The sequence below is a fragment of the Drosophila subpulchrella genome, unplaced genomic scaffold, assembly GCF_014743375.2.
Source record: "Drosophila subpulchrella strain 33 F10 #4 breed RU33 unplaced genomic scaffold, RU_Dsub_v1.1 Primary Assembly Seq354, whole genome shotgun sequence".
Classification (NCBI taxonomy): domain Eukaryota; kingdom Metazoa; phylum Arthropoda; class Insecta; order Diptera; family Drosophilidae; genus Drosophila; species Drosophila subpulchrella.
This window is the reverse complement of record NW_023665577.1, coordinates 5,600,646-5,877,263: the sequence shown is the minus strand read 5'-3', so window position 1 is coordinate 5,877,263 and position 276,618 is coordinate 5,600,646. Positions and strand designations below refer to the sequence as shown.

Here is a 276,618-nt window from a genome sequence, read left to right as displayed (position 1 = left end):
CAGTTTTGGCCCCAAGGAGGAAGAGAAACTCGTATTCATTCATGGACGAGGTGAATAAAAAGTGTTCGTATTCATTCAGAGAGCACTCTTTGTTCGATCTGCCCACAGGCGAGGGCCTAGAGCATGATAATGATGGCTTAATAATTGAAATTTATCAAAATAAATTAGGCAAATCGTCTTTAAATCGAAATGCCACATTAATTACAGGGTTTTAAAGGGGCATTTGGCATTTGAATTGGTCGGGAAAAATGGGACAGAAGATGTCACACACTGAAAAAATACTTATTTACATTTGTATAGTTTAAAAATAGGAGTGAAATTATTTTAAAGTCGAATGATTTTTAATGAAACCAAAGTATGGTTGGATATATTTACAGCACAACGATTCATCGATACACTGCAGTTCCTGGCTCTAAGTAATATTTCTTAAATAATAGATGTTTATTTTCTAGATTTATGACAAAATTACATTATATTATTATATTATATCTCAAAAAATATTGCATTTATAAATACATTTTTTTCTGTGCTGTGAAGCTCATCTATGCCAAGACCTGCTTAAATAAACCATTTCAATGACAGAAAACTGAGTCCCATAAATTCGGACAGCAATTTACAACGATCAATTCATAAATTTATTAATGAATTAAGTTATAAGGTAATTTCGCGGCATCCTCTGCAGGTCGACTCCTCCGTTCCCAGCCAACGAAATGCAATCTGCTCAAAACAAAATGATGATCGCTGATGATCGTTGGCAATATATCAACGGCAGACACGGCCTCCGCCGCCCGGCGACCTAATCGAATATTGTGGGCCCAACGATCCCGAGTCCGCGGATTCTCGGAACTGGCTGAAAAGGGAAGGCCAACGGCGCAGGAGGAGAGAAATTTAAATGAAGCTGTGGCAGGAATGCAGAAATACTGAAATAACGACGGGGCAATCGCGGGGGGATCGGATCGGCTTAGTTCTATGCCTCGGACATGATTAGCAAACACGACTGGTGCCTGCTTTGGGTACTTCCATAATCGTTATCAATGCCGCACCATCATCATCAGCAGCAACAGCCACAGCAACACCATCGAACGGACAACGGCAACCACTTTTGCATTTCGCATTTCTTGTTTATAAATTGGAATTTAAAATTAATTAAGTTGTCGTTTTGCGCTTTTATCCAATTTATAACTAATATGACACCGATTATACGAAATATGTTCACTAATTAACGGACAAACACCGCAACTCTCCAGACACCCCCTCCATTTTCGTTGCCATTTCCATCTCCACCTCTCTAAATAAGCAAAGTCCAGGCAGACAGTCAGGCAACATCCAATGTCGCCGTTGGTTTTCCCCTACTTGGTTTTAATACCCTTAAGAAAAGTATACTATCATTAATGCCACATGGTTTTGTAATAATAACAGTAATGAGGGGCTTGTTAATAACGTATACTTCTAAGAAAATAAAAAAAAATAGGTTTGTTTAAGCTAGAATATAAAATAATATCTTCGTTAACCATGTGATACAAGTACTCAGTCCATTTCGAAATAAGTTTTTTCAGTTGGATACAGGGTTTTCAAGTATTAACGAATATTTTTAACGAATATGTAACATACTTAAATTAAGCTAAAAACTAGGAACATATTACTACATTTTATTACATAGATCCGGTACTACAAATGCATCACAATAACGATCCTTACGCATTGTGGATATGCATTTTGATTTTTTGAGCAATTATTTTATTTTATATATTAATTTAAAGTAATATATCTGAAAGAGTATCTGATACTTCGGTTCCGATAGTTTGATTTCCTTCCTTGTTAGTATCCCCGCTGATTTTTGTTGCTCTCACCGCTGCTGGCGTGTTGTTGTTTGCTTTTTAGTCCGCTGCTGATGATGCTGCTTTTGCTTTTGCTTTTCGCTTGTTGCTTCTTGCTTTCTGGATGGCAGTTGGATCGTGTCCGCGTGCTCGTAATCTGCTCGCTGAAGACGCGTTGTAAATTGTCTGACAAAGCTTATTTTATTAATTTAAGCCATAAACGCTGGCCTCTCTGGATGCCTGCTTGCAGCTCCTTTTTAGCTTTGCATACCCCGGCCCCCGATATTCCCCGATCTCCGATCTTGGATCCCCAAACACCCCGACCATCCGACTCCCCGACTCAGCTCCTCAAAACCGCTTCAGGTTCAGAATCAGTTCCATACCCGGCACCAATTTATTGCCATCGTAAAAAGCCGTTTTGCGTTTTAATAAGCCATGTTCGGCTCTTTCGTTTCGGTTGTTAACAGAAGGCGTCGACCATTTCTCTGTCTTTGGTTATTTTTCAGTCTTCTGCATTCTTGGGGCATAACTGAGAAATTGGTCTGGTGTTTTGGTATCCGGCGAATTGAAAGTGTCAAGAAATTGGCCAATTGAATGGCACTGGCTTATGGAATACCAAAGTAAAAATCAGTTGGGGAATTATTAAGGTGGTGGAAAATGGTTAAGGAATGTGTAAGCAATTAAAATTTTTTTCATTACTGATTTTGGAAGTATTTTGTGACATTTTAAATGGTAAATGAACTGCAAATTTGTATTACCGACTTTCTAACCATACTAGAAATAATAATGATCCAAAAACCGTATATCATCTTTAGACATCTTCTTACCTTTCAACCACTTGAAAATTCCATTGAATTTGCACCTGTCCCAAACTATTTTAGGTTCACAATGGATTTCCCACCTCGATTGTCTAAATGGCAGAAATAAAGAAAAAACTCTCCTGGCCTGCAGACCAAATGACCAAGCTGACCCCAACCTGACCCCCACAATCCCACTTAATCACCAGTGTGGGTTGCTCAGGATTGGGGGAAAGGAGGAACCCACTCCCACCGCCAGTATGCAGCACATAATAAAAATAAATATGTCAAAATTAAGTAAGCAGCAACAATTTCCAAACAGATAAGAAACGCACACAAGAAGTAATAAAAGTGCGAGGGGCGGTGGAGGAGAACACGGAGAACCCTTTGCTGGCCATAAAACAAGGCGTTGAAATCAGTAAAAATTGGCAAGAACCAACTGAGATTCTGCTGAGCAAACAACCTGGCCAGCCCATCAAGATGCCAGCCAAAGTCGAACTGCAGGTCCTGGTGCCCATCCTCATCCTCATTTTCATCTTGGGCCACATCCACATCCACTTCCACATTCACGTCCACATCCACATCCACATCCACATCCACGTCCACATCCACATCCACATCCACGTCCATGGGCGATGGGCATGAAAATCGTTTACAAATAAATCAGAAAGCGATAAATAAGGATTTTGTCTCGTAATAACTCAGCGGGAGCCATTTAACATGCAATCATAACGAATCGATGCTGAACGCTTTAGCAGACGGACAGAATCCAGACAGACCCGAATCCAAGCCCGAACTCGGACCCATCTCCAAAAGCATGCGAATTGCTGACACTCGGAGAAAAATAGTTTTAATTGTATCTCCTAAAACCAAAGTTTTAAATTTAATTTTTTTATTATAAAAGTACTTATTTTTATAATCTTCCAATTAAAATTTCGAAATTATAGTACAGACAATTAAAACAATACATATATAATTTAATTGTGTTAGGATATATGGAATACTATATAATCCAATGAATAATAGGAGTGTATAAGTTTCTAACCTTATAATAATTCAATAACAATAGCAACTTATTATATATTTTTTTACTTTATGTAAAGAAAAGACATCTTTGTTCTCAGTTATTTTAGTACAATTTAAATATTTTAATTTTTAACTTTAGGAATAAGTTTAATGCCATATAAAATTGGATAATGAATTTAAAATATTTTTTTTTAATTTTAAGGAAACCTTATTGACTTTAATTACAATGTCTATTACAATTTGAAGTTAAAAGTATTCAGAATGGCTAAATACATTTTTTTGCAGTGCTGTGAGAGTCGAATGGAATCAGAATCTGGACCGAAGCATGGCAACACGCTTTCACACCAGGCAGTCGCCAAGTGGCCAAGTGGCTGGTACTTTTGGCCAGAATGGCAAGTGGCAAGTGTGTATCGAATTGTTGTTGACTTGCTGCAGTTGTCGCTGTTGGTTGTTGTTCTTGGTTGTTGGTTGTTGTTCTCGCACGCCCGGGGCATGAAAATAAAGTTGCAACATGGTCTGCTCGGTTCTCACCTCCTCGCAAAAGGAGTTAGCACAATGACAGGGGCGTTGCTGAGTGACGTTTTTTATGCCTGCCCCTATTGCCGTGTAAAAAATGAACGAAAGGACCAGAACAACGCACTACATGCACTTGACTGCACTTCATAATTCGCACCGACGCCAACAACAATGCTGCTTAATTATGTTGTAAAACAATCTGGCGAGCCGTCACTTCGGAGGAGCAGGTCCTTTATGGTCCTTCACTCCCACTCCCTGGCCAATAACTCAGCCAGCCATCAAGGGGAAGTAATTAAAATTACAAAAGCCCTGCGTTGACGTTGAGGCCTTTTGCCATAAAATGGCTGCCAGACACGCAGGGCGTATACGTGATTCCCATGACTAATTGCCAGAACTGTGTCACAGGAAACGAGCTGGCTCGATGGCCCCACGGCTCGATGGCTCCATGGCTCTATGGTTCCATGGCTAGAGGGCTACAGCTCCACTCGGGGATCCCGGCTTATGGGGTCAGGCACGCAGGTCTTATCGCGATGCAGTTGCAGTTAGCTGCGGCTAACAAGAAATTAAATTCCATTAAGCCCGCTCAAAGAGGCGCACACTGGTCGAGGATCAGGTTTACATATAAACCTATATCCTGTGTTTTATTAATAGAAGATCAATTTAATATTGTTTAATTATTCTTGGAATAAAATAACACAAAGTACTAAAACTGCAGTATTTCAAACTTATAGAAACCGTATTAAACGTCTATAAAATATACAATGTCATAAATATAATAATATAATATTTAGAAAAGCGTTTATGCCATTTAATCTTACTAATATATCTAAAAATATATTTAATTAAAAGAGTAAGTAAATACACCTATCAACATCTAAAACTGTATTTTCCATAATATTCTCTATAAGTATTTCATAAAAAGTAACATCAGAGGGTTAGGACTCTTTAATCTTACTAATATTTCTAAAAATATATTTAAATAAAACAGTAATTAAATACCCATATGAACTTCTAAATCTGTATTTTGCATATTATTCACTATTTGTTAAATAAAAAGTAACATACAATTTTTAATATCATTTTAAGTTCATAGTTCAAAAATATATTGTGATATGTGGCTTGCATATTTTTTAAAATTTAGAAATATTTGAAAATTTTCAAGATAGTTTTTAGTTGTTAGTCCACATTCAATGGTGTGGTATTTAAGTTTAAATATTTTTAAAATGTTAAAAATATTTAAATTTAAGACTTTGCTTGTGTTAAGAAACCCCAAGATGATGAACCCACCCGTAAGTAAACACCTCCCTTGACCTTTGCCCCACTGTGCTGAGCTCTCCGTACGCCCGACTAATGAAGAGGTGGTAATTTATGTGAACATCTTCACCTGTTCCTAGACACGTTTTAATATGCCAGCCGAGAGAGTCATGAATGAGGCGAAAGAGCCAAGCCGGGATCTGAATGAAGATGTGGGCCTGGACTCGGGCTGGAGCTCGGGGATCGGCCGTTGGCCACTGGCAACCTGCTAGTCGCTGTCTAGTTAGCCGGGCCAACTATGTTGGAGCTGGAGTGCAGGATTAATTAATTGCCGCTGCCTCGTCAGCGGAGCGGCCGACATGACGTATACGTGACATTTGAGATATGTTCAGCCGCTTAATGTGCGACATTTTGTTTGTTTTGCAGCCGTGCTGTTGCTCTTCTGCTAACAACTTTCGACAATCATCAGTAGCTGCTTTGCATATTTGTGCATATTTGAGCCCGGCAGTCGGCCGCATAATGATGCGGCAGTTGCAGCGTTGTCAAATGACTTGCGTAAATTTATCGTAAATGCCATCAGCTGAGGTTGAGGCTGAGCTGGGCTCCTCCGCGGATATTCGTCAGTCTGTCAGTCAGTCAGCCATTCAGTCACTCAGTCGGTCAGTTCGTCAGCTCCTCAGCCCGGTCGAGCTGGCCAATTGTGCGCGGTTGCCAAGGTTTTCTAATCCTCGTTAATCCCTTAAACTGCCTTGCTGCACTGATAAAAAACTTTTTTTTGTTTTTATAAAATTCCCAGATAGTGTCGGTTAGAAAACAATTTAGTTGTACAAAATTCTAACAGGCATACGCGTCGTATGAGTTTTTTTCAAGGAAACTTGAAGACAAATTAAACATTACAAAGTCATAAGCCAAAGTTTAAGTTTTAGTTTTGGAATACCAAAATTAAAATGAACACTATTAGTGCATATAATTTTATTTTCATTTAAAATTTTAGCGTCTTTTAAATATTGTTCACATATAACTATAGTAATTAATATTACAAATAAATTCGGGTAAGTATTTTTTTTACTTCTAGAACTCTGAAGTTTAGTTTTTAACAAATTAGAATAGTATATAGACTAGATCTTATAATAAATAGATTTTTGAAATAATGTTGATATTTTTTTAGTTTTGAAATATATGGAAATAAGGTATGCCTTATATATATTTTTCGGAAAAAAATATTTTTTTAAAGAAATATAGAATTTTTGAAGTGTTCTAGCAAAGTTCTTGTAGCTGCACATAAATTTGGCTCTGATTGTGGTCTTTGTTACAGCAGCGTCTTTCTGCCGCTCCGCTCAGATGATATGCTAATGAAATTCAGGCCGAGAACCATCCGATGTTCCTTGGCCTGAACGATCGAGCCAGTCTCAACTATGGACTTGGCGTGTTAACGGTCTATGTCGTTTGACACATTTAATTGGAAGTCAATTGGCCGGGCCCGGAGTGATTGCTGAGGTGGCAATTGGCGCTGCCACAAAGGTGGTGCTAATATCTGGGAAATGTAAAACCAGTTAATCACTGAATCGATCAAGGAAGTCAATGTGGCTATCACATCAACGCATTTGAATTGCAAATGGAAAAGTGGAGCAAAGGAAGCTGCCAGCTCTGAATTAGTTCGCTTAGGATTAACGTTGAAGAATTCGAAAGGTTTTCTTAGTGTAGTTAAACTATTTTGTTTCAATAATACAAGGATTTACCATTTTTTATTAATTTGATGAAAATGATAAATCATCATAACAATTATAAACACTTTTTTAGAATTTGTTTTTTAATGATAAAAAAAACCTGTTAGCTGATACATTTTTCAATGCAATAGCCAATAAAATAAATTGCATATTTCGACCGAAGCATTCCGAATACTGCCGATGAAAAAATGCCAAAACCGAAGTGCTCGCATAACACCCAAAGGACCTAAAAGGCGGCGACAACGGCGCTCCACTCGCCGAAAGAGTCGGAGACAAAGACACACATTTGCGACATTCGGTGGAGAGTCGGGAGCCCGGGCCTCTGTCTCATTGTCATGCCCGGCTTATTGATTGGAATACAATGGATCCTTAAAGTGTGCTTACAAGCGCCGTAACTCAAACAAATTGCAGCGCCCAAACGCCTGACTCAAATGGACGGCGGCAACAGCAACAACACGGCAGCAACATCGGCAGCAGCAACAGCAACATCAGCAGCAACAGCAACATCGAAGACGACAACGACACTGATCAACAGGCGCGGCGACGTGGATGTGGATGCGTCGAATTTTCGAGCAGGGACAGTGGCGTAGGCGGGGAGGGGCCAACTGAATGCGTTTTACATGATGCCTACACGACAGGACAGGAGCGGCCAGTCGGCCAGTCCTAACAAGATAAGCCCCAGCCCACAGCACAGTGGGACAAAATTACAGAAATGTACACAGAGAGAATTATTCAAGTAATTTGTACTCAAATTGAGTATTTTTGTACTCAAAAATTCAGCATGAACAAAAATTCTCACATTGAGTGCAAAATAGTCACTTTCAGTACAAATTTCTCAAAAAATTTGTACTTAAATTGAGTACATATGTGCTCTTTTTTGAACAATTTTCCTCAATATGAGTACAAACTGCACTCATCTTAAGAAATAATTTAGCTTGAATTTTGGAAACGAGTATCCCCTTTTCTAGTACTGAGAAATTTCCAGCGCTCAAAGTGAGAAACAGTTCTTGAGTACATCCTCAAATTGAGAATACAAATAATCAATTTCAGAACGTCATAATTTTCTCTGTGTATGATCCAACCAAAATATATTTTAATTAAAAGTGTTCCACTACATAAATAATAATAATCTAATGCATATTAGCTAGCATTTGCAGAATCAGAAAATTAAAATGATAATTAATTTTTAACTGGTACTCGTAGGTAGTAAGTTAACTGATAAAATAGGGTATAGAATTTTGACAACTAGTTTTACAATGAAGTCGGGAGAGCTGCCTTTAAATAGTTTAGAACAACCTTTACTCAAATTTTTAAAATCAAAATGGAAAGGAACTACAAAAAGAATCCTATGCGAATTAAATGCTACCAACAAAAGCAATATTTAAAAATTATTGAATATTTTTTCAAGTTTTAAAATAATTATTGCCTGTATATCTGGGTTTTTCTGCTTTGCTATTTAAGTCTGAAAAAATATTTCATTCATCCAATAATATTTTTAAATATCTTTATTTTCGATGCTACTGCTCTTTCCCATAAATTCGACCTAATCCCGGAGTTCTCGAACCACTGTGCCCCCGAGTGATTGTTTGGTTCTGTGCCCGCCTCCCGGCCTCCTTAAATTATTCCAAGCTCGCCTCGGTAAGGCACTGGACACAGAAAAGCAGACACGGACCAGAGGCGCTACTGACGCGCTTATGTTAAATTTACCAAACAACCGATTTGTATGCAATTTTGCGATCGAGATGACTCCGAGGGCGGTGGCGGTGGGGCGCGATCCGGCTGAAATCCAAGTCCCAGCGAGACATCATGACGTCGCGGATTTGCAGGGTCGGTGGCCAGGTCCCAGTTCCTCCCCCTGATCCTCCTTATCCCCCTGGAACCCAGTCCCCATCCCAATCCCAGTTGCATTGCCATTGTCTGAGTCTGCGCCGCCGTCGCGAAGTCTAGTTTATTGGCGCGACTTTTTATTTGCATTCGAAATGTTTGCCTCTTTTCTGCTGTTTTTTATTTCAGGCTTTGTTTTTGTTCGCGGCTGCTGGCTGCACGTGATGAATGCGACGTGAACTGCCCCGCTGGTTAGGCCTGTTTACAGTGGGAAAAAAGGTTCCAAGTAAGCAATTACTTGAAGTAAACAAAATTTTGTCGGCACAGCTATACTTACTTTATTATTATCTACCTATTTTAAATACCCTCATAGTTAATTCTTAAATTATTTTTTGTCGTTGAGTGCTTTCTAAGACACCATTTAAAATAGAAATCAAATAAACTTGGGCTATAAAAAGTTTCAGATCTGTTTTAGCCACAAGCTAAAATTTGAGATTACAAAAAAATCAACATTCAGATAAGGGTCAACATTCTGAAGAGGGATATTCTTTGTTAAATATTAAATTTAAAAAAATTATGTTTGTGGGAAAAAGTTTCCCCATTTTAAAACAATAAATCACCATAAATAAATTAAATATTTATTTTCAAATCCCTAAACTTTCTTTCAGTGAGCCTTGCATGCCCGGTCGGCCACACAATCGCCATAAGTTTTGGCCGCTCTGCAATTATTTGCGGAATTCCTTTTGGAATATATATTGACTCGGACTGGAGTGCCCGGCCAGACTGACCAACTCGGCCGGGAGACTCTCCTCCGAGCATGTCTTCTCCCAAAGCCGGACTCTTCACTTCGACTAGCTGTGACAGCCCATACAAGGAAGCCCAGCCAGCAATCGTAAATGTTGCCAAGTTCTGTTGCATGTTGCCTGTTGCCTGTTGCTCGTGTTGCTGTTGTCGCTTTTCTGACTGCGACTGTGACTTTGAGTGCTCTGTGGATCGGAATCTAAATTTGAATACGACTCCGGCGTTTTTGGTTTCTGGCCAGGCCTTTACTTTGTTCTTCTGCTAATTTGTCAGGGAGTCTCATGGCTGCATTCCCTTGCTGTTAAATATTCAAAACTAAATTAGTTATCTCACAGAATTAGCAATCCCTAATAATCAACCTTTCAATTCAATTTACTTTCAACTTTCAAAGAGCTATGCATTACTTCATTATTTTTATGAGCCTCCCACCTTTATTATAATGCGGCTCATTAAAAATAATTATCCAGTTGGCATTTAAGCTAACAAGCTGTTCAGCCAACAATCTCGAGAAAAACAATCGCAGATCAAGCCACTCATAATTCCGGCAACAAGTCGATTCAATCATACACACAAGATGGCCAATTCGAGACAAAACCCCGCATTAGCACCCATTGCCAGAGCCAATCTTTGAGTACGGAAAGCTAACAAAGCCCCGCACCCACATATCGGTGGGTAGTTGGGTTCTACCCACCGACTTATAAGGCCAATTGCACAACAGCCCCGAGTGTCAAATTAGGCAAACAGCAGACTGGGCCCAATGCAAACTCGGAAACCCGCAACTCGAATCGAATCAAATCAAATCAAATGCTCGTTGCAAATTGCATTGCGCTCACTCGCTGTCGGGCTGCTAATTTTCTGCGAATCGCGCTCCGGCTGGATAAATCCCCCCCAGAAAAGGATCGAAGATATATGGTGGTTCTGGCGCTGGATTTGCATGTGGGTGGTCAGCAAATTGCCGGAACGTGAGCACAATTTTTAAATTAACGGCCCAAAAGTGGTTAGAACGGCAGCAGCAACGGTTCAGAATCGTTTGCAACGGGGAGCGGAGGCAGTGGTGCCTCCGGGGCACATTCCTGGCACAAAACTGTTGCAATTAATTGCATAAAAGTTCTAAATTGTCAGCCAGCCCCTGCCCCAACCAGCCCCCACCCACTGCACAGTACTTCCAATGGCGTCTTGGACAAATTTTGCAACTGCAACCACAAAGCGCCGCATTATCGAAGACGCATCGCACAGTGGTTGGTGTTCTTATAAGATATATTTACGGATACCACCTTTAAATTGTAACCTGAGGTTAAAACATAGGTTATCTTAATACCTTAAGTAAAATCTGTGGCTGTGGAGGCAAGGTTTTTTAACACTATTTTGAAATATGTTTTTAACTAACTGTTAGGGGTGCTGTAAAACTAGATTTTAAAATGGGAAAACATATGGTATTTTGTTTTTTAGGTCCAATTTTAGCTTAACCTAAAGGCGAGAAACGGGGTCATTTCAAAAATCGAATCATGAGTCATTTTTAATTATTAACAATTATTATTGTTTAAGCTTGTATTAATTAAATTCCATTAACTTTTTCCATTTATTATGACTGGTTTGTTTAAGGGTGTATTATAAACATTTTTTATTTAATACTACTATTTTTGGGCCTTATCCCGTACATTTGGTATTTAATCTTCAGTATTTTGTATGCTAAAGCTTAAGAAGTAGTATAAAATAATCGAAAACTAACCAGATCCATTAGGTTCCCTCCACCACTGTGCAGATCGGCGGTTCCGTCGTCATGGTCGTGCCTTTCAGTTCGAAACGTGATCGATAGACGGACTACCACTGGCAGTCCGTCGAGAACTGCAAATTGGCCTCTCGCCGTTTGCCGTTTGCCGTTGCTGTTGCCAAATGTTTGGCCTTAGTCAAATTATGTTCTTTGGCCCGTTTGATAATGAAACTGCAAATCGAAGTTGGGTTCCCTCGCTTCGGGACTGGCTCTCTGAGGCCCCTCAAATTGTTTGCTCACACCGTCCCGGAGCAACGCTAATGATTACGTGTTATCGTGTTGTAATTTTACACAGGGCCCTAATGATGAGTCTCGGTTCGGATCGGATCGTATAGGATGGGATACGAAAGGATAGGGCGACTTGCCCTGCCCCCACATTCACTTCCACATCCACATCCATCTCCATCTGAGAACGATCGGATCGAATCGATCTGGCTCCGGGTTAGACACTAACTGGGCTCATCATGGAGCGTTAACAAGCTCATTTTTCTAAACTTGACGTGCTGAGTCCACCAACCATCCAACTAGAGATCCACTTAGGCAAAAGATCTTTGCAGATTATCGGACGCAGCGACTTGGCCAATTACTTGGCCACTTTCGGACGTTCCCAACCGGTGGGATCATAAATTGTTTATAATGGCATGGAGTGCGTTATGTCCTGGCACTTGGCCAAAATCGATATATGATGGGTTTAATATGTAAAGTATGTAAACAAAGAAGAATTCCATTTAATCAGATTGGAGATTGATTGTTTAGTAGGATTAAAAATGGATGGAAATACCTGAACTTTTCTTTATTTAGAGGCAGGATCTAGCTATTAACATCTGAGCATTTATTTGGTAGTATTTTAGTAATCATATTTTAAGACTAAACGTTTACCAACTGGAATTATTAATAAGTAATAGATTGCTTTGTTCCATAAAATAAAAAACATAATTAAAAATACTCAAGTATTTAGTGTTTCATTTTTATATGCTTACAAATTTGACATTTTCTTGAAAACATACTTTTCGACCTTTTACCCAAAAAGTATGCAACGTAAAGTAGAGCAATTCCTATCAGATTTTATGGTGTGTTCCGATTGGAATCTATATAACCATAATTATGGACAAAACGATCCCACAAACAAACACCCACGACAAATTTAGATGGGCTGACATAACCGGCATTGATTGCATATGGGCCACAATGGTGAACAGAAATTCAAAGACAAAACGCTTTCCAGCTAAATCAGATGGGGAAACGATGGTATAGGAATCCACGAAGATCTTGGAGAGCATATTAAATTGAATTTTTATGTTCTCACAGCCCGGGAAAATCATGTGCCAGGCCATAAAAGTCAAGGATCGTCTCGGTTCAGATCGGTGCAGTTGGGATCCGTTGAGTGTGTGGGTTAATAAATAGCCCCAGAAGCGGTGGGCAACGGGGCAGGAGCGGGTTAAGAGCGGCCCTGGATCTGGATGGTGCGGTAAATTATGGTTATTTAAATAAACAGCACACGATTTGATTTGGCGGCCCAAAAGTGTTGCCAGCGCGCCTCCGAAATTGGAAGAGCGACGCGTCGACGTCTGGAAATTATGTTGTAGTTGGGCCCGATCACCGATCACCATGCGGCAGGATAGTTGCTCCTCCGATGATGATGATGATGATGATAATGGTGATGATGCTCCGCCGCTCCGGACGGAAAGGGGGTTGTGCCATCAACTCTTGATTGAGTAACGCCCCAGAACTGGCGTCTAATTACGAGTTCCAGGAGTTGGCGGACTGGCAGCCCCGATCTGGCAGCATCATTAGCTGATGTGCGGTATTGACCCGGCCTAATCGGCGATAAGACTCGTGATAAGCAAACACGCATAAGGCTAAATGTGCCTGGATGTTGCACAGAGCGTGATTCCTTTGCAGAAAATATAATAATACTACTAAAAATACTAAGCTAAAACAGCTTTTTTGAAATTTTCCATATTAGGTTTTCAGAGGTCCTTATTTTATAATGGTAATTTATTTATATTTACTGAAAATTTTAAAAATTATGTTAGATTACATCGTTTTCTTTTCAACATAACATAGGTCTATGAATTAGTCTTAGGTACTAACAGATAATACTTATATTTAAATTTAACATCCTAAGGATAATACTCATAATATAAATACTCTACTTGGTAGGACTTCAGTGATCTATACCATCAAGTTATGCACACATATCTTAAATTAAGATTACAATTTAGAGATATTTTAATTAATCAGATTAGAACGTCAAACTCAAAATGTATTTACTATTGCAATATTTAATATAATTTTTTCCTGTGTGCCTGTTGGTGTGACCTTTTCCCGATTTGTGAACTGTTCGGTTCTGAAATAAAGTGAACTGACCATCGCGTCCAGCGATTCTCGTTGGCGTTGCGGTGTTTTGTTTATTTTGAGGCTATAATTTAAGCGGGTAATTGCACGCTGGCGGCCAGAATTTGTAACTAAACTGCAAATTAGCAGCCAATTCCCAGGCCGATTAATAACCATAATTATTGGCTCAAGCGCTGACGAGCGAACGTCTCGAGTCTCGAGGATGAGGATGCGGATCTCGATGAGGAGGCTGCTGCCCTACCCGCAAGTTGCACTTGGCCAAGGCCTGGGCTTTCAGCCGATTCAGCTGGCCCTCAATTGCCAAGTCGTGATACACCCAGGCGCATATGGGGTGCACTCATAAAAATTAAGAAATCTTTCCATAAAAAAAATGTATACAGCGTAGAATGTTTTTTTTAGTGTACCTTCTCTTAAATTTATTATTGAAGAAATGTTTTTTTTTGACTTATAAAACAAAATGGAACTCATAAACAACTAGATATTTGTGAGCCTGATTACGTAAGCTTGAGTATATTTAAGTAAAATATTCAGTTTATTTTTGTCAGAGAAAATCGAAAATGTTCGCCCATATGCTTACATGTTCTTTTATTTTTAACAGTAGGAAAAATGAAAATATTTACAAAGGTTTGCAATATAAATAAATTTATAGTAAAGTTTAAACTTAAAAATATAAAATATAATGCGTTGTGTGTGAATGCGTTTAATAAAAATATTGAATAAAGAAAATATTACCTTCACAAGACTTTTGTTTTAATATTTTATGACTTTTTGTAGGTTTAATTTGTAAAAATGCAAGGTACAACTTTTGTAATTGCTTAACGTTTTCGCCCACTTTTATTTTAACACACATTTTAGAGGACTTTGAATGCCAGTTTTGTTAAGTGCTGAATCCCAAGCTCTGTCTCCGTTTCAGTGTTGCTCCTTGACTTCCCCGCGCCACCCGGCAGCAATTTAAATAGTGAGCGCCTGGCTTAATTACATAAAACAGGCAACACGAGAGGATCGGAGATCGGGATATATACCAACTCATATACATGTATATATATTCCCTAGCCGGCGGCGCAGTCGTCAAGTCTGGAGCTGGGCTCTGGACCACGACCACGACCTGGACCTGGGCCACTTTTGATGGACATGTGTCTAATGAAGCGGCCTAATTAATGTGCATAGCTGACGCGAGAGTCTCTTCCCCATCCAGTATGCAAATGGATTGGCCTGAAAAAAGGGTAACTGAACGGACGCAGAGTGTTGAAAGCCTTGAGTGGTCAAATTCGGATGGGCCAACAAATTACCGGCATTATACTAAAGCAGGCCGGACAAATTAATAAATGTCGATACCCAATTAAACTGTCCGAATATAATGCACGCTATAAATTTGGGAGAGAGGCCAGAACGAATAGAGACATCCACTATCCAATTATCGATGCGAATGATTAACTGCGCGAGGTCAACGGCAAAGAAACGAAGAAAAATGCTGGATTGAAAATAATTGCACAGCCATCGAACAGAAAAACCGAAAAGCGAGGAGGAACCAGTGGGATTCTGTAATATGTGCATAGGTCTCTGCAAACAGAGCTGAACTAAAGAATATCATAAATCAAAAAGTAGTTTAAATTGTAACGGGCAATACTCGTCGCTCGAAAACTGCACTCCTATCGATTGCTTTACGATGTTTTTGATATTTTCAAAGGTTGGTATCTATAATAATATTACAGTTTTGTATATATTTTTTAAGTAAGAAACCTTACACACTTTAAGCTCCAAAAAATAAAAATAAAAATATTTTTACATTACCGTAGAGTAAAACGATCAAGGCCACACGCATTTTTTCATTTGTAAGAAACAGTTAAGAACTTAAAAGGCATTTTATCAACAAGCTTTTATATTATTGTCACTTATCGATAGGCTCACTCTTATTTAAATTTCGCGCGCACATTTCGTTTTGCCTAGTGGAAATGCAGTATTCAAAAATACCATTTTTTCGTCAATTTTGCAGAGAATACCAATATACCAAGCTGATAACATTTATCGCGCACGAAAATATTGTTCAAATAGCCGACTTATCGGAACCTTGCAATGGCTTTATCAATATAATTGCCTTTGATAATTATACGTTAATCGTATGCAAATGCTATCTTTTAATAACCAAAAATTGAGATTTGTTGCGACTGGGAATACGCTTAACCTTTCAACGGTTTTCCGGCAATCGCTTGACAATTCCTTTGCGACCAGAACCCCTACCACTAATTATCGCATGCCTCATCCTTATTCGACGCATCCAGGAGTATATTTAAACTCCTATTGATCCTCTTTTGTGCTTATGTAGAGTAAGTGTAAAATATCGTAAAGTACATGTCGGATTGGGTTTGTATTTACATTTTGTGCGATAATGTACATGCTCACAGTTATAAATAGCAAACCAGACAATTTAAAAACAATTTTGATTAAAAAAAAATATAATATATATAAATTATAAGCCTTCTAAATATCGATTGGTTGCGTTTTATAAAAATTTAAAACCGATCTCGATAATTGCAGTCAAGTAATCGATGTTTAGCAACGTTCTGTTAAAACAGCTGATCGTGCATGCCTGAGAACAAATTTGGAAAATTTGGAAATTCAGCTGGAATGGCAAATTTGGAAATGAAAATTAGTCACCACATGGTCAATACCGGCGACTTAGTAGGAGCGATTGGACTTCCTGCAAGCGAAGTCTTCGATCTTCATCCTTGATGTTTGCCCGCTGATAAAGATAGAGGAGCTAGACCAAGTGGTCCGGGAAGACATTGGCATCCTGGATGATGAATTGCTGTTCGTACAGCATGCGATCTTTGGTGAGGGCAACGTAACCCAACCTAGTCATGGGGAGCTATTAGAGGTCGTTCTTTGTTCCTTATGTTTGCCTGATGTTTTACTAACGTAAATGTCTGCATGTACAGAAAGTCGTGAAGGATGTCTTAGTTTGCAGGCGTAGCTGGATCGTCATCGAGAATGTAGACCGACTGATCCCCAATGGTATCATGAAAACGAAAGAGGAAAGAAGGTTTTTCCAACGCTGATGGATGTTCTGAAAAAGCAACCGCCCAGGAGCCACGAGCCGATCAGCCTCTAAACTTCCATTAGCTATGGGTCCAATCTCTCCAAGATGGGTCCAATTATGGCCGAAACGGAAGCTTCAAATGTGTTTGAGCCAGATGAGCTGCTGCAAAACAAGATGGCCTTGGAGACCCAAAACATCTCCATGGGCAAGACGTTCTATAAAGCGTTTTTTCTTGTTTTAAACTACTTTTGTGAAAAATATTGGATGGCTAACAGCTGGTCTCAACTGGATGACGTAGCAGCCAGTTTCTGTTGGCCCTCGCAGCGAATACACACATACAATGCCAGGGCTGCAATAAACAGCTGATTGCTGAGTCAATTCTGGGATTGTATTATTAAAAAACTGAGCTGTAAAACCTTTGTATTATACCTAGAAAATGTCCACTGAAATGGCGCATCGGATGAGGGCGATGAAATGCCCGACGGACGAACTGTCCCTAACGAACAGGGCCATTGTGAATGGTTCCGATTTCACGGAGGAGGTCAAGTGAGTGGTCTTTGGATTTCGGTTTTCACCGCGACTACGTGGGCGGATTTTCACGCTTTTCAACACCGCCTTCCCCCAACACTCCCCAGATATGTGGACATCTCGCCGGGACCGGGGCTGCACTACATCTTTGCGCTGGAGAAGATCACCGGGGCGGAACTGCCGCCCGGCCACGTCGGATTCTCGCTCGTCCAGCGGAAGTGGGCCACGCTCTCCATCAACCAGGAAATAGACGTCCGGGCCTACCGATTCGACGCCAGTGCAGACCTCATAACACTCGTGTCCTTCGAGACGGACTTCCTGCAGAAGAAGACCACCACGCAGGAGCCCTACGACTCGGACGAGATGGCCAAGGAGTTCCTCATGCAGTTCGCCGGATTGCCCCTGACCGTCGGACAAACCCTGGTCTTCCAGGTAGGGTAATCTGATATCAATAGTATGGGGGAACTGTAGAGTTACTCCCCTTAAAAAAATGTATGTTTTAAAATCTCTCAGAAAATAGGACGGTGTAGGTTAGAAAGTAAATGATCTAAAGTATCGCTTTAGATCTGCTATCATAATTTCAGGATAGGATTCTATTTTCTTTAAGAGGGAGAGTCCTTTGAGGAAAGTACTCTACCGCTTAGAAATGCCAGAATCACAGTTCTTAAAAAAGTTTAGGATCGGATACCATAATCTAGTAATTGCTATGATAGCTGCACCTGTTTTTTATTCATAAAATTTTGTTAACTATTTACTTAATCACTTTTATGACGAAATAACATTTTGAAACTCATCTGTTATTATACTTGTCAGTTTTGTACATAGCTATGCATGTATCTTACTGACTTATAGAATGACTGGGGATGCTGAGTCATATATCTTTTTAGTAAGTAATGGCCTAATTGACACCGTGATGCAATCTTCTGAGTTAGACCCCTAACAAATTCGAATGAGTATATATTATACGAACCGAGATTTAGAACGTATGCGCTGTACACATCGAGAAAGCATTTGGCTCAATGCCATATAGGTATTTTATGGAATGTGATTGGTAGACTTTTCAAGAACCAAATATTTTATGTTAGCCATATTATTTTCAATTTTTTACCAATAAAATTTTGGTTTCTGTTGGGGTTCCGCTTGTTATAAATGATTCTAACTTTGTAATTTTTACATGTCCCCTACTATCCCTTTTATATCCCTATCCTAAGGTGTTTTCTAATAAATGTGTTTACTGCCTTACAGTTCAAAGACAAGAAGTTCCTGGGCCTCGCAGTGAAAACCCTGGAGGCGGTGGATCCCCGAACGGTGGGGGATACTCTCCCAAAGACCCGGAACGTCAGGTTCGGTCGCATCCTTGGCAACACAGTGGTGCACTTCGAGAAGGCCGAGAACTCCGTCCTAAATCTGCAGGGCCGCTCCAAGGGTAAGATTGTGCGGCAGTCGATCATAAATCCGGACTGGGACTTTGGCAAGATGGGCATTGGTGGCTTGGACAAGGAGTTCAATGCGATCTTTCGACGCGCCTTCGCCTCTCGCGTTTTCCCGCCGGAATTGGTGGAGCAGCTCGGAATCAAACACGTGAAGGGTATCCTTTTGTACGGACCACCCGGCACGGGTAAAACCCTGATGGCCCGGCAAATAGGAACCATGCTGAATGCCCGCGAACCCAAGATTGTGAACGGGCCGCAGATCCTTGACAAGTACGTGGGCGAGTCGGAGGCCAATATCCGGCGCCTGTTTGCCGATGCCGAGGAGGAGGAGAAGCGTTTGGGGCCGAACAGTGGCCTTCACATCATCATCTTCGACGAGATCGATGCCATCTGCAAGGCTCGTGGCTCGGTGGCGGGCAATAGTGGTGTCCACGACACGGTCGTCAATCAACTGCTGGCCAAGATCGACGGCGTGGAGCAGCTGAACAATATCCTGGTGATAGGAATGACCAACAGGCGGGACATGATCGACGAGGCGCTGCTGCGACCGGGTCGCTTGGAAGTTCAAATGGAGATCAGCTTGCCCAACGAGCAGGGACGCGTTCAGATCCTCAACATCCATACCAAACGGATGCGGGACTTCAACAAGATAGCCAGCGATGTGGACAACATCGAGATTGCAGCCAGGACAAAGAATTTCAGTGGCGCTGAACTGGAGGGACTGGTCAGGGCGGCCCAATCCACGGCTATGAACCGATTAATAAAGGCGGATTCAAAGGTAGGGTTCTTATACATATGTAGGTTTACAAATGCATGGTAATTGAGGTTACAAGAAGTTCGGATACGGAGTATGTCACGTCGCGTACGAATCATAAGGTTACAATTATTAGATATATTTATTAATTTCAGTTGTATCTTCGTTTACCGTTTCGGTTCTCGCGTTTGTATAAGTTCGGTTGCGGTAAGCTAAGGAATCAATCCAAAAGACGTATACTGTTCGGTCGGATACCAAGTGAAAAGTTATAATGGTTAAATGAATTGATTATCAATACATATCTTATATAATTTCCTTTTGTTTAAAATTTTAGGTTCATGTGGATCCCGAGGCTATGGAGAAGTTGAGAGTAACCCGTGCCGATTTCCTACACGCTTTGGACAACGACATCAAGCCCGCTTTTGGAGCCGCCCAGGAAATGTTAGAGAATCTACTGGCGCGCGGCATTATAAACTGGGGTCCACCGGTCAATGACATCCTGGAGGATGGAATGCTGTCCGTGCAACAGGCGAAGGCCACTGAAGGCTCTGGACTAGTGTCTGTTCTCATCGAAGGGGCCCCCAACTCTGGCAAATCAGCACTGGCCGCCAATCTGGCCAAAATGAGCGATTTCCCGTTTGTCAAGGTCTGTTCCCCGGAGGATATGGTGGGATTCACGGAGTCTGCCAAGTGCCTGCACATCCGCAAGATCTTCGACGACGCCTATCGCTCCACGTTGAGCTGCATTGTGGTCGACAATGTGGAGAGATTGCTGGATTACGGCCCGATCGGACCCAGGTACTCCAATCTCACGCTGCAGGCCCTACTGGTGCTGCTAAAGAAGCAGCCGCCCAAGGGTCGAAAACTGCTTATCCTGTGCACTTCCAGCCGAAAAGATGTCCTCGAAGAGATGGAAATGCTTCCGGCTTTTACGTCCGTGTTGCATGTGTCCAATCTCTCGAACCCCGAGCATGTGCTCGCCGTGCTGGAGGACTCGGATTTTTTCAGTGCCGAGGAGCTGCAGAATATTGCCAGAAAAATGGCCGGCAAACGGGTGTGCATCGGTATCAAGAAGCTGCTGGCCCTAATCGACATGATCCGTCAATCGGAACCCCACCAACGGGTTATCAAGTTCCTCAGCAAAATGGAGGAGGAGGGCGGACTGGAGTTGGTGGCCAGATCGCACTAGCTACCGCCCATCTCCGAGCTGCGGTTGTCCATTGTGGAGCTCCACGACGCCTTCTAATTCACTTACATTCCATTTTCAAACATTTAGGGTGGTTCGATTTGATTGACAGGAAAATTAAGGGTAGATACCTATACTTGCAATGGTATAACTGCCTTAGTTTTACCAGAATGTTTGGAAAAATCAGTAAAAATCAAAGGCTCGACTTTGCTGTTCTTTTTATTTTAAGGATCTAAATCAGTTCTCTTACGCAATGGTAGTTTAATGTTTAATAGTGACGAAACCGATAAAAAAATAGTAAGATATAACATTTTCAAGGATTTTTCCTTGCTTCAAATTTGTTTCTTATTTGATTTAATCATAATGGATAAAATTCTATACTTCCAAGGAACTTTTAAATTAGTTGATTTCAAACTTATTTGACTGAATCGGCGATTCACTGAAGTGAAGTATGAAGTCAATTAATTGTATGGGTTTTTCTAGATGTGTCTAATTTTATTTCTATTAAATATGCATAAATCCTCAATTAAAATACTTTTTATTAAAAAACAAGACTTAAAACAGAAGACAACACTGACGTATAAGCGTTCATAATTATTTTAATCGAGGTATAATACACTTATGTTTCACTAAAAATTAACAAAGCGCACAACCTACCCGTAACTGAAGACCAATTTGTAAGATATAATCAGATAATTGATAAGTTTTCAACTTTTACGGAACCAACGAACTTTTAAAACTCGCATTAGCGACCATGTACGCACAGATTTACAATAACAATTTTTTACAAACAGTTTGAATTTTTACAGTTTTTAAGATAAATGCATTTACCATGCTAATAGAAACCGATACAAAACAGGAACTGAAAACAGATAACTAAATACCAAGCCGACGAGTGGCACACAAGATAGAAAAATATGAAACTAAAAATCGGTCTATGAAGAAACTTAATAGATTAAAGAAACTTTCATGAAAAAGACGTATTTTCACACTGATCCAAAATGTGTAGGTACATTACAAATCGTTGAATTTACAGTTCGTCGTCTAAATAGGGATGTAAATGAATTTGATACAAACAAATTTTAAATCCCAAACATCTAAGTAAATGAAGTCTGTCAACATTTTCTTTACATCCCTAAGCAAGATCACATTAGGTTTCAAAACTAGCTGAATGAGGTTTATGTCTCGACTATGAAATGTGGAATCTGATCAAAGCTTTTTTTAAACAACGATGCAAACTGAAATTATGAAATGTGTGGGTTATTTGTAAATGTAATTTTATGGAAAAATATTGTGTATTTAAAAAAAAAATAAGCACAATGATGTATGTAAAAGTTACAAATAAATGGAGTTTACATAAAATGTATATTTTTTAACAATCTTGTCTAATTGGGAATATGACCAAAACTTCAATTTATGTTAATGTTCGTTTCAGGACTAAAGTAGGTTATTATAATTTTATGGAGATATTTTTTACAATTCTAAATTACTATATTGTTTTCAAATTAAATTTTTTTTTTTTTGATATTTGTGCTATTTTAAGGCAACATTTTCTTTTAAATAACATGTATTTATTTTATGATTTTGGAATGGGGTTAGATATAATGATCTTCCTCATCTTATTGTATTGTGATTGATAAATATTAAACTTGTGGAGACTGAATTCTTTGAAAATTCCCATTAATTTGAATATTGCTTATGCTAGACGATCGCTGCCAGACAGAGACAGCTGTCCGCTCGGGAGGCGTCAGGTGGTTATCACTGCCCGGCGCTATATGGATATATTAGCCGATCCATCGATCAGCTGTTCCCAACGAGACCTGACGCCGGAACACAATCGGAGCAGCGCCGAGGTGCTGACCACAACCAGTCGCTCTAATATGCAATTTGAATAAATGATTTATAATGAAAACACTTTAGCCGCGCGTCGCCTGCGTATACGTAATGTGGAGTGGAGCACTGCTCGGTAATTGATATATGGCGCTAATTGCGCTCGACGCCCATTTGTGGTCCAGTCCGGCTTTATCAGCGTCGTCTGAGGAATCCTGGGTAGCCATACCCATACCCACAGACCATAGCCAGTAGCCACGGTAACTACCAAAGCCATGGCCATGTCGCGACGGTGTCAGCTGCGAGCCAGCGCCGCTTATTAACTAATTAAAGCTGCATATTTCTTGAGATCTGAAAATTGATTTGCATTGCCAATTGCCCCTGGAATCGCTAAGCCGCAATCACGGTCGGTGAGGGAAATTCTGGACAAGATGTTTGAAAAACATTTTCACAACATGTCAAATTTGCATTCTCAGTTTCTGGACTATTAAATAATAAACAACATCTAGCTCAACTTAAATACTATTAATAGCTCAATGGGAATTTCTATAATGGTTTTCTTTAAAAGGTAATTACTCATTTAACATAAGTATTTGAATTTGACTTAAAATATGTTCTTGTAAATAATATTAAGAATATTTTTGACACTGCAGGGTTTTAATTAGAGAAGAGCAATGAGTTTAAATTAAAACAAATAACCGAAAATCGAAACCTCACCTGGATTATGACCGAGTTAAGACCCCGTCCGCAATTAGCCCCAACTGCTCGTGATTCGGAGGAAAAGCCGACTCATTGTCGCCCACCCACCCGGCAATCGATGGGTAATTATATTTATTAGGGCCCGGCCACCGCGTCATCGGCGGTCTCTCACGTATGCAAACATTTTCATGACGAAAGTCCAGTCGGACAAAGTTCAGTGACCGGGCCAAAAATCAAAGCTGTGCTGCCTGCGAGGAGCCAAAATTAAAACCGAAACGGATTTTCATTCACCGTATGTAAAAATAAATGCGAAACTTTTACAATTCGTATTTTTGTTATTATTAATTGAAGGCAGCAGCGGCGCCCGTCGCACTCTTCACTTCTTCAAAGTTGGGTCTCCGGCTCACAGTGCTTCATGATAAATTATTTCGATATGACTGAACTGGATTTCTATAGTATAAATATTTTAAAAAGAGCCATATAAAATTTAGGGATATAAGAGCCATACAAGTTTTACAAATATTATCTTGTTGTTAATGCTTAAAAAAGTCATATTTAATTTTGTTATACATGTATTCTATTTTTAAATATAGACAAGAACTTTAACAAAGGCACACGTTTCTATAATTCTTAAACTATCAAAAATGAATTACTATTCAGACACTTATATTAAAGTAAGTAATTTTAAAATTTTGTCTATATTTTTAAAGGTAGCCAAAAGTTTTTTTTAAACAGAAAAAGGTAACATTTAATTAAACCTTTTACAATTGCATTTTTGTTATTATTTTTAAAAATGAAATAAAGTTTTTTTATTTCTATGGGTATAGAAAAATTCCAACGCCTGTATGTAATAAAAAAAAAAACTCTTAACCTTTTCTTAAACTTTAAAATTTTGTTGAAGTTATTTAATAGCCTTGGCTTTAATAAAAATACCATCTCCTGTATGTGATGGAAAATGAAATCCAATTAAATGGAATTTGGAACACTGTGCAATCGCGCCCCTCGTAAACTTTGAAACCGGCCCGGCTTCGTTGTTTTTGTTGCTGGCTAAAAGCGCAAACGCCGGCAGCGAAGGTTCGATTTCACTTTCGCACGCTGTCCCCTCCCCCTTCCGCCCACCTCCCCCTCCACCCCCTCCTCCCAAGGAGCGGGCGCATCTGGGGTGTCATGTTTTGAGCTCTTTACGAGCGGTCGCCGCTCTCACCTGCTTTCTTTCAAACGGAGCTGGTGCTTTCGCTCTCGGATCTGAGATCTCCCATCCGTGGGAGAAATTAATGTAAACGATTTACCGCCATTTTCCAGCAGTTTCGACCAGTCGATTCTTTCGGATTGTCCAGGGTATCCGCAATTATTTCGGCGCCTTTTGGAAATCCAATTGAAAATTGGCAGGACGCTAGTACATACGTGCACTGAAAAAACTGGGGCTGTAACAATAATTAATAACAAAGTAAATTTTAGATTTTTTGTGATTTGTATATAAAAGTTATAAATGTAGAAGTGAATTTTTCCCATTTCCTGTTAAATTTGAGACTTATCCATTAAACTATTTTTAGATTTGTATTTATTTAAAAAATGTTCAGAATACAAAACGGTCAAGATACTTTTTCTTCTCAAGGATTTTTTGGCTTGAAAATAGAAAAACTACAGTTATTTGCGAACTTAGCTAAACATTTTTTAAAGTTTGATAGTAGGACTTATAGTTTCATGAAAAAGACTTAAATGTGGAGTAAAATTGTTTACCTAAGGTGCTTAACAAAATAATTATACGCCTATGTTTTTTTTATTTTCTTCAACTTTATGCCACATTTCTCCCAGTGTACGTTAGTGTAATAAATGTACCAAACCAACATGCATATAGCCATACGTGTTTGCACATACTTAGGTATATCTGTGGAAGCAGTCCGGGAAAATGTAAAGCGAGTACAAAAGCAAACATCATGCAAAATCTTCCTGCATTACACAAACGCGGAAGATTTTCCCCGTACTCGCACATTTCATGGATTTTCCAGAGCTCAACCTGCATTTTCATGGCATTTCCATTGATGTTTTTCAGCTCGTTTTAGTGCCTGTGTGTGTGTTAGCATGCGAAACTAGCAGTTAAATTAGCAGTTTTTGCCGCTGCCTAAGCTACAATTTTACACTGCGACTCTTTTGGGCCTTTTCTTGGCTTTGGTTTCGGCTTCGCTTTTCGGTTTCTTTGCCTTTTATTTTTTATTTTCCCCTTTGCAATTTATAATTGAGTTGCAATTTGGCAGGCAACTATTTGTGGAATGCAAGGGGGCGCGGGGGATGGGTTTTTCGCGGAACTTGCATGCGTATTAGTCATCAACTGACTGAGGGAAAAAAACATGAGAAATAATCGCATTGGCAGAAATATTTGGCAACAAAATGGAGAATTAACCCTAGAGCCTTACTGAATTCGTAAAGGGATTCGAGATAAATGTAACCAACAAAAATACTGTTAAACTTAAATAAAATGGATTATATATTTTGTTTTTTAAACAATAATATTAATGGCATTTTTAAGGACAGAAAAATGTAATAACAAAGTATAGACGAATAAGATTTTTTGAACTTCTTACAGAAGATGACACACTTTTCTTAATCGAACCCATAATGCAATAGTCGGACTAATATCTAAAACACCCCCTCCGGCATTCAAGGGTTAAACAGAAGTATGTATTAATATACCATTTATAGCCTAAACAGAAGATACAACCCCCGATATTACACTCAATCGTTAAAAAAAAACGTGGCACGATCAAAAGGAGGCACAAATCAAAACGTAGAATCAGAATCCAGAGCAAAAAGCTCAAAACTCAAAATCTGAAATCTGTGAAAATGTTGCCGCACGCGATCGAGACATTCGCATTCGCATTTCATTTTATTTCATTTCGATTCATTGATACCGGGCCAAGAAAAAACAAGAACAAAAACAGAACGGCCCAGTTCCAAATTAAATAATACGAGCTCTTGGCTGCCTTGCTCCTTATTATTATTATATTGTATTCCACTCTTTTTTTGCGTGCTGCGTTTTTTGTGTTTGTGCCATTTTCTTAGGAATTCCTGGTAGCCTCATCCGCATCCCGTGTCGCACGATCAATCAGAACTTCAGACTCCCAATCCCCTGATTTCGATCTGAATTCGGATCGCTATAGGGCTGCGTTTCGATCACTTTCCTTTTTCAAGACAGCTGAATCCTTTTTTAAGGGGCGGCACGTGCCTAGAACTCCCGATTTCTTCACTTCCTCAGGTTCCAATTTATTTTAGACCCTTTCAACCCTTCGGTTTCTTGAATTGGAACGTCCACAAGTCATTTGGCGCACTTAAACGCCACACGGATATACATTCATTGAAACTGATTGAACTATTAGATCATTTTTAGAAGACCTTCTGTATTAAAATCTTAACAATCATAACAAATTGCAGGATAAATCCAATTATATCCCTTGGATCTATGTTGATCTTGGATTCTGAAGATCTGCGCTTCACTTTTCCTTTTCAAGGAATCAGCTGCCCCTTTTTAGGGGGCGACACGTGCTTTCTTCACTTTCGTCGGCTACTCGGGTTACCCGAACTCACCTTTCACCCCTTCTGCCGCTTCACCTTTGGCCCTTGGAGTGCCACGCCCCAAGTCATTAGGGCGCACACTTACGACAGGCGGATATTGATTTCCTTGGGCCATTGACGGCACTATTCAGCGCTTTCCAGCCGATGATGACATCTGTGTGTGCCCATTGTGTTTCACTTTTCATCAAACTTATATTAATAAGTTGCGCGAGGGGCCATAATTAAAGCGAATTCGATATTTCCGGCCGGAGGAACATTTGGTTCACTGAACCCAATAAAAATCCTTGAACTCTCGTCGCCAGACGAAATAAAAATATTTGTATACATATGTATTGCCAATAATCTATTTCAAACAAAGACCATCAAAGACCAAATATGAAAGAAAAAACTAAGTTAGAGCAGCGTCTGCTGCCCTTTTGGCGGCACCCTCACAAAATTATTGACCAGAGTTCCATCCATCAAGAGCAAAAAAAAAGCAAAAGCCCACACAGAAAGAAATCAAAGCGAAGTTTGGACTCATTCCGGAGTTATAACTTATTTGGTATCATGTCACCTAGACTCTTAATATAATTATTTGAACAAACTCGTCTAAGATAAATCTTTTATTGGAGTTTAATGTTTATAACAATATTTTGTTATATAAAATTACAATTTAGATCTTAAAAAAAATACCTGTGATACCTATACCCCTTTTACTTTCATATGGTGAGTGATATAATATGTTTTTTTTAGATTTCTAGGGGGCTTACGATAAAAAACCGTTTTTTCTCCGTGCTGAAAAAGAACAAGCAGTCCGACTTTGAGCTGGACTTGTCCGTCTCATCGAATGCGGGATGCTACCCAAATATTTCTGCTAGAAGGAGAGGACTTCTGTGCTGTGCGGCTTGTCGGCGGGGTTTTTGCTTCTGGTGGTCGGTCGACCCTCCGCTCGCACACATATTTCATTCTAATCAACATGCTGCAAAACATATAATTCGAATTTTTGATATTTCGCCCGACCATTTTGCCGAGAAAATTGCATTTAAACGCCTATTATGCGCTTTTTATTTGCAACCCATACTTTTCTGCCCGAATGCTCCGGCTGAGTCAGTCATGCACAAATACCAAATCATTGTATAAGCATATAGCATATAGTTACTTTGGCCCATGTGAACGGGGTTCCATTCGGAGACTGGACTGGTAAACTCTGTCAGCTAGTTTGCTTCCTGCTTTTTGGGAGCTAAGTTAATTAACCGATATCGTAGAATCGTAAAATCGTTAGCAAATAAAATAAATTGCACTCAATTACACCGGTGACATCCAAGGCGCAATCGCGACGCTGGTGATTGACCTCTTTCAATGCGACACTCTTGGCTCGGTGCGGCTGGAAAACAACAACACGGCTCTTCGGTCAGATAATGAACTTCATATACACTGGCATATATAGTATACCCGTTCAGCCCCGATTCTCCATTCTGCGACTCCGATTCCGATTCCGACTCCGACGACAATCGGCAATGCGCCATGCACTTAATCAAAAAGTACGACAAAATCAAGAGTAAACAAAAGTGCAGCGCAGAACTCGACTTGAGAACCGGCAGCGATTCGAACTTCACCCGGGTGCAATGAACACATGATCCGGCAAGAAAACAAAAATTTAAATCTCATTTACTCATTTTATGTGTCACAATGCACTGGAAAAATAGTGACCTCCCGTTGTAGAATCGGTTTTGTGGCGTGAAAATAAAATATTCATAGACATGTTATTTCCAACTAGTTTTAAAAGGTATGATGAACTTCCTGAAGAATTTTAATATATATTAAGCATTCTGAAAAAAGAAAATTGTTTTAATTTAACAAAAAAATTTTACAATATAAATCCAAGTTATGATCCGGGAAAATAGTGACCTCTAGTTGTAAAATCAGTTTTGTGGCGCGAAAAGAAAAGACTCAGAAGCAATTTATTATCCAACTAGTTTAAAAAGGTATGATGAACTGACTGAAGATTTTATGTTTATATAATCTTAAATACTTACATTTTATTGGATTTAACTTTAGATTTTAAAGTGATATCCTATAACTTATAAGCCGAAGTTATGATCTAAAACAATTTATAAAGCAACCAAAGCTTCGACTGTCACACTTTTAAAACCGATATTCCCCTGGTTTTCCCATTCTGTATCATTCTTATTTGTCCTTTCGGCCTGAACACATCCAAATTTGTTGTGTAGTCTCAAATTATTTCTTTTTGTTCGGTTCAATGTGAGTAAAAAGTGTTAAAATTTCAAACCAAAAAAATTTTTAAATTTTAAATATGGTGATTGTTTTTCTTTAGAACTTTTACGGATTAATCATGTGCTGCGGACCCTGTGGACCTTGCTGTGGACCCTGCTGTGGGCCGTGCGGACCGTGCTGTGGACCCTGCGGCGGAGGATGTGGACCCTGCTATGGACCCAATGTCTGCGGGCCATGCTATGCCTGTGGACCCTGTGGCGGCTGCTACTGTGGATATCCCTGCTGTTAGGCCAGATCGTTGGGGATCCCCTGGAAGGGTTGAATACTACCCATCCTGATCCATCCTGAAAACGCTCGAAATTACACCTACCATCCATCTAATATTCGTGAACCACATGGAAGTAATTTGGGACTAAATAAAAACGAAGTAATTGCTTCCAATTCGATTGCCTTTTATTTAGATTCTGTGGTTTAAAAAAACAAATTTTCCATTCCTTAGTAAATTTAAATTACTTTTAAATGCTAGATTCAGTAGCATAAAGTATAGCAAAAGAAATATAAAAATTGACAACTTGCCAAAAATCAAAGTCCACTTGCCGTGAAGCAATTTTTGGATTCGGAAGTAAATTAAAACAATAAACACTTTAGAATATGTTGCCATTGTATTAATCTGTGCTTGTCTAACGAGACTAAATTGCGATTCTTACAAAGTTAATTTATGTTATTTTTAAATGCCATATTCAGGAGCATATACAAATATAGGAAAATAAATATAAAAATGCAAGTTGCCTTTGGAAGATTATTTTATATTTACATATACATATATATATACTTACCCTGGACTATTTTCGGATTCGGAAGTAATTTAAGTAGTCACTTCAGAATCTGTCTTCTACGTATTATTCTGTTGTATAAAATAATCAACCCTCAATTCTTACAAAGTTAATTAATATTATTTGTAAATGCTATCTTCAGGATCATAAATAAATACATCAAAATTAATACACAAACGGCAGTTTGCCTTAGAAAGATTGTTATGTATTTCAATACCGACTTATACTGAAACTATTTTCGGATTGCTCTGAATGAGATATTATTAATGATGCCCCAGCAGGGATGATCAGTTGTCAGTTCTGGTGCAATTTGCATACCCAAATCAGTCGAGTTGAGCTGAATTTAGAACCCAAATACAGATGTCTAAAGCGACCCGAATAAGAATCGATCGCAGTCTTCTAATGCGATGTGGTTGACCTTGACGTTTCGCCGAGAGTTTATTGTCCTTTCAATAGAACACGCTAAATAAAGCTCATTTTAGTAGTACGTACATATTTATCTCGCACACAGGCGTGCATATTTTTATACAATATTTTTTTTCGATTTTTTTTGTATATTTACTGCACTAATTCTGCGACGAACTAGTTTCGCGACGGCGGATTCCGATTCCTGAATTCCGAGCAATATTAAACAGCGGCGAGGCGAAAAGAGTCAACAAAGTGCATATAAAAATGTATTTAAATTTACCCGGCTGCCGGCTCCAGTTGTCGATCCGATCCGATACGATCCCATCCCCCATGCCCCCTTTTTGGCCATATTTTCCCCCACAAAACACAACTCCAGCCAATCCGAACCCATCATCAGCTGACTGGATCTACGCGCGCGCCTTTTTAATTGCATCGTTTTTATTTGTGCGGCTTTATGCAAATTAAACAAGTTCCCTGCCAAAATATTACTGGTCGCGTTGATTTGCCGCTGCTGTATTTGCTTTTAATTATTTATTTGCATTTATGTGTGTTGTTTGGGCTTTTGTAGTCAGTTGGTGTAAGTAGTTTGACTGGGGTAACGAAAAAAGATACAACTAAGTATAAGCCCAAACTTAAACCAAACATGTTTCATGTTTTTTGGGCGTTTGCCGCTCGGGGGTATTTGGCTATGTGTGCTCGCTGGCGTTTTTATTGATTAGCTAGATTGCTGATAATTAGTTTGACTTTGAACTTGATTCAGAGCTTGTTTGAAGCCGAGCAAATGTGTCAATAGTCGGCCGTTTTGGGGTTCATTTCATGTATTGGTATCACGTGTCGGGCCTAGAACGCCAGTTTGGGAACTCTACTCAGTCAATCAAATAAGATTTAGGTTCGTTAGCTTCTGTCAAGTCACTGCGGGGTGAAACATTCGCATTAAATTACCTTTAAAGCCATTTGTGTCATCCCTTGTAGTTTTCCTAAAAAGATAAAGGCTTATTGGAATTTACAAAGTAAATTCAATTAAAAGTAAGTATATTAAATTGTTACGTTTTTCACTTTCAAGTGCAGCTTCAATTGGAAATATACAAGGGTGGTCAAAAGTATTTTCACAAAAAAAAAGTTAAATATATTCATAATTTGAACTTACATCTTGTTTACTTTGGCATCAATGGAAAGGTAATTTAAATGCCGTTTGAATGTTACAATACATTTCTTAACACATTCAGAACTTATTGAAAAGGACGAATTTGTGTGAAAATGTCCTTTTTGAACTTTTTTCTTCGACTTGAAAACTTAAATTTTTTGATGCAAAAAGTTTCTTCAAACAAAAATAATAGTAACTGCAAAAAGAATTTTTCAAAAATCGTTTTGCTTATATTTTTTATGATTTTTTGAAAATGCTTAAAAACATGCATTTTAGCCATAATTTTCTCTTTTTCATACAAATTTTTTCCGACAGTGTCACCTATAAAAAATCATAAAAAATATAAGCAAAATGATTTTTGAAAAATTCTTTTTGCAGTTACTATTATTTTTGTTTGAAGAAACTTTTTGCATCAAAAAATTTAAGTTTCCAAGTCGAGGAAAAAAGTTCAAAAAGGACATTTTCACACAAATTCGTCCTTTTCAATAAGTACTGAATGTGTTAAGAAATGTATTGTATCATTCAAACGGCATTTAAATTACCTTTCCATTGATGCCAAAGTTAACAAGATGTAAGTTAAAATTATGAATATATTTAACTTTTTTTTTGTGAAAATACTTTTGACCACCCTTGTATATTTATTGGAAAGATTAGGTTGATTACTTTTAGTGAATTAAGTATATATAATTTGTAGCTTAAAATTATTACACAGTGTTTAATGCTAAGAACCTATTTTTGTACCAAGTTTCTACATTACGTTTTTCACTTTCAAGTACATTTATAAGTTGAAAAATATATTTATCGGAAAGATTATGATGATTCTTCTAACAAATTTTTAAATTCTTATGCAATTTTAAATGTAAAGAACCTTTTTCTGTGACATGTTCTTGTATTACGTTTTTCACTTTCAAGTTCAGTTTTAATGTAAAATGTATATTTTTCGGATAGGTTATGATGTTTCTTTTAAGTGAATTATGTAAATATAGAAGGTAGCTTAAAATTATTATGCTATGTTTAATGCTAAGAACCTTTTTCTGTGCCAAGTTCTTATATTAACAAACTATGGTCACCATTTGAATTCATCTCATGCAATCACCCCAATCTCCTGCTCTCGTTATCCAATCACCAGCCCCTTTTTTCAGTGGGTAACTGGCACTGAGCTTCCCCATTCATGCCCTAATTGCAGCCCAGTCCGGCCTAGTGGATCGGCCCAGAGCATTTCATGATCATGACTAAGGTCAGATTCATAAAAACCGCATAAGCTAGACCCAATTTAGTTGACAAACACACACGAAAAAACGCTGCGCGAAGAAATTAAAAGCGAAATGGAATTGTTTGTGCAAAAGCCGCCGATTCGAAGGTGAGGGGGCGCCAAGTGCCGAGGGTGCCGCATTTGCATAGACATTTGCACGTCGAGGTTTGCGGTTTTGGGTGTCCAGAGGCGTATCGGGTGGATGATGGAGGCCCCCTACACGGCGAGAAAAAGGAACATGTTTTCTAATTTATCCTTATAACACCTTAAGTTCGAAAAATATAAGTTTAAATGTGAAGATTCGTAGAGAACAACTTTAAAACTTATTAAAAAATTTATTAACATCGTATTTTTTTGGCGTCATATAGTATATAGTAGCATAATAGTAGTATATAGTAGCATATATGTATATAGTTTTTATACTTTAACTAGAATTCAGTTAGTTTTTTCAACATTTTTCCATTTTTCATGAAGAGTTCGTTGGTTTTAAAAAATCACAGAGATCCTTTGATATTTGGTTAAGATCCATGTATTTACTTTGGAAAACTATAATCTAAAATTTTATTTACCTTGGAAAACTACAGTCCAAAATTGCATTTAAGAACTCCCTTGTTATTTAGTTAGGATTCATATTTTTTATTGGAAAAAACTATAACTTAACTTCGCATTTAACCCCAGATAATAGATTTTTTCTCCCTGCATTAGATGGCGATTGAGGCGCTTCCATTTTCAAGGGTTCGCCTTGTCTGGCAGCTCGGATTAGCCGCTTCCACATTGAACTTGAGCTATGAGCTCCACCCATGGGCTATCTCCCGGGGCGGAGGTGCGCAATCCAAGACAATCCAATCAGGTTCTGGGCGATTGTTGTTGCCGGATCTGGTGCAGTTGCGCATAAATCATGCGCGTCCGATGATATCACGTGTTATAATTAGACCGATGCATTTTCACTTTCCACGGGGCAGTCGCAGTCGCAGTCACAGTCGCAGTCCCAAACCGAACCGAACCAATCTCAAATGTCCGCATCCGCATCTAAGGCAGCTCAGGGTGACAGCTGAAAATCGTGATATTTGATGTTTGTATCTGTATCTGAATCGGTATCGGTATCTGTTTCTGCGATTTGATTCGATTTGACCGGGAACGGAACCCCATTGAGCCATCAATGGAGCTAGAGCGTAATGCCCGTAAAGTGTCGTTCATTATGACCTCCCGTTGTTGTTGGTTCTTGGCTCTCAGATCTTAACTACAATGTAATCGCTGGCGGTGGCGGCTCTTTAAAATATGCAGCGGGTTGATACTGGGCATGGGCAATCCATGGAATCCACTTGGCACTCCAGAGCGGCCAGATCGGCCAGAACAGCAGGTTGACCATGAGAACATGTTATTAAATTACTGTAATAATGTATTAAGTATGTAAGAATGCTACAAATGTTAATATGTAATAATAATTGTAATGGCCGGGCGGCTATATACGCCAATATGTCAGAGAGACCGATCTACTCGACTTTGGCCAATAGTCGACAGTCGCAGTCGCAGTCGGCAGTCTATTATTTCTACGCACTCTGTATCCAGCGCCCATTTGACATTTCCATTTCCAATTCCATGAAAGCGCTAATAATGCACTTATGTACACGTATTGCCCGGGGGTCGATTTCGATATACCGCTGATATATATACAATTTATGGTGCCTTCATTTGCGTCAGTTGGAACGCGACTGGGTTGGGTTTTCGATTTTGATTTCGAACCGCCCATAAGCCGCTTGTGGAGTGTATAAATACGTATTTGGAGGGGCGAGACCAGAACTTTTGGAAAGTGTGCCGAATCTTTACGTAAATGATTCAATTGTCTTATCATTTGTGTTAAGTTATTTAAAGGTCTGTGTTATATTTTCCATTTTTATTATTTACTTTTATTTGTATTTACTATTTAATATCATATTATATAGACGATATTTATTTTAAAGCAAGACTTCTATAAGCCCCTATTTTTATATCATTATTCAGCTTACTGTCTAAAACTATTGTAGCTTCAATATTATCTTCAAAAGCCCCTCTTTTATATAAGCTTTCCAAATTCTTGAGAGGAATTAGTTTGAAGTTCTAAGAACCATGACGTTTCTCCCCAATTTACCTATTTACGTACCCCAGTCTCAAAATAAAGTTCTTTTAAATAGACACTGTTATTATCTACGAACGTTAATGCTGTTGCGTACATAAATCCCTTAATTATATGACAACGCTCGGATGGCTTTCGTCAAGACAACTTAATATAAAAATATGTTAATTAATTTTTTCCCCTTTAGTATTCCTTTATTTTTTCTCCCAACGTTCCCGACTGCGCATTTGATTTCTTCTTGTTCTGGCTGATGATTCGGGTGTTATGCAATCCATTCGATAATTTCAACATCTCTACAATAATTAAAATCCGTATTAAAAAAAGTTAAGGATATGCATATCCAGTTTTAATCGCACGATTTTCTGGATTTGGGAATTTCATGGGCTTTTATTTATGTGATTTGGTTTTCGCTTTTTGTTTGTCGGCTGCTGCCAACAAGTTAGACTTGTAAATAAATCTAATTATTGAGCTGGCGTTCGGTTCAATTAATAAATATCACCTATTTATAAACTGCCTGGAATGATGTTGAACAATTGTGTGTGTCTTGGAGTGCATAAAGTATTTTAATTTATGGCATCAAATGTCACAAGTGTATTTCGCATTATGATATCTGCATTAGCATGTTCTTTTTCGCTTTGTATATTTGTGTATTTGCACAATTGTAAGTGGTAAACAATCTGCGTCTGGGCCTGGTCACCAGCCGATCATTAAACATTTATAAACAAATTATGTCAATTTGTATGTAAACACGAAATCGAAGCAAATCATCGAATGCAGACGTGCTGGGAGTCGCCTTTCGGCTAGCCAGCTCGCACATTGCAAATATTGGATTGCAGTTCACAGCTGGCACTTGGCAGTCGATTCGACTTACAGATGGCAGACGGAAAAAAAGTATATGGTCAAAGTACTACTATTATTATTGTAAGCCAAATAAAAATAATAAAAGGTACTTTTAAAATATTATAAAGAAGTTTGAGGAAAGTATAGTATTAAAAGGATACTAACGATACAATAAGTTGTAGTGGAACATTACATGTTTAATTATTTAGAGATTAAGTTTTCAAGAAGTACTATATATGAAAATGGAAGAACGGGCTCTTAAGCAGGTTACATATAATCAGGTTATATAAATCCATCTAAAGAACATATAAAACTAACCAGGCTTTTTAGCTACATATTTCAGAGACATTTTAACTGGATATGCCAAGAACTTACAATCTCGAATCGGATTATTTTTAGCCTTAACTATTTATTTGTATAATTTTGAAGATGAACCTCCACAAAAAGATTCTTTCTTTACTATATTATACGATATCGTCTTTGATCGCACAACTACATTTATCAGACACATTTTTACTGGGTATTCGAAGATCGGTATTATTTTTAATCTTAACTATTTATTTATACAACTTTGATGATGATGGCTTACAATATATTATACTATAGTATACCAGATACTATAGTGTATATATACTAATATATATATATATATATATAGTACTTATACATGGGAAATGGAAATGGGCTTACCGAATTCGAATAAAATTGGTATGATTTCAAGTTAATTTCCTTGTAATATCCCCAATCGACTGGAACTGCACTTTTAACCCATTTTTTTTCGCTGTGCAACTGTCCGCTCTCAGCTTAAACTTTCGCGTCGTGTCGCGTCACCGTCAACATTTAGTTTGGCTTTGCATTTTGTTACTTGAGCTAAATTACAGCGCATGAAATACGGAAGTTGTTATTGCTGTTGTTGTTGCTATTACGGCATTGATTGCAACCTGCACTTAGCGACAGAGCGAGACAGATGCAGCGGGGGAGGGGAGAGCGAGCGGGACGGGGCGAGGGGGTTTCGGCCGCGGCCAAAGGGCGTGTGTTTTGGCCCAAAGTTGTATGCTGCTAATTTTGATTTATTGCGAATCGGCTTTTATGGCGTTTTTATCTCCGTAATGCTTCCTGTTCTCCATCAGATCTGGGCTATGATCTGGTGTGTGCGTGTGTAACTATGACTAGGCGTATTTTCCCAGCCGATTCGATTCGATTCAATTCGATCCGATACGATCCCATACGATATGATACGATCATTGAGCTGACTGATCTCAAGCTCGAGCATAGCGCGTGTTATTTGATATTGAACTTGGCTTTGAGTCGAGTGTGGCACGAGTTCTGTCGCGTAAACTGGCTCATGTGCCCGGTGTTCCTCGTCTTATTCTAATTTATTAATTATTTATTTATGTTGTCAGCAATCGGCGTTACTCGCCGTAGGTGGCAATTGGACTGCTGGGGTGTATTTCGGTTCGGGGGCTGGAGGGATCCACAGACTGTGGCGCATTTTGTGCATTAAACGCCTTAGAGCCATTTGTATGGTTATTGATCTGGTTTATGCAAAAGCCAAACTTTTAATGCGACACATGCCATAAATGGGGTGAATGCCATTCTATATTTTCGTGCAGTTCGCGATCGTGAACTTTTGTAATGCAAAATAAGTGACTTCTGTAGAGGAAGTAATAAATCATACATTTTATAAATATTATATATATTATGTAAGCAAATTTTGACAAAATAAAACAATAAGTATGGATTGCACAATAAGATTCTAATATTTCTATTAAAAATCTTTACAAAAATATTAATTTGAGCTAAATGCTAATCCCTAACCATTTCTGAACTTTCTTAAATACTACTTTAAATAATTATGGATTTACCAATAAGTTTAAAATGTTTCTTATAAAGATCGTTACATAAATATTAATATGAACTGTGTGGTAGTCCCTATACATTTTTAAATTAATCAATTAATTTATCCAAATAAAAATATAATACCCTTTTATATTAAGTGATTAGCATAAACCGGTAAACATATGCATGTAATAATTTAAACAAATTACTTTAACCTGCTAATTGGTGATAAATATTTATTTGTATTTTATTATAATTGGCTCGCCTTTGATCGCTAACTAGATCACACAGCTCCAAAATATTCCCATGTAATCGGCTTCAACTCCCCCCGTTAACGTCATATTCCGGTTTTGGGTGTATTTCTGTCCAAAAAGCACCCAGAGAGATATAACAATAAACAAAGTAAAATACTTGTTTCGCTTAAAATACGATAAAGTAATTAATTGGTGCTAATCTGTGCAACAAAGAAATATAATAACAATAAGACTAATGTGCCAGCGATCGTCTGGCATGGTCCCAAGACTATTGGGATACTGACATTGTTCGTTTGTTCCAAAAAATAAAACACAATCGACACAGAAATGTATTTCGAAGCGAGTTAATTAAGTGCATTCTGTTTGCCAGCAAGCAGACGAGTTTTGCTCTGTTTAATGTGTGATAGGAATACTTTCAATCGTAATGCTCGCCGTTGTATTGTTCGAGATTTAATTTAAATTTCAATTTATACAGAGGACTTGCTTTTAATGTGCTTCGCTTCTCACCTGCTGAGCCCAAGGTCGCACCCCTTTTTTACGGGGAATTAAATGTCGCGACTAAAGTGCGGATTGCAAATAATGGGTTAATATGGGCTGGGTTTTTTTCGGGCATTCCTGGATGGACAATGACTGGGCTGAAAGTGTGTGGAACAAGAAAAGGGCCAACTCCCTGGCCACTTATGATTAATCACAATTGTGTGTTGCTATCAATTTTAATTTCTTTATAAAAGTTTACATTACCATCGAATGCCGGCAAACAAAGGCCGAAATCCAAGACCCAAAAGAAGCACATGACACCTCAAACAAAAAAATGAAAAAAAGAAAAAATGGTCAGGAAGAAGCAGACGAAAACCTTTCGAAGAAGAAGCTATGTGCTATGATACCATAATCCACGAATAAAACTAAAGAAACACAGATACACACCTTTACAGGCACACACACCGAAAAAGCTCACAAATAGTTCAATGAACTTATTTTTGTTGTATGTTGCTATGCTGGCTCTCTCTCTACCCGTCTCTTTCCCTCTCTCAGTGCGCTTGTGTGTGTGTATTTATTTATGTTTTATTTTTATTTGTTGCGTCTATTTGAATTTATTTTTTATGTGGCCACAGGAAAGGGAAATATTTTTGGTCAAAGCCAACCGAAAAATGCATTGAAAGCTCACTCGAAAAATACACTTGTATCTTTAAGCTTGGAAGTATCTTACAGATTAGTATCTCAAGACCTATTTTTAAAGATCGAAAACACATTTACATTTACAACGAAACTTCTTTCGTCTTCTTTGATCTGCATTTTATTTCCTCCACTGCCTCATAAAATATTGTCACGTAGCCCATCGTATCTCGTTCTTCTGGATTGTATCTTAAATTTTGAATGAATTCTGATAGCCCCGTGCAGGTTGTAGCTCTACCAAAAGAAAAAAACCAAAAATACATTTTCACATGCCTCTAATCAAGTGTGAATAATCCCATTTTGGGGCCAGTCAGTAAGCAAAAAGTATTTAAGCTTAATTGTTATGCTGATAGAGGAGGCGCTAGATGGATTGGTTTCAGCTTCGGGCCCAAAAAAATTAAAGGGAAAAACAAAAGCATACAAGAGTCTCACCTGACAGGTGTACAAACACACAGGTAGCCAGCTTTTGGTAAAAGTGTGTGTGTTTTGGCCAGCTCACGTTTCGTTTGCCGTCTGGGGAGCTCCAAACTCGAGAGCTCTTTCTGTCTGTTTTGGCCAAATACTTCGATAGTTTTACATATAAAACAATTATGAATAATCCAACACCTTCGGCACGTCGAATTTTTATTGCTCTTAAGGCTTGTAACAGTGTTAATTAGGGAAAATGTATTAAAAACATATTAATAATATTTTAGCTAAACATTCTTTCATAGAAGTTATAATATAGTTTTCATCAAATGTTTCATTTAATCCATTATTTACCAGGTTGCTTTTAGGTTTTCCTATATCCATTATAAGCTTTAAGTTCTGTTTCGGATTTATAAACTCATATATAGTTTTTAATAGTGCTTACACGATAATGAGCCATTATTAAATATTTAATTAATGTCCGTAGCTATTGCGAAAAATATTTGCATTACCAATTTGTAAAGATTAAATAAATTAGCATAAAATTCAGAAATATAAATTAATTGGTTGCTTAAAAATAAATCCCTGTGCACTCAAATTCTCCACGTGTTCTCCATTGTTGAGCTTTGCAGTATCTGAAACTATTAAAGATATATTTTTTGTTTGACCAGCTGAAATTCGGTATACCCCATTCAAGGGCTTCGCGTTGCCAAAAACAATGTGTAATAGGTTTTTAATTGAATTGTCGCAAAAACGGCGTACTTGGCTGCTTTCGAAGCTATTTCTGTTTGATTTTACGGGCCGTAGGCGCGTGCGTTCGGGTTTGGGTGCTATTAATTAATTGTCATGTGCTTATTACACAATCTAGCTGCTAGTGGGCGGTTCGCAGAGTAGCGTGAGTAGAGATGCTGAGACTGACTCGAGTTACGCAACTTATTTGCCAAGTCGCCGGGTTTGCACAGGTGCTGCTGCCTCCCCCTGCTGACGTCACTGATAGTGGCTGCAAACTAAGCAACTAAGTACACAAAACAATATTATAGATATGTATTTTCGCGAAACGGCTGGGGCTGCGCAATCGGTTAACTTGGACTTGGCCAACAAGCCTAAAGTCAGTGCCAAGCAATGAAAATTGCAACGTGTTTTGGCATTAGACGTGAAAGTGGCCAAGTGAGTGGGTGAGTTCGCCAGGGGGAGTGGGACATGGAATGGGCTTGGGATTGGAAATGGGAATGGGCTTTGAAAAGGAGAGGGTAAAACGGCCCACACCAAACGTCAGTTTGCCTGGCTTTTATGGCACGTAATTTGCAATTGGCAAAACCAAGTCCAAGACATTCAACGCGACTGCCTCTTTTGCCGCTGACAAACTTTTCACTTTTCATTCTGCGCTTTTCCACCTCTTACCATTTTTTTAATTTTTTTATATTTTCCTTTTTTTTACCATCCAACGTACGTGCCTCTTGGTGCATATTTTGGCCTGTTGGCCTATTAAGTCCTGGGTTCTTGTTGGCCCTGGGCCAAAGTCTGCCTTGAGTACTGGGAAAAGCCGAAACCCCCATTCGCACCAATGCCTCATGTTGCTTTTAAAGACATGCGACCCATTTCGCCTGCATATTGCGCATACGCCCTGTGGTGAATCAAATACAATCCACTCCATGACTAATGCCAGATTAAGCCGAACTGTAAGATTTGACACGTGAATCGTCTTAAAACTATGCGAAAACAAGTTCAAAAATATTTTAAATATTTTACTTCTCTCTTTTTATGTGTTGGCTTTGCCAAAAAATAAAAGCAAGGAAAGAAAAAGATATTTGCAAATTAGGAGAAACTCTCATATTGTTTTTAAGGTACCCAGAGAGATGAAACTGAAACTGAATATATAACAAAAGGCACTTGTCTGGGTGAAATTTTCACTAGATATTCAAATGAAACGACAACAACAAATGTGGCTGCTGGCTGAACAAACAAACAACAACCAACACACAAAAAACGGAAACCGTTAAGGCCAAAAAAGACAACAACATCAAACGTTAGTTTTGGAGTCGCTTTCAAATGGTGCACTGGAAAAAATGGTACACAACTAATTTGGAATAAAACTTCAGGGGATATAGAAAACATTTCTAAGAATACATCAATTTAAGTTTCTAAAACAATAAACACTTATTAAAAGAACACTTTTTAAGAAACTCTAAGATAAAATCTCTAAGAACCAATCTTTTTCAATTCCTAACACGATAAACACTTACTAAAAATAATATTTTTTTGATAATTACTTCAAAAGTTAGCATAATAAACAAATAGTTACAATTGTTATCATCGGTATATTAGCTAAGTATTATAATATTCAATTTGCCAGAAAAGGACATTCAAACAAACAAAAAATTTGTATGGGTAAAATTGACCAGTACGGATATTTAAGTAACTGTAAAATAAGATACGCATCCATTCAAAATGGAGATGTTTTTTTATTGTTGCTTTTTTCTACTTTAATAGTAAAACTACCATAAAATGGCAATTTGTGAGTATTTTCTTTTTGTGAGAGTAACTATGTCTATGATAAAATTAACAATTCGAGGATGTAGGATCTATTATTTTGGTTAATTTTATATATTTTTATTATTTTATAATACCAATTTAAGACCCCTGTTAACAAATATCAAGTGCAAACAGGCCACAGATTTATTTTCAGTGTACCAATCGTTGTCGTAGATGTTGCTGCTGTTGATGAGGCGTGCTCCGTTGTTTACCCCACTTGAAAGCGACTGAAGATCAATGGATTGTATGACCAAGACCAAGACCAAAGTTGTGGTGTTGGTCTACCACTTTCGTTGTTACTGTTGTTGATATTTTGTGTGTTTTTTTCCGAGACGCCGCTAGAGCTTTGAGCGATTTTTCATTGGAATAGAAAGTGAATTGAATTTGTTTTCGCTGGCGGACTGCGCGTTTCTTTGCTCTTGACGTTGTCGTCTTCATTGGGGTGCCGTTGTTTACACTGAAAACAACTCACGATCGAACGGAAAGCAGATGCTCTGCCCGCTGCGACGGAGACAATCTTCTGGAAATTGGACCAAGTCATTGACCTCTTCGCCTCGAGTTGCCCCAAAAGCAGTGAGAGTGCTGTTTGTTGTTTATCTTTCGGTTTCAGTTGTTGTTCAGCCCAGGAAAAAAAGCCATTGAAAGAGCAGCTTTTATGGAGCTGTTCGGGGATTTTATTCGAATGCAATTGTTGGTGGTGATCTGGGGGACTGCGAAGTTTCCAGATTGTGACAGGAAAATCTGGAAAAATCTATTGGGGAAAATGGATCGCCACAATTTCCTGCCTGAGTTGCGAATATGAATTTTTTGCAATTTCTAAATTTTTTCTCTGAATGTTAGAAATATTTCTTTCCTTATAAGGACCTATTGCCCGGTTCCAACAGAATTTTATTTATAGATTTTTCCAAAACATTATCACAATTTTTACATTGTTTCTAAGCCACATTTTATAATATTTTTTAGGAGTTATATAAAATTTTTAACATTTTCTCCGAAAAGTGTATATTTTTAAGTTTTATTCGGATTTATATTACAAGATCAAGGGGAGTAGCATATAAAGTTACTGAATTTTCGTATGATTTTAAATAGTGCTTTTACGGTTTACCTATAGAAACGAGACTCAAATACTTTTTAAGCTTTAAACCCTTTTTTTACATAAGATCTTAATTTTATTAAAATATATGTTATTTAACTTAAGTTACTTGGGTGAGTCTCCGAGAAATTGGTTATTTTCCAAAGTGTGTATCTACTTTAGTACTCCTATTAAAATAAACAAAATTCGAATTCTGCGATAGTAAAAAATCCTAATGAAGACCTAGATGGTTGACCAAACCAAATCGAGTCATCCAGAGAGCTGTCTTTGTCCCAGATTGATTTGACATCCACTGTCGCTTTCTATTTGTGGTGTCTTCTAGCGTTTTCCAACGCGGAACCGCCGAGCCACGGGCTGCAGTCTGCCGACTCTGACTCGATTTCTTTTACCAAAATACCAAAATGTGTAAATTGAACGCGGAGCAGCGGCATCGAGCCAATGGGTTCATTCACCTTTCGCCTAATTATCAAAATACATAAGCGGGGTGTACCAGAAAGCGATATACTCGACCAAACCGATACGATGACAAAGATGGCAACAACGGCGACTCGACTTCAACTTCAATGAAATCAATTTTACGATAATAATATTTTCAGAAAAATTAAAAAAAAGCCCAGAGAGAGGGGCCTGTGATTCCGATTCGGAGTCCGAAGCCCTGCCGATTCATATATAAACATTGATTCAGACCCGGCCAGCAGCTCATGTACCGTTGGAAATTTCTTGCCTTTTCTTTTTTTTTCATTTCTCACAGCGTTGTGTATAAATTTTGTTTTGTGTGTGTATTTTGTTGCTTTTTTTCGTTGTTATTGTCTTGCACAAATGTAGGTCAAGTTATACGTCCGTGTGTGTGTGAGTATCTGTGTGTGGGTCTCGTGGGACGGAGCTGCGTACTGGGGTGGATCCGGGGGCGGTACTGAAGGGGGCTGTCATCCCGTCGCACTCCGAGTGACTGACTAAAAGTCGGGCGAAGAGTCACAGGCACTGACAGTATTTTCTAGTAGCTCCATGCCCGGCCAACTTTCACTTAGAAAGTTCTGCTTGCGGTTATGCCGAATCGGTTTTTGGCCTTTTGCTTTTGTGTGGATACTCTTTTGGATCACTTATTCCCAGAATTCACACTTCAAACGGAGGAAAGTATGAACAAAAGAGAGATCAAACACCAGCTTTGCTCTACCATCTTCTTGGGGAAATTTTATCATATGCATTATATCATTTACATGATTTCGGGGGACGGAAAGTTCTGAGTAATCTCCCCCTACTAGAGTTGCAGTTTTTCTGGAATGTTCCTAAAAAATACATTGAATAACTTATAAGCTAAAAACAAAAGCCTTACTTAAAATATTTCATTACTGGGAACTGAAGTTGCCATTTTCTTAGTCATAGATCTGAACTGGTTCCCAGTTACAATAAGTTCGAATAGCTTTCATCAGTCAGTCTGTTACTATTACTTAGTCACATATAATTTTAAACATAAATGAACTTTGAGAATATACCCCCTTATAACACTTTAAAATCTAGATACATGGTTTAATAAATTAATTGTAATGACAGTATTAGCTAACTTTGTGGATCCGTTCCTTAGATCCTATTTCTTAACTTTCCTATTATATTTTGAAGTATCTTTTTAAAGAACCTCTATTCTTTTAAAGGGTATTTGGGGATTCGCCCAACTTTCTGAGCTGTCTCAGCTTGTCTGTTTTTTCGGCGTTATGAGTTGGCTTTAAGTCTGTGGCTGAAAGCGATATTCATTCATATCACCGACGACAAGTTATCTGGGTCAAAGCGTGTATGGGTTCCTGGGAAGATCTGGTATCTCTCGGATCATATCGAATGGGATCCCACGGGCTGATATGATCGCTCAATTGGGTTTTCAATGCGAATCGCTGATCGCTGAATGTCTGGGAAAGCTTTCCGTTAGGCGACGTCATCAGCGCCGGCGGCGCAGCAACCTTGGCGATCGGCGATCAGCTGTTCGCTCCGAGTGGATTTCCCTGAACTTCATACTGAAAAGCTAATGTGCGCGCGTGTCTATTAATAGACTCTCTTTTCTCGCAGTTTTCCGCTCTCTCTCTCGGCGCGTGTGAAGCTCTCTGGGGACTTCCTGCTGGAAAAACCTGCTGGCAGAGAGCGTGAAAAGCTCCGGCTCTCTTAAGTGGAAATCTCGCTCTCTCGCCGAGAATCCCCAGTTCTCGACTGTTGTTGCTGTTGCTTCTGGTGTGCTATTATTGACCTAATCACTTGTGGAGCACAAACGAACATTGAACTTTTACTTCCGCATCAGCATTGCCCGCTCGAGATTTTCTCTTTTGATTGTCTGGATATTATTTTTGCATTGGGAAATGCGTTTATTTTGTTCCCCCCTCGGGGTGGGGTTTTCCATTTTATTGATCATTTCCAGGCCGCTTGTCCGTCGGCGACCGCCCAGTGACATTAATTAATGCCCACAGATTCATCAAATATGCGCTGGCCGTTTGGAATATCATATTTTATGCTCCCCCGGCAGCAATTTGTCCGCGGCAGAGCCCCCAGTGTTTTGTGCCAGTGTGTGTGTGGGTATCTGTGTATCTGGAAAATCTTGTAATTTAATGCGACAATTTTGTGCTGGGCGCTGGTCCATCGATGAGATACATAAGACCCAGTGAAAAGCCCCAGTAAGGAGTGAAAAATGCCATCGAAATTTTCAGTTTTAAATATGATTTTCTTTTAATATTATATCTTTATGGGTGTGAGAGGTGTGTGTATGGGGTGTCTGGATGTTGGTCGCAGGTGTAAACATATAAATAGCTTAATACGCTTAAGATCTAAACAAAATTTCTCGCTCCGAATGATTTTCCTGGCTCTCAGCGAGCGCAAAAAACATTACAAATCGTTGGCAATAAATAAAATTAATAATTTAAACAAACGAAGATTTGCTCGGGAAATATGACACTAAACGTAATACTCTTTGCGTAATCTTTTCCAATTTGAAGAAACAATTACCAGTGTATATGAATATATATATAACATATATGGTGTATGTGTGATACAATATAGGATATAGGATATGTATGTGTGCGCTTCGGTGTTTTGTGAACAGCAATGAACAATATTTAATTTAAATAGTATGGTAATAATAAATAATTAATGTAATAGGTATTGGTAGGCTACGAAAAAACTACATAAATACAAAAGTTCGCATCGCAGGGGTCTGCCGGGGAATCCCCAGCTTTCTCCTGCGCCGGCAGCTGGAAGTCTCCTCGCGGCCTCGAACGCGCAACCAGCGCGCTCCCCCAATCATGCCCAGAATTTTTGGATAAGGCACGGGCGTTATGGGGCTCTCCAGTCGGGGAATTGGATCGATCAGTACTGCCCGGTGGGATCCAGACAGTCCTGTCGCCTCTTTTGGCGGCTGTCTTGCGAGTCGCGGGGTCGCCGATAGGTTCCAGTGGGGTCCAGCATGTTGTATAGATCTGTTTTTGGGGGTTTTTCTTGAAGATATGATAGTATCTCTTGCAATATTTAGCCCTGTTTGCTTGGCTAAAGGGGTTTCCTTTGATGGATCCTTAGTAGGTGCCAGTGGGGTCCAAGTCGAGCGACATTTTGATACTTTTCTTGATAACTTTTGGATGGGAACTCAAGATATACGTATGCTCCTTCTTCTTCAGTACTGACCAGTGGGATCCAGATAGGCGGCCATGGCGAAGATCTTTGATTTATTGCGAGTCTTTAAAGTTGCTTAACAATATCTCTGGATAGCTGCTTTAGTACTGGCCAGTGGGGTCCAAGTAGGCTGCCATTTCGTATGCCGTGTATTGACCAAAAATACTTGAATGACAAAACCGAGCTGGCTTTTTGTTGTTCCTGCTGCTGCTGTCGATTCTCCTTTGTTTAATTTGAATCAACGCGATATTGAACTTTATACTGGTTCTCGTCGCTGTTGTTGTAAGTTCTTTTATTATCACCACCAGTTGTTGGGTTTCTTGGCTGATTATACAGTCACGTTTGGGTGTGTTTTTTCTGTGTTCAAAAGTCACTGACACTTAAGTAATTTTATTGTTTATTAATATGCTGATGAATTGTTTTTATTTTTTGGAAAACGACACGGAAAATCTTGGTGGGTTTTCGTGAAAATCTGCGGACTTTGCGAGTTTAGTTCTCTGGCTGTCTGATATTTCAGATGTTTTGAGCTGGTGAGCTGGTGATCTGCACTCGTCGAATGTTGTCGATCTTTTGATTTGATTTTCGTCAAGTCGTAAGCTTAAATGCTCGGCCGGCTCGACGGCGCTGCCGGCGTCGCAGTCGAGAGCTCTGAGAGCGGGAGCGAGTGCAAAAGAGAGCGATAGACGGCAGGTGCGCCGCTCTTAATGGGCACATCTCTCTTAGCCGAGTGGGAGAGAGCGAGTGGAGAGATGGTCGTGTTTTCATTCATTTCCAGGTAGAGCGCGCTCTCTCGCTCTCGCTCTCGCTCTGCTCACACCCACCTGGATTTCATTCACGAAACAGCTGTTTCTGATCGAGTGCCCTCGTTATGCTCGCACGTCCAGGTGAGTGTGCGTGTGTGAGGTGCCCGTGTGTGAGGCTCCTGGGTGCGTGTGTGTGTGTCGGGGGAACCCAGGTAGGAACTATCCTGGAATTCCATTGGTCCTTCGCTTCCCGATCTGTGATCCTAAGACAGCAGACTCCACCTTCTTTTGAGGCCTAATTGAGGTATATCTCCCGGCCAAATTCGCTTAGTCTCGGCCAAATACACCCAAAAACGAAGAGTTCTAACTAATGAACTCTCTTTCCTAAATTCAGATAAATCTTTAAATATAAAAATATAAAAGTAAATATTATTTGTTTTAAGAACAAGAATAAGAATCACAAATATCCAAATAACATTCGTAGAAGTTCCCATAGGCAAATCTTTTCTAAATCTCTATAAGTCAAACTAGGCTTTTAACTTTTATATAAATGGCATTTCTTAATATTTGTGTTAAACACCTATGAATTTATTCCAAAAATTGAAAAAAAAAAGATTAAGGAATGTGTTGTGATATTTCAGATATATTTTTTAAGAGGAACTTACAGAAGATGGAAAATCAAATTTTATAACCTTACAATCTACCTATTTTAATATTTTTAATTTCAGATGACTATATACTTGAACAACATCGCATATTTGACACAGTGTAGTTCTTTTAAAAGGTATATATAAAGACAAGTTGATAAATAAACCTTTGCCTAATCTTCATTAAATATAATGTGCCATTGAACATTCCCTTTACCCACATTTCCGAAAAACGAGCAAATATAGATGTTAACCGAAGATTACTGCTGTCGCCGCTTGGTCAAACAAAGACGCTAAGGATCCTTGCCAAAATGCTAATATCCTTATGTGGCATAAGTCCCAAATTAATGGTCTTTGAGCCGGCGGCGCGACGGCACTGCCCACTTTACGTGACATTTGTGGTAGCCTAAGCCGGGCTGAAAGCGGCTCAAAAGGCTTAAGCCGCAACTGCCGACTCATAAAAAGGATAAACGCTCGGCATGAGTCAGCAGGCCGACCCACCGACGGGTGCTTCCGCGAAATGCGACACCGGAGGCAGGTCCACTCACAAAGGACCGCCGAGATGCGACAAAAAATGAGATACTGCACCGAGGTGTCGCAGAACGTCTCGATTTTTCCCATATTTTTAACCCAAAAATTGCTCCGTGTCCAAGTCAGCTGGCGGGGCCAACAGAAGGCCGATTACAAGGTGTGTCATCTGCCGCACAATAGGAAATATAAATCCTTTCGTTTTATTACAACGACGTAAAAAACTCGAAAACAAGCGAGGCAGCCGGGAGTGCCAGTGGGACTTCCGGCAGGGTACAAAATATTCGACTGAAGGACGGCTGCTCGGCACGAGCGGGGGATGCAACCCTTTGGCACGGGCCGGAATCGGGACTCCCTTCGAGATTGAGATGGTGAAAGATGATCGCCACAGTCCTTGGCACGGGCTTGTTAAAGGAAGGGGACTTAGGGCCTACAATGAGTTGAATCGAGACCTTGAAAATTGAAAAAATCTCTAATCGTCCCCCACTCGAAACCAATCCAAACTCTTCATATTATCAATATTTTCCGATTTCTAGATGGATAGAGAAAAATATTTTTAAGTGGCAACTATTTGTCATGACTTTAAAGATAATTCATTGTAATGGTCAATTATTGATTATATGATATGTGTTTTGATAATCTAATAACACGTTTCAACTGGTTCTATTTTATTACGTTTTAAGACATGCCTTTAATAGTTAGTATCGAATAATAATAAAAACAATCACAGATAAGTCTTTCTAAGTACTAAAAATTTCAAAAAGAAAATCCATTTAATTTTGTTGTTTTATTTCTGAAGAGATATCTGAGGATAGTGACATACAGCTGTAGTTTTTTTTGTGCAGGAAAAACTCTTGGGGTCCATTAACCTTATGTCGCCTGGGTCATTCGGTCTGGAGTTTTCCGTTAGTCTATTTGACTTACCTGGCGTGGGATCCCCAAAGCGAAATTTACCTTTTTGAGTGCTGCCCCGGATGCGCATCATCCTCGCTGCATTTTGGCGCTTCCGCTTCTGGGTTTTCACTTTCCAAACAGTTTTTGCTTTTTTATTAACGAATTCGTTATGCATCGTTTGGGTTTTCGTTTTCCTTTCCGTTTTGCACCTTTTGTTTTCCCGAACGCGCCACGTGCCACATCCAACATTTGTTGGCACAACTGTCAGTCGGTGAGTTTTCCCCCTCGTTCACTTTCCCTGCCGCCTTTGCTTTGTAATTCGATCAATTTAATATTTTTTAGGCGGCCCAGGACGGCTGCTGATGCGGCTTTGAGACAACATACGTTTACCCAGGCTTATGCAATGTTTGCCGAGGGCCCAGACTTTAAGAAAAACCTCCAAACGGTCTTGGAGATAGGTTAAAATTTGGGTCAATGTTCGTTGTTTATTTCGGTTTGTGCACACTTAACAGTATTTTCCGCTGAATTTTCTTGCTCTTGGACTTGGCCATGCAATGTTGCAGTTTTTTTCGGTTTGTTTGCTATTCATAAATTGCCATTGCAATGGCAAAAACTTGTTATAGTTGCTTACTTTTTGTGTTGTTTGTTGCTGCCGCGTTGACAGTTTGAACATTCGTGCTTTTGGGCTTAAACTGGCTCTGTTGCTGAATGATAAATGGCCACTTCTTTGGCCTGGCCAATTCACCAAACTGGCTGAAATTGGTTGACACTTTTAATGAGCCGTGGGATAAATCGACCAAAGGTAAGTAACTCGAAGTTCTTAGTCCAGTTGAACCAAATTGGAATTGGCAATATTTTCCTGAGAAGCCTAGATCTACAGAACACCCATTTAGATATTTGACTTCTTTAGAACAGTAAGACTACCTTCGTTGTAATCCGTTTTGCAGGGACAAGTTGGCTTATTTCATCAGATAAAAAAGATCTTATATATCTTGAACATTCTTAAGGGTTTTTATACTTATGTTTTTAACACCTATTTAAGCGACTGAATTGGAATTATATATCATATCTAGTATCTTTTATTTAGATCTATTTTATTTTTTCGATCAAAGATTTGAAGTAACATGCCCTTGTAGCTATCCCATTTCGAAGTCTTGTTTTTCAAGACTCCTGACCAGGGCAACGACTGCCCAAGATTGTTGTGATCCACGTGCCCGGCGGCACCAGTATAAATTACTTGGTGAACTTTTACTCCAGATTTGGTCAACGAATTTGATCAAGCAAACGTGACTGTGATGGAACTTTTCCTCGATTTCCAAACACCCAACGCACTGCCACCGAATCGGAATCCCAGTCCCCGCAATTCGCTTGTTGAACACTCGGCATCGGGGAATTGAATATGCTAAATCGACCTATCGATCGGTTCATAACAGACGCACTGACGCAGTGACTCCGAATGCAAATCCCACGGATACCTTGCTTGTTTGTCTTTCGGCCAACGGCAATTGCCGAAACTGAATGAAAGAACGGGCCAGGATATTAGGTAAGTCGCCGGCTGTTCTGTTGGGGTCGTTCTCCGTTAATGGCACCAATATGAGCGGAAAATCCACGGGCGGTGCATAAGAATCTGCATATGGATGCGGCATATACCATGGCATACTCCATGCCATACGGCACATACGGACTGTCGATCATTACACAGCGGTCAAACGGTCATTGGCCTGCTTGCGCATCAGACGCGTATCTTGCAGATACTCCTCCTGAGTATCGGAGTATCTCGGTATCTGAGTATCGCAGCATCTCGATGTGGATGTGGTGGCCACCACTGAATGCTGCTCGCTGGCACGTAAGCAGTCTTGGCATCTTTCACCATGTGTTGGCGCAGCTTACGCAAAATTATTTATGAAAACAGAGCCCGGCAGCAAGAAAAACAAGCGGATAGAAAGTCTATCTTTGGCCATCGAAGTTCGAAATACCCTAGTGATCGAAACTTTTTATCAACAGTTTTGATTTTCCATTTCAAAAAATCATTTTGAAGAGCTATCCTAAGTAAAAAATCAGAAGAGGGGACAAACAATCCATTGGATACAATAATATCATTTCTTTCATAAAGTAAACTTAATGGGATTTGTGATTTTGATGAAACGTAATGTATCATGATACACTTTTGATTTGTATTTTCATATTAGTTAGAATTTGTATATGATTTTCCTATCGATGACCATATCATTTCTTAACCTATTTTGGCTACCTTCTTCCAGGGTAGGAAAACAACAATTGACTCCGATTCTGAGCTATCAATCAACGACAGCGCCTTCGATATGGAAATGGTCGGGCGGAGTTCTATGGAAATTCCCAATCGATTTGCATATGTGACAATCCGCGACTGTGATTGTAATTGCAATTATCGTGCAGTTTGTGGGGTGTTCGGGTACCCAAGTATCCAAGTAGCTGGAAAATGGAGATGAAGATGGAGAGTGCGTGCGCGTATCTTATGCATGCCAACTATGAATCTTGTCCGCGCTCTTATTACAGCTCTGTTATTGATTTCATAATTTATCAGTTGCGCCTGTCAATGGCCATTAGATCAATGCATCGAATTGCATGCATAACAAAGGCGCCGCCTTCTGAATGGGAATATCTTTTTGGATTACGAAAGTCCGAGGACGGTGGCCTTCTCGAGGGGGTGGATACAAACTGCAAGGGGAGTGGGGTACGAAATGACAAATCAATCTGTTGGCAATCAAAAATGACTTCCCCATGGCTTCGTCGCGATTTTCACCCAATAAGGAAGCAAAGCAGCCAGCAGCACATGCAACATCAACTTGAGCAGCAACAGCAACCAGAAACTGCAGTCAAGCAAAACATAAAATGAGCAAAAGCCTCATGCACTCAGAAAAAATCAGGCACCTGCATAAGCGAACAGGTCGCAGAAATCAGGAGCATCGCGGATTTAATTTTGAATGGTGATTGGGGCATGCCTATTGCGCTCTTTTCTGGCACAAGCTGATGAATAGATCTTTATTTTAAGCCTGAATTGATCAGGCTTGAAATAAATAAATAATAAATTTTACCGAGTTGCTGAATTTGACTTATCAAGCATTTACGTGATCTTATAAAATGATGTTACGGCAAGCATTAAATACATTTTCTTGGCGTTGCACGTTTCGGTATTATAAGTGGATAGGTGCTTGTATAATCTAGTTAATTATACCCGTTACTCGTAGAGTAAAAGGGTATACTAGATTCGTCGGAAAGTATGTAACAGGCAGAAGGAAGCATTTCCGACCCCATAAAGTATATATATTCTTGGTCAGGATCACTAGCCGAGTCGATCTAGCCATGTCCGTCTGTCCGTCTGTCCGTCTGTCCGTCTGTCCGTCTGTCCGTCTGTCCGTCTGTCCGTCTGTCTGTCCGGATGAACGCTGAGATCTTGGAAACTATGAGAGCTAGGCTATTGAGATTTGGCGAGCAGATTCCTGAGCTTCTTACGCAGCGCAAGTTTGTTTCAGTAGAGTGCCACGCCCACTCTAACGCCCACAAACCGCCCAAAACTGTGGCTTCTACAGTTTTGATGCTAGAGTAAAAATTTAAACTGAAATGAATTGTTTTCACCAATACCTATCGATTGACCCAAAAAAAAGTTTGCCACGCCCACTCTAACGCCCACAAACCGCCCACAAACTTCAAAAAATCGTAAATATGAACGCGGATATCTCGGAAACTATCAAAGATAGAGTATTGGGATTTCAGATTTAGATTCCGTAGCCTTGTGCGCAGCGCAAGTTTGTTACGCAAATATGCCACGCCCACTCTAACGCCCACAAACCGCCCAAGCCTGTGGCGCCCACAATTTGTATGCTAGATTAAAAATTTTAACTGAAATGTATTGGTCTCGTCAATGCCTATCGATTGATCCAACAAAAAATTTGCCACGCCTACCCTAACGCCCACAATGCTTAAATCTGTCTTCCGCCGGTAGGTGGCGCATTTAAATCTCGCTTTGCTGCTTGCATATCTCCATTTCCCTTTGGTTCCTTTAGCTGAGTAACGGGTATCTGATAGTCGAGGTACTCGACTATAGCGTTCTTCCTTGTTTTTCGATAAAAACATTTCTTCTTTATTTCAAAAACCTTTTTGTTTAAAAGTACCTAGTTCAGATATTGTGTAGTGCTTATGATTACCAATATTCCTAGTCCGTAATAACCTATAATGCAGTTCTTGATGTAATCTGAAGTTATCATTTCGATTTTTCAGCTGGAAAGATCATTTTACATGGAGTTTTCAATTTAATGATATTAAACTATCATATAAAATTTGATGTAAGGAAAAGAAAATAATATAGTATCATGACGTTACGACTTTAGAATTTTATAATGATTATTTATTTTAAAAATGTTGATATCTCTCGATCTATACAATTTTGATTTAATGTGGAGATGCTTTTCTTTCCTTATTTATTTCGTTATTTCGCTCAGTGCATCAGCCGCGGGCCCTATAAATCTGGTGTGCCTCGGGAGACCGGAGACTTGGTCTCCAGCCAACCAGCCAAGTTTCGCCCGAGCAAGAGACCAGACCAGTTGCAACCGACCAGTTGGCCTAGGTGGCTTTTCTGGGGAGAAGGAATGGGAAACGGGGAATGGGGGTCCGGTGATCCGGGGCGGAGGAGGTGGAGGCGGCGGAGGCTGTTGCTTGGAAGTAAAAATAACCTCAGCTAAGTTCACTGGGGCGAGGTTGAATGAACTCGCAGAGAAATGTGATTTGCCTCCCCGGCGGCAACTCTCGCCATCTGCAAGTTGGCAACTTGTTTGCGGCCGGCAGTCGGCAGTCAGAAGTCAGCAGTCCGGATATATCAATAAGTGGCCTTTTGCCTATGGCTTGAGCCGCGATTGCAGTCTCAATTTCTCTCAATTAAACCTTGTATTTTGCGGGCCATTCGCGACAGCGATTCGGCTGCAGACGACAGATACAATTAACTTATCGCGAAAAAGTTTCCGGAAACTGACTGACTGCCCACACAATCGGTACTGGGGAATCTGAATTTGAATCTGGGGGAGCAGAGCCCCCGAAAAGGGGGCTTCCGCAGGGGAAAATTGCGAGTGGCGAGTACCGGGAAAGCGAATGCAATAATACACTCGTATCACAGACGCTCGCGGCTTGCGTTTAATATGTTTGTTGACATCCAATTAGAGCGATTTCCTTCCTCATTAACAATCGCAGCAAGTGCGCATGGTCCGAGGGGAGGGTTCGAATATATAGTGCTCTTTAAAGACTGAAGTCTACCAAAGGGAATGGAAATGGAAATGAGAATAATTAAAACTAATATTTATGAATTTATAAAAATTTATATTTTCAGTTTCCTGAAATAGATGTGTAACTTATACATTTTTCATTACACATTGTATTATTTTCATTACACATTATATTAATAAACATTTCAGAAAATTAGTAAAATAATAAAATGGTTTTTATGAGTAATGTTAAAACTTAGATAAGATCAAGAGTATTATTGATTTAATTCCTATTAAAATATTGTATGTAATCTTTGAAATTCTATGTTTAAATCTTGTAAAATTTGAAAAATTATATAATTTTCCTAAAAAAACCTTTTAAACAAAGGTTACTTTAATGTAGTAAGCCCCTTATACCCATCGTACCCTACTCCAAACTTATGGAAACGGAGAGTGCTGTGAGCTGGAACGCAGACGTTGATGTTTTGAAATTTAACTCAAGCGTCAAAAAATTATAGCAAACATGAACGAGATATAGGAGGCACACACACCAGTTCCGGCCGAGTCACACAGATACGGGTACTAGGGTACTAATGTGAGTACGAGTACGGGTATGAGTACGACAAACAATTAGATCTGCTGTGGACAGTGTGGCGATGGCAATGGCGATGCATTTTCCTAGACATCACGGGCACATCATGCCACCACCTCACGGCCGAGTATCTGGCAGATACTTAGATACATAGACATGTACACCATCGCCCAGATACTCGTACTAACTCACGCACACTGAGCCGCAATTAGAGCTGCTGGCAACTCTGCACGCCTAAAGTACAATAAACCCAGATATAGCCGCACTCAACACAATGATAGTTGTCGTGTCGTGGGGTTTTTGAACTTGCTCCTCTCCACGATACCTATGCCACCTATATACCACCTCGCTTCCCAGTTACAGTCCCCATCTCCCCGTACTACCTACTATTCGCTCACTTCTAGTTGGTATCTGCCTGGGTTTTATGACGTTGGCGCCGCTTTATGGCAAACATTTAGCGGAACGTTTAGCAGCCAAATGGCTTTATTATTGATGCCGGCGAGCGAATGAAACGAAAGTGAAAGCCTGCGCATTTGGCTCTAACGATTTGGGCCACTGACGCGAGTTCCGACGATCCGCGGGGATCCGTTTAATTGGAGTGCATTTCCAGGCCATTTCGGGGTTTTAAAAATAAGTGTTTTGGTATTAAACCAATCGTTGGAAAGGTCGGCTTTGCGGATTTACTTTATTTATAAAGTACATGTTATACAAAACACTTAGAAAAAATTATATCGGTTGATAGGAAACTATTCATGTTATGCATTTTTTAGATCCTATGAAAATTTTAAATGTAGTTAAATAAGTTGTTTAGGATATTGTAATGAACAAACTTTGCTTCGCATAAATATTTTGTACATGTAGAAACAGGAACTGTTAGTAGGTTTCCTTGGAACCTTACCAAACTCTTTGTTTTAGAAGATTGTTTTATATCTTTGAGTTATTACAGGTGAAATATTTAGCTTTGGTACCCACTGCCAAAGTTCCAAAATAAGGCTACCTTTCAGTAAATCATGAGCACTTGGCTGGCAACCTGGTCACCTTCCCAGGACCCACCAGAACTTGACTGCCCCACTCCTTTTGGCCACTTCAGGAGCCCAGCAGAACAATCAGTGTCTATGGAAGCGCTGCTCCTGCAAACACGCAAGTGGGTTACATAGGAGGACATTTGGGTTTGGGTTGGGTTTAGGTTTAGGTCGGCGCTGGCCCGGTTGGGTAATCCAGAGGCCCATGTACGGAGCACATAATGCCATTTACCCACAGGGCGGGGGGTGAATATAGATAGAGAGTTCAGCTGTCTCCATTACATGGCATGAATAACAAATCTAAACATATGTACTACACATAAATATGTGTACCCCAGCCGAACAAACACAAGGAAAAAGCGAGAAAAAATCCAAAGTGGGGCCTGTACAGGGCGCACACATTCAGACAGACACGGGGCAAAACAATGTGGGACAGCAGGGGCGGATGTGTCGACATGGGGTGGCTCTACCCCTCCTTGGACTCTCGCTGCCGGCGACGATGACGATGATGATGATAGCTGCCACCCCTTGAACCCCCTGAAACCCCTGAACCCGCTGAACCTCTGAGCCCCTGAACCCCTGGGCCTCCCCGAACCCCCCGAAGAGCCCACACCCCTGGCCAACTCCGCAGCGGCACTTGTGCTCATATCCTGCGAACCTATTCACATTTCATATACTTACATCAGTGCACTGGTGTTGGTGGCGACCCCTTGCCACGCGGCATGTGTGTGGGTGCCAGGGGCGTAGGCGGGGGTCTGGCAAGGAATTGCATTTAAATACATTAAATTGTGTAAATAATATGCTACACATGTTGCCAGTTGCCAGTTCATTAAATACATGCCACAGATACAGATACATGCTAGGCACATGTATCTGCCAGATACAGGACACTCACACAGCTGAAGGACACTCGCAGGATACAGTGCAGACACAGATACAGTTACTGGATTGGCTGTAAGCCACATGCCACACGCCCTGTGTTCTTGTGTGTGCTTTGCTGACCAGCAATTTATTTATGGCATTTTATCAATTTTATTTTCACTCCCCTGTGGGTTCAGGAATTTTGTTATTCTTTTTCGACCCCTCTACCATTCGATTTTGCCCCGTTTCGACCCATTTGCCAGCCACCAACTGGGCACTGCTGCTCGCCTGCTGGCGTATCCTTTAAATGCAACTTGTGCGCCACTCGTCCGCCGGGCGTTTTGGCCCCGGCAAGCACTTCAAGCCCGCTTTGATCCTCTTAAACTAATTAAGCCTCGAGAGCGTCGACTTGAGCATGCTCAGCGGTACGACATCAAAGCGTCTCCCGAGTGAGTCCGTAATCTTCAAAGCTCCAGAAATTCATTTTGAACAGGCTGCCAGCGGACGGGAGCAGGCCGCCGGAATGCTGCTCCCCCGGCCCAACAGGAGGTGTCCTCCGCCGGTGTTTATGTGTGTTTGACTCGCTTTTTCGGTTTTTTTGTCGCTTTGTTGAATATTATTTACCGTAAACGGTTAAGCGCACTCAATGGCCCGCTCATGACACCTTCACTGAGAAAAAAAAAAAAAAGTTTAGCATATTAATAATACCTATTAGTATACGTACACTTAAATTCTGTTTAAATGATGACCTTATTTGAATAGTTGGTTTTAAAAGGTCAGTTTCCTAAGTTTTATGACTGTTTTTATAATTTATATATTTTCCTTATATATCTATATTATATAAGTATAATTTTGAGTCCAAATATTACCTAAATAAAACAATTAAAATTTTTTTTTCATTTTAAAAGCGATAAAAGAAAAAAAATATCTTTGAACATTTTTACATAAAGTCATAAATATATTGTATATATTTCATTATCACTCTTAAGCATTACACATAGATCAATGTTAAGGTACTTATAAGGCACTTAGGCAATTTAGTAATGCTCAACTATATTCTTTTTTATAAGGAATCCATCAATCGATTTTGTTTAAATATTTAAAAACAAAACAACTTCCACTACATAAACAAAATTATATTGAAGTGCTAAGCAATCTTTTTTACTTATTATTATATCTTAGAGGGAATCATAAAATTCGATTAACTTTTTCTGCGGGTGGAGCTCATATGTACAGCTCCATATCTTCCCTTAGACGGAGGTTTGAGATTTTTGAACCTGCTGGTGGGTGGTGGGTGTTGAGTGGTTGTGTGTGGGTGGGTTTCGGGTGGCTTGTGACCGGTGTTGTGTGTCATGCGCATAGCTGGCGTGCCAGGCACATCTAACTGTGCTAATGCATACCAACGCCTGCTGCGGGTCCTCGGCGCCGGATAGCTTCTAATATTGAAATTCTCGCTTAGAAATTTCTAACGCGGACGCAACCCTAGGCGCTGCCAGCTCAAAGGTATTAGAATTTGTTACCTTTGCCAGGGGCGAGCTCTTTTTTTCCCCGGTATTTGCGCACTGTGACACCTGCGGGTGGGGACTGAAATGTGCGGCTGGGTTTCCTGGTTGCCTGTTGGGGCCAGGTAAATTATGCAATCTTTGGCAGCCGCAACGGCGACAGGTGCGCGACAGGAGCCAATCGACTCCTGCCGCAGGAGTTGGCGCTCATAATAATGGATTTTTTCGTATATTCCAACAAGGCGAACAGCAATCGGGCTGGAATTCCGACTAAGTCCCTTATGTCGTTAGATAAAACTACATACACTTGCACATGGGATGTGGGCGTTTCAGGGCGGGGGTGGCGATTACTGTTATAACTAAAACTACGAAACTATAGTGTTTCAAAACTAACAGTATTACCATACCAGGTTATCAGGCCACCAGAATTGGCCAGCAGGACGAGCAACTATCTCAGTTGGCCTTTCTTTTTCACTACCGGAAAATAGTTGCGAAATCCAATCCCTTGGCTCTCTCCGGCTGGCTCTCACATGTGTGTGTGGAAAGCGAAAGTGTCCTGCGCTCTTGGCATTTGAAAACTACACATGTGAGGCGTCTAAGCCAAGTTAAGAAGCTGCCCAAACCGCCGGCGAAAAAAAGCTAAGCAGCTCCACTCCCCCCCAACAAATAACAAGCAATTTTTTTCGACGCACATGCACATGGAGCGTGTAAACTACCCCAAAAGCGGAAAAAGTTAAGGGTCGCAAATCGGCTGTCACAGTAAGTGAAAGTAACCCTCGCTGCCGTCGAGAGTCGGGCGCTGAGAATGATGTAATAGGTGGACGGATTCCATGGATTTTCCCCGCTTTCATTTGCCACCCGGGCGAAAGTCGAAAGAATTTTTGGAGCCGGCGGAGGAATACCGTCATTAGGCCAGCAGATGCCACCAAAAAGTGGCAGCAGCGCATTCCAATCCGATGACGTGGCCCCGAAAAATGTGACTCAAAGTGTTGCCGAAATAATTCGAAATATTTTGTAAGCACAAACACATATTTATTGTAACCTTTCCTTCTTTTTTTGGAGCCCATGGCCATGACGGCCCCTTGGCAACATTGGCCAGGGCGACAGTTAGAACGCCTGGGTGCCAGGGCATCAGAACGCTATAAAGGCCACTGGAATGTGGTGTGCCAGGCAAAACGGAAGTGAGCTTAGGTATCCACTTCCGGTTTCGAAGCCCTGATCGCCTGGTAAATGAAAATGCATCAGTTCCGCATGTGTGGCATGTTTGCCCCGTTTGCGGCATCGAATCCCCCGATATCCGTCTGTATATCGCACACTCCAACCCAAAACATTCGACGGGCGTGGCCGAACGGGCTATTGATCCGTTGCATGTGCCGCACACGGCAACCAGGAATTGTCAACCAGGCGAAATCCCGCAGGATACATTGCCAGCCCAGGAATCGCGGAGTGCGGGGCAAAGTTGCGCATACGCCGCGTGAGCCAAGTTTTAAATGCCAGCAAAAGTTTCAAAATGGCGCCGCATCTTAAAGTGCCAACTTGTGGCTCTATAGGACCAGGTGCCCAGCTGTTCGCAACAAGCTGCTCATAAAAATACCCCATCAGTATGTGTATATTATATAAATATACCTCGGAGTATGAACTTACTTGCCAATAAACTTGAGCTCATAAAGAGGGGCACCACTTAACCCTCTAAAGTAGGCAATGGGAAATGAGTCCTATCTCGGCCACCTTTCCCTCATGTGTGAATGTGTGTGAGTGCTGCACCGCTTTGAGTGGCTTTAAAAAAATGTTTTCGAGCTGAAACGAGCAGGCTTGCAGGCCCAAAGACATGTGTTTTCAGATAAAAAATCAGTGTGTGGTGCCTCCGTTGAGGGGAAAAAGAAAAAAGGAAAAATCGAATAGTCGCATGCTAAAAAAAAAGACGGCCAGCGCTGTCGTTGACTTTTATGGGCATTTAGCACGTCATTAAAACGTCAAGTCATCAATCTTCTGGCCCATTCGAACAGGCTCGCAGCCCGGCCAAGAACTCCGATTCGATCCGGAAGGCCGGAAGCGAAATTTTCGGCAACAAAAAGGCGGGCGCGTGGGCGGCCATTAGAAAATTTCCATTTTCGTCACACGTTGTCAGGCCAACAGGAGGAGCCAGAGAGCCCAGACGGCCCAAACGCTTTCGAGCCAAAAGTCACCGCATTCCAATCCCCATCTAGGAATTCTCACCGCCTGTTGGCCAGATATTTCCCATAGAAATGTTAGAAAAAGAAAATGCCACCGAGAGCGTGTTTAGAGGCGGCATTAGAAGACCTCTCGCTCTGGGGCAATAAATCTGGCATTTTAATGCGAAAACAGTCAACTTGTCGGCGTCCATTTTGACCAGGAGAGCAGGTCTCTCAAAAGGTGTTTCTAATTCCTGGCAGGACATGCGCACTACCCAGAATTTTGCTGGGGTTCTTGGCTCGAGCACAAGTTATGAATGCCTGCAGTAATGCCGGAAAATCTCTCTTGCTTCTGCATTTTTTTTTATTTAGCCCACTCCCACCAACGCCCCCGACTTACTGGCCAACTTTGGTTGCCTATTACCCTTACGATAATGATAAGAAATTTTTATGTCCCTGCCACGTGAGGGAGCGTCTGCATATATTATCAATGCACACACGCGGCGCGACAAACTTGGCGCCTAAATTAACGTTTGCGTGGGCGTCGCATTCCGATGGAGAAAAAGAAATATTGTAGATTCTGGTAGCGGGAGAACAGTATTTGCTAGGAGGTGTATGCATTCCACAGCAGGACTCCCCATCGAAGGACTCGCAATCTGCGCAGCCGCCAAGAGAGTGGAGAGAAAGTGCTGGGCATGCCTGGGGGAGCACGATTCTCGCTGCGCATTAAAGAACAGTGGATTGGAGATTAAGAATTATGTTTTGTAGATTATTTTTAGATATTTTAATATTCAAAGTAACTAAAACATTATGGAAAAACATTTTACCATGAGGTTTTGGAATTCAAATATATATTTATATATCATAAATAATCTCAAAGCTTATCCATTTCGTGTTATAAAGAAAGCATCCCTTTGTTAAATTCATAAAATACTTCAAAAAGAAAATTGAATTTAATGTCTTAAAATTCTTTTCTTGAAAATGGTTTTCCTTGGATTCTTCAATTTTGATTGATCGAATATTATAAATATTTAATATAAATAACAATATATTATTCCATATTTTCGATAATGCTCCACTGTGAAGACCACCCCTGAGAATTTTTTTTTATCACAGTGTTGGTGAGTACTTTGTAATGAAAAATCAGATTGCTACATAGTGTAAACGAGCGCCACGGGGGTTGTTTGGTGCCTGGGACCCCTACCCCGATTGCTGAGATTGTTGGGGGCTCTGTAAGCTGAGGTACAATGTTGCTGGGCTGCCGATGGCTGGAAGCCTAGTACCTTTTACAGGAATTCGTACTACAAATCTACCAAAAATTTACATGTCACCCCTTACGGCAACTTAGTCGCTGTGCTTAGCGGCCAACCCTTACAGACATCGCATGTAATGTGTGTGCGAGGTGGGGTTGGGATCGCAAGACGCCTTCCACGCTCCCAAATCGCTGCGGCCCTGATACAAGTTTGCATATTTCTAAATTCTAAGCGCATCTGCTCGAGGGCCTCGGAATCGGAATCCGAATCCGACTGTCTCTCCCTCTCTGGGCCCTCAACGAAATCGAGAGTGGAAGGCGCTGCAGACGCACCCTCAAGGGAACTCGCTTAGCATACAAAAAAGAGGAACAAAACAACCTCAAAGGCTGCTGTTTTTTCTGTGTGTGCACTGAAGAAAAATCTAATAAAAAGGGGGAAAAATTAGTGTCTAAAAAACTAATTTTAGAGTATTTTTTTCTAGAGTGAAAGCTATTGGATTTCAGTTCTTTTGTCATAATAAAAGTAATCACCTTTCATGTAATTTATTCTGAATAAATATTTTTTGATCTTGTTCACTACCATAAAAAGAAGAAATAACTAAAATGTTATAAAATAATTTTTATAATATATAAAAGAGATTATTTTAATGAATGATTTTTTAATAAAAATTCATAGTTATAAGAAGCTTAAAAAAATTAACAATAAAATAAAATGCAGTCGGAAATCAATTCTCTGTTTTTATATTAAATAATTTCCTGTTGGACCTATGATTTTTTCTAAGTGTATAGGAAAACAAAGACAGGAGCAAATGATTTCCTTGATAGGCAGCCTCATAAAAATCCTGAGCCTACGCTATAGACAATGTGCACCCCGACCGCAGATTCGAAAGGATCTTTTCACTTTTTTTGGGCTCTCTTGTTCTCGACTTGAGGTTTTTTTTCGCGGCTGCCACACTTCCTGGCTGCTGCAATTTGAGGGTGCCTCCTACCATCTTTCACTTTCAATAAAAAAAAAACAATGAAATTGTAGAAAAAACCCGAGACTCTCAGTTTTTTCTTAGGGTTTTTTGTATGCAAAAGATAGCGAGGGGCGCCATGTGGTGCGTGCCAGTTGCCATGGAGCATTTGGTTTTTTATGCCAAACGGATATGCGATATTCTGGGCGTAGGCCGGGGCAATCTCTCCATTCGATTCCCTTTCAAGCCGAGTCAATGGCTTTTGTGGTCGCCTAGCACGCGTCCTCCACTTGGCAGCTGTTGTTGGACACCGCCGGAACGAGATTGGATTCAATTCCGGCCCAGATCCTTTGCATATTGCTCCGTGCTTTGCAGCTGCCGGGCTGAATCCATCATCACGCCCCCACGGCTGCTCCCTGGTCGCCTCAATCAGTTGTCCACTCGAAGGTGTTCCTACCTGGCGATCACCTTTTCCAGCTCTCCTAATTGTTGTCAGCGCATTCGTCACACTTTTGCTTTATCCGGGAGTGGACCGTATCAGTCAACTGGACAATGGTCCTTGGTCCTTGGTCGTCTGTTCCTGGCCAAGGTCCAATGTGTCAATGGCTGCGTTAATAATGCGATTTGCATTTCTCCCTTTTCACTTTCCACCGGCCTTGGGCCGTTTATCCTGCTGTTTGATTGAGTCGTCGTGCCCATTATCTAGCTTAATCCGCACCTTTCATAAAGGCCATCCTGACCATCTTGCTGTCTATTGTTCCGCTGGCCAGGTCAGCATTGGCTGCGCCGGCTTAGTTTAATTTTGCGAACGCCGCTTGATTGACAGCCACATGCCACTGGACATGAATGACCCTATAGGTTCTGTGGACAAGGCCAAATCCCGCATTTAAAGAGCAGTTAAATGTATTTCAATTATCTTGGAAGCATGTGTATTTAGTTTATTTGAAAATATTTGTTAAGTTTTTAACGATTGATATTTTGTGTTTAAGAAACAATTATTATTATAATACATTTTGTGAGTCTGCAGGTTAAGACTTTGACCAGAAGTATTTATATTTATTTAGTCTCACGATTAGATGGGCCCCACGGCAACAGCAGATGAGAACCGACCGCTGGGGAAATGGGATAGAATATAGCAGGCCGGACCAGTTTGCACTTGGGGCCTCGACCGTCACAGCGCCGAAATAGCTCAGTTGGGAGAGCGTTAGACTGAAGATCTAAAGGTCCCCGGTTCAATCCCGGGTTTCGGCAACACTAATTTTTTTTGGGTTTTTTATTTTTATATTTTAATGCATTGGCTTTCTTTTCACATCTTGTAAAAGATAAGCAATATTCCTATACCGCTTAAAGAAATTCACTTAAAACTAAAAAGACATAATAACACTTGTAGTTTTGTTCTAGAAGTTATTATAAATATTTTAAGATGATAAGATGATCATATTGGTTAAATTTGTGCTAAAACTGATAGAGTCTGAGCGAACTGGAGTCGAAATAAAAGTGCTAGCTAAAACAAACCAACGAAAGCTGTTAACTTAACATGTTTGATGAAAATTAGCCTTTCCCGACAGTCAAGTTGCATTTTAAAGCCCATTATTTGTTTTAAGCAAATACTACTACTCAAGCTGTGAATATCTGATTTGCTTCGAATACAAATATCTTTCGCCATTCAAGAAAACAAATAAAAAAAATTAAGTGTTGCCGAAACCCGGGATTGAACCGGGGACCTTTAGATCTTCAGTCTAACGCTCTCCCAACTGAGCTATTTCGGCTGTGATGGTGGGGGCGCCAAGTTCCGTGTAGTTCCGCTGGCTGTGTTCTGTCCCTTTTCCCCGGACTCGTGTTGCTGTTGCCACTGCCTTGTGTTGCTGCTGCTGCTGCTGTTGCTGTCGTGTTGTTTGGCTGTTGCTGTGGGGCTTATCTAATCGCGGGCATATTAAAAATAGAACCTTTTTGCCCGGGGCCGCCGTGCAGACAGAACTCCCGGAAAATGAGGCTCGGGGGCAAAGATTGAATCCAGCGCCTGCGCCGAAGCCATCAAAGTCAAATGCATTTCAAATGCAAAAAGCCGGCTCTTGGATTTAGCTGAAAGTCTCCCGTGGCTACACTAAAAGAAAAAATAGTTGGGGATGAACAAAATATTTTTTTAATACTTGATGGTGTATTTCCGTTAGCTGTATATCTTTATGGCAACTAATAAGCCTTTTGATTAATCCAAGCTAAGAGGACACATAAGAAATAACCTAAGAAATAACCTTACATTTTTTCATCAGCTGATTATTTAATAAAAAAGAATGATGTGTATAAAATATTTAGTTTTTTAAGTGATATAATAGACACGAAATTAAAACTACATAACTTTGACTTTTCGAAGTCGTAATAACATATATCTTATTATAATAATAAGTCATTCATATAAGATTTTATTGTTCCTTTTTATATATTTTGTTTAATTAAATATATCTAACTTATATATTTTGTTAGTATTACTTGTATAATATTTTATTGTTCGATATTATATTTTATTTTATTAAATATATCTATCTTAGGTATTTTCCCAGTGCTGCTGCCAAATCATGTTGGTTCCGCCACGATGGCACATGGCATCTAATGAACTATTGTGGGCGGGGTAGGCGTGGCATCTGGATGGGGCGTGGAGGGGGGTGTTGGGCTGGTGTCGCACACACACTCACACCAGCACACACACACACAACTTGGCTCGCTGGGCAACAAATCAGCCAGCGGAGAAAACCAGAAATGAAGCTGGGCCCCAAGCCCCAAGTTGTCGTTGTAAAAATGTTTGCCTGCACGCTTTCCAATGGTTGCTTGGATCTCTTGTGGTTGTTGGCATTTAGTTGTTGTAGCTAGTCGCTGCTGTTGTTCTTGTTGTTGTTGCTGTAGCTGGTCGTGCTTTGCGGTCGTTGCCCCGCTCTGACGTCACCGGTTCAATGGCAAAATGTGACCCAGATTGTCTGAGCTGCACAACTAAGCTACATGGCTATATGGCTGTGTGCGCGTTTTTGTTTGCCGTCTGTGTTGGCCACATTTCACCCGGCTCTTTAGAACGAAGAGCAGCGGGCCCAAAGAGCGAGGGTCGCTCTCTTAGCCAATTTGTAAGATAGAGCCTCACCGAGACGATGGGAGTGGATCCCCTGCCCTTGGCTGTAACCTCTCATGGCTTTTATTTTTTGGCCACGGCAACAGCAGCCTCAGCTTTCTATGCCCCAGGTGGGGTTAACCCTTCCCGATCCCGATCCCGAAACCGATCCCTGGCTCTTTCTTCGAAATGGGGACACACGATTCTCAGCACCAGCGGCTTCTCCTGCTGCCAAGTTTCCAGTGAGTCGGCTCGATTGCCTTTGTTGCCGTGTCTCCGTAATTATCGCTGGCCTGGCCAAGTCCCAAACCTCAAGTCGAACTCAAATTCAAGTCGCAAGGCACTCGAAGAAAGGTGGTATCTAAGTTCGAAAGTAATTTAAAGTATTGAAGTCGATCAAAAATCATGAGTCCTAATTCCCTGATAATTTGTTGATAAGCTATCGATGATGAATTACAATTTAACCGATCTCGCCTCGATAGCAAAGGGAATAATGATTTATCGTTAAAATTCTTTCTCTTAGTTATCGTTTTTTCCGTTTCATTTTCAGTCATTTTTTTCCAGTGCAGGCCAAGTCGGCCCCAGTCAAGAGTCCCAGGCCAAAGCAGTGTTGCGTGTAATTTGTTATTTTATTTTATTGTTATTATTACCGCATGCGACGTGCACTTTATTTTCATTACCAGTTGGGATTCTTTTCATGCATATGTAACTTCGTGTATGGGAGAGCATCTAATGTCATGCATCGGAATTGGAAAATGCTTTCATAGTTGCAGCATTTGTTGCTTTTGCTTTTGCTTTGCTGCCGCTTTTGTTGCACGTGTGAATGTTGCAGTTGTGCCCAACTGGGCGGAGTCCCTGGGTTTTACTTTTTTTGTGGAGCTGGCCCAGCACCTACTACCAGGCTAATTGGAAATGCATAAATGGTAATTGATGGCTATAAATAAAATGATGATATACCCAATTTGTTGTGAGTGCGCGCTCTCCGATGATAGGGATTCTGAACCATGTTAGATAATCGATGATGTAGAAATGGGAATAGGTGAGTCCCCCCGTGAGTGATTATTAACATGGTGAAGTTCGTTTTTGTACATTGTAATTTAATTTTCTAGGAAGCTAACCTATTTCACAAGGCTTTTTTCTTTTTAGCCTTGAGGAAATATTACTATTTTGTAGTGCTCACAAATTTAAAATTAAATGTATGTTTGCTTTAAAAATGTATTTCCGTATGTCATTTCAATGTATTTATTTATTTTCTTAAATTTAAATCATTAAGATTATTTCATGTGAATGTTTCGTTAGCAATGATTGAGTTTTTTACTATGGGTAATATGATTTTCCAGGAACCTAACCTATTTCCTGGGGCTATATCTTTTTTCCGCTTGTGAATCACTGTGACATTTATGTATTTTTAATTTGAACCTCGACCCATCGACTGAGTTTTCTTCGCTTCCCCTTTTCCAATGTGCTACAAATCAGCGGCAATCGGTACAAATTTGTGCAATTCATTAAAACGCTTTTGATTTGATATTGGCTGTGCTGAGCAATTAATTGCGCTTTTAACGATTCTCGCTCCCTGTCTCGCCCACCCAGAGCTCCCTCTCCCTCCCTCTCTTTCGCACATTCGTAAGCCGACTTCAATAGCTCTCTATATAAATCCGGGATTTTCATGGGGAAAAAGAGATATGGAATAGAGAGACAGAGCGAGAGAGAGAGAGAGAGGGAAGAGAGCGATGCCGGTTGGGGGCCAGTTTGGGTTTGCAGGCCTCGCACGAAATTAACAATATTTATATAAACAAGTTATAAACAATGTTTGCCTAAACAGTGACAAACACACCAACACAAACAGCCGCAAACCAGTTGATCTCTCAATATCGCCCCTCTCCCTCCTAGCGATGTGCCCCGTCTCTTTCTCACATTACATGAACGACGGATGCATGAGTAGCATACACTTCCGCATTTCTGAGGCCAGTTGCATTGCATTCTCTTCTCTCCTGTTGCCATCTCTTTCGCCCGGCCTATAGCCCTCTCTTTCTTTCCTCTTTATCACTCTCTTACAAGCCGATAATCACACTGTGACTCTCTTGCAGGCCAGTAATTACTCTTTGGGTGTCAGCTGATTTTGTTTTGCTTGAACTTTTGCCGGTTTTTAGCCGCGATCTATGCACCCATCTCTTTCCAACCGCATATTGCGATCTCTTTCGCCCCAGCTCAGTTGTTTGGCTTGTTTGTTTTGGAGCGGCAAGCCAAGCTCCTTCATACATTAGCATGTCAGACTGGACTGATGGCGACCCTGCCCAATGTCAATCATTTCTCGGCCCTGTCGAGAGAAGCAGGCCAAAAAGGCGGAACTCGTTTGCCCAAAAACCCCACCCATCGCCCCCGAAATCCATTACAACGAGCTTAAATGCTTGTGTGTTGCCCTGTAATCTTTTGTGGCACGGTCACACTGACAATGAAAGTCAAAAAGAACCCACACTCTCAACCAAAAGCCGCCAAAAATAGGTATACTGAGAACAAAAGTCCAAGGTTTTAAACTGAACATGTAATTTTATCTGGAAATTTCTTTATATATCTCTATCTGAAAGTCTGCCAAGATATATTATAAATCATTAACTGGAATTCTATAAAACTATTATGAAACTTATCTAAAGTACGGCAAGGTATACCTTGTATATATGTATACATATATCTTAAACATTTTTTTTTAAACCAATATTGAAGGTATCCTAAAGTATTTAAATATATTTATTTTTATTCAGAATAAAAACGCTTTAGGCACTTTCTGAGGGATTTCGGGCTTTTTATAACGAAATTAATATACGTTTTGGGATTAAGGAACGTTGTAATCTTCTAGTGTGACTTTCATAGATAGTTTCTAACCCAGTTTTGGTATTATATTTTCCCGTGTAAAAGTTTGGGAGCCCAAAACGCACTCACACGCCGAACGTGAGCCTGCACAAGTATTGGTGGGGGGCCTAGCGAGCTGGGCTTTACTTGGTTACACCGCGGACGGGACGGGATGGCCTGGTCATTTCAGTCTTTTTGGGCCCGACTTACACACTTTGTACTTTGTATTTTGTATGCTGCATATGTGTGCCACTCGCTCTCACACACGGGCGGATATTTGGTTTTGGTTTTTCGGGAGGTGAATGGCCGCAACTGTCGTTGCCACTTTGGTAACACCGTGGCGCATTAAACGTAGCAGCGGTGGCGGCGGCGGACCAAAAACCAAAAGCCAAAGCCGCAACCTCGTCATCATCATCATCATCATGGAAACCATGGCGGATCCCATGGCTTTTTGGCAGACAAAAGGAAATTGGGGTGGTGAGGTGCAGGAGGATGACCACACGGCAAAAAATATGATAATTATTACAAGGATATGAAGTATGAAAATATATGGGATATGATATAGGGGATAGATCCCCCCAACTCGGATTAAAAAGAAAAAACAAAAAAATATTAATAGGGCATTACAATTAATATATGTATTTTATTCCATGTTTTTTATTTCTACTCTACAAATTTTGGTTTATATTCCATTCACAACCAAAACCACGGTACGAGATTTAGGAATATCGTAAAGCTTTTTGGGATGTAATAAGCTCAGTCTTTATATTTTTAAGAATATTACATTATAACTTTTTCTCGGTGTACGTAAAAATTGGAGGGCAGGTCAGGCAAAGTAATGTTTAATTTGCTTTGCATTTTGTTGGCCAAACTCCAGCAGTCTCGATGGCTCAGGCTGAGTTCCAAAACCTGGGAGCCCCAAAAAGACGGACTGAGTGACGTCTCCGCTGCTTCTGGCTCTTATTTCTGCTCTTGGCCCGAACGTAACTCACGCATTTTTATGGCCACACAAAAGTCTGGACCGATGTTTTAGCGTTTTCACTGGGTCTTCATTATACCCTTGCAAAGGGTATCACCGTACTTTCGATACCGCCCTGCTCCTTTTATTGGAATATATACATATATGTTGTTGGAATATATTTTTAAAAATATATAGTATTCGCGTGAAGGTATATGTGTCACGTATATCTTATTGATATTGAATTTATTACTAAACTATATGTCCATATTTGAGAATGTATTTATTTTGCTTTGTAAAATGAAAATGTACGAACCAATAAAAATAACATCATTTTGAGACAAACAGAATTATTTTTTCATTTTGAGAAGTGCCCCAAAATCTTGTTTTTCGTATTACTTTTGAACGGAGCATCCGAATTTAACAGTTGAGGTGTCATTCGACGCGTATTTTAAGTGAGAATACAACTAGGTTAATGCGGGGGGTGTTTATCCTCACCGGCCCAAACATATCAAGTTTTACAAATTTTCACTTCTACACTTTCACCAATCTTTCTCCCAAACTAATTGATTTTCTTAAAGTCTTGATATGCATTCGTTTTAGTTTTTGCAATACCTTTCGATTGATGTATCACTCGTAACCATTACTACTGTAGATTACTGTAGATTTTCATTTCTTCGTGTATATATAGTAGTCGCCTTCGCCCACCCTCCTGGTGCGCTTCGTCACTACGATATTAAAAAACAAAGAAATTAAGTTTGGCATTGAATATTTATTTTAAAAAAATTACAATTTCATTTTGTATATCATTCTTATTGAAATAAAATGTTAGTTAATCAATTAAAATGCAATAGACAAAATAGTTTTCATGTTTGGCTCTTTTATACTAAATCGGAGGGAGTGAATGGCGTGATTTGATTATCTTTATTTTAGTTTGATTTAATATGCCTTCCGCTCTCCAATTTTACATATGAGTGTGTATTGAGGGAAACTTTTACAATTTTAAGTTATTTTCTTAAATTTATTCTTGATTATTATGGGTGAGTTGAGTCTTCATAAGTAATCAACTACTGTGTACGAATTTGTATTTGTTGCATTGTTCCAGCAACTCTTTAACATTATCATCTACAAGGCTTATGTTTTTTTTAAGATTGTCCTCAACTTTAAAAATGACGCTTTCCGTCTTGTTCTTCAAATCAGTAACCCTATTAATTTCTTCTCTTACTCCGTTCACCACATCATCTATTAGCATCGCAGCTTTTCCAAATATTGGATACAATTTCTCAAAATAGTTGTTTAATTCGACCAATTCTTTTTCGGAAAAATAATCGTTAACTATCGATAGAATAGAACCCACCATCGCAAAACTATAAGAATCGAATTGCATTTGGGCGTGTAAACGACCTCTTTTCTCCAGTTCATCCTTATCAAAATATATAATTATGTTCTTGCACTTTGCACTAGCGTAGGCGAATTTTTGTTGCACCATTATGAGCTTTTCTATTGATTTCTGTGCTCGTTCTTTCCCTTGTAGACTTACGAAAAATAATCTGCCAATATAGCTACTCTGCTTTTGTAAGCGTTCGAAGACAGTTAATTTTGATATAACATCACTGACCCAATCGTAGATTTCGTGTGAAGATTGAAAATAACTATCGGCCGCTTCGTTTATCAAGTTGCGTATCTTTTCCATTCTGGAGATGGTTTCGTCAGTGTGATATTCCACCTTGAGTCCCAAATTAGTGTTTTTCAATTCCTTCCATTTAATGGAATTGTCCAGATCTCGATTATAAACTTGCAATATATTGGCACTTATTTCCAATTGTTCGTTAACATCGTATTTGACATTACAATCCCCGCGGGAAATCTCCAAGTACAACAAGAATATACAAAAGAACTTGGTCTTCATTTGTGTAAAATGAATTGAATCGTGCAAAAAACAATTACTTATACATGCACTTTCTTGAAAAGGAGTATGCAAACTGAAACACAATTAAAACACAGGCTAGCTTTATACTAAATGTTTATATATATTTCTGCGAAATTATTAATTTATATTTTTTCGGCGAAATTGCCCTATCTATCCTATTCATTTTTTAAGGTCATTATCATCATCTCGCAACATAGAACGATTTGATCATGCGGCATGTATTTCTTGGAAAACAGAATTTAAGTTCAACAAAACAAAAAAACCCTAACGATAAGGTCAATTAAAATCGTTCAATTATTAGGAAAAAAACCAAATTAAATAAATATATGAAATAAGCTTTACTAAAAAATAGTTCGAGTCCGCAAATACCATAATGGAATCTTGTGCGTGATAACTGGGTGAACATGCGGTACGCATTTCTTGGAAAACAGAATTTAACTGAATACCGATAGCTCAGTAGATATATAAAATCTTTTACTTGTGATGATGTAAATTAACTATATTGAAAAAAAACCATTTTTGGTATAATTTAAGATACTAATTTAGCATTATTCCACTTAAGCGGATTTGGCAAAAAATGAAACAAAATCGGTCAAGGAAATAGTTACTAAAATCACAAATGTGACAAGACTTTTGTTTCGGCATAAAAGGGTTGTTTTTGGTTTCAAAATTTAAAAAAAATTTGTTATAAGACATACATAAGTCATTGAAACAAATTTAATTTGATCTTTAAATATACATGTGTTAGAATAAGAAAAAGCCACTTGAAGTTCAAGATGCTAGGTGGGCCAACACTTTAGTGTATGCCTGTGTAAGTGTAACGTATATCTTATCGAACTCAATTTATAAATTATATCCAAGCTATGTGTCTACACAGAGAAAAAAAATACCAAAACTGGATATCAATCGGGTATTTTTTCATATCAATTTTGATCCCTTATGTTGCCATATCATATTCATATTTTCGAACATATGACATTGATATTTTCGAACATGTCAATTTGGTATTTTTCATACCAGATTGATATGAGCACATATCAAAGTTGTGACCAAATTGTGGTATTTTGTAATATCCAACTGATGTGCTTTCATATCAAACTGATATGCTTTTATTTCAAACTGATATACTTTTATATCAGATTGATATGTTTGTAATATCAATATTAATCACTTTTGTTTATACTTTTTTGAATCTTATAAACAAATAAATATTGAAAACCCATAAGATCGCTGTAAATATTTATTTTTTATATATTTCGGATCAATTATAAAAATTATTCCAGGACTTAGCATTAAATGACCGATCATTCTGTACTCGGATGCATCCTGTAGCTTTGCATCAGCGCCAGGAAGTCCTTCTTCTGTCCTCGATAGAAGCTTTCCAGCGAAGTGGTGAACGCCAACTTGCCCAGTTCAGCATCTTGGCCAGCCATTTGACTTTGTGTAGTGCAGTATGTGCTGTCATCCACCGAAGCGCACGTTAAAGTGTCCAAGAAATAAATATTTTAGAATTAGACAAACATCAAGTACAATTTAAAATGAGATACTTAACTTACCATTTGCAAAAATAAAGGAACAACATATGTAAATGTTTCACCATATCAAATTAATACGAATATATATTAATATGATGCAAAATCATATCAATTAGAAATGTTGATATGAATTCGTATCATGCTGATATGAATTCGTATTATTTTGATATGTAAAAGGTGATATGTGAAAATTGAGGAGACAATAACAATCGGGTATTGTTCCTTTTTTTCTCTGTGTATAAGTGAAAAATTAGTTTTAATAAGGTATTTGAAACCACAAATGGTTCAATTCGAATGTTTTTTAATTTCTTTATTTGTATTATTCTTATCAATTTATTTATGGATTATATTATATACCGTTATATACGCAAGACATTTGTAAACATTGTATGCTCTACATGTATAAACGCATATATTTTATGCGGAAAAATTTGCAATATGCCATATATGTGCGACTCAATTATGTAAATTATATTTTTCGCATAAGGTAATAAAAAATTCTCGGACCGATCTGCATCATGCATCCAATTTTGGCTAAAAATAAAACTGTCACAAGTCTGTATTTCTATCGATTTTTTCCATTAAGTAAGCAGGACAGTCCAGTCGCTAACAGCAACTGCACCGATCACTTCACCGCTACAACAGCAATTTACACAGAAATCAAGTAAGGCATTGAATATTTATTTAAACAAATTTATAATTTCATTTTGTATATTATTCTTATTGAAATAAAAGACAAAATAGGTTTCATGTTTGGCTCTTTTATACTAAATCGGAGCGAGTGAATGGTGGGATTTGATTTCTTTATTTTATTATGCCATCCGCTCTCCAATTTTACATATGAGTGTGAGTTAAGTGAAAGTTTTACAATTTGAAGTTATTTCCTTAAATTTATTCTTGATTATTATGCATGACTTGAGTCTTCATGAGTCATGAGTAATCAAGTACTGTGTTTTAATTTGTATTGGTTGCATTGTTTTAGCAACTCTTTAACATCATCATCTACAAGGCTTATATTTTTTTTAAGATTGTCCTCAACTACAATTATGACGCTTTCCGCCTCGTTCTTCAAATCAGTCACTCTATTAATTTCGTCCCTTACTCCTTTCACCACATCATCTATTAGCACCGCAGCTTTGTCAATTCTTGGATACAATATCTCAAAATAGTTCTTTACTTCGTCCAATTCTCGTTTGACCATGTCAACGAACACTGCTTCTGTAACCCCTGAACCTACAGCCTGTGCTGATAATGCAATTGCTGCTCCAAAAACCACAGTGCCTATCCCTGGGAAAATTAACATTCCAAAGACCGCCCCTACACTTCCCAAAAACGCAGCACCACCAAAAGTACCTAAATGCCCGGATATACGGACTTCGTCTATTTTGCTTTGAAATCGATCACTTTTCTTTAGTTTATCTATATCGAAATATGGAATTATGTTTTTGCACTCTAAACTAGCGTAGGCGAATTTTTGTCGCAAATTCATGAGTTTTTCTATTGATTTCTGTGCTTGAACTTTCCCTTGTTGACTTATGTCGACGATTAATCTACCAATAATTGTATTCTGTCTTTTCAAGCGATCAAATGTGGTTAATTTTGATATAACACTACTGACCCAATCGTACATTTCGTGTGAAGATTCAAAATAACTATCGGCCGCTTCGTTTATCAAATTGCGTATTTTTCCCATTCTAGAGATGGTTTCGTCAGTGTGATATTCCACCTTGAGTCCCAAATTAGCGTTTTTCAATTCTTTCCATTTAATGGAATTGTCCAGATCTCGATTATACACTTGCAATATATTGGCACTTATTTCCAATTGTTCGTTAACGTTGTATTCAACATTACAATCCCCGCGGGAAACCCCCAAGTACAACAAGAATATACAAAAGAACTCGATCTTCATTTGTGTAAAATATATTGATAGCGCAAAAAAAGCAATGACTTAAACGTGCACTGTCTTGAAAAGGAGACTACAAACTGAATTGAAATCAAACCATAGGCTAGCTTTATACTAAAAGACTATTACTTTTTCATCGAGATCGCTGTTGCGATCGCAATCCTTATCTATCCAGACTCTATAGATGCATTTTGTAAGGTCATTTCATTATAATCATCTCGCAATATACAAAAAGTGTAACATGCGGTTATTACTGACTATTTCCAGATATTTCTAATAATAATAATTTAAAAAAAACGTCTACTGTTATACTTAGTACCAAATAAAATAATTGTATAATTAATTATAACTTAATTCAAAGTGCATCGATCCCGCAAATACCATAATGGAATCATGTGCGTAATAACTGGGTGATCATGCGGATCTTTACTCGATATTTTTAAGTATTACTCGATACCACTAAGTTGTACCGTTGCTACTTAGCTGCAACGTGCGTGAAAATGAGCACCGCGCCGCCACACTGACTTGCAGACAGAATCTCGATAAGAACAGTTTAATTAAACACTCGTAGTTTGTAAATCTAAAGTCGATTGTGAATATCGCATATCATTATACAATTTAAAGTCAGCCGTCTCTTTTCTATAAAAGAGAACCCTGCATTTATTCTCAGACTAAGAATAAATGCCGAAAAATCAGGATCGATCTTGTATCGATAATGCATCAAATTTTGGCTTAAAAAAATCATAAGTCTACGTTCACCGGGCCTTAGGCAGCGAGGATAAGGTTTTTTGAATTTTTTCAATATGATTAGCCAATCTCCATATCTGAGTTTCGATCGATTTTTTCCCTAAAATACACGACAGTACAGTTGCTAACAACCACAGCGGCGCTCACTTTGGCCAGCAAAGCACACATTTACACAGAAATTAAGTTTTGCAGTGAATATTTATTTAAAAAAATATAATTTCTTTTGTTTATTATCCTTATTAAAATAGTGTTGTGTGTTGGTTGAACAATCAAACAACAAAAGACAAAATAGTTTTCATGTTTGGTACTTTTATTCTAAATCGGAGCGAGTAAATGGCGTGATTTTGTTATCTTTATTTTATTAAGCTTTCCGCTCTCCAATTTTACATATAAGTGTGTATTGAGGGAAACTTTTACAATTTGAAGTTATTTCCTTAAATTTATTCTTAATTATTATGGGTAACTTGAGTCTTCATAAGTAATCAACTACTGTGTACGAATTTGTATTTGTTGCATTGTTCCAGCAACTCTTTAACATTATCATCTACAACGCTTATATTTTTTTTAAGATTGTCCTCAGCTTTAATAATGACGATTTCCGTCTTGTACTTCAAATCAGTAACCCTATTAATTTCTTTTCTTACTCCGTTCACCACATCATCTATTAGCACCGCAGCTTGTTCAAATCTTGGATACAATAATTTAAAATAGTTGTTTACTTCGACCAATTCTTTGTCGACAATATAAACGGAAAGTATCGATAGGATAGGACCTCCGAAAAACACACCACCAATATTACCTGATTGCATTTTGGCATTTATAAGACCCTTTTTCTCCAGTTTATCCTTATCAAAATATGGAATTATGTTCTTGCACTCTGCACTAGCGTTTGAGAATTTTTGTCGCACCCTTATGAGCTGTCCTATTGAATTCTCTGCTTGTTCTTTCTCTTGTTGACTTACGACAGCTAATCTGCCAATATACCTATTCTGCTTTTTTAAGTGTTCGACGACAGTTAATCTTGATATAACATTTCTGGCCCAATCGTAAATTTCGTGTGAAGATTCAAAATAACTATCGGCCGCTCCGTTTATCAAGTTGCGTATCTTTTCCATTCTGGAGATGGTTTCGTCAGTGTGATATTCCACCTCGAGTCCCAAATTAGCGTTTTTCAATTCCTTCCATTTAATGGAATTGTCCAGATCTCGATTATACCCTTGCAATATATTGGCAATCATTTCCAATTGTTCGCTAACATCGTATTCGATATTACAATCCCCGCGGGAAATCTCCAAATACAACAAGAATATACAAAAGAACTTGGTCTTCATTTGTGTAAAATAAATTGAGTCGTGAAAAAAACAATTACTTATACATGCACTTTCTTGAAAAGGAGTATGCAAACTGAAACACAATCAAAACACAGGCTAGCTTTATACTAAATGTTTATATATATTTCTGCGAAATTATTAATTTATATTTTTCGCCGAAATTGCCCTATCTATCCTATTCATGATAACTGGGTGATCATGCGGCATGTATTTCTTGGAAAACAGAATTTAAGTTCAACAAAACAAAAAAACCCTATCGATAAGCTCAATTAAAATCGTTAAATTATTAGGAAAAAAACCAAATGAAATAAATATATGAAATAAGATTTACTAAAAAATAGTTTGAATCCGTAAATACCATAATGGAATCTTGTGCGTGACAACTGGGTGAACATGCGGTACGCATTTCTTGGAAAACTGAATTTAAATGAATACTGATAGCTCAGTAGAAATATAAAATCTTTTACTGGTGATGATGTAAATGAACTTATTGAAAAAAGATAGTTTTTCATTTTATCACGTTAATACTTGCAGTGTGAGGAAAAAATGTTGAACAGTTGGAAATATTGATTAACAGTATAAAAAACCAGTCCAGGCCTCATTACTTGCACCAAAAAGTTCAAAATTGTGTTAGAAAATAAATAGAAAATTTGAAATTATGTATTTTGTATCATTAAAATGAGTTGAATAAAAAAGAAGGCACGATAGTTACAGAAATACACTACACTCATATAAATTTTATTGTAAAATCGCCCTAAAAACAAGGAAAATCGCCCTAAAACGGGGGTCAATGGCGACTGGGTAACAAAACAAGGGCAAAATTTTCTAAAAATAGGCATGTATTGGTCTTACATTTAGGGCGATTTTTCTTAGATCTAGGGTTAATTTTCTTAAGTCTAGGGCGATTTTTCTTTTTTCAAAGGTAAATACCCTTAACATATGAAAAAATATTTTAAGTATCAAAGGCGGTATTTCTTGAAATTATGGTGAAGCGCCCTAAAAACAAGAGCAAGTGCCCTAAATATTGAAACTAATTTTTATAAAAAAATCGTGTTTGGACATATTTGCTGGTTCTCGGCAAACATTATCTGCGGTACTTTTTCCAGGATTTTTTTTTTAGGATTATTTGACTTAGTGTCCTTTTTTCACTATAATTTGAGAGGGTGAGAGAAAAGGGCAAGGTTATTATTTGGCCGCTCCACGCATGTTGGTAAACTGCTAATTAGAGTCATATGAACTGAAGAGTAGTCATTAAACAGGAATCACGGAAATAACATTAATATAAAAAACAACTTACTTCTTGAGACAAATTCTCGTGGTCGCAGCGAGAATCGAACTCACGACCGCTGGGTTCGCAGTCGAGAGCACTACCGCTGCACCAAAGACGCATCGCGCTAGGCGACGCGCAAAAAGGGTGCATATCTCAATTTTTCTAAGAACAAATTCTCAATTTAATTCTAAGAAATATTCTCACTAACGACAACAAATTATGTTTTATTTTACCCAATTAGACTAAATACATTAAAAAACTATTATTTTAATGTAATATAAATTTTTTTATTTGTTATTTTGACGTGTTCTAAAATTTTTTTTTGCCTCTGCACACAAAATTTTTTAAGAATTCAATTTTTAAAACTTGCACAAAAAAGAAAAATAAATGTTGACTCTTCGTGGGCTCGAACTCACGCCATTTAGACGAGTTTGAAAGTTCAGCGCATTAGACCGCTAGGCTACCGAATTTCAAATTTCAAGGGCAATTTTCTAGTTTTAAGGGCGATTTTGGTTGATTTTTTGTTCTACGAAATAAGGCGATTTGCCCTAAATATGAGAAAATTTTAAAAGCATGTGCTCGGAAAAATTCACCTTAAATAATAGAAATTTTAGAAAAATTAACCCTAAAACATATTTTCTATGGCGATTTGTCCTATATTTAGGGCGATTTCAGGTTTAGGGCGATTTTTCTAGTATTTAGAAAAATAATTTTATGAGTGTATCAATACAAAAATATCAATAACCGATGAGTTAAAAATAAAGGCTATTGAGTGAATATCCTTGCCAAAGTCCTTCCTATCCTAAACTTGGTGCTGTTCTAAGTAAATCTATGTGTTGTTATTATCCTTTTTTATGATCCTTTCCGCTCCCTTTCCACTCAAGGCTTTGTATCGACCTAAGCGCCTTGCATTTTTCTATGGTTAGAGTCCTTTAGAACGCCATTAACCCCAAAAATGGCCTAGAATGTATGTAAATTTCGCCTAAGCCTGGAGCTAAGTCTATGTATGGCCTAAAATTTAGGTCTCCACGACCTAACATTTTAGGTCACTAATAGGTCCCTAAAATGTGGGCCATTTTTAGACTATATTTTAGGTAATTGGCTGCCTAAAAATAGTTTAAATAATACATAAATAATTTGTTTTAACTTACAAAAGCATTTTGCCGCGAAAAAATAATTTGTATTAATATAACGAATAAACATTTAACACTTTTTATTTATTATTTAAATACCCCAACATCAATACATAAAAGGCATATTTAGTTTAAAAGGTTTTTAGCTGTCAAATATTTTTAGGTAAAATGCAATAATTTGTAAGCTGTTCGTGAAATAAAAAGTGTGGCAAAAAGTTCAACATTTATATTTATTACTTTTAGTCAATTCTTTAAATTTTTAGATCATGCGTGACCATTACTGTTTCCCATTTTTTTTTTATTTATCCAGACTCTGAAGATGCATTTTTATACCCTTGTAGAGTGTACAATAATTTCAGTCAGAAGTTTGCAACGCAGTAAAAGAGACGATTCCGAACCCACAAAGCATATATATTCTTGATCACCATTACTAGACGAAATCTAGCCATGTCCGACTATCCGTCTATCCGTATGTCTGTCGGGTCTCTCAGTTTTAAAGCTATCGAGATGAAACCTTCCCAAAGTCTTTTTTCTGTTGCACGTACTATACTCGTATATCGTATAGCTCCCATTGGAACGATTAAAAAAATATATTTAACAAACATATTATAACTTTGGTGTTCCTTGACATATTAACTTCTACTCTTGGGAATATCATTCTTTTTCTATTTCAAAATTTAAAAAAATAAATTATATTTTGTAGCCATAGGAACGATCGGATAAATAATATCAAAAAAATACAAATACCGTTATATATCGTTTTCGGTAAACGTAGACGGTACTAAATTAAAATATAACATTATGTTAATATTTCTGTAATTAGTTTTATGTTTATTAAAAATCGAAGATCTTTTTATATACAATGCTACCACGGGAACGACCTGCAAGGGTATAGAAACGTCGGATTGTCGATGTTAGTTTCCTTTCTTCTTTGTGTTTAATTTTGTTGGTTCGCTTTCTTCCAACACTCCGATTCCCACTGATCCTCCGCCGAAGAGTTCGTATCAATGTGGGCACATGTGGTGATGAGGAAGTTCTATTCGAGTCTAAGCAGCTTTTGCTTTTTAGGTGGAACAAAATTGGAACAAACCTTTGGAGGGGGCGTGGCGAATGCGTGATAAATGGTATTTCAGGGGCAATTAGGCAAAAGCCATTCTAGATTATTTAAAGCAGTGCTAGATCAGTCTTTGAAAAGGATAAAACTTATCCATACAATATTTAATAATATAAGAAATATTTTTATCAATTTTTTATACATTGTTTGAAATGTTTAAAAAACAGTAATCAAATAATCCATAATAGCAAAAATTAATACTTTGATTTACTATATAAACATAAATATACTATTTTTTTATAGTTTTCCCATGTGAAATAGATCAGTTATCAATAGCCTATTAATTTGACCTTAATTTTGGTGATTAATTAAGTTGTTTCACGGTGCATTGTTTGTATTCCATCTCTCTAACGCTGCTCTATTTTTCTCTCTTTCCCCAGCTGGTCAGCGTGTAAAACTAATTTTGTTTTAATTTCTCCTTTCAACACATGTTCGTGTGTAATTTTTAGCCCGCCACGAGGTATTTGACCCTTTGGCTCACAGCTGATTTATGGGAATTTATACGTATTCGTATACCTATCCCTGTCTATGGTCTGCTGCTGCTTTCGGATCTGATTCTGCTTCTGATTCTGATTCTACCTCTGATTCTTTTTCTATTTCAGCCCGGAGTTGAATGGACGTTTTGCGTGAAAGTTTGTGTGCCGTGTGTGATACCGTGTTGTATTTGTTTGTTGCCTTGTTTCTGGGATAGCCAAGTAGCCAAGTGGCAGAAGCCGGGCTCTAAAGTCGGAGCGCAGCTATAGGAAGAAAGCTAATTCATGACATGCTGACCATATTAATTTATCTTCTTTCTGCAAAAGCTCGTGCATGATTTGGCCATTACCACCAATGGAGCTGCCCCTTTCTTCCCTTTTTCAGCTGTCTATCGGCTACAGTCAGACTTCTTTAGCTCAAACTTTATGATAAAATTAGAAAATTTGCACTTTATTGAAGTTAACAATTGAGAAAATTCAATTTAGATATACAAAAAAAAGATGACTTTAAAATTTTAATTTCCCAGTGATGCTTTAAAAAGAAAAGTTAAAAAAATGTTTGGAAATCTTTAAAAGGCTTATCTATCTTATGTTCCTAACTCAAAAACCATCTTGCTTAAACCATACCAACTTTGAATTTAGTGGGACCCTTGGATAATAAGATTTACGAAAATAAAAGTTTAGGAACTTATTTCCATAGACTTGAATTTTATTAGGGCCCCCAAAAAATTAGGCTGGTAAAGTATGAGTTAGGGAATTTCGACTGTATCTATATCTACGAAAGACTTTGCCATATGGTGGCCATGTCTCTGTGGCCCTCCGTCGAATTCTGTGGTACAATGAACTCCGGTGCGTGAAATGTTTGAAGCTCTTCGTTCTTTTTCGGTAACGAGATCATTGACACTTTAACGCGGAATGCATTAAGTTTGTTACCATGGCGAACGATCGCGGGCCGTGATTTCTTTCTTTTATTGGCATGATCGTGCACTCCTAATGATAAAGAAGTTCGTAGAAAGATAGCTAGCCCAGGTCGGTTGAAGAAAGTTGATGGATGGTTGGCCATAAAAGTGTTAGAATGATGGATTCGTTGGCAACTACATGAACATGGGAATATTAGAAAGGTCGCTTGCAATCGATATACTATCTAAGAACTCCAAATATCAAAAAAAAAATGTTTGTAACGTGTTTTAAGAGTATTTCATACGCAGAGGTTGCAGAACAATAGTCAAAGTTACAAAAATATTTCTCGTTCTCCATTTAAACGATGACTTTTGAATTCATATCTTTATAATAAGAACGACAAATCGACAACCCAAATTCGAATACAGCATGTGCTTAACATTTCAATGCTTCGCAGAAGCTTATAAGATTTAAATAATATTCCCATTCCGATGGGGTTTCGAGAATTCAGCATGAATATTCGGAGATAATGCAAATGACTGGAGAGGGGTGAACCAAGTCGAGCTCCATGGGGTTCAGTAACACCTTATCAGGGGAACTTGGCGAGCGGAGGAGCGACAGATAAGGCCATATCATGACAAAAGGGAATTGTTTGGCATTGAGGTCCAGTGCAGAGCATTCCCGACTCTCGAACACGCCATAATTACTCCATTATAATGGAGCGGCAACAACTGAACCGAACTGAGCTGATTGAGAGGCCGCAGAAGGCTGCAGGCAGCAGATAATGATTATGGTTTCAATTACCCGGAGATGGAGCTAACGAACGCCCCACAACAAAAGAGTAAACAAACATATGTATATGTTTTTCCTTTATTTTTTTTCTCTCCAATTTTTTTTCTTCCTCCTTCTTTTTGGACTTTTTAGTGGTGTAAAATATGCGGAAATGCATTTCTATGGACTGACTTACACACAAGTCAAACACCACAAGTCATGCCAGCCCAGCCGGCGAAAACTTGCATGTGAACGGAGCTGGCCGTCTCAGTCTGGCTGGATTTTGCCTCCCGTTCGCACAGTTGGCCCGAAGATGACGATATTAATGTGGCTGCGGATGGTAATGATGATCATGATAATCATGTGAAAACCAAGCCAAACCAAAGCCATAGCCAGAGCTTGAGCCTGAGCCTGAGCCTCCCATGGACCTGTTTGGGGCATAATAAGAACACCAAGCAATGCAGCTGCCTGGAGCTGGAGAGCTGCAGCTTCATCCCAACCAAAGCCCCTTCCCCAGCTCCAGCTTCACCTCATCTTGGCCAATGCAACCGAAATGGCAACAAATACGGCCAGGCCGGGCCAGCAGGATGCAACTGAGCGGGGGATTCCATGGGGGGGCTGGGGATGTTGACGATCAACCTATAGCCCAAGTAAATTACGACTGCAAGTCAACCAGTCAAGTCAGTCAAGACGAGAGACGAGAGTCATCTCTGGATCGGATCGCTGGGCAATGGTATGGGTTGTATGGGCTGTACGGGCTGTACGGCCTGCTTGTGTGTGAGAAAAGTTAAGAAAGAAAGCAAGTTGCTGGCCAGGCTTTTTCTTTTGTTGTATTTACAAGCGGCCAAAGGTTCGTTGACCGTACAAATAGTGACCCACTAACATCCGCGAGTACGTTCACCCTAGTGACGTATTGTTGCCTTCATGGAGCCGAAGATCCAACCGGGCCGAAGCGAACCTGGCTCAAACCTTTTGGGCCCGGCCGCTCTGCCGAGTAAGCCAGTTTGAAGCGAACCTCGAAAAATCGGTTGGGGCCTAAGAGTATCGTGGGGCTTAAGAGCACCTCGCCACTCTCTTTTGGCCAAAATGCGGAAATGTTGCAGCATGCTGTCGCAGCTGTATGGGTGTTCACTGCTCAGATTCCCGGGCCATATCTTTTGTGGTCTGCTAATCCAATCGCCTCTCATCGGCGGACATCTTCATCAGGCTAGATTAAAAGCAAATTGGTTGGCAAACTTCGCTCTCGCTTGGCCAAAAGTGATTTCGGCCCTGACCATAAAAATATTTACCTCGGCAATCAATTATGATCTGGCTGCAACGGTGTGAGCCTGGTTCAAATGCATCTGTGTGAAGCACACCGAAGAAAAATTAGGGAAAGTATTGTTGCGTATTTTCATAGTATAATTAAAATTATTTGTGGCTTCAACACTAATTTTTTTAATATTGGCTTCATATTTTCTATCTAAAAAAATTTCAATTTAGCTGGAAGTCTTTACAAATAAAAGACATCTTCTGGTTTCAACATTAGTGAAATTGCACACATAATTAAGCGATATTATACCCCGTAATTGGCTAATTATTGAATTTAATTAAGACTTACAATCGTTGCATTATTATGAACATAATTTAAGTTGCATTTCCATCTGTAAGCATAATACTCCCATTATATACATATATGTATGTTATTTACATTTTTGAAATAAAACTATATTGATAGTCTAGATAGTAACATTTCAAGCGCTTAAAAATAAGGTAACCATTATTTTTAATTTAAATGTATATAACTAAGAACTATTTTTAGAATTATAGTATATAGTCAAAGTCATAATCCCATAATTAAAAAAATATTAAAATGTAACCCCACTTTAAAATTGTCCATACCTTATCATCCTTCTTCATCTCCATATAGATAGGGTATCTGCATCCGATGTCTCGTGGTGTTTAAACCCGCTTATCGGCCCGACCACACCTTTCGTTGTACTGGGTCTTGTGACCTTTGGCAGCCTTGACAATTGCCGCCTTCGACTCTGCCCCTGCATTTGCCTGTGCCTCAAGTTCAAGCCCGCTGGCAAACCTGAAATTGCCACATGCGGTGAAAGTAAAAATTCATAATTTTACCCCCGTCCCCGGCGCAGTTGTAAGCATTTTACCCAAAGAGGCCATAAAAATGGCAAGCCAACTGCGCTCCGCTCGGAGGAGGTAATAGCAACACTGCAACACCATTGAAAACGGCGTTGGTGGCAACACCAAACACCAAATGCAACACCAAATGCCACACCAACACCAAATGCAATGGCATGCCGTTTTCCAAGCCCCTTTTTACCACTTCATTAGCCGGCGAGCGAGTCGAATTCGGTTGTCGGTTGTTTTTGGTTTTTGGTTTTTAGTTTTCGACTTTGGTTTTCGGGCCTTTCTCTTACTTTCATTCGCTCGGCGAGGAGTTTTCCGAATAATTTTGCCACCAAGGTGTGGGCCGGTCATACATTTTCCTCACCAAGGCTGAGGCCGCGTTGATCATGAACATGACACAATATTATGGATTATGAGGCGCCTTTTCTGCACACAGAGAAATTTTTACAATTCAACCCTTTGTGAAAAAATGCCGGATACTTATATTAATATTTTTGTCATTTAAATAAGATTCTAAAGAAAATTGTTTCTGGGAAAGATATTCTGAAGAAATAATATAATATAAATATAACTTTCTTAATTGTAATGACGGATATGCTCAAGGAATCTGTACTATTCTTTGATTTTTCAATGAAGTTTTGTAAGAATACAATCTATTTTATGTTTTAATTTGTATATTTTAACTAAAAATGATTTGTAGTACAAAGTACATCATGCAGAAGGGATTTTGAAAAAGGTTTATTTTCTTGATTGTAGTTATGCAGTTTAAATATTAAGAAAGTTCCTAAAATACCGTTTTCAGAATTCTTACTTTCAAAATTATCACATAATACGGTTGTTGATATAAGTTTATGTTAAAGCACTAATTTTTATTGCTTTCGAAGGAATACGGATGGTTAATTTTGTTATTTTTACCAATGGCAATAATTTTATATATTTTTCCAGGTGTATTTATTTTACTGCGGGTTGCCGATTGCTTGCGTTTTCCTGTGCGGCTGCTGGCCAGGGAAAATCTGTTGGTGTGGCAAAAACATTTCAATTCCTATTCGAAATTCGACTGGAGTTCATAATTTAGCGTTTATTTATGAGTTGTCAAGGCGTTCGCTACGTGACTTGTCGGCCTTGTTGGATTTTCAAGTTCAGGGCGCCGGCGCCTCTGGGTATCCCGTTTAGATCAACTTGATATTTATGGGTTTATGCAGAAATTTGTCTGTTCCCAGGCAGGATCTGTTTGGCCAGGGCCCACCCAGGCTAAGGGATTCGATTCGTGGCCCATGAATGAGCAACTGCAGGCGGGGGAGGACATTCAATATGGATCCTGGCAGCCTTGAACTTCAGCAGCTCGAAAACTGGATGATCTCAGAAGCAGCTGCTGCTGCTGGTGCTGCATCATCTTCCAACTGGCTGGGCACATGGGAAAGCTTTTGGCCAGGATCAAATGACTATGGGCAGCTGGAGCTGCTGCCTCAGCTTCCGATTCACACGCTCCCTGCTTACTCAAGTGAGGCCAACAGGCTGCCAAGGGGCTACCAAATTGGCTAACAATTTTCAAGCGGCTGCCGCTGCAATCATTGGATTAATTTTAATATGTCCATGGACTGGGCTGCTTTCGACCTAGCCAGCAGCATCTATGATTATAGGCTCACGGCATCGACTGGCCGACAAACACATGTACATAAATGTAGCAACATTGCTGCCACTGGAATTGCGACCTCTTTGGTGTTGCTGCTGCAGTTGCTGCTGCTGCTGCTGTAGCTGGTTACGAAACCCCAAGAAAAACTTCCGCATTCATTTAAGATCATTTCTGTCGTTTGCTGCTCCAAGTGGTTGTTGCTGCTGCTGCTGCTGCCGGTGCAAGAGTTGCAAGTTGCAACAAGCAGCTAGCAGCAACAGCAACAGCAACACAGCCCCCCTCATTTGGTGTTGCTTGTCTGTTGTTTGCTATTATTAATGCCGTCGCCGCCACCACCGACGTCTCAACTCCCAAGTCCCAAGTCCCCAGTGGTATGTTTTCTTCATTTGCCGTTTTCGCGACTTTATGGATCGGGGAGCAACTGCAACAGCAACAGCAACACACACTTGGAGCCAGTTCGTCTGCTTCCAAAAGACAAGCGCCCAATTGACAAGGTGTTTTGGTGATTGTCCATACCGGATTGCTGTTCCTCATTGCTGTTTGGGTTGTTTTGATGTGTCTTACTGGGGGGCAGCCGACCAGTCAGCTGATTTGCTATGATCCGATTCATTATTCAATTCAAATATCTTGTTTACTTATAAAATGTATTCAAAAATTGTTTCCCACTTTTGGATTACTTAATGAAACCAAAATATTGTCTGATTTCTAACTATTTGAAAAATGGTGTTTTACCATTTTTAAAGGATCTCAAAGCCAATTAAATGTGGGATTTTGCCTAAAAAGGCACTAAAAGCTACATTCATTTTTTTTTTTTGTGGCAATAGATTGAAAAGATCCTGACAATATTATATTATTTTTACCAGTTGTGCTTAAAATTGTGCTCAAAATCCTTTTTTGTAATATATTTCTGATTTAAAAATAAAAATTAAAATAAAAATTAAAGTTTCCAGTGCAAGAACTTGTTAAATCCTTTCGCCATGAATATAAAACCTTACACTCTTCCTTAATCTCAGACCTTTACAAATTGATGCTCTGGCCCAATCGATTAATCATCTACCATATGAACCAGATTCAGCAGTAGTCTCTACAAGACAGCATCCAGGAAACCGTTAACCAGTCCTGCCATAATCAGGTCAACTCTTGGTGCGGTCCGTTAAATGGTCAAGAAGCCAGAAAGCTTCCTTCAATCCCGAAGATCTTCTTTTTTCCGCTGTTTTGTGGATCGTGCCGCATTGGCAATAAATTCACACTAACGGGGCGAAAATGGGAGAGAAGTCAGCGCAAAAGACTTTTACGTTCATCAATAATAAGTACCGTTAGCCCGGTCAGAGCCAAAGTCTCCCGACTTGGCCAGATGACCAAAAGTGGCCAGTGTGACTGTCAATAAATTACCCAGAAGCCGAAGCAGAAGCGCACCCAGAGGAGAAGGAGGAGGAACCAAGTCGGCCCGGGAGAACGGCCAAGAACGGGAAGACTCGGCTCCGCAGTGCAGGCAGAAGAAGGCCAACTAGAGGCAACGGTATATTATGCAATCACAGCATGAATGAGACACTCTTGACCGAGTTTCCGAAGCCAGGCAATAACGGTACCACGACACATGCGACAGCTGACAGCAGAGCCAAGTTGCAGGCCCAAGCTCCCCGGAACGAGGCCCAAAGCGAAGAGCATGGCCAAGAAGCGAGTAACGGGTTCTAGGTTCTGTGGGCCAATCTAAAAAGAAGAAGGCTGGAAAGCTGAAAAGAAAAGGCTGTTGAAGGGGACTGAGAAGGGGAAGAGGATGAGCCTGAGCCGTACCATAGATGGCCAACAAGAACTCGAAATGCAGAGCACCCGCCAATTATGCAAACAATGCAGCTGGGAAATGCAGTAATAATAAAAAAGAAATAAAGGCCCAAGAACCTTAAGGCCTGCATCCCCACACGGAGTTTCTTATATGCCCAACAAATGGGGCCTATTCACATTCACTACTATGGGATTGTAATACTACTTGAATATCAGTTGGGCGCTTTTTATTTTCTACTTTATCATTTCCATATCATTTCTTTTCCTTTTCTAAAATGTGTTTTCCTCTCTGTATTATATTATTTTGACTGCCGAAGTTCAAGGATTATTATTTTTGGAATGTTAAATGAACTGGCAGTAACTGTAATATAAGAGTTCTCTGGTATTTGAAATGGTAATAATATTATACTTATTTAAATACAATCTGAAATCATTTTATGGTGCCTTTATTAAGAACAGTGATGTAGTTAGTGGACAGAAAGATAATATTGTTGGATGGGTATAATCATATTAGTGTATAAGTACGGTATGTAGTGTTCGGCAGTATTTCCTTCACGATAAATATGTAAGATTGAAAGGATTTACTTCTGAAGATGGGTCTTGACAAGGGAAACCAGAGGGGCTGCTGTGGGCATAGCTGGGTGCTCACCGGCACTGCCGGCAATATCGATATGGGTATACTTGATCGGCAGCTTCGAGTCCAGTCCATGTTTGTCCAGTCCAGAAGCCATGATCATAAAGGCGGCTGGCACCTGGTGTCCACGAGGAGTCCTCACCGATGGGGCATTATTGGCTTGCACCAGATCCTCGCCAATCACCTTGCCCGCGTTGAAGGCAAAGTCGCTGGGACGGAGAATGGAAATCTCGAAGGGTTCGCCGAAGGTCTGGCCAGCAGCCTGCAGCCTCCTGGCGTGATCCTCGCGGTGGGCCACGCTGTTGTCGATGGCAATCGACTGCCCCTCTCCGGCCGAGATGAAGGCGTGTCCAGTCAAAGTGGCAATGGTGAACAGATGGGGATCGGGGAGATTCTGCTCCACGACCATCTCCTTCATGCGGCAGAGGGCATCGGTCATGCACATACGACCCTCGGCATCGGTGTTTCCAATCCTGACATGGAGGCCTGCTCGCGAGGTGATGATCTCATCGGCCACATAGCACTCCTCGCCCACGGAATTGCGGACCATGCACAGGGCCACCACGACATGGACATCTTCGGGCTGGAGTTGGCTGACCACCTGCATGAATCCAGCTGCAGCAGCTGCTCCACACTTGTCGCGCGACATGCCGGCCATCACACCTCCGGCCTTGATGTCAGCGCCACCGGTGTCATAGGTCACTCCCTTGCCGACCAGCATCAGAGTCTTTCTCGCTGGCTTCGGGGGCTTGTACTCCAGGAAAATGATACGACCGCGGTGACGCTCGACGGCATCTGCAGCCCGGTTCACAGCCGCAAACAGCGGATACTCCTTCTGCAGGACCTTCGAGTCACTGATAACGTTCACATTCAGTTTGTCGAACAGCGGCTTGATGTACTTCTCCACCTGGATGGGGGTCATGCGCTCTGGATCCCCAACTCCGATGTCACGGGCCACAAAGCGACCAGCCTCCAAAATGAGAGCTTCCTGGAAGATCGATTCCGCCCTTGGATCGTCTATCTGGACACTGAGCGTAGTCACACGGGTGTCCTTGCAAGTTCCTGCCTCACGCAGTTGAATGGGCTGAAAGAAAAAAGTGTGTTAAAATGGGATTTTTAAAATGATCTAAGCTAATTTATAAATTAAAATAAATTAAGCCATACTTACCACATAAAGCTGCTCCAGGGCTCCAAGAACGGTGCAGAGCTCGACCTCGGGGAAACGCTGCACTTTAGGCACAAACAGCAAAGGTGTTCGGAAGCCAGCCTGCCGAAAAAATATGTATTAAGTATTTTTGCTTAACTATCATAGTTCCAGCGTTTTAAATTTTTCTACTTTGAAAAATAAATTATACTCAATTAAAGTACATATTCTTCAAACATTTAAGGATCAAATCATTTAAGGATTTGAAATATTTTTTTAGTTTGGTTTTAAAAGTCTACGTGGAAACTTAAGCAAAGTCCACCATTTGTGGCTTTAACAATATCAAAACACGGCGACTATCAAAACATTTTCGTAAGAAAAAAATTTTTTCTTTTTTAAAATATCCTATTGTGATTTTAGCATTATCAAAAAACTGCAGAATAGTCTATATAATTTGAAGACCCAAAAATAGTTATATAACGATAGTGGTTTATACATTTTCCCCAAAAAAAACGATATTTTTTTTTAATTTCTTGAATATTGAAACAGAAAAGAGATATACCAACCTTGAGCACCTTCTCCATGGACTTCTTGGCCGCCGCCTGGTAGCTCCTCACATCGTCGTAGTCGGTGAGTTCGGAGACGGGGGCATAGACCACCGGTTGGTCCACATTGGGAGCCTTGAAGCAGGACACACTGCTGTCGAAGGACTTGTCATAGCTGCGGTGCTCATCGAAGACGGCCTTCAGCTCGTTGGGAACCGCCTCGCGGTCGATGATGCACAGGCAGTCGCTGCCCGCCAAGCTCATCAGCTTGTTCAGCCGAAGGGTGCATGGTAGAATTCTGGAGGGGAACACATGAAGTGCGCAACGGAATCGTTATTGATATTCATTAAGAAATATTTCTGGGTGTCTACAATATATGCAATGGCGTTTGATTGAAGTGAATTTTATCACGTCACACGGGCTTTATTAACTGATGCAATAATTCGCATTACATAACAAGCTCCTTTTGTATTTTAATTCAGTTTTAACAATAAAAATCCCCACTGAATAGAGAATTACTATGCCCATGACTTGGTTTACTTAGCCTTCCTTTTACCCTCATTCCTGGCGCTGAGATTATCTTAACTTTAAGTACTATAAAGAATGGCGATAAGGTTTTAAAATGACCATAATCATAATCATAATTTCTTATTGTAGAAAAGGTGTACCACTCGAAGTGTTAGCAACAATAATGTTCTTTTATATTTTTAAAAATAGTCTTGGTCTACCTTCGACACTCTCCTTAATCTAACATAAATTGATTTATGGTTTAAGATTAAAAAATAAATAAATTAGGATTATAAAAATACTACATTTGTTACAAGTGTTAGCAACAATAATATTCTTTTGTTTTTGAATTTAATCTTGGACTACCTACCATTTATTAGTCTGTTTTTCCGAAACACTCCTTTATCTTTATCATAAATTGATTTATGGTTTAAGGTTTAAAAATAAATGAGTTAGGTTTACAAAAATGAACATTTCATATCGTGAACATTAAACTGTATTAAATATTTATAAATGTTATTTAGCAATAATCTTTCTCCCTATTTCACTTTGTTCTCAATTTCGTCAAACATTGTTATCATCCTTGGAAAAGATAAAGTGCGGAATTTTCAAGATATCCCCTCCACAGTTTTTAAGCAAAATATGAAAATTGAGATACGGAAAGATAGTAAAAAGAGAAACAAGTTTTAATTTCGGTTTGGACATTATGGGAACGATACAATGGAATGTGTCCTATGTTAACAAGTCTTAATTTCGGTTTGGACATTATGGGAACGACACAATGGAATGTGTCCTATGTTAACAAGTCTTAATTTCGGTTTGGACATTATGGGAACGATACAATGGAATGTGTCCTATATGATTAACCTTCACTGTAAAAGATGGCGAATCCCGAAGAGCTTTCCCAATCGGCCGCTAAGCGTGGCTAGATAACTAAGGCCTTATAATCTCAAACACGCCCACTAATAACAGGTAGTAATACTCACTTCTCGATACCCATGTTGAGTACTTTTTATAGGCAGCTCACGCGACTTGGTCGATCGGCAAGTGGGGCGTCACTGAACCTCAGATGGGCACAAAGCGCTGCAGCTGGAAACTGGAAACTTGGGTGCGGGATCTGGAACGGAAAGCTGGCGATAAGGAGCGGTTCTGATAACTCTCTATGGTGATTTGCAACGTTCTGGCTGGGTGGTCAAGCTTTTTATACGTTTGACAACCGCACAGCGCTTTGGTTTTAATTGTTGTACAATAACCACTTGGACAAAAACAAAATGCACGAGCTATGAATAATCGGCAGTATGATCGCAATGTAATACTAGAACTCGGATATAACTCGACGACAACAAAGTCAAAGTCTACTCACGTCGCTTGGTTGGGAATTGTGGGTTTCCTTTTGCCAGTCACGTCCCAGGTGGATGCAGTTTCTGGGCCAAACCAATCGCAAAAACAAAGGAGAGTCCAGGTTTTCAGAGGTAGACCAGCCGGCATGTGCAGAGCTTTCAAATGCCGGCCAGTTGACAGCTGTTAGTCGTTTGCCCGCGTTGCCAACCGATGTGAGCGGGCTGAAGAGCTTTCGGTTCGAATATTTGATACCCTTGAGTTGGTAACTTTAACATGGTAAAGGATCAAAAATGGGGTTATCGGCCTGTGGTCATTATTTTTGATGTGAGTAAAGTATCACACTAATGTATTGAACACCGCAACTGGAATAATATACTATTTATAGTTTAGGAATGTCTGGATATGTTTTAGTTTGCCAACACTGTTTCATATGTTTTTCCATCTCATAATTTAATATGCAGTCAGAGAAATCCTGACAAATTTGATATCTTTTAAGTTTTCTCTCTCATTTGATTTTGTTATACTCAAAAGGTCAACCTGCATAGTTAGATTATGAACTTGATAAGTTAATAAGAATTTGTTACCAAAACGTAGTCTTTTCTTAACACTTCCCCTCCTAGAAAGCCAACTTTTAAAAAGGGAAACATTTATTCACCATTAATGAAACGCTGTATATCGTCAATAAGTTGTGGCAACTGCTTGGCCTCCAGGACCAGGAGTTTCCTGTAGGGTGTCATCACTGCATCGCCTTCCAGCCAATCGCCGGACATGCCCGAGTCCGTCTCGGAGGCCACGGAGTACTCGAAGGAGAACTTGGCTCGATCCGACAGCAGCTCATCCTCAGCATTGGTGTAATTGTCCTCGGCTGGCTTTCCCTTCTTGGCCTCCTTCCTGTAGAATTTAACCAGGAGCAGCAGAGTGCCAAAGTCGAACTTCATTTTCTTGGCCTTGGCGGCGTCGATCTCCTGCTGCAGACTCTGCAGTAGTGGCACGGAGATCTGGGCGGGGATGTTGATGAACCGCTCGTTGACCAGGAATCCCACATGGCGCTGCTCGTTGTCCAGGATCTCCTTCAGCTGCTGCTGCACTTGCTCCGAGGCGTGCGACTTGGCGCGATCGAGTAGATAGGTTCTCAACTGGGCGATGCTGGGCTGATCCTTCTTGGCGGTCAGATTCAGCACGGAGGTGATTCCAAAGACAGTGCCATCCTCGACCATGTTTTCGTCGTCAGTTTCGCTCTCGGCGCCCTCATCGTCGCACTGGCAGATCACACTGCCCACGTAGTTTTGAGCTAGAAATACAAAAGTTTGTAAGTGGATACTTTAGGAAAAGGTGTATTCGTGAGGCCAAAGCAATCATTTAGGAGAAATGTGTCTATAAACTTATTCATATTAAGATGCATACATATGTAAGCAAATCCGATATAGAAGACCTAGGTCTTTATGAAACAATCTATAATAGTTCTAGTCTTTTGGAACACTCACATATGATAAGGTCCGCCATTTGGTTGCAATTGATGTGGGCTCTTAGGAACAGTCGCTGCAGCAGCTGGGAGATTCCCTGGGCATCGGGATCCACCGGAGAACGACCTTCGAAGTCGATTTGCACCTCCTAATTATGAATTATCTTTAAAACATCGTTGTTTCTGGTTTTTTTAAGGGCTTCGCTTACCTCGTTTCCCCTGTAAGCATCTGGATGAGGTTCGTCGTCGTCATCATCCTCACTGGAACTTGAGTCCTCATCGTTAGGATCCACCTCCATCGTGTTCAGTTTCTTTTGCTTATTCGCAGACATTTTAATGATTTAGTAAACGGAACTAATATTGTTCAGCTTCCAAATAACAATAAAATGCGGCTTGAACAGCTGTTTTCGTCCACACGTGTTGCTTCGCGTTGCCAACCACTTTTGTCAGCTCTGTTAAGCGTTACAGAGCTCTGTTAATCTGTAAACACTATTAACATATGCTGTTATTTTAAAAGCATCAAACTACACCGAAAAAAAAGTCTAAGTAACATTTCATAAAAATTACATACAAAATCAGTTTAAGTACATATGAAAAATGTGTTTTTGCTTAGTTCATTAAAAATTGTAAAGCTTAAACAAAAATAACTAATCCCCACAAAATTTATAAAGAACAAAGAAAATATTATTTTTCTTTTAATGTCAAATGTGTTCAAAAAATGAATTCTGATCATAACCATTGTTACGTATACTTAAACATTGTGTGATATCATGTGCTTCTTTGTTTTCCTCACACCTTTGAAGATATTAAAAATGAATCTTTATGTACAAATACATAGGCCTTAATGGACAGTTTGAAAATCGAAAACTGGAAACAGAATCACGTGGCCAGCTCATTTTTTACTATCTGAGGATCGTCGCTGGTTTCAATATCGGGTAGAACCTCCTTTTTGATCTTAAGACGTTCCTCGTACTGCTCCTGTGTTAAAAGACTCGCCTTGATGGCATCGCAGTTCTCGATTTTGGGCAGGAGAATAGCAAAGTAGCCGGCTCCCTCGGGCAGTTGCTCCAGCAGCTTGGGCTCCTCCACCAGGGCGGTGTTGACCTCCACCAGTTTTCCTCGAATGCAGCTGGGCACCTTGTAGGTCTCTCCACTTTCCGTGGTGAGCAATGCTAGGGTGGACTCCGCCTGGAGGATCATTCCGCCCTTCTTTCCCTTGCCCTTAACCACATTCTGGCTACGATCTACGTTCCCGATGTCGAAGTTTACCGACGAGATGCCCTGACTTAGAGCAGGATGATCGGGAGCCAGACAAATCAGGCAAATGCGATTGGAGTGGTAGAGCACCTGGTAGGGAACCTCTCCCTTAAAGTAGTAAAATCTGGTAAAGAAACGATCCACAACTGTGGGGTAGACCTCTTGGAAACCATCTGTTATGGGCGTTACAAGCTTTCCGCAGATCTCCTGTTCCTCGTGCTCGAAGTAGAAGGGTTCCAGCGGATCCTCTGATAGGACTGACATGTTGCTAGGTTGTAGATCCTGCTAATTACTCTCACCCTGGAGCAGCTTTTCCTTGTATTTTGCCTGACGTTCGCGAGCTCTAGCGCGATTTGCTGCCGATCGGGCAATACGTTCGCCTTTTAGACACTTTACCACCTATTTAAAAAAATAAATATGAATCTTATTTAAAGACCTTATTTTAGACCTACCTTATCGTCAATGGAATTGCACACGCCCACGAATTTGGCGAAGGCGTTCTGAAAGTAGGGTCCCCAGTTTAGTTACCATTCCCATTCCGGTAATGTAATCCCTGATAGTAACTCACATTTTCGTGGCAGGCCTGGAGTTCCTCGATTAACTTGTTGCAAGTGGGCGTGTGCAGGTGGGCGGACAGATCCGTATGCATTTTCAGCTAATTCCCCGGGTCTATTTCCTTTTCCTTTCCAGTTTACTAATTCTATCTATTCGCGTGTGTTGTCAAATGTTGTTAGGTAATTTTAACATATGTTATAACATTACTAGAAATGCTCTGCTCTGGTCACATTCTGCCAGTAGCAGAAAACTGTACTAACAGAAATACCAAATGTTAAAACGAAAACCGTTATGGTTTGAATATGAAAACTTCATTTTCGTTTTCCGACAAATAAACTATTTTTAAATATGCAATATTTTTCATACATAGTCTAGAGTTTCAGTTTACAAAGCATAATTGCCAAAGCAAGGTAAATTTGGTATATTTTCTTTATATTCCATGCTTAAGATCTATTTATTATACCCGTTACTCGTAGAGTAAAAGGGTATACTAGATTCATCGGAAAGTATGTAACAGGCAGAAGGAAGAGTTTTCAACCCCATAAAGTATATATATTCTTGATCAGGATCACTAGCCGAGTCGATCTAGCCATGTCCGTATGTCAGTCTGTCCGTCTGTCCGTTTGAACGCTGAGATCTCGGAAACTATGAGATACAATACTGGGATTAGGCATGCAGATTCCTGAGATTCCTGCGCAGCGCATGTTTGTTTCAGCAGAGTGCCACGCCCTCTCTAACGCCCACAAACCGCCCAAAACTGTGGCTCCTACAGTTTTGATGCTAGAATACAAATTTTAACTGAAATGTATTGTTCTAATCAATACCTATCAATTGACCCAAAAAAAAGTTTGCCACGCCCACTTTAACTCCCACAAACGCCCACAAACTTCAAAAAATCGTAAGTATGAACATGGATATCTCGGAAACTATCAAAGATATCCATGTAAGATAGAGAATTGGGATCTCAGATTTAGATTCCGTAGCCTTGTACGCAGCGCAAGTTTGTTACGCGAATATGCCACGCCCACTCTAACGCCCACAAACCGCCTAAACCTGTGGCGCCCACAATTTTCATGGTAGATAAAAAATTGGATCTGAAATGTATTGGTCTCGCCAATACCTATCGATTGATCCAAAAATCAATCATTTCAATCTCGCTTTGCTGCTTGCATATCTCCATTTCCTTTTGGTCCCTTTAGCTGAGTAACGGGTATCTGATAGTCGAGGTACTCGAATATAGCGTTCTTTCATGTTTTTTATTTATCAAACTCCAGGATGCCACAATTATTATACCCTAAGAAATGGCAAGTAAAACAATTGATTGCTTGGGGTTTTCTGTTGTTTTTATTTATTTGTGTATTTCACCCGCTCTCACAGTTCATTTTACATGGGTTTTCAGTGTGTAAAATTGATAATAGTATTTTATAGTTTGAGCTGCTCTCGCTCGTCAACAAGTTCATTTAATTCATTTAAGTAGGTTATATTCTTTATTATCGTCTTCACTGTTTGCTTTTATCAAAAAAGTCTTATCAACTACGAAAAATCGTCAGGGACAGGAACCAAAAAACTAAAAAATCAAAACTTTACGAAATTCCATTTGCTCAAAACTCAAATCTCAGATCTCAAATTCAAAACTCTGCGCCGTTGTCCACTACTATTCAAGGAAAGAAAAGAAAAATCTGGGCACTTGGGAATTATAACGGGATGCTAGCCGATGAGGGGTCGTATTAGAAGGCTTATGGTATGGTAATGGGTTAGAATTCGTCGATAGTTCGTCTATTAGTTATTGCTCTCAGTTATGGGTTAAGTGCTGATCTACTCGCCTAGAAAAGACTCGATGTGTTATGTGACCTCTCTACTCGGTTAAATATGAAAGTATTTAGTGTGTGATTGTGTGTTTGGCTCTCGATATTACATTAATTTCCCTCTCATAAAGCTCTCAGTTCGGTTAAGTTATGTTAAGTAAGTGAAAATAAAGATCTCCTGCAAGGCGGTTGAAATCAAAAGTTCTCTAAAGCAACCGTTGCTATTTCAAATCGCTCTTGCCCTCTCTCTCCCCTTTTCTCTCTCTCTCCCTCTTGTTAGCTCTGTCTCTCTCCCTCTCTTTCCTCAAAACAATGTCCTTGTTTTTTGTCTTGCGCTGTTGTTCTCTACCGATTTTGGGGGGGTTCTATAACATTTCTCCCTTGTCGATATTAATTCCCTATAGACGGTTACCGGTGCCGATGTCACATTCTCTCTATCTCTCGCTAAAACAAACTAAATGGCAGGTTTTCTCCTCTGGGGGAGCCAACACCTCAACTCGTCTTTTTGGGATCGGCCTGGTTCTGGGCCCCACCATCCCGTTGCTGGGCCTCGATGCTGGCCAGGGCCGACTCGGACATCTTCTTGTACTTGCCGGCCAACTCGGGCAGCTCGTAGGCAATGGCCAGGTCCAGTTTGGTGATCGGACATCCGCGGAAATAGGTGCAGGTGTCCCTTAGCTTCTTGAACTCGTACAGCGGGTTCAGGCGGAAGAAGTCGCGGTAGACCTCCGGATCCGGAAGATCGTAGCGCGAGATGTTCGTCAGCGTGGAGAGTCCCTCGTAGATGTGGTAGTTCTGCGGATGGTCGATAATGTCGTCAGCGATGCGCTTCTTGTTGCCGAACAGCGTCTTGTGGTTGTTGAACGTGTTCAGGTAGCAGTCCACCATCTTGGCGTGGTTGCGCACGCGCACCTGTGGGTATAAATATATAGGAATTATTTTAATAATAGAGAAAAGAAAAATACCCTTCTATTTAAAATAATATATCTATGCACTTTACCAGTTTTTAAATTTTTTTTGAACGTAACTGAGCAAACATTTAGTAAGACTTGCTTAATTTCAATTTATTTCTGAAGCTTACAACATCTTAAACATTAAATTAAGCTGTTGTAACTATTTGTTCTTAATTTACTTGCCGGAAACTCGAATAAAAAGAGAGATGTGAATAAGCTTCAAATCTAAAATCAGTTAAATTTGGGTGATTTGTCTATTGAATTTCATAACTATTATTAACTAAGCCTAATTTATTTTATGGTTGGGATGTTTAGCTTGGTTAACTTGTTAAGATTTAAGATTTACACACTTAGCATCTTAAGTCACAGATGAACCATTAGTATATTCACTACATGCCTTGTCATATCAAGGCTTCTTGTATACAGATAGTAAATGAAGAAATAAGTTTAGCCATGCTAGGAAATGTCTTTACTGATATGTTAACCCATAAAGCAACCCCTTAACAAGTAAGTTATGGCAAATATCACGCATACGCCCGAGTACTCACCGCGAAACGGCGGGCGCTGGCGATCTTGTGCTCGATGCGCTTGTCGATGGCCGTGCGCAGGTCGCGCAGGAAGGCGCGCTCCTGGGCGAGCAGCAGGCGGGCCGGTGCGCCATCCTGGTAGGGATGGGTCCACAGCGAGGTGGTGTACATCAGCGGGGGCTGGGCGGAGGACATCAGGGGCGAGATGTTCCAGATGAGGGCGCCCTGGACGCGCAACAGCTCCTCCGGCTTGACGGTGTCCGCCTTGTTGAGGATGATGCGCGTCTGGTACTCACGCCCCTTCAGCTGGTCGAGAATGGCCTCCGTCTCGGGACCCACATCCAACTTGGCCGGGTCGTAGACCAGAAAGATGATGTCCGCCCGATCGATGAACCACTGGCAGGCGTCGTTGAAGGGGAAGACTCGGGACACTTGCTTGCGCACCTCTAGAATGCCGGGTATCTCGACGATGTTGACCTGAAAAACACATAGCCAAGTGCTTAAATATAGTAATTCTCTGTTTTTCTGCCCGCGCTGCTTTACTATGACTATATGTATTTAGTTGCCCGCTCTCCGCCCTGTCCCGCATCAATTTATTAATAACGAAATTAATGCAAACAGCCTGTGTGCTAAAAGCTATAAATTCCGTTTGGCAGGTGGCCAGCCGTTTGCAGTTTCCCAATCGACGGGCAGCTGCCCTGGGCGACAAGTTAATGCATGGCGGCACCTATATACCTCTGGCCCTGATCTGCCCTGTCAGATAACGCGGCTATATATCTTACCTTCTCGAGGATCTTGCTCTTCATCTTCAGACCTCGCAGACGCTCCTCCAATCCCTGGCCGAACTTCTGCAGGCCGGCGAAGGTGTAGTCCGCCGCCAGTTGGGTTCCGTCCAGAACCTCCGTCTCGTTGCCCCACATCAGAATGTTGAAGTAGGCTGGAGAGGGTTCGGCACCTGTTGGGGAGCAGAAAAAATTGTATATAGATGAAAACTTGCTTATACGTTTCGAATAAGTTGGGAATTATTTATTTAGCTACAAACTGAGTTACGTCAGAAGATAAGTGGTAATTCCCATTAAACTATACAGTTTTATTAAGCAAATGTTCGAAAAATTAAGGAAAAAGATTATTAGAATAATATATTGTCTGATCAAAATGATTTATATATTCAAATTAATTATTAAATATCATTACTACACTCAGGGAAAAACACCGTGCTAAAATCAAGTACAAACAGCCTTGATTTAAGAACGATTCTTATTTTCTTATTTCTTATTTTATTTTAGTACAAATATGACAAGAATTAAGAATTATTGAAACTTGATTTTAGACCGAAAGGTTCTGAAACCTTGTATTATCGGTCTTAAAAATTCGTGCTTGAAAGCTGCATTTGGTTCTCGGTTTCTGTATTTTTCATGCGTGGCGAAGTTTTGACACCGAAATTACTTGATTCAAGCACGAAATACTTGTTTTTTTTTTTCTGAGTGTATGACAAGTCTTCTTTGTTCCTTTCAAGTTCGAAATTGGGATATTTTGAATAGTAGTTTTGTGACTGGAGTTAAACTATTTAAAATTTTTTTTTTATAGATTTTAAAACTCACCAGTTCTCAAAGAGTTCGGGGTGTACTCGTTGTCGGTCAGATAGTTGAGGATGGACGACTTGCCACCCGACCAGGGACCCATGAAGAGGATCAGTGGCTTGGAGAAGATCTCAGGATCGCTGAAGTGGCGGTTGCTCAGGTCGCGGTACTTGTAGAGGGTCTCCAGGGGCTTGACAGCGTTCTCGTAGATGCGCTTAATGTCCCGCAGGATGATCTCGGCCACATTATCGGTGGCCTTCTCGCGGGCATTGAACTCCTCATCCAGCTGGAGTAGTTCCGTGATGTGCTGGCGACTGCGACGGTTCTCGGGAATGACTCCTTCCTGAAAATTATATAATTGTACATGTTTATACAACGAATTTTACCAGAGAGTCTTACCCAGAGAAGCTCATCCTCTGGCTTGGTGTCATCCTCATCATCGTCATCCTCAGTGGTTTCCTTGGCGGCATCTGCTTGTGGTTCCTCCTGAGCCTTCTCAGGCTCCACGACATCTTCGGGGACGGCTTCGGGCTCCTTGGGAGCGGCTTCCTGCTGAACAGGTTCCTCCTCAGCCTCCTCGACGGGAGCGGGCTTCTCCTCCTCCTTCACTTCCTCAGGCACGGGCTTCTCTTCTTCCTGTTTAACTGGTTCTGGTTCGACTTCCTCTACTTCCGGTTCCGGTTCCTGGACAGCTTCCTGTTCTGGTTCCTGCTCTTTTACAGCCTCGACTTCGGGTTCCACCTCGGCAGATTCCTCCTTGACGATTTCCTCCTCTACGGGGAACTCTTCGGCAGGGCTTGGTGGAGCCTCAATGTCATGAACTGGAGCAGCATCCACTTCACGCTTGCTACGCTTCTTCACCGCCTCCTTCTCATCCTCATCATCATCGTCGTCATCATCGGCGTTCTCACCGCTGTCCTTGTCATCGTGCTCGTTGGGAACTCCATCGCCATCCACATCACCATCGTGCTCATTCAGGATGCCATCCCCATCGAGATCGTCGTCCTTCTCGTTTGGCACACCATCACCATCAAGATCTTCATCCTCTGAAGGGGTTAATAATTATAAGAAATTATTAAGAAATTTTAAAATTACTTTATAAGAGCAACTTACTGGAATTGTTGGTGCCATCGCCATCCAAATCGTCATCCTTATCGTTCTTCACGCCATCTCCATCGATATCTTCATCCTCTGAAAGGGAAATAAGGAAAATAAATTAAATTATAATAGAATTAGAAACAGCTATAATATTTTTACCATGGTTAGCTTTGCCATCACCATCCAGATCTTCATCATCTTCATTGTTCACTCCATCACCATCAAGATCTTCATCCTCTGTTATTCAAAATATATAAATTAATATATTTAATTTGATCAATATATATTTTGTTAACCCACCATGATTGATTTTTCCATCTCCATCTAGATCATCGTCTTCCTCATTTGGCACACCGTCTCCATCAAGATCTTCGTCCTCTGAAATATTTAAAAATTATTTAGAAGCTGTACAAATCTGTGGGTCAAATCATAAAGAAGCTAGAATGCTGAAATTAAAACAAGGTAAAAACTCTACGTTGCAACTATCTGAAAATCAAAAAAAGCTTTTAAATTAAGCAATATTATAGCCTAAAAACGAAATATACAAATTAAAGCTTTAAAAATATGCAAATTATGTATCAAAAGCAAAAGAGAAAGTATAACTTATAGTCATACCATGATTTGGAGTGCCATCGCCATCTAGATCATCATCCTCTGCGGGTTGAAATCATAATTTTAAGTTTTATCAGTTAACTTTCGAGTATTAGCCAACTTACCGTGATTCGCCTTGCCATCGCCATCAATGTCTTCATCTTTGGAGTTGGGCACACCATCCCCATCGATATCCTCGTCCTTGGAGTTGGGCACACCATCCCCATCGATATCGTCGTCCTCATCATTCGGGATGCCATCGCCATCAATGTCCTCATCCTCGTCGTTTGGTATGCCATCTCCATCGATATCATCGTCCTTGTCGTTCGGTATGCCATCCCCATCGATATCATCGTCCTCGTCATCGGGGATGCCATCTCCATCCAAATCGTTGGCACTTTTCGCGTCTTCTGTGGAATCCAATTCGACAGTTTCAATTTCAATCGTCTCTTTCTCAACCGCGGATAGCCCACCATCATCGTCATCATCGTCGTCGTCCCCACGTGGCTGATCGGATTGCAGTTCTCCAGATCCATCTTTGACACCATCTGCAATTATATAATCGAATGAATTATCTGCTAAATAGTCCATAAATATTATCTTACTCATACTGAAAGATTTGTTTATTTTCGCACTTCGGTATGATATCATTGTGATAAGTAGATATATCTTAATAGACCATTTAACAAAATTTATTATCTTGTATTTCACAAAAATGTGAAGAATCGGTTTGCTTAATAATCGTTTTAAAAAAAGTGAGCGAAATTAATTTAATTGACTTACATTTTATATGTTGTTTTTTAATTTAATCATAAGGATTTTTACAGCAATTTAATTTGTTAATCTGTAGTATTTGCTAGAGCTTGGTCTTATTTTAATTCTCAAAATATTTATAACTATTCCTTACCTGTTTTCAATTCATGTATGGCCTTTTCAATGTAGGGTCGACATTCTGATTCGCTTGGTCCGACATCGGCATTGACAAACCCAACTGAAAATCGTCGAAAAGAACATGACAGGTCAATTTGTAATCCGAGTATGGCGAGTATAGCCCAGAGATCAGGAAGCCCTAGGAAGGGCCCTAAGCTATTTTCATCTCGTCATCTTAAGAACCAAGAACAATGGCCCCACTTTCTCGGTTTGATGTCAGCGCCAACCGCGAGGTCATTCAATCTGTTCAAACTTGACATTATTTATGGTACTCGCCGTGCACAAACATACACACTTCGAAATATATGCGGCGGATTTATGAATTTTATTTTTAAAAGATGAGAACTCAAACACATTTCGCCAGCTTGCGGATGAGTAAATTTCGGTACCACTCTGTTGGCCGCTCGCCCACTTTGGCCTTACTTCTTTATTTTTGTTTCTCTTGGCCACCTTACTGCTCCGAAAATCCGGATGCGGGGGCGTACCATTTGCAATGGAATATTCTATATCTTCAGAACTAGCTTTTCGGTAATGGAAGGTCGCCTTTTGAGTGACTGGTGGGCTGGAGGTCGCTCGGCTAATTACTTTCGTATTTTCAGATAATTAGAACAAATGCCTGCCCGGGATCAACAGACTATCCAAAATATATATTGGGGTCCAATTAAGTGGGTTTAAAATGGGTTTGCCTATCAGTTTTCAGTGTGCAGTTTGCCTGTCGGCAGATAATTCATTTGATTTATTTCAGGGCGTATGTGGGCAGGAAGCTATTTGAGCAATTTCGCATTTCATTGCTAACCGCATTGATAGAATTATTTATACAAATTTCGCCGACTGACCGACCGCCTGCCTGCATATTGTGTTTATGTTGCTGCAATCGAGCCCATCCCAGCCCATAATATATAGTACACGGCATTTGCGCCATTTCTCATTTTTCTTTTTAGTATTTTTTCAATTTTTTTGGCTGTTTTGCAAACTTGAGCAAACCAAACAAAATATACAGAGACATTTCGCACACACGGTTGGGCGAATACATATGTAGATGGAAAGCGCTCGCTGAGCGCAAATAAAATAACTTAAAATTGTCTAAATTTAAAAATATTACAAGCGATGACAACGAAGAGCAACCAAGCGGCGCAAAAATCTCAAAAGTTCTCGCGAGATGAAAAAAGTCGGCAAAAATTATATCTGTATCTGTGCTGCCACTAGTGGTTGGCCAAGTCAAGTGTACGGGGCTATACCAATATACCAATGCCCAAAGTGTCGTCCACTGACGTTTGCAGACACCAATACCGAACCAAAAAAAAAGAAGAAAAAATATAGAGAACGCACAAACTCAGGCAAATATTTTTAAACGTATATTAATACATATTTCTTTTTTTCGGACGTTTTCCTTCTGTTTTTCTTGGCTTTTTGTTATAAAATTGCATAATGCCTGCCCAGGCTGCGTGAAAAACTGTCAAGATATTCGAAAGTGCCTACTCTCGCCCTTTTTTTTGCCTTATATAATCTCTCTCTATATATGGGAACCGAAGGATACTCACCATTATTGGAGACGGCGATTAACGTTAGTCCCAGCAGGAACCAAATGGTTAGCCGCCCCATAATAATCAAAACAACAAATTATCCTCGAGTTTCCAGCGTGGTTAGCACTTTAGCCACGTCATAAATTCTCTTTGCAAGTTTTCCGTAATTATGAATAATTAGGGAAAATTAGAATTAACACTTTTTCTCGTATTCTGCATATATATGCATCCGCTATATATGCGCTCGTTTAAATGCACTAAATGAAAAGAGTGAAGAATTCGAAAACCAACGATTATTTAAGGCCAGAGAGCTGGATAGATTTTTTATAGAATGTATAGGATGTATAGTGTGTATATTGGAAGTCTGGTATGTTTATATATAGAGGTATCTGTATAGATGTTCAATTAGGATCGCACAAATTTTGTCACAGTTTCAGTGGGTTTCCAATTTTGCACTTGTTCGTTATTTCATTCACTTTGCAGATCGATTTAATAATATTATTAATTATTAATATATATTTTAGTTATTGATTTTAGGGGTTTTTCGCGCTGCCGTTAGCAAATTTAACCAACAATCGTCGGCTGGGTAATCCTTAGTGTCCCTTTCGACGATTGTTAGCTAAATAATTTGCTTATTTCTGGCCGTCGTGGTCGTCTTCGTTTTGGTCGTCTGTGCACGTCGTGTGCGTGTCGTTTTTTGAACAGGGCAGCTCGAATTTTCCCAACACCTATCACATCTATTTTCTATCTGGTATCTGCTAAGAAAATTCAGTGTGCCGTACACGAGTATACGAGACGATCTCTCCCGGTCCAAAACCAATTCGTAACTCAACATGCATATACCATGAATTTACCTTGTGACCGCGAAAATTATTCGATTTTGATATTTTCGTAGCACGAATTTTTGTCAAAAGCACACACAGTTGAGTGAGTGAGTGGGTTTTCCTTCTCGCCTAATGCTCTTTCTATGTTTTCCGTTTCCATTTTCTTTTTTCTTTCAATATTAATTCTATTTCCTCTCGCCGGGTGGCGCTCTCTGCTGGGATTTTAGGAACATCCCGGCGAATTCTTGGGATAAGCCTATGGGAAATTAATAGCTTTCGCGGGTTGGAAGTATTTTAAAAATTATTTTAATATATTTTTCCTCTACTTGTGAGCTCTTTTGTGATTGATTAGATATTTCCTTTGCACTAGATCACTTTCTCTCTCAGCACTTTCGTTTTGGAGGAATGTTTAATTATAGACAATGCGGTGCTCATTCCGCATATTATTACTCAGAGCATCTTTTGAGCCAAAAAGAATATTTCGAAATCAAGATTCTGGCCTCTTTGCGATTTGTTTCGTGTCACAAATGCTTAGGTTCCATTTCCATTTCCCTCAAGCTCTCCGCGAATGGGTTGAGATTATGAAAATCAAATGTTAGGGTCTAAAATGATACATACATCTCGCTGTAGCATTTATCATTGCTCGTTTATATGGTTGATTGCACGAACAGCTGTTCTCTGGTTGTGTTCCAAGGCTACCATCCTCGCTGCACCTCATCTCACCTCATCTCGGATCGCCGCGGACAAGTGAAAATGTGTCCCAAGTCATTGCGTTTATTAGCTTAATTAGAATTGGCTAGTTCTCATCCAAAAAAATTGTGCAGGGCAGGGAGCGTATATTACGTATACGTAATCCGCTGATCATCGAGCATGCCTTATGTAAGACACGTTCTGCCCCATCACGTATTGTTTTATTCTAGAAACGATTGCTCACACCTCTATTGAACGGACCATTTAGTTCTTGCTTTATTCGATTTGAAAATCAAATTTATTTTTATTGTTTTCGTCTCGTCTGGTTATGTTTTTTTTATAACCCCAAGATGCTATTAAATTAAAATACTTAAACATATATTTCTAAGTGTACATGAAGATTTTCGTTTTTAAATAATTTAGATATGTATATTTTGGGACAGTTAGTGGGCCTCGTTGCCCTCCTGCTTTTGCTTCAGACGCGTGCAGTAGTAGCGATCGCTGTTCTCGATCCAATCGCAGACATTCAGGACAGTGTGGAAAGCTGTTCCCTCCTTGCATTCGAATTCCACGGGCTTGCCATGGACACATCGGTAGTACTGGTGGAGAAGAGGGGATTATTAGTAATATGAAAGAGTATATTTGAAAATCTGGAATATTTTTAAGTGTTAAGAAATATAAAAATTCTAGATATATTCCACTTCTAAATTGAATTTAGGGAATTTGTCACAAGATCAACTTCAGTTCTATTCAAAAATTATGCCATAAAGTATGCAATGATTTTTTGTGTAGGTAGTCGGAAAGAACATAAGCCTTATAAGGACTATAGTAAATTCTTCATAGATTTATAAGGAAGAGCCTTTTTAAAAAAAAGTTATTTCACACTTACCTTTCGGCAGTTGGGATGTGGAACAAAGTCGCGGTTGGTACAATCGATTTCGTTGGGATCAAACTGGGAACCCATAGGCTGTTCGGGTTCCACAGGATCAACAACTTCTTCGGGCTCCTCAGTGTTCTTTTCCGGAGCGGCAGTGGTTGTCGTTGTGGTGGTTGTTGGCTTTTTCGGCTTTTTGGGTTTCTGGTAGGTAAATAATAAAAATATTTTAGCAAATCTATATTTATATAATTTTATTTATAACAATTTTTAATAGTTTTTACCTTTGTTGTTGGTTTTGGAGTGGTACTTGTAACAGTTGGCACTGGAACTGTTGTAGGGCTTAAAGCAACTGAAGTTGGCTTGGGCTTGGGCTTTGGCCTCTTAGTAGTAGCCATCGTTGGTTTTGGTTGGGTTTGCACCACAGTGCCCTCATCTGGGTTTGGTGGGGTTGCTGGGGGCTTTGCCCACTCAGGCTGAAAAAAAAGGGAAACTCATGTATATAAACATTTCCAAATTCAGAAATCCCAACTTACCCTTGGAGTAGTTTCCCTAGTTGGTTCCGGAACCCGATAGTTCTTCATGTTGTCGTGAAGAATCTGCATTAAGCCGTTCTTCTTGCCGCACATTCCATGGAAGTCATCCATGTCGATGGCCCAGGTCATGGCGCCGGCGTAGCCCTTCTGCTTGATGAAGTCCATCTTGATCTGAACGGAGGCCTCGTTCTCGTAGCCCACCCACTGGGTGTCCTTGTAGGTGTAGGGCACCATTCCGGCGTCGTCCCACTCCACGGTCCATCCCTTGGACTTGTCCATCACCTCGGTGCAAATTTCGTAATAGGCCAGGAAGCCGCTGGCATTCGTGTAGGGACCCGGTGCTCCGCCACCCGCCTCCTTGTTGATGTAGGTGCCCATGTTGTAGTTCTTGTTCGAGCTGCTCAGCGTGAAAGTCCGGCCGTAGAAGGGGATGCCCACCACCAGCTTGTTGGCCGGACAGCCCATCTCCTCCCACAAGGCGAGGCCGTCGTTCTTGAATGGCGACGCTAATTAGTTTGGCACCAGCATCAGCAAGCCCCCTGCTCTTTCCCACTTTCCCCATTATGTCTTTTTATATATATCACTTACCACATTCAGGCGCTCGTAGGCGTATTGGTCGTGTTTTCGCTTGTAGAGCGGACTGTGCACGTCGGCGAATCCGGCCCAATTGCCCCGCAGGTCATAGGTCATGGCGTGAATGGCATCCAGCTCTCTGCAAAGGTGGGCAATAATGAGAGCGTGACTTAAAGTTTCTGGAAAACTACAGCTCTTTTGCAAGGGAGCCAAACTTTAACTTGTATTAAAATAGTTTCTGTGATAAATATTACCTTTAAAGAAATTAAAGTGTACGATTTACAAAATTGTAAAAATAGTTCTGGTCAATACCATAGAAATATTTGAGTTTAACAAATAAATATTGATATAAGAAAATACATACATGCATACCTATGCATTTTAATTTTACACAATTCTATAATTTAGAAGGATATTGTTATACCTACTAAAAAATATATTTTTTAAGAGCTCAAGAACCTTACTTACTTACATTTTTTAATCACTAATTTGTTTTTCATAAGCAAATCATAAAATGGCATTCAACTTACTCGCACAACTCCGGAACATGGTATCCCTCCTGCAGTCGGAACTTGGCCACCGGCACCGCCATGGTGATTTCCCATCCTTTACCCTCGCGGTCGAAGGCGCGTCGCAGCTCCTGGACAAAGTACAGGAACTTGTCCTTGTCACTAAAGGAGCCACCGCGATCTGTGGCCCCAGGATACTCCCAGTCCAGGTCGAAACCATCGAAATTGTACTGCTTCATGAAGCGGACCACACTGCGGATGAAACTCAGTCGCCGCTCTCGAACAGCCACCATTTGTGAGTACTTGGAGCCACCTTCGGCCCAGCCACCCACTGCAATCTCCAACTTTACATTGGGATTGATCTTCTTCAACTGTGTGAACCTGCTGAAGCCCCTTTGATCGACATCCAATTCCGGATCGATCACCAGGACATCCCAGCCCTTGTCATTAACACCGATGAAGGAGTAGATGATATGGGTGCACAGACCGGCGGGCACATCCTCCAATCCATATCGACCGATTCCAGGACGATATACCGCCCAATTGCTAAAGTAGCAGACGATTCTAGAAGGCTGATCACTGGCCAAAGTGGCAGCTGGCCAGGAAGAGAGCACTCCCAGGAGCAGGAGCGCCAAATGATGCACTATAAAAGATCAAAATAAATAAATAACACAGTATTTAAAACAATATGATTTCGATATGATCTTAACACATAATCCTTAAAATCCCTGGTAAGTCCACACCTTAAAAGTTAAACTTTGTTTATTTTTAAGCACACCATTATGTTATTTTAAAATACTGAGGTTCCCGACTGTTTTGTTTTTTCCAAGTAAAGAAATCATAAAAGCCTCTCCCGTCCCCAGTTAAGACTTGTTTTTCGAGATCAACGTGAGCTGCATTTATAATTGAATGTAGTCTCTTATCGTCCCACTGGGAGGGTTCGTATTTATGGAACAGCTAAGGTTATGTGTCCATAATGCTGCACGCCTCAAGTTCATTCACCGATTTGCACTTTGTATGCACGGTCAGGCTTACCCATTTCTTAATGCTCCTCCACGAAACGACGATAACCAAAGAATTGATTTGAATATATGTGTTAACCGAAATCGGGGGAATCTCGAATCTCGAGTTCTGTGTGCGACGCTTGTTTGGCGTCAAATGACAGTCAAGCTCGCGATCAGCTCGACTTTTATAGTGGGAGGCGGTTGTCTCGAAATTCTCTTTTTTGCAGTCCGGTTCTTGGATTGCGTCTTTGTTCCTGCGTAGAGTGCGTGAGAGGTGTGCGATTCTCAGAAGAATCGCAACGTTTCGGGAATGGTCGCGGGGCGTAGAAGGGGCTTTTGTTTTGCCTCTGCTGACTGACTGTGCTCATTTCCAGATCGGTTTAGCTCGTTGTGTTGTCTTACCACTTTCTTTCCGATTGTTTTGCATTCGCATTTTATCTTACTGTCACCCCCTGCCGTTGTTTATGCTCTAGAATTACCATATATATGTCGGGCAGGGCCCTAAAAAGATCCCTGTGAGTGGCCTGGTTAATGTTACGCTGTGCGCATCCAGGCTTCGCTGGCCGATTATAATGGTAATGGATAGATAACTTGTGGTTTTGGTAGCAACTTTAATGTCACAAGATATAAAATAGAGTCGAGGCTTAGGTCTAGGTCTCGGAGCCAATGCGTATGTCGATGCCCAAGGGGGCTTCTTCGGTGCTGGAAGAGATGGGTGCTGAAGTGGTGGAGGTGGTGGAGGTGCTGGAGGTGCTGGTGCTAGTGGTTGAGGATGGAGTAATCGGAGCCGTAGGTGGTGGAGCTACACTGCTTGAGCTGGGCTGTCTGGGAGGCACTTGAGATCCTCCTTTGTCATCTGAAATAAATGAGTGCACTGATTATAACTAGCATTTTAAAGGTTTTTATAAATAGAAGAATAGAATGGACTTCTGAAAAAAGGATTTCAGTCTAAGCTAAATCGCCATGTCAAATAATATATTTATATAAAATAGTAATAATGGGGCATCTAGAACATTCGACTAATCAAAGCAAAGATACTTGAACCATATTTTCCTTCTTTACCCTTAATAGGGTTTCTTTGTGACTAACTGTTTGCGTAAATACAAAAATAAGAGTGTAAGTCAACGACAGAGAAATGTTAATCCAAAAACAATATCAAGTTATCTTGGTTACTAAAAAGATAGCTTTACACTTAATTAAAAAATAAACAAGAGATATTTTTTTAGGCGACATCTCAAACAATTTCTAAGTGGTCTCTTACAAAATATATTGTAAGAGTCGACGCTGTATGGTAACAATCCTTTAATTAAACAAAATATATAGTAAACTTGTGTTTACAATACTAACACCAAAAAATTTGATTAAGTATACAAGACTAAAGTAATATAACGCCTAAAATAGTAAACTATATAGGATCGCTCCCCCTTATTCCCCCTTACAATGACATTAAAATTGAAAAGGTAGTTCTTATCAATACTTTCAAAATGGATATTAGCAAAGTAAATTATGCTCACCCTTAAATGGCTCCAATTCGGCCTTAAAGGGTCGCTGGTGCTCTTCGTAATCCGGGGCTCCAAAGGCATTCGGAAAGGGTTCGAAGCCATGTGGCTCGAGTCCGAATCTGTGGGGTGGCGGCGGTCCATGAGGGGGATGCTCAAATCCAAATCCAAATCCGCCCGGGTGATGGCAGTTCGGACCCGGAAAGTGGTGATCCCACTGCCGCTTGTGATGGTGGTGCCCGTGGTAATTGCCGTCCCCATGATGGCGACGATGCCGATTGTGCTGGACGTGGACCTGGCTAAAAACGGGCGCCGATTCCTCGGCCAATAAATCTTGGCTGGCGAAGGCACTGAAAACGGGAGCAGGGTACACAAAAAAACAACCAGGTGAAGTGCAGAAAATACGGAGCTAACAGATACGGATACTGACGCATTCTCGATTCCTGGGAACGGAGCAGCCTGGAGCTGCAGACTCTGCGAGCTTATCACTGCGAACAGCGCCAGCTGTGTGAAATATATGGGATTGAAATGGGGTTGGATTGGGTTGGTTTTGCATTTGGATTGGGTTGGAGGATTTACGAGCTCTGGACTTACACGGACGGGAACTGAGGCTAACATGCTGTTGTTGGTATGCCGATTCCAGTTTAACAGTATATCTTCCTTGAACGATTCGCTTGAACCGCGCTCTTTAGCCGCACAAAATCGACTAAATCTTGCCGTACGACTCACTTTATTCCGCACAATTAATACTTGGACAATGTCGCATGTCGGGGTTTTTATTTTTTATCTGCTGCTCCCTTACTCACTCAGATTTTGAGTTGTTTTTGTGCGCATCATAAACCTGATCGGTCAATGATAATTCAGGTTTTTCATACCCAATGCCCATTTACATACGCGGCTGTAGTCATCGCTAAGTCGCTTGTCTTTTGAGCGCTTTGTAATTAGCCTGGCCTGCAATGGGCCGATTTTGGTCCGGAATAGCCGCAAACGTACATTAATTGCCAATAAATGTGACAAAGTGTTGCTAATTTTGCGGTCGCTGAATTGAAGCCCATTGAGAGAGGTTGCGATGCAGGGCGAAAACCTCTCAGGTTATCGTATTTGTCGCTAACTGTTAGGAAATACACTTTAAAAAGTTATCTAAATGTTACTTAGATTATTCATCAATCGAATTGGAGAGGGTTTCCCCTTAACCATTAATCCGTTTAAAAGAGAAAGACACTTATAAGGAATACTAATCTGATAAAAAAATGTTCAACAGTGAAAGAAAATGTTGATTACCTATTCGAAATCCACTTATTGTTAAAATAATTCTGTTTAAGCAATTTAATTGAAGTTTCTAATAGCTCAAACTGATTTAATCACTTTAAAGAAAATAAAAAAAAAAATTTTAATTCAAAGAAATGTATATAAAAACTTTGGTTTGTTTTTGGGAACTGTTTAAACTCTTTTATAGGAATTGGATTAATATTTAAGAAGTGAAGTTTTTGGTGTACTCTGACCCAAACCAATTGGTTATCTTGTGGACACAAGAGTCACGGATATGTTAATATCACGGGGCGCTGCTTTTAGAAAACTGTTAAAAACTGTTTAAACAAATAAAAAAAAAATAATAATTTTAGAATAGGGAGAACAACTTAGGTTTATTTTTGGGAACTGCATAAACTTTTTTAGGAATTAAAGATTTAATATTCAAGAAGTGAAGTGAAGAAGTTCTCAGTGTACTCTGACCCAAACCAATTGGTTAATCACCACGTACCTTGTGGACACAAGAGTCACGATTATGTTAATATGATATCGGGGCGGTGCTTTTAGAAAGTTATCGAATGCTCCACATTTCTCCCGATATGTCTATCTCTACTATCTCCACACCCACACATTTCCGCAGAGCCAACTTCTACGGCGATTTCTGGGTCTACTTGCCATGCCGGCGACGTCGAACCAGAATACAATTCAAAACGAAAATATTTAATGTTGAGCTGTCAGCGCCTGGACTCATTGTGATTCATGACGACGGAGAATCCGCCCCTTAACATTGATCTTGAATTTAGCCGGCAATTGAGACTGATATTCGTCATAAGGCTGGGCAGTAAGTGACCAGTCGAGCAGTCGAGTTCCTGTTCCGCGAAACCTTCGGGCTGTTACAATGAAAATGAAAACAAAGGGGCATTTGAATTTTCAACTATAATCTTTATTGATAACATTTCTCGTTCGCAGTTTATCGTCTTCAACTCTTATCATATTATGACGTACAGTTTATATGTATATGTTTATGTATATCTAATATATGCAATAAATATTTGTTGAGTGTGTTTTTTTCTTTCTTAGATGTTTTTCCCCCCTACTTTCGGTATCTGGGGAGTATGCGTGCTTCTATGCCTGGTGCAGTAGCAATTTTAAGCCGACAATCTACATATCTGACAGTGTGTCTACGTATATATACTTTGACTTTGCCTTAACTTTTTCTGTGGGTGCGCAAACTTAGGGGAAACTTGAGAGCAAATAATTTACATATACACATCCATATAGCACCGCGAAATGTACAAACAACTTGTGGAATCATTGGGAACTTAGCGATAATGATAAAAGAACCTTAAACCATACGTAGCAAATAGATAATAACAACTAAGGACTAAGAACTTAAAATATATTTTTGTACAATTTTGCAGGGATCGTTTTCGTTTAGATTATCTCTTCTATAAACATTTTGCTCGTCGTTGTTCTTGTGGGTTAGTACGATTATTTTTGTATGTATCATTGTGAATAGAGCTATGCGATTTCAATAACTTTTTAAGTTTCCATAGACATTTAATTCAACCAGCGATTGCGTATAATTTATCCATTGACTTGTATTGCAATTTATTTTCTCTTTTAAAAACATTCATCAACATGATCAAATATTTGATTTCAACCGCTTCCCTTTAATTGCCCGGCTAATTGACCTACATTTAAATAATTATGTGTACGTTTGTGTATATTATAGCATTATGCTCGTTTAAATATGTATAGCTTTAAATTAATATATGCATGTCGTAATTCAGCGTTGCCATTTATATGTATGTTCTCGTTTAAATACAATTGAATTATATTTCCTCAGTTGTGTATTCATATTAGTCCATTATTAATAATTGCGATAGGTACGTTTGGGAAAAGTTGCGAAGGTTCGAAGTGCTCTGAGTGCGCTGTGCTGTGTTCTGCCAGATTTCTATTTTCCGTCCTATAGGAATGATGGTTTCGGGTTCGGACTAGAGTCCCTAACTAACGGTTTGATGCCACTGCTGTTGATATTCTGCTGACTGATCTTAAAAACATGTTCATATCAAATGCATTAATATTGGCTCCAAAAGTGGTTCAATTAATGTAACTGCTTTTTGGTTGGTTGGTTTTGTTCATTGTTTGTTCCTTTTTGTAGAGAAAATGCGCTACTCTCGAAAAGTCCGTTACAAAAGTCTTTAAAGTTATTGTATTAGTTGTCGTGAATGAGTTTTGACCTGCCACTCTACTTTGTAAGCCCATCAGGAACGTATTTGATTCGCCTCAACTCCGATTTGGATCGTACATAATTGCCGACCCTTTGCAGATCTATACCCATATCGATTTTCCTACAGTTCAAGAACGCTCGCTAATTGTGTGTAATTGATATCGTTTAAATGACTTGTAACACGCTTACAGTGATATGTTGAATCTTTGATTTCCATATTGTATATGTTGTATATATATAATAATATGCTTAGTATCATTTACGCAATAACAATCGCCTCGCAAAAATTCGTTTAAGTCCCCCACCCCCTCTGACTTTCGATCTTCCGTGGTCTTTTCAACTTTTTCAGATATATAACGCCCCTAAAACTCAGTCACATTTAAGAATTGATACGATTTTTGGGTTAAAATTGTTAGCAAATTTCCTAGTTTGATTCTCAAGATAAATGCAGCGGATATTGTGCCTGAATAGTATAAATATATTCGCCAATCGGAGTTAGTTTAAATAGTTGACGTTGTTCTCGTTTAGCTGTAAAAATTGTCGCGTTGCTGGAATATCGGCAGTGGTTCACTTGGTGACTCCGATCGGTTTTCGTCATCTTGATTGGATCTCTCGGCCGCCTTCGACATGGCTTTCTCTGTGGGTTGACAAAAAGGGTAAAAAGTTAGTTCACCAAGTTTGAAATGTGGATTTTCTTAGACCAAAAACCTTCCCAAGCGTGCTGTAAAAGTTTGTAGTATATAAAAAAGTACACCGATAACCATTCGGAAGTATATATCGTGTGTGTTTGGTTTGAGTTCTTCTTTTTTTTTAACTTTTTTGTTGGTAGTATGTTTGTGTTTGTTGCTACTCCTGTCTTAGCTGTTTTCTTGTTGCTTTGAGCTTATACTTACTCGATTTATCGCTTCTTGACTCTTTTGGACAACTTTAATACGCATGTTAGGCAGTGCAGAAATTTAGTTTGGAAACGAAGCCATTTGCATGAAATTGGTTTTCAAAACTTTCGCAAACATTTCTGGTAAAATTGCATCTTTTTAAAAACTGACAGTGGTTTGAGTTGAATAATTTTTTTCAGAACATGATTTTTTCTGAGATATTATAATTGTAAAGAAGACTAAGATTTAGTAAAATTAATTAACGATTTAAGAAAACCCCTAACATATTTTTTCAATGGTTAGATTTTCCATATGAAATGTTTTTATATTATTTCTAATATTTTTATCATTGGATCATTAATTTTTTTCCTCGCCATCCTAATTTTCCAATACAATTGCACTTTGGTGAAAACATTAAATTATGTGATTATTTTGGTGTTTGACTAATTTTTTTCTGAATTTTGAGTGTTTGGTAAGTTTGGCTTGTGTGTGGTTAAGTGGGTTAGTGTTGGGGTGCATATTTCCTGTATAGCTTTAAGTCTAAAATTATATTTATGGCGTGCAGGTTAATTGATTTAGCCAATATTTCAGTTCTAGGCTAAGCAGAGATTTGGTCGTGATTATATGTAAAATGCAAGGCCTGGAAGCTACAATATACTCGTTTATTGTTTATTTATGAATATCGGTATAATCGAAATGTGTACAAACCTGGACTTACGTAATCGTATATCTGTTGTTGTTGTTCTTGTGCTTGTTGTTGTTGTACTTGTTCTTGTTGCTATTACGTTGCTGTTTATTCTTGTTGTCGTTTATATATATATATATTTTAGTATTTCTTGTTGTGAATTGTTGCGTTTTGTTTGGAGTGAGTTTTATGTTTTTTATGTGAGTTTAGCATGCTGTAAATCTCAACTTCGCGTGTGTTCTTGTTTGCTGTTATTGCTGTAGTTACTGTATACTTGGGGTGTACTGTATACTAGGTATGCATATATGTACGTATGTCTGGTATGCTTCGAACAACAAACTCATTTATCGCGAATCGTGATGCGAACCCTCTCAGTTATCGATTGGCAAAACACAACGTGAACAAAAATTAAATGCAATGCAAGGGTAAACACAAAAGTGAACAGAAACAACTCGACAGGCTACTTGCGGATTAGTTGTGACTAGTGGGATTTCCTAGAAAAATATGCAAAACGAATAAAAACAAACATGTAAATTAAACGAATGCAAATGCAGAAATTATACAATTATAATATAAGTGTAAATAATAATAAGTAAATTTAAAGTAGGTGTTAGATTTGTAATAAATATTTCTTGAATGTTAATGAAATCTCGTTGCGGGGCCTATTGTACTATTTTAATATTTTTCAACACCCTAATTAAAAGGTATTCAAATCCAATCTTCAATAAAATAAATATATTTAAATTAAGGAAAGTGATAAATATTATTTCCAGTTATTTAACAATTTTTCAATTAAAGTTTAAGGCTCCTGACAACTTGCAGCTTGATATGTTTTGTGGGTAGGCTAACACTGCGTATGCGCAATATTTGGAGTATTCAATCTTGACGAAGTTCATAGAACTCTCATCGATGGTTACTTAATTTATGATTAATTATACATAAACTGGTCGGGTGCAGATGCGAATGCATGAGAGGGCAATGTGGGCCACAGGTTTTCAAATGTACGATTGACTGTTGAAAGTGTCAGAATATTGTGTGGGTGGGTGGTTATTGAATGGTGTGTCTTTGTGAGAAGGGGTTATGAACTTGACGAACAACGCCGGTGATTAGCACGCAATGTGGGTGGGGGACATGATCTTAGAATTCTTATTCGAACGGGGGCTTATCGCTCTAGATTAGATGGTATGCATATGATATGTTTTATCATTAATCATCTAGAAATCAGAAAGAGTTGAAAGAAGATACATATATAGAGATTAGAAGAGCATAGAGTTGACAGTTTGAAATGGGGGATCTGCTGGCATGGTTAGATTACACTGCATAACGCTTATATACATATAGATAAATAACACAAGGGTCTATATGTTTGAGATTTTGAGAGAGCATATTAGTAAGAACATAAACATGAAACATAAACTCAACTTGCAAGGCATTGCGTATACGTTTGAATGGGGATTTATTTTTTAGGATATCGATTGGAACTTAACACAAAGTGTAACTTGGTAGGAGACCTAAATGAATCCGAGGTTGACTCTACTTACCGGCCACGATCTTGCTGACCTGCATCACCTGCTGGGCCAGGATTTGATTGAGTTGCAGCAGGTGTTCGCGCTGCTTCTTCTCGGCATTGATTTTGCTAGGTGGCAGACTTTCATTTTCCTGAAAATATTCATTTTTAACTATATCTAGGAATTATATAACAATATCCTAAACTTACATTGCTGCTAATGGGCGCCTCGGCCAGCATTTTCTTGATGGACTCGACCTTCTCCTGACGACGCTTCTTCTCCTCCGGCGACAGTTCGGGCGTCTATTTAGTTTATCATAAATAATTAAATTGTTTAAGAACATTTTTAATTATCTTCTACTTACTGTTTCTGGTATGTAACGCTCGGGTATGACTATTTTGTTGGGTGCCAGTAGCAAGTTGTCTATGGTATTCTCCGAAATTTTTTCTCCCTGTCCCAAGGCGGATCGAACCACATCGGGGGCATTCATACGAGGTCTTAGGGCCACCTCCATGTCCAGATCATCGCGAGCTCGCCAGTTGGTGTTCTGTAAGTGTAAAGTAATATAGATACCTTAACAAATCTTTTTAGAAATTCAATGGTTATAAGAAATAATAATGTAAATGAAGTGGTTTTTACAGTGAGTATATTTCTTAATTTGGAGTGGATAGCTGTATATTTATAGATACGAACTTTTAATAGTGTCATTGAAGTAGATTTCGCTGTGCGTTGATTCTTAGTTACGAATACATAGCTTTATATATAGAGATTATACAAACCAGACTTACATTTTCCCTTCTAACCTAACACTTACATTTCGATTCATATCGTTCTCGGCCTGCACCTTCTCCATGGCCTTCTGATTCACATTATTTGGCGCAGTGTAGTGTCGCCTCTTTTCCCTTGGAACCGCCCTGCGATGCTTGTGATGCGGTGGCACCTTCTCCACCACCTTCTCGGTGTCCTCCGATGCCGAACCGGCGGACATTTCGTTGATGATCTGGCGGGCAGCCACGCTCTGGAACACCGGCTCCGGACTGATGTCCGTGAGGCTCTTGTTGAGGCTCTGCAGGGAGTCCGTCTTGGTGCGCAGGGCCACCCGGGCACTGTCCCTGGAGGGATTCACCTGCTGCTGTAGCTGCTTGGCGAAGTAGGCGTTGGCCAGGGGATTGAGGTGCTCCCGCTGCTCCCGGTGCTCCCTCTGTGGTGGCGGATGATGGTGGTGTCCATTGCTCTGGGGTGCCGGTGGTGGCGGCGGCTGGTGCTCATAGTTGCTGTTCCGATCGTAGTCGAAGCCATTGTTATAGTGATGACCATTCTGCTGTTTGCCATTCAGGTGACGACTGTGCCTCTGCTTGGGGGGCTCACTGTAGTTGCGCGGCAGCGACTTGGAGCGACTCTGGTGGCCATTGCTCATCTGCTCCTCCAGGTTCTGGGCGTACAGCTGCTGCTCCCTCTGCTGCTGGGCATACTGCTCCTCCTCCAGGACCTGATCCAGATTCTGGATGGAGCTGCTCAGACCCCTTTCGCTGCGATCGCGGTTACGCCGCTCCGATTCCCGCTTCACAATCCTCACCGTCTTGATCTCGGGTTTCTCCAGGCCAATGGCAAAGGGATTGCTATCGAGGAAGCCATCGCTGTCCACTCCGCTCATCTCCAGGGCATCACTGCTGCCGCCTCCGTTGTACCGATTGTAGTCACTCAACTTGGTGGAGCTATTGGTGTCCACATAGAGGGGCGTGGATAGGTTGAGAGTGGAGTCACTCAGCTGCTGGCGACTTCCGCATCGCAGCATATTGGCGTCCAGATCGGTTTCCGTCCAACTGGTGGAGTTGCTGCGCTTCTTCAGGCTGCCATTGGTGGATCCACCGCCGTTCATCTCCTTGTTGCCAATCTCCTGGTACAACCTGGTCGAGTTCTCCGTCAGCTGGCGAACCGCTGAGCTCAGTTCGTGACGCTGTCTCTGCATATCGCCCACCAGGGATTGAACCCGCTCCAGCTCCGAGGCCAAAACGGAGGCATCCCCATTGATGTGCGGACCATCGCCGCCCATGCCATTGGTGGCTGCTCCTCCCCGGGTGGCCTGCACCTTCTGGCGGAGGAGAAGAAGCTCCTGCTCCAGGCGAGCATTTCCCGCCACTGTCTGCTCCAGTTTCTGCAAGGTAGGATTAGGGGTTAGTTGATCTTGGCCCTTGGGTTCAGGCAATGGCACATGCAGCAGAGGCCACAAACATGAGAAGTCTTTTGCATTAATCCTATTTTGTTGAGCTTTGGTTTAAAGTTTAAACTAACTGAGTTGTCCTTTAAATAAGTAAAGAAAACTTTTCTCTGGTACTTCAATATATGTATTTCATTTACTGCACCACAGATAACTCCTAATTAAATTTTATTATTATTTAAATAACTGTGTCTTTTGTTTTCCCTTTATATTAAATGTAAGACCTGATATAGCCCTTTTGCTTTTGAATGGCACAATTAACACACAATCAAAATAACAATTAATTCGACCTAACGTAAACAAACCTTCTTGATTTAAACAGTAATGTAGAGTAAGCTAAGGAAGAAAAATAATTTTAATAGTTGAACTTGCTTACTAATAACGTATTGCTGTTAAAAAAGGTGATACTAATCGTTCTGGCCGGCAATTTAATATTAACTTTCCCATTTTCACAAATTTTCTCTATTTTCCTTTAAGAAGTAATCTTACGATGCTCAATCCTGGATTTAAAAATTAGTTTTTGGTTAGTTACATAAGCGACATGCGAAGCTCAAGCAGACAAATAACACGCAGGTGGACACGGAATGCAAAAAACTTCTACTAGGCACCTTGGATACCTTTGAGTTCTCGGCCAGCAGCTGATGGACCCGCGACAACTCGCGCTCCAGGATGTGCTGCTGCTTCTTGGCCGCCTCCAGAGCCATGGGCGTGGCATTGCTGTCGTGGATGCGGGCCCTCAATCCTCCCAAGGCTCGCTCGAGGTCCTCCTTGTCGCGCTGAAGACTCTGCAGAGTTCCAGACTCCTCCTGTAGCAGCTGATCCAGTTGGTAGAGCTCACGCACCTTGGCCTGCAAATCATGTATTATATTTTATAGATCTTACTATAGTTATCTCAAGTAAACCCACCTGTAACTCCGCCTGATTGGGACTGAGGCGCTCCCACTGCTGCTGCTCCTCTTGGAGCATTTGACGCTCCTGCATCCTCTGATTGAACTCCAGGCGATCCAGAGTGGCGGGCTGAACCCTACCATTAGCATCATTGCGATACAGTGATCCCAGCTTGACCATGTTGTCCACCAAGTTGACCAGTGGCTTGCTCTTCTCGTAATGCCGCTCCAGGTCCAAAAGATGCTGCTTCAAGTAGTCCAATCGCTGGATGCTTTCTGCTCTGGTCAAGCCCTCGGCACTTCGCAGGCGATTCTGTAGAGGATTCCATTTATATATAGTTCGAATTTTAAATGTATTTTTTTTAAATATAAAAGTTAGATAGATAAAATGTAGAATTAGTCACAGAACCAGCACCGGAAGTTAGCCAAAACCGCCCAACGATAAACATAGAACTCAATCGTTTATCCACCTGCACGTCGTGAATATCGCTGCAGCACTGCTCGATGGCCCTGGCAGTTTGGCTGCTCTGCCTCCGCAGCTGGATCAGAAGGAGGACCAGCTCCTCGTGGGTGCGACTCAGCAGATCCCCGGCCGACACATCCAAGTTCTGTGGGTTGGTCAAATACATTTTAGGTTTGCTTCTTGCCCGTTCCCCAAGTGACATAATCCACAGAATTTAGCCTAACATATCTCTCTACTTTTAAAAAAAATATAGTCCTTTCTCAGCGCTTATAGTAATAAAGAACTTATTTTTACTAAATACCTAAAATATTAAACCATTTATTCTTCTTATTGATCGTTTTGGGAAAAGCATTTGCTTTTTTCAATGCTTGTTTAAATTTCAAGGATTTGTTTTAAGTCATTAAAGAAATACTGCACCATTTATTCCCCTATGAAAAATATAAATTAGCTTGTATGCCAATATTTTTATTTTGTTTTGAGTCCTACTCGTTATTCATTTCATACATGTTGCATTCCAAGCTAAAGTTCAATTTGAAATGAAACTATTTCGGTTTATTTGCGGAAATATTTTTAGATGGAAATTATATTTTTACGTAACAGTTTCCCACCCAGTGCGGATTTTAATACTTCAACTCTTTTGTAAAATAAATGAAAATTTCATGGGTGAATTGAATTTATGGAGGTTTGATTTACCATAGGGATATATAAAAAGAATTACATTTCGCTTTTAATTTCAAGCTCTCAATTGATTCCGTTTAAGGTCACAGGTTATGACTGTGTCCTTTAATGGATCAGGTTTCAATGCAAAATAATGGTAATATTCTGAAATCCGATTAAGTGTTTTCCTCGATGGACTCACCCTGATCTGACTGCTTGTCTCCCGCTCCAGCATATCGATTTCCGCCCTGCTTCCGGTGCGCCGCATCCGGAACTGCGGGTGATTTTGGGGCGTGGACGTGGCCAGCCCACTAGGAGTTCCGTTTCCGGCGTAGAGTCCGCGATCCGTGAGCACCGTGTTCTTGGCGTACTTGGTCTCCGCAGCTCCGCCGTAGTACGGGGCAAAGGCGGACTCCTGCTGGACATCCGAGGGATCCGGTTTCACAGTCAGATTTCCAACGGGCAGATTGTTCACATTGCGAACGGAAATCGAGGCTACAAGGTCATAGAGATTGGATTAGGCAAATATTTTAGAAAGTGCAGGAGAGGCGGGGCTTAAAATAGTTTCAATGCGTGCGCGAAATATTTAGAAAAGCAATCAGTTATCGGTTAGCGAATGCCCAGCAGTTGTACGGAATATTTAATTTGGCTCTGTTTGTATTTCATTTATTTTTGTAATTTTTTGAAAGAGGGAAATTTGCTACCAATATCTGCATTATCTATAGATTTAGCTGCTGGCTCCTACGGCTATTTGTAACTGCCCAAAATGTATCTATCTATCTGTGGATTTGTTCAACTTTACAAATGGGTGTGCTTGGGTGAGATTTGTGAGTGAGTTTGGCGTATGTATATACAAGCGATTCAATGACTTAATGAGATAAGTGGGGGAATTGGATAAATAAATATATATATAAGTTTGCTTACCAGTTGATTAATTAAACAAAACAAGACAACACAACAATAATGACAACAACAACAGCAACAACAGTGACAGTCAACAAAACAAATAGAGCACTATCTAGCTGGGAAAACTGTGAAAACTGGGGAAACATGATGATGATGGGCAAACAGAGGCATAAAATAACTCGGCGAGTGCAAACCAAAATTGGTGAAAACGGAAAGCTAAATTGAAACTACGGAAAAGTATTGCATATTTTTCAGGGCCCCTAGGAGGTGGAGTTGGTTGGTTTTCAGTGGTTATTGTTGGCTCTCGCCTTTTTCCCCGTCACCAGGGGATTTCCATTGGCATCGTCCATGGAAGTGTTGTTCAACTGCTGGACGATGGAGCGCACACTGCTGGTGAGGGGCAGGTGGGGAGATGCACTGGCTCCGCCTCCTCCTGTGGTCTCCGCACCGCTGTGGTGGCTCTTCATTAGCCCACTGGACATGGCATCCCACTGGCGGATGGTCTCGCGATCCAGCTCGTTGGATTTGTGCGACAAATTCGAGGCCGTCTCTTCGCGCAGCACCTCGTAGACATCGGAATCCGTTTCGTCCTGGCCCAACAGCGAGGCGGAGGAGATGGAGTTGTCCAGGAGCTGTACATACACATCATGCTCGTTGGATAGGGGATGCTGCCGTGGCTTCTGGCTGTCATTCACATAGGTCACCTCGCGACTTAGCTTGGCCTTGGGCGTACTCGAAAGGGGAGCAGCTGGTGCCGTAATCCTGTCCAGATCATCCAGGGATCTGGCATGCCGCTGGGATACCCGCCGCAGGCTCTCCCGCCACAGGGCATCCTCCTCCCAGAGCAGCTCGCCACCTAGAACTGAGAGGTTGGGATGGACATTATTCGATGGGCTCTTGTGGACAGCCACCTCCTCCGACTGCAACTCCTCCTCCGAATCTTCACCAGCACCAGCTTCGTTAGGATTGCCATCTTCCGACGGGTTACGGCTACCACCAATCGTCTTACGAGCGAGATTTGTGTTTTTAGTACTTGTGATATGATATGAATGGACCACCGCACCTTGGTTTAGTGCACCACCTCCACTACCTCCTCCTCCTAATCCTCCACTGCTGCTCATGTCCATCTCAGCAGGCAGCTCCTTGGACTTGTTCAGCTTGAGGATCTTGTTGCTCAGCTTCTCATGGTTGTCCTTCTGCCCGGAGTAGATGTTCTTGCTATCGATGGCCTGATCCTTGTCCACCAGTGCGTCCACATTGAACTGCTGAGGATGCCGGTCGATGGGGTTGTGTATGTGGGCTATATTGAGGCCATGAGCGTGGATATCCCGCTGATTATTCAAAGGTGGAGGGGCCGGCAACTCCGAGTAGTAGTAAGGAGCGGATTGGGTGGATATATTGCTGTTATTCCGACTATGGATTATCCTTAGAGCAGCTGCAGTAGCTCCGCCCTCGCCGCCCAACTGCTGAATGGAGTCGGTGGAGGAGAGAAAGTGTATGTTGCCATAGAAATGCTGTTCCTCGTCCTCGGTATTTCGGAAAGTCTTGGGAGGCTTTATAAGATTGGTTAGTATATCAGCTCCTGCGGCGGCATTGGCATCATTTAGCAGGTGACTGGTGGGCGTGGTTTGGCCAGTGGACAAGTGCAAGTGACTCAGATAAGTGTCCAGCTCATGACTACTTAGGGTCTCCTCGAACTGCTCGCTCAGAGATTCTATCTCACTGATGGATTCCTGTGACAAAGGCCTCCTCGAACGCTGACGATCTAGCTCAGAGTCCGATCTCTGGCGGAACTCCACGGATTCATTTTCACTGCTCAGTGGCAGGGAATTATTACTGGTACCCCTTCTACGATATAGGTCCAGATCCGAAGAAGTGCGGGAACTACTATTGTCTGTTAATTGACCACTATAATTGGAGTCCGATAAGGTTCTGGCATGATGTTGCTGCTGGGGCACAAGCAATCTCTGTGGAGTCATCCGCACTTTGGTAAAATGGTCGGGTAGGGAAAGACGACTACTTTTCAGGGTAGGACTGGGCACGGCTTTTGGTAAGTTCAGGGAGGTATTGCTGGCATGCATCTTGGGTAGTTGTTCATAAGACAAGTTGACCTTGGTATTACTATCCTTTCGCTTCACCGTGTCATAGTGTTCCGAAGAGAAAATCTCCTCCGTTTTCAGTTCCTCCATGGGTGGTGGTGAATCTGGTATGGGCGGTGGTGGTAATATCTCACTATCCGAACTCTCGGCGTAGTTGTTCATTGGCGTGGAGGCACCCAGATAGTAAGAGGCTGGTCTGAAGGTATCCGACAAACTAAAGCGGGATCTGGAGCGTAGTTTCTTGGCCTCCAGTTGCTGCCGGCTGCTCTCGTCATCCGCATCCGAACTATCGCTGGCCAGAGCACTTTTGGTCGGCTTCAGGATATCCGGCATGTCCTTGCCCTGCCGCTTCTTGGTCTTCTTCTTCAGGGTCTCGGATCCAGATTTCTTGCCCTTCTTCAGGGTGGAACGACCCGAAGAGCAGTGGGCTTCCTCGTTGCTAGGAACTGGAGTAGCCTTAACCCCTGCTAATTCCATATAGACAGGCTCCGTTTTGTTAGTCTCTTTAAAGGCACTAGAACTTGTGCTGGCCAGGCACATGATCTCATAGTTGCTCCGGCAGTCCTCGTCCTGGATGCCCTTGGTCATCTCTACATAGTGATTCTCCTCTTCCTCTGCGTAGGACTCATGGGTGCAGACGAGGGTCAAGACCCCTGGCTGACCCAGTTCCACCTTTTTGGGCGTCATGGGCAGATAGTGACTCTCGTCAAACTGCTGGTCGGTGGGTGTGATGGGTTCGTTCACGTATATCTGCTGCATTTCCCGCTCCTCCCTGAGTTCCTGGGAATCGGCCTCCTCGAAGACAGCTTCATCCTCATCATCCTGGGCCAGGGCCTCGTCTATATCATCATCTGTGTACTCCTCGCAGGCCGTGCTCTCATCTTCTTCGTCTTCTAACTTCTGTTCCTCCGATTCCTCCTCTTCATCCCTACTTTCCTCATATGAAACCTCTGCCAACTCCTCCCCTGGCATGGATTTACTTTCCGCCGTGGGTGTCAGGTCCTCCTCCGTTTCCAGTTGCTGCTCCTGCCGCTGCTCCTGCTGCTCCTGCTGCTCCTTGAACAACTTGAGTTGCATCAGCATGGGCGTCTCCTCGGGATCCGTAATCGCTGCCTGGCTGTCGGGGGCTTTGCTCTCGGGGATTGGGGCCTTGCCAAACTCCATGTTCTCGTAGTTGCTGACCAGCTTATTGTTGTACACAGGCACATAATTGGCATTCTGCGGCGACTTGGGGGCTGTTTTCTTTGGCAGAATGGGCACAGGCTCTGCATCCTCCGTATCCCCATCCCCATCCACATCCTCCTGCTCCTTCTCCTCCTTGGGCAATTGCAATCTGAGTTTTGGCCTCTCTTCCAGCTGTTTGGGTTGCACCTGAATAATGCGGGTTTTACCAGCCTCATGCACTTTCAAAATGGGCTTTAGTTGGAATTTTGCATTGCCAGGTGTTTTGGGTGATGCAGATGATGATGATGTTTCTGTTGTTTTGGGACTTTCTAGATTTCTGCTACTGCTAACACTTGTTATTGCTAACGCCGTTGTTGTTGCTGCTGTTGTTGTTGATAATACTGTTTTTGTTTCTGTTTCGGTTTCTGTCTTTATCGATGACCTTCCTGCCGTCGCACTATACATGCTATCATCCACAGTCCCAGCTGCGATTCGTGCGTTTTGTTAATTTTTTTTGCGAGTTTTCGTTCATTGTTTCATTTACAGCATTTACAAATTGAGGTATTGTTTTTTCGGTATTTTTTTTGGATTTTTTGTTTTTAAGAGTTACCAAATTCAACGTATACACAACGAATTTTATTTTATATATGTATGGAAAAAGAAGAAATATAAAACATATTTGTATATCTTGCTGGTTTTTGGTATGTGTAATTAAAATCAATCAAATGGGTGGTCGATTGCGCTATGAGCCCAGATTGAGTTTGAGTTTTATTTGGTTTTTGTTTTATTTGTTTGTTTTTGGGTTTTAGTGCGAAGTTTACAGCGGCATTTAGTAGTGGAAATACCAAGCACCCGGTTGTCATGATGGGAAAACGAATATATATGTATGTATGGAATGAAACAAATCCGAAACGAAACTAAATACGCCAAAAATGTTTACTAAACCCATGAAAGATAGAGATTTCCAAAAATAAAGAGAGAGAGAGGTAGAGATTTATGGACTACAGAAATATTGGTATTTCGTTTAAGCCTCCTTTTTGCAATCAAATAAAGGCAAACAAAAATTTGCAGTGTGTGTGGGTGTTTTTCGATTTTAGTATTGACCAAACACTTTTGCTACTGGCCAGAATTTGGTTCTATGCGTTGCCTACTTTTTGGCAGCTCTTCTAAATTAATTACTCGATACTTTTCAATTTGCCTCTGCAGCATAGATATATTTGTATTGTGTGCGCACGGCAGGAAGGTTTCGATTTTCGACATAAATTGCTTTCTGTTGTGTACATTCAAATTAACCATATTTATTAAAACATAAAACAAGGCCACAAAAAAGTGTAGAGCGCACAAATATTAACTACATGAAGCTTTTAATTGTTTAGTCTGGCGTCTGGTGGACATGATAAATTAGCATTGAAATGGTTAAAGCTTATAAATAGTTAATGGTCAGAGAGTTTTGAGAATTATGTCACAGCAAAATGGGCCTGTCAGGGGCAGCTGAGGTCCTTTATTTATAGATTTCTAACATCCTCAAGCGACAGGGCAACGCAGCTTGCAATTACTAGTAAGCATCTTGTTCTGACTACAAAGTAAAGCTAAAGCAGGCAGCTCAAGGCCCGCCACATAACATGCAACTAACTGAAAGCAAAGCCAAGAGCAACTAAAGGAAAAAATAAAAATAAAAATAAAAAAAAGGAAAATAAGGAGCGCACAACAGAGCATCACGGTTAGCTACAGCTACAGATACAGATAAATATATAGAGATACAGCTACGGATACGATACGATACTGATGCAGATAGAGATATTTGCTACGTTTATGCGCACGCATTCATTAAACTTAAATATATATCAGTTTGGTGAGCAATCATCGTTAATAAAAGCTACTTTATGAAGACATTAAAATACATCATTTTCAATACAACACTAAATTCTGAAATATGGCAGTTTGCGAACAAATGCCATTAACTCAAACAACTTCATTAAGTCGTTATAACACAATATTTGTAATATTATAATTCTCATTGCAAGCTATAGCTATAAAAGTAATTTGCTTTTAAAATAACAATAACATGTTATCAGTGATCAAATATTATTTTCAATATGAAGACTTTTTATAAGGACTTTAAATTAAAATTTTTATGGATATCTAGAGATAAATTAATTGAGAAAAAGGGTGATTTTTTGAGTCGTTGTTATAAATAGCTTTACTTTAATTTAAGTTCATAATAATTTACTCAATGTCACTCAATTTTGGGCATTGCCTTAAAATATTCGTATTATATCGTAATCATTATTTGAATATTGTTAATTTACCACCGCATAAACGTAGCCATAGATACGTAGTAGAGACAGTTACAGATAGAGAAAGAGACGTATAGGGACAGAGTTGAAGCCAAGCAGAATGGGGAATACTTATGGGATGTCATCGCTGATCAAGACTCACCCTCATCGTCCGAGGAGTAGCTGTTGTACACCACTCCGCCGGGTCCTATGTTGGCCTGGCTCTCGGATCGGGATCGCTGGATTCCGGAGGTGGAAGGTGGCTGCAGTTGATTCCCGGCCACCTGACCACTGCCATTCGCGTTGCCCACCACCAGACCCGTTTTGCCCGCCTGGGGGCCATAGCGTGCTCCACTGGCCACCGCCGTGGAGGCCAGCAGGATGTTCGGATTGCTGCCCAGCTTGGACATGGCGGACATGTTGCTGCCGCCCTGTTGGATGCCCTTGCGGGTCAAAGGTGACTGCAGCATGCGCTGTTTCCACTCCAGCAGACGCTTCATGGACTCCTCCCGCTTCCTTTCGCCATCCTGATGCTGCGGCGAGTTGGAGGCACCTGCTCCGCCGGTGGGCGAAGTGGTCGTCGAGTTCCCAGCCGAATAGTCATCATCCATGCCACCAGCTCTCTTGGGCAGCCGGGCACTGGCGGAGCGCAGGAACTGCTCGTTCTTGCTGATGATCTCCTGCGTGGACATCGAGGGCGGGAAGATGGAACCCGGATGCACGTTCAGGGGCGGCAGATCCTCCTGCTGCTGGGGAGATTGCAGCTGGGAGGCCACCGAGCGACCTTGACTGGCGGATCGACTCATCCGCGGCATGCTGCTGGCCGCTCCTCCCTGAGCCTGTGCCTCGGCCAGGAGCTCCTGCCGCTTGTAGGCCCTCTCGTAGGGATTCTCGTAGCCAATGGTGTTCACCCCGGAATTGAAGTCACCCGCTGCGGTGCGATAACTGCCCGCCTGTTGGGGCTGAGCCTGCCCAGCTCCGCCACTCTGGAGGTACAGGGCACTCTTCCGCATCTTCTCCGCATAGCTGGCCTCCGAGTAGTAGAAGCTATCCGGGGTGCGATTGATGTCCAAACTGGACTTGGGCCTCGGGGCACGACCACTCTCCTGCTGACTCTGGGCCACCGCCGCAGCGGCAGCGGCTGCAGCTGCCTCGGCACGCGCCTCGTACTCCAGGAAGTCCGCGGAATGGGGACGCACTATGGCCGCCGCCGAGCGGGCACGCAAGTCCATGGTATTGATTAGTTGATCAGCGGCACTGGCCTAAAAATGGTTGCAAAAAAAGAGGGCGAAGGCATAAAGTTAGAATGGGTTATGCAATGGTAATGGCGGTAATCGAGGTAATTGGGCTTTTGCATTTTTAACTAGAGCAGCACTCTTAAAAATCTCGGAGAACTTACAATGCATTCAAAACAAGTCGAATCTTATATGAAGCGATAAATATTGTTTTATTTAAGAAAAGGCATTAAAAATGTTGTTAAATGGATATTTTCAAATCCAACATATATAATTAATTTTCTAGAAAATCATAAAACTATCCTATTGTTATTAACTGAACTAAATAATTTCAAACAAATTGATATCGTTCCTTTAATTTTTTTTTAATTTTTTAAAATTTGATAATTGTTGAAAAAGAATAAATAAAATACATTTGAACTGGAAGCCGTTGGTAAATGACCTCAAATCCAAACAACAAAAAAAAGTAGTTATACATATATTACAAATAGGTTTTACCTTCCTACATATTTGCAAAATCCTATTGACTGAATTACATATTTTTTACCACATTGTATTTCCTTCAACTCCTCTTTTTTTTAAAAAAATGTTTAGTAAGATACATTTTATGACTTTATATGGGTAAATAATTTCGGTTTGATTTTGAAGTTTTTGATTTAAAACATCAAATACCATTTTCAAAATGAATGAAAGTTCTTAAAAATCTTTGTTGGTACGCAAATGTAGGATACTGAAAGTCTAACCGTTTCAATACTAAAGGGTACTTTATGAATATTAGGTATTTTGTGAATCCCTTTCAAAGTTGTAAGAAGTTGAGTGTGGCAGATTGGCGTGGCCCGTAACTTGTTCGACACTTGGCAGGCGGCACAGCTGGTCTCTTGCCCAGGAACCGTGGCCATAAATCATGCACGCGACTCATTTCCCGGCTAACTTGCTGGGCCTGACCTGACCCACTAAGCACAGCACCACCATCACCCCACCCACTGCCCAAAAGGCCGGAAGGAGCATAAAGTTGCATTCGAAGGAAATTGCTGCACTGGTGGCTAAGAAGGAGGAGGAGCTCGAGGCGGAGCTTCTTCCTTTGCCCAAATGTCTGCAATTCAGCAACCCACTGACACACTAAAGTCCAATTAAATTGTGAGCTGCGGACTCGAGACAGCAGCTGCTTGAAACCGAAAGTTTCCGAGAAAGACTCTGGAGGAGCACCCATCCCATCCCATTCCATACCCGTCCATCAATGTGGGCACTTTCGGCAGAAGCAGCAAACAGCAGCAGCTTTTGTGAGCGTGGCTTCATGGAGTCACCGGAGCTCAAGGAAGGAGTTATCTCAGCAGGAGCACCAGGCTTCCAGGCAAGGGCAAATAAAAGTGAAAAGCTGATACGTGCAGAGGTGCAAGTCTCAGGCAGCAAAACTTTCCAACTAGGTCAGGGAAAGAGGTGCGGAAATAAAACGCCATCATCATCTCAGGCCCCTACTCACTTTTCCCCCCGGGTTTTTGTGAGCATTCGCAGCAATCAGACAACATCAAGTGGCATCGCAGATGATTTGGTGGGCTGACCTTTGCCGGTGCCACGCCCCCGAGCTTCAAGTACCCAGAGTTCCCAGCTCCCAGCTCCCAGTTTCCATTTCCCAGCCCCCAGTTTCCATCGCGAAGCACCCATAAAGCCAAGGATGCCATGCCAAGTGGCAGGTCATCAGCAATCGCAATTTCAATCGGAATCGCAGTTCGTTGCTGCCCGGGGCAGTGCTTTGCCATTTTGACTGTCTTTGAGAATTGCACTCACTACTTGTGCCATTAAATCTTCAGTGATGGAGATTTTAAACCACTTTTTTCTGATGAAAACTTATTATATCAGATAGGTTCTTTTAAAACAATGCTTGGAAAATGTATTCAGTTTCCAGAAAACTGTTGTACTTTTATAGGACACCCATCATATTTTAAATATACCTGCCTTGTAAAAAAATAGGTGGTCAAAATAAAGCCTAATAAATCTATATCTCTTCTTAAATACGAAAAGTGCTCTAAAGAATATCTGGAACTTACTACTGTGGGCAAACAGTAAGGTGAATATGTTTTTTTTTCAATTTTCGTGGTGTGGTGCGGCCCGGTCTAATTTTTAATAAGGAAGAAGGGGTTAATGGCTGTAACGAAAAGGGACTATTTGGCATGTTTCGAGGATTGGAAAAAACTTTGATATAAGTGTATTTTATAGAGAGAGGATTTCCTTAAAGGGGATATATTGATTTAAGAGAATAAATAAAGAATTTTCATTTTACAAAACATTCACCTTTGTTTTTCCGACAGTAGTACATTAGTCCATACATTTTTGAAAAAAAAAGTTTTTAAGAGTTATAAATCTTTTAAATGTTATCCTTAGATACGACTTTTATAATATAACCACTTTCTATAATGCCCTTAAACATTATAAATAAAAAAAAATTTTTTCAATAGAAAATTGTTATGGCTTAGAAATAAAAATGTTATGTATAAACCTGTTTAACATAGGATGCCCTACAATATCTAGTTATTTGCAAGTTGCCCAGCTGTATTTTGCCAGGTTTTCTCCCATCACTTACCTCCATGTGATTGGGCGTGTACCGCTGCGGCATCGCTGGCACGTGCTTACTTCCATCGTAGCTGGGCGGACTGAGGGGTCGGCGGTAACTGGCGGCCTCCTGAAGAAGTGCCTCCTGGGCGGACATGGCCACGCCTCCTGCGCCGCCGGCTCCCGCCAGCTGCGACATGTTGTAGATGTCCTCGTAATCCGCTGCAGCGGCAGCGGCGGCAAAGAGTCGCTGCTGCTTGGAGCGTCCATAGGCGTCGGGAGTCCTCCGCTCCGCCTGCAACAGCTGCTGCTGGGTGGGATAGGCTCCATTCGGACCCTGCCTCTGCTGCATCAACTTGGCCATGTACATCTCCCGCTCGCCATAGATCTCCTCCGCAGCCCTCTGTTGCTGCAACCTCACAATCTGCTCCTCCATGTCCAGCTGTTGCTGCTGGAACTGCGCCTCCAGATGATCCAGTGAGTATTGCTGCTGCGCCTGTTGCAACTGCAAGGCAGTGGACACATGACCTGTTCGAGTGTCGTAGATGGCATGATGTTGCTGCGGTTGCTGCTGTTGCTGTTGCTGCTGAGATCGTTGGTGTTGCTGCTGTTGCTGGTAGATTGGCTGCGTGGGCGACATGAGGCGGCGACTAGGATGTTGCTGCTGCTGTGGATGATGTTGCTGCTGTTCGTTGTGCTCCGGTGAAGGTGAGGAGTATCCTCCATCATTGATCCGCCTGGGCTTGGGTGGTGCATTTGCATAGAGGGGTTGTCCAGTGCCACTTCCTCCTCCACTGCTGCCCGTATTCTCCGACGAGGGTGTGGGCTGCTGATTACCTTTTCCCGGATGCGATTGCAGTGTATGAATCCCGGAATCAGAGTTCTCGCCACTGTGATTCAGCGAGGAGTTCACACTGGGCTCCGATTCCCCGCTGCTGGGTGCCTGCATCAAACTGGCCGCCGCCAAAGCCCTAACCCACTGCATCATGGCCTCGGAATTATCAGCAGCCAGCCAGTAGGTTCTCATATTCTGATGCTCACACTTGAAGGCGAATTTCCTGTAGATCTTGTCCTCGGGCAAACAGGCGGATACGCGATATGAAGGTAATAGAACCGATCCCAGCAGCTTCTCCTCCTCGGGTCCCTTGTAGTAGTACAGGCAGTACTCGGCCAGGACGAACCAGCGTTTGCGCCACACCTTCAGACCTTCGGAACCCTGTTTGTGTAGCCATCCTGATAGGGTAACCGGTGTGGAGGGTGGTCTCTTGGTAATCGGTGACTTCAGGGCCTGTATGGAACCGGCACTCTTCTTCCGATCCAATGGGGCATGGGTGGGACTCTTGGCCGAGTTGGAAGAGGACTCCTCCGAACTGGGCGTGGCCTTGGGCTTGACCGCCGATATCTGGGTCTGGCAGGCCTGATTGACCACATGACCGGGATGATTCTGTTGGATATAGACTGTGCCGTGTTCACTGCCCGGGGTTTGCAGGTCGTTTTTGTGACGATGTTGCTGTTGTTGCAACTGTTGCTGCTGCTGTTGTAACTGCTGCTGTTGCTGCAATTGTTGCTGCAGCTGTTGCTGCTGGGCGTACAATTGCTCCTGGTAGTGTTTGGGCATTGCAGGTTGCTGCTGTTGCTGTTGCTGCTGCAGTTGTTGCTGCTGCTGTTGCTGCTGCTGCTGCTGCTGTTGTTGCAACTTGAGAGGACCCTGAGCAGGTTGGTATTGATTTTGCAAGTTAAGCGAGGAGGGAGGAGCCCTCTGCTGTTGCTGCTGCTGCTGCTGGGTGAGAGTGGTCATATTGGAGGCCATGCTGGGCGACTGACTCATGTGGTAGTGATTCGTGGGCGGGTTCATGGCCTGTCGCATGGCGAATGTCCGCTGCTGCTGCTGGGCGGCCTCACTTTGGGTGGCCATTTGGGCCTGCATCTTGGCTGCCTGCAGTTGCTGGTACTGCGACTGGAGGGCAGAGATGGGATGATGCCCGGCCATGGCATTGCTGGCCTGCAATCTTCCCGCTGCCGCCAGATAGGTTCGTTCCGTTGGCGACTGATAGAGCTGCTCTCCGGCTGCAGTTCCTCCACTGCTCGAGTAGGACTGGTGGTAAGGGGAACTGTGGGAACTACTGGACGTGCCTCCTCCGTGGCCACCGTGCTTCATCAGGTTGTGGTGCTTGGACTGCGGCTGCATCTCGATCGGGGAGAGCGGTCCTCCTCCGCTGGAACTGGTGGCCGTGGGGGATTGCTGGTACAACGCCTGGCTGTAGGCCGCCGTTCGGTAGTCCACGAGATTCGTCTGGTAGGCCAGCGGCAGCTTCTTCTGCTGCTGCGCCAGGATCGCTGCCTCCTGAAGCTGCTGCAGCTTCTTGGCGTCCATGGTGCCGGCGGTGAAGAGGGGCGGCGCCTCCAACCTGCAATGGAAAAGGAGGGGAAAAGCGGAAAGCCGATCAGTGGAAGTTCAGCAGGCAGACGGAACTGTGATTTAATCAGTTGAGGTCACACGGCCTTAATTTGGTCGTGGGGACAGGGCATTTAACCCTAAGCTGCAGAAAATATATTAATTGATTTTAATCAAAGAATTCTTTAGGGATTTCGTGACTATAAAAGATTTTTACAAAATTAAATTTCCAACAGGATTTATAAATTATTTTTAAAATTAACTTTTGAATATAGAAGTACCACGAAGTAGGATAGCTTAAGCAACTTTTTAAGCATTTTTCTGTTTAAGAAAGTGCTGTGGAGCTTTATTATATTTTAATTTACTTAATAAAAAATTTAAGAGAGACATAATAAAATATGTTGTTCATAATTGCAAAGTTTTATTTTATTAAGTAACTATGAGTAGTGAGAGTTAATAAAATGTATACTTTGATATTAAGTCAAAAACATTTCAACCAAAAACCTCTTAAATTAGGAAGTTCCAAGTGCCTTTCACGACATCCACAAGTGAAGACAGCTTTATGGAAAATCCTTAAGTCGATAAGCATTTCATATATGTCACGGGTGTTAACAAGGGGTTAATTCCTAGTCGAGGGTCTTCGGGAAAATATGCAAACTGCGGAAGGCACGGAGGCCGTGGAAAATGCAACTGGCTCAGCGCGTAATTGACCGTAATTGATTAACTGCAGTCGCCGCTCCGGCCACAAACACACGGCTGACCTTGCCGGCCTCATTTTCTCTGCGCGGAAATGGGTGATCGGAAGGGGGGGAACTGGAAAATGGTGTGGAAAATGGGGAATGGTTCGGGGGTACCGCACCGAGAGAGATCTACGAGATTTATGCTACTCACCAGTCCCAAAGCTGATAAATGCAGCCAAACATTTTGCACCTTTTTATTTTGGTTTGTCGTTAATTCGATTTAATAACTTAATTGGCCTTATTGCCTTAATTGAATTGCACTAATTTCTTTCTCGCGCCCGCCTTTTCGCTTTTATTGTAATGAGTTTTGATTTGATTATTCGATTGGCTGCAAAAACTCAATTAAAACTTTTCAATTGAAATGCGGCCTCTTTTTTCGCGTTGTTTTTCGCGTGTGTGCCTCAGACTTTTTGGGGGGCACCAAAAAACCGACAAAAAAATGTGGAATTGCAGCCGCCGTCTAGTTGCAATTGAAACTGCGAATGTGTCTATTTTTATTGGAGGAGGACCGCAGATTTATTTGTCGACGCTCGACGAGAGCAAAAAATTTAACAAAAAAAGGAAACCAAAGCCAAAAGTCAAAGAGAATGGCAGGGAGCAAACGAAAAGCTTAATTTTTATATTGATTTTTTTGTGTTTCACATTTTTCAAGAAGATAAACTCAATTTAATTTAATTCTGTTTGGTGACTGCCTCAAATTTGTTTATGGTTTGCATATTCAATGCGTATTGAAAACATCATAAATATTGTTTGAAGCCTCCCCGAAGCGAAACACAAAGAAAAAATAAATCATCTCCAAGGAAACAATAATTCCCTTGTCGAGTATTGAACACGAATTCGGTTTTAATGCCAGTGAACGGGTCGAGTGGACAAATCCAGATACGACACACACGGCAAACATTTGTGAAGCCCAACACTCGATAACTGCTCTATCGAATGACAACTTTAATGCAATTTAACGTCCGCAATTGTGAGATGCAGGCCAGAATGCACGGATAGATGCATCTGCAATGAGCCCGCTTCGAATGCATTTAGCCAAATGAATTATGGATTGCCTTTATTGAAGCTCCGGCACATGCCTCCAACGGAAAGGCAAAAATGTTGGCTTTTCGACCCATTCGATTCTGTTCGGTTCTATCCTGTCTGTCTGTCTGGGCATTAAATGAATCCCTTACAATAAAAAAAGAAACAGACAGAAAAATGTATCTGCTTTTTAGAAGGTTTTATGCAAATGAAATTCTTTAATCTTAAACATCAAAATCAATAAATATTTTTATACAAAAATGTGATATTTTATTCGTTAGGGGCCGATTTCAGTAATGTAATATCATGTTAAATTTTATCATTGAGCTAAATTGCGGTTACGAAAAATTTTATTTTCTGTAGACGGAGTTTTCCACGGAATCATGTGATAACAGACTATTTTAAAGATTGCTTGTTCGTAAAATTAACATCACAATGAGAAAACGAATTTGTCAACCCAAAAACCCCAACATAATGTCAAATTTGCTTGAAAGATATCAAACCTTAACAATTTATTAATGCCCTAAAAAGCTAGATACTTTAGTATTAGTTTCTTTCAGTGCCTGAAACTTGACTCGTGCATTAAAAGCAAAGTCCTGTTGAAACTGTTGCGCAATAAATAAGCAATTGATCCGTTGTTAACGGCGATTCAGGGCCAGACTTTTTCTATTCCTATTTCTTGGCCAGTGTGTGCGGGTTAGAGCCGTCCGTAACCGTGGCTATTTTACGCCACAATCAACTTTGGTCAAACAATTTTATAATTGCCTGCCTGGCGGTCGGCAATTTGTATGGCTTTCAATTACCGCCTGGCGTTTGCCAAAAGCGCAATGGCTGAAAACTCGAAGGAAGACGTGGCCCAGAGCAAAACGCACAATAAAATATTGGCGGTGGCACAACAATACAAAATCAATACCGATTAAGCGATAGGACTCTCGTTCTCTCTCTGGGGTCCTTTGAGCTGGGTTTTTATTTATTTATGCGGGCTGGCGAGTGAGTGAGGGAGGGGGAAAATGGATGCCTTGCAGCTTCTTGATGTTGCAACATTTTCCCTCACAGTTTTTCCCCGCTTTTCGGTTGACAGACGCCGCTAATGTGAGCATGAAAAATTACCACAAAAATATTTTATGCACACAACGTGGAGGGCACAAGAATGTGCCAAAAAAATATGTGCATATAAATGGCCCACATACTATACCTACTTTACTGTGTGTACCCATATACCATGGTGAATACTATGCTGAAAGATGATATAAATTTGGCATACAGCCAGCCCAAAAAGCGACGGGGCTGATGGTAATGATACACAGCATATTATGCTTATTTATATAACATATTACAATGGGGCCGATTAGAGGTCATCTGGCCAATGTGTGTTTATACCGAAACTGGACTGCCACCAACCACTACTCCCCGAGAATTTCCCTTTTTGTTCCGTTTATTATTTGTTCATATGTTCACAAATATTTGAAAGCCGATGGAAATATGAAAATTGACGATGAGGCCTAAACTATGCCGATAATCGAGTTCAATTCGCTTGTTTGGCATTTGATTGGCATGCGAGTTTTCCCCTTTTACCGATGAGTAATTTCTATAAAATCGCGCATACGACCTGTGGTATGCACAGTGGAATTCCATTATCTCTGATAGCTTTTTGTGATATGTATAATTATAATTTGAGGTCGTGACCCGCCTGTCAGAAAAATGGAATATCTTGATGTGGGTTTGATAGGAGCTACTTTTGCCTACTTATCGGGGACTTGTTTATTTCTGGTCCGAGTTTAATTGCTGTGACATGTGCAACAGCCTATCTGTCACCCACACACCTCTAAGAACTGGAGACACACCTGCTGGGGAGTTGACCCGCAATCCAGCCACCAACTGCCCGCAATGACGTCATTACCAACAACGACAAGTGCCACTCAGGTTAAGAGGAAAAGGGAGAGAAGATGGGAGAGAACCCGGCCAACAACTTCCACCGGCCACTTCACTTTGAATTGGCCATGGCCATAGTCGGAAAAAGGCGGCCCACAGAAACTGGCCAACTTAATTAGTATTGAAACCTGCCCCTTTTGCTTCCTTTTTTCCCTCTTTTTCCTCGACTCTTGTAATACGCTAAGTGCAATTATAAATACTCATCAAGCAAAGATTCCAAAGTAGTTAAAGCCCTAGCAAACCGAAGTGGAACAATAAATAATGTGAGAAAAGTACAACAAAACTTGGGTGGGTCGGGTAGGAAAAATCAATAAACAAGAAAAGCGAAAAGTTGAGATACAGACGAAGACGGCAAATATCTGAGCGACCGGCTGAAAGTGTGACAAACTTGGGAGCGCTGGGGAAAACTGGCCCACACATTGAGATACACATAGATCGAAGAACACGGAAAAAAACTATAGTTCCAGGAAAACTATTTGAAAACATGTTTTGAAGCTTAAAAGACTTTTGTCAGTATTATTACAAAAAATTTCCATTTAACAAACCCTTTTAAGAAGACATCGTTCTCGATAACAGGTATTCATTCGTTTAAGTTTTAGTTTTTTTTTAATATTCTTAGTAAACTTTAAAGAACTTTTATTTTTCTCTCTGCCGAAATGTTCTTATGTACTTTTGGGTTTTATTTTTCGCCATTTTCTTGAGAGCCCTCTGGGTATTTGGCACATCATGACCTTGCCCGTCGCTTTTGATGAGTTGTCAATGGGCGGAGATACATGCGAATATGTTAAGGGTATGCGAATTTGGGCCAAAAGTGTTGCATAATATTTGCCTGGGGCCTGGAATGGCTGGAATGGCCGGTACTTTAACAAATCGCCTCGGTTCACACGTGATTGTGGGGGGCAAAAACTGTTTGCTTATTGCATATTGATCTCCCTGGGCAGTCAACCGTTTGTAAAATTTGCATTTGCATTCCGCAAAACAATTGAAAGCAATTAAACTCAAATCAATCATTAAATTGAGTGCGTGTGTATGGGTAGCGGATAATGCTTAATGGCATTCGACGGCCATCTGTTTTTGCAGGCGATGCATTAAGCTGAAATCATAACGATACGGTGGCCGATGGCCAGCATAAATCAGAAACGGATCGATCCATGGTTTTGGGTTATTAATTGAGGCTGGCAGAGAGTCTGGGGATTGTTGCCAAAGCCCGGAGCTTTGATGTTACCTGCCATCGGAAATTGGATTTTGGTCCCAAGTTCGCAAAGATGCAATATGCAAAGGGCGGGGTAACGGGTGAATCTAAATACTTTGGCCAAGTATGATGGAATCAAAGTTTTGTTTAAACAACATTTAAGCCCGGCAGCAGCAGCAACAGCAGCCGCCCCAATTCAAAGTTGCACACTTGATTTGCCAGACAGTGTGTGCTCTTGAGGAAGAACAACGGCTGGGTTAGAACAACCCCTGACCCTCTCTGGACCCAAAACAACATCCGAAACATTCCGGAGAGGAGGTCCTCGCCACAGGGCATAAATATTCATGGGTATAGTTGTGCGAGGGGGCGAACGAGAGGGACACATTGAGATGGATAGAGATGCACACGGACAGATGCCTCAACATAGCCGGTATATACAGTAAAAAACAAGGGGGTTCTAGTTTATATTAACTAATTAATGTTGATTAATTATAAAGTAAGTGGTGGGTAAAATGTTACACTTCTAGTAACTCAGAAAAATTGTATTACAAAGATATCGCAATAAATATTTTTGAATTTTTCCTGTACAGGCTGTTCTCATTGTTTAAAGTTGAATATCTTTTTAAAGACCTTGGGACATGAATGGATGACCATTTCGAATTTAATTTCTTTGACATTCCCTAGCCAACTATCTAGTTTGGCCCAGTGTGCTTATGTATGCGTCAACTTCTGCCCAGAATGACACTTGATGATGGAGATTTTGTTGCTTTCACTTTTGTCCTCCTCGTGGTGGGTGGTCGTCCTTAGAGCCTCCCAGCTGGCTGGCTGACTTGATTGGCATAGACGCCAAACGAGCGGAGAGCAACAGACGTGCATGCATCCTCATCCTCATCATTGTCGTCGTCGTCATCGTCATCCTGATGATGGTTGTTGTCCTCTGGTGGGTGCAATACCATTTTATCTCGCTGTAACCCACAATCAGGAGCCAGGGCACGTCCTTCTCGAGGAGCAGCGAAGGCGTCAATGCAGCCCAGGCGGCAAAAAGGACAGCAAAGTCGCGTTCTGCTCCTTCGTAACTCTGTCTCCAAGGTGATTATCAATGGATGCCTATATCCTGCCGACGTCGCAGGGAAGCCAAAGTTCAGCGTTAGGGGAAAATCGCTAAGTGAGCATGGGAAGCTGAATAAGTCATTGAGAAGAAATTTCATCAGGCCATCAGGAGCTCTGGCATTTCGCTAATGCTCGCTTTCATTTGCGCCTGGCACAAGTTAAAAATTCAAATCAAGGCAAGGACACAGGCACAGACACTCTGGCAAAGAGTTTATCAGGGAAACATGAGCGATGGCAATGGCGGCTGTCATTCATGTTGCATACTAATTTAAATACGTGGCACGCACAGGAAAGTCGGAAAACAGAGAGGGGGCGGAAACCTGGAAAATCCTGCCCACTCACTCACACCCTCGCATCCAGAATGCGGTGCTGTTACCCATTTCCGCTTCTGGCAGCAGCACAAAAGCCACTCGAGTCCTTGCCTCCAGGATGTGTGCCATGTTTATGGCTGCCCCTCACTCTTCCTCCCACTTCTCCACTCCATCTCACTCCCTCCTATCCCCATCTCGCTTCCTCGGAAAAACCCCTCCTGGAAACAAAGACAAGCAAAAATATTTTGCCGTTTTTAGTTGTCGCAAAAAGTTTGCTTTTTCTGTGTGTGGAGGGTTCTATGTGTTTGGGTTCGAGCGCTTTTGTTTATTGTGCATTTGTTTGGCATTTTCTTGCACAGCTTGTCGCCAAAAAAAATTGGTTATAGGACAAAAAAATGTAACACGAGTTGACCAAAAACAGGGACAAAAGCATATCGAAGGCTATAAAGGAGTTCGGACACCACTAAAGCTGGATTTTCGGTATTGTTTTCTGCTTTTGTAATCGGAATTACGTTTGCTCGAGTTCTGTGCGTTGATAAATCCTTCTATAGGATAAGCTAAGGGAATATTTTCTAGAAAAACTGAATAAAACAAGGAAAAATACTTGACGACAGAAGTAATAATTGAAGCACATTTCAGGAAATACAACATTTATGTAGTAAAATTCTTTATTCTTTATTTTCTCGGAAAACTTTATGAGAAAGTACAAGTAAAAATCCTGAAAGACAAAACTAATAACTTAAATACATTTCAGGAAATTTAAAAGGTTTTTTTTTTCTTTCATCTACTGTAGTAAAATTCTTCAAAGAATATTCTTAAGGAATCCTTAATTTTTCATCCCACCCACATTTTGCATAATATATTATATCCCCCACTGCATTGTGAAAGTTCGTTTTTTTACAGCCTGTTTCTTTTCCTTGTAAATGCTCCACCATTTCGTTTCAATATTTGTTGTTTTCCTTTTCTGCTGTTCAGTTCTTGTGTATAATATATACACATATATTTGGGTCTTGTTTCGAGTATGGGTATTTGTCTGGAGGGAACCCGATGGCCCCGTCCATTCAGACCATTGTATATAAATGCAAATTGTTATTGATTATGCCACACATATAAAACTATAAAAGACATCAGAACACTCTGTCACAAACACGAGCACTGGGTTTTGTACACATGGCGCAGGGTTTCTACGATTCGTCTGCCATCATAAATTTGAACATTTGCAATTTTTGACCCACAAGAAAAAGCTTTGTTTGGTTCTTTTGCTTTTTCGTGAATTTATTTCGAGTAAATTCAATAAGAAGACCCGGCAAGACAAACTATTTTCATTTGCACGCCAGTTTAGGCAGTAAACTAAAATATCACCCATTCGCCCCGATGGACGACCATAAATTCATTTCGAAATGCACTTTGACTGCTTGACTTTCCGCTTAGAAGTCGAAGTTTCGGCAGTCAAATGTGGTATACACAGAGATAAAATTATATTATTATGGGGGACATTGGAAAAACTTGATTTGTCCCTAAGTATTCCCTTATAAATCCTCCTAACATCTTTTTGATTTAATGGTATACACCATGTTTGTTCCCCAGAAGGTTGTGTTTGATCATGACCCACTTCATATTAGAAGTTCAAATGTTAAAGTCAAAAGGTTATGGTTATTTTCTCAATGTACGGAGTTCAGGAGTGCGAAAGAGACCGCCTGGCTGTCATGCAGAGTTTGGCAAACAGTTTGCTTGCGGCTGCACAACTCAAACAGTTTAGCAAAAACTTTTGCCACTGACATTTGCCCCGACAGCAGAAGTTGCCCCCACCTCAGAGAACGTGGAAAAAGTGGCGGTTGAAACGGTGACGCAGGAACATAATGACTTCTGTAATTACGACCGATCCCCCCTGCTTCACCCCTTGGAAGATATATCTTCCCTTCTAGCAATTACCTGCTGAATCGACTGTCCAACTTTTAATTGCCGAGGCATGCAAAACTCAAAATCAGCAGCAATCCGCGGAGCACGCACCAAATTAAGTGGATTTAAGGAGGTTGAGGAGACGCATCCAGCTGATTGCAGTTGCAATTGCTGTTGCCATTGCAATTGCAGTTTCGTGTGCAATTCTAATTTTACACTGCACTCGGAGGGGCCTGAGAAAATTGCAAAATGAAATGCACAACATCTCGAATCTGGGTGCCGCAGCCGCAGAATTAGGCAAGGCCATTATAAAATTATGAAAAATTATGAAATTGCGAAAATTGAAAAGCCGAGGATGGCAAGTCATGTGAGAAATCGGGCACACAGACCCCCATTTTCACTCTCTATCTCTCTATATACATATAAAAGCGATGTTTATCGGGGGAAATGGGAGCAAGCTGTAATTTTCATTTCACCTGAATAAGTTGGCGTACATACCGAACTCATCTATTATTCAATTTAAGCCAAACACAATTATCTGAGAACTGGGAAATAATTTTCCGGGCAGCACCCAACTTACAAAAAGTAGAAAATTCCTTGATGGGGGCCAGCCGCAGAAAACTTTCGCTTTCTGAAAAAGTTGTGGAACTGTTCTGGACTCCTTTTCTCGAGAATTTAAATGTGAAAAATCAATATAAGTACCCACATTAAAGAACCTGACTTAAAAAGTTAAGTACATGAAATGTGCACACACAATTATTTTGCTTTAGTATTATGCCAATTTATGGTAAGATTGCGTGAGACTTCAATAAAAGCCAGGAACTACTTAATATTTATTTGACTTTTACTATTATGGTAATTACTAGGCAGTTCACCTGCATGGAAACTACAATTATTTCTTGAGAACTTTAACCCTATTGTTAAAGAACAATAATTGTAATATATGTTGATCTAGCATAAAATAAATTTAACACGCACACAATCCCATTTTACTTAAAATATTATTGCAATTTCTGCAAAGTTTGCGTGAGACTTTAATGAAAGCCAACTTCTTAACTTCTACCACGTATTATGGAAATCTGAAAGCATTTGAGGGATTAGTTTGTGAGACCTTAACTTTGGGCAGCTCTGTTGGTCGGTGAAAAGTTGGCCGACTCATGAATGTAAGCCCCAACTGAAAATCCAATTTCAATGGACAGTGCTCCATGGTCACCATTTGAATGCATGGCTGCCCACAGATGGGCATTCGAAAGGGGTAGTTTAATTGAATAAACCGTAGTAAACCGCCGGACGGGCTTTTCATTCAATTTACCATCGAACACGACCGCTCCCCCATTTTACAAGCGCCAATTAGTCGAATTAATGCTCAAATTTGATTTGTATTAAGCGCTCGGCGCGACTGGCAACCATGTGGCAGGCTCCATGTGGCAGGAGTAGAATATCCTTGCCAGCCATGTTCTTGCCTTCTGCATAATATCAGCGGCAAATGTGTAGATACATTTTTCAAATAACTTATTCATTACGGGGGAGCAAAGGTGTGCATGTGTGTGTGTAAATTATTCGCTTTCAGGCATAATAAATTGCCTTAAAAAGGAGCCGCCAAGCGAGCTGCCAAAGATAGCAGAACTTGGCAACAATTTAGTTGCCTTTTGTCCTCGTTGTTGCCACATTCTGCAGGTGCCGCACCGCTTTGTATTTCCGCCTACCCACCGCCCACACAAACAGTCCCACTCATGTGTCGCCAAAAAAGGATTTTCTAAAGGCAAGAAGGATGCCAAAAGAGGGGCATACACTCGGAAAACAAAGCTCTTTAAATATCGAGAATACAATAAATATCTATACTTTTTTAAAATTTTCTGTGCATATTTTAAGTTTTAACTATATACCAGTATGGGCTAACAATAATTATATTGAAATGGGTTCAAGTATTATTCATTTTTTCAATTGGGTCACTTGAGTAAACCCATTTTAACTAAGTAAATATATTTATATATTTTTAAATTTAATAATAAGAAATTTTAATAGTGTCATGTAGGTAGATTTTGCTGTGAGTTGATTATTGGGTTCGGTAAGACAGCTTTCTATATACGGATCTCTTTGTATTTCGCTTTGCATAATCAAAATACCATTTATTTTTATATATTATTTAATTGTTAGTATCCTGCGGACTTTTGGCCATGTTTTTCCTCTCTTCAAAATTTAATTTTGGTTTTTATGTAATTTAAAAAAACATCTTCCCAAAAGCGCTCATGGCCAAATATATAACACCCTACAGACTTTGAAAATCTTTTCCATTTCAACCTCTTATTCCTGATTTTCTAACAAGTTAGGCCAAGTCAGAATAAGCCGCATGGGTCCCGAAGTTTTATAAGGAGGTGAGGTCCTGATAAAAATGGAGGCTTTCACTGGCCAAAGTTTAGTGCTTGTGGTGTCCAGTGGACGAAACAAGTAGGTAAAGGTGGACAGCCCTCGAAAGTACGCCCACTTTGGGCTGAGAGGTGAGGTATGAGAACTCAGCTTTCAGAATTCAGGACTCAGGACTAAGGACCATGGACTATAGACTATGAACAGTGGGCTCGGCTCCACATCTCGGCTAAAAACATCCACGACGACGACGACTACGAAGGTTTTGGCCTGGTCTTCGTGAGTCGCAGCGCTCCGTTTCTGGCACATAATCATTTACATAATATACGTGAGCACCATCAGCACGACCACAGCGAACTCGGTGGCACAACAGCAACGGCAACTTGGCCAGGATAATTTCACTCTCGCAGGACGCGAAACGATTTTTGGGCAACTTCATGTGAGTTGAGCGCTGGTTTGCGGGCGAAAATAATGCCTCGTTTATGTAACAAGGGAGCGCGCACAATTTCTAATTCATTTTTACTTTTCTTTTTTTTTGTTTTTGGAATTGCGCGTGGCACCGAGCCAGCCCCGCCCACCGCCTCCTGCGCCTGCCGCCTCCCGACGCGCTGCCGTTATTGCGTTTTGGCCAACTTCCGACGAGGAGCGCGCGTTCTGGGCCACAAAAGGTTCGTTGGGAGACTGACGTGGGAAAGTCGAGTTTGCGTCGCTCGGATTCGGGCTCGGCAAAAAGGACACACAGCTGACGAGGGGAGTTGCGAGTGAAAGCTAATGGTCGGAAAAGCTCAGGCGAAAGCTTTCGAGGGTGGATAATAAAGTTACCTTTGAGAAATAAACTTTAGATGAAGAAAAAATGATCATCCTTTCACTTTGAAATATTGGAAACAAATATATTTAAGCTAATTGGTAATATAAAGAAAGATGAGGTAATAAGGTTTATGTGTTAAAGTGATGTTTAAAAAAAATTTTAATGGAATTATTTTGATAAGTTTTGAAAAAAAAAACAACATTTGTTCTATATTTAAAAATGAAATAGTATAGTTTTAAATTAAATAAGTTAATTCCTTAAAATTCGAAGCATCTATTTTTTAATAGAGAGCATCTCTGAGTAACCGATTATCATTTAGGCTGAGCTTTCCCTCACTTCTGATTACATATCCCGTGTTTTTTTTTTATCTTACCCACGATTGCATTACGCTCGTATCAGAAATCGTGAAACCACTCAAAACCTCTCCGAGTGAAAGCTCCGGGCAGCTCACATGGCACCCACATGCCACACAAACCTAAAACCTCCTGGAACCCCCAACCACTTATGGTTTTCTTGTGTTTATGCAAAAAGCATCAGCAAAGGTGAAGCTTTTATTTCTAATTTAGCCCGAAAATACAGTGAAGAAGCCCCGACAGCATGAAAATGAGTTATGGACAGATACAAAGTATATCCGTTGGCTGGTGAAGCCGGAGTCACGGGACCATTTTTCAGATGGGAGCGCGTGCGAGGTCATAAAATCGGTGCTAATGCCAATAATCCAAGACGTCTGGGGCTGTCGGCTTTAATTATCATTGAAGCGCATGCGAGGCCAATTAAGTGAACCTAGCCATAGTCAGACTCTGGCCAATAACTCACCTCTGGGTTTTAGCCGATGTGTTGGCCAATAGACTCAATAGCCGGTCATCATCGACATCGGGTTGCGGCTGCAAAGAGAATTCGAAAGCAGAAGTTAGACATTAGTATGCAGACGATGGATTTGGTTTGCAGGGGAGATGGCATAGCAAACTACTGGGAAATCGTGTAAAAAACGCATATGTCAATTAAAAGCCTATAACAAAAGGCAAGCGACAAACAAGAGGCAACAGAAGTCAGCTTCGATTCCCACTGACACAACACACAGCAATCGCAGCACGCAAATGCAAAGTGATGCGTGAGGGTGAAAGAGTGGAAAGTGCTGTATAGGATGGGCTCGGATTGGATGGGATGGTATGGGGAAAGTCCCTCAGGGGAAGGGTACTGGTGGCACTTTTGCTCACACAGGTCACGTGCGGCCAAAACGACAAAACACGCGCTTTCCAGTCAGCCGTATTTTGAGTTCGGTTCGATATGTTTTACATGCACCCAAAAAAACTTCAAAGCGCTTCCTATCACTTATATCGTAATTGATTAAAAGAGCAAGAATTAATCTTAAGTTTGGCAAGCACATAAACGTTTCAAAAAAATATTGCAACAATTAATATAAAGCCAACAAAAGATTACCGTTTACATAACAATTAAAAAAAATTATAATGATGTATTTTGATAAACAAAATGTAACAATGAGATGTGTTGCTTTGCTTTGAAACATCCATTTCATATGTCACTTAATTTCAATTTATTACCGATCAATCAACAAACATCCTGTAGTCAATAAAAAACGCGGAATTCATCAATACAAATATCCTTTTTCTTTGGTGTAAAAATTCAAATTGGCTTAGCCAGAAAAAAATGGTGAATGATGTCGATGGCTATAAAAATGCATTTACCTTTCAGAGAAGTTCGGACACTGCACTGAATAGCCAAATTGAATGGAAAATTGTAGTCGGGGGCAGCTTTTATTCAAAACGAATGTAAATCAAATGTGTGTTAGGAAATGAGTTTTGCCAATTGAATTTGCATTTAATCAAAGGAATTGGGTCAAAGTCAAATTAATGAAAGGCAGGAATTAAAGGTCGTTGGGCGGGAATGGCATATGCCATTTAACAATCATAATTGAAGCGTTTCCCTCTGAACTTTCACAGCCAATTTGCCGGAGGTCAGACTACAGCTGCAATTACTTGTCCGTCTGTCTGTCTGTCTGTGTGTGGGTCCACTGTGCGAGTGTGCTTGTGGAATTGGAAACAATTAGCAAAGTGTGCAGGAGATTTAGAGCGGAATGTCATAGCCCTAATTGCCCAGGAGCCCACACAAGCAGAGGGAGAAGGCACGAATTTAATGCCGGAGACATGCAAAAATTACATCCTCAATTGCAGGAGGCGACGACCATCGTCGTTGTCACTCTCACACAAAAGCGCCCAAATTCAATAAACAAGGCGCTCGTGCGGCCAGGATACTATGTCTTCCGTCTCACTCCCTGGAATCCCTTCTTCTCTTTCTCTCTCTTTCTGGCCAACGAACCGTGAGGTTTCTGCACACTGTAAAAATTGTTAGTATCTGTCTTCTACAATTTTTTAATCGTGTAATTCTTTATAGAAACATAAATCGAAATACTTTATTTTCAAGGTACCTTTATATTTTAAGCCCCTTAAAAACTGTATCTCAAACTTTTTTTTAACAAAATGAATAAGCTTTTTTATGATACGGGATATTACCTAATCGATGAAACCCTGGCTTTTTTAAAATATTATTCTAGAAATAACATATCATAAATGAGGAGGCACTTAGTCCTAATTATATAGAAATTAAGGTTATATTAACACCTTATACCAATACCTTATAAAGGCTAAGTAAGGAGTTAGCCACTTACTTTGTAATCTACTAATTATCTATTCACCTAAAAAAATATGTGATCATCTATCAAAAGTCCCTAACTGCCCAAGAAACCAACTGTTTTCCAAACATGAAAATTTAATCAATTTTAATGATTGTTAAGGAAGATATCTCGGCAAGGTGGAACTAATATTTTTTTACGTGCTCTGCAGCTGTTAGATTCCAGAGTTGGAGACAATGTTGGTCATGTGCGGGTGGCTTGGAAGCAAAAACGAAATCAATTGCACTTGCCAAACACTCGCTGGCCGAAAAGTAGGCAATATAAATTTGCACACAGCTGCCATGCGTCACCCACCCACACGCACACACATACACACAGGGAGGGAAACAGAGGCACACTCACATGCACACATTAAGCCATTAGTCAGTGGTCAGAAAACGACGGCAACATGGAGGCAACATCGATTTGGTCGCGTTTCTGCGTGCAGCACTTTCAATTGAAATCTACACAATGGCCACACATGCGTGGGTTAAGCCATGAAAATGGCTATATTCCCTTAGCCCCCATGGTCCATACCCCTTCCAAACCCCTTCCATACCCCTTCCGCACCCCTTCCATACCCCTTCCAAACCCCTTCCACACCCCTTCTCGCCACCGAATCGAAACCCATTGAAGTGAGTGTGCAGCGGAGTAAACTGCACGCTCCATTGAACGGCCAGCGGGCAACGTATTTCGCCAATTACGGCAACCACCTTTGACAGTTGGCCAAAAGGAGAGCCCAGCCAGAACTGGAAACCATCGGAAACCACATCGGGGCATCTTAAGGTGGCAATTGATTGTCGTAAACAATGGAGTCTGATTTAATGGAGAGCGCTCCGCTCGGACAGGCGGTAAGCTGATTTAAATTATCGCACTTGTGCGCTATTCTGGCCCATACATAGTTCTATTTTGGCCAAAACACCTGGCCAACAATCGGGATCCCTCCTGTGGGCAGTTTATGGGTTGGCTTTCAGTAATTTATAACGATATCTCATGCAGATAATTCCCCATACAAATTATCGAAAATGTCTTGGCTTAGTGAATTTTATCATCGAATGAGAGTATTCTCAGCAAGGCTATTTATTTTGGCCTATGCCAGCTGCTTTGTATCCTAGTAAACCAATACATATTGGTATATTGTCGGTCTAATTATAATCACAAAAGTTTAATATATTAGAGGAATAATTGAAAACATTCCGTAGGGCAATTGACCCATTATTGTGAACTGTTAACTGCAATAGCAATCAAAATTGATTGCAATTTATTATACAGCAATTTTAATAGCAATGGCTACGGTGTGTATTAGCCTGGGAAATTAATAAATTATATATAGTTTTCTAGAACTGATGAGGCAGGATTTCTTAACAAGATTAAATGCTCAAATCACGGAAACCGTTCTTTTTAAACTGCAATTAGGTTAGAAACTGGTTCTCTAAGGACCGTCATTAAATATTCAATAGTTTTCCCTTCTGTCATAATCTCGTTTAGCCCGGAGGAATTCATTAACCCTTGTCAGCCGCCCAGGGGTCGTTGAACCCGTCCTCTTCTTTCTGGCAAAGTGTTGCTGTCAATGCAGCAGCCTAATGCATAATTAAGTGCGCCTGTGTGAGTTCGTATCTGTGTCTCTGTGAGCGGTGTTCAAGTGTGCGTAAAACGCTGCACCTTGTTGGTGCATTTTTCTTATTTTTATTTTTCCAGGCTGACACACTTAAAAGACTGCAACTTAAAGTTGCAATCTCAGAGCCTCGATTTAAAGCCCGTTAATGCAAAAGTCACGTTCATGCTGTTAAACTGGCCGCAAAAAAACTGACTGACTGAAAAAAAATAAAACCTTACCGCTAGCATCTGCTTTTCGCATTTGACATTTTGCCCAGCCATCGGCAGCTAACTTTGTATGGTAACAACATGATTTGCGCTCACAAATTGCCGACAACTTCCGTTCAATCCGTTGATTTTCACCCAAAGACAGCCGCTGGGCTTTAGTGTCGGTATCTGACGGATAGATAGTAGATTGTATCTGCAAGTACATCCTCATTACACAGTGCCTTGGGATTGGTTTGGTTGCCCATCAATCACTGGCTGCAACATAATTTGCCTCATTGATGGCTCTTTAAAGTGGGTCAAAAGGTGATTTTTCCCTCTTCAACCAAGACACTCTTTTTTTTTTCTGTGCCATTTGGCTAATTTCCAAGGCTTTTGCGGTTGGTGTTCGGTTTGTGAAAATGCCAATTGCCAGTTTCCCATCAAACCGCTGGCTACCGGAAAATCTCCGCACTTCAACGAGGCAAGATAATCGCTCCAAACTTGAACTTGATCTTGAATGCAAAACGGTTCCATATGCCCGACCATGCATGCACACGCCCATATGTATTCTCCCCCCGATTATATCATATTTTCCTACGCATTTCCACTCCACTTAATGCCAAATTATCTGCAGTGGCAGTCGCGTGTTTTGTCTGTACATTTCGATTGTTTTGTTGTGTTTTTTTGTGTGTATATCTTTTTTGCTACTTTTGTTTGGCTTTTCAGCACAGCTAAATGTTCCCCGGCTGTGCAGTGTTGCATGTCGCAGTGTGTTTTTTTATATTTTTTGTTTTAGTTGCTACTTTTGCTGTTTATTTTACCTAGCCGTTTTTTGTGTGCCTACAACTATGTGTGTTGGCCGAGCGAATGGACAAACGAACAAGCGCACAATTAGAGCGCTCAAAGTCGCGTAACACTCGCCAAATGCCGGCAACTTGGCGAGTACGTAGAATGCCAAATGAGCTGCCGTTTAGTACGGATCTGCTAGATATATGTATCGCTCAGATGCACCTAAGGGTATCAGGGGTATATTCTAGGAACTAGAATTATTAGAATTTTCCTCAAGGACATCATAGATTAAAGCATTACAATCAAGAGACACACATCATTAGCCTAAGAATTTTAGCTTTACTTTAAAATAGACAATATATTTACCTTTGAAAAATAATATTTATTATAACCACTCATCAGACTATATGCAATTTCAATTTTCATACCCAGTAATATATTTTGGGTTACAAACATGGTTCATACAAAAATGTATTAACGTATCAATATATGAATATAAAAGGCACAAGGTAAGGGATTATTTTGCATTTTTCGAGGATTGAAAATACTTTGTTATAAGTGAATTTAATCAAGTGGGGATTACTTTAAAGGGGATGAAATTGATTTAGAAGAAAAAACAAAGATTTTTTATTTTACAAACAATTTCAACTTAGTTCTTGCCCACAGTAGTAAATATAAAGTTCATTTTATAGGGTGTCCCACTCTGCCCAACCATTTATTTCAGCTTCCTCTCTGCTTCAGTTGTTTTCCATTCTCAATTGGGGTTTCGTATTTAGAACGTTTTATTTTTCTGTTTTCCAGTGACCGTTTGCAATGTTAATTTTTCAGCTTTCCATTTCAATGAGCTGAATGACATTTTGTGCAAGGCAATGGCAAAACTAAACCAGACCAGATTGAACCGAGCCGTTGACAGCCTGGCCACGATCTATCTATCTGTAATATCTGGTTAAAGATTGGAGTGGGAAGTAGTAAAGCAGAGTTTTTTCAGCTCTTGCGCAATTTATTGGCTCTGCACCTGCACAAGTTTGAGTGGATCGAAGTATCGAAGAACTGAGCTCAACGAATCGAGGTGATCGTGCCGGTATTTTTTAGCTGGGTAATTTTGCTGTCGCAGCATTTGGCCATGGTTCGATCATCGGATTTTCAGCTCACCTGACTGCTAATGCCGGCAGTTCCGTTACTTTATATACACTATGTGCCACGCTTCATCAGTTAATTTCCCGCTCGATCAGCACATTTTGTCTGCGCTTTGTATTACATTAAAGTTGCTCCACGAGGGAGCACCCAATAATGGTAATGTAATACCCGCAATCAGCACTTTCTGCACTTTTTATCCGGGTGGTAAAAAGTGGGAGTCACTGTCTCAGTCTCAGTCTCATTTTCAGTTTCGTACCCAGTCAGTCAGTCGGAAATTGGCGGACAAGTAGCTCGCTTATCAGCTGCTTTCAAGTCACCAAAATCACGTTGCAAAATGGCAGCGACAAATTTGTTGAGGGGCCAAGTCGAGGAAGCCAATTCTACGGCCTTTGCAGCTGGCCGGCGAAAATTGCATTGCCAAATCGTCTCTCTTTTTCTCAGGGATGCGACGGCTTGGGCACTTGACAAAAAAACGTTATGCTTTTCAATTTTTAATTATTTTAAAGTAATACTTTTTACGTGTTTGTCCCCAGCACTTGGTTAAACTTAAAAATGGAGGTTAACCATTAAATTAATATCATCTGTTTATGTCCTGTTTGTATTCTCTATAATTAATACCACATTTATTAAAGATTTTTACATTCAATTTAAAAAATTATTCTTCAGGTCGATCTTAAAAAATTTAGTAATTTTTATAGGACAACGCTTTGTTTTTTACTTAACGACATAATATAAATCACATTTCCTAGGATTTCTGTTTTCAATATTTAATATTTTTAATAAATACTTGGGAATTTATGGAGTGTTTCAAGATGGAACCTAAATAAAATATAATATTCGAGAACAAAATAAATATTTGAGATCTGTTTTCAATATAACTTAACAGAAACTCTTTATAAGCAAAGCTGAAAACTGAAAACAAACACTTCAAGTTATAATTGTTCTTCAAGACATGATAATTCTTAGGATAAGCCCTTGCTTGTTTGTTTAAAATGGTTAACTACTAAACTATTTTTATGAATTTTCGTGTACAAGCAATTTATATTTAATATTTGTATATTTCCAATTTATCTTAGGTTGAAAATAAAATTTATTTTTATCACAGGTCCAATTTCTGGCAGTGCATCTGTGGAAGACACTTGTCTGAAGTTCGTCGCTGCCATTTGTCATGCGATGCCGTTTTCGCTCCGTCTCCCATTTTGCACTGCTCCGGGAAATTGGCGCTGGCATTTGGGTAATTTTAATGAGCGGCGCTTGTAAGAATTTGCGACAATTTGACAGCAAATTGCCAGGGCAGCCAGCAACAAACTGCAACTGCAACTGCATCTGCGAGATGCAACTGCAACATCTGCGGGAGTGTCTGCTTAGAGTGGCTGAACAAAGCATTTGTGTCAAAGTTTCCAGACTTTAAGTTGCAACATCGCGATGCGCTTATCAGCAGCAGGCAGTCGATTCGAAATGTGGGGCACGAGTAGCGATAACCGAAGCCAAATATTTGAAATGCGACAGTAAATTGATTGCATTTAGCTGAATAAATCAACCAAATGATGTCGACCGAGCAACTTAATAATGAGCTGCACTAGTTTGCCCATAAATATCCCCCGGTCCACTGACAGTCGTCGACCGCAGAGTGTTCCAAACATTTAGCCAAGCCACGCAATCCCAGCCCCATTCCCCAGTGCCACGGAAAACGCGCCCTTTGCCACTTTATGTGCGGCCGGTCAGTCCCGAGGCCAGCCACAAATGTTACAGTTTGCTTAGCAGTGCCACGCCCCCAAATCCCGCATTTATTGCCGCAGGGAGAGGTGTGGTCGTACACTTGGAAAATAGTTTAGAGCTATCCATAAAATTACAGTTACTAAAACAATTCTTAATAATCATATTTCCTACTATATGTTCCTGAACTGATCTCTAGAATTGATTTCTAAATAATCCGTATAATGTTCCTATTGTGAAACATTTTTTAGGCACCCCTAAATAAAATTGAACTATTAAAGTAATCATTTAAAATCCATTGAAACCCATTGAGAAACCAAATTTCTAAATACTTTGAATGGTTTTTATCTACATTTTTTAAATATAAAACGAGTATTCTTTTAATGACCTAATCCTTAGTGCTTTTTAAAACCCCCTATTAAAAGTTACTTAATTGTCAAAAAAAACCGATAAATGCCACGGCATATTTCAAGATTTTGAAAGGTTATCAATGTTTTTTCAGGGCCTGATATTGTTACCCAAAAGAAACATTTTTTTACGTTTTTAATAATGTTTTCGAGAGAGATTTCGTTTCCAAATTCATGATTAGTCTTGTCAGTTTAGGCCAATAAATAGTTTACTAAAAGAATTTTATGGTATAAAAGAAATAGTTATTTAAACAAAAAGTAGTAGCAGTAAAAAGTAGTAGTAAGAAATGTATTATTTTTCGGAGTGTAACAAAAAGTGGGAGCGAAATCGATCAAACTTCTGAGCCGCGTTCGTGCAACTGCATAGATTTTGTGCAATGTTTGGCCAACGCAACGGCAACTGATTTACCACGGCCCGCGGCTGGAATTTCCGAGTAAATGTGAATGGGGGTCCCTCTCACCCGAAACTTTCCTCCGCCCCCCGCTCAAAAATGAAATCCCATTCGGACTTTCGCCCCCTGCAAACGACCATCGAATCGAAACGAGACGAGACGAATTTTATTCATGGCGCATTTGGTATAAACGGCGTTTACATATTGAAATCTCAAATCCGAAAATGTGAAATGTGGAAATCTCTGCAAATGGAAAGTCGCGGAGCAAACACACGCACATTCCCATGTGTGCTGAAGGGTTTGAGCTTATAAACTTGTTGTAAAAACTCATAAAATATGAAGAGAAAAAAGATTGAAAATGTATCACCCATGGTGTTAACGAATACCAAATTCCCTTTTGAACATAGAAAAGCTTTCTTTGGTTGAATGCAAAACAGATTAAATTATGTAATATTTGTTGGTATTCTTTTATGGAAGTGTCATTAAGTTATTATGGTCAATAAAAGCCAAATTGTCAAAATAAACAGTTGCTTACTACTTTTATGGAAATTAGTAAGATTAAGTAAAAGATTTTCTTGGACAGAAACATAATTGCTTGCTTATAATATAATCTTCAGTTTAGATTTATTCCTTTACTTATCAACAGAAAATGAAAAACTTAGGACATCTTCAAGACTTTTATCTACCCGATTAAAAATAGCTTCTGCAGATGTAGCAATTTATTTGGTTCTTCTTCCCTTTTGAGTGCGTGACAAATTCTCTAAAATAAACTTTACTCATAAAGTGTATAAAACGAGACCGCATTGTGGATGTGAGCCAGCAAATTCATGCTGCATCAACTTTGAAAACGAGTTTTGCGTGAGCCCAAAATCAGGCTGGTTGGCCCAAAACCTCAGTTCGTCCGGCCCCTTAAGACTGCATTTCACTCGAATAATTGAACATTTTCGGTGACCCAATTTAAGGCGACGCCTGAATATAACAAATTGCTGCATTGGGCCACACCCCCCATTTTCCATTTGCTGCCCGTACCCGCATTTTCCCCCTTTCCCCTCCTGAACTACCAAGTTTTCCTATTGATTTTGTCGCAACTTAACTCCAAGAGCCGGTCCTAAAGTTTTTCTGCAGCCCGAAACCTCGGCCCGACTTGCTGACACGTTCAGTTTACTTGGAGTTTCTTTGAGTTAGGAGCACTATATACTTATATACGTGCAATGGGCGCCATGTGTGTGCGCACTTGTGGCCAATAACTTTCAAATGGCCAAGTTTGAAAGTTGGTAGGAGCCACGGAGCCACAATCATTGAATGCCACCAATCATTGTTCGCCGTCAGCGGAGCAGCAGCTGCAGATTCAATTAAACTTTGGCTTCACGCTTTCGATCAGTGAAAGTGAGTGAGTCGCCATTGAATGTCGTCCAGCCATCCATCCCCCATCGATTGACCAGCAGCCACAATCAATTGCACTGCCAATCGCAATTGCAATTGCATTTCCAATGACCATTCCAGTGGCAGTTTTAGCCGCATTGACAGTGGCCATAAGTCAAGTGCATCGGCTGGCAGAGGCCACTGAACTGGGGAGAAAAGTGAGATGGATTTCCATCTTGACATTTTCTAGTTTTAAAGGTCAAGAATGAAAAGGAAATTTGTTCAATAGATGTATCAAGTTGATCCAGTGAAGTTAAATCTAGGGAAGTATCCTGTTAGTTGATAATATCATTAGTTGATACTTCATTAGACTTAAGTGACTTTAGCATTATTAACATTAAATGAACAATAATGTTATGACTTTTAATCTGGATTTGGATATTCAAAATTAAATCAAATGTTTGTTTCCCTATGATCTTTAAACCAAAAGAGCACAAGTCTATCTAGAAAAACACAATAATTCACATAGAATCAATTTAATTAAAACTGAGAATAAGACTTTCCACTTATAAAATGCATATAAAGGAAACAGCTTTACTAAACCAAAAATAGTAGTAGTAAATCCAAAGATTTAATATTATATTAACATTTTTTTGTTTGTTTAATCCATTCCTGATTTTAATAATTTAAACTATGAATATATTAAGCTTAACATTTATAGTTATCTTAAAGAATTTAAGCTTTGCTATTATTATAAAATCGTAAAGTGTCCAATGTTAATATGACTAACATCGCATTTAGTATTTTCAACAGGCAATGCATTATTTTAAAATAATATTATGCCATTCAATATGTTTTAATTTCATTTAAATATTTAATACGAAAATTCAAATTCAATATGCAGATATACATTTTTACGGCTTCATTTTTATCGCTCAATAAATAAACAATATTACATATTTGGCAAGGAAACCTTAGCACAAAGCAATTGGCAAATTGATTGCCCCCTTCAATATTCGATTCCCGGAATGTATGGATTACACCCACTTGATCGGCAAGTTCACTGCCACCCAGGACCAATTGTTGCAACCCGAAACGTCCCAGTGCAGCAGGGCACATATGCATGAATTATAATTCGCCAGGCCTGCAATTAAAGCCAACATCCGCTTTAAATTGAAATCGAAACTGCATGAGGGAATGGAAATGGGGATCCAGTAAAGTGCATAAATCTAGCACAAGCACGAGCGGCCAGAACAATAGAAGCTGCAAACTGCCGAAGGGCAGAGCCGTTGGTAAGTGAAGGGGGTGTACGAAATGGGGGTTCTTAGGGGGGTCTGCAGATGAGGCCGCCGGCTGGTGACGGCGACGCTCAGTTGCATTTGGCCGGAGGAGCAACAACAGCACGCTTGGCCAACGCTGCGTGATGAAGTGGCCATGTATGGACGAGCCTGTGGCTCCCACTCTCCTACTCTACGATTCTTGCATTACAAGTACATAAAGATATGGTATATATACTATATATATAGAAAATTGGCACATTTTACTCGCTTTTCAACAAGTTCAGAGAAGCGAAATGGAACGCACAACAGGCAACAATGCCAAGCAACCAACAAGACAAGACCACACACGGAAAAAATCTTAAGAGAACAGGGAATCAAGTTTCGGAACTACCCATATATGATGGTAAAAATCGAGCACTTTATATAGTACCTCTAAACATTAAACATTGAACAAATTTACCCAAAATATTACATTTCCTTTTATTATTTATACACTCAGGGAAAAACACCGTGCTAAAAACAAGTACAAACAGCCTTGATTTAAGAAAAATTGCATGCTTAACATTTAAGAACGTTCGTGCTCAAAAAATTCTCATATTGAGCACATTTTGGAGTTTTTATGTCTGCCAACCTTAATAATTCCCAACTGTTTATTCTGAAAGTACTCAGTATATAAGGCGCATAAATTAGGTAGTGTTAATGCCCGTGAGCGGCAAGTCGTAAGTAAACTTAAAATATTAATATTATTTATATATATCTCGTTTATTTCGTTTCAGTTTCCAATACTTATTTCTCTTACTAGCATAAAATAAAAACTCATTTTAGTTTCATAATATTTATATATTGATTTAAGAATTATTCGTCCTTAAATCATGCCTGCAAATTTCTTACTTTATTATTAAATCGTTCTTGTTTTTAGTCCAAATATGACTTGATTTAAGAATTATTCATACTTGATTTAAGACCGAAAGGTTCTTAAATCTAGTATTTTCGGTCTTGAAAATTCGTGCTCAAAAGTAGTATTTTGTTCTCGCGTTCTGTATTTTCCATGCTTGGCGAAGTTTTGACACCGAAAATACTAGGTTCAAGCACGAAATACTTGATTTTTTTTCTGAGTGTAGAAAAGAAAACCTATTATTTTGTTTTATATGGATTATAATATTTGTTAATATATTTTCCAAGGATATCTTAATTGTATTTTAGAAATATATATCCCTAACTAACTAAGAACAATCTAGTTTTTCCCAGTGATCGACAGGAAATGCAGGTTACTATGATAAGATCTTTTGGATTTCCTTTATATTAATTAGCGCAAGTGTAGTTGGGCAGCCCAGATCCACAGAGGAAGTCCCCTCGAGCGTATCAATTTGTTATTGAAAAGGTCTTTTATCCCTTCTTAAAGATCTCTCCAGAGTAGAAAGCACTTGCTAGTGCCTTGACAATGAACCGTGTGCCCAATCCGCAACTTAACTGCCACCAAGAATTCCAAATACCCACATCGAATCAGAGACGACTAACTGTAGACTAATGATAGCCACATATTACCCGGGTTGTGCAACGTCATCCGAGGGCTATTTAGACCACCGACATAATCCCCTCTCAGTGTGGTTCACCTGTCTATCTGGGCTATCTCGAATCAGCCATCTACATCTCAATCGGAAGGTAATGCCATCACATAGAGAGCCTCGATTGTTGTTTGTTTTTCTTTTTGGGCCGAACCAAGCTGGAGCGCTCTTGGCAGTTGGCCTTTGGAGTATCTGTGTTAATTTCCGCTCAACTGTTAGTTTTATGACTTCTTCGAGATGTTCGAGACGTTCCCACAGGGCCCAGAGACAACTGTTGCTGCGTCACATGGAAAACAAATGGAGAAAAACAAAACGAAACCCAAAGAAATGAAAGCCACGGGTCAGTTTTGAATTATTTATACAGAAGACAGCTTTGAATTGAACATTTCGGAGTGAACTTCTGCTGCGAAAATGCTAATTCAAAGGCTGTGTCAAAAGAAAGCTAATTAGATGATGCCCAGGTCAGTGGGCGAATTTCGAAGACCGGTGAGTCTAGACTCTAGACCAAAGTCAAGGGTTTGTCTTTTAAATGCCGGCAAGTGATGCGGCTCCCTCGAAAAAATCAGTCGAGCGTGACAGGTAAAACTGAACAGGTGAATGGCGGAGGAAGCGAATGCAAATTCGCCGGCTGTAATTGTGTGAATAAAAGTCAACAGTTGTGGCCAACGCCGCGACACGCAACCAAAATTTGCCCTTCCGCATTTTCGCGATTGTTTTGCCAAAGGAAAATGAATTCATTTCATAGGACACCCCCAAGAAATTAACATAGTTTTCCTAGACCAAAAAGAGGGGAACTGTGCTAATGTTACAAAGTTGCTTCCTGTTTTGGCCCTGCTTCCAGATTTTTGCTCAGTTCATTAACTTTGGCAGAAACAAAAGTGTGGAGAGTGTGGAGGCCATAAGAAAAATTTCACTTTTTCCCGCACAATTTGAAGTTCAACGAGCACTCCACAGACAACATACCAAGAAACCAGTTGAATAATAAGCCATGTCTTTTTCTCGGCGAAATTGCAATTACCGCCTCATAACCCGCAGGTCTAAAGCGCTCATTGAAGTCCCCTTCCTTTGGGGCATTTAATTAAAATACTTTCACTGCCTGTTTACTGAAAATGCCAAAACGACTGTCAGTCATAAATTTATGCCAGTTTGTCGTTCATAATTGTGAGAAATCTTAGGCGACAGTTGGCGAAAGGGGTCGGTGAAAATCACGACAGGATAGGATAAAATTGTGACAGGTCGAAAAGGAGCTGAGAAATAGCGGTTGAAATGGAAAATCCACTAGGTTGTGGAGAAACTTATTGCTGGGAATTAATCAGGGCTAATTGGATAGCTTAACTTGAGATCATGCATAACGCAGCATAGAAATTGAAGATCATATCATTACAAAGACATCAAATAATAACTAAAGAAAGTTTGATATCTTATATGATTAATATTGTAGGAAACTATGTACTATTTGTAATCCTACATTGTTATACAAGTTCATATCACAATAAAACATTAATTTATAATACATGTTTAGAAAATAATGCGATTACTAAATTTCAAAATCGCTAATTTCTCCCTTTTCTTTTTATATAATATTTTTTAATTTTCCCTTAAAGATGCAATAATATTTTTTAATAAAACAGGAAATAATAAATTAATCAAAGATAACTTTCGTTTTCCCCCACTTAAGCTCACCAACAATGAAATTAGTTACCATTTCAATTGAAACTACATATATAGCTATTATGACCATTACGACCCCTTTATGAAGACCGGGCCAAGAAGCCCTGCCACATAATTAAACTTAAAGACTGTGCTGTTATGGCCTCAGTGCTCTCAATGAGCCACAGTCCCCAATAAACCAAATACTAATAAAAAAACTACTCAAAAAAGCAGTATAACCAAAAGGTTGGAAAAAAGCTTTACAAAAAAATAACGAAAATTGTCGAATCGCTTTTCGCAAGCAAACGTGCTGTCATTAAATTTAATAAGCACTTTTTCAGGCCAAGCTTGGATTTTTTTTTCAAGCCCCAGACCTCAGACCCCCGCTCTTCACCCGGAACAAAGAACAGCCGGCCAGCAAAGCTTTTAAAAACGAAATGGTCTAGCAAAAAGAGATGGGTAAATAAAAAAATAAAAGAAATAAAAACTACAAATAACGTTGCTTGACGGTTTTTTGTCGAATTTTTTTCCGCCTGCCTTTTCTTTCCATAGAATTTTCTTTGGTGGCGGAGCGGAGTAAATGAACTCTGGGGCGCCATGGGCACTGTCTAACGGCTCATCTGGCTCCCCAGATCCCTCGATTTTCAGACCCCAGTAGCACACTTTTGCTCATTTGTTTGCCGGCCTTATGAGTGAGTTATGAAACACTCGTACGCATAACGCTTTACACTTCACACTTTACTGGGTCTACGAGTGGGTTTAGAAAAGCATAGAAAAGGGCCTAAATGGTCGGACAAATTAAAAGTTTCTCACTTCCTGGGTGATCTTTCATTGGGTCCGACAAATTACTAACCGAATGCAAAGGAAAACCCGCTAATGAAGCAAGAAATTGAGCAATTATGTAGTGTAGATCCAATTTTAAAGTCAGCCGTGTGGTGATATAAAGAAAATGCCCTTTTAAATGCGGCACGTTAACCTAAGTGCCAGTGCACTAACAAAAAAATTAACAAAAACATAATTCAAATTTAATTAAATATAATATATTGATCTTTTAGAACTCACCGTAAGATTCAGCTTAATTCTGAAAAGAAAAAAAAACAGAATTAAAAAAATGAAAATATATTAGGGACGATATATTATTATTGGTAGTATGGTATGATATGGGGACCGAAATGTGTGACAGCTTGAAACAAGGGTGAATAAAAAATATAAAAATTGTGCCACAAATAAATCTCGTCCAAGCACTTTTAAGACACACTTTTTGCCAAGTGTTTGAACGAGAAAATGGCTTTGACGGAAACGCTCATTACGGAACCCACCGCAAGGATGGCGGTTTTTGTCTGGCATCGGTGCACCAGATCCCCGAGCGTTTGAGTCTGCGCCTCCATTTCAATGCAGCGCACAAAGGTAAGTCCGCACTGGGCCGAGGGTATTATGAAATAATAATAATAATAAAAATATGAGGAATATGTACATAAAATAATATCGCGTTGCAGTTGAAAAGTGTGCAGAAGTTTTTCGCATTCAGTGCACACGAGTGAACAGCAACGTGGCCGAATCCCGATGGCAACCCACCCACTTCCATGGGGAAAAGCAGGGAAAACCAGGAAAAAGGGGGCATCTTTTGGCTGGACAGGGAAATGTGGATGGGTTTCGGGTAGCGATGAGTGCACGACTGCAACTCCAACTTTAGCTGCAACTGCCAACTCAATTATAAAACGAGGAACAACGCACAAAACACATTAAAACTGCAAGTGGAAAGCGTGTTTTCCTTTTTTATATTTTTGCAGTTTCGTTCTTGTTTATTTTTCATTCCTTCCACTTTTCGCTTTTCTGCAATTTATTGAGTTCTCTCTTTAGCATTGTTTTCCTCCCTCTATGCGGAACGATATAATGGCCAGTTTTCCCGAGCAGAGCAATTCCTCCTCATATTTCTGCATGCAATTGGAAATTGTGTGCCGGGGGCAACAAAAATGGGAGTGCATAACTCAGAGCGCCAATAAAGCACTAAAATCCAGTTGGTCACTCACTTAAGTTGGATTTATGAGAAGTGCAGAGAGAGGTGGTGTTTTTGCACTGCTTTGCAAGTTTATGCTGCCACACACTTTTATAAAAAATTTTAAATAAAGTCTTACGTTTAATTACAAAGAAGTATTACCTAAAAACATCGCTTAAGGAATTATTGTTATATATTACTTTAGGATAAATTATTGATTTTATTTTGAAGGCAAAGATTGCAAGTTTTATTACTATAAACTGAGATCATAAAACTTTTTTCTGGCTGCCTCTCATCCTTACAGCATTACATGCCTGCTAGAGAAACTATTAATATACTTTACGATCAACTTGAAAGACAATTCATCAGCAGGTTGCCCAGTCATTAGATCCAGGAAGTCATCAACGAGAAGAACGAACCGCAGCAACTCGGTGGCGATGCAGCATTATAGGGCGATGGAAAAAACGAAGGAAAAAGCCATTTCAATTGATCGACGCCGTCAGCTGTTTGATGGACGCAACATGAGCCAACAATTTGAGGCACGCAGCCAGGAGAGCAGGTGCTCCGTTTAGGAAACAGGGGCCAAACCCAAAAAAAAACCTAGAAGGGAGAAATTGTCAGATAGCCAAAGGGAATATTGAGGAGTGGAACATGCTGGTATTGCCGGAAATGCAATTGTCGCATGCAACCACCACGCCCACCAAAAAAAATGAAAAGCAAGTAAGGGAATACCGACGTGCAGATGAACTTCAGACACCCTCATTTAAATGGCACCCCTCCCCGCTCTCCAATCAAATGCCATGGCAACGAACCTGGGGCAGTGTCTGCATTTACGTGTGGGCGTCTTAATGAAAATTGAAAATCAATTCCACAAAGTGAGCCGAAATCGGTTGAAAGGCCGCCGAAGCAATGTCACTCTATCACTTTACCAATGCTCGTGCTCGCGACACTTTCCTACACAGAAAAAATAAAAGGATCTGAAAAAGAAAGGCGTATCTAAAGCGCAAAATTAGGGATAATTCTGTCTCTATAGTGTGGAATATGTGAATACCCTTTTTTAATATCCTGTGCCTAGAGAACTTGTGTGATAATAAAATATTATATCCTACATCTTATACACTAAGAAAATATTTGTTACAAAAAAACATTTACTTATATCGAGTAATTTACCAAATTTTTAATAGGCCTTTACCATTGAATCACATAAGGAAATGTTCTATATTTTAAAATCATTGATCATATGTGTTCCTAAGTGGGTAACATTTTAACCTTTTCATACCTCTTTTCATCTCAAATAAAATTGTATGCCATCTCCATAGATGAACTAATTTAAACACAAATTTATTGTTCAACAAATAAACAATAAATAAATTAAGCATATGAATATCAACAAGAATGTTGCCAGACTGATGACAATACAATTACCATTTATAATTCAAACCTTTATTTATTAAGCAATAAAAGAGCTTTAAACCTTGTTGATCTTAAATTTATGCAAGCCTAGCCTGACATTAATTTGTGTTATGAAAATGACTAAATTAATTATCTGATGAAATGTGCTTAGCTCTCAATTTCGAGATTTCTTATCTAAATAGTAGTGGGCGTTTTTCCCCCGAGTGTAGGGAATGAAAATTCGAGTTTTACTTGGAGGTGCGCTGTGGCACGTGTGAGTTTCCCGGCTCTCGCTGTCATATCGCTTTCCCTGCGGGATCTGGAGGAACGTCTCCGACATGTGGCACTTAAATGGGCAGAGTCGGATGGATGCGGAGATATAAGTAGAAGTTGAAGTAGAGGCAGCAAGAGCTGGAGGAACCGGCCGAGCAGCAGCTGTCGGTCTTATGTGTTCTGGCCAAACATGTTTCATATGAACCCTACTCCTCCGCCCCCTTTGGCATGTGCTGGATAATTTAGCAAATTTCGAATCCGACTTGGTTCTTGGTTAGTAGAAGAACTCCACATGTTGTTGCAGGTAGGTAAATATTATTACAAAAATAATAATGCATACAAAAAAAGCGAAGGAATTTTTTGAGAAAACTCGCAGCACGGAAAACTTGAAAAACCGGCAGTGCCGAAAGACCAAGCGCAATGTTCCCCAGCTGGCAACAAGACATTAACGATTCACACATTTGCGGCAACATAATTTCAGTTAGCGATACTCAGATAGTCAGCTAAAGTTGCGGATTTCCAAATGCCAGCCAAATGCAATTTTGCAAAAAAAAAAAAAAAAAAGGGGAAAGAGAAGAAAAACCTCAAAGCTGCGGAAAAGTCGATGGGGCAGCCGCCACATGTCGTGGTCGAAGTTGCAGGCCAGCAAGAAACTCTGGGCCAACATTTGTGCGCAATTACGAAAGGCCAAAACCAACGGCAACAATGTGGCGGCCATCATAATTTCCATTCAGCCAGTTCGGAAAAAAGGAAAAATAAAAAGGAGGAAAAGAGTGGCACCAGTAGCATTAGCGACGGCCAAGTAATTGCTGAAAATGGAGGGAAATGAAAGGAAAGAGGGACTTTCCTTGGACCCATTCCAGGCCAAGAGCAAAGAGCTTGTAATGGCAACTTTCGAGTCGCTTTCAAGAGGATTTCCATGGAGATAGTTTCCTTACGTAGGCATTCAAAGGGCTACAATTGTAAAGATAGTGGAACTAGACATTCCTTTATCAGACAAAGGGAATTGATCTTTTAGTTTCTTTGCGCATTTTACGTATAGGTTGTTAAAGCTAACAGTCTTGATTGTAACTATTTGCTGTAAAATCTTTTTATATCATTTCAATAATTGATTATGTCCAAATAGACACATTCCAATTAACTACAAAATATTCAATTATTAAAGTACGGTATGTTATATTTATAGTACTCAGATTTTAAATGAGACCATTTAAAACTCAGAATGATATCATATTAAAGTCTTCAGTTCCGCACCTTCAAAAAGTAGGTACATATAATTTGTAATACAGAACCCACAAGAAGTTTATGGGATAGAATTCTTAAGGAGCAGTAGAGTAAAAGTACCTCTTACGTTTTCAGTATGTTTCTGATTATAATCGTTTTACTTTGATGAATAAGTTCTTGTATTTTCTGATTCTTTTAACCACTTTTACATAATCCCCGATCAGTTAGAAAACAGAGTAGTCGTTGGAAGATCTTTCTCGGCTGGCTGCCGTTGAGCGTAGTTCAGCAGCCGTAGAAGTAAACCAGAAAGTGACTCGAAACAATAGAACAAAATTCCAGTAAGTATAGTTCTTCCCCCCTGGAGATACATATATCCTACTAGTGGCGATCGCAATACCATCCCCAGTCCAGTGACATGTCAGAACTGCAAGCATCGCTACTGCTCAATCGCCAGCTCTCCGAGCTGCAGCGCAATCCCGTCGAGGGCTTCTCCGCCGGCCTGGTCAGCGACTCGGATATCTTTAAATGGGAGGTGGTGATCATCGGTCCGCCCGACACCCTCTACGAGGGCGGATGCTTCAGGGCGCACCTGGTCTTCCCCAAGGAGTACCCGCTGCGACCGCCGCGCATGAAGTTCATCACCGAGATCTGGCATCCGAATATCGACAAGGCCGGCGACGTGTGCATCTCGATCCTCCACGAGCCGGGTGACGACAAGTGGGGCTACGAGAAGGCCGAGGAGCGCTGGCTACCGGTCCACACCGTGGAGACGATCCTCCTCTCGGTGATCTCCATGCTCACCGATCCCAATGACGAATCGGCCGCCAATGTGGACGCGGCCAAGGAGTATCGTGAGAATTATGCGGAGTTCAAGCGAAAGGTCACCCGGTGCGTCCGCCGGAGTCAAGAGGAGGTGGAGTAAAGCCCTCCGGAAGATCACAATCCTGGGCAATGAATATGATCCGTAGCGATCCGCATGCTAATCACGTGAATAAAGAGAGCATCTAGTAGAAGTCTTCCCCCCTTTTTTGATGTGGCGAAAGTGCCGGCATACAAACACATCTCCTAATTGGAGGAGCCAATTAGGGCGTTGCAATCTCTTTGAGCTTGCGCCAATTCAGTGACACCTGTCGGCATTAATTACACTTAATCGGCTGGGGAGCTACGGGTATTATCTCTCGGCATCGGCCGATCTTAAGCCAGTGTGCTTAATAGGCTTAGACCTCTTCTAGTTGCACACTGACACAGTTATGGCCGTTCTTTGGTTTGGTCTCTGGTGGTCAGAGGAAAGTCGAGGCAGCTGGCCACTTGGCCGCTTTTTATGGTCTTCACATGGGGACACCGATTTACACATGCACGGAGAAAAATAGATTTTTTATGACTGATAAGACCGATCACTAGAACTAGATTGTAGTTGGTTTTATGTGACTTTGTTTTGGTTACCATGAAATAACAGGCATTTTCCAGAATATTCTTTAGTTCCAATTTAATTTCAAATTACACACAACTCGTTTTTTTTTTAAATTTCACTTTTACTAAAATATATAATATTAATACCAATTACAAGGCCTGATATCAATAACACCTTAATAAAGTCTATTACCCTATAATAACTTTTGCATGGTCCTAATTAGTAAATGTGCTTTGAATGATACTGATTAAAATCGTTATCAGCATTATAAATCCCCAAATATTTTATTTATTTAATAATTTAAAGCTATTATATAATACTAAAATTAATATTTGTAAAATAAGGGGAGCTAAAGTGATTATTGATTGTTTAGAAAGATTTTTAATAATTTTTTTCCCATCAGATATTCTTCGGCTCCCACAGATATTAAAAGGAGATAGAAAAGATAAACTCTCTTGATATTTTTGTGACACCCAAACACTTAAAATCGGCTTAATGAAATAAAAAAATTCTAAGAGGTTTAAAGAAATTATATAGTTTTAAATACAAAAGTATTCAAAATGTAACTGTTTTGGATGAATAAAGAAACGTTTTTGATCGCAGATAAAGGTCTATGTGTTATGCAAATGAAAAACTGTTTTGGGTGTGTTGTTTTTCTCTGTGCAGCAGCAACAAATTGCTTATGTTGCTGTTGGTGTTGCTGGTGGCTAGTGTGACAACAGCAGCAGCAACAACAGCCAATGGCTCTGTGCTCCGACTTGTTTTCGGTGTGGTGTTCGGAGTAGAGCTCCTGGGCAACGACGAGCGACTCTGGAGTTTAGCTGCCAGCATTTTTGTGGTTAGCTGAACTTGTTTTTGTTGTTGTAATTGTTGTTTATTAGCAACAAGTTTTGCATTTTGATTTTTTCTCTTTTGCCCATGCCAGTGGCCCCACAGCAATTCGCCGCATGTCGCATTGTTTGGCCGTGAGTCAATTCCGGAGCGGGATACTTACTCGCCATGGGTGTGACTCTTAAAAAATAAAACAAAAAACAGAATACAACCCCATTCCAGCGACTGTCTGGCTAAAACATTCAAATGATCCCCGTGTGATTCAGCAAATACCTCAAAACAAACCCCAAAACGGAATAAGCAGAAATCGGTGAGCGATTTGGAAACTGGGTAAATAAGGCCATGCACCTTCAATCGGCAAAAATACAAAATCTTGGCGGCAATAAGCCACAGCATCATGATCAACATCAACACGACGATCGGCAAATGGTAAAAAACGAAAACGAAACGAAAGAAAACAAAGCGAGCGAAGAAAAGAAAAGAAAACGTCTTGAAGAAACCAGCTCTCCAGAGATCACAGCGAAGATGCTGCTCGACCTGGAGATGGAGATTCTTCTCGTCGAGAGTTAAAAACTCACTCAGCCAGTAGAAATTGAATTGATGTTGGCCCCGCCAGCAGACATGGGCTGGGATATATGAAAACCGGATTTGAGCCTGGGCCCCAAAGCGCAGGGTACCTATATTTATAAATAGCCATAGCTTTCCGATATACCATATAGCAGCAGCGGCAGCAGTGAAATCTTCTAGCGGCTAATGGGAAAACCAGAGGGTCAATCCCGAGACAGGTAGCCCGAATTTATTGAGGGTGGAAAAACGCAGCTGGACAAGTGTGAGTATGTTTCTCTGCCTTTTTTCCCGGGAAGAGACCGCGATTAGCCACGATTTGTACCTACCCTGTAGTTTTTTCGGTTGCAAAATCCAATGGGTCCCGCTCGAACTGTGTGGCCTAGTGGTATTGGTGCCTCGTTGCATACGTGTTAAGTAAATTCCAATATGTGGTCTGGACTGCCTCACGTATCTTGCAGATACTTGGGCTCAGAGGAGATACTGGTTTTTGGGATTTCGTAAAGTTGTGGCAGCGGAGTTGTAGTCGATGATGATGATGATGCGCTGATGAGTAATCCCGGCAAAAGGGTAAACACTGGCACTTTTCACGCAGAATGTAACCCTCTGATTTTATTCTCGCACGGGGTAGTACAACCTTTACACGCTGGATGGTTTTGTCAGCCATAAAACATTGCCGCCAGACGAATCACAAAAACATTATACAGGTATATGTATATATATATATCTCGGAAAAAACTACCTGACGCGAAGCGTGCGCCATAAAACTAAAGACAAACACTGAAATGCTGCTGCTGCTGTTGTTGTTGTTTCTACAACGCGGTCCGCTTACGTTCCGCTCGCGTTCTTCGATCTCTTTCACTCGCACTCGGACACGTCCACCTGCGTCGCCGTCTCAAAGTAAACTAAATCCAACTACGTTGAAAACAAGTTTTCGAAACGCTGCTCATGTTGCTGAGGCGACCCACACAAATGCAATGTTTGCTGCTGATGTTGCTGGTGCGCATACGGCAGCAACAAGCGACATGTTGCTAGTGCGGCACGGCAGCAACATGCAACATTTTGCCGGCACTGCGCGGGCGTTTGTTGTTGCCGGCTTTTTGGCTGTTCTTGCTGGTCGTTGGCACTGCCCACACCCTCTATTTTGTTGCAGGGTAGTTCGCCTGCTCTCTACAAAGCATCTGCTGCAGGGGTATACTGAGTTCGGTGTCCGGGGCGGGGGAGGATTATTAAATTTACGTATAAACAAGGACTAAAATCGATTCCCTCAAAGTTTGTTTTATTCATTAGTTCTGACGGCATTGCTTTAACAGTTTCTAGACTTTTATGTATCCTCACACAAAGCTATTAAATACAGTGATTGATGTAGTAAAAACTTCCACAGCTAACTATTAACGTCTAGGAACTGGTAAAATGGTATATCGATAAAGCAACAAAGATAGTATTTATGTAACAAACCCCGAATTCTAGTGTTCCTTTGTTTAACTTATTGGTATCTTTATAGGACTAGATCAAAATGATTTCATATCGAAAAAAAAAGTTTAAAAATATATATGATCTATTAATTTCTGGAAACTAAATCATTTTTAAGAAGCTTTAAGTATAAAATATTATTTTTAAATAGCAAGAAATACTTAAAGATTTTCACATTTTCAAAACTGCTAAGTAAACATGTTTGAACGATTTTATGTACTTACTTATATATGTACATTATATATAATATTCCAAACTTATTTAAAATTTCATTTTATATAAAGCTTAACAAAATACATACTCATTCGATAAATTAAATGTTTTTTTAGTAATCTTTAGATTCTAGATACATTTTACAGTATCACAGCAGTCGATGTCAGCTCTTAAGATTTCAAAGTTGTTATTTTCCAAGCAGTGCTACATCCGTTTCGTATTTACACTGAACGAACACAATGAATGCGCTTATTTGTCCCTCTTCTCCGCCCCTCGAGATGAAGCCGCCTGCCTGGCGCTAAATATTTGATGAAGCTGCAAAAGGCAGACAGAGAGAGGAAAAGATACGGTTACCAGATACGGACTTCCAGATACAGATACAGGCCCAGATAGAGATGGCTTGATGCATAGACAAGCTGTCTGCCAGCCACTACGTCAGTTGTAGCTTTCCCGCTTTTCATTTGCCAAATGCAAAATGGATGTTCATCTCGGACATGTTTGCTCTCGACTGTCAACTGCTCGACGAAGTGGGAGTTTTGGGTCGCAGGGAGGCAGGTCAGAGGTTATGATGGTTTTGTACCCCTTGTCATTTACCTCATTTGCACTTGAGAATTTATTTCGGCCTGCGGTGGGCTACGAATCCGTTTTCTTTTATTTACACTGACCTTTCCCTAGGGCACTTGAAAAAATGTGTCGGATTTGTAGAGATATTATTTTGTACAGCTTAGAAAAATGTAATACCCCTTAAAAAATTATTTTTTCTCAAGATAGTTTTTTTAAAATATTCTTTTAAACAAAACAATTATTTTAAATTTTTATTTATTAAGCGTCATAATAACAAAACTTTTTTATAATATTGAGAATGGAAGGTATATTGAGACTCTACATAAATGTATTTGTATTTTAATAAGTGTATTTGTCTATAAAGCCCTTGTATATATTTCTTCTGGGGTATCTATCTTAATAGTTCGTTTTCGATGAATATAGAGTTCTGATTAAATAAAAGATATAATCAGGAAATGATAAACATACAATGATTACCATAAATATCACAAATGATTCAAAATCACTGATAAATATATAACCCAAAGTATAGAGTTTTCCTGCATACTTTCAGGCATATTTCTGGATTATTAGAAAATATTTGAAAATCGTACATTCCGAACTTTCTTAATTAATTTTTTCCAGTACATGCAGTTCTTGCTGTTGACTTTGCCAACGTTTATCTTATCTGAGGAGATGTCGTCGCCGGATGATGATAGTAGAGACATCGCCTTTGCATTTGTCTTCACCTCTTTACCTGCACGGCCTCCTCCCCCGAGAAACCTCCATTATCCATGGCATATGTATGAATTGCTGGTGTGGCTGTTGGGCACATGTCTTGGCATTTCCATTTCCATTTGCATTTTCAACAATTGTCAATTGTGGAGGACGCACTGCAGCACTGCGCCGGCAAGGGACATTTGCATATGTAAGAGTGTGACGAGAGTACGTAACATTTGTCTGCACAACGACAAGCTCACTTTGATGCCATCAAAGCCGCCCCCTGACTACCAGGAAAAGCAACATCAACATCAACAACAACTACCAGAAACTTGGCAAAGTTTGTGTACATCCATTTCGTCTGGCTTTTGTTTGCCCCCGACGGTTGTGTGTGCGTGTGTACAATTTGCATAAAACTCTAAACGAATTTATTTAAAAAGCAACTTTATTTCTCTGCCAGAGACCTGGTCATCCTCATCCGCTTTAAGTTTCACACCCGAACCGGAGAACTCATCTCCCTGACAGTCATTACGCATTTTACGACCAGCCTGTCCTTTGAGCAGCAGGTGCAGCTTGCATATTCATGGGGTCAGCCCAAACCTAGGTCCGAAACCCAGTTGGAAACCGAGGGCAGAGCTCAACACCTCTGCATTCCTCTGGGCAAAAGTTTTCCCCCAGACGAAGTGGGTGGTAAGGACCTCGTCCGTCGCCCGGCAAATGAACTTTAATTAAATGGTAATAGTTAAAGTTGCTTTGAGCGCAGTTTTTAGTCAGAGGTTCGGAGTAAATGCGGATGGTGGGTAAACAGGATGTGGTGCATGCACCAGGCAGCCGGAAGAGGAAGTGCCAGAGGTGTGATCTCCAGCCAGGCACCACTTGACAAAGTGTAACGGCCAAAGTCTGCTCCTAAACTAAATGCTCACAATGCAATGCAGGCTAATCCCGAGGTTGTTTATACCTCAGAGGTGTTTACTGTAGTTCGGTAATGGCTCTTCTGTAATTCAGCACCTTGTCAAACTCCATATCCATTTGGGTAATTTTGGTAAACTCGTCTTTTAAAATAACTCAATAGATTGGTCTTTAATATCAAAAGAAATTCACTATTGCTATGATTTATTTCAATAAGCCGTAATCAGCAATGGGGGAAAGGGCTTCTCATAACATGTAATGCCTTATAAAATATATTGACTTTATAATATGATTTTTTTGGGTCCTAAAGTCTGTTTAATAAAGTTACATCTTTATAGCCTTAGTAGAAAATTGAAATGTGTTTACTAAAATTAGGAAATTCATAGTATCATATAACCAAGGGATACCAAAAACTTATAGAAATTTAATAAGAAATCAAAGAGGAATTTTAAACACTTTGCTTTTAATGTCAGTTAAGTTTACATATCAATCTACTTACTGTTTCTTCACACATTTTTTGAACACTTTTGTACTAAGCCGCACCTAAATACTCCTGAGTTACCAAGTCCTCTCAAATTTCTCAGTGAATTGAGTTCGTGAATCAAAGGGCCAATCCCAAAATATCCAACTGTGAGCCATGGGAAAGAGATCGCAGAGGAGAAGCGTACTGATGGTCTGCGTGGGTGCGTAACCTCCTTATAATATATCCCTGAAATTTTCGTAATTAATATGCAAATGGACTGCACACACAGGCAACCTTTGCCGCTCCCCAATTGCCGAGGCTGTGATGCGTGACGTAGTCGAGAGGGCGGGCCTGCAGGGGGAGTGGCACGTGGAGAGTGCCGGCATCGAAGGATGGCACTGCGGCTGCAGGCCGGATGAGCGGGCTCTGAATGTCCTGGCCAGAAACAACATCGACTATTATAGCCATGCCAGAGTTCTGGCCCCCGCGGATTTCCTAAAGTTCGACTATATCTTCGGCATGGATCGGAGTAACTTGGCCGCCCTGAAGCGAATGGCTCCGGATTATGCCACAGCCAAGGTGCTTCTTCTGGGGGATTTTGGACTAAAGCCGGATGATCGCATCATTGAAGATCCCTATTATGTAAGCCTTTAAAAATGGAAAAACTGGGTTTTCTTGAGCGATAAGTTTTAAAATATGGATTTTTCAAAGTAAGGCCTAGGATTTTTTGCTTAAGATTAAGAACGCACTTTAAAAGTAGTACTTGTATATTTAAATATTATAAAAAACTAGATAAATACAAGAGACATAGCAAAAAAAAGTTTGCTTTACAATATTACATTTACGTCGCCGACTTCCAGAACATTCTTTAAATGTGTGTTCCTTTAAAAATATTTATTTTTAGTTATAGGAATAGTTTTGTAAAAATTGAATGCTTTTGGAAAAATGTTTAATATAGATAATTAATTAAGTAATAGCTCAACGACAATTAAATTTGACAGTAGTTCTTCAAGTATGGATGATATTTATTTTTAAAAAAAGAAATAATTGTTATTTTTACTATAGCATATAAAAATAAAACTTTTTTCTACGTTAGGATATTGGCGAAGCTTCATTCGAGAAAATATACCAGCAATGCAAAATTGCGTGCCAGAATTTCCTGAAACAGGCGCGCAAGAATCAGATAATGTAAAGCAGCCCCGGCGACCGCTTGAGGGTTAAGCCTTCCGTCCAGCAACAGCTGGTTGCCCGCGTTGCCAACTACCGGCGACTACCAGGGCTGCAAAATTCGGAACCCTCGCTCACCAGCCGGAAAAATCAACACACAAAATTGTTTGTAAGCCCGTGTAAATTGTCTTAAGATGGTGAAGAAAGTGCTTATGATTTGTTTGGGTAATAAATGACAGGTCCTTTAAATGGTACATTAAGTTATGGAGTTTAACCTTTGACCTTGTAGGCAACATCTGCCGATCACCCATTGCGGAGGTGGTGATGGTGGACACACTAGAGAAAGCCAAGGTCAAGGACGTGGAGGTCGATAGTGCGGCCATTGGAGGCTGGCACGTGGGCAACCGGGCGGATCCGAGGGCCATCAGCACTCTGGAAAAGCACGGCCTCAAGTGCACCCACATCGTTCGCCAGATCCGAAAGCAGGACTTTTCGGACTTTGACTACATCTTCGGCATGGACGAGGAAAACATGAGCGACCTGAGGCGCCAGGCACCCAAGGGCTCAAAGGCCGAGCTCCTGATGCTCGGCGATTTTGGGCTGGACAAAAAGAACCGCATCATAGAGGATCCATACTATGTAAGATAACTTTGAAAAATTAGTCTACCATCATGCCATCATGATTTCTTCGTTTATCTTTAATGTTCATGGACATCTTCAATGCTTTGATAGTAGAGAGGGATCCGACCGTAATGTTAATGAGGTCTATAAATGTTTTTACTAGAGACCTTACAAATGAATACATACATAAGAGATAGACATATTTTAGATATTAAAAGGGATTAAGGGTTTTTATTACAGAGTAATAGGTTTTTGATTTATACTTCAAGGTATCTCTGGGAAAAATACAACAAGCCATACAAAGATAAAAGATTGTAATAGGTTTTAAATGAATAATTCAAGGTATCTCTGGAAAAAATACAACAAGCGATGTAAAGATAAAAAGATAACCCATAGGGCGATTTTTCAACCTAGAGATATTGTATGAAAAAATTTAAAATTCCGAAGTAACGGATTTTTAAGAATTCTTACCTATTTATAAATAACATATATAGACTAAAAGGAAAATTAGGTATTATATTGGTTTTAAAACTAAGCAAAAAACGTTATATTTCTATATTTGACCCTATGACCTATATTTTTATATTTAAGGAGCGTGGAGCAGAGGGCTTTGAGACTGCCTACCAGCAGTGTGTTGTGGCCTGTGCCGCCTTCATGAAGGAACGCCTCCAAAAGTAAATGATTTGTAAACGTTTTGTGATATAGGTAAACTAATAAAGCTGAATGAAAAAGTGAACCGGTTTATATATTATAAAATGAATCAGCTGCATTAGTTATCGGAACTTGCAGTTCCCAGCATTTCTGTAAGCATGAAGGTTCTGTTCGTATGCATTGGTAAGTGTCAACAATTAAAAACAACCTACTTATTAAAAGTTTTACCTCTCTTTAAGGAAACACCTGCCGCTCTCCAATGGCCGAGGCCATACTGAAGCATTTAGTACTCAAAAGTAATCTTCAGGATTGGTATGTGGACAGCGCTGGCCTGAGAGATTGGAATGTGGGCGAGGAGCCCCAAGCCCGTGGCCAACAATTGCTGAAACAACATGGTCTTAAAACGAACCACTTGGGTCGCATGGTACCCACAAATTACTTTAAAAGCCCTCATCTTGTTATATTAAGGTCATTATTTTTAGATAGTTGCCCAAGACTTTTACGACTTTGATTACATATTCGCCATGGACAACAGCAACCTGATTGAGCTTCAGCAAATGGCAAATGCACTTCATCCCAGTCCAAAGTGCAAGATTGAACTGTTGGGTAGCTATATTGGACGCAAGGAGGATGAGATCATCCAGGATCCATATTTTGTAATTTAAATGACGTGGATTTTGTAACTCATTGCAATAATTATCTTTGCTTCCACAGAGTCAAGGCATGGGAGGTTTTAATACTGCATATCTGCAAATTCGGGAAAGCTGCGAGCGTTTTGTGGAAAATTATTTATCAGATGGAAAATAAGATATGAAGAAATCCTCGGGAAAGAAATTAAAAAAAAAAATTTTAATTTAGATATATAACTTTTATATAAATCCTTTCATTGTAAGCGTTCTCGACGCAGCCTATTTAAAACAGCATTACTTAAGTTGTTTAATCTTAGAAAACGTTGCCTATCACGATTGTCATATCGAGGGCCATATTCTGAGCACCTGGATGATTACGCAGGTCCCAGACCAGGTGAAGCACTTGATCCGAAATGGGGCATACCTCGATGGGTATCTGGCGCGACTTGAAGGTATTTAGTAGGATCGGATGCTTGAAAAGAGCGAAAAAGCGATGGAGTTACCAAACCAATCTGAAAGGAACACATGATCAGGATATAACTTAGTTTTTTTATGAAAACCACTTACTGGTCTCTCCGGCGTGCAGAAAAAGGCGAGATGTTGGCGGCAAATGCATCATAAGCATAAATTGGTTTTCCCTTGTCCTCCTGATCCACCAAATCGAATCCTATCACAAAATTGGGCAGGGCATGGCTAATAAAATCTGTAAGTGTTGACTCTCTTCAAATATTCTACCTTACTTACTGCAACTTTTTGAACTCATCGACGATTGCCAAAAACTCAACAGTTGTATAACCCCGATAAGCATCCATAATGACTTTAAAACCCAAGAAATCAGGATGCAGATTCACGAACTTCTCATTTATATCGTACAACTCTCGCACATAACGCTCTTTGGAAAAAGTACGTCCACTGTCGTCATAAAGATAACAGAAAATTGAATATATTATAAAAAGAAGAGAAAACGCTGTAGTCAAGTGCCTCGACTATAATATACCCGTTACTCAGCAAACCAATTTGGACCAATGGTCTGATTTAAACCATTTTTGGCCGATAGATATTGACAAATTAGCCATATGGAACTATCTATCTAAATAAACCCTTACTAAACATTTGGATATCAGCGCGAATCTCCGCGTACATACTCATTATCGTCGTAAAGTTCCTCGAGCATCTGCCAGTGACATAATCAAACATGCCCTGAAACCGTTCCGAAGCCCGGTTACTTGAAGGGTACTCAACTGTAAGGTTAAAACATTAGATATAATGAGTATAGTCCCAAAAGAGCATCCCTGACATACGCTCTGGAAGTGGAGTATATAATTTGATCAGGCCTTCGAGATTCTTATCGTAAACCTGTGGATCCTGGGCGTCGCGCCGCTCATCGGAAACTCGGACGTACTGCGTACTGCACCTGTGCTTCTTTGGTGTCCTTCGGAAAGTCAGGACACTTCGGCCTTCGGCTGTGGTGCAACGCAGCAATCCGGGCATGTACGTCAAGTTGGCCACCACCCACTGGGAACTCACGTAGGCGGTATTGTGCGCATGGAGCACTCCGATCGATCAGCGGCTTGGCCTTAAAGAAATGCAGACCAGCTGCATTCTGCTCCGGATTTTTAAGCCCTTGGGCCAACTCTTTGAGCTTGTACTCCATAAATATCTCATCTGCCTTGACCTCTTGAGTGTTCAGATGTGTGTGTCCTCCAATCATGAGCTCATCATCCGCTTTGAGAAAAGCCTGGCGATCTCTTTCGTATCCTAAAGATATAATTGGATACATTAAAAATTCCCTCAATTATATCATCAGATGATCAACTTTAAAATCTATACGTTTTATGTTCGGTAAATTGGTTGCACATTTAACAATTTAAAACGTGAAATAAAATTTTATGCAACCGCTCGCCCAAAAAGACTGAGTAGTGCGGATATCATCGCCGAAAACGGGTGTTCAAAATCTTACTGCCACATTGATAACTACCACGTTATGATCACGTTTGCCTTAATTTATTTTAATGACTGCTTAGTGAAGCAACTTTAACATTGCAATTTATACAAATTTACAAATGAACAAAGCGCAAATCTCAGTATTGGACCATTGACACGACACAAACAGTAAAGTAGATAAATTTAATAATAGAAAATAAAACCTAGAACTGGAAAATGATAACCCCTACCTTGGTTCTGGGAAAATTATGTGCTATTACCTCACCTATGTATGTATTTTTATATCCCAATAGCTGTTACCTGTGGATAATAAGAAAGCTTAGTCCTAGAAACCTAGAATTTTAAGTGTTCCTGATCCAGATTAAAAATGGTTAATTTTGTTATCACTCAAAAACACTTTAATTTGGTTGTTTGTGCTTATTAGTAAGTTTTCTTAGAATACGCTGCCTTGGAGTACTTTATCTATGAACCGCGACCAACTGAGCTCCAGGATTTTGAAGGCACGGGTCTTTTCCTCCTCCATCAGCGTGGAGTACCTCACCGAGTTCCACACCAGAGTCTTTAGAATCCTTAACCCGGCATTGTTTGGCGCCAGACTCATGATGGCATAGTAGAAGTCGTAGCTCAGGCCCTTCGCATTCCAGAATCCAGGATCATCGTTGCAAATCACCACGGGCACATCGAGGGCTAGATACTGAGCACCTGGATGATTACGCAGATCCCAGACCAGGTGAAGCACTTGATTTGAAATAGGGCTGACCTCCACGGCGATCTGTCGAGATTTGACGGCATTTAGAAGGATCGGATGCTTGGCCAGAGCATAACCATGACCAATGCGAGTGGTGTTGAGCAACAGGGCATCCAGCAGATTGATGTCGGTGGAGGCACCAAACCAATCTAGAAGAAATATATAAGCAATAGAAAACCTCTGAAAGGAGTATTACTTACTGGTCTCTCCTCCGTGCAGAAAAAGTCGAGATGTTGGCGGCAATTCCCTCAGGGCAGGCAGCAGAGAATAAAGTGGTTTTCCCTTGTCTTCCTGACCCACCAAATCGAATCCAACCACAAAGTGGGGCAAGTCTTGGCTGTATAAAGTCTGTAAATGTTGATATTCTTTATATGGTAATTTTTACTCACTGCAGCTGCTTAAATTCCTCGACGGATTCCTTGAGCTGATCCATTTCATAGCCCCGATAAACAGCCATAATGACTTTAAAGCCCAAAAAGTCGGGATGCAGCTTTACGAACTTGTCATTTATATTGTACAACTCGCGAATCGTACGCTCTCGGGGAAAAGTGCGTCCACTGGCGTCATAAAGCTAATGAAAGGAAAGTTACAAGTAAATTATAGAAAAAATCTGAATAAATGGTACCCTTTTTTAAGAAATTCCCATATTTGTACGAGGGTAATTGTCATTTCATAAACTATAAGCAGGAAACGGTAAAAAAAAAATAAAATGAAGCTATATAAAACTGTATCGTGAAATATGGATCGACTATACCAAATGCGGCTATGGCCATATTTAATATTTTTCCATTAAATCATTTTATATATATAGTCATATGAAAATACCAAAAAAAAAAACGTTACTAACCGTTTTGCAACTAGTGCGAATCTCCGCGTACATCACGTTATCGTTGTAAAGTTCCTCGAGCATCTGCCAGTGATATGCTCGAAAGGCTGGCAAGTAAGTTATGGCATCGCCGAGCACGTCGAACATGTCCTGAAAACGATCCCAAACCTGGGTAATTGTAGGGTACTCCACTGTAACATAAAGACATTGGATATCATGATATATTATCACTAATCTTTTTTTCACCACTTACGCTCTGGAACTGGAGTATATAAGTTAATCAGGCGTTCGAAATTCTTGTCGTAGACCCTGGGATCCAGGGAGTTCCGCCGCTCGTCGGAAACTCGAACGTACTGCGATTGACACTTGTGCTCCTTTGGTGTCCTTCGGAATGTCAGGACACTTCGTCCTTTGGCTGTGGTGCAACGCAGTAATCCAGGCATATACGACAAATCGTCCACCACCCACTTGGAACTCACGGAGGCGGTGTTATGCAGATGGAGCACAGATCCCTTTGGCATCTTCTGAAGGAACCGGAAGACAGCACTCCGATCGATCAGCGGCTTGGCCTTAAAGAAATGCAGAGCTGCTGCATTCTGCTCCGCATTTCTGAATCCTTGGGACAACTCTCCGAGCTTGTATTCCATGAATATGTCGTCCACCTTGGCCTCCTGGGTGTTCAGATATGTATGTCCACCCGTCATGAGTTCCTCCTCCGCTGTGAGAACAGCCTGACGAGCTTGTTCGTAGCCTAAGAATATTACAAAATTTATCATTTTCAATCTTTAGTTAATCCATCTCCCAAAATATTATTGGCTGGTTTGTGAAGGGATCAAGTTTTAAGTTTTAAAACACAAAAGATCGATTAATAAATTAATATTACACCATTTAAAGATTCTAAAACTGAATGTTTAATTCGATATATCATACTTAGGGCGGTTTGCGCCTGGATCTGAACGTGTGAAATAAGTAGCACTAGCAAAAACAGCCATATTCTCATCATGTTGAAGTCCTTCTACTGCTTGTCTAATAAATTTGTTAGTCCTGTTTAGCTGCTAATGAGTTTACTATCCAAATATTGACTCGACTCCGCGTCACGTTGACTTATTATTATTGACTCGGGGATTTTGGGTGGGGAATCGTTTTCTCTTTTTGCGACCGCTCGCCCGAAGTGTCCGGATAGAACTGTGGATACCACCGCCGAAAGCGGGTGTTCAAACTATGGCTGTGCGAACCAAGAAAAGCAAAAACAAACTATAATTTTGATAAAATCATTTCGCGAAGCTTGCTCATTAAAAGATTATGCCAGAGGTGGAGCCGGGGCCAGCACCCTCCGCGACTCTTAACGGTTGACAACGCTCCCGGGCTCGGAATTGCCGAAACAATTTCATTCTAGTAGCTGGATTGTTTGGGTATCTTTTTTATATATCTGTCTGATTAAATGCCTCCCGCGCATATTAAGTGATTTAAAATGACGAAGGCGCGCGCGCTGGCCGCTCGCTGACTTTTAACTATTTGAATTTTTCTATTTTGGCAAATTTTCACTGACGTTGACGGACGCGGTTGTTGGTTTCTAACAGCATACGACGACGGAATTACAAGTTCCTAGAGCCCCCCAGCCCTATAAAGTGGTCTGGATGCTCATGACAATTACGGTAATTACAGATGTGTCAATTATCCTCGCTTACACACCAAAAAGTTTGTTGACAAATGCCATTTGTGTTATACATTTTGTATTGTAATGTTTATTTTGTTTGTTTCGTTCTAAATTGTACTTAGAAGCTTTAAACCAGGGTATTGTCATTAGGCTCTCTTTGTCATTGCTAAGTAAAATTCGATTACAATTATAAAAACATGTTTTGGCTTGATAAGAATATAATCTTGTACACAAATATATATTTTCCTCGAAAACCACATCGTTTTAATGAGTTATACAATTGAACATTAGCTAAAATATGTATATTTATTTGTAAAGCTCGGAGATACTTTGATAGGTATGCCAACTACTTTTAAGTAAAAAAAGGTCAAATTTGTAGAGGCTTTTTTATGAAGCCCATTTTATTTAGTAAACAACATGCATATACAGACAGACCCCATATACATAATATATGCAAACATAGTTTTTTTAAAATTCTCATGAGTGGGATTACATTCCCAGAAGATTTCTCTTTTATGATCGATGGCCTGATGCCCCCATTTCACGTTCAATGTCAAGTATAATTTCGGTGGGTAAACAGAGCAAATTGGGTTAGTCAACAATATGCAAAAATATACCCACGAACCCAATGTATTTACATCATATGTATACAAATATAGCTGATAGCAGCATAAATGTCCGGCTGTAGCGTTTCTGATGATGCGCTATATGTGGTAGTAATGCTTTTAAGTAAAATATATAATATTTCTGACTGGACATTTATTTTTAGGTAGGATCGTGTTTGCGTAGGGCATTTTGGCACTGACCATGCTACGTCACGAAATTTATTTGCAAATTGGCCGAGGGGCCAGTGTCAACGAAAGTGCCAACCCGGGGGCATTCAAACATTTCGCGCCCCATTCCAGAGCGGACTAATCCCCGTCATTGAACCACTGCACCAGATGCCGCTGCTCCCACAGCGACCAAGATCATGATCAGAGTGGAAATTGCACAAGCCGTATACGGGTCAGCTTTTTAAGCCGGAGGCCCCTATCAGTTGGATTACGATCGCCAAGAGACGTGGATCGAAAAAGTGCGGCGTATATTCTGAAAGCGGAACTGAGATTACTGGAAGGCAATGCTGCTACTGGAAGTTTTGGTCGCCTTTGTTTTCCTGGGCGGACTCCAGGCCGCCGACCAACGTAAGTCTCGGAGGGATATATAATATTTTTATAAACCGAATTTGTAACATCCTATTCTCTTATTATACGATTTTGTGCACTTCAAAGATATAAGTGTATTTTTGTAATAAGAAACCTTTTACATATAATAGTATACATATATTAGTAAAATAGTACACATATATTACATATAATAGTAATAGTATTGGACTACCTATGTGTTCTTTAAAGGCGTAAGTAAACTACCTTAAAATAACGTCCAATACCAAATTGGTAGAGTAATTTATATAGATACCTAACGAAACCATATTACTTCTGTTTAGACTTTAGTCTATTAATTTTATTGTATGAAAAACTTATCACTAAATCAAATGTGTAAACAAACAACATACATGCGAAATGTAAAAGCAGCATCCATGTATGTGAGTCTAAAAACGAAATAAGAGAATAATCAAAGCTTATATATGTTATACTATAGACAACGTCTCGACAATAATATTTGAAACCAGGTTTTTTTTGGAATATGAATTTATTTTTAAGATTTAAAACCACGAGTGTAAGTTAAAAACATTTTAATGTCCCACAGCCTATGAGACTCTACGGGAGCAGATTATGGAAGCGGAGCGGGCGGCCTCTCTGGGGGGCAGCATCTGGTTGACTTCCGACGAGGATAAGGCCAACAGCATCCTGATGAACGCCAAGCGGGCGGAGATCGCCGAGGGCTTCAAGACCCCAGAGAAGTACGCCCCGGCAATGCACTTCTTCCAGGGCAGGCAATACGTCCGCCAGAGCGAGGTCTTCCGGATGATCCAGAAGATGCCGAAGGGTGCCTTCCTGCACGGACATAACACGGGAATGGTGACCTCCCGGTGGATCATCCAGAACCTGACCACCACCAACAACCTGTACACCTGCCGGAATCCGGATGGACTCCTGGTGTTCACCTACGATAAGTCTGGTTGCCACAGCGAGGTTCAGAATGTGTGCACCGAGCGGATAAATGCCGAGGATCGGGGAAAATACGAGCGCCAGCTGGAGAAGCACATCAATATGCACGGTCCCAGGCCGGAGGGTAGGGATATTATATTTAAATTTCTCTTATCTTAACATTTTCATTACCCAGCCCTCTTGCCGAACCGCAAAAAGATATGGGAGCGCTTTGAGAATATCTTCACCACCGTGGATCGGCTCTACAAACACCGTCCGACCTATTGCGCCTATCACAAACGCCTGCTGGAGGAGCTGTGTGAGGATAACATCATCTATGCTGAGATCAGAGCCTCCCTGTCGCCTGTAAGTAATCATTATAAAGGAACAAATTACCAACCCTTCATGCCATCTTATATAACATTTAATCCTTCGATCACTTTGATGTTAATCTTCTTTCAGCTCTACGACGAAAATAATCGCACTCTTAGTACTTTGGAGGTGGCTAACGAACTGGAACGGATTGTGGAGGAGTTCAAGGCCAAGCACCACGACTTTGTGGGTGTCAAAGTGATATATGCCAAGCGCAATAAGGCCTCCGAGGAAGAAATGTTGAGGCGCATAACCACTTTTAAGCAACTACAGTAAGTACAGTTTTAAAATTTAACGTGATAATTGTTTTTATCTTGATAATTAAATTTATTTATTAAATAATAGCAAAATATGACAAATATATATATGTTTTTCACGAATGTCGTTTAGTATTTATTACCATCCTTTAGTATGTATTAACCATCCCTTGAAAAGATAAATATCTTTTGATAGTTCATACAATCAACATTTTTACCTTTTCTTCTCATGAATTAATTTTTTTGTTTTATTAATATACTATCATAGTCATGCTAAGCCAAACTTTGTGATTGGATTCGATCTGATTGGTCAGGAGGACACAGGGGATCCGTTGAAGAAATATATGAATCAACTGTCCGATCTTCCCAGCACGGCCAACTACTTCTTTCACGCCGGCGAGACAAGTTAGTTATATAGACAATATTATCCTCCGTTAATAAGAAAACCTAACCCTCAGATTGGAATGGGCGGACGGACTGGAACATGATGGACGCCATTCTGCTGAATACGAAGCGCATCGGGCACGCCTTTGCCCTGCCCAAGCACCCACAATTGTGGTCCACCATCAAGAAGCGTAACATCGCCATCGAGGTGAATCCCATTTCCAACCAAGTTCTGGGCTTCGTTTGGGATCTGCGGAATCATCCGGCCAGCTTTCTAATAGCGGAGAACTTCCCCATCGTAATATCCTCCGATGATCCGGGTGTCTGGGGTGCCAAGGGTCTGAGCTACGATTTCTACTACGCCTTCATGGCCTTGGCTCCGGCGGAAGCGGATTTGCGATTCCTCAAGCAGCTGGCCCTAAACTCTATCAAATACGCAGTGCTGACCTCTGACGAAAGGCGCAAGATCAATCGGGTGTTCCAGCGCAAGTGGCAGGAGTTTATTGCAAATGTCTTGAATCCAAAGTTTTGAGTCAATACAAAAGTCACTAGTCTAGTTCTAAGAGTAATACTGGGACCTATCTCTTAAGTCATATGATCTTTGTCGGGGTTCTTCCCATAAAAACAGTAGTCTAAGAATCTAAATGGCATTAGGGGCAAACCATCCGTGGAGGCACTTGGGAACGGGTCCGTTGGTGTGGAAGTCACATCGACCCAACTCGGTCATGGTTTTGGCACACAGAACAATCAGGCCCACATAGCAATCGTTGAGGCCACCGCCTATAACCATAGAGGCCAGAATGACACCATCGTCCTCGGATTGGGGATCTGGTGAGGGCACAAAGATCGGCTCACTGGGATACACATTGTCTTCGCACCAGGTGAGAGACGTTTTGTTCCATACATCCACTTTGATGAGCTGTAAAAGCATAAATACATGCTTATAATGTCTTAAGATTCATAATACGAACGCAAAATTGAAAATGGAAACGAGCCAAGATCAAATTCTCTCAATTTGAGAACTCATCTTCTCAGTTACTTAATGAGAAACGTTGTTTAAAGACGAAAGTGATCTTGAGTTTGTTTTTCGAGAATCTTAAAATAGAGATGAAAATATTGTCGATATTGTTTTCCTTCATCTTAATGGAGAGGATTTGAAATTGAATTGATCTTGGCTCACTTTTTATGTAAAGAGAACGCTTTTAAGAAAGGTGTTTTCTTTCTGGGATATAACTAAGAAATCTCCAAAATACTTACAGTTCCCGGGTTCTCTGCATCCACATCCGAACTGATGGCGTAAAAGTATCGATAGTTTTTGCCCATATACTGTTCGTAAAAGATCCTGGGTGTCTCGCAGCCCCAATCGCAGAGCATTTCCGGGCGCAGGGAGATTGCATCAGTACCCTGGAAAGCCTCCGCCTGGCTGCCCTCCAAGGTCACCAGGTTAATCACATTCTCCTCATCGTAGCGACCCTTCTTGGCATCTCTCTTAGGGCTTTCTTCCCCTGAACTATCCTGCTTGCCATTAGTGGGCATGTAGGTAATATCCGCGTACTGCGAAACCGAGTGCTTCATGGTTCGGGAAATCGGAGGAGAACTCAGACCAGCCAGGGAGAAAGACTTGACCAAACCCCTTTTTCCGGAACTCTGAGGCTTGGGAATCGTGCCCAAGGGCAGAACAAATCTCAAAGGACGTCCCCGGAAGAGGGTAGCATAATTGGGATTAGTTTGCATATTGGCAATGGCCTCCAAGTACATACAGTTGATCATCTCGGGGTTCCTGTAGCTGCAAATATCCACCACCACGTGACCATCCTGCTCGAAGCAGTTGATGATGTGCAGGTAGAAGAAGGCCTCAGATTCATAGGTCTGCACCAGTTTCCCTGACACCCTGTCTATAAGGTGAAAGAGCGTGGGCCGATCCTCAAACCACTTGAGGCATGCCGACATATTGTGGCCATTTAGCTGGGATTTTATGTACTCCGGCAGGGAAACGGACAACGGCTGTTCCACAATCACAAAGAAGTGATCCGTCAAGCCGAAGGTGTGCATATAACCAGGATGCAGCTTCCATCGACAGGGCAGTGTGGCCACCACATGAGCGTCCTCGAACATCTGACGACCATGCGGAAAACAGAGGATGGTGTAAGCCGGTCCAGATCTGGTCATTGTGGTGCCCAGGTTATAGACGGTGCCGCTGGGCATGATGTGCGGATGCGAGGTGTGATTTACCACGCCCACAAAGTCCGTGGTGCAGATACGCGCCTCGGTGGCCAAGGTACAGGGATTTATTCTAAAATATTATTATAATAATCAGAGATATGTTTAAAATTGTTTTGGCCACATTTCTATGTTTTAAAAATAAATAAACTCCTTTTTGCGAATTAATAATGACATTACTTTTTCTGATATAAGTATGAACATAAATCGTAACCTTAATAAATAATAAACTAGAAGATCATAAAAACAATAGAAAACTTTTTATGAAAGGTTTTTTATTGATAATATTGCGAATCTGTTAACAGCACGCTCTATAAGATCGATGGTCTCTTGTGGACTAGTGGTCGGTTAAGCCCCACCTTTCTTTTTAAACATTTTTTTCCCTTTTCATTTCGCTTAAAACAAAGTTTAACTTACCGATGCATAAAGGGCGTCTCGGTGAATGTGTAATACTGATCCCCAAAGGGGTAGATGGAAATCATTGAGTTGTCCGTCCCACTGTCGGGTCGAAATATGGCCGCAAATCGATCGAAGATTGAGTGACAGGGATCCGGAACAGCTGCCGTTCCGAACTCAGTGACCACAATCCGTTGGGCCGAACGATTCTTTCGCAGGGTTTCAGTGTCCACAAATCGATTCTGGTAGGTAACACGTCCATTCTTAATGGCAAATCGATGGAGCAGGGCTGAGCAGTCGAAGAGATGGCCAAAGGTCATGTCGCCCACCTTCCAGCTGCCGGGTCCATTCCTCAGCAGACTGCCGCTAATCCATCGCGGGATGTGTCCACTGTGGTGACCCTCGATGGGATCCACTATCTCCCGCTCGCAGGATCGCAACCAAACATCCGATGAGCAATTGGGATAGTGGCGTCCATTGGCATCTAGTCGCTCCGATTGGGGATCATTTAACTGGTCGTCGTATTTCACCTGCAAGAAAAGGCAGACTGGTCTTAACGCTTTTCTGTGCCTTGATTGAGACCCCTAAGCCAGCTGCACTTTTGCAGTGGATTAGCAGGGATTATCCAGTCGGCATGTGGGCCGATTTCCCACATTCCAAACATTTCATCAGCTGGAACCGTTCTCAAGGACCTCGACTTGGGGTCTCGACTACAGTATGTATTAATTAAATGTTCCTGGTTTTATTCCCCTTATTTTTTAAAGGTATTTTCAAATGGATAATCTAATAATAATATTAAATCAAATTGGCCTTAAAAACTTTAAGACTAATATGTTTTATGATTGCTAAGTTTTTGATTAAATCATTTCAATGTCCGCATAATAACCCCTAGGTTTCATTTGAAATTCTGTCAGCAAGCTTTCGGTAATTTTTGGAAGCCTTGGTAAAATTTTGAAAAATTCTTTAGTTTGAAATTGGGTCCCCACGTGGATGACTTTTCCATCAACCGACCGCAAAGAAGTCGCGCATAAAGCTCTTGAAGACGCCGGCTGCCATTGCGTGGATACTCCAAGTGTGAGTCGGGGATCTCCTAGGCTAGTTAGTCCAAACTGTGAGTGATGCAATAGTAGTAGACCAGAACCGAAACCAAAACCGAGTTCACTCGGTCGGTCCGCTTGCAATGAGAACCGAATGACGACTGGCAAGTGCTCCACGGGTCTGGCACCTAGTCACTTTGGGTAGGGGATGGATGGACGTGGATGGCCCATGTGGACGGCGAAGGCGACCAATTGGAGGCAACCGACCCGGCATTATTCATAATTTTGATTGACAGTCGACGTGGCCACGCCGCTGGAATATGCCCATTGACGACAGACTGCGGCCCATTGCAATGGGCATGGCCCATGGCGCAAAGACAAGTGGCTCAGCATTTTTGCCGCTTCGGCGAGCCACCTTATTTTCAGGGGGGTTTGAGTGCTCTAGAGGGTGTACTATATATGTACCCACAACTAACCAACATTTTGTGGTGGGCAACCACGTCGAACAGGGAAATCTAATACACCCCACTGACTGACTTTTGCGACTGACCTTGCGCCAAAGTAACTGGGTATCTTGTATCTCCCGCAGAAGCAGAAGCCAAACAGATAGGAAAACGGGTCCCCAACAAGATGATGAAGTAAGTACCGACTTAACCTAAGCTTTTAATCTGCTTGTAGATTGTGGATTGCACACCCACAGCATAGACTTAAGTTCACGATCAAATCAATTACGGTTCTGGGGGACGTATGGCTCTATTGCTATTTATTCAGATGCATAGGAAATACATATGCGGCTGAGCAGGTGCACTGTTATCAAACGCTGCCGCTTCTTGGGGTAACAAATTGATTTCAATTTTTAATTCAAAGCAGCTGTCTAGAAATTTTAATTGGTGTCTTCAAAATCGTAAAGAAAATATTTAAGGGTTTGTTTATTTTTCCTGATACAAAGTGGGTACATACTCGTAAAAAAAAATGCTGCAAACGACAAAAACAAATTTAAATTTTTGTTTTCCATTTATTGTGTTTAAGATGTTGTGAATTTAAAATCCAATCCAATTCTAGTAAAACAATTTAACATAGTTATAATTGTTTTATTTTTTGATAATAATTTGTTTAATAGAAATTAATAATTTATTTCTGAATATATAAGATTGAATCAATTTGTTTCATTTTATAGGTTTACCAAATGCTTTTAATTTGCAATCTTCCAAGTAAGGAATGTATTTAAATGTTTCTTATGTACATTTGTGAATGTAATATAAAGTATTTGGATTATATTTTTTAAGAAGAACCAAACTCATTATTAGAACTAAAACGAATTAAGTAACGCCCGTTGGTGATTTAAAAATAGTTACCGTTGACAACCAATTGCACACACCGTTCAGTGTTGGAAAACGCACAGCGAACAGCTGACGGCTGACAGTGACCAAAATAAAACGACGCAAAAACTAACAAAAAACCGAATTCACCTGTGATTCGGTGGCTATTAAGCGTCCCACTGACCCCATTTAACCCGTGATCCCCGCCAGCTTCAGCGACTCGCAGGGCGTGGAGTTCAGTTCGTTCCACGGAGCCCAGGAATGTGACCAGGCATCCGCGTTCGTCGGCGACTTCGACTTTGGCCACTCCTGCTTCACCCACTACGGCTGCCCCAGCGAAATGAGCGACGGGACAGGCCGTGGACGAGGTCGGCCCTCCGCCAGGGTCAACTCCTCCGCCAGCAGGATCCCCCGCTGCGCCCAGAGTCCGCGCCAAACGCCCCCCGCGGCGCACTCGCCCAGGCCAAACTACTCCTTTCGCCCGATCTTCCACGAGAGGAGCAACCACGAGGACGACCAGGTGCTCACCCAGCAGTTGTGGAAGCTGGCCCGCAAGTCGGGCACCCTGAATCTATCCAACAAGGCTTTGGCCAGAGGTGAGTCCACGGGGAAGAATTATTGATGTAGTCGAAACTCTGTAACTCAAACTTCATAAATCCGTTAAATTAATTATTCAAATTCGAACGTTTTTTTTATGGAACCCTACTTTAAGGTTCTCTTTATAGGAAATATTTATACTAAGAATTCAACATTATTATATAAATATGTATGTATAATAGGCGGCATTTGAACGATTTCTAACTAGTTTTTGTTTCAAAGATACCTTTATCCTTAAAAAAATTAAATAGGAAAGTGTAATATCAACATAATAAAGGATTTATAATTACATTTACCTTTCAATATATTGAAATTTCATTTTGTTTGACCTAGTTAAAGGAAATTCGTCCCTTATATTAGGATTTAAGTTGTTTTTGCTATAAAACGTAATCTAATTTGCAGAGGATTAACTATAAAAATCCTTCAAAAGTATAACATCTCAAAAGATGGGAGTCACAGAGTTTCGAATATCTTTATCCACTAAAAAGTAGCTAGCTACATACATTGCGGGGCTTGTAAGCAGTGGTGACCCAGGAGCAACTGCGTCGCTGGAAGTCCAAGGTCAGACCCGGCATGACTCAGGAGGGGTGTCATCATCAATGGAGCCCCGGCCTCATCGACAGCAGCGCCTTGTGGTTCCAGTTCATGTGAGACAATAGCGATAGTGATCGCGAACTTGACCTTGGAGGTAACTGAAAAAGGCAAAGAACATATTTGCCGCTTCACTGAACAGCATCCGCGCCTCGAGGCGATCCATAAAGGTGCTCCAGGGGTGCGTCCACGAACCAGTCATCGCTCGGTTCAATCAGCTCAGGGAGCTGAACGACATCGGTTGTGTGACTGCATCCAACTATCCAATCTCCCAAGATTGCGTCCTCCAGGAAACAGCTCACCTCGTTCTGCATGTGCGGTCCTTATCCGCGGAGGCGACGCTACTACCAGATCCGCGAATTCCAGATGGCCTCCTCGACGGACGAGCTGGAGAGCGAGGATCCGGACGATGAGCTTGAGCTGGATGATGATCCTGAGCCTCCGTCCCGCGTTGAAGACTGTAGTGTAGTGACTTCCCCGGAACAGCGTTCTCTAATTGATTCCACATCTTATCATTTCAGTGCCCGAACGACTCTACGACATCAACGAGGCGGATACGGAGAGCAAGACCGCGAATCTGGAACAACTGACAATCAAGGAGGAGGACGCCTGGTGGAACCAAGTGCCATTAAACAACCTGGACCTGAGCTCCAATACGCTAACGCACATATCCCCAAAGATCGAGAATTTGCAGTCCTTGACCGTTCTTACTGTATGATATTATTATTTATTAGAAGTTATGAGGATTTATTAACAATATTTTTTAGTTGCACGATAATGCTCTGGTGGAGCTTCCGTCGGAAATCGGGAAGTTGGAAAAGCTAATGCGCCTCAATGTGAGCCATAACAAGCTGAGCCAGCTGCCCCGTTCGATCTATAGTCTACCTGAGCTGCGACACCTCAACATTTCGTACAATGAGTTCAACGAAGTCGATCCGGACATCAGTGACCTTCATATGCTCGAGTTTCTGGTGAGTTAGGTGAAAGAAATTCTAAATCCAAAAAAAAATAAATATGTATAGACTGCCAATAACACTAAAATCTTACATTAATCAGGATATGGAACTATAAAAGAAATAGTTTTAATTCGTCGAATGGATAGTTTTTCGTTTACATCCTATTGCAATATTAAGCATAATTTTCCTTAATAGTTTTAGATATTTTATAAACATAATTCTGGTTGTGGCGTCTTATCTGACTAATACCATCCTATATATTCTCCCGTAACCAACCGCTTGCTAACCCAATTATAACGAAAGGACGGCGGGCATAACAACATTCAATCCCTGCCCGGTGGCATTGGGTTCCTGGTGCGTCTAACTGCGCTCCTGTTGCCCTACAATCACATCAAGGAACTGCCCCCCGATCTTGTTAACATGCGCTGTAAGTGCTGGTCGTCCTCAAATACTTGCTAATCTAAGTTTAACAATTGCGTGTGTTTAGCTCTGCAAAAGATTGATCTGATGCAAAATGACCTGACCAGCTTGCCGGAAGACATGGGTCTACTGAGGAAGCTGGAATGCCTTTATCTGCAGCACAACGATATTTTGGAGCTGCCAGAGTTCGAGGGAAATGAGAACCTAAGCGAACTGCATGCCAGCAATAATTTTATAAAGGTAAGTTATAGTACTAATATCATACATAAATTATTCAAAGACTTTTGCGATACTTATATTTATTAACACTCATTTCAGACCATACCAAAAGCCATGTGCGGCAACTTGCCACATTTGAAGATACTCGATTTGAGGGACAACAAGATCACAGAGCTGCCCGACGAGCTGTGCCTGCTGCGCAATCTGAACCGCCTGGATGTGTCAAACAACACGATCAGTGTGCTGCCAGTCACATTGTCCTCTTTGGCCCATCTGATCAGCCTGCAGGTGGAGGGAAATCCCATAAAGATGATCCGACGCGACATCCTGCAGTGTGGAACTGCGCGGATTTTGAAGACGCTGCACGAGAGAGCTCTGGCCAAGGCCAAGGAGGAGGGAGGTGGCTCCGATGGCGCCTCCACATCAGAGTTACCCGGCATCAGTGTTACCCGTTTGCGTGGTGGCCAATCGGACTCTGGGGATATGCCCAGCAACTTTCCGGATAGGTATGCATATAGAACTTTTCTTTCAGACGGGACAGCAGATTGATCTTCCCAGCAGTAGCTATCATCAACAACAGCAGCAGGATGGGTTCCAATATCAGTGTCCATATCCATGTCAGCAGCAAATGCAGCAGCACTGTTGTGTGTATGAACCGCTCAGGAATTGCCAGGAATATGATTGCCAGACCCAGGGCCACATTTATGAGCCTGAGAGCTATCAGCAGCAGCATCCAATTGGCAACATAAGATCCCTTTTCATGAATCACCAGCAACATAAGCGACTAGAATATCCCCATCCAAATTACTTTATGTGCCAGCAGCAGCAACATACGCAGTTTTCCTATAGGCAGCATGATTCCTCTCACTTAGCTGTCCATCCACGTTGGGTGTAGTGTATCACCAAGTTCCAAAGTTTACACAATTCCCATTAATCACATCTTGTAGATTCTGGCAATCTTAATGCTTACTTCAATCTTTCCTCCATCCTGTAGATACAAATTACGTCATACACGTACATTAGCTGTCAACCTGGAGGAACTGACTCAAGTGCCCGACCAGGTGTTCCAGATTGCCAGAGATGAAGGAGTGCATGTGGTGGACTTTGCCCGCAACCAGCTGAGCACCTTGCCCAATGGGTAGGCTATAAGGAATACACTGGATCCCATGGTTTAATCATGTAGTAATCAATTACTTTCAGACTGCAGCACATGCATGATCTGGTCACGGAGCTGGTTCTATCCAACAATGTCATCGGCTATGTGCCTCAGTTTATCTCCCAGTTTACACGTATTTCTTTCCTGAATTTGTCCAACAATCTGTTGAACGACCTGCCCAAGGAGTTTGGTGTTTTGAACACTCTGCGGGAACTCAACATTGCCAACAATCGGTGAGTGCAAGTTGATCATATGAAAATATCCTCTAGCGTCATTTGATTATCTTTCTTTGAATTCTCAGTTTCCAGTTTATTCCCAACTGTGTGTACGAGTTGCAAGGTCTGGAGATCCTCATTGCCAGTGAGAATCACATAAAAACGTTAAATGTATCGGGTCTGCAGAGCATGCCACGTTTGAGTACATTGGATTTGCGCAATAATGATATTGATGCAGTGCCGCCCACATTGGGGAATCTGACCAACATAACGTAAGAACCAGATTGAAAATTAATACTCGTAAGACCAAATATATTTCCGTTTTAAATTCCAGACACTTGGAACTGGTGGGCAATCCTTTTCGTCAGCCCCGCCATCAGATTCTGATGAAGGGCACCGATGCCATCATGTCCTACTTGCGGGATCGCATACCAACATAGAAGCGCAATCAACACAATGTTTTTGGGAAACACTTCACTAGCAATATGTTTATTTTGAGAAAAGCTTAATGAAAATTAGTAGAGATTCCCTTGACCATGTCCACACACAATCCACTACCATCGAATCTGGGTTGTATGTGGACATGGACGAGTGGAGACGAGACAAGTACAACATATGACACACCCTGTGCATCCACCAAACGAACTAGTCTGCATGTCGCAATACCTTATGCACGTTGTTAATTCTGGCTGAGCATCTGCAATAAATGGGAATAGTTGAGAATAGTGGTGTGTCCTGCCTTTCACTTCTGTTCCACCACTTCGCTCCGCAAGCGCTTGGCCAGATTGCGTCTGAGTTGGAGGGCAGCGTTCTCCTCGGCCTCTAGGGGAGCTGGCATCGAGAGCTCCTTGGTCTGGCCACCATTCTCCAGCAGCTGTTGGGCCACTAATGCGGAGCTGGGACGTGCTCCCTCCGGGGCATGTGGAGTACCGCGGGACATGGTCTCCTGCAGTTGCTTGGCCCGCGTCTGCTTCTTAATCTCCACGATCTTGTCGCGTTGCTGGCGCAAGTACTCCTGTCGCGATACCACGTCGCTGGGGTCCACATGATCCTCCTGCTCGAAGAACAGATTTAGCCGCTGAAACTTGTCATTAACTAGTTCCATATTGGGATCCTGCTCTGGAGTAAGAGCCGCTTCCGGACTCTCCAGTTCGTCGGCCACTGTCTTGGCTATCAATTGTTCCACCTCGGAGGCGGTATCACTGTGGAAAGTATTACATATTAGGGTTGTAAAGAATGTTCAAATTTAACATGTACGTATAATTATTAAATAATATATCTTCTTATAAATATATGCTTCGATTTTGACAAAAGTATTATATCCGAACCTCAAGTAAGAACGTGACTATTATTATAAATATGACTGATACATTAAAATTTTAAAAATATTATGTTACCTACTTTATGGAACTGTTAAATATGTTGTTTTTCAATTTTTTAGATGCTAATTGCTACTAAACTATATCGGACAATATATTATGAAAAAATCCAGCTATACTTTACTGATATACAAACTGATATATCATTTTTCAAAATTTTTTTGAATTTGATCAAAAATCGACACTGGAATCGGACCCATAAAGGGACCACCTAGCTGAACTAGTATAAATCTAAAACGTTTTGGCACTGTGCGAAAACCAAATAGAATTTTCCCCGCAATTGCATAAGACAAGTTTACTGACGGGGAACCACTGTAACCCACCCTGGATCCGAGCTCGCGTCCGCACTGCGGTCATCCCCCTCATCGGCGGTACTTTGAGCTAATTGATTTTTCTCGATGAGATCCAGGGCCTGCAGCTGAAGCTCCACGTTACGTTGCGTCATCATGCGTATGAATATCTTGATGTCGTTGGCGGCCCATATCTGAAAGATGACACCTCGAGAACACTATTGCGTTCAAAACTGCGACCGGACGTACCTGCTGGAATAGCACTTGGTGGAACTGGAAGGGATTTTCGCCCTGTCCCTGCTGACGACCCTCGAGACAGGCCATTTCGAACTGCTCCGGCGATATCTGCATCTCCTCCATAAAGCTGCCCAGCATGTAATCCACCAGGTTCTTGTATTCCTCGTGGATCTGGAGTATATCTGGATTGTTCTCATCCATCGGCAGATTGGGATCGAAGACTGCACCAAATCCTTGGGTTATTACGGATTCCATTGTCAGAATGGGTGCTCACCTAAGGACTTTTGCTCGATAAAAGTCTGGAGCGGAGCATTCCAGATGGGGCCGTGCAGAAAGCACACCAGTGAATCAAAAACCCAGGAGTCTTCCACCGACATTTTGGTTACAGTTCAAAGAAGTGACTAAACCGAAAAGTTTAGTCAACATTTGCTGGAAACATTTGTTTGGTCCTTGAATCGGTTGCCATGACAATGAAAAACCACCCGACACCTGACAATCAGGTGTTTAATATATAGTAAATAAAAGAACACTTTGAGAGCTTAGCCATTTGATTCTGTTTAAAAACTATTAAAAACTATTATTTAATTTACTCATAATAATAATATAGAGTTATATATATCGCATTTTACGCACGGATGTTTAAACAACTAAATAAAGTATTCAAATTATAGACGTAATGGGTATGTGTTAGGATTAGGGATTAGACAGCATATCATATACAATACACGATTCATATAAATACTATGTATAAACTATAGTGTTGTCGCTTTACGTTTACGTTTAGTTTTCATTATCATTTTCTTTATTTTTATTCTTCATTCTTGTTCATGCACTTTGCGAATGCGTCTTGTTAATGTTGCTCAATCAATCAAACAAAACATCAACTTGGAAGGATATATGTATGGATACGTTCTCCGCGGCTTTATCATGGGTGTATTCTTAAGATCGTGGGCTTCGGGAGAGGAACAAACGATCGGTTGCTCAAGGGAAACCGTTTGCAGTGACAAGTTCTTTTAAACACTAAAATAAATAAATGTAGTACAGTACGCAACGCACATGGCAAATACGATTATTAACAAATAACTTTATTACTTTCTGTCATTGTGGTTGTGGGATGTCGATAGGTTATAGCGTGGGCGAACGTATTTATGCGTTTGTGGGTGGAGTGGAGTGGTTCCAAGTGAGCCCATCTACAGTCGTTTAATACAAATTAAACGTTAAATATGAAAAAAAAAAAAACTTACACGAGAACTCAAGAGACTATTTTAATTTACGTTTTTGTTATTTGTTTGCTGATGTTTGTTTACCCCACTTTAGTTTTATATTACGATCTATTTGTTATCATTATAATTAGTTATTTATTGATGTGTTTGTGGTGAGTGTGTTTCAATAATGTAAGGATAGCGCAACAATTGTTTTAAATTACACAGTCAGATAACGCTTCTCAAGTTATCACCCACAAGAGTTTGAATTTCAATCTGCTCCATAATGTGCAAAACCTTCGATTCCTCCAAGATCAATTGTTTGGGCTTAATATGGGCGTCAGTGGTGCTAGGGCAGTTATCAACTAATCGCGTATTGAGACTGACTAAATTATATACAAGGTTCATTGGGTTCAAGTGTTATCTGCGTCTAACTCAAGGGATTAACAGTTTTTGTCAAGTTGGCGACCATGGCTTCTGGTTGATATTCAAAAAACAATTAAACAAAAAAAATACAATGAATACAAAATTTACTGCTTTCGGAATAGTTCAAAATTTAAAATTTAATAACATAACACAGATGTACGTTGCTTACGATGTTACAGCGCTGTTTGCAATAGAAACTTTTATAAAGGCTTTTGCGATAAGAAGTGTTTACTCAAATTGTCAGTTGAAAACAGCGCTACGAGTGATAGTGGTGCAATTGGCAGGAAATCGTTCTCATAGGTAATGATAGTAAAAGTGATTAACTCTAAGCATTACAACTAAGCTAGGAAAGACACAATTATATTAATTGTCCTTCAAATGCCGACATTCTAAGCCGGCAGCCAACTTCACAGGATCTGTTAACTGCTGATATACTAGGGACATTGCGAATGGATGTTGCCTGTGTACAAATGTCCTCCACCACCTGACGGCACCTCCTCCTCCTCCTTTTTGCTGCGTTTCTCTTGTGTGGGATTTAACTACTAAATACATTTTATTTTGGTTTGTTTCGTTAATGCTTTGCCAACTCGCGAACAACACGCACTCGTTTGCATCTCTGCATCTCTGCCTGTGGATGCCGATCAGTTATAGTTAGCTGTGTTTTCATATGCATATATATTTGAATATATATATTTATATGTAGTTATTTAATTTAGTAAAGTAAGATTTATAATTTCTCGTTTACTTTAGGTGTTGTTTGCTCCTCCTTTTAAATAAATTTTATGCTAAAATTTAATTGTATGCTTTCTTGTTCGATCTTACATCGTACGGCTGTCTGCTGTGCTGTCCTGTCGTCGCCGCCAATGCGATCCTAACATTCGTTGGTGTGTGTGTTGGGGGTTTGTGTGTTGTTTGTTGTATGCCGTGGTTGGTTGTGTTCTGTTATGTGTGTACTAATTTATAATTGATGCCGCTGTACTCATCATCTGCCAACTATGCCAGACGCGCGCGCTTTTGTGCTTGTGGCCCCTCGGAGTCCTCGTCCTCCTCGTAGTCATCTTCGCCAGAATCACTCTCGTAGTCCACCAGACCCTGTGAATGGTAAATATAATCGTATGAATAGAAAAACTACATGCTTCTTATTCGAGGTATAAATATAAATATATAAAGTAACTAAAATTCCTAAAGAGCATTTCACAGAAAACCATTTTTAATATTTTAAACTTATGTTCACAATTTGTAATGGTACATATCAAATTACATTAAAAAACATTAAACATGGTCTGTGGTTTTCTTTGCCTATAATTAAAATTACTGGGTTCAGCAACACACCTTTTTGCCCGTCGCCTTGTCTGCCTCACTGCTGGCAGCTTCCGTGCTGTTCGCATCTTGATCCCCGCTCACCGGGCTGCTGGCGTCATCGCTGGGCGGCAACTGGGCGTCGGCGCTCTCGATATCCGGACTGGAGACAGCCGGAGCTGGCGACAGGTTGGGGGAGCCGCTTGTGGCCGCCGCCGCCGCCGTAACAGACGCCGCCATTGCGGTGGCGATCGTTGTGAGAAACTGAGAAGCGGCCACGGCCGCCACTGTCGCCGAATCGGAAAGAGATGCGGCCGTCGACGAGCCGGGCGGCGAGGACGATGACGACGAGGATGAAGACGAGGACGCCGATGAAGAGGACGTGGATGCCTCCAGAGACGAGGATGACGAAGAGGGCGAAACGCTGGCTACAGCCGATTGCGACAGCTCCAGGTCCTGGCTTTGTGGCGCCTCTACGCCGCGCAGCTGCTGTTGCAGCTCCGCGATCTCGGGCTGGGTCTGTTGCTGGAATGGGTTCTGCTGCTGTTGCTGCTGCTGCTGGTGGTGCTGAAGTGCGATGTTGGCAGCGGCGACTAAATGCACTGCCGTCTGCGTCTGCTCGTCGGCTGAGATCGCCTCCGGGCTACTGCTGCCACTGGCCACCGGAGCGCCTGACGAGGCGGATGTGGCAGTGGATGACGCGGTGGTGCTCAGGTTACCCAGCAAACCACTGTGCGGCGACGTACTGTGCGGCGGAGAGGATTTCTGCTGGTTTTGCGTTTGCGGGCCATTCTTTTCGCTGACGGCTGCAAGGCAAGAACGGAAAATACGTTTAAATACAGAGGTAAAATAGAGGATATAACTTGGTTGAATAAATAATTTAAACATTAATTTAATTATTCTCCAAGTCCCAAATGAATCATGACACATATTTGTTAACATCGTTATTCCAAGTAAATTTAAGTATTCAATTATTAATTATACTTACATTTCATGACATTGCTGTAGGTGTCGATTTCCTCAGTGAAATCGTCCTCCTCATTGAACCACATCTCCTCCTCTTCCTCCATCTGCCGCTGATCCCGACGAAACCGGCCACCGCTACGGATGATGGGCAGGCCACTTTAAGATGATACACCCAAATATTTTCACTTTGTGTTGGAGCACAAGGCGCTAAAGCAAAACTTACCCGTCCGTGCGGTTCTCCATCTTGTCGCGGTCCTTAAGCCGATCCTGGTACTGATCGTAGCGATTCTTCAAGTACTTGAATGTCTGCACATATTCGATTTCATCAAATATCTTGCTAAAGTTCTCCACGAAGTAAACGCACAGAGTACGGATGTCCTCGAGTTTTATAAACTCAAACAGCTCCAGGATGGCAGACTCCAGCAGATTGTAGCGGCCGTTGTTGCGGATGAAGGCATCCACCACCGGCGCAAACAGATTGCACTTCACAATGTGTCTGGGGATAGGGATTAGCCAATTAGCATTGCCATATTTTAGTCAATCACGTCACACTCACCTGTTGTAAAACTCATCTTTAAGTGCAATTATCTTGCGTAGCAGTCGCAGGGCGCCGAGGACAAGGAACGTGTGTGTGCTCTTCATCAGCACCAGAATTCGCTTGAGGAGATCCTTTTGCAGCAAAAAGTTTTTGATGTGATAACTATGGTGTTCCACGCAGAACGACAGAATGTCCAGGACGATGCCCAGCAGCTGGGCCGTTTGATAGTCCTCGTTCTGCGGACGGTCGCCCATGGTGTTAAGCATCAATGGGGCTGTAAGCATCGAGTAGTTAGTCGCTGAAAGTGTGATTGTGTTGGAGTCGTACTTACCCACTAACGTCTGGACACTGTATTTGTAAAAGAAGTTGAGAAAATCACCCTTCTCGGTGAGCATGTTCTCCGGCTCCAACAGGATCTTAACGATTCCCATCAGCTGCACCGCAATACCAAGCTCCGGCTCCGAGTCGTTCAGCATTTGTTCGATGGCAATGTTCAGTAGCATACGCTCCTACGTGCAGGCAAGGGTAAAGAAAAGTAATCATGTATTAGAACGAACGAAGGTTGATATTATATTAAAGCTCTACCATAATTAGTAGGCAAGAACTATTAGGTTCCGCAGATTAACTTACCCCCTCCGGCCTGTTGGCTTGGTTGAGCGTGTAGTTGCGCACCACCAGCGGCGAGAACTCAACGATGGCCGTGAGGATATCGATGGAAGCCGATTTTGTCTTCTTGTCGTTCATCACGAGTGTCAGTTCTAGCGCCTGCAGGATGCCCAGGCAGGTGAGAGTTTTGTAGAACGAGTCCTTGCCCTGCGGCTGCAGGTTCTGGGCGAAGTTGCAGAACTCCTTCAGGAAGAGGACTGTGTCGCGGCGTTTCGCATCGCCGGTGGCGGGATCCGTCAGCACCGCAAACACATCGAGCAGGAAGCGCTCATCGTCCTGGATCATTGTGACAATCTCCACCTTGTTGAAGAAGATGAAGCTGGACAGAGTGTTCAGCATATTGTCCTCGACAAAGACCGACGGTGTAGGCAGGATAATGTCCTGGATGTACTGCACCCGGAACGTCTGGTGGATCTTGGCCAGCAGGTCCTGGTTCTTAATCGGCACCGCCTCGCGGAACTTGGCCAACTGCTTCAGATACTGGCGATGCTTCTTGGGCTGAGCAACGCTCGGATCGTACTCAAGGCACCCGACCACATCGAAGATAGTGTCATCCGCAAACATGATCTCGAAGAGCGCATTCTTATTCAGCAAGAAGATGTTCTTGAAGATCTCGAAGAGGTGGTGCAGACCCTCGGTGTTGTCCAGGTCCTCGCACACGTGGAACAAGTTCAGCAGCTTCTTGATATAACTCTCCGACTCCAGGGCCATTGATAGCTTCTCCTTGCGCAGCGGCGTAGAGAGGCAGCTCTGTATCGTCTCCGAAATATCCTCCAGCCGGGAAAGCTCGCAGGGTGGCAGCTCAATGGGTGGCGCGGTGTCCGACATATCCTCAAAACGCTCGTCCTCAGACTCTTCGACAATGTCCTGTGTTATCTCCACAGAGGGATCCTTGCCTTGCACCTGGAAAATCATTAGTTTACGGTTGTCGTTAATACCAAAATGCCCGAATATAGAGATGTCGTTTGACACACGTCTTAAATAAACTGACATATAAATGAACTGTAGCTATTTTTCAAAAAGCTGCAGCTTAAACAACTCTTACCTGACATATCTTCTCCCATATCTCGTCACAGCCCGCCTTTTCCTGGAAACTAAGGGCCAAGTCAAAGTTGTCGCCCTCGGACCACACAATCAGGGTGTCCTGTTGCTTCTGGTAGGCGGTGTCCGGTTGTATCTTGCTCTCCAAAAGCAGCGATCCATCGGATTCGGCGCGAACCAGAAGCGAGATGCCTGGAAGTAGTTAAGGGATGCAGAAACTTAGACCACAGTTCGGGGGGTTGGTTGACTTTGTACACCCACCTTTTAACCTCTCCACGTAGGTGGAGGACACGTGACCGGTGCCACGGTCATCCCATTGGCGCTCCGCATTCAGCGCGTACAACTTGACGCGTCGGCGGGTGTCGGTCGTCATGATGATGTTGCTCCTCGAAGTGCCTCTCTGGTTTTTCTCGCTGGTGTCCGGGGGATTCGGTTAAGTTACGATCTGCACTACGAACGCGAGTTGCTTGCGGCTTGGAACCGTTCCGCTGGCTAGGGGCTATAGGCTACGCTATGCTACTTGGCTATATTAAATTAGGATCTCGAATTTAAAATTCAAAGGATTCGGCTAATCTTTATGCTTGACTTCTATATCCATGTTAGGCTACCACTCCAGCTCCGGGTGGGGACTAATGGGATTGGGATGGGCCCACGACGTGACTGCACTGCAAGATAATAACACAGATATTTTTATATTATAGAATATTTTTAAACGTAAAATCTCTCAAATATATCAAACAAATATTTTTTGAGTGTAAGTCCTGAGAAAAACTTTGATAATTATTTTGATATTTTTATATTGTGCTACATAAATTTAATTTTCAGTGCAGCTGAGATTGTTTAACTAAATACAAGTAAGTATTTCTGGTTCTCTATAATTATTCATTAGTTTAGTAGTTCAATATAATTATTTCCTGCTGAAGTAGTAAGCAGTATTTTATTATTTTGCATCAATAACAGCAATTATTCGCGACACAAATTAATACCACGTTGAATTTGTTTCACTATCCTATGAAATGGTTTAGCTACACATTATTATACAAGTTCTAGGTAATTTATGGTTATAAAATTACTATTGAGCTCGTATATCTTATCTTAAGGTTTCTGCAACATTTCATGGGAAGTTTCGCGATGAATGAAAATGTGAAAGCAACGTTCGTAGTGTGTGTGTTTGGGGGAGAAAGATGTGTGGAGAGAAGCCGAGAGAAGACCATTCCGACTGAGATGCGATATGCCAAAAAATAAAGGAAAATAAATGTGCTTTGCCCGGTCTGTTTACAAACATTAAGCGTTTTCCATTAGATCTAGGCCTTTCGCAGTGTGCGCGTCTGTATCTGTGCGATGGGGTTTTCGGTATGAGTGGGGTTACTATATGGCGTATACTATATCCGAGGAACTATTATCGCTGCGCTTTCGCCCCACGGCGAGTGCAAACACGCGCGCGAAGAAAACAAACAGCGGCGAGAGCGGGAGATTTAGAGAGTGGGGAGCCAGCAGTAAACTATCCATTCTCATACACGCCAAAAAACTGAGCTCTATATTTACTCAAAGCTAGGGGGCTAAATAAATATTTTGAGATTTCATATCATAGTTAAGGGTTATTATGTATTTTAATAAATGAATTGATAGTATGAACATAATAACATATAAGGGGATTTCAATATATTACGACATCATCACCTCGATTTTTGAGCCAACTAAATTCCATCCAATTAAATTTGTATCACATCCATCATTTCTTTCTGTGCAAGGCGAAAATCAATGGGCAAGTGCAAAATAATGTGCGAGTAAACAGAAGAAGCGCTAGCTACGTCATCGTTGAAGAGCGCCACCTCAAAGTTGGCGCTATCCACCGCAAACATTTACGTCACCTCAGATCGACAGCGAGAACCCCGTCACACTCATCACCCCCACCACCCACCGCCCTGCCCAACCAAGGTTGCAAGAAGTTGGGAAAACGCGTGCTCCGCAGTTTCAACACGATTTGCACAGCGATTAAGATCCCAGATACGAACCGAAATACTATACTACACCTACATATACTAATACTACCCCATACCAGTTCCCATAAAGCGCCATAGGCCAATTCCGCACTGATAACACACGGAGAATGTAGAATGGAGAATCGAGAACCGAGAGAGCCAGAGATTTCACACTCGTAGACCCTCAAATCGGTACCAAAACAAAAGCAGCAATTCAAAACAAACGTCGCGAGCGATTTACGCAATCAGCTGCGAAATACATGAGAATGCCCATGTCCAAGTGCCACAGCGCCAGAGATTTGGTTATTATTAATTTTTATTAATAACCAGCAGAAGGCTGCCAAAGTGCCGAGAGAAAATCTGTGTGCGAAAAATTGCCCTGGAGTCGAGTCATCGATAAAGTCCGACAAATATGACAAGTTGGCAGTATTTTTCGCCCCAGCAACAATTAGTTTTTATTGGTTAGTAAAAGAAAAAGATACAGCTACGAAAAAGATGCTTGTCATTTTGATTCTGTTTCCCTCCTGAAAATTACACGTGTCAGTTTATAAATCTCAAGATCTTTTTTGTCCTGGTTGTTTTCTTTAGATTGTGTAAATCAAGTATTTGTATTTGTAGTTTAAGCGTATAATGCATAATCTTATTCAAAGCTCGGATATTATACAAAAAAAGAAATTTAAAAAAACCCCTAAGGATCCAATGGGCTAGGGATAGCATATTTTGACAAAAACGTGCACATGATCATAATTTCATTATCATAAATTGTCGTCTGGCTGTATAGCGCTCATTAAAATCTTGATAGCTACACTGGTTAAAACCTTTATAATGGAGGTCCAATATCCGCCAAACTTTTAGAATCGGACTAGTTTCAAGGAAGTTAGAACTAATTTAAGAAAACTTACTGGAAATCAGGATTTCATGAATTAAAAAAGTCAAACTACCTCATATATATTGACCTCTGGTACCGGGTCCAAAAATGACCCCTAATGATCCTTTTCGGGTTAATAAAACTAAAGCTATGCACTATTTGAACCGCAACTGTAAATGTTAAGTTGGAGTCTCGCTTCTCTCTTCCTGTTCTTCACACACACACGCGCGCGAAAGCTGCAAGTGTCCGCGAAGGCGTGGAAAAGGAGAGAGCGAAAGGTGGGCAGGGATGAGAAGAGCAAAGGATGCGGATGCAGGACTCCATAGGAAAAAAAAGCGGTCCAAATTCGACTCGCGCCTGTTCCCTTTCGTTAACTTTTTGCCTTCTTCATCCTGCAATGAATAATGCAGGGCCAGAAAGAGAGAGACTGAGCCAAGGGGGATAAGGAGTCTGACGATTACGAACGCGTCGTATCTTGTTTTTGCATGCATGACAATGTGTGCAGAATACGCGCGCTCACACCAACACACTCGCACAACCGAAGGCACGTGTGCATGTATGCAATTTTTTGGGGTGGTATTGGGCAGGGAAGGACGGAAGGAAGTTGGGGAAAGAGACTGGTGGAGAACTCGAAAATTTCACAATTATAAACACTCTCCGGTGCGATTGCAATGTCAGCCAATTTCCTATATTTTAGAAATTTTTTTTTTTTACTCGACAGTTGATGTATTTTCATGCGCGATACACACACAACGCGATACAGACACACACACGCACCAACACAGACACAACGTCTGGCAAGTACATCGCTTTTTGGGCCGTCTCTTTTGCGGTTCATTCAATAAAATTATTGCGAATGGCAGGCGCAAAACAGAATCGCAAAAATTGCAGCGTATTGTGGGGAAGAAGAGGCGTGTGGTAAAGAAAAATGCCGTCTCCCCACCATACACACACACTCACACAAGCGCACTACACGCGCACACCCACGCACGTTTTTGTTGTTGTTGCAGCAGATTTTTGTTTTGATTCGATACTTTATTTATGTCTGTATATAAAGCATGAGCGATTCCGCATTTCCGCGATATTCGCAGCCGATTTTGCATTTAATTGAAACGCACACAAGACGCAGGGAAAAGAAAAACAGACGACGGCAACTCACCACGCTGCGCGAAACCCAACACACTACACACAGCGGAGAGCGCAGAAACTCAACACATGACGGTTTGCCTTTCGTTGTTGCATAAAGTGCGATAAATAGGGGGGGGGGGTCGGTGTCAGCGGCAACAGCCTCGCATCCAGATCGGGATCCAATATGGGCTATAGCCGGGATATATAGTCCGATTTCCTTGGCAAGGCCGTAAATCATCCAGGGAGTACGTGAGAACACACCGTCACTGTTAAAACTCAAACACACACACACTCGCACGCAGACAACACAGAAGCCGCAAGAGGGCAAAAGAGAGGAGTGAGAGAGAGCAAGAGCAGGAGCAGCAAGAGAGAGAGCGCGGGGGCAAAAACCAAAAAGTTATACACTCACGCTGCAATTCCTTCTTGTTTCTGTTTCTGGCGTTTTTCGCTTTTAGTGCTTCGCACGCTGGCTGCATTCGTTTCACTGTATGTACAATTTACGCTTGCGCATATTTACTGGGGAACCGCGTTAGTTTTCGACTAATATCTCCCCGGATAATTGTGATTCTTCTATTTTCCGCGGACCGACGCTGATGTTGGGCCTGACCTCGATGATTGAATATTATATACTCCATCTTTATTTGTTCGGATTTACCAAAAATACCCTAGGTGGTCACACTTAAGTGTGAGGTGAGTGTCTATGCTTGCTTAGCGGTGACAACCTCCTGGTATTTTAAATTATTATTTCGGTATATACTCAAATATATTTGAAAGCTACCCTGCAGTACCATTCGGCGCCGATTAGGCACTCAATCACTGCAAAAAGTTCATCACTCAGCGCTCAATAGGCGCCTAATTAATATGGGGTTGAGTGCTCAAATTAACATGGGCATGTCCTAGGGTTCATCAGTGCACAAAAACTGGCACTCATTGGGTGCTTTTTTGAGCACCCCTTTGAGCGCTCGATTAGGCAGTAGAAAAGGCACACATTCGGCACACGTTGAGCGCTGGATTGGGCAGTAGAAAAGGCACACATTCGGCACACGTTGAGCGCTGAATTGGGCAGTAGAAAAGGCACACATTCGGCACACGTTGAGCGCTGGATTGGGCAGTAGAAAAGGCACACATTCAGCACATGTTGAGCGCTTAGCAGCAAATATAATTTCGGTTCTAATTTTTATTTTTATTTATTTGTTTTAAAATTTCAGCTCGGGGGTTCCAGGTGTTATCGGAGTCGTCGGTTCGTCAGCATCTGGGGCCGGCGTTGACTTTTTTTGCCCAACTTAAGTTTTTGACGCACCTCATTGCTTTTTGCAGTGCCTTTTCGGGAGGCTCCGAGGGCTCCACCAGAGCGATTGCATCTAGTATTAGAAGAAAAATTAGTTTTGAAAATAGAACGAGACGAAAATAAAAACGAGTGACCGAAAGTAATCGTTATTTGTAAGTTTTATTTATAATAAAAGATGTGTTATCTTTGGCATTCAATGTAAAAATACCAGAAATCTTTTAAAAATTAAACTTACAAACAATAGTTACTTTTGGCCCCAATAAAAACATTTGTTAATTAGTAAAATGAATTTCCTTTCCAACGAGGTACCGTGCATGTTGGTACAACGTCTGTGAAAGTCAAATTAATTAAAAATAGGGATAGCGTCGAAACATAATTTTTTTCCCATATGGTTAGTGTCCTGAATACATTTTTTACATAGTGGTTCATGTCTTGGAACTTACTGGTTCAAATTTTAATCTGGCGCCACTTCTTTTAATTATTTATCTTCCCCCACTGTAAAGCGATTTTCTCAAAAACTGACGGCTTTATCGTTATGATTTTTGCACTGAACTTGCTTAAGGCGATCCCCAATCTGCCAATATACCGTGCATGTTGGTACAACGTCTGAGAGTGGAGCCCTGTGCAATTTAATATTTGCCCCCCTTTTTTGTATGGGGAAAACCCGAGGTGCCTTCACTGTTAAGCTATTTTCTCAAAAACTGACGGCTTTAGCTCAATGATACTTTCTGACAAGAAACTCGAATTAACGCCCAATAACCAGGTTTACCGTGCATATTGGTACAACCTCTGTGAGGGGAGCAATAAACAAAATTGTGGGGACCCGATTTTTTAAATAGATTTTTAATACATTTCTAGAAGTCGGATATGTTTGCAAACTATCTAGATCGATAGATATTTTTATTCTAATCAATTTTGCATATAATATTTTTCGAATCGGCCCCAAGAAGCCGAGAAAATAAATAAATAAAAATTGGCCCCGTGTTCCAGATTCCGCCAGCGCCGCTAAGTCACCGACGCTTATTTGACGGACATCTATATATGACTATATCCAATTTGTAAGCAACAATTTTGGGAGGTGAATGCACCTTCAAATGGATTCATCTTTAAATAAATAATGTATGTTTCAGTGCAACAAGTGCCAGGTCTTGTCAAGAAGGACATAAACTGGAGATTGATCATTTTTTTAAAAAAGAACTTAGCAATATCTCTTTTCGCGATGAGATTAATGGCTGAATTTTGAGTCGTTGGGAGGATCCATGGTCCTGCACCAACAACAATTTCCTTATAACGGTCCCATTGCAGTCCAAATGCATTTCCATCTCAGAAAACTCCCGAAACGCCCAGTACAAAAATCACCTAACGTCGTATAAAATACTGAAAACAATTAAATACTAAATCGATTTTTCGTGTGCGGTCCCATTTTCTGCTGCAGCGAGTTGTATCGACTTCACCAGTTCTCCTTCTAACACGTGTACTCCTTGTTAAAGCCCAGTACTCAGATCGGCTAAGAGTTTCACTAGTCGAAAAATCTTATTCTTTGTAGTGTGACCGAAGTTTTCAAAGTTCACCCGCAATGCATGTGGCATGGTCCTACTGTGAAGCAGCTGGGCTTGTTCCCAAACAAATCAATTGGAGCAATTTAAAAAAGAAAAGTCTGCTGGTGCCGAAAGAAATAAAAATTCAACTATTCTGCGAATTTGCCCCGTTGTGGTATTGCTTCCTGTCGGTCAAGTCCCACAATAATGGGTAACAGCTTGAATTAGGTATCCTTTTTCATCTGCACTGACCTCCTTTAGGCGTTTTTGGGGTTTTCTTTCATTTCGAATTTTAAAATTCCCCACTGCTTCTGCATGAACACCGCCAAAGATTAAATTTCTTATTCTTTGGGCCGCGGCTAACGGCGTTCATCGAAATTCACTCGATAAATCTGGTATTTTTTCTAGTATTTCCTTAGCTCATCTGAGTACCGCGCAAAAAAACAGACCCGACAAAAAGCGTTGGCCGCGTACTTGCCTCTCCCTCACTCCTATGGTTAGCTCGCGGTTTTCGTCGATGTGAGTACTAGGCTTAAGGAAAAGTTCGCTAAATATGGTCGCTGAAGAGAAAGCCCCTTGTGTGAATAGGCTATAAGGGCCAAAAATGCGAAGTAAACGGTCCCGCAAGAGTGTTGAACAACGCAATGCGGTACGGTACGGTGTGACCGTTGGCTTGGTGTGCCCAACGGCTTGCGGCTTCGAAATACCGGCTGACAACGCAAGGCATTTGCTTTGCTCTTTTGCTTTACTTTTTTAACTTTTACTTTCCCGATCCGATGCCTAAAACCACAAAATGCTGCGCCAGAACCTGTTGGATCAGCTCAAGCACTTCATAGAGACGGTGAGCAATGGCCACAGCTGCCCCCAGCTGCTGACCAGCCCCAATCTCATCAAGCTCGCGTAAGTAGACCGCTAAACTTCCTCTGAGTCCGTGGTAAACAACAAATCGCTTTGATCCACGCAGGCTGGGATTCCTGGAGGAGCTGCCCGCCACGCGGGACATAGTCTTCGAGTACTTCGCCCTGCTGGCCGAGATCAGCGTCCAGCTGTATGTGTCTCCCGAGATGGCCGACTCGAAGACCGGGATGCCGGTGTCCCAGGTGAAGCAGGCCGGGAATCGGCAGCAGCAACTCCGCGCGCCGGAGTACGAGAGCTTCAACCTGGTCAAGACGGCGCTGCAGAGCCTGGTGTGGAAGGGTCCGCCCGCCTGGTCGCCCCTCATAGCCAACTGGAGTCTGGAGCTGGTGGCCAAGCTAAGCGACAAGTACACCCAGCGGCGGATGACCATCACGGCCAGCTGCAACTACTGGCTGGAGTGCAGCGCCATGCACGGCCTGATGACCCTCATCAACAGCTGCTTCCGGAAGCTCACCCAGCCGGAGGAGGAGGCCTGCGTCGAGATCATGCTGAATGCCTTCCACCGCTTTCCCATGACCTTCGACTGGATTGTGGCCAGGTTGGGTGGCTGCTTTCCCTACAAGATCATCATGCAGATCCTGCAGTGCGGCATCAAGCGGTTCGTCGAGGACTACCGCTGCCACCTGGACTCGGAGGCGGGCATCCTCGACTACATGACCTCTTGCCACGAGCAGCAGTTAAGGGCCGCCTTCCGCGAGATGCTCAGGGAGGGCTTTGCGCCCAAGAAGCCGCTGGACGTGGCCGTGGTGCCCTTCCTGCTGATCACCACCAACTACTCGGACACGATCCTGCAGAGCTTGGTCAATGTGCTGGTGGAAATATGTGAGTGGCAGTTAGATGAAGGAAATTGTTAAGTATAAAGAATACTTTAACAACTTCTTCGATTACAATTACTGTTTTTTAACCTTTTTAATTCAATTTAAGTTAATTACTGTATACTACTTCTTTTAACCTAAAATTAAGTTCATAATCTGTTTTGAAAGTTCCTCTTTCATATGACTGATCTGCTATGTAAGACGATTTATAACAAGTATTCTTTATTTTAGATTCCGAGGAAATGTGCGAGGTGATTGTGCAAAAGTCGCCGCTCTGGCTGAGCAACAAGATGTTTGCCGGAATGCAGCCCACGCTAAATAACGCCGTGCTCCGGTTGAACGAGCATGGAGCCACGTTGCTACTCACGGCAGCCAAGATGGCCGAGAAGTACGTTTGGTGCCAGGACTTCCTGGACAACTCAATGCAAGAGCTGGAGCAGTGGGTGCTCAATCAGCGCAACTTTCCGCTGCTGGCAGATCTGGCCTATGAGGAAACCAAGTACATGCTGTGGAAGAGCTGCCTCAGCACCAATCTCTTTGAGCAGCAAACGGCCGTGCGGCTGCTGCTGGTGGTCTGTAAGTAAAAATATCAATTACTTACATTTTAAAGCAACTAAACAATGCGTATTATCTTTTCTTAGCATCCCAGCACCCACACATTTACTACCAGACGATATCCCAGCTTCTAAAGAAGTCATATGCCCAGAACCCCAATGGTATTGGCGCCCTAATCCGTTTACTAGGCGGCCAAAGCGGCATGGTGAACTTTCCCGGTTTCACGCCAGGCTTCAAGATGGTTTTGGAGGATATAACGCTGCATGTTCAGGTCAACAATCGGTTGCCAGTGCCCCCTGGCACGCCCACAGAGGCATTCAACACTTTCTCCAACCTCAACATACTGGCCAGGTGAGAGAAATAATATTTCTACTTGAATACCAGTAACATTTCCGCTTGATAATCACCCCCAGGATGCACAAGAGCAAGAATGTGGCTCCCTATATCAAAGCGCAGCATTTAAACCAAGCCCTCAACGAGTGTCTTCCCAAAATCATCCAAATCTTTGACTGCACCGTCAACAAATTGGTTCTGAAGATGGACAGAGATGCTGCTGAGCGCAGTGCGGAGAAGTTTAGGGCGCAGCAGAGCAATAACAACAACAATAATGACATGTGCAATGGAAAAGACTACGGAAAGCGCCCAAAATTGGAGCCAGGCGAGGATAAGGCGGAGGAGGAAGACGTGACCCGAATGCGCTTGGCCCACCTCATTGTGGATTTGCTGAACAACATTGAAGCCGGCAGCCGCACCAATGTCCTGCGAACTCCCCTTGTCCTTAAGTTGGCCGTGCTTAGCGTGAAGTACTTCTTTGTGGGCCTAACTGAGCAGAGTAAGGATCACTTTATTGGCTTATACATATATGTAATAACAAATCTTCTGTGTTACAGCTGTGATCCGTCGTGCGGCGGCTTCGCATCGCTCATACGCCCTGCTGCAGCGCCAGTGTTCCGCGAGGAAGATTGCGAGAACAGTCTGCCTACGCGAGCTGGTGGAGGGCGCCCTCTTCTACCATGGCCATCTGCTTGGCCAGCTGGAGGAGTACGAACTGGATGAGCTGCAAATCCCCGAGCACGAGCTGCTCATTCTGCAGAACCTGCACACCAGCTCTGGCGCAAACTCGAATCGGTCCGTGCTGCATTCCGGGATTATAGGACGTGGTCTGCGACCCGTGCTGCCCACCAACGAGCGAAGCTGCGATGCGGAAAAGCAGGCGCTGTATCTAAAGGCATTGAATGCCTGCTGCGCCGATCTGGAGAAGCCGAATAACGTGGAGGGCTACTCGCTGGTCTCGCTGCTGCTGGTCGAGCTGGTCTCCACGGACGTCATGTACAACGGCCTGCCATTTCCGGATGAGGAGTTCACCCGGGTCACCATGGAGCGGGACATGCAGATCAGAAGGGCGTTTATCACCTCGCCGGTGCTCTGGGCTGTTTTGGGACTGATTGCCGGTCATAGGCCGGCCCTTTGCTATTCCTCCGTGCTACTGCGGGCACTTTGCGCCACCTGCTTGCATCACTGGCGGGGAAAGAATGGTGGGCTTTACACTTACTTAAGTTTATTAAAAACCTTTTCTAACAAAATTGTTACTTTTTCAGTCAATAGATTCCAGCCCACGGCTGCCAACGATGAGCTGATGCTGTGCACCAAGAAGATGCTGCAGCTGCTGGCTATGAGCCAACTGATACCGCCGCCACTTACCAATTTGCATCTCATTATCGAGCACTTTGAGTCGGCAGAGGTAGGATACCTTTAGATTTGTAAGAACTTTGTACTATAAACCACTGAAACCCACTTCCAGATCGCTCTTCTGCTGCGCGAGTGCATCTGGAACTACCTTAAGGATCACGTGCCCTCGCCGGCGCTCTTTCACGTGGACAACAACGGCCTGCACTGGCGGAATACGAACACGCCGCTGGCCAAGGTGCCGCCCCAGTATGTGGACACCCTGCGCCACCTGATGCAGCGCAAGCTGTCCACGTTGGGGCCGCACTACCATCAGATGTTCATCATGGGCGAGCTGATGGAAGGCCACTCGGAGCCGGATCCCACGGACCGGCTGCAGATCGTGGAACTAGATTAAGCATCCGTAGTTAGCTAGCCTAATGTTGTGTGAGCCTGTGCGTGTGTGTGGAATGAAATGTTGAGTGTGAAGTGTGGAGTATGGAGTGTGCGAACTAAATGCAGTGTTTGTATTTTGATCTTCAATGGGTTCTTTTATTTTCGTTTCATTGGTTTGTAAAAATTAAAATCTCAACCTAGGCCTTTGCAAATACTGTCCAGCAGTTATTGTACCGACGGCGCCTGAAAATCGCATCGTTTGTGGGTAGTGGTTTTAGAATATAACGAAGCCAACAACAATTTCACTTGAACATGTCTCTTTATGTGTGCGAACCGAACGCGCACCGTCTCCTCCAGCAATCGTCCGCTGCCTTCAGTACATCATATATTAACGACTAATTTACGCTTTCATTTGTTTCATAATAATACACAGTATTGTCACATGGATATATATAGCTTTCGTGTGGCCCCAATCGCTGCCTCGTCCCAAAAGCGTCCTGGCCATCAGCTAACTTAGAGTCGCGGCTGATGCTTCTGCCTCTGCTGCTGGGGCGTCCAGGTGCTCCTGGTTTATGGTTCCTACATGGTTCTATGTTTACAAATACTTGGCGAATGTAGGACAACAAAAACGGGAAAACAAAACCAAAAAGTTCCTCACAATTTGTTAACAAAGTTATTCCTTTCGATTACGCTTAGCATCTAAGTGTGGTGGCGGCAACCGTGTGCGCCTACGAAGTCCGGCAGTGGCTCAGTTTGCGTACGGAGATGCAGGACGTCAGCTTCTTGGCGCGCCGCTTCAGGGCCGATCCCTTCTTCTTGACCGGGGGCGGCTCTTCCCTGCTCCCGTTGCCCAGGGAATTGCCGGAGGCGGATGCGGCTGCGGCGGCCGCAGCACTCGTGGAAGGCGGCTCGTAGGCGTGGCAGGCTGCCTGGGCAGCCTTGTTGGCTCGATACTCGGAGGCAGCCGCAGCCGCTTGGCGGGCGAGCTCCTCTGTAAGGAAAAGCATTTAAAGGTTAATCAAGGCTTATGGAAAAGAATCTAAAATGGTTAGAATTTCTAAAAGCGAGAATCAATCCTTATTAAAAGTCGCTTTTTAGTAGACTATAATAAAATAAATCGAATTCTGGCAGAGCATTTAAAATCTTATATCACCAAAGGCCAGAACTATTTAGGAAATCTTGTTTGTAGAGGGAATTCTATCCTCTTTTAACTAGGATAAAAAAAGTTTGTTGCCGAATTATTTACTACCTTTTCAGAATTTAACCAAAACACTTGAGGCTTATCGAATCTCATGTATAAAAGAAGAATTTAAAATGGGTTAAATTTCTTAAAGCAAGAATCAATCGTTATTAAAAGGCGCTTTTCAGTAGACTATAATAAAAAAAATCTTTTTTCTGATAAAGCATTCTATAAATATTTAAAAAATCTCGTTTAATGAGGAAATTTTATTCTGTTTTAACAAAGCAGTTTGATACTTCTGTTCTTTGCAATGCTAAATGTACTTTAAATATTTTCAATTTGAATACTACTTCTGAATACAACCAAAACACATGAGGGACACAAGGAACCCACTACTCACGATTGACGTCGTGCTCGGTGAAGTAGACATCCTCCTGGTGCTGATCGCCGTAGTGGTAGGCTTCCAGGTAAGGTATCACCGTCGAGCTGCGGTATTTGTCGCCATTCAGCGGGGGAATGGGTATCGGTGGGCCGGTTTTCACCGGGGCGGATCTGAACCAACTAAATGGAGGAAGTTCAAATTTAATTAATCAAAAAGTCAAGAAAGGCATTCCAACTCACGTGTCGTGGCGAATTTCCTGGAGGGAGAGGCGCTTGCTAGGATCAGCCTGCAGCATGCCCAGGATCAGCGTGGCGAAGTCTGCGTCCATCTGGTAGAGCCACTCAGGCGCCTCCCACTGCCCCCGCCCAATGTTCTCCAGCAGTCGGTAGATATTGTCACCCTCGAAGGGATATTGTCCAGTGGCCAAATTGTAGCTGCAAGTTGAGAAGATAAGTCATATTATTGGAAAGGAAGTTAAATTTCAATAATGTATATTTTATAAAACCTGTGATTTCAATAAAGCTACATTATTTTCTTTATAAAAAAAATATTTGGTACATTTGTATAACACGCAGAAAACTAAAATGGCATACCAATAAGTTCTCGAAAGCGAAAAAATCCTTGATGGTGATTCAATGTTTACACATTTTACAATAACAAACAGTGGTTGATGTAAGCTGATGTAATTTTATATTTTTAGAAACCAATAAACACTTGATATTCTAATTTAAATTAATGATGCAATTCTTTGGTTAAGATTTATGATATCCATAGAGAACAAAGGAAAGAATTTTTATCTTATTGCGACCTTTTTTGGATTGTGAATAAAATTAATGCATTTTACAAGAGGAAAAATGAAGCTTCAATAGACATTATTGATTAGCCTTATAGAATATGATATTTTTCGTGAAAATAAAGATGATCTATGTACACCACAAATGACTTCTTAAAACAGTGTATTATCCTAGGCTTACAGTGTCACTCCGCTGCTCCAGATGTCCACCTTGAAGCCGGCGAAGGTCTCGTGTCCGTTGGCGATTTCCGGCGGCTGGAAGGCCGGCGATCCCTGGCCCGTCGTGCACGTGTCGTCGGGCGAGAACAGATCCAGTTGCTCGGCCACGCCGAAGTCGGATATTTTGAGCGTCTGGTCGAGGGAGAGCAGCAGGTTGCCCGGCTTGATGTCCTTGTGGATCACCCGGCAGCTGTGCAGGTACTCCAGGCCGTCGACCAGCTGGCGAAAGTAGCCGTGCGCCTGGAAGAGCGGCATCCGCTTGTCCGGCTGGTAGTCCACCATCTCCTGCAGCCCCCCGACGCAGTACTCCATCACCAGGTACATCTTCTGCTTCTCATCGTTGTACAGAACGTCCACCAGCTGCACGACATTCGGGTGCTTCAGCTGCTTCAGCAGGGCGATCTCTCGCGTGACGTTCTGCTCGCCATTGGGTATCCTGCGCAGCTTGCGCTTGGTCAGGATCTTGACTGCCAGCCGGCAGAGATCCTCCGAGTTCATGGCCTCCTTCACCTTGCCGTAGGAGCCCTCGCCAAGGACATCGCCCATGATGTACTTGCCCACCATCTTGATGTTCTTCTTTTTCTGCTGATAGATGATGTCCTGGCTGTCGACGCGATTGAAGAACATGTTGCCCATGTCCAGGGTGACGCGATCCAGCGTCTCGATCTCGTCGTCGTCCAGCCAGGTGACCTGAGGATGTGGCTGCTCCTCGAGGAGCAGCTCATCGGGATTGTAGAAGCCCGCTGCTCCCGCCGGTTCCGACACGGCGGCAGTGGTGTCCTCCTTGAGCTCCACAAAGGGCTCGTCGTCCAGGTCGGAGGCGACGTCATAGTGAAAGTTCTTGTTGGCCAGCAGAACGGTCATCTCGTCCTCGACGGGACCCGGATCCTCCTCCTCCTTGTGCTGGGCCCCGCCGCCCGTTGGATGGTGTGGATGGTGATGGTGTGCTGCCTTGACCTGTGCCTCCATGGTGGTCACAGTCATCTGGACAGGCTGCTCCGGCTGCTTCTCCTCCGCCTTGCCGAGAGCTAGAACATTGCATAAACCTCCGGAGAGCCCCACTGATCACATATCGCAGGTGGGGTGGCCCCACTCCGGCGGATTTGGAGTTGCGGGGAGCAGGCTTGGATGGTGCTGTGGGTGCTTACTGGCTGGCCAACCCAATCCTCTCCAAGCACACGCGTGTTTTTCTCCCTCTTTTATCGCTCACCTCTCGAAATACCTTTATTTTTGTAATCAATTCGCACAAACACACTTGAATTGATTGTTGGCCTGTGATTTTCTCGAGGTCTCTCGTCGTCCGTTGTTTCTCGCGTGGCTTTTCCCCTGGATTTCCTTCACCCCTTCTCCGGTCCACAACTGCTCGATCTGTTTTTCATATAAATTTGTTAATTTCTGTGTTTATTTTCCGTTCAATTTGTTCTTTTTTTCCGAAAATTGTTTAACAATTATTTTTTGGTCAAATTTGGTGTTTCGCCGTACGGTCACACTGACCAGGGCTGCACAGCGAAAGTCTTGTTGTTGCTGGCGAGGCTAAAAAACTGAATAAAATAAGAAATTTGTGATTTTTAAAGAAAACAAACGAACAACTCGAATCGAAGGGGAAGTCATGGCCACCACCAAGGAGCGACTGGAGCGGCTGATCAACGCCAAGAAGCAGCTGGAGGCGCAGATCAGCAAGAACGGACAGATCCTGGCCGCCGTAAGTAAAGTGGCGCACTCATCTTGGTACCCTGTTCTTGGGATGAGGTATATCTGCTTTGGCAACCAAGTGGCAGTGGTACATACCCTGTATCTACTGTTCTATAGTATCAGAAGAAATTTGGCACTTTGATACCCCTTCTTTTGGTTGGGGTACATCCACTTTAGCAAGCCGCTGGTTCGTAAACACCCTTGATCAGCTGTTCTTATAGGACCTCGGGAAATACCCTTTACTTATGAATAGGGTATATGTGTTATGTTATATTTACGTTTTGGGTTCCAAATAAAACTAGTCAATAGATGGTTTTTGAAAGGGACCCACTTGAAATCGACATACGCAGAAATGGAAATACCATAGTGATTCTCTTTGGTTAGTCTATCCATATTCATCATGTTTGTTAGATCTGTGATTTTTATGTTATTTCTCAAAATAATATTTATATCTGAGTTTTATTTTTTGTATATAAAAGTAGTCATTACTCCTGAGCGAAAATAAATGTAAAACATTTTGGGACACTACCTTAATTTAAACAAAAATGAGAGACTACTATCTTATGGATATATGTACATGACCATAGCTTTGTAAGACTTTTCAATCATTTTTTAAATTTCAACGGAGTAATTCCATAATAATTTATGAAAAGAATGCAAAACATTTAAAACAACTAAAAAGCTTGTCAACCAATTGCAAAAATTTGCTCCTATGACATCCATTTAATAGAAATTATGTTATGCATTGATAAATATGATCCTATTACAGGTTTCCAATTTATATTAATGACCGCCATGATAAGGAAGATCGATTAGTCTGCATTATTCTTAACATAAATTTTTAAAATCTCCCTGATCAAAGAACCTTACCCTTCAAGTCTCCCTATTTTATTATTTAACTAAAACTTTATGATATTTACCTTAACCTTTCATTCCAGAACGACAATGTGGGCATGACCGGACCGCTGGTGGATTCCGAGGGCTTCCCGCGCAACGACATCGACATTTACCAGGTGCGTCAGGCGCGCCAGACCATCATCTGCCTGCAGAACGACCACAAGGAGCTGATGAACCAGATCCAGACCCTGCTCAACCAGTACCACAGCGAGATAGCCACCACTGATCCGGAGCTGGTGAACCGTGCCTCCGCTTTGGACCTGGACAGCGACCGATCGCCAGGAGGAGCCAATTTGGCTGACCTTGCACCAGCTCGCGCCATCGTGGTGGTCAACCTAGTCAGTCCCGATTCCCCCGCCGAGAAAGCTGTGAGTGGCAATATAGATAATCATTATTACAGCACTTGTTAACCCCGTTTGAATACCCATTTCAGGGACTTTGTGTGGGCGATGCCATCCTCCGTTTCGGCTCCATCAATAGCAGTAACTTCAAAGGAGATCTCGCCCAGATTGGCGAGGTCGTGCGCAACATGCAGAACCAGAATGTCCAACTGAAGGTGAAGCGTGCCGAGCAGCAGCTGGACTTGATATTGGTGCCAAAGACCTGGAGCGGACGCGGCCTCCTCGGCTGCAACATCGTCCTGCCGCCCGAGGCCATGGAGCACTAATGTAGTTAGCCTTTTAAGTTTTTACGGAATCGTCAGTGTACAATGTACATTTTACCCTGCCTTTTAATTAACAGCTCATGGCCAGGTCACCACTGGACGCGTTTGCTCTAAATTGTGAAAATTGATTTTTGGATTGGAAGCCTGATTTCAGAAGGGTTTTCAGGCCAATTTAGCCGGAGTCATCTTGGTGATTGACAGCAGGGTCAGTGTGCCAAGGGGTAGAAGAAAAGTTGACCAAGGTGGGTAACAGATAAAGGGTAATAGTAGTGATTCAGGGTATGATGAGTATTTGCTGCTTAAATAGGGGCATTTATTCTTGATCAAGTTAATAAATCTTTTTGAATCACAATCTAAATAATGATCACTTTAGGCAGTTTTCCAAAGGATGGCATCATACTATGTTTTAAAACTGATTTTTGAAATTTTTTTTTTCTTTTTAATATAATGTTTATATTTTAAATACCTTTATTGCGATAAATGTAAGATTTAAATTGATGCAGTAAATAAATATATTTTCGGAACATTTTGAAAATTTTCCTTAAAAATGAAAATGAAACGTATTTTTTGAAGGATGGAATCATTCTATGCTTTAAACCTAATAATGTAAAAAAAGTTTTCTTTTTTAAACATTTTTGACGTTATGTTATAAATATTTTTTTGCAATAAACTTAAGAACTGAAGTGAAGCGGTAAATAAACATTTTTTCGGAATATTTTGAAAATTTCCTTTAAAAACCAAAGGTGAGGCAGTTTTTCGAAAGATGGCATCATCCTTTGCTTTAAACCTATAAATGTACAAAAATTGATTTTTTTTTAAAACATTTTTGACATTTTATTTTAAATATTTTATTGTAATAAATTTAAAAATTGAAGTGAAGCGGTAAAAAAACATTTTTTGGTCACATTTTGAAAATTTCCTTCAATGTTTTTGAACAATCAACTTAGCTAGCAGAGTTTTGAACCTGACTTTTAGTCTGCGCACAATGCTTTCAAAACTGTGATTTTCTTAACAACCAGAAAATAGAAATATTAAAACCTAAAAAATGGAAAATTAAGCAAACGTTTAATTTATTAAATTAATTTGAACATTTTAAAACTTGTTTATATGTATTTAGGCGTTTTTAAAAGGGTAAGCGAAAATAAGCCTGACTCTAGCTTAGACTCAAACCAAGGACCAAAACCGGTGGGGAAATGTAACATCCCGAGAGTCCTAACAGCAAGAGAGAAAAACCCCGCGAGGAGAGCGCAACTAGCAGGTCGAGCTTTCGTCCGAAAATCTATTTAAGCAACACGCAGCGTAAAAGTTTTAAAATTTTTTCACCCGCGCCGCAGCATCCGAGTGCCATAAAAGAAATTAAATTAAAATAAGACTAGTTAGAAATAATGCTCTGTGGCGGAGAAACAATTACAATATAGTTTATAGAATAATACAACTCACAACCCCAACAGCAGCCGACGATTTTGTGCGCCGGAGCAAAGCTTCCGCAGCCGTCGATTCGAGAGCATTACGGATGCGAATCCAAGTGGCGACAGGACGAAAGTGCGGCTAAATTACGGTAGTGAAAAATTGTGGGGCGCCGCTGGATTTCTGTGCAATTATTCTAGTTAACCAAGCCAAAGGATCTGTGCTGTGTCCTGCGACTGATGGCTAAAATTGCGAGCTGTTCCAGATTCTGAACCTGTTTTTTGTTAGAGGAAAGCATGTGTATGTGTGCGGGCTTTACATAATGGAAGAATTCAGATGTGAGGACTCTTCTGCTCGTCCTTTTTCGCGAAGTGCCTGTTGTAGGGGGGGGGGGACTCTCTTGATAGTGTCACTGTCATTGCCAGTGCATGGGAATCTGGGAGAGATTTGGGGGGGGGCATAGAAAGCTGCGCGAAATAGCACAACAAACAAGAAGCAAGGAAACTAACAAAAAAGTTAACTAAGGGCGGGCATCCTTTTGGCTTTCGTGTGTGTGTGGGGGGGGGGCAGGAAAACCAACCCCCACAATCCGCACCGAAGGACCAACATTTCGGCTACTATACTCGATGAATTAAAAAAAGCCTGTCTGTGTGCGTCGCTATGTGTGTGTGTGTGGGTACACTTGAACGCGCTTTGAACCTCTCTCATCTACTCACACACACTTGAATAATTCAGAGACACTGCAATGCTGCCTCATTGTTCATCAATAAATTGCCGTTAGATGGCCAAAACACACACACACTCTAAAACTCAAGGAGAGCTTTCATTTTCGGCGTCTCATTAGCCCGCCTGTTAACTGAATTATTCAACAATTACAGCTGAGATTTCGCAGCTTCACACGTTGCCAAAATGCCAAAAGGCCAGAATGCCAGTTCGCCAGTGTGTCCACAAATCCTTACGCTCATTGGGCGAAGGACACATGCAAATGAATTTTTCATTTGCATGTTTGTGTGGTGGGCGAGTGTGTGAGTAAGGTGAGCTGAAGAGTACACCGTTCACACAGCGGCGGTCAAAATTATAGCTCAAAAATGCAGTTGGGGGAGAAGTTTCAAAAGCCGATAATTAACAGAAGTCTCCAGGAGTTTAGATCTTTTGAGATCCTGTGATCTTATAGATACATGCACTAAGTTTCTTTTCAAACATTTTTAAAAGTCCATAGAAATTCGTTTGGAATTCAGTTGAAAAAGATTTATCTAGCACCACTATTTAAGTGGTTTTATTTCTCCTAATGTTCTGTGATAAGCTCATTGGTGAAAAATGTGCTTAAAAGTATGCTACGATTTATTTCACAGTCGAACATATAAAGTGAAAATTAAATTTTTATTTTTACAGCATACTTTTAGACGCCTTTTCTTAAAATCAGATTTTAAACCTGTTGAGATTTCTCTAATAATGATATAATCATAACAATCAGAGTAATCATAATAAAGATTGATCCATCTACTATTCTTAGTACACATTTTATTGGCTAATTAGTTCAAGTACCTAAAGTTCCTTAATATATTTTGATAAAACACTTCAAAAGTGCTATTAGCTTGACCCCAACTGCTCTTAAAACTTCGTTTGTAGGGGGGACCTGGTATTGATGATGACAGATTAGTTGCAGGCGTTATTTTTAGCCCGGCCGTAAAACCTAATTCAAGCCATTCCACGCAGGAAGGACACGGACACGAACTCGGGACTGCACAACTACAACCACTGCGCGAGATGGCGCCCGTCACCCGCAGCCGGAGCAGCAGCCGTGGCAGAGTAATCCTTGAGAGCAGCGCCGCCCGATGAAGGATTGCAGCATGGAACGCACATGCACAGGCACTGGCACATGCACATCCACATCCAAGCTCACTGGCAGCATAAATAACGCAAGGACATGGACGGCGCAACGAACGCGACGAGGACAAAGGCCCACGGCCTGTGACAGAAATAAACGCCACCACCACCACCTCCTCGCCGAGAGCTAACCGACTAAACGTGAACCCAGCACCAGCAAAAGCCCCCTCCCCGAGTGATATTATTTTTAATGCAATCAAAGTGCTAAGTGAGTTTGCCAAAAACAGAAAATAGAAAGCAGCCGAAGAGACTGCATAAAACTAGAACAGAAGTGCCGAGTGAAAGTCCGCGTCGAGTCACAGGTCCTAACCCAATTTGGGAAGTTTGTCCTTTGAGAGCGCGTCGCAGGCCCGGCAAGGACGAGCAGGATTCATATGGACGACGGCAGGCGCGGCTCGGTTAGCCAGGTGAGCAGCCAGGAAAGGCCCTGCAAACTGTACCGCAAGCGGAGGCGACGCCACTGAACCAACGATCCACCACCCAATACTCGCCTAAATGAAGAATGAAGAAACAAAATGTGCGCACGATATCCTTGATCGTGTGTACATTTACCTACTTGCTTGTCGGCGCCGCCGTCTTTGACGCCCTCGAATCGGAAACGGAAAAGCGTCGTTGGGAGGCGCTGCAAGGTGAGTGCGAGCACAAGTGGCAGTGCAGTCACACCATACACTAGAAAAAAATAATTCATTTTAAATGGTTTCGGAAAAAAAATAATCAAAAAAAAGTTGTATTTAGTTGAGAAATGTCTGGCACTTTATTTCTCAAGGCATTCATGGAAAAGTCTTTGAACAAAAAAATATTTAGGTCCCTACTAAAAAAAAATTTATTTTTTTCGGATTAAGCCTTTATATCGATAATTAAGCGAGTCAAGTGTATTATTCTTAAAACAATATTTTTGGTTTTAATAATGCATTACCTTTTTTTGATAGTTTTGAATAATTTTGTAGTCTACTCGGAGATTTCATATTTTTTGAATGGAGGTTCCGAGTTCAAGTCTAGGCAGGAAATGTTTTTATCAAATGTCTTTATAAAACTAAGTTTAGCCAAGTCTCAGATTTAGAATTTTTAGATTCAAGGGCCTGTTTAAAATTCATATAGTAAATTACTAACAATCTATTCAGTTATGTAAAAAAAAAATTCAACTACATTTTTGTTTTGGTTATTATATACCCGATACTCAATACGGCTATTCATTAAAATTCTGTTGGACCTTTAAGGTTAGAATCTATGGTATGTATTACTATACATATGCATACCTGTCATTAGTGCGGATTTCATGAGACCCCTTATTTCTTCGAGTGCTCAATTGCTTTTCACTGAAGAACATGACGACCATTACCTGCCGTCGAGATTCGTGTGGGTTGCGTCATAAACACTCTTGCCTTTCTTGCGACTAATTGCAGATGCCGAGGACATGATAATACGCAAATACAATATCTCACAGGAGGACTTCAAAGTCATGGAGACTGTGGTGCTCAAATCGGAATCACACAAGGCCGGCCAGCAGTGGAAATTCACCGGTGCATTTTATTATGCAACCACGGTGCTAACCACCATAGGTGAGTTATCTAACCGACTGTGATATGGCTATAATATACGTACACATCTATAAACCACTCATGATGACCCGCCATTTCAGGCTACGGACACTCGACGCCCAGCACGGTGGGCGGGAAGCTCTTCACGATGTGCTATGCCATCGTGGGGATTCCCCTGGGCCTCGTTATGTTCCAGAGCATCGGAGAAAGAGTGAATAGACTGAGCAGGTGTGTTTGCTAGTTATATGTTTTTTTCCTTATAAGGGATTTTAACTTAACCGTAACTTTAAGACTTTCTACGTTTTCCATCTAATTTTGAGACATTTCTTTCCTCTATTTTTTTAAGGATTTATTCATATCAACAGTATATGTTCCAAATGCATTTTAGTCTGATTCTTAAATGACTTTTTTATATTCGACGTCCTCGACTATTTGATATCCGTTACTCAGCTAAAGGGAGTGCGAGGGAGATGGAGATATGCATGCAGCAAATCGGCTGTTTTACGAGATTTTATTCGCTTATAACTTTTTAATGAATGGTCAGATTTGGAACATTTTTGGAATGCTGATGGGTATTGATACAAAATATTATAAACTTACTAGACAAGTTTTAGCGTTATGGGTGTTTGAACCTCAAGAATCTGCATGCCAAATTCGAACCTTCTAGCTTTTATAGCTTCCGATATCTCAGGGTTCATGCGGACGGACAGACATACGGACAAACTGACACGGCTAGCTCGGCTACTGATCCTGATCATAAACATATATACTTTATAGGGTCGGAAACGATTCCTTGTACCTGTTACATACTTTTCTTTTACTTTACGAGTTACGGGTATAACTATAGTTTTTTTAAATACTTCTATTACTTGATTACTTTAAGTCAAACCCAACTCTTTTGAAATTTCTTTAATCTCATATATCCTTATATCTCCATCGACAGCTATGTTATCAAAGCGGTCCGCTCCTCGCTGCGCTGCAAAAGGACCGTCGCCTCGGAGGTGGACCTCATATGTGTTGTGACCACTCTCAGTTCGCTGACGATAGCAGGCGGTGCTGCGGCCTTCTCGAAATTCGAGGGCTGGAGCTACTTCGATTCAGTATATTACTGTTTTATTACTTTAACCACAATAGGTAGGGGATGATATACAACTTTTCCAACAAAGAATATAATTTGCATACCCTTTTTCAAGGCTTTGGCGACATGGTAGCCCTGCAGCGGGACAATGCACTGAACAGGAAGCCCGAATACGTGATGTTCGCACTGATATTTATACTATTTGGCCTGGCCATCGTGGCCGCCTCGCTGAACTTGTTAGTACTTAGGTTTGTTACAATGAATACCGAGGATGAGCGACGCGACGAGGCCCAGGCCATGCAGGTGAGATCGGGGTCCTCCGTGCGGGAGTAAGTCGAGCAACTCATGCCATTTATTACCGTAGACTTGAGGACTGTTTTTGGATTTTATTACTATCGTATTATGCCACTCGCCACAGCGAGTGTTTCCAAACTCGAGGCTTTTCCCCCGTTTTGGTAGTCAACCGCTTTGCTCTACAGTTTTATCCCTATACCAACGCTTCACTGTACCCTAGATTCCATAATATTACAAATTTTGTAACCTCTTTTCGTACAACTTCCATCTGTCTCATACTCTCGTACCTTTTGACCGAACTTGTTAAATTAACTCTAGTTTTTTATATATCATACATATATCTGCTTGCCACTTTGCTGCACACTTGGCTAACTCTTGATCTTGCACCTTCGGCTTCTTTTTCGATATTTACATACCAATTTTAATACCAAATGTTTTGAACAAATTAATTTATACAATCTATTCAATGCAGGCCCAAAATGCGAGAGCTACCCAATAAAAATCGAATAAATACTTTCTTTTTTCGCATATTTTCGGTTGCTTTTCACTTAACGAAACGATAATGAAACGCATCAAATGCAAAACGCGAGCTTAGTTTATGTCCAAGTCCAGTTTATGGACCAACGAGGTGATTGCGGTTTTTCAGATTCCAATACTCTTGACTAACTAACAAACACCCCCCAACAAACTACTATACTACTTAACCACCTGGCTTTCTGTACGACACTGAACAAAGAAGCACCACCACCAACCCAGTTCCAATCCACAAAACCACACGAAAATACCGTTCCTCAGTCTTCAACGCTATACTCCACCCACTCGGCATTCAAACACCCCCTGGATCCATAGACGATTTGTATCTAACACCTGTATTAACCCCTTGCAGGCGCTGCAAGTGGCTGTGAAGCTGGAGGGCGATGTGATAACATCCAACGGATCCATTCTGAGCGGCTACGAGGGACACGATGGCCAATCTCTGAGCGGAAGCAACGCCTCGTCCATGTGCTCGTGCCACTGCATGTGTCTCAATGGGAACCGACATAAAAAGTACGTAATCGCGCGATTAGGAAGAGGCTCGGGGGGTAGGCCAATTCACTGGGCACTTGCCGGGGTTTTCCCGCTCTATTATCTAGAGATAGGACTCGGGCTCGCAAGTGTCTGAGGGCTTTCGAAAGCTTTTCATCCTTCCACTGCCGACAGGATTGACCTTTAGTATTTCCCTTTCTTTGTCCAGCCAGTTGGCACAATATGGCATGCTCTGAAAGTGGGTTCGTATTAGCCGAGTTTATAATTAGTTAGGTAAACACAAAATAATTGGGTATAAACTTTTCAGGAACAAAATGTCATAGGTTATCCGTAGATACCTGAAACTTGGGTTATGCTTATATATTCAGTGGATTTCTTAAATATAATGAAAATGTTGAACACAAAAAAAGATACTAGGAACATTTAAAGTTCTTTAAAAACCTTAGGACTACCTTATATAACTGTCCTACGAAATATCTCACTAAAATCTAGAAGGGTAGTTTATATCCCCACTTTTTTTTTTAATAAGTATTGATGTTTTTTAACAGTACACAGAGAAAATTCTGACGTTTCATCTGAGTTGAAATTGTTCTTAAAAATAGAACGACATTTTTAAGTTGAAAATGTTTTTATTTTGCTCGAATCAAGTTGAATTGGTGGTATTTAAGTACATTGTATGTACAAATAAAATATTAGTTCAGTCCTTAGTGTATACTTATCAAAAAGTTGTTAAGTAAACTCAATTAAACTTTTCTCTTCTCACCATTTCGTTGTTATATTGATACCAAAATGTACTTACACGGTTTTTAAGAACGAATGTTCTCAATTCAAGAACAATGTTCTCAGTTCATGAACAATGTTCTTAGATAGTTTTCTCTGTGTATATTTTAACAAAGGGGAACTTTTTTGGGCAAACCATGTTTATTATATATAAATAAATATATTTAGGCAAATACTCCTACTCCTCAGCCTCTTTAAAAATTCTTTGTGAATGTTCTGTGTGTACTTATTTTGGTTTTTACAACACTTTATGGTTTGCACATCTGCAGAAGTAACAACTTGGGAAAGAACAACGATGCAGAGTAAGCTTTCCATTTCATCCGATTAAGTTAATATCCTGATTCTACTGAAATATATTTAAGAATAAGATATTGGTATCCTTATTATTAGAAAGAAAGACCATATAGTAAAATCAGGTTATTCCATCCATCAAGCATGCGTTCTGTACCGACCCATCATAACCTTGACTACTTAATTAAAGTCCCGACACCTTCACCCACAGGAATCAATACAAGTTGAGGCGATCGCCCACACACATCCGACACCTTCTGCCCGAGGTGGTGCCCATGCAGGACCTGAACTACGACTACGACACCCAGAGCCTGCACACCCTGGCCGATCGTGGGACCATGGACAGCAGCTACATGGGCGTGGATATGGTGGACATGGGGGATACGGCGAGCATGGAGCTGCGACCGCACACCCTGCTGAAGCGCAATGTCTCACTCCTGTCCATTCGCATCTAGGATTTCTAGGTGCGTTGGTGGAGGATTAGCGGGTTGCTGGAACAACGAAGTGGCGGCCCCAGCCCTTGCCAAAAACGACTTACAAATCGAAAGTGATAACAAGGCTCTAATAGTACTTAAATACTTATATAGATTCGCAATTGAATGTAGGACACGACACGATTGATCCGACCTGGATTCGTTTGCATAATGGTATCGAGCAATTTATGTAGGCTCTGGCTCAGGATCAGGCTCCCCCGCGATATGCCATGTGTGTGCATTTACAATGTGAACTAGTGCATAAATCTATACAACATGTAGTCGGCATGATAGAGACTAAACCTATATATACAACACTTACAACTAGGGCACTATACAATTGAATGTAAACCACTGCCATTTCCGAGCGATAGAACCTAGAAGCGATGCGAAAGATTATGGAACGGCAACACTCACTCGTAGTCTTTCTATTTTAACACTAACATCCATTCATCCGTAGCAGTAAATAGACCGATTCCGATGGTAACCTCGAGCTAAAATCAACCTGTGTATTACTACGTTTATAGGCCAGCTATTTGTAAAATAATGTATTTCCTTTAAATTGTAGACCTATATTACATATATCATAGAAGGGGTCGCGGATTTCGTAATAGTCAGTTTAGAGAATTTGATGGTCCTTAAACCATCAAAGCCTTAAAAGTTTTAGGATCAGGATTACCAACATCATTGACTATTAAACTGCCTTAAGTCTTTCTAAATGTTCGAAACTTAAAACCGAAACGGTTTCAAAACTTCAAGCATAACAGACACGCTTATGCTTCGTTTTATTAACTTAGTTTCCAACTAATCGTGCATATAAACGTAGAATATATTCCAGGAGCCAAAGTAACGCAATGAAAGTGTCAAATTAATGCTGTAAATACTACTTAGCCGATTAATGTTAGCTAACGTTTAAAAATCCATTTTATTCAGACTTATTATGATTACGTAATGTTTGAAGACGAACTCGATATTAGTTTACGATTACGGTGCGCAGTAGTTAGTAGCCGCAACTAAGGCGACGTCCTCTATCTAACCGAGTGTCAAATACTTAGCTAGAAGCCCACGAAGAACATTTCAGGCAACTCCAGTGCTCAAGTGACTCCACGATGTGCCAAATACTCACTCGTACGTGCGAACCAATGCCATGCGAGTGGCATCGAAGGGTTCGTATCGTACGTGTGCCAGACAGACATATATACCGTCTCAGACCCCAAGACCTCCCCCTATCGCATTTATGCAAAGAATGCATTTAGCTATAGTTGTAGATAATGTCGAACCGAATTCCCCACACTTAATTTAAGCATTCCCATGGATATGTTTTACGGCATTCGCATTTAAAATAGGATTTTCGATAATCTGTTCTAGTTAGTCGATGCATTTTTCAAGGCCCACATTGCTCACTCGAGACGTCAAACGCTTCAAAAGAAATCTCTTTTATCCTTATGTGCTTTGTATATAATAGTATACTTAATTAAAAAAGTAATTACTTTAAAAACGATATATTGTTAGAACCAAAACTTTGTCAGTTTGAAAAACTTAGTTATGCATTTGATTTAACTGAACGATTTTTAGAATGCTAATTCGTTTCCAAATTTTAAATATTTAACTATACCATATTTCAGCCAATGGGGTTTTAATTACCAGTGGAATTCTTTAAATTCAATATAAATAAAATCAAATGAAATTGTAATTTTAATTCAGGCAAATAATGCGAAATAGTGAAACTAAGACTTTGTAATATACTTATATTCCGAAATTACAACAAAAACAATAAACTAAATTTATATATGATTAAATCCGATATCGAATTTTTATTCTGGGGAGTCATAGAAACCTCTTTGTGAGGGACTCGGGAGGATACTTGTATTGAGGATTAGATACATTACCCACGAAGATATTTCTGTAACACTCCAGACTACTATTTTCCAGTAAAACCACCCAAGCAAAGAATTTGTTTAGTTTAAATGTATCCGTATTTATTGAAATTACTCATCGTATAGACAATTTTAAGTGTTCTTGTGTGGTGTACATGTCACATGATCCGTGTCCAAAGTGTACTCCCTGGAATCCAATTATTCAAACAGGTCCCAGTCATTTTCCAGCCTATGGCCCACCTGCAAGTGGGATTCTCCAGGATACTAAAAAATGACGAGGCCCGATTGATGTGGATTTGTATATGATTTCATTTTCATTTGTTTTGGTTTTAGTGACGCAGGGTTAATAGGGGGTGTCTGAGTGTTGATGTTCGTAGAATAGTTATAGTAGAAGTCTAAAATCAAGTGTTTTAAAATTAATGGGACAGCTAACTAATCTAATCGTCCATGCTCTCGTTATTGCGGTCCGGCGAGGCGTTTCCATTTTTGGGCGAGGCCGAGCGGGAGCGCGAGCGGGAACGCGACTTGTTGTCAGCCGATGCGGATCGATCGCTGTAAGGAAAAGGCATTATAATGCATTATAGAACGAGCTTTTGAGCGACCACAGTTGGAGGTCTACAAACAGGTGCATCCAAACAAAACCAAAGAAAGCACGAAAGAAAGAACCGTGAACTATCTATATAGAGCCGAGATCAGCGGGTCTAGCTAAACTTACCGTGAGCGGGAGTCGCGGCGGTTGGACTTGGAACGTGACCGGGAGCGGGACTCGCGCTTGGAGACGGAACGGGAGCGGGAACGGGAGTCGCGCTCGCGCTTGGGAGAACGGGAGCGGGTGCGGGAGTGGGACTTCGACTTGGACTTGGACACATCACGCGATTTGCTGCAGCACAAGAGGAGAAATAAATTAAATGGGTAAGCATAAGAAACTATGAAACTATATCAAGCAAGGGATCGTAATTAACATGTTCATTCCAAATAAAGTATTTCTAAATATACCAATTTAAGGATTGTTTTTATAATAGTTCTATTTTTAGATCTAATAGTATTAACTCTGTAGATAAAGTATAGATTATAATCAGGCAGCTATTCTATTTATATTCCATATGCTAGCCTCTATTATATGATTCATTAAGATCAATGTATATTAAGTACGATCCCTATAGGAAGTATCGAAAGTAAAACTTACTTGGAGCGCGAGCGGGAGCGAGAACGAGACTTAACCGGCGACTTCGACTTGGAACGTCCGCCACGGGACTTGGAGCGGCTGCGAGACTTGGAGCGCGAGTGCGACGAGCGGCGGGAGCGGGAACGCCTGCGAGAGCGAGAGCGCGAACGAGAGCTGGACGAACGGGAGCGTCCACGTCCGCCGCCGCCACCACCACCGCTGCGTCCTCCACGGCGATCTTCGACCAGATGGACGCGCCGGCCATTCAGCTCGGTGTCATCCAACTTCTCGATGGCTGTCTTCATGTCCGACAACGAGGCAAACTCAACCACGCTGGAGTGAAAGAGTACTGATTAATGAACAAATCGGATTATTTGGGAGTATTTTACTTACCCTTCATTGCGGCGCTGCTTGTGGGCATCGGCATAGGTGACCTCGCCAGCCTGGCGCATGTAATCCTTCAGATCCTGCAGGGGACGCACAAAGTTGGAAGAGAAGGATAGGCATTAGTGAATTTAGCTTTGGCAGGGATCTCGCACAATTCGCATCCAACGACAGTGGTGCAACTCAAAGGACAGCCCGTGCAGCAGGTGGAGCGTTTCGAATGATTCCGGTGATATTGGGGCTGGCTCCTAACCAAGTCCGATCTTAGAGTCCCTCTTTCTCTCCCTCTCACTGAGTGCCCTGTGTTCATCTATCCTGTGCTCTTGTCGCGCCTGCCTACGGGTGGAAACCGAGAACCTCACGCCGGACGAAGGACTCGATCGATCGATCGAGATGGGAGGAGCTGGTGCCCAGAGAAGCGTACCGGACGAAACATTCAAACGCTCCACGCTGCACGCGGCACAGAACTTAAGCGTAAACAATATAGTTAACAGTGGTTGGCAATTGATAGATAGTTTATATAGTTGATTTGGTTTTGGAAATAAATTAAAGTTAACAAAATATTTGTAATTGAATTCTTACTTAATGCGCTTTCAGAGAGAGGAGGACACACACATCGTTTCTACACCGAGAGTTTAGATTGTCTGCCTAGTAACTGTGGGCCAAGGACACCAAGGACACCTCATGACCTCATCGAAAGTCCGATCGAACATCGTTAACTCGACCAGGCAGCCAGTAGTGAACCAGTGGCCAGGCGGGCGGATGAGCAGATGGATGGCCGGCCAGACCTCGTTACGTTTCGTTACTTAGGTTTTTGTATTGTTTTGTTTGGTTTGTTATGCTTTTTTTTCTCTTGGTTTTCATGTACAACAGAATCATATTATAAATGGCAAAAAAGGTATTCAAGTGTTGCGGTAGCGGTAGCGATAGCGGTATGCGGTATTCGATTCGTTTCAGAGGGAGCCACACCACCGGATACAGTCAGGAGGTCAGATCAGATCAGAGCAGACATCGCTGGCCAGAACCACCGCACCAGAGAGCCAGAGAGTGGAGCATTTGGAGCAGTTTGCCGGGCAGCGGGCGGACAACAACCAGCGGCTTCGGCGCCTCACGCACAAACGAACTGTAAAAATAAGAAATACGTTTCGGGACGCTGCTCTCGCTGCTCCAACGGGTTGGTTGTCTAGTCGGTAGTCTCAGCCGGAGACGGAAGCCGGGAGCCGTAAGCCAGAAGAACCGGGAATTGGGGGAAGGACTAAGTTCGGAGGCACTAGCCGAAGATGGCAACTGAACGCGCGACCAGCATCGTAGCGTCATCGTCTTCGATCGATCATCGTCACATGCTCATCTCTCATCTCATCGTCGCCACGACCATCATCACATCATCTCAGAATTAGCGAACGCAAGCTTCTCATCTCTAACCACACTCGATTGTATCGATTTACGCCCTCTCACACTCACAATGGCTATAAGGAATTTGACAATTCTTTATATAATATTGTTGGTAGTTAATATTGTGAATATTTTTAGCAGAGAGTTAAATACCTAACACGCAAGAGGCCAGCCTACGTCTTGAATCTTCTTACGTGGGCTGGCCTTTTGACCCGGGCAGCTCATCATCGTCCATCGTCATCGTCATCGTTTGCTTTCTGATTTTGGTTTCGTGTTTTTTGGATTGGGTTCGATTCTGATCGACTTATGTGTATATACTTTTTTATTTTGTTTGGAATGGACGGATGGATGAGGCGGCGGCGATGGCGCATCGTGGAGGTCGTAGGTCGCAGATCGTAGATCGCAGATCGAAACCAATCTGGGGCTGCTCTGGGGACTGTCTTTCTGCCTTCCACCACTTCATTTGGTTTTTTGGGAAACACTCTGAACCGGTCAACAGATTGTCTTTCTCACGGCGATTCAATTAGATTCGATTCGATTCTCTATCGGGGTTTTGGTCCCGGTTCGGTTATAGTTTTGGCCCAGGCCGAGGAGGGAATCTCTCAGTCAAAGCACATCAAACTCTTTTTTTATCGGTTTCGGTTGGTGTGTGCGAGAGAAAGTAATGGTGGGTAGATTACCCCGATCAGTACCAGGGTTTTAGCAGTATTACTTATGTTTTCGTTTCACTTAAGCCTAGGTCAACTGTACAGCTTAGGGCTAATTTACAGATTAAAGATGGCTGGAGAGTGGAGGAGTTAAACGAAAAACGGGAGAAAGACACCGGGTAGTAAGTCGAAATCAAGAGGGGTTCTCAAAAGTGTGGGGGAGGGGTTCTTGGTTGGGGGATGGGTAAGTTGATTAGTGGGCGATAGTAAAAGAGTTCCATTTCAATCGGTTAGCCGTTATTAATGCTATCACTACTCTCCTCGAATCTAAGCTACAGTGATCAACGGGCCCAGGGCCCGATAAATCGATTCATGCCGATCACTTACCTGCCAGCTAACGCGACTGGACAAATTCTCCACAATCAGGCGGTACTCAGTGCGCAACGGTGGCCCATAGCGAGAGGATGATCTGGAATTTTTGTTTCTGGTGAATAATTGAATGGATTTGCTAATTAGTATTGACACTGCGCTGCTGCTTCCGCTGCTCCATCACAAAAATCAACGGTGATGCTGAATGTTCGAACATGTGCATATTTACACTCGGGTTATGCGCAACAAAACAAAAGCAAACATTTAACATAATATGCGGATAGGAAACGTGCAAACGTAGGAAAATAATAATATGCATAGGAAAACGGAGCGTCTTGGAAATAAAGAGATTAACAGCAAGTCAGTGTCGTTTGGGTCCCATCCACACAGAGGACATTGGTTTGATTGGATGCCTGGGAAACTCTTAGGATTTGAAAAAAGGGAATTGTTTTTCAGAGTATACTTCCAAGTGGAACTGTTTCTTAAGATCATAAAGTTGAAATTTAAATAAACTAATATTCGCTCTAAGAGTTCTACTCAAAAATGTATGAATATTATTAAAGCAATATCGTTTTGGGAAAAACTAGACTTGGGAATCGCAATGAATATTATCAAAAATGACATATATTAACTAGTTCTGAACTGATAGTCAAACATATTGTTATTATTGTGGCAAACAATTCAAACTGCTCGCATCTGTGTGAATGGGACTTTCAAATGAAAATAATTTGGCAATGCTAATTTTGGGGCAAACTTCAACGCAAACGAAGTTAGAGGACGGAATCGTCGCTACTTTGGTCGGGTTTTAGGGCCTGTACTTACTTGTCGTTGTAGCGACCGCCGCCGCCGCCCCGCCGACCACTGTATCGATCGTCGTAGCGGTCGCGGTTGCTGCCACGAGCGGTACCTCTGGCGGGTTCAACAACCACGCTGCAAAAATAGAACAGACAAGCGTGAGTCACTCGGTTTCGCGGGCTTTTTTCAACTTGTAGAAACTTACCGCTCGCCCAACAGCTCTTTGCCATTCAGTTCATAAACAGCATCGTCAGCATCGCGATAGTCTTCGAATTCCTGAAAATTCAATTAGAGTTTAGTACTGATTATGGAATTGGTAAAGGTTCCCTGCCTTTTATATAACCTTACAGAGGGTATGCTAAATATTTAGGAAATAATTTAAATTTGAAATCAGAAAGGCCTACAGAGGATAAGCCAAATATTAAAATAAGAAAAAAAGGTTTTCCCTGATGTATAAATTTAGTTTTATAAAGGCTGCCACGACAACAATGTGTCCAATATGGCCTAATTTTTATATACCCAATGTAATTAAAAATGTGTTTATCGATAGAAGGTTTTGGATTAAAATTTTTGATTTTCCCTAAATTGGATAACAATATAGTATAGGGATTATCTTCCTAACTTCCTGTAACATTTGGTTATAAAAATGATTTTACAATACCGTTTCAGGTTAAAAAACAATATGGTAACTTTAAAAGGGAATTTTTCCATTTGGATAGAGGTGGAAAACTCTATGATATGATATTGTAAGGGTACGTGGAATTCTTACACATTCCGAGGTGCTACAGAAAACTTTTTCAATCGAAAAGGCGTAAAACTTGGCAACCCGGAAATATATAAATTTTAATTTTCTACTTTTCGTATTTTATAAATTTGCTATAAAACTTTTTGTACTCACCACGAAGCCGTAGCCATTCTTGATAAGAATGTCGCGAGTGCGGCCGTAGCCTTTGAAGAAGCGCTCCAAATCGCGCTCGCGCACTCCGTACGGCAGACCGCCCACGTACACTCGAGATCCCACCATGATAAGGGGTCTTTGCGTATCTCAAGCAGATGCTAAAAGTTAATAAAAAGTAGATTTTAAAGGAAGAGAATTTTATTTTTCAGCTTCTATTTTGCTCGACTGTCCTTTCCGAGTGAAAAAAGAAAATAACACATGCATGCGAGTGTGCGTGTATTTGCCAAGATGGCGGCCACCACATACAGACGTCACACACACTCGCACGCAATGTACCGGGTGTACAGAACATTGGCGAAAATAATCAATACGCTTGGTGGTCGAAGTCCACCTTGCGCTTTACTTAATCGTATTCACTAGCACGTACCGTTTACTAAAGAATATTTATGGCAAAATTACAATTTACACGCTCGCCACACACTCTCTTTTCTCTGGCTTCTTTTTTTTCACGAAAAAAACGCAAGCGACTCGACACAAACGGAAGTGAAAGTGACAGCAGAAAACGATTTTTGACAGTCGTTGCTAAGGTGGAATGGAACGATAGTTTGCTGCCTATCGATGTTTTGGGCGGGCAATGCGTTTTGCCACGTTGAGGGTATTCATTTTTTGTTTTCTAGGTAGCCCACGTTAAAAACGGCTTATTTTTCAGATTAATTTACTATTAAGCCATTAAAACTTGAATAAAATATTTATATTTTTTATTTATGGAACCATTTAATGAGATTAAATACACGTTTGCAATTGATAGAACGAATTTAAAAATATTTTAACGTAAGGTCTGATGGAGCAACAACCTATTTTTCCGGTCTAATAAAGCAACGACAAAGTAAAAAATAAATAATATTAAGAGTTGTTTTAAAACTAGCAAATATAAACGTTTAAAAATAAAGTGTATAGCCATACTGTCAAATCCCTGCAGTTCCACAATTGAGTTAAGCGCCCAATCATCACGAAGCCGACTGCGACGTCGGCAGAGCAGCCAGCGACGCCGGCAGAGCTGAGCGCAACGGCGGCAAAGAGAACGCACAAAAAGTACTTTTGGGCTCTCCCTCTCTCGCCATGTCTCAGCTGGAGAAATGCGTGTGAGGGCAAGGAGGCCCATCAATTAAAATAGCTAGACTGTTGTGCACCCTTGCCTTTTGAATAATGCGAAATTTTTTAGTAAATGTTAAAACAACCAATTAAAATATTATGTTTGCGTTTTAAATTATTTTTATTTCTTAACAAAATTTATATGTTTATTAATATTATTTATTAATATGTGAAGTTTCAAAAATATATTTTTTGTAACGATTTGCATAGTCGGACCCTGCAAGCAAAAGGGCGATATTTCTATCGCCTGCCGTCCAGAAGTCACTTTTTAGTAACTTCTGCGCGATAGAAAGGCGATAGAACAAATATTACAAAAACAAAATATACTTATATCGCGTAGAAGTCACTTCTGGACGCTAGAAAGGCGATAGTACAGATTTTACAAAAACAAAAAGGGTCGGGCTCGCGAAGAAGTAACTTCTGAGACACTTCTGCGCGATAGAAAGGCGATAGTACAGATTTTACAAAAACAAAATATACATGTATCGCGAAGAAGTAACTTCTGAGTCACTTCTGGACGATAGAAAGGCGATAGTACAGATTTTACAAAAACAAAAAGGGTCGGGATCACGAAGAAGTAACTTCTAAGACACTTCTGCGCGATAGAAAGACGATAGTAGTGGGTAAAGCACGCGATAAAAAGAGGTCGCGGTAATATTCCGTTACCCCTTTTTTTCTAAAAATTTTTTGGGTCTTCCTTTTGACCCACGCCGTTATTTTTCGCCCGAGCGTCATTTCCCCTGCAAGCATTTTCTATCGCGGAAGGCACTATTAAGTGATTTCTAGAAGATGAAAACGATCGTCCGCGATATCGCATTCGGATCGCGGAAGTGACTCCCGTCGGGAAGAAATGTGCCGCTTCGGCGACACTTCTCGGAGTCACTTCGGCGACACTTCCAGAAGTGACTTCGGCGACACTTGTAGAAAGTGGCACATTTCTTCCCGACGGGAGTCACTTCCGCGATCCGAATGCGATATCGCGGACGATCGTTTTCATCTTCTAGAAGTCACTTAATAGTGCCTTCCGCGATAGAAAATGCTTGCAGGGATAATGCATTTCAAAAACACCTTAGTGCAGTGAGTACTGCATTTCCCTTGAACTATCGTTTCAATTCCACGTTCCGCGGGGCACCTCCAATCTTATCTTATCGCTTGGCCTTTCGGCGCATTCGACACCTGGCCACACTGCTGGCTAATTCCTTTGTTGGGTGCTGTACAATTTTCGGGCGTCTGCTGGAAAAAAGTGTGAAAAACTGACAAACTGTGCTCGACTTCAAGTTGCTTGAGTTTTACACACAAACAGTACAATAATGGCGGATCTGAACGACTCCAACGGAAACTACGACGATGGCGACGAGGTGAGTTATCAAACTGCGCTTATTTTTGTGTAACAGCGCGTGGGAAAGTGCAAACTGTCGACGCCGACAAATTTGCAGGTAATGCAGCACGCGGCTTTTTCGCTGGCTGTAGAATTGCACAGGTCTTTGATCTTTGTCCGAATTCAACCGGTTATTGACACGGTAGCAGTTTAATGGCCCCCTTTTTTGGGGAAAATATATACATAATTGTTGAGGAAAACGCGTTACCGGCTGCCGAAAAAAAGAGAACGAAAACACATACACACATACACGGGAGAGCTGTCATGGCGGTGCAAATAGTAAAAAGAAAATGGCGGGCGGCGTTTTTCTCGGCCAGGTACCGTAATTACAATCATAAACAATTGCGATTGAATGTCACTTTCTATCTATAAACCATGTTTATCTTCGGATGACTCAATGGATTTATTTTTAATCTTTTTCTGCCCTATGTCCTTGGAAAACAAAATGTAAGTGGGTACACTTTTGTAACCAATCAATCTTTGAAAAGTATTAAAAATATTTGTCGATAATAGTAAACTAAATAAAATTTAGGTTTCTTCGTAAATAGTTATGATTCTATAGGGATATACACTCATGGACAATATAATAGGTGTGTTTTTTTTTTCATTTTTAACTTTTTATTTATAATTCTTATCATCTCTAATCTCAACAAAACAAACTTTTTTTTAAAACTTATATTATTTGTCTTTAAACAAAAAGTAACAAAGGTTTCACAAACCCTTTCATAAACAACTAAATTAAATATTTCCTTAAATCCTCCAATTTTGGCTGGACACAATAATAGGTGTACAAAGATAAATGTTTAAATTAAATCAATATTTCACTATGTTTGGTCTTTTTTTATATTAAACTAAGTATCTGGCAGCTAATAGCCGGTATATCGGCCATTATTTTGCAGGACTTCCTCCATTCGTCTTGGCATGGAGGATATTAGCTTGCGACATGTTCCAATTGGAATATTGTACCATGCTCTTTGGACAATATCCCAAAGTTGACTTTTATTTTGACATAAAGTCTTTCCCACCTCTCTTTTGAGTTCACCCCAGAGATTCTCGATGGGATTGAGGTCCGGGGATTGACTTGACCACTCAAGAACATCCACATTTTGCTCTCGGAACCAATCCTTTACTACTCGAGAGGCGTGCTTCGGGTCATTATCCTGCTGGAAATTCCATAAAAGTGGCATATCATCCTCGGCATATGGTAGCATCACCGTCTCCAATATATCTTTCTAAACAAATCTGTCCATTATTCCGTCAATGCGATGAATCGGACCAACACCATACCATGAAAAGCAGCCCCATACCATTAGGCTACCACCTCCATGTTTCACAGTCTTATATGTGTATTTTGGATCAAATTCTTTGCCTTTCGGACGACGAACATTCCTTTTGGCATCATTTCCAAATAAATTTATTTTGGTTTCATCACTCCAGAGGATATTACGCCATTTTTTCTCACCCTCTGGTCCGCACCAGGTTCTACGATCTAATGAAAATTTTTTCCTCATCTGTAAATTTGCCGACCGAAGCAAAGGAACCCTGCGAGCAATCCTACCTGGTAGGTTTGCTATTGCCAATCGTCGCCTAACGGTCCGTGATGACACAATATTCCCAATTTCATTGGCAATCAATTGAACAATGCGATCGTCGGTCTTAGATGATGATTTTCTAGGTGCTCTCCGACTTTCACCTATTTATTCCGGTTACGAAGTTTTGAGAACGTTTCATTAGCATGGCAATGGATTTATACGTTTTTCCTTCATCTCGGAGTTGACGAATGAGCCTTCTCTCCTCCGCACTGCAGTGACGCGGCCCATCTAATACAATTTTAATGGTCAATTAAGTCCTTATTTAGGTATATTTTCCTAATACCTTACCTTGTGCAACCAAATAATTGTACTAATAAGTAACAGGTTAATGATTTGGTTAATACACCTATTTCATTGACCAGCCGAGATTGCAGTCTCAGCAATAAAACATTCCACAATTTTTCCCAGAAGCTTATTAATTTCGGGAATTCACCAAATTCGTACCGAAACATTGCGACCATATTAAAAAGTATCGCTTCCATATTAAATGTTATGTTTATATTGATTTAAATCGATATTAAAAAAAAAAAATCTTCACACCTATTATATTGTCCATGAGTGTATAACACTAGTTTACAAAAATAAATTTTTTTCGAGTTCAGCTTTAAAACCACTTTTTCTAATCCAACCGGAAACTTGTGTTAAAACCCTATAATATTAAAATTATTTTAAAATTATTAAATTTTGTTTGTATTTTAACAAAGATAATTGAAAATGTAAAAAAATTCTAAACAAAAACGAAAGATTTCAGAAAATCATTCGATATAAGGTAATCCTAAAATCTATGAAACTTAAGACGCTTACCAAACCCTCTAAATCTTTATGAAATAGTAAAAGGTAGTCAATATACACGTGGTTTCGAATCCCATGGTTCTTGAATTTTTTCTCAAAATGTATTTTTTAAAGGTAATTTATACCAAACAATACAAAGTCTCCGGCAATTCAGATTTTAAACGGTCAGTCCACTACTTGAGCATTCTGGTCTATGCAAATTAGTTATTTAAAACTCCTTTACTCACCCCAAAAACACTTGAATTTCGCCCACAGATCACCGAGCCAGAGCAGCTGCGCAAACTGTTTATCGGCGGTCTGGACTACCGCACCACGGACGATGGCCTTAAAGCCCACTTCGAGAAGTGGGGCAATATCGTGGACGTGGTGGTGATGAAGGACCCCAAGACGAAGCGCTCGCGCGGATTTGGGTTCATCACGTACTCCCAGTCATACATGATCGACAATGCCCAGAATGCGCGCCCCCACAAGATCGATGGACGCACCGTGGAGCCCAAGAGGGCTGTGCCGCGCCAGGAGATCGATGCCCCGAATGCCGGGGCCACGGTGAAGAAGCTCTTTGTGGGCGGACTCCGCGACGATCACGATGATGAGTGCCTGCGCGAGTACTTCAAGGACTTTGGACAGATCGTCAGCGTGAACATCGTGTCCGACAAGGATACGGGCAAGAAGCGCGGCTTCGCCTTCATCGAGTTCGATGACTACGATCCCGTGGACAAGATCATCCTCCAGAAGAACCACACCATCAAGAACAAGAGCCTGGACGTGAAGAAGGCGATTGCCAAGCAGGACATGGAACGCCAGGGCGGTGGTGTTGGCGGCGGCGGAGGAGGTGGTGCTCCGGGCGGCGGACGGGGCGGTCCTCGAATTGGCGGACGAGGTGGTCAGGGCGATCGCGGCCAGGGCGGCGGCGGTGGCTGGGGAGGCCAGAGCAGGCAGAACGGTGGCGGCAACTGGGGCGGTGCCGGCGGCGGTGGTTTCGGCAACAGCAGCGGCAACTTCGGAGGCGGCGGACAGGGCGGCGGCGCGGGCGGTTGGAACCAGCAGGGCGGCGCAGGCGGTGGCGGTCCGTGGAACAACCAGGGTGGCGGCAACAGCGGCTGGAACAATGGTGGTGGCGCTGGAGGCGGCTACGGCGGCGGCAGCAGCAACGGAAGCTGGGGCGGCAACGGCGGGGGCGGTGGCTTCGGCAACGACTACCAGCAGAGCTACGGCGGTGGTCCGCAGCGCAACAACAACTTTGGCAGCAACCGCCCGGCTCCGTACAGCCAAGGAGGCAGTGGAGGTGGCGGTGGAGGTTTCAACAAGGGTAAGTTTAAGACCATATTTAGTCAATAAGCTTCAAATTTATGAATCGATATGGAAATGTGTATATAAACTGGGACATTTTCCCCAGTTGGTAGTCCAATTTGAAATCATTCCTTAAGCCATCATAAGGATCACCGTTGAACCTTAATGATATACAATTATAACCTCCCCCTTTTCACATCTGTCCTTCCCAGGTAACCAGGGTGGAGGACAAGGATTTGGTGGCAACAGCTACAACACAGGAGGCGGCCAGGGTGGAAACATGGGCGGCGGCAATAGACGTTACTAGACAAGGTAAATATATATAGACTGGGCAGGACAGGTCCTCCTTACCCACCGTATATTTGAAAACGCTCGGATCTTTGCTCGTTGTTGGCAGCTAGTTGGAAGCCAAACAATCAATCTCAATCAGAACGAATCGAAGCTAATGCAAAATTTTCTCCTTTTTCGCAACTAGGTAAACACACATAGAGAGAGAGAGTGTGTCAGTTCAAGCTAGACGACAAACAGGCAGTCTAGGCAGGCAGATGCAGAGGCACAAGCACAATCACAAACTCAGGCACAGGCAGGCAATCAGTAGCAGGTGTGTGTCAGACCAGGCAGACAAGATCAGGCCCAAGAAATCCAGATCCAGAACCAGAACCATGCCGAGTACAAGTGCAAGCAATAAGTTTTTAGGCCAGCCCAAAACCCAAGCTGGCCAAAACCCAAATCTACTTGCCTAAAAGCAACAAGCAAGCAAACAGTAACAAACAGCCAAAAGCGAAGCGAATCAACGCCACTTGTCCACAGTTTGAATGCTGCTATCTCTCTTTTGTAACCATTATTTCGCTGATCAATTCATGTTTAGGATGTTAAGAACCCTGAACGCTTAGTTTTAACTATATTAACAAAACAAACAAACTAAAAGAAACGAAACGAAAAGAAAGAAACCAACCAACAAAATATAAATTAAACAATAATTTTATTTTATAAAATTGACTATCAACAGAAACCGATTGAGCGACGAATTCTCATTGAGAACCAGTTGTGTTATAAGGGTGTTTATGAGGTAGAGTACCTTGAACTTTATTCATGTCGGGATGGATGGCCCACAGCTAGATGTATTTGCAATTGATTTTATTTTGTAGCGATCCAGCGAAATGTAAGAAATCAAATAGTACCATATTTTGTAATCTCTTTTTTGTACAACTAAGAACTTTTACACATACTATATGATTTATTCCTGAAAAGCGATCGCCACGCTGTGTCCTAGCAAGCGAAATCCATATATACGAAACATACCACTCTGTTAGCCCCTAAGAAGTAGATGCTACGCTAAGCCAGAAAAAAAACCACTAAAAACAAACAACTTACAAATGTTCTGTAATTAGTTCGTTTCGAGAGGAACGAAAGCGACGAGACACAAGCAAAATAAAGTCCTAAACAATGTTACCCACCCGAAACGGTCACAGGAGCAGAGTCCTTGCGAAAGGGAGCAGGAGCAGCAGCACAATCCGGGGTCCCGATCCATCCCAGGTCGGCAGGGTAGCGAGCAGGGCTAGTTACCGTCATTAGAGACCCCCAATTAACCCCCGGGCCAACCGCGTACTAATGCACTGCCTATTTCTTTGCAAGACTGGCCGGGCTACGGACGGATGCTCCCGAGCCGGATACGAAAGCTGCGCTGCGCTTCGCACCGGTTCGTTTCCCACCAAATATAAGTTCTAAGTTGTAGCCGGCAGAGCGGAGCCTCTTTGGACTCACTTTGGACTTTGGTTGGAGGCTGTTCCGGCTGACTTGGTTGGCACTTGGTACTCGGAGGTAAGTGAAGGTAACTAGTCGGTATTTTACTAACAGTTCCTATATTTCTGATTTTTTCAATAAAGAACTAATTATTTTATCAAAAATGCAACCTGTTTTTCCTTGGAATGGGGCGATTCATAGTTTTCCAGGGTTTGATAAATTCTTCAGAACCCACTGCACTGAAAAAATAAGGGTTATAATATAGAATCAAATAAAGAACCTTGAAAAACGAGGTAAGAGATTTGGGACGATTAAGGAATGGGACTTCAGAAAAATATCACATGGGTGAAGGAAGACTTCATTACGTTAAAGCAGCGGTTCCCATTAAGAGGACATAGGAGAATTGCTCTGCCGCCACACAAACAGTGTGGGACAGCGGTCGGTACAGACAATAAGCTGTTCCCTTTAAATTACTCAAAGAAATGGATGAGAAAATAGTGTAAATTTAAAGTGACCATTGATAGTCGCATCTCTTCGAAACTATTGTTTTTCGACAAATATTTTATATTTAAAGATACCTTTTCAACCTTATTTTTGGCGTATCTATAAGACTATTTGTTTAAAAATCGTTCTTGAAGTTCCCATGGGGCTCGAAGGTATGTTTGGGACAACTATGGTGATTAGATCTGCTGGGAGAGCAAGTAGAAAGAGAAATGGTCCTACAAATTAAAGGGGTTATAGGTTATAAAGTTAAAAAAGTCGGGCCGACTAGATTGATAATCGATTTGCAGCCTAGTGTTGAATCACATAATATTGTCGAACTATCCTTTTTCTCGTCCCTATGTGGCAACAGAAGCTTCTAGATCTTTCCGATAGTCCATATCTAAGTAATTGACATTTAAATTTTGTGCCTATCATTCAAACTTTGGTCGGGTTAAATTCTTAGCCGTAACTTGGACTTTTTCAATTTGATATTCTTGCAAAAAATGGATACAGAGAACTGTGCCACAACGTCCTGCCTGCCAGAGGTAAGATCTTCAATTGTTTCCGCAGGCTCTGGTCTAAGAAACCACTCTTCTTGGCAGTGCAAAATTGCCCGGAACAGCGGCTCCTCCAATCCTGTGGCCGCTGCGGGCAATAATCCTTTGCCGAGCGCCAACGGGGGAAATGAAGCCGACGAGCATTTGCGCAAGATCTTCATCGGAGGCCTATCCATCCAGACGACTGTGGAAACCTTGCTCGAATTCTTCAGGCAGTTCGGAGCCGTGGCCGATGCGGTGGTCATGCGCGACCCGGTGAGCAACCACTCCAGGGGCTTTGGGTTCGTCACCTACGTGGATCCCACATCCGTCGATAAGGTTCAGAAGGCCAGACCCCATACCATTGATAACAAGTGAGTACCGTAACTTATACCTAGGTGACATAGGCTAGTAAATTTTTGTTTGTAGCAGATTCCATTTTAATAATGGATATAACCATATGCGTTCAAGATTTAATTTTACATAGCTTAAAAAAGTGAATAAATTAAAAAAATATTTTAAAAGCATAAAGTTATACACCGTAAATAATTTATTATTTGGAACTAAGATTAAGGCAGGATAACAAACATGTCACAGTTGTTTTGATTGAGAAATATTTAAATATTTTGAAGAAAGATTTTTACATGTAATCTAATAGGCATTATTTTTTAATTTAAATATATTATACATTTATATAAGAATCTCTTAATTTTGTACAATTTGTTTGATGAGACTATAAGTTAAATATAATTAAAAATCATAAATTTTAATCTAATCCTTTTCTGATTTAGGGCTGTGGAGACCAAGCCAGCTCTGCCACGTCACGAGTTTACCAAGCCAGGAGGAGGTGGAGGTTCAGGTCTTGGAAGTGGTGGACCCGGGGGCGTTAAAACAACCAAGATCTTTTTGGGCGGTCTGAAGGACTGTCACGATGAGAAAACCATTCGCGAATACTTTTCGCAGTTTGGCGCAGTCGTAAGCGTGAAATTGCTGATGGACAAGGATACTGGGCGTAAGCGAGGATTTGGATTCCTGGAGTTTGGAGATCTATTAAGTGCCGAGCGGGCTTTGGGTAAGTTTTCTATATGTTAAATAAATTACAAAAAAATTTTATATAGTATTTAGGGCCATTATAAAGGATACACCGAAACAAATAGTCATAGAAAAGCAACTATTTTTACATTAATTCTACAATATTAGGTGTCTATATGGCGTCGATAAGATACGATTACGAGTACCAATTTGAAACTTTGAAACCACAAGTGTTCATTTTATAATAAAAAATTGTATGTAATACAAAAAAATAATACCACAAGTCCAAAAATATAGACTCTATTATAGACATGAAAATGTAAAGTATAGACTCTATATTATTTAGTCTTAAATATATATTAATTTAATTTTATTCATTCCTCTAAATCTTAACTTTCTTTTTTTTTTTGTATAGTTATAACAATTTGTATTAAGAACAAAAGGAATTAATTCGATCCCACTTAATATTTGCTTTGATTTCCAGCCCAGGGCAAGCACTCGATCAACCTGAACACGGTGGAGGTGAAGAAGTCCACCCAGAAGCCTGATCCTGGCAAGCGCCTTCGGTTCCCCGTTTCCGGATCCGTTCGTGCCGGGTACATTCCGCCGCAGCCGGCCTCTTTGGACAACTATAGCCGCAACAGCAACTACAATCCGTACCTGGTGCAGTCCGTCCTGCCACCATCGGCCTTCATCAACGGTTGGGCTGCCTATGTGACCCCTGTGGCGCCACCAACTCCTCCCGGGCAGTACACAGCCCATCCCAAACAACATCCGGGGCATCCATTCACCGGCTACGGTCCGAATGCCTGGTCCTCTTACCCGAAGCCCGGGAAATATGCTGCTCAGGAGTGGACACCCAGCAAGCTGGGCGAATGGCCACCAAAGGCTGGGCACAAGCATGCCCAGACCTCGACCAGCGATCGTCCCAAGAACGATTCTAAGAGCGTCCAGGTGACTCCTTCGGCCGCCAAAGTGGATCTAGGTGCCAGGGGCGATGCGGATGGCGGTTCGGGAGTTAAGCTGGGACCGGGATTGAAGGCAGGAGCATCGGTTGGAATCGGGGCCATTAAGAAGTGGCCCACCGGCGACTACAAGGTCTTCAAGCCCGCTCAAACTCCAGCCCATGGCCTCAATCCAAAAATGGGCAACGGGGGCTCACCACCAGCCTATGGTACGTTATTTAACAAATATATATATTAAATATATCATATATCAGTTTTTTACTACGGAAAAATATTCAGCTCTTCTAGGAGTTATATGCACTCAAAAGTGAATTTGAGATATTTGGAGTCAATAGGAATTTTTTTTAAAAGCTCTTTATTTGAAAAATGTATCTTCAGAAGATATTTTTTCAAATTTCTAGGAAATATCGCCTTTGGCCTTAAACTCTTCTAAGAGTTATATACACTCAAAAGTGAATTAGTGGTATTTGAACTCAATAGCAATTTTTTAAATTTACTTTATTTGAAAAATGCATCTTTTTTCAAATTTCTTGGATGTATCGCCTCTGACTTCAAACTCTTCACTCAAAAGTAAATTTGAGATATTTGAATTCAATAGCAATTTTTAAACCCTTGCAGAGGGTATATTGATTTCAGTCAGAAGTTTGCAACGCAGTGAAGGAGACGTTTCGGACCCCATAAAGTATATATATTCTTGATCAGCATGACTAGACGAGTCGATCTAGCCATGTCCGTCTGTCCGTCCGTTTCTACGCAAGCTAGTCTCTCACTTTTAAAGCTATCGGGCTGAAACTCTCCCAAAAGTCTTATATCTTTTGCCGGTAGTATATAAGTCGGAACCAGCCGGATCGAACAACTATATCTTATAGCTCCCATAGGAATAATCGGAAAAAAAAATTTTAAAAAAATTATATCTTTGGTGTTTTTTGGCATATAACCTCCAACGCTTGAAAGTAACATTTTTTAATTAGTTTTGAATTTTGAATTAAATTTTATCGAAATCGGACGACTATATCATATAGCTGCCATAGGAACGATCGGAAAATTGGTAGGAAAATAATATGAAACAAATTATAGCTTCGGTGTTTTTTGACATATTATCTTATACTACTGGGAATATCATTTTTTGTGTTTTTTAATTTAATAATTAAAGCTGCAAGGGTATATAAGCTTCGGCTTGCCGAAGCTAACTTTCTTTCTTGTTTTTTTTAATTTACTTTAATTGAAAAATGGATCTTCAGAAGACATTATTCAAATTTGTAGGAAATATCGCCTTTGTCTTCAGACTCTTCTAAGAGTTACATGCACTCAAAAGTGAATTTGAGATATTTGAAGTCAATCGCAATTTTTTTTCAAATTCACTTTAATTGAAAAATGGATCTTCAGAAGATATTGTTTCAAATCTCTAGGAAATATCGCTTTTGACTTCAAACTCTTCTAAGAGTTATGTACATACATATAAGCACTCAAAGTGAATTAAGAACATTTTGAGTGAAGTCGAATTTTTTTAAATTTCACTTTATTTTCAGATTTCTAGGAAATATCGCCTTCTACTTTAAACTCTTTTAAGAGTTTTATGCACTGAAAAGTGAATTAGAAGTATTTGGAGTCAATGGAATTTTTTTTTTAAATTCACTTCATTTAAAAAAAATGTATCTTCCGATATTGCCATTGACTTCAAACATTAAAAGGAAATTGACACTTCTTGCTTAGTATTTTAAATAATTTACCGATTTTGTTATTACCATTTATTTTTATCGAATCCCTTTTATTGTTGCAGGCGTCTAATTTGGCGGTTACTGGATCGACGTTTGCCCCAATTACATAGCTAATGGCATTTTCCGAATTTGTACGATGTATGCCATACCTTTAAGAGGAAGAATAATAAACAGAACAATACACCGAGGTTTTAAGACTTAAAATCGTAAACTCTTGTTCTTTATTTATACTATTTCTGTTGGTTTTTTTTTCATTTAAAGTATTGCATGAGTGAATTGATTTTGCGTAAATGTTTTATATCTGAAACGCTATAAAACGCACCACTGAATTATGTCTGGGAATCGGGGATTGGGGATTGGAGAGTGGGAATTTTATCGACTGGCTGTGATTGATTAAAGTTATGCAAATTACTTTCAATTGCTTAGCTTTGTGCGCATCAATTTCAATGAAATGCTGAATGCTCAGTTGTCTTAACACAAAGGCAATGGAAATCAGATTCAGTCGCAGGAATCGCCTTGATAAGTAAAAATAAACGTTATATGCAACCTCGTCTCTGTGGTGTTTTCCAGATATCTAATCTACGAGTTATTGGTGTTTTTCAGGAGTTATCGCATTTACCAGAATCGAAAAACAATCGGTCCGATCCAATATAAACTTTGTATATATTTTGATAAGTACAGAAGTAGAAATAAAACAAATCATAAGTTTTCTGGTAAACACGCTGAATCTTTGTGGTTGTTTTTATTATTATAATTATTTGTAGTTGTATACATATAAATTAAATTATAATTAAGTGTTTCCTTTTTTTACTCTTTACAAACTGCAGTATTGTGATTTCATCGGTTTACTTAGAAATGAGCATGAACTCGTAGTTGTTTGTTTTTCATTACTCTTACATAGATTTAGTTAGTACCTCTGATTTGTATTGTATTGTTGATGCTGTTTTTTGTTTGTTGAGGGTGTTTACGAAGCACTTCCAGCACTGATCGTTGAGCTAAGATTTGAACACTAACATTTTCGTTTTACAAAAAATGTACTAAAATTGCTTTAGACCCTGTTCACAGTGCTAAAAATGTTTGGCTGGCAAACGAGAGTGGTGTGTGTGTGTTTATGTGTCTGTACTAGAAATAGTTGTAGAAAGTAATTGATTTAGCAATTGATTCTCTAGAGCAGGCGTCTACCAACAAAAACAAATGATATGTTTCCAACGAATTAAAAGTTTTTAAGTTTTAACAAAATAAGAATAACTTAGGCAAACATATTCGGACGCCTGCGATAAAATTCAAAAAGTTCTCACACGATTTTAAATATTTTAGTTCCCCTCTTCGCTTTCCTGCCTTCTTTTCCTTTGCTGCAGCAGTTATATAAATATATATATATATGTATATTTAGATTTCTGGTAAGTCTAAAAGTTAACATTAAATTATATGAGTTTTTGTTTTAATTATATATATATTTGTATATATTTTTTGTTACATGTTTTGCTTGTTTTACCTTGAGAAAAATGTTAGTAGCTTGTGTTGTCTCGTCCTCCGACTATTATAATAAGTTTTTGTGTGTGTTTTATATGGTTCTCATCTTATTTTTTTGGGCTTTTCTTGATTTTATTTTAAAAATATGTACTAAATTTTAGTTCACAACTGCGTTGGAAACACCAAATCGTTTAAGTTGCTTGACTTAGTTTGGTTTACGACCTTGAACTCATTACACAGAACGAAAAAAGAAGCGAAAACACAGTCCGTCCATCCGTCCGTCCCTCATCATCATCGATTGCATCGACCACGCCCCCGCTGCGGCGCCGGCACCGCTTTTGCCATCACACGCTCTCATTTCAACAATCATTCGATCCGATTCGATTCCCTATATAGACTAGCTAGTTAAATGTGTCAGTGTCTGCAAATTAGATTTAAGTAGCAAAAGGTTTACAGGCTCTAAGATGCGGCGGACTTCTTGGGGCGCTAAACGACGACGTTGATGCGTTTTGTTTTCTGGTGCTGAATTGATTTTCGTTTCGATTTCAATGTTTTATAAGAGGTTTGAGTTCTTGTTCTTGTGTGTTCTAGCTTGATCTTATTTTTGCTTGTTTTCTAACCGCGCCTTACATTTTTCTCGTGTTTACATTCCTTTTTTTTTAGTTTTTAGATTAATTTTTTCAAGTCTTTCTTTTGCTCTTTTTTATTGCATTTTACAAAGGTTTTTCATTTTTTTGTTTGTTTTTTTTTCTGTTTATATCTTTTAGCTAAGTTTTTTAAGTTTTTCCTTTTAATTTCTTCTTTTATTTAGCTTAAGTAATGTGGTTATTCAGTGAAAAAACAAACGAAAATGTGTTGCATTGCTCCTTTCCTTCTTTTCAAAAACCAATTTCTCTCATCTCGCGAACTTAGGTTAGATTTTTGTTAAAAGTGTTTTGCCAAACGATAGCTGAAATTAAAGTTTACATTTATGCTAAGATGGGTGGTGTGTGGGTGGTGTGTCTTCTGTCTGATTGTGTGCTTCGATGAATGTTCATGGATGTGCTTGATTGCGACTTAAACTTAATACACGTGTTTCATGGTGAAGGTGATTTAGTGAGCGGTTTGTGGTGGGAGGAGGGTGGTAGAGAGTAGGAGTTGAGCTGAAGCTTTCTTTTTTGGATTCACAACAGAGATTTGCACAGAATTTCGGTATATTTTGGCACGAACTGGCTGGAAAAAGCGAGCCTAACGCAATTAAACTAAGGAGAGACTCAAGATCTTGATGTTATCCTTTTTTTTAGCTCGACGCCCCGAGTTGTGCTCAGGAACATTTAAAGGACTGTTGAATGTTTTTGTTGCTCCAACTACTTTTATGTTAGTGTGATTTGCGTGGGTTTGTGTGTTTAATTGCATGAGATGTTCTTGAATGTAATTGATTGATTGCATTGTGGAAGAAGTCGATGTTTTTAACGTTGGGTTGTTGCTGCTGTTATTGTTGTGGCTACTGCTGCTTCTGCTCTTGCCGATGCTTTTGCATTTGCTGATGTGCTGAGGAATTCCTTTAGCGACGTCCGTAGTTGCCACCACCCGTCTGTCCATTTCCGGCTCCGCGCAGCGGTCCGTTGGACTGGTTGTTGCCGCCGCCGGTGCGGTTATCCTGGCGCTGTCCGAATCCGCCGCCGCCGCCCAGGCGGGGAGCTCCGTTTCCGCCTCCGCCGCCGCCTCCCTGACGCAGATTGTTGCCCCCGGCATTGTTACGCATCATGCCGCCACCGCTGCCGTTGTTGTTTCCCATCGGACGCGACTGCGGACCGTTGTTACCGCCCAGACGGCCCATGTTGTTGTTGAGGTTGTTGCCTCCGATCGGCTGGCGGGGCACCATGTCGCTGCGCACGCGCGGCTTCTTCTCCTCCACATTCAACTTCTGGCCATCGGGAGAGTTCTCCGGGAAGTACAGGGGCTATGGGAAGGGAAAGAATTCGTTTTAGTAATCCCGATTACTTTTTTGAAATTACTTGAGAAGTGGTTTTTAAATAACATGTATGAAAACATTATTTATATCATTAATTTCTTTGGATATATGGATTTTCTGATCTACTCACGCAGTTGGCTAGACATTTTTGCACCGCCTCGGGATCGTCGTAGGTAATGAAGCCGTAGTTAAGCGGACTACGCATGCCCGGCATGACCTTGTTGCCAGCCTTGGACAGGATACGCAGCTCCAGAACATTTCCAAAGCGCGAGAAGATATCGCGCAGATCATCCTCGCTTGCGTGGTGCGGGATGTTGCCCAAGAACAGCTGCTGATTATCACCGAACTGCTGCGTGTTGCTCGGACGACGCTGCTCGAAGTCTGAAACGATTAAAAAATATATAAATAGCAAATTAGAAAAGCTTAAATTTATAAAGTAAATATATACAGAAAAAAATCTCGTCGAGGTTTTTGAACTTATGTATAATTCATTATCTATATTTATGACGCGCTCTTATATGATAAGTCGGCCTTTAGGTATTAAGAACATTATAATTATACGCTCACAAACTATATCTAGTCATTACATAAATATTCATATATCATAATGTAACATGTCTACTTATTTCTTGGATTTTATGCATGTTTGAAAGTTGGTCTGCTGATATGTATACTATTAAAACCTCTAGTGATATTTTCATTTTAGCGTTCGAAACTGGTTTAAAATCCAAGGCTATGCAACACAAGTTCTAGAAGAATTTCTCTCAAGTCTTATAAAGGGGATTGACCCCATTAAAGTTAGGGGAGGTTTGACAACTTACCACCCTTGTTGTTCCGGATCGAGTTGTTGCGCTGCGGCAGCGGACCACCGTTGTCCAGCCGCGAGTTGCCGTTGCTGTTGTTGTAGGACGAAGCGGTGGTGGAGTAGCTAACCTGACCGCCATTGCCGCCGGCCGCTGATGCCGAGGACGAGTTGTAAGTGTTGCTGCTGATCGACTGCTGCTGCTGTTGCTGCTGCTGCTGGAGTTGCTGCTGCTGCTGAAGGGCGGCATTGACAAAGCCGCTGGGCGAGGAGGATGTGGACTTGAACAGATTCGCGTAGGTCTTTGGCTCGTTCTGCTGCTGCTTGGCCGCCTCGTACTTCTCCTGCTGCTGCTGCTCGTGGATGGTCTTGAAGTCCTCGACGGGCGTGGATGGCTTCTGCAGTTGGCGCGGTGGCACCTCGACCTCCTCGGGCTCCGACAGCGGTTGTTGCTGCTGCTGCTGCAAAGGTTGCTGCTGGATGGGTTGCGGCTGCTGCTGCTGTTGCTGCGGGGGCAGCTGTTGAGGTGGCTGCTGCTGGATGAGCTGTGGTGCCACCAGTGGTGATTGCTGGAAGCCCGCACTTGGCACTGGAACAATGGGCAATACCGGGGTGGCGCTCGGCTGCTGCTGCTGCACCAACGGAGACACGCTGGGCGGCACCAGCACCTGCTGTTGCTGCTGCAGCTCCTCGTGCGACACCACTCCATTCTGGATGGGCTGTGGCGGCGGCACGGTGAACTGCGCGGGCAGGGGCACTGCCGCTGCTTGTGGAGCTGGCGGCAAAACGGCCACTGGACGTCCGGCAGCAGCTCCCGCTGGCAACGGGTAGAAGATCGGCTGCGGGGCAGCACCGCCGGCTGCTACAGGAGCCACCTGCTGGGGCACCACGACCTGAGCCTGCGGCTGCGGAGGAGCCTGCTGCTGCTGCGGCTGCTGGGCAACCACATCGCCTGCCACCTGAACAGCTTGGTCCACGGTGCCGCCAACGCTGCCAACCACCTGCACGTCGTGCTCCTCATCGTTCTCCGACCGCGACTCGCCGTCCTGCTCGTCCTCAATGTACAGATCCTGGTAGCGGAAGATGTCGTTGTGCACGTAGTACTTCTTCGGCGATTGAGCGGCCAAGACGAACGTCTGGGTAAACCGACGCATGGGCTGACCATCGTTGGACAGCTCCCCGGTGACCTGGACCACCACTCCGTTGCCCAACGTGGCCTGCGCATCTACCTGGCTGATCTTGGCATGGCAATCGTTGAAGTTCAGCTGCTGGATCCGGTTGTGGATCTCCCGCTGACCCACCACCAGCTTGGACTCCCCATGGATGTACGACGAGTTGTTGTTGTAGAAGCGGTGCAAGTGATTGGGCGCCTTGTTCAGCAGCGTGTAGTACTGGCGGACAAACTCGCGTCCCACCGACTGCGGCGAAGGCTGCTGCGATTGGGTCGCATCCATGACCATAGCTGTCGATTGATTCTTCCTTCTCTGAACTAAGGGCTCCTCGACTCTGGTTCCTAGTCTCCTCTTCCAATTCCTGTTCCGCTTTCTATCTGGTTTTTGGACTTATCGACACGGTGGCTGATCGGTGTCGATATTGTTTTTTTTACCTCAAGAGTGTGGAATTCGAACGTCTGCGAAACAGTGCAAAAAATATAAGGGCACTTTTAATTATAAAGTAATAATATACAGGAAATCAGTCTGGTTTTTGGATTATAAAAATTAGCAAAAGTCCTAAAAGATGGGACTGGGTGTTGATTTCTCGAACTGACACTTTGAAATCAAAGCATGGGGTTACTTTGTTAGCTAGAATGCGAAAAAGCTGTTTAAACTGGGCATTGAAGGGGGGTCTAATCTTTTGCAGGAGTATCAGTTTACTTTTCCACATTCCTAACGACCACGGTTAAGTTAACAGTCATTAAATCGGAAGTTCGGAAGAGATCAAAGAATTCGAGTTCTATAAACGATTCACTTATTGAAATTGTATTTTTTTATCACGTGAACTTTTTTAAATGTTTAGTTTTGATAACGAAAAGTAAAAAGATTTCGGTCATCCGAAAGTTTAATACCCTTCGTTATTTAAAGAAAATTATACATTTTTTTTTTCTTTTGGAATTTAGCTCATTTTAAAAATATTTAATATCTACAATTTCTCCAGATATATTTAAACGAATTTTAAAGATTTCTTGTAAGTCTTGGGTCCTTAGTGATAAGAAATCTTTTAAATATTCCAGAAAGTACCGATATCCAAGTTATCATAGGATTATCACGGACTTTTTGCCAACATTATTATGGCCACTACTGTTTTCTCGAGAAGGATCTAGAGTTTCACTGGCTAGGGAAAGGGGTCCAACCAAAAAGGAGCCAATTTTACTGCAGTGCATATATAAAAAGACGCAGCGCGATGCGGTTTGACCCACTTTTTGGCCCCACACACATTTGCACATGCGGAAAAGGGGAAAATGTATAGTGCAGCTGTCACCCAAAGTTCCACTTTGCCTTGTTGTTGCAGGATATTTAACCCTGCACGTGCTCTCCGTTTTTATACCTGCGATCCTGACTCAAAGGACTTTGCACATGTGTGTGTAAGTAAATGACCTCATATATGGGCAAAAAAAAAAAAGAAGCCGCCAAGCGGGGAGCATGAATTAAATTGAGGTTATGTTCGGGCTTCAAGGTTGGGGCGCCGCTTTCATTGAACTCCGGCTTGGCCAAAAGATTAATTTGTTGCTAAATCAAGCTTAACCAACGTAAACCATTAAAAGTTGAAAATAAACTAGATTGTATGTGCTCTTAGCCCCTTTTTAGCCATAAATATTTGCCTATAAAACAAATAATGCACAAAGAGTTGCGGCACACATACATGTACACTTATACGGTTATGAACGCGCTACTCTCTCTCTCTTTTCCTCTCTCTTTCTGCTGGCGAACCGCGTGTGTAGGAAGAACAAAGAAAGCGATAGTTAAAGAGCAGCATTTAAACAAAAATTTACAAAAACAATTTAGGTTTTCGTAAATTTTTAGGTTATGCGCAAGCGATAATAAAAAAAGCCGCTAAAATGGCAAAAATGTTAGGGGTCCCGCAAAAAGGAAAAACACGCCCATTGGATTTGTTCGTTTTTAAGTTGGCCGTTTCTTTTTTAGTATGCGCCACCCCAATGAAAATGGAAAATGCCAGTTTTTCTAGACCGCGCACACGAGGCCGCCGCCGGCTCACCTTTTTTATGCGATTTTTCTCCTCCTTCTTTTTAGTTTTAATGCACAATGTGTATTGCTTTTGGGTTGAATTTTGCCGAAAAATCGGCACTTTTTGTAGCACTTTTCTTTGTTTTCTTCCTGCGGGGGCGGGGGGTGGTGGACTTTTCAATGGAGCGCTGAAATTATGCGGGATTTTCGGTTTAAAAATCAGTGGGCAAAACTTGTAAAATACAATACAAAATTGCAAACTGCACACAGAACACACACAGGCACACTCTTGCACGTACACACACACACTACTCTACTTTGTTGCAATTTTCTTGGCTTTTTTTTTAGAATAACTAACTTGGCAATTCTTGACGTGCTTTTTTTTGTTGTTTTCCGATGTTTGGCGATCACAGTTGTTGTTGAATTAAGTTACGATGCATAGGTTGTGGCTTTTGAGTAGAAAATAATCGCAAACGCAATGAAATTGGACAAGTGTGTTGAATCGAGAAGAGAACCGACGTTCGTTCCTCTTTTCCTCTTTTTGCCTCTGCAGCGTTTTATTCTCGGTTTCTTTTCGCTTGTGTTGGTGTGCGCTGGTGTGTGCAGTGAATGATGGCGGCTTTGCGGCGGTGTGTACACACTGTTTCGAGGGGTGGGGAAGTTGGTATTTTCTGTCAAATATTTTGTTTAAACATATTTTCTAATTTTGGCTTGGTTTATTTATTTATTTTCAATTGAGTTCTATGATTTTTATATCTTTAGTTGTTCTTTGACTATAATTTTTTTTTGTGTGGTTCTTATTCGAAATATGTATTTTTAAATAAATTAAACTTAAAAAAACAGATACTTTGCTTATATATAACGATTACAAAATAAAAGTTATCTGCCCTCTTTAAATTAAGAAATGAATTGTCATATTAAATTTAAAAACAAAAGAAGATGACAAATAGGAATTGTTTCCATTGCAATATATTTTAAATAAAATTTATTTTAAACAAATTAACAACTTAATTGATTGGCCAGAATTATTTATCAGTTAAAATTGTGCTTAAGCAAATTAGAAGTATTGACTTAAGTTTTAGGTTTATATATTTTGATTTTTCAAAGAGCCAACTTATGCAATTTTTCATTGTCAATTTAAAGTTGTTATTTGGCTTAGTATTTTTAGTAGTGTGATTTTTAATTTTGGTATTTTATAATATATTTCCCGTTTTGGGTGTGTGCACACTCCTCGAAACAGGGTTGCCGTAGTGCAAACGGACAGTCACGCGCCCCATAAGTCCCCTGTAATGCCCATTTAGGGGTTGAAAAATACCAAAACTACCAATGTAAAACCTTGTAAATGTAAAGATAACAAACCCCAGCAGAGCAGGCCGATAGACACAGAACCAGTCCAAATAATACCAAATCGCCCCAACTGGCAGCGCGACGAGCTGGCAACGCCGCACCCATATACACACGCTGTCGCTTGCATTTGTCATTTTCCGGTTCGTCATTTTCATTCGTACGCGCGACTTTTTGGTTGGCGAGTGTGTAAAAATCTCCGGCTCTGCGTAAATCAACCGAAAATCGTGCTGTTTAGCCCCCGAAATTAGTAAATCGAACGCAACACACACAATATGGCCGACAAGCAGCAAGTGGACAGCGAGATGAACGGCGAGGACTTCACCAAGGACGTGACCGCCGACGGTCCTGGATCCGAAAACGGGGATGGGGCCGCCGCCGGCTCGACCAACGGCAGCTCGGACAACCAGTCGGGAGCGTCTGGCCAGCGGGACGACGACAGGTATGTCGATTATCCGGCGGATATATCTTCTTTTCTCTTTGTTCTCTTGCAACGGGCAGCTGATGATCATGTGCCCCGCTTAGATTTTCTCCTTGCATATAATGTATAATGTTACGTAAATGCGAAGCTAACGTCGTTGGTCGAGTTGTATGGTTTATAAGGGGTTTTGCGGGGGAAGTCTGACCCCTTTTGTGTTCTCTCTCGCTTGGGCTCGGTGTGTCTGTGTGTGCGTTGTATGTGTGTGTGTGTGTGGTGTCGGTGCGACTGTACTTCAGTCATATTAATAGAATCTTCGGAAAAATGCATCATCATAGCCTTGGGAGAAATGGAAAATTTTCACCGTCTTCCTCTACACACACATGCACACGGCCTGCAACGAAAAGCCCAGTTTTCTTCAGCTTGGAGCACATTTTCCCCCCTTTGTGAGGTTATGTTGGATACCCACGTTGCCCCACACACACACACGCGCCCAGAAACATACGGCTGCCTTTCACTTGCAAAATAAAAACGAGAAAAAAAAGTTGGAAAAAAGTTATGTTTGTATTTGCCAGTGTATTCTTTTTTATTCGCATTACTCTTTGGTTCGGCTATTCGTTGTTATTTTGTGCTCTTCCAGTTCTGTACCCAAAATGGCGGCCGCACACATGCATACATACTAACGCCCGATGTTTCGTATGTGTGTGCGTGTTTTGCAGTTTTCACTTATTCTCTTTTGCTTGCCGGCTTCGTTCGCTCTCGCCATCTCTTTTCCCCCCTTCTCTCGGAGAGCGACAGCCGGCGTTGTTTCAGAGTTGCCAAGGCGCCAAATGGAAAAGTAATTTAATCAAAAATGTACTTTGATAAGCAATAAAATTGTGATAGGCTACAAATCTGGAGACGATAACGTAGAACGGCCCTTTGTTTTTGCCCCCATGGTTTTGTTTTTAGGTCTAGCATACACTTCATTTGCCCATCCATCCTACTGATCATTTAATATCTAAGTTTAATCTTAAGTCACACGATGCTGTACATTAAAACGAAAATACGAAACCAGCGCTGAAGATGAGGAGAGTGCCCCGATAATTGAAGGACGGAATGGAGAAATTAAATCCAAAATCATAGCTTATCCTGTTGTCTTGTGAGCGAACTAACCTTGTTCCTCTCCGGCAGGTTTTGAGAGAAGTGAAATGCCCAGGGTCAGGGTTATAAGCTATGCTCAAGTCGGATATGGATTCGGATTCGGAATTGGATTTGGATTCGTATTCCTGCCCCCGGCAAACGGTTACGGATTCGGATTCGGCGGACTTGGTGGATATCCAACCCTCTCTACTTTCCAGTCTCCAAAAGTCTCCGCTCCGCCGATACTGATGCTGATGGTATTTATCTATCCAAAACTAAAACAATCAATCAGTCAGCCAATATATAGAACTATCGACACACAAAATTATCAACAAATTATCTCGATTTAAATTGGATCCATATGTAAACTGTATACGAGTATATATTGTATTGTATCTTAACGTATAACTTGTAAATTACCCAGACAAAAAAAAAATAACAAAAAAAGTACCAAGTAATCGGAGACAGAGAGAGACCGAGTGAAAAAAGAGACTCGCAGTTTTTTCGTTTGTTTTTATGAAGCTCCTAAAATATATATTATATATCGCCCGATGAAAGAAACACAAAGAAAACGAATGTAACGTAACGAATTGCCGCAAAAATGACGCACAATCACTAAATTGCAATCGAAATTCCGCCGCCGTGTGACGAGACTGTTCCAAATTTGCCGGGAATCTGCCGAGAACGCTGAGATATATTTCCAAAAATCCAGAAATCTATGAGAGTAACGTACATCACAGTAAACTATAAGTGTCTATGCATATTTTTTTCAACATTCTTTTTTATACAAAAAATAAAGAAAATAAAATAAACAGCCAAATAAATAAAGCAAGTAAAACCAACCACAATCCAGCATAAAAACCTTTGCATTTTTCTCATCCTATTGAATAAAGCCTAATTGTTATTTGTTAATTGTACAAACAAAAACTATAAGTATACCCAAAAACAAAAACTAAATAATTCACTCTTGCATATCTTATATATATTATATATCTATTATCTTTCGCTCGTTTTGTGTCTCGATCGATCGCTCGCTCGCTCCTCGAACTCTTTCGCTCATTTCCGAGTTTGCAAGTTTTTTGACACTATCCGATCAATTGTTTGATTGCAATACAGTAACTAAAGCAAATTTTCACTTCAAATTTGGTGAGTTTTTTTTATTCGTTTTGTATTCTTGCTCTGTCATCAATTCTTTTGCAGCCAATACCTAAAACAGTAAGAGAAGAGAAATTTAAAGTAAATTAAGAAAGTATTTGCCTCGCGCATTAAACACAACCTATTTTCGTGCCTGATATCCCAGACCTACCTTATATCCCACCCATTTCCCAAAAATGTCCCCTCCGTAGATATTAAAATTATTTGTAATCCCATAAAACTAACCAATTGAATTTTGACCTTTCGCAGAAAACTGTTTGTGGGCGGTCTGAGCTGGGAAACTACCGAGAGTAAGTAAAGAAATATGAAAATTATTAGAATACTTACTTACACTTGGTTTGTTATTTTTCCAGAGGAACTGCGCGATCACTTTGGCAAATATGGTGAGATCGAGAGCATCAATGTCAAGACAGATCCCCAGACCGGACGGTCCCGAGGATTCGCCTTCATCGTGTTCACAAACACCGAGGCCATTGACAAGGTCAGCGCCGCCGATGAGCACATAATCAACAGCAAGAAGGTCGACCCCAAGAAGGCCAAGGCCCGGCATGGCAAGATCTTTGTCGGCGGTCTGACCACAGAGATCAGCGATGAGGAGATTAAGACCTACTTTGGACAGTTTGGCAACGTAAGTAACCAAGATCTGTTTTATTAATGCTTTTACTTATGATCAAGTGCTAACCTGCATATTTCTTTCTCAAAGATCGTTGAGGTTGAGATGCCATTCGACAAGCAAAAGTCGCAGCGCAAGGGCTTCTGCTTCATCACCTTCGATTCGGAGCAGGTGGTGACGGACCTGCTGAAGACGCCCAAGCAGAAGATCGCCGGCAAGGAGGTCGATGTTAAGCGGGCAACTCCCAAGCCGGAGAACCAGATGATGGGCGGTATGCGAGGAGGACCACGCGGCGGTATGCGTGGCGGACGTGGTGGCTACGGAGGACGTGGTGGTTAGTACAGCTAGCAGATAAGCTAGGGGGATCCCCTAATGAAACACCTATAACACCACTCGCCATCTTCTTGCAGGCTACAACAACCAGTGGGACGGACAGGGTTCCTACTCGGGATATGGCGGCTACGGCGGATATGGTGCCACTGGCTATGGCGACTACTATACCGGCGGCTACTATAATGGATATGACTACGGTTATGGTAAATACAACAAACAACAAAGTAGTGCTCAGAACAATTATTACAATAACAACACGTCGAGTAATTACCATCAAAACAAGAACAATAGCAACAACTATCAGCAGTTCTAAGTAGAGCCTAGCCGCAATCAGCAGGCCAGCAAAAAAATCAGAAACAAAAAATCAAGCAAACAAAGCAACAACAACCGCAAAACACCATATAAACTTTTTAATTTTTGCCATAGACCTGATCTGAACCAAATTTCCACGTTGTTGTGTTTCCCATTCAAACAAAACTGAGAGAAAAACAAAAACAAAAAGTTTTGCTGCATTTCAATATATATTGTAAATATATATATTGACCATATATATGCTTATATACCGCATGTATTATCTATATGCATATTGTCATATAAGCCCATGTTGGTATATGACATACAGATGTCAAAGAACAACATCAACAACAACAACAAGAACAACAACTACGAAAGCAACGTCGCTAAAAACAAGAAAACTTTAAAATATTGTAGACAAAAAAAACAAGAAATTTAACATAAATTTTAAACATTTTATATTGAAAAAAAAAACAAAATGTGTATGTTGACAGACATTTTTCTTCATTTAATATAACAAGCAAATTCGCAATTTTTATATACACATTTATATCTATCTTATATATAACTACGTATAATTTTAAAGGCATATATTTGATGTTTTAAATTTTAAAGCGTACTTTTTAAACGAGAATTCATTTAAACAAAACATTTAATTACCAATTATTAGTTGAGTAGCATTTAAACATAAAACTGACGAAGCGTGTGTAAAAAAGATTGTGTTGTTTAAAGAGTGAGAAGGAGCGAAGAGAAAAGTAGACGTGACGTTCAAGTTGAGGCATATATAGAGGTGGAATCCTGCCTTACTTATATGCGACCACCAGACCGGACCTACCAACAACAACATCAACAACTAGAGGTTGCCTTCAACAGACTTTCCAAAGATGACAAATACCTCAAACGCAAGGGCAGCAAGCAAACAACAACAAGAACAACAGCAAACAGCAACCCCAGATATAACAACAAACAAAGAAACACAAAATACACGAGGAGCATGTGCCAATTATGTGAAACTGTGTGAAATGCCAGCGTTTTTGGCCTTTTGCGCAATTGCAACTTGTGCCTTTTTTAATTGTTAACTAAACTGTTATTGTTTGAACCAACTGAAACCAAAATCTGTTGAAACACACACACACATACACACACACAACCCCCTCAGCACCCCTCAGCACTCCCATAAAATAGTTATTTAAATAGTTTCTCCTTTTGTTTTGTTAAACAAAACACTAAACAACAACAACAAACCCGAACAGAAACGACAAGAAACAACAAACAACTAAACAAAAAACAAAACAAACGAAACGCGTAATCAAAGCTTTGATTCAATGTCTATTTAAATATATATACCTTATATATAGCATATAAATATATTTTTAGATACATATTATTATTCCGGCAACGGGATAATATTCACGTTCTTTGCAATGCATATGTTTTCGTATGCACCATACGTCAATATACCTACCATATATATTTATATCAAATATATACAAATGTTATATATTTATACATAAAACGTAACATTTAACTATGGTACTATTTTTGATAGTATTATTTTAAGGCAAATCCTTGTAAAAAACAACTACAATACGAGAAAAGAGTACAACCAACCAAGGGCTCTTAAGATCTGAGGGCCGGGGTCCAAAAAGTCAGCGCAGCGGATCCGGGGTACAATACTTTTATCCCGGCTGAACTCTGCAGCACCCCCGGCCCCATTCGTTAGAATGTTCTTTTATTTGCTTTATTTGCATTTCCGCTGCACTTTCTTGACAAAAACGTAACGTAATGTCGAAACAATCCCATTTTCGAGGCTTGTTTTAGTTGCACCGCGAGCGCATTGCGGCATTCTGCATGTTCATACGTTGATTCCAGGATAAAGAACCAAAAAAAACAACTAACTAACTTACTTAACTGAACAACGACAAGTAATTACAACTACAATAGCAACATCAACAACATCTTAATTGTAGCCACAAAAATGAAACTTTTCCAACAAAACAAATGAAAAAAACACACTTCGTCAATTTTAGTAATTTTAATTCAAGCATATATACATATATAATTTTTTCTTATGGTTTTTAAATGTTAAGTCGATCAACACCAGCAAATCACACATACACAAGCATTGCTATTTGCAAATGTATATATATATATTAATAACTTTTACAATTCGTATATCTTTGAATTTGAAATTGAGCAGAACCTGAAATCAACTTTTGCTGATATAACCATTTCAAATGTTGTCAATGTGCGTCGACAATTTTACAGTCAAATTATACCAATTATATATACATTTGTACATTTACATACACCTTTATTCATAAACTTTGAGTAAATTATTTTACAAAGAAATTGCATGTTTCTCAATGTTTTTAGCAAGTTGTCTGTATACAAAACAAATTAAAAAAAAATTAAGCAAAATAAGAAAAAAAATTGACATATACCTTTAAATTATCCAAGCAAGAAACGTTTTTATACATTTTATGCTATAATTTTTATTAATTATTATACTGATTATTATGCTGTTTAAATGTGTAAACAAATTTTTTTGATATAAACAAAATTTTTGTATACCTTTACATATACTTACAATACAATTATATAGCAATAATTTTGTGCCCACTTTATATAAAAACCTTAACAACAATATATTTTTAGTTTCTTTATAATTTCCTATTCCGTTACTCTACAACTTGAAACTTTAAAACTAACCATCAAAACCTAGAAAAGTGCGGGTAGCGGGAGCTTTAACACCGAGTTAGATCTGATCCAATATGATGAGCAGCCAAATTGCTGGTAAACAGGACGGGTGTTTCGATTCCCCCTCCCCACACTTTTACCACTTAATTATGTAATATTACTTTCGTAACTATGATTTTTGAACATATTTATATACGATTATATGATTGTAATACCGAATTTTCCGATGTTTCGCCTCACAAAAACGAAAAAAAAAGAAAGCAAACTAAACGAACCCAAAACATATAAGAAAAAGAAACCCCAATGAGAGTTCAACTCAAAACACACAGCCACCAACCACCCAAAAGCGAATATCCAAAAACGATCGCAAGCTGCGCCTTTGTCTTGTTCAAGCTTCTCGCAAGCGGTTAACCGATTGCCCGGCTAGCCCGGTAACCGATACCACCGGTTCCCGAGGGTCTTTGGTGAGAACAACACCAGTAGAGCCACTCTATATCCATCTACTATCCACCGACATCTAAACCAAGCAAGCAATCAAGCAATCAAGCAACCAAGCGACCAGAAATCGAGCAATCAAGCGATCCGCCAAGCAAAACCGCACCAACAGTGTTAACTTTTCACTTAACTGTAACGTTTTTCATTTTTTACTTAAATCTTCCTTTTTCTATTACATTTAAAACGTATATATTTACAAGTAACTTAGCGTAATTAATATTTGTTTTTAGTAAAATGCATTGAAAAACTCTACAAAAAAAAAGATAATGATAATGATAATGATTATGAATCCACTAAAGTAATTCTACAATGAAATCAATTAATATATATATTGTCAAAACCATTTCTGAGACAATTCTTAAGCTACAAAACCAGTTTTCTTGTTTTTAACAACAGCTACAACAACAACAACAATGAACACGAAGAGTAATTATTACAATGATTATATTAACTCGAGTATAAAGTAAAATTTGTTGACTATTTGCATTTGTTTTTGTTTTTCGCAAAACGTTTTCTATGACACACAAGAATATAATATTCGCGACAAACTCCGCATCCTCATCCTCCCCCTTCCCCCCACCCCGAGACCCTAGTAATTCCCGAAGATCCTTCGAAAGGAATTTTTTAAAACCAAAATGATACGAAAAAAGAAACAATTTTATTACTTTTTGCTGAGGTGAGACATTCAAAATACACACACACAAGAGCAGCAAATGAATTCACAAATTTTTTGGCAATCCTTACAAAATTTTATTCCGAAAATTTTAAAACATTTAAAAAAAATTCACTAATTTGAAATTGAAATGCTGAAATTGTTGTGTGGAAAATGAGGTAAAAATTAAAAAACATAAATGCATAACGAGTGCTGTAAAAATGAGAAATCAAATGAAATGAATTGAGAAATCCATTGCAATACATTGTGAAACATGTTAATAAGTCGAGTCGAGTCGAGTCGCGTCAAGTCGACAACTAACCAAAATCTGAGACAACATCCAGAGTTATATTAATTATATATAACCGAGCAACCAACAACAACAACAACCAATCGAACCGCATGTATGTGTGAGCGCCGCCTTGCGCCATTATCCTCGCCATTTTTTGCAAGAGGAGAGCGAGCGAAAATTGTTTTTTAAATTTTTATTGTGTACCAGCATCCAACAACTACAACAACAACCAACAACCAAATGTTAGAGCAACAAAAACCTATTGTACTTTTGAGCTACAGCAAATAACGGAGAAACATTTTAACCATCATCAATCTTATAATCAAAATCCACAAACGAGAAATGAGCAAATAAAAGAAAAACGAAAAAAAACAAAAACCAGACAACAATTTTGTGTGTATTTCAGTTTCCGCCCACAACCTACCCCTGATCTCTTCCCACACCAACCACAATCTCCTCCGGATCCGGAGTAGGTGATTCCTTTCCAGCTCTCGCGGTATGTGCCATTTGAATTGTCTCCCCTCGGCGCGGCGTCGTCCCAGTTAAGCAGTATAAATTTTGACCAAACCAAGCGTAACAGAATGCAAACCCCTCGATCCAAATAAGTAATAGTAGGTTCCAATCCTCCAAAAGTGTTGCCAACAACTAGTCCATAAAGAAAATATCCTTATCAAGTACCTAAAATATCAGTGTCATTAATGGTTCCTAACTCTTATAACGAATAGTAATAATATCCATCGTAATTGATAAATATTTGATAAAAAATTAAAGATCTATGATTTTTTAGGCGTGATAATTCAAATTCTAGAAAACTAATATGAAATTAAAAAAAAATTTAATACTTAAACTAATATTTAAAAATTTTAAAATTTAATTTTTTTTACAAGACATTTTATCTATGCATAGTATTGAAATATATATTTGAAATATAATATTTTAAAATTAATATTAAAGTTTTTATAAAATCTTAATATTGAAAACGGAACTTGTACTAATGGCAGTTGGCAACACCCTGTAGCACTCCCCACCTTATTTTTGTTCGTGTCGTTTTACACCATTTTATAAGATAAGCTTTGTTTGTGTTCTCATCAATTTTCTATACGACCCAATCCACGAAATCAACGACACTTTTGTGATTGTGTGATTGATCCACGAAATGCCATTGCAACCAAAAGACGGCTACGGCTACGGCGGCGGCTTTGAGGGTAACGGCTACGGCGGCGGCGGTGGTGGCAATATGGGCGGTGGTCGCGGTGGACCCCGCGGCGGCGGCGGCCCCAAAGGTATTAACACAGTAAAAGCGCCTAGCAAAAACTATCTCTAACCAACGAATTGTTGGGCCCTCATCCCTCCTATACTATGCATAGACTATTCGAAATAATTTGTATTTTCCGTAAAGCACAGTTTCATCGTTTTTGGTTATCCTCTCCATTGGCTTTTCATGACTTGTGTTCATTTAATTTTGCTATGCCCCCCTTAGTATTGGTCAAAATTTTCCCAAGAAAAATGAAGACGTTTGGCGTAGTTAAAGAAATCTTTAGATGCCCTTCCCTCCCTTCCCGCAGATGTTGAGCATGTCTTTCTTTTTGCCTGATTTCATTCGAATTTAATTCACTAATGCCTTGCAAATCTTTCCAACGTTTCTGAAACAGGCGGCGGCGGCGGTGGCGGCGGCGGTTTTAACGGTGGCAAACAGCGCGGAGGCGGTGGACGCCAGCAGCGGCATCAGCCCTACTAAAAAGGGGCAGGGGGCGTGGGCATTGGGTATCTCGCATTCTCCAGATAACTGCAAACTATTTGAATTTTACCTAGTTTAGTTTGTTATGGTAAGTTCAAAACCTTTATCCTCCAATGCCAGTTAATAAGCATAGTTTCCCCATTGCAGCATTACTACAAAAAACAACACACGCAAAAAAAAAACACCAACTGAGTAACCGCATATATACGCAATTGTATATACATATAGAAGAAGAAAGAAAAGGAAAATGAATAGACTGGCTGGCTGGGAGCAATAATATCAACATCAGCTACCTTTACAAACCTTTACACACTTGTTGTGTAGCACCATTCCAACAAAAAACATCAGAAGCAGCAGCAACTACCCCGCAGCAGAACATCAGGAGGAAAGAAAAAACATCATTTATACCATACAAACCAAACCACACGAAACACAAATGCATACACATATAGTTAGGCATAGAGACACATGTAATTTTTCAGCAAGTGGCTAATTTTTCATAGCCACACGCTCATTAAGCCGACAAACCAACCAACCAACCGCCCACCAAACAACCCTTCAACCCCTGAAAAACCACAAGACAACCTTGCAGAGAACGTGGCACACAACATTTGCCAAACTAAATGCCGTGCAACAACGCTCACGTTGTCTGTGTGTCGAAACTAATTTGTTTTTCCAATGTAGTACCATACATAATGCGAGGTAATTGTTTAACGCGTCAGTAGCACAGGGAATCGGAGACATTAGAAAGGAAAGGAAAGGAAAGAAAAGAAAGCAAAACAAGCATACTTACGAAACAAAACAAAGTACATACAGCTAAAATGTTTCATACATTACACAATACAATAGACGATAAGTATTTGTTTAACTTTAATTATGAATTAACTGTAATATGTAATAATAATTATAAATCAAACAAACAAACCAAGAAAGCAAGCGTTGACTGGTTGGCACATCGGGTTGCCTTCTTCCCGTTCGATTTAAAAAAAAAACTATACGACAAGACAACAAAGCAGAAACAACCTACAACAAACAAATCCACCATAATACAGAGCAGAAAGCGGAAACGGAATTAGTTTTTGTTTTCGGAATATGTATTACGCTCATAGACTACATTTATACATACATAATACATATATCTATATTTATGTACACCTTCTGAAAGGGAAGAGATTTATATTTTAATAAAAATCTAAAGCCACACAGCGAGAAAATTATCTACTTACCGCCACAATTGTATAGACCACTGCAAAAATAAGAATTGATAATTGTTAAATCAAATCTATCTATGTATACATTACTATAGCTATATGAAAATCTTTATGAAATCGTCCGAAAAAAGCAGATTATTGATGGCTGGATGGGCAGAGTTTAGGTAGCATTTCAACAAAATCAACACATTGAAAACGATGCGCATGTGTAAGCGTAGTTTCTCCCCCTTAAAAAATTAAACATTCTCAAGCGAAATTACAACCTATCTTAACTGAACGATAAGAGATCAGGCAGTTTTAAAGCGAATTACATTAAAGAAAACCTAAAGTAAAAGTCCACAAGTTGTTGTTTATTGCCAAATATCACAAACAATTTTGGGGGACCGAACTGACGGGGAACACTTAGAATTTTGAGAGGGGGTTACTTATCACATGCTTAATAGTTGCGCTTCATCTGGCCGGTGGAGAAGAGCACGTCGAGGATTTTGAGGAACTCGCGGTAGTTGAACTCCATGCACATGCCCTTCTTGACGCCGAAGCACTTGCAGATGGCCTGGAACTCGCGGCTGCTCAGCATTACGTGCATGTCGCGCACTGTGATGCCACGCAGGAACTGGTTCTGCGTGATGGAGCCGCACTGTTCGCGATCAAAGTCCTTGAACACCTGGCTCAGGTTGGAGATCTCGTCCGGTTTGCGGGCCAGATTCATCAGGGCCTGCGAGCAGATGGTTCGCTCGTCGAAGCTCAGGAAGCAGTCGACGCAGTCCAGGTTGGGCAGGTGGAGCAGCGGCACTGCGGTCACCACCTGGTCACCCATGCTCGTGTCCAGTTGGATGAAGATCTCGTCGAGGGCCTTGCAGAAGTCGCGGTAGCGGACGCAGGATACGCGTTGGGGTGAACGGAAGCTGGAAAAGGATAGGAATGGGTAAAGTAAATAGCCAAAAATATATTGTTTTAATTGCAATAATCAAAGCAAGCCCTGTGTTTTCGCTTAACATCTTAAATTTGTGATAAACAGCACTCTGTAATTGTTTCTCGATCAGATAAATTTAAGGCGTCGAAAAAACCGATTTGCTTTTACGACTCCTTAATCTGGTCCTTAATTTTTTCGGACAGATAGCTATCAGGGATTTGGACAGCGACTCGAGAAACCGGCCCTTAAAATAACAAAAACCAAGAAGATGTTCTAAAATACTTTAAAAAATATTTTAAAGTTGTATTTGTTTTCTATTTGTTATTTGAAATGTATTTAAAATAGGCAAATTAAAGATTTGTAAGACTACTCACATGTTGCACAAGATGGTGGCCTCTTCTTCCTTGATAATTACACTCGAATTGTCCAGGGCGCGCTTAAAGTCCGATTCGAGGATCTCGCCCTCGCGGTGGCGGTCGTAGTCCTTCATGAACTCTATGACGGCTACGCTCTTGATAACAGCCTGTCGCTTGCAGTTAGTCAGGATGCGCACAATGACCTCCTCGCTGACGTCCTCCGGCTCCAGATTGTCCCTCGCGAACGGCGGGCACTCCACCAGTTGCTGCTTGGTGACCATCGCCGGCATGGCGTACTCTGCGGGATCGACGTCGTCCAAAAACTTGGTATAGCAGAAGCCCAGCTCGTTGCCATAGCGACTCAGCACAGAGTCCTGTTCCGGATCGGATAAAAGGATGCCGTTGGTGCGGAAGATCTGCTTGGCTATGTTGCAGCGCACATGGCCACTGTTGAGTCTGGAGAGGATTTGTTATTACAAAAATAAAATGGCTTTATAGCTAGATCTAAGTCTAATTAGAAGTATTAAAAATAATATTACATTAAAGTAGATTTGGAAATTTCTAATAACTCCAAATTGAACAAATATTTATTTTAGATTATTTTAGATTATTTTATTGTGATTCTGATTCCAATTTTAAATATTTTTTGTAACACTTGCTTGTAATCTTTTAAAAGGTTGCTTGCAATTTTAATTTAATATTCTTTGTGTATATTATACATCAAAATTATTATTCTCTGAGTAAACTCACTTGTAGATTTGATTTTAAGATTAATTTAGTAATTCTGTTTTGTATATTTAAGAATTAAACATTTTATAATGGGTTTTCAATTATAATTTATTATTCTGTGTATATAATACATCAGAGAGAACTCACTTGTCGTAACTCCGGAAGAAAGGATGTAGATAGAGGCGACGATTGCGGATGCGTATACGTATCTTGGCCATGGCATCCTCGCACAGATCCCGGATATTCGCCGGCACCGTCTCCCAGGGCACGGCTCCTGGTCTGGGCAGCTCTTGTATATGACGAAGTGGCGATTCCACGACACACTGTGGCATCTTCTCCAGGTTCTTGATGGTAAAAACTAAATACAACCGAGTGTTAGACAAGTAAGCAATCTGAAACCTTCATATCTGCCTACCTGTATCAATCTCGTCGGCGAAATTTCGCCAGCGCACCCGATTAGTGTCCACAGGGTCTGTGTAGCGTTCCAACAGGATGGACATCTCCCTCTGGGTCAGATACTTGCCCACTCCCATATTGGACAGGCCCCGCTCGAACTGATTCTTGGTGATGCTGCCCACGTTCAGAGAGTCATAGCTCTCGAGGAACTCGGAGGTGCGCACTTGGTTCTTGTAGATGTAGTTCTGGATGCAGAAGAGAATGTCGCACTGGTTTCGGTTCTTTTTGGGCGTATGACAGGCATCTGGGAAAATCGGGTGTACTGCCTTGCAGCCATCAATTGCCGGCAGTTGTGATAGCTCTAGGTCTACTAGGCGTCCCGGAAAGTCTTTGATTATGTCCTATATGTTCATTTTGTCGAAAACATGTTAAGTAGAATTTTATGAAACCGCGAATTCTATAGATTTTTTGCTTTATACTTACATGGGAGTTATCTAGCAGATGATGCTCGCCCAGGTATGCTATAATATTATCAATGTGCTTAAGAAAAGCCACGTAGTTGACCAGGTATCCATCCTTCATATAGCGCCTTAGTAGGAGTAGGAAGTCCGATTCGGAAAGGGGGATCTTCATAAAGTGCAGCACTCGCGAAAAGTGCGCAACGGTCACGACTCCTACATTTTGGGCAATCTAAACGAAACCGATAAATGACATTTAAAAAATTAGAAAAAATATTAAAACATAATATATCTTACCAGTTCATAGTCCTGAAAGTATGGCATGAGAGGAATGTGGGACAGCTGGGCAATCTTGACCAGGATCAAGCAGAGCCGTCTGCGATCCTCCGGCTGGGGGATAACATTCACATGCCAGGGATCATTCCATTCCAGACCTGTTGCCAAATCCGTTTTGGCAGTCTTATGGAGGGCTAAAGTTAAAAGTCAAAGCTTAAGTTAAGAAAACATTTCTAGCCAAGTGCAAACTCACTTTCACTGCAGACGACCTTGCAGAACTGACGATATGCTACTCGTCCATCTCGAATTTGGAAATAGTCGGTGACATCCCGGAGTTCGGACTCGGACATTCCGGCCACCTTGCGATATTTGCCCAATACGGCCGTGAAAATGGGTTCTGTGAAAGGTGGGTAGGTCATAAAAATGTCATAAAATGGGGGAATATAGCCGAAGGATGTGCTCACCGGACACAAAGCCGCTGCAGCAAGGATCGTGCTGCTTTAACTCGGCACAGATGTCAAAGTTATAACGAAAAATGGCTCCCTGAATTTTACGACATCCTCGCCAGATTTGGTTTAGCTCCATGTCCTCCTAAACAAGGCATTCAAATTAGTTGGCCACGTTTAATGGCCAGCACATATGCACACAGGACATTGGACTACCAATTGAATTCCGAACTCACCCTGTCATCGCCCTCTTTAATCTTGGTCGAATGCATCTTGCTGGGTTAAAACTTTTTTCCGATTTTTCTTTTGCACAATATAATGTGTGTAAAATGGGTGTACAAAAGTCGTTTGTACTGAGTGAGTGTTTCTGTGTGTGGGCGGACCTGGTGAAACAATGAAATCAAAGGCAACTTGGCAACCAGCTACCCATTACAAATTGGATTTCTCCACTGCGGCTTGTTTGCTTTGTTCCTGTCGCCGCTGTCGCTCCTGTCGGGATCCCGACTCACGCAAGGAAGCCGTCGAGGAGCCCAACACTAATCACTTCCTTCGCCGGCAGGACCAGGAGGTCCTGGTGGTCAGCAGCAATGCCTGCCACCTTTCTACAAATCGCCTCCAATCACGCGCTCATTCGTCGACCAGTTTGTCGCAATGCCACCAACACTTTTATTCAATTTTCTATAAATGGCGCGGGTAAAAGGAAAACAGCATGGGAAAACAAAACGGGTAAGGGCGAAAAATATCAGAATGATTGGAAAAAAACATATCCTGGCATCATCAAATGCAATTTCACTTTATTGGAAAATCGCTGGCCAACCAACCAAGCAAACCGCATCCAAAGCCACCCAACAGTAACAAATCACTGAACAAAAATCGATGGAGCTTGCTTTTATTTAGAATAATCTTTTGGACTTTACAGCTATATATAAATCATGTTTTACATATGTATGTTTAATCATAACTCATAACCTTAAATCAAAGTTAGTAACTTAAATGTTAATAATTTTATTAGTAATCATTTTAATTGTAATATTTTCCTTTATTATTAAAACCGCTAAAATGATTAGCGGTTTGTAAATTCTTGTAAAAGTGTCAGGAAGTATGCAGTGAAAAGGCGAACCTTCTTTCAAAATGAATTTATTGCATATTGTGGCATACTTGTAGACACCTTTATAAGTAATTTTAGACCCCCGTGGTTTCTTCCAATATCTGATGTTCTTCCTAGATGTATTCCCCAGTGCTGCAGCAGCAAAAGGCAACCTTGTGCAGAGCTGACTCTTATGGTAGTGGCAGTGACCCTCCCACCTTGCAACGCCCAGTTCTAGTCAAGGTTGATTGGCGACGACAGGTGCCCCCTACACCTGCCCACTTCAACCTGGCCACTCTGGTTACTCTGGCCACTTCTGGCCACGCGACTAAAAATAAGCTAAAGGGCGGTCCTCGCTGGCATTTCTAGTGTTTGTTTAGATGCCCTTTTCTGTCGTAGAGTCACGAGTGTCGCACTCAGTTATAAAGTCAATGCGGAAAATGCCTAGATAGATGCCTGCAGTGATATTAATTCTCAATGATTGCATTGAACAAAGGTAAAATATAAGCTCTATTTATATATAAATCAAAGTATCTGAAATCATTTTTGATAAAAAATAACTCTAATTCAAGGGTCTTAATAAAATGTATTTAGGTTAATAATTAACATTCAATTTATAGAATATATTAGAGTCATAACAATAAGAAATAAAACAATTACTTAGTATTTGTATTAGGTTACACACCACAATTATTTTTTATACTTTTGTATTTTTCTTTAGTTTTAAAATACAATGTTACATACACTATGATTTTAAAATCATTTTAAAATGTCAACTTTGGTGCCTATAAGTGTGCAACAAATTAGAATAGTCGTCTTTCTGAATGAATTCACTGTACTTCTGAGTTTAACATATATTCTTGCATACTATTAGGCACATAAAAATCACATCTTAAATTAATTTCCAGACCCTTGTGATTTGTTTGGCTCATATTTTCATTCAGATTTATAAACCTTAAAGCAACACATTGGATTTAAGCTTGTTACTCTAAACTGTAGTTAAATAAAAAAAACTTTCATCAGCTTAAAAAAAACCAATTCGGTATAAATACATTTGTAACCCAAAAATACTTTTTAAATTGATGCCAAAATTAAATCCGAATGTTCGAGCAAACTTGAAATTCGTTCGGCTACGGCACTTTAAATATGTTTAATTAAGCACACATTGAATGCAAATTCCATAAATCTAAAACGGAACATTAGTTCTGATTTAAAATGACCCGTTTAGCATAAAAAGCTTTCATTACGCTCCCGTCAGCTGTAAATCTCTGGCTTTAATTGAATTCGGTTATATGCGTGCCGGCAAATTGGGTTCGAGAATCGTAATACCCGGAAACGGTTAGTTGGGGTCATAAAAATGAATTGCAATCATTATCGTTGCTTAGATGAGCTTTGCAGCCATCCAATTCCCCGATCCTCCTGCAATCCACCCCATCGTCCGATGGCAGGTACCTTTGAAGTGTGCTTTATTGCAATTTTTATTGCACATTTTTGATTTACTCAGCCATCCAGGGGCTTTTGAGCTGGTTGAGCGATTCAGCTTGGGGCATTTGGCTTTTAGCCGGGGCGAAATGTGCGTGTAAGATGGCCAGGACATCGATTTGCTGGTGTTTTGTTCTTATTGCCTAGCCCGTTTGATTTGATGCGGTGTTAAATTATAATTACAGGTCTGAGCCGTTGAAATGGGGTCGTCGTAAAGCGGATTTGGCCGACGGAGGATGGAGGGGCCGTGCAGCTTATCGCGCACAAACATATGGCATTTTGTCAGTTAGTTTTGTGTGCCTTCGTTTTTTTTCGCACAATAGCGAATGCATAGTACTCTAGACACTGAGGAAAAAACCATTGCCAATTAGAACTAAGAATAAGATTATTTGATTCCTAAAATAAATAAAATGTATAATTATTTTACCAAATTGAGCTTCTACTCATACAATTTTCAAAATTCTAGAACTTAAAAAGGTTAGTAAAATATTTATTGTTCTAAAGAAAAGTAAATTGTAAGCAACCCGAATTTGTTTAATTAATTTATAGCCTAAGGATTTTACTAGCTCTAATTTGTTAAAACACATTTAAAAAATATATATATAATTTATTTCTTGTCTAAAATTTAGAACAACAAATGTTTAAAGGCTTTTTAAGTCACATTCCATGAATCTTTTGGTCTTCCGATATGAACTCGATTATTATTGCATACTTTTAGACACCTCTAAAAAATGATTTAAGAAACCTTGTGATTTCTGTGGACTCCTTGAATTATTGAAATTTTTAAACTAATGTTTTATTTTTATTAAAGTCCAAGTCTGTGGTGATGAAATATGTATTATATATGTGCCTAAGAATAATTATAATTTATAATATTTGTATATTACCTGAGTGGACACTTATTTAAATAAACTATTTCGTCTGCCGCTGTCTGCGAGTGTAGGCAGACAAAGTACTCGCATATATATTCATGAACCTGGTGTACATCTGCATAATGCATGGCAGCGGCGGCACCAGCAGAAGAAGAAGAATCGGTGGCAGTGGCAGGATACGCCAGTTGGCGGACTTTGCCTTTTATTTTAGCCGCTGCTTGGGCTGTCTGCTGCTGCTTTTGGCGGCCAACTAGTGCGGCTAACACACACAGATACACACATAAGCAAGAAGAAATATGGGGAAAAGGCAAACAATGGCAGGCAACCTAGTTATCGCCCCGCCATCTTTATTGCATGCAAATGCGCGAAAGGCGGCGCAAAAAGGAGGCGCGTCTGTTGAAATGGCTAACACACACACACACACTCATCTTATAAGCCAACCGCATGCATATTTATCTTTTGCCACCTCCTGCTCCTTTGTGGCTCACAAACACATCCACAGACATGCTAGTCCAAGAAATACGATATCTTAAGTGTTAAACAGGCGCTTTGCCAAACAAGCCTGCACTCTGCAAACCTTATCTGCAATATATGTGAGTGTGGGCCACGCCCACCGCCCTTCTTATGCAGCTGCTGGTGTAAACATTACACAGAAAACAAACATGAATATTTCTATAATTTTGGAGTTTTTACAATAGGATGCTAAAGAAATTGCAAGGGTTGTAAAAGCACTTATGGTGGTGTCTAAAATTATGCTTTAATAAATTTATTAACCAAAATGAATACATAAAACCTTAGTTTTGATTAGTTTCAAGTTAAATAAAGTAGTTTAAAATAATAAAAAATATATTAAATAAAAATAAAATAAGGTAAATAATCCATTGATTTCACATATATTTTAGGCATCAAAATACGCAACAAAAAATAAATCTTTGTCACCTTTACTCTCGTACTCGTATTAGACTAAAATGACCTTAACATCACTTTGCAATTTTTTTCTTCACTATACATACATAATGATCTAAAATAGTAAAACTAATTTCAGGTGTCTAAAAATATGCAATAAATAAAGGATAGTTGTCTTCATTGTACTTCTAAGTATAAAAAATAATGTTGCATTCTTTTAGACACGTAAATTTATATTTAAGAAATGATTTCAGAACCATTTTTATACATTTTTGGGAAAGTTGAACAGTAAAAAAATGATTACATTAAAATTTAAAATAGAAATTACCATGAGTGAATAAGTTTAAGCATTTTAAAAAGTTAAATATATTGAGTCACCAACGTGGCCTGTTTGTTTAAAAATATTTTTTTATAGTACATATATGACAAAAGCCAAGAAACCATTTTATTTTATTGCATTCTTGCAGGCACCTAAATTATTCATTTTGATATACTTCAACCACCTAATGCCAATTTTTTTTCCGTGCCAGAATTCAAGACCCACATATTTGGCAGCAGAACAAAAAAAGTGGGGAAGGGGCAAAGAAAAATAAAAACTACACCGCGGCAAATAAATAAAAATGCTGCTCACTTCTGCTGCGGCGCGTTTTATGCGCACTTGCACTCACTCACACACACGCACAAGTGCAAACAGGTGTGAGCTGGCTCACACACACACACTGGCACACGAGCCTGGCTTCATTTTTGTAGTGCATACTTTCGGGCGCTGCTTATAATTCCGCGCCAGAGTTGTAAATATTTGTTCAAGTATTTATTTATGTACTGCCTCCGCGCGTGTTTCACCTGCATATTTGTATGTGTGTTTGCCTGTTTGGATGTACTTCCCTTTGGTTTTGTGTGAGTTGCGGGCTAAATTAAAATGCATTGCACTATAGCTGGCTTTTTGATTTGCCAGCGCTCGCCAACTATATAGTATGGTATAGTATAGTACCATCCAGTTGGAGGGCGTACTTTCAATTTCTTTAATGGCAAACCAGACTCCAACCCGCTGCTTATGGGGAATTATTTGCTGCCATTGATTTCTGCATGCGGATAATCGGTTTGCGGGAAAAACTTTATACACACTTCATGCAAATCAGCATTGCCAATTTTTATTTAAAATTTAAAAATGTATTAATTTTAATCACCTTCCATAATCATTGGAGCATTAAAAACACTAATGAAAGTGTTTAAGAGTATGCAACAATTTTTATTTGAATTATTAAGAAGATTAATTTATCTTAATGCTATAAAGTGTCGAAAAG

At 40.9% G+C, this 276,618-nt stretch overlaps 30 protein-coding genes, 4 long non-coding RNA genes, 2 other non-coding genes and 1 pseudogene across 83 annotated transcripts; 16 read left to right on the top strand and 21 right to left on the bottom strand.

The window, feature by feature from the left end:
* The first annotated feature begins 16,490 nt into the window (after positions 1–16,490).
* Positions 16,491–21,395, top strand: LOC119560348 (vesicle-fusing ATPase 2). The gene is made up of 5 exons (XM_037873746.1): positions 16,491–16,766; positions 16,828–17,474; positions 17,564–17,888; positions 18,702–19,667; positions 19,978–21,395. Exons 2-5 carry the CDS (start codon positions 17,365–17,367, stop codon positions 20,830–20,832), a joined length of 2,256 nt encoding a protein of 751 aa, XP_037729674.1. The 5' UTR covers positions 16,491–16,766; positions 16,828–17,364; the 3' UTR covers positions 20,833–21,395.
* A 3,296-nt stretch (positions 21,396–24,691) lies between these two features.
* LOC119560727 lies at positions 24,692–36,553 on the bottom strand. Its single transcript, XR_005221037.1, has 3 exons — positions 36,423–36,553; positions 31,326–31,360; positions 24,692–24,782 (listed from the first exon to the last, which is right to left on the bottom strand). It is a non-coding gene; the product is annotated as an uncharacterized LOC119560727 (long non-coding RNA).
* LOC119560726 lies at positions 29,018–29,583 on the top strand. The gene is made up of 2 exons (XR_005221035.1): positions 29,018–29,169; positions 29,243–29,583. It is a non-coding gene; the product is annotated as an uncharacterized LOC119560726 (long non-coding RNA).
* Positions 34,541–49,271, top strand: LOC119560728. Its single transcript, XR_005221038.1, has 3 exons — positions 34,541–34,651; positions 48,142–48,197; positions 48,307–49,271. It is a non-coding gene; the product is annotated as an uncharacterized LOC119560728 (long non-coding RNA).
* Positions 45,970–47,260, bottom strand: LOC119560725 (peptide tarsal-less AA). Its single transcript, XM_037874342.1, has one exon. It carries the CDS (start codon positions 46,467–46,469, stop codon positions 46,371–46,373), a length of 99 nt encoding a protein of 32 aa, XP_037730270.1. The 5' UTR covers positions 46,470–47,260; the 3' UTR covers positions 45,970–46,370.
* Positions 49,272–64,229: 14,958 nt separating the features above from the next.
* On the top strand, positions 64,230–64,302 carry Trnaf-gaa. Its single transcript has one exon. It is a non-coding gene; the product is annotated as a tRNA-Phe (tRNA).
* A 445-nt stretch (positions 64,303–64,747) lies between these two features.
* On the bottom strand, positions 64,748–64,820 carry Trnaf-gaa. Its single transcript has one exon. It is a non-coding gene; the product is annotated as a tRNA-Phe (tRNA).
* Positions 64,821–89,032: 24,212 nt separating this feature from the next.
* LOC119560655 (putative aminopeptidase W07G4.4) lies at positions 89,033–92,950 on the bottom strand. Its single transcript, XM_037874223.1, has 5 exons — positions 92,796–92,950; positions 92,419–92,549; positions 90,947–91,223; positions 90,405–90,503; positions 89,033–90,320 (listed from the first exon to the last, which is right to left on the bottom strand). Exons 2-5 carry the CDS (start codon positions 92,430–92,432, stop codon positions 89,184–89,186), a joined length of 1,527 nt encoding a protein of 508 aa, XP_037730151.1. The 5' UTR covers positions 92,433–92,549; positions 92,796–92,950; the 3' UTR covers positions 89,033–89,183.
* A 452-nt stretch (positions 92,951–93,402) lies between these two features.
* On the bottom strand, positions 93,403–94,674 carry LOC119560754 (protein BCCIP homolog). The gene is made up of 3 exons (XM_037874372.1): positions 94,445–94,674; positions 94,258–94,384; positions 93,403–94,064 (listed from the first exon to the last, which is right to left on the bottom strand). The coding sequence occupies exons 1-3, from the start codon at positions 94,565–94,567 to the stop codon at positions 93,421–93,423; spliced, it is 894 nt and encodes a 297-aa protein (XP_037730300.1). The 5' UTR covers positions 94,568–94,674; the 3' UTR covers positions 93,403–93,420.
* A 254-nt stretch (positions 94,675–94,928) lies between these two features.
* Positions 94,929–95,785, bottom strand: LOC119560755 (protein Abitram). The gene has a single exon (XM_037874374.1). The coding sequence runs from the start codon at positions 95,754–95,756 to the stop codon at positions 95,115–95,117; it is 642 nt and encodes a 213-aa protein (XP_037730302.1). The 5' UTR covers positions 95,757–95,785; the 3' UTR covers positions 94,929–95,114.
* LOC119560756 (COX assembly mitochondrial protein 2 homolog) lies at positions 95,749–96,224 on the bottom strand. The gene is made up of 3 exons (XM_037874375.1): positions 96,061–96,224; positions 95,945–95,992; positions 95,749–95,891 (listed from the first exon to the last, which is right to left on the bottom strand). Exons 1-3 carry the CDS (start codon positions 96,139–96,141, stop codon positions 95,778–95,780), a joined length of 243 nt encoding a protein of 80 aa, XP_037730303.1. The 5' UTR covers positions 96,142–96,224; the 3' UTR covers positions 95,749–95,777.
* A 1,144-nt stretch (positions 96,225–97,368) lies between these two features.
* Positions 97,369–105,902, bottom strand: LOC119559846 (uncharacterized protein PF11_0207). Of its 5 annotated transcripts, none has more exons than XM_037872950.1 (14): positions 105,472–105,736; positions 105,073–105,311; positions 103,509–103,592; positions 103,075–103,149; positions 102,727–103,008; positions 102,626–102,664; positions 102,311–102,388; positions 102,170–102,247; positions 102,026–102,103; positions 101,312–101,958; positions 100,934–101,255; positions 100,115–100,287; positions 99,354–99,809; positions 97,369–98,764 (listed from the first exon to the last, which is right to left on the bottom strand). In XM_037872950.1, exons 2-14 carry the CDS (start codon positions 105,131–105,133, stop codon positions 98,345–98,347), a joined length of 2,793 nt encoding a protein of 930 aa, XP_037728878.1. In that variant the 5' UTR covers positions 105,134–105,311; positions 105,472–105,736; the 3' UTR covers positions 97,369–98,344. The 5 variants fall into 5 exon arrangements, with proteins under 5 accessions (XP_037728878.1, XP_037728876.1, XP_037728874.1 ...); XM_037872948.1 differs by having other exon boundaries at positions 102,727–103,011; positions 105,472–105,735; XM_037872946.1 differs by lacking the exon at positions 105,472–105,736 and adding an exon at positions 105,837–105,902 and having other exon boundaries at positions 102,727–103,149.
* Positions 105,903–106,892: 990 nt separating this feature from the next.
* Positions 106,893–110,334, bottom strand: LOC119560544 (endochitinase). The gene is made up of 7 exons (XM_037874048.1): positions 110,096–110,334; positions 109,082–109,703; positions 108,567–108,690; positions 107,979–108,470; positions 107,727–107,918; positions 107,458–107,646; positions 106,893–107,167 (listed from the first exon to the last, which is right to left on the bottom strand). The coding sequence occupies exons 1-7, from the start codon at positions 110,097–110,099 to the stop codon at positions 107,012–107,014; spliced, it is 1,779 nt and encodes a 592-aa protein (XP_037729976.1). The 5' UTR covers positions 110,100–110,334; the 3' UTR covers positions 106,893–107,011.
* Positions 110,335–110,655: 321 nt separating this feature from the next.
* On the bottom strand, positions 110,656–112,317 carry LOC119560545 (forkhead box protein B2). Its single transcript, XM_037874050.1, has 4 exons — positions 112,158–112,317; positions 111,994–112,067; positions 111,579–111,913; positions 110,656–110,920 (listed from the first exon to the last, which is right to left on the bottom strand). Exons 1-4 carry the CDS (start codon positions 112,179–112,181, stop codon positions 110,715–110,717), a joined length of 639 nt encoding a protein of 212 aa, XP_037729978.1. The 5' UTR covers positions 112,182–112,317; the 3' UTR covers positions 110,656–110,714.
* A 1,431-nt stretch (positions 112,318–113,748) lies between these two features.
* On the bottom strand, positions 113,749–169,706 carry LOC119560542. Of its 16 annotated transcripts, none has more exons than XR_005221028.1 (14): positions 145,850–146,200; positions 135,851–136,036; positions 132,596–134,972; positions 128,946–130,044; positions 122,540–122,832; positions 121,688–121,825; positions 121,237–121,530; positions 120,939–121,178; positions 118,927–120,267; positions 118,477–118,659; positions 118,322–118,414; positions 118,146–118,263; positions 116,638–117,098; positions 113,751–115,681 (listed from the first exon to the last, which is right to left on the bottom strand). XR_005221028.1 is itself a non-coding variant. In XM_037874047.1 (13 exons), the coding sequence occupies exons 2-13, from the start codon at positions 135,880–135,882 to the stop codon at positions 117,076–117,078; spliced, it is 9,516 nt and encodes a 3,171-aa protein (XP_037729975.1). In that variant the 5' UTR covers positions 135,883–136,036; positions 145,850–146,200; the 3' UTR covers positions 113,749–117,075. The 16 variants fall into 16 exon arrangements, 14 of the variants coding, with proteins under 14 accessions (XP_037729975.1, XP_037729972.1, XP_037729970.1 ...); XR_005221027.1 differs by having other exon boundaries at positions 115,547–115,681; positions 116,628–117,098; XM_037874047.1 differs by lacking the exon at positions 121,688–121,825 and adding an exon at positions 123,562–126,991 and having other exon boundaries at positions 113,749–117,098; positions 120,948–121,178; positions 122,540–122,834.
* LOC119560546 (ubiquitin-conjugating enzyme E2 G1) lies at positions 166,240–167,026 on the top strand. Its single transcript, XM_037874051.1, has 2 exons — positions 166,240–166,351; positions 166,420–167,026. Exon 2 carries the CDS (start codon positions 166,429–166,431, stop codon positions 166,933–166,935), a length of 507 nt encoding a protein of 168 aa, XP_037729979.1. The 5' UTR covers positions 166,240–166,351; positions 166,420–166,428; the 3' UTR covers positions 166,936–167,026.
* Positions 169,707–173,147: 3,441 nt separating the features above from the next.
* Positions 173,148–174,372, top strand: LOC119560677 (low molecular weight phosphotyrosine protein phosphatase 2). Its single transcript, XM_037874249.1, has 3 exons — positions 173,148–173,360; positions 173,430–173,782; positions 174,237–174,372. Exons 1-3 carry the CDS (start codon positions 173,315–173,317, stop codon positions 174,330–174,332), a joined length of 495 nt encoding a protein of 164 aa, XP_037730177.1. The 5' UTR covers positions 173,148–173,314; the 3' UTR covers positions 174,333–174,372.
* On the top strand, positions 174,351–175,664 carry LOC119560679 (low molecular weight phosphotyrosine protein phosphatase 1). The gene is made up of 3 exons (XM_037874253.1): positions 174,351–174,532; positions 174,597–174,946; positions 175,520–175,664. The coding sequence occupies exons 1-3, from the start codon at positions 174,502–174,504 to the stop codon at positions 175,604–175,606; spliced, it is 468 nt and encodes a 155-aa protein (XP_037730181.1). The 5' UTR covers positions 174,351–174,501; the 3' UTR covers positions 175,607–175,664.
* Positions 175,612–176,524, top strand: LOC119560678 (low molecular weight phosphotyrosine protein phosphatase 1). 2 transcript variants are annotated; one of them, XM_037874251.1, is made up of 4 exons: positions 175,612–175,762; positions 175,819–176,003; positions 176,062–176,235; positions 176,294–176,524. In XM_037874251.1, exons 1-4 carry the CDS (start codon positions 175,738–175,740, stop codon positions 176,384–176,386), a joined length of 477 nt encoding a protein of 158 aa, XP_037730179.1. In that variant the 5' UTR covers positions 175,612–175,737; the 3' UTR covers positions 176,387–176,524. The 2 variants fall into 2 exon arrangements, with proteins under 2 accessions (XP_037730179.1, XP_037730180.1); XM_037874252.1 differs by lacking the exon at positions 176,294–176,524 and having other exon boundaries at positions 176,066–176,205.
* Positions 176,525–176,948: 424 nt separating this feature from the next.
* LOC119560261 lies at positions 176,949–177,988 on the bottom strand (annotated as a pseudogene).
* Positions 177,989–178,539: 551 nt separating this feature from the next.
* On the bottom strand, positions 178,540–181,253 carry LOC119560676 (adenosine deaminase 2). Its single transcript, XM_037874248.1, has 6 exons — positions 180,657–181,253; positions 179,980–180,477; positions 179,748–179,917; positions 179,290–179,471; positions 179,101–179,237; positions 178,540–179,049 (listed from the first exon to the last, which is right to left on the bottom strand). Exons 1-6 carry the CDS (start codon positions 180,727–180,729, stop codon positions 178,586–178,588), a joined length of 1,524 nt encoding a protein of 507 aa, XP_037730176.1. The 5' UTR covers positions 180,730–181,253; the 3' UTR covers positions 178,540–178,585.
* Positions 181,254–182,398: 1,145 nt separating this feature from the next.
* Positions 182,399–185,072, top strand: LOC119560530 (adenosine deaminase 2). The gene is made up of 6 exons (XM_037874018.1): positions 182,399–182,564; positions 183,130–183,615; positions 183,667–183,836; positions 183,933–184,114; positions 184,368–184,504; positions 184,558–185,072. Exons 1-6 carry the CDS (start codon positions 182,501–182,503, stop codon positions 185,013–185,015), a joined length of 1,497 nt encoding a protein of 498 aa, XP_037729946.1. The 5' UTR covers positions 182,399–182,500; the 3' UTR covers positions 185,016–185,072.
* Positions 184,955–188,309, bottom strand: LOC119560529 (carotenoid isomerooxygenase). Its single transcript, XM_037874017.1, has 4 exons — positions 188,111–188,309; positions 187,121–187,629; positions 185,741–186,776; positions 184,955–185,402 (listed from the first exon to the last, which is right to left on the bottom strand). The coding sequence occupies exons 1-4, from the start codon at positions 188,153–188,155 to the stop codon at positions 185,124–185,126; spliced, it is 1,869 nt and encodes a 622-aa protein (XP_037729945.1). The 5' UTR covers positions 188,156–188,309; the 3' UTR covers positions 184,955–185,123.
* LOC119560528 (leucine-rich repeat-containing protein 40) lies at positions 188,006–194,332 on the top strand. 11 transcript variants are annotated; one of them, XM_037874008.1, is made up of 13 exons: positions 188,009–188,173; positions 188,726–188,774; positions 189,666–190,051; positions 191,165–191,355; positions 191,411–191,614; positions 191,903–192,026; positions 192,087–192,259; positions 192,338–192,744; positions 192,803–193,129; positions 193,233–193,376; positions 193,439–193,627; positions 193,696–193,881; positions 193,944–194,332. In XM_037874008.1, the coding sequence occupies exons 2-13, from the start codon at positions 188,767–188,769 to the stop codon at positions 194,047–194,049; spliced, it is 2,445 nt and encodes an 814-aa protein (XP_037729936.1). In that variant the 5' UTR covers positions 188,009–188,173; positions 188,726–188,766; the 3' UTR covers positions 194,050–194,332. The 11 variants fall into 11 exon arrangements, 9 of the variants coding, with proteins under 9 accessions (XP_037729941.1, XP_037729940.1, XP_037729936.1 ...); XM_037874007.1 differs by having other exon boundaries at positions 192,800–193,129; XM_037874010.1 differs by lacking the exon at positions 192,803–193,129 and having other exon boundaries at positions 188,015–188,173.
* Positions 194,328–196,014, bottom strand: LOC119560531 (cilia- and flagella-associated protein 36). Its single transcript, XM_037874019.1, has 4 exons — positions 195,790–196,014; positions 195,528–195,736; positions 195,312–195,472; positions 194,328–194,811 (listed from the first exon to the last, which is right to left on the bottom strand). Exons 1-4 carry the CDS (start codon positions 195,890–195,892, stop codon positions 194,352–194,354), a joined length of 933 nt encoding a protein of 310 aa, XP_037729947.1. The 5' UTR covers positions 195,893–196,014; the 3' UTR covers positions 194,328–194,351.
* A 52-nt stretch (positions 196,015–196,066) lies between these two features.
* LOC119560527 (serine/threonine-protein phosphatase 4 regulatory subunit 3) lies at positions 196,067–206,251 on the bottom strand. 3 transcript variants are annotated; one of them, XM_037874003.1, is made up of 10 exons: positions 206,041–206,251; positions 201,915–202,318; positions 201,658–201,845; positions 200,577–201,515; positions 200,278–200,455; positions 199,965–200,220; positions 199,632–199,904; positions 199,431–199,564; positions 198,476–199,248; positions 196,067–198,235 (listed from the first exon to the last, which is right to left on the bottom strand). In XM_037874003.1, exons 2-10 carry the CDS (start codon positions 202,024–202,026, stop codon positions 198,137–198,139), a joined length of 2,952 nt encoding a protein of 983 aa, XP_037729931.1. In that variant the 5' UTR covers positions 202,027–202,318; positions 206,041–206,251; the 3' UTR covers positions 196,067–198,136. The 3 variants fall into 3 exon arrangements, with proteins under 3 accessions (XP_037729931.1, XP_037729934.1, XP_037729933.1); XM_037874006.1 differs by having other exon boundaries at positions 199,431–199,543; XM_037874005.1 differs by lacking the exon at positions 206,041–206,251 and adding an exon at positions 205,663–205,680.
* Positions 206,252–209,153: 2,902 nt separating this feature from the next.
* LOC119559850 (integrator complex subunit 5) lies at positions 209,154–212,953 on the top strand. The gene is made up of 8 exons (XM_037872955.1): positions 209,154–209,357; positions 209,422–210,197; positions 210,422–210,766; positions 210,832–211,096; positions 211,159–211,577; positions 211,636–212,280; positions 212,344–212,486; positions 212,547–212,953. The coding sequence occupies exons 1-8, from the start codon at positions 209,251–209,253 to the stop codon at positions 212,826–212,828; spliced, it is 2,982 nt and encodes a 993-aa protein (XP_037728883.1). The 5' UTR covers positions 209,154–209,250; the 3' UTR covers positions 212,829–212,953.
* Positions 212,954–213,106: 153 nt separating this feature from the next.
* On the bottom strand, positions 213,107–216,736 carry LOC119559852 (serine/threonine-protein kinase STK11). The gene is given in 5 exon segments (XM_037872957.1): positions 213,107–213,797; positions 214,387–214,547; positions 214,608–214,802; positions 215,343–216,371; positions 216,373–216,736. Coding segments are annotated over 5 exon segments (1,698 nt in total). The 5' UTR covers positions 216,423–216,736; the 3' UTR covers positions 213,107–213,534.
* Positions 216,737–216,949: 213 nt separating this feature from the next.
* LOC119559853 (26S proteasome non-ATPase regulatory subunit 9) lies at positions 216,950–219,157 on the top strand. Its single transcript, XM_037872958.1, has 4 exons — positions 216,950–217,082; positions 218,011–218,337; positions 218,403–218,637; positions 218,711–219,157. Exons 1-3 carry the CDS (start codon positions 216,990–216,992, stop codon positions 218,634–218,636), a joined length of 654 nt encoding a protein of 217 aa, XP_037728886.1. The 5' UTR covers positions 216,950–216,989; the 3' UTR covers position 218,637; positions 218,711–219,157.
* Positions 216,993–217,481, bottom strand: LOC119559854. Its single transcript, XR_005220973.1, has 3 exons — positions 217,351–217,481; positions 217,169–217,296; positions 216,993–217,113 (listed from the first exon to the last, which is right to left on the bottom strand). It is a non-coding gene; the product is annotated as an uncharacterized LOC119559854 (long non-coding RNA).
* A 787-nt stretch (positions 219,158–219,944) lies between the features above and the next one.
* Positions 219,945–229,206, top strand: LOC119560385 (two pore potassium channel protein sup-9). Of its 7 annotated transcripts, XM_037873807.1 has the most exons (11): positions 219,945–220,340; positions 221,757–222,556; positions 223,331–223,486; positions 223,567–223,693; positions 224,409–224,599; positions 224,659–224,846; positions 225,433–225,465; positions 225,724–225,884; positions 226,913–226,945; positions 227,146–227,398; positions 227,522–229,206. In XM_037873807.1, exons 2-10 carry the CDS (start codon positions 222,430–222,432, stop codon positions 227,387–227,389), a joined length of 1,260 nt encoding a protein of 419 aa, XP_037729735.1. In that variant the 5' UTR covers positions 219,945–220,340; positions 221,757–222,429; the 3' UTR covers positions 227,390–227,398; positions 227,522–229,206. The 7 variants fall into 7 exon arrangements, with proteins under 7 accessions (XP_037729735.1, XP_037729737.1, XP_037729733.1 ...); XM_037873805.1 differs by having other exon boundaries at positions 219,946–220,191; positions 227,146–229,206; XM_037873803.1 differs by having other exon boundaries at positions 219,946–220,340; positions 227,146–229,206.
* Positions 229,207–229,364: 158 nt separating this feature from the next.
* LOC119560077 (serine-arginine protein 55) lies at positions 229,365–235,491 on the bottom strand. Of its 8 annotated transcripts, none has more exons than XM_037873385.1 (9): positions 235,362–235,491; positions 234,935–235,092; positions 234,242–234,312; positions 234,064–234,171; positions 233,260–233,356; positions 230,843–230,916; positions 230,471–230,782; positions 230,000–230,164; positions 229,365–229,836 (listed from the first exon to the last, which is right to left on the bottom strand). In XM_037873385.1, the coding sequence occupies exons 2-9, from the start codon at positions 235,058–235,060 to the stop codon at positions 229,722–229,724; spliced, it is 1,068 nt and encodes a 355-aa protein (XP_037729313.1). In that variant the 5' UTR covers positions 235,061–235,092; positions 235,362–235,491; the 3' UTR covers positions 229,365–229,721. The 8 variants fall into 8 exon arrangements, with proteins under 8 accessions (XP_037729313.1, XP_037729314.1, XP_037729316.1 ...); XM_037873386.1 differs by having other exon boundaries at positions 233,260–233,341; XM_037873387.1 differs by having other exon boundaries at positions 229,758–229,899.
* Positions 235,492–237,259: 1,768 nt separating this feature from the next.
* On the top strand, positions 237,260–243,045 carry LOC119560478 (heterogeneous nuclear ribonucleoprotein 87F). Of its 2 annotated transcripts, none has more exons than XM_037873938.1 (4): positions 237,260–237,444; positions 240,104–241,157; positions 241,351–241,450; positions 242,774–243,045. In XM_037873938.1, the coding sequence occupies exons 1-3, from the start codon at positions 237,397–237,399 to the stop codon at positions 241,443–241,445; spliced, it is 1,197 nt and encodes a 398-aa protein (XP_037729866.1). In that variant the 5' UTR covers positions 237,260–237,396; the 3' UTR covers positions 241,446–241,450; positions 242,774–243,045. The 2 variants fall into 2 exon arrangements, with proteins under 2 accessions (XP_037729866.1, XP_037729865.1); XM_037873937.1 differs by lacking the exon at positions 242,774–243,045 and adding an exon at positions 241,614–242,601.
* Positions 243,046–243,749: 704 nt separating this feature from the next.
* On the top strand, positions 243,750–247,819 carry LOC119559865 (ribonucleoprotein RB97D). The gene is made up of 5 exons (XM_037872973.1): positions 243,750–243,909; positions 243,967–244,274; positions 244,692–244,972; positions 245,417–246,106; positions 247,678–247,819. Exons 1-5 carry the CDS (start codon positions 243,868–243,870, stop codon positions 247,683–247,685), a joined length of 1,329 nt encoding a protein of 442 aa, XP_037728901.1. The 5' UTR covers positions 243,750–243,867; the 3' UTR covers positions 247,686–247,819.
* A 502-nt stretch (positions 247,820–248,321) lies between these two features.
* LOC119559864 (ras GTPase-activating protein-binding protein 2) lies at positions 248,322–255,602 on the bottom strand. The gene is made up of 5 exons (XM_037872971.1): positions 255,385–255,602; positions 255,058–255,214; positions 251,864–253,474; positions 251,173–251,423; positions 248,322–251,030 (listed from the first exon to the last, which is right to left on the bottom strand). The coding sequence occupies exons 3-5, from the start codon at positions 253,302–253,304 to the stop codon at positions 250,632–250,634; spliced, it is 2,091 nt and encodes a 696-aa protein (XP_037728899.1). The 5' UTR covers positions 253,305–253,474; positions 255,058–255,214; positions 255,385–255,602; the 3' UTR covers positions 248,322–250,631.
* Positions 255,603–256,491: 889 nt separating this feature from the next.
* On the top strand, positions 256,492–267,396 carry LOC119559866 (RNA-binding protein squid). 2 transcript variants are annotated; one of them, XM_037872974.1, is made up of 8 exons: positions 256,492–256,812; positions 259,315–259,355; positions 259,419–259,693; positions 259,769–260,012; positions 260,089–260,214; positions 265,620–265,727; positions 266,097–266,270; positions 266,330–267,396. In XM_037872974.1, exons 1-7 carry the CDS (start codon positions 256,646–256,648, stop codon positions 266,180–266,182), a joined length of 1,047 nt encoding a protein of 348 aa, XP_037728902.1. In that variant the 5' UTR covers positions 256,492–256,645; the 3' UTR covers positions 266,183–266,270; positions 266,330–267,396. The 2 variants fall into 2 exon arrangements, with proteins under 2 accessions (XP_037728902.1, XP_037728903.1); XM_037872975.1 differs by lacking the exon at positions 265,620–265,727 and having other exon boundaries at positions 256,495–256,812.
* A 326-nt stretch (positions 267,397–267,722) lies between these two features.
* On the bottom strand, positions 267,723–271,363 carry LOC119559863. The gene is made up of 9 exons (XM_037872970.1): positions 271,204–271,363; positions 270,986–271,112; positions 270,775–270,918; positions 270,543–270,715; positions 270,271–270,477; positions 269,807–270,188; positions 269,539–269,749; positions 268,681–269,118; positions 267,723–268,298 (listed from the first exon to the last, which is right to left on the bottom strand). Exons 1-9 carry the CDS (start codon positions 271,237–271,239, stop codon positions 267,830–267,832), a joined length of 2,187 nt encoding a protein of 728 aa, XP_037728898.1. The 5' UTR covers positions 271,240–271,363; the 3' UTR covers positions 267,723–267,829.
* Positions 271,364–276,618: the final 5,255 nt, after the last annotated feature.

Excerpts from the sequence above, each read along its gene's own strand:
- LOC119560348 (XM_037873746.1), top strand. The coding sequence starts at position 17,365 with ATGTCCACTGAAATGGCGCATCGGATGAGGGCGATGAAATGCCCGACG. Across the intron at positions 17,475-17,563 it reads GATTTCACGGAGGAGGTCAA|ATATGTGGACATCTCGCCGG; the intron begins GTGAGTGGTCTT and ends AACACTCCCCAG. Across the intron at positions 19,668-19,977 it reads TAATAAAGGCGGATTCAAAG|GTTCATGTGGATCCCGAGGC; the intron begins GTAGGGTTCTTA and ends TTAAAATTTTAG.
- LOC119560725 (XM_037874342.1), bottom strand. The coding sequence starts at position 46,469 with ATGCTGGACCCCACTGGAACCTATCGGCGACCCCGCGACTCGCAAGAC.
- LOC119560655 (XM_037874223.1), bottom strand. Across the intron at positions 90,504-90,946 it reads CCATGGAGAAGGTGCTCAAG|GCTGGCTTCCGAACACCTTT; the intron begins GTTGGTATATCT and ends TTTTTTCGGCAG. Across the intron at positions 90,321-90,404 it reads CCCTGGAGCAGCTTTATGTG|CCCATTCAACTGCGTGAGGC; the intron begins GTAAGTATGGCT and ends TTTTTCTTTCAG.
- LOC119560754 (XM_037874372.1), bottom strand. The coding sequence starts at position 94,567 with ATGTCTGCGAATAAGCAAAAGAAACTGAACACGATGGAGGTGGATCCT. Across the intron at positions 94,385-94,444 it reads ATGCTTACAGGGGAAACGAG|GAGGTGCAAATCGACTTCGA; the intron begins GTAAGCGAAGCC and ends ATTCATAATTAG. Across the intron at positions 94,065-94,257 it reads AATGGCGGACCTTATCATAT|CTCAAAACTACGTGGGCAGT; the intron begins GTGAGTGTTCCA and ends TTGTATTTCTAG.
- LOC119560755 (XM_037874374.1), bottom strand. The coding sequence starts at position 95,756 with ATGTCAGTCCTATCAGAGGATCCGCTGGAACCCTTCTACTTCGAGCAC.
- LOC119560756 (XM_037874375.1), bottom strand. The coding sequence starts at position 96,141 with ATGCATACGGATCTGTCCGCCCACCTGCACACGCCCACTTGCAACAAG. Across the intron at positions 95,993-96,060 it reads TCCAGGCCTGCCACGAAAAT|AACGCCTTCGCCAAATTCGT; the intron begins GTGAGTTACTAT and ends CCCTACTTTCAG. Across the intron at positions 95,892-95,944 it reads GCAATTCCATTGACGATAAG|GTGGTAAAGTGTCTAAAAGG; the intron begins GTAGGTCTAAAA and ends TTTTTTAAATAG.
- LOC119559846 (XM_037872946.1), bottom strand. The coding sequence starts at position 105,133 with ATGGGGCGGCTAACCATTTGGTTCCTGCTGGGACTAACGTTAATCGCC. Across the intron at positions 103,150-103,508 it reads CATACATGAATTGAAAACAG|ATGGTGTCAAAGATGGATCT; the intron begins GTAAGGAATAGT and ends ATATAATTGCAG. Across the intron at positions 102,665-102,726 it reads CGATGGCAAGGCGAATCACG|AGGATGATGATCTAGATGGC; the intron begins GTAAGTTGGCTA and ends TTCAACCCGCAG.
- LOC119560544 (XM_037874048.1), bottom strand. Across the intron at positions 108,691-109,081 it reads CATGTTCCGGAGTTGTGCGA|AGAGCTGGATGCCATTCACG; the intron begins GTAAGTTGAATG and ends CCACCTTTGCAG. Across the intron at positions 107,919-107,978 it reads CTAGGGAAACTACTCCAAGG|CCTGAGTGGGCAAAGCCCCC; the intron begins GTAAGTTGGGAT and ends CTTTTTTTTCAG.
- LOC119560545 (XM_037874050.1), bottom strand. The coding sequence starts at position 112,181 with ATGTTAGCCTCAGTTCCCGTCCGT. Across the intron at positions 112,068-112,157 it reads TAGCCTCAGTTCCCGTCCGT|CTGGCGCTGTTCGCAGTGAT; the intron begins GTAAGTCCAGAG and ends TATTTCACACAG. Across the intron at positions 110,921-111,578 it reads CGAATTGGAGCCATTTAAGG|ATGACAAAGGAGGATCTCAA; the intron begins GTGAGCATAATT and ends CATTTATTTCAG.
- LOC119560542 (XM_037874047.1), bottom strand. The coding sequence starts at position 135,882 with ATGTTTGGCTGCATTTATCAGCTTTGGGACTG. Across the intron at positions 121,531-122,539 it reads AGACAAGCAGTCAGATCAGG|AATCGCCTGCGAAGTGCCGA; the intron begins GTGAGTCCATCG and ends AATCCTCTACAG. Across the intron at positions 118,264-118,321 it reads AGGCGCCCATTAGCAGCAAT|GAAAATGAAAGTCTGCCACC; the intron begins GTAAGTTTAGGA and ends GAATATTTTCAG.
- LOC119560546 (XM_037874051.1), top strand. The coding sequence starts at position 166,429 with ATGTCAGAACTGCAAGCATCGCTACTGCTCAATCGCCAGCTCTCCGAG.
- LOC119560677 (XM_037874249.1), top strand. The coding sequence starts at position 173,315 with ATGGGAAAGAGATCGCAGAGGAGAAGCGTACTGATGGTCTGCGTGG. Across the intron at positions 173,361-173,429 it reads CGTACTGATGGTCTGCGTGG|GCAACCTTTGCCGCTCCCCA; the intron begins GTGCGTAACCTC and ends CTGCACACACAG. Across the intron at positions 173,783-174,236 it reads TCATTGAAGATCCCTATTAT|GATATTGGCGAAGCTTCATT; the intron begins GTAAGCCTTTAA and ends TTTCTACGTTAG.
- LOC119560679 (XM_037874253.1), top strand. The coding sequence starts at position 174,502 with ATGGTGAAGAAAGTGCTTATGATTTGTTTGG. Across the intron at positions 174,533-174,596 it reads AGTGCTTATGATTTGTTTGG|GCAACATCTGCCGATCACCC; the intron begins GTAATAAATGAC and ends TTGACCTTGTAG. Across the intron at positions 174,947-175,519 it reads TCATAGAGGATCCATACTAT|GAGCGTGGAGCAGAGGGCTT; the intron begins GTAAGATAACTT and ends TTTATATTTAAG.
- LOC119560678 (XM_037874251.1), top strand. The coding sequence starts at position 175,738 with ATGAAGGTTCTGTTCGTATGCATTG. Across the intron at positions 176,004-176,061 it reads CGAACCACTTGGGTCGCATG|ATAGTTGCCCAAGACTTTTA; the intron begins GTACCCACAAAT and ends CATTATTTTTAG. Across the intron at positions 176,236-176,293 it reads TCATCCAGGATCCATATTTT|AGTCAAGGCATGGGAGGTTT; the intron begins GTAATTTAAATG and ends TTGCTTCCACAG.
- LOC119560676 (XM_037874248.1), bottom strand. The coding sequence starts at position 180,729 with ATGATGAGAATATGGCTGTTTTTGCTAGTGCTACTTATTTCACACGTT. Across the intron at positions 179,472-179,747 it reads TTCGCACTAGTTGCAAAACG|CTTTATGACGCCAGTGGACG; the intron begins GTTAGTAACGTT and ends TCCTTTCATTAG. Across the intron at positions 179,050-179,100 it reads TCTGCACGGAGGAGAGACCA|ATTGGTTTGGTGCCTCCACC; the intron begins GTAAGTAATACT and ends TATTTCTTCTAG.
- LOC119560530 (XM_037874018.1), top strand. The coding sequence starts at position 182,501 with ATGCTGCTACTGGAAGTTTTGGTCGCCTTTGTTTTCCTGGGCGGACTC. Across the intron at positions 183,616-183,666 it reads GCACGGTCCCAGGCCGGAGG|CCCTCTTGCCGAACCGCAAA; the intron begins GTAGGGATATTA and ends TTCATTACCCAG. Across the intron at positions 184,505-184,557 it reads CTTTCACGCCGGCGAGACAA|ATTGGAATGGGCGGACGGAC; the intron begins GTTAGTTATATA and ends CCTAACCCTCAG.
- LOC119560529 (XM_037874017.1), bottom strand. The coding sequence starts at position 188,155 with ATGGCAGCCGGCGTCTTCAAGAGCTTTATGCGCGACTTCTTTGCG. Across the intron at positions 187,630-188,110 it reads TTATGCGCGACTTCTTTGCG|GTGAAATACGACGACCAGTT; the intron begins GTCGGTTGATGG and ends CTTTTCTTGCAG. Across the intron at positions 186,777-187,120 it reads GAGACGCCCTTTATGCATCG|AATAAATCCCTGTACCTTGG; the intron begins GTAAGTTAAACT and ends ATAATATTTTAG.
- LOC119560528 (XM_037874007.1), top strand. Across the intron at positions 190,052-191,164 it reads CAACAAGGCTTTGGCCAGAG|TGCCCGAACGACTCTACGAC; the intron begins GTGAGTCCACGG and ends TTATCATTTCAG. Across the intron at positions 192,027-192,086 it reads CGATCTTGTTAACATGCGCT|CTCTGCAAAAGATTGATCTG; the intron begins GTAAGTGCTGGT and ends GCGTGTGTTTAG.
- LOC119560531 (XM_037874019.1), bottom strand. The coding sequence starts at position 195,892 with ATGTCGGTGGAAGACTCCTGGGTTTTTGATTCACTGGTGTGCTTTCTG. Across the intron at positions 195,737-195,789 it reads TATCGAGCAAAAGTCCTTAG|TCTTCGATCCCAATCTGCCG; the intron begins GTGAGCACCCAT and ends GATTTGGTGCAG. Across the intron at positions 195,473-195,527 it reads ACCAAGTGCTATTCCAGCAG|ATATGGGCCGCCAACGACAT; the intron begins GTACGTCCGGTC and ends GTCATCTTTCAG.
- LOC119560527 (XM_037874003.1), bottom strand. The coding sequence starts at position 202,026 with ATGACGACCGACACCCGCCGACGCGTCAAGTTGTACGCGCTGAATGCG. Across the intron at positions 200,221-200,277 it reads CAGTGTCCAGACGTTAGTGG|CCCCATTGATGCTTAACACC; the intron begins GTAAGTACGACT and ends CGATGCTTACAG. Across the intron at positions 199,565-199,631 it reads ATGGAGAACCGCACGGACGG|TGGCCTGCCCATCATCCGTA; the intron begins GTAAGTTTTGCT and ends ATCATCTTAAAG.
- LOC119559850 (XM_037872955.1), top strand. The coding sequence starts at position 209,251 with ATGCTGCGCCAGAACCTGTTGGATCAGCTCAAGCACTTCATAGAGACG. Across the intron at positions 209,358-209,421 it reads CCCAATCTCATCAAGCTCGC|GCTGGGATTCCTGGAGGAGC; the intron begins GTAAGTAGACCG and ends TGATCCACGCAG. Across the intron at positions 212,487-212,546 it reads AGCACTTTGAGTCGGCAGAG|ATCGCTCTTCTGCTGCGCGA; the intron begins GTAGGATACCTT and ends ACCCACTTCCAG.
- LOC119559853 (XM_037872958.1), top strand. The coding sequence starts at position 216,990 with ATGGCCACCACCAAGGAGCGACTGGAGCGGCTGATCAACGCCAAGAAG. Across the intron at positions 217,083-218,010 it reads ACGGACAGATCCTGGCCGCC|AACGACAATGTGGGCATGAC; the intron begins GTAAGTAAAGTG and ends CTTTCATTCCAG. Across the intron at positions 218,338-218,402 it reads ATTCCCCCGCCGAGAAAGCT|GGACTTTGTGTGGGCGATGC; the intron begins GTGAGTGGCAAT and ends TACCCATTTCAG.
- LOC119560385 (XM_037873807.1), top strand. The coding sequence starts at position 222,430 with ATGAAGAAACAAAATGTGCGCACGATATCCTTGATCGTGTGTACATTT. Across the intron at positions 225,466-225,723 it reads CCAGTTTATGGACCAACGAG|GCGCTGCAAGTGGCTGTGAA; the intron begins GTGATTGCGGTT and ends AACCCCTTGCAG. Across the intron at positions 226,946-227,145 it reads GGAAAGAACAACGATGCAGA|GAATCAATACAAGTTGAGGC; the intron begins GTAAGCTTTCCA and ends CTTCACCCACAG.
- LOC119560077 (XM_037873385.1), bottom strand. The coding sequence starts at position 235,060 with ATGGTGGGATCTCGAGTGTACGTGGGCGGTCTGCCGTACGGAGTGCGC. Across the intron at positions 230,917-233,259 it reads CCAGTCGCGTTAGCTGGCAG|GATCTGAAGGATTACATGCG; the intron begins GTAAGTGATCGG and ends CGTCCCCTGCAG. Across the intron at positions 230,783-230,842 it reads AAGCAGCGCCGCAATGAAGG|CGTGGTTGAGTTTGCCTCGT; the intron begins GTAAGTAAAATA and ends CTTTCACTCCAG.
- LOC119560478 (XM_037873938.1), top strand. The coding sequence starts at position 237,397 with ATGGCGGATCTGAACGACTCCAACGGAAACTACGACGATGGCGACGAG. Across the intron at positions 237,445-240,103 it reads ACTACGACGATGGCGACGAG|ATCACCGAGCCAGAGCAGCT; the intron begins GTGAGTTATCAA and ends TTTCGCCCACAG. Across the intron at positions 241,158-241,350 it reads CGGTGGAGGTTTCAACAAGG|GTAACCAGGGTGGAGGACAA; the intron begins GTAAGTTTAAGA and ends TGTCCTTCCCAG.
- LOC119559865 (XM_037872973.1), top strand. The coding sequence starts at position 243,868 with ATGGATACAGAGAACTGTGCCACAACGTCCTGCCTGCCAGAG. Across the intron at positions 244,275-244,691 it reads CCCCATACCATTGATAACAA|GGCTGTGGAGACCAAGCCAG; the intron begins GTGAGTACCGTA and ends TTTCTGATTTAG. Across the intron at positions 244,973-245,416 it reads AAGTGCCGAGCGGGCTTTGG|CCCAGGGCAAGCACTCGATC; the intron begins GTAAGTTTTCTA and ends TTTGATTTCCAG.
- LOC119559864 (XM_037872971.1), bottom strand. The coding sequence starts at position 253,304 with ATGGTCATGGATGCGACCCAATCGCAGCAGCCTTCGCCGCAGTCGGTG. Across the intron at positions 251,424-251,863 it reads GATCCGGAACAACAAGGGTG|ACTTCGAGCAGCGTCGTCCG; the intron begins GTAAGTTGTCAA and ends TAATCGTTTCAG. Across the intron at positions 251,031-251,172 it reads AAAAATGTCTAGCCAACTGC|CCCCTGTACTTCCCGGAGAA; the intron begins GTGAGTAGATCA and ends CCCTTCCCATAG.
- LOC119559866 (XM_037872974.1), top strand. The coding sequence starts at position 256,646 with ATGGCCGACAAGCAGCAAGTGGACAGCGAGATGAACGGCGAGGACTTC. Across the intron at positions 256,813-259,314 it reads GGCCAGCGGGACGACGACAG|AAAACTGTTTGTGGGCGGTC; the intron begins GTATGTCGATTA and ends GACCTTTCGCAG. Across the intron at positions 259,356-259,418 it reads GAGCTGGGAAACTACCGAGA|AGGAACTGCGCGATCACTTT; the intron begins GTAAGTAAAGAA and ends TTATTTTTCCAG.
- LOC119559863 (XM_037872970.1), bottom strand. The coding sequence starts at position 271,239 with ATGCATTCGACCAAGATTAAAGAGGGCGATGACAGG. Across the intron at positions 271,113-271,203 it reads TTAAAGAGGGCGATGACAGG|GAGGACATGGAGCTAAACCA; the intron begins GTGAGTTCGGAA and ends TGCCTTGTTTAG. Across the intron at positions 270,716-270,774 it reads CAAGGTCGTCTGCAGTGAAA|CCCTCCATAAGACTGCCAAA; the intron begins GTGAGTTTGCAC and ends TTTTAACTTTAG.